This window comes from Rattus norvegicus, chromosome 5 (assembly GCF_036323735.1).
Source record: "Rattus norvegicus strain BN/NHsdMcwi chromosome 5, GRCr8, whole genome shotgun sequence".
In the NCBI taxonomy this organism is placed as follows: domain Eukaryota; kingdom Metazoa; phylum Chordata; class Mammalia; order Rodentia; family Muridae; genus Rattus; species Rattus norvegicus.
In genome coordinates, this window is record NC_086023.1 from 78,023,217 (window position 1) to 78,289,820 (window position 266,604).

The following is a 266,604-nucleotide window of genomic DNA, read 5'->3' on the forward strand; positions in this document are numbered from 1 at the left end:
CGGCACAAAGCTTGTGGCAGTGGCCAACTATCTGATTTGACTTAACGTCCACTCCATGAGCAGAACCCATAATGTGACACTGCTTGGCTGGCCAAAAACCTGAGACTAAGTAGGCCAAGGACCTAGGGTAAAACCAAATACTGCTGTTAAAAAACAAACAAAAAACAATAGATTTACCACTAACAACATCTGCTCTATTCATAGTTAGTGCCTTGTTCAGCCATCATCAGAAAAGCTTCTGCCTGCAGCAGATGGGAAGAGACCCAGTGATCCACAGGCAGACAATATGCAGAGTGTGAGAGACCTTGGAACACTCAACCCTAAATGGGATGTCTCCATTAAATCCCGCCCCTCAGGGATTAGGGAACACTGCAGAAGAGAAGGTGGAAAGAGTGTAAGAACCAGAGGGCATGGAGGGCACCCACCAAGAAAACAAGGATCTCTAAATCAACACGATCAAATCTCCTATGAACCCACAGAGACTGAGGCAGAATGCACAGGGCCTGCAAGGGCCTGCACTGGGTCCTTTACATACATATCGTGGCTTCCGGTTTAGTGGTTTTAAGGAATTCTTGAGTGTGTAAGCAAGTTGGTCTGTGTTTCTTGTGCCTTCTTGTAGGATCTTTTCCTGCCCAATTCTGATGTGCTAGTTTTTGTTTTATCTTATATATTACATACATTTTATTCAAATTAAATAATCAAAATCTCTTGAAAATACCTTGCTCATGTGATCATTCTGTTGAGGTAACATGTCTCTCATGAATCTCACAGGGGTCGGGGGCCTCAGGAACCAGTGTCTGAGCTAGAAGAACAGCTGTTGGGTCACCTCAGACTGTTAAAGGTCGGAGAGGGAAGAAAGCACAGCACAAACCACAAGTTTCTTGAAAACGGAAAAAGCATAGAGCCTCTCACATCGCCAAAGGCTGATTGAGAATGATTTATTAAGGTTCAATTAGTATGCTTTTCAATTTAAAGTCCTTACATCCCCCATAAAAAGGGCATCAATAAAAGTCCAAGTTCATTTCACTCATTTCCAATATAAATTTCTTTGCATTTTGGTAAATATGGAGCAAAATCTTTTTCCTGCTAACTGGCTCTCCACCTACTTATTTTTCCCACCAGGCACACGTCACATGCCTACCCTCTACCCAGACACAAGCCACACCCTGCCTTTCCTCCTCCCCAGAATGCCACTCTCTGCAGGACTTCCTTCTCACAGACATCCTCCTGACCTCCCCACACCTGCTTCAGGACTATTCTTCTTCCTCCTTGCTCCTCATAGCACGACAATAGACACATGAGTCGCCCGGACACTGTACTGGGCATCTCTGAACATAGGGCACCAATTGGTTGATTGCTGGAGATCACACAGGAGCCAGCTGCTAACATGCCCCACCAAGGCTACTTGGAACAGCAACGCTGGATTCACTTCGATGTTTGATGTCTTTGTTTACTTCTACCCAACATTCAAGAAAGGGATCACCATTTCCTCAAAAAACGCTAAAATAAATTTGCTAGTTACGTTAGGGCATCTTGGTTATTGGGAAACATCTTGTCAAGAACTCATTCTCAACTAAAGTAGCCACTGCATTTCTTTTGTAAAAAGGTAGTTTCCCAGGCTTTTGTCAGCGTGGCCACCCCTGCAGTTTGAAAGTAGAATATCCCTTTTTGTAAAGTGAAAACACTTGAGGACATTTCACATTTTAAAAAGTAGGTCCTTCATGGGAATAGCTCCTAAGTAAATCATCAATGGTACTGGCAACGCTTTATGTACACAAGATTCTTCCGATATTATAATAATGAAAAAAATTAAAAACCTAGCCAACAATACAGGAATGGTTAAATAAACAGGGGCTGCATCCATTAAATGGAATATTATATAGCCGCTAACACTGTTTTTAAAAAAAATGCCATAGAAAAACCTGGCAATTCTGAAAGAAAAAGTTACAAAACATTTTACAATATCAACCCAATTATGTAAAAAAGGTATATAATATATATATATCTATAGGCATACACTCGTGAGCTGGTAAAGAGGGTGACTTCCTGGTTATAATATCGATAATCTTTTTTTTTTCCTTTTTTCACAGAGTTCTGCAATTTTCAAGTTTTCTATAGTAAGTATTATTTTATAACTTGGAAAACCACAGGCTTTAAAACAAATCCCACCGACGCTCTGGCACCAAGAACGAACTTGGATATCCTCACTGTGCAGGGACAACGCTACAGCACTTCATCTCCAAAGCTTGCAGAGTACACACTCTTTGGGTGACAAGCTCACATTCCTTTGCCTTTCATGTGTGTCTCATTACTTAAAAGGTAACTGGTAGGTTTCTTCCATAGCCTAAATGAATACTGATTTTTTTTTTTTTACTAGACTCTTCTATTCCCTAGAAGATTTAAAATAGTATCCTTTTATCTTTAAAGAAAGGCATACTGCATACACACATCACATGCTTGCTTTCTAAACAAAACATGAAAATCATTCTAATTTATAGTTTTCCTCCATCGTGGATAAAAATTCATCTAAGTCAGTTTAGCAGTCTTCTCGATCACAAACATGCTGTCAGACATATACATACTTATTAATAAATGCAATGTGTTGTTTGTTCTTTAAAGGGGAAGCCTGTGTGAATTGTGTACTTGATTTGGAAGATTTGTTTTTTTTTTTCTGGCTTAGGCCAAACCACATAAAATCTTTTAAGTCTAGTTAGTGAAGGCTACATACACGGTCTCCCCAGAGTCCGTTTCTGAATTCCACTGCAAGACGGTCCCCTTCTCTTTTCCAAAGGAGAAGATGGGGGCTACCAAGCAAGTTCATCCTAAAGTCTCTTGGGTCTAGGGACAAATACTGCCATTGGTTAGTGTTAAGTACAGGAGTGTCTTCGTCTCCTCTGGCGCCCCACCTTGCCCTGGCAATGCGGGTAGGGTGGGGTTCACAGATCCACAAAGGCCGGCTGGCTTCCTTCTAAACCACAGAGTGGTCATTGCTGTGAACTCCAGCCAGAATAGTGTGGTTGAGGGAGGAGGCCGAGCGGTCAGAGCCTTCCGTGGGGCCGTTGGGGTTCTCGTTGCGCTGGCAACACAGGATCTGCCTGAAGGTGGCGCTCATCTCTTTGTCGCGGTAGGAGTAGATGATGGGGTTCATAGCCGAGTTGAACTCGGCCAGGAGGAGGAAGAACTTCTCATAGGCCAGGACATCGCACTGCGGGCAACACACATCGAGCAGTAGCAAGACCAATCCCGGAGTCCAGCAGACAATAAAGGCACCTACGGCGACAGGGGAGGGATCAGAGCGTTAGAAGGAGAACAATAAATATCATTAGGAAGCGTGTGACCAGCCTGAGAGGATCTCAGGTCTCTGCAAACCCTGAGACCAGAGCCACCAATCCCGGAGACTTCGCTTCTGAACTCAAAGCAATAGTCACCTTAACAATATGCTGTTGACTCAAGTCTTACTTAAATCCAAGGATGTATGGATAATATTCATCATTTTGAGCAGACCACTCAATTTGATTTAAAAAAATTCTCCATGAGAAAATGCATTAGGTATGAATGTTTGGGGGCCAAGAGTTAGACATTAATGACATACCCTTCCATATTTAGCGAAGGTGCAGATTCTGGTTTCTGCTCATCAATGCACAACTCATCACTTTGCCATTTTAGAAAACTGGGTGGTGGGTTGGGAAAATTGAATTTTGTCTCACTTTCCTCATTTGAAAGAAATAGACCTGGGTAAATAGTCTATTTACCTCCTGGGGCGGGTTATAAATTGTAAATGGATGCTAAGAAAATAATCGCCCAGTGCATGTTAACAACCCCAACTACGGTATTGTTACTCCAAGCTGTGACCTATAAAGCATCAGCTGCCAGTGATGGACGCTTTAGTTTTTAACCCAACAGTCACAGTTCCTGTGGACATTTTACAAAGGATAAGTCACCTAATCTGCACATGTAGCAGGAAAACCCAAAGTCCACCGTACAGACAGAGAGAAACTGAGACCCAAAAAGATTTAACTACCTTGCTTAAAAGACCAGGAACCTGGAAGGTGGTAAAGAATATTCTCGAAGATTCTCTGCCCTTGGAGCCTGGCTCTGGCGCCCACGCTCCTGAAGCACTGTACTGTCCGTCCACTCTTTGCAACTTATAGAGTCAAGCATTTCTTACCAAATCTCATGTTTCAGCTGTCCTCTAGCCTAGGTCAAATCTCTGCTTTCTCACCCACAACTACACAGAATTATTCAGATTTCTCTATAATTATAATTGGTTTGGAGATACAGATGGGAAAAAGATATCCCCTCTTACTTAGTTTCTGAGATCCATTTCCATCTGGGTCTGAGGGAACATGTAAGCCATGAAATTATTAATTAACGTTGATGACAATGTTAACTTACCATGGGATAGAGGTCTTCTACTGAAGGAAGCAATCTAGTGGGGCAGTGTGTGCCATTACACCTCAGCTAAGAGGCCCCCATTGGATCATCACTATTTAGTGACAGAGGGTGAACAGGGAGAACCCACGCATGCATTTGAATCTTCAGATGCACACAGTGGTGATGGCCTCGACCAAGTCTTTAGCTTGGACCAGTATCAAGGAATGAGATTTTGAATGTGAGCTCCCCCCTCCCCCTTTTGCACCCGTTCAGCAGGGAAATACAAATACAGCAAGAAGAAAAGTACCCCATAAAGCTCTTTGTTCTGAACCACCACAATGTGTATTGGTTTAGACTGCTGTTCACTTTGAAGACCATCCAAGGTGCTTCGTTTTTCTTATAAATACAATACCTTCAACACTCCTCAGAGAGGGAAAACAATATTCCAAATATCAGCAGATAATAGCCATAGCACTATCTGACCCTCGATAAAAATGCTAAGAGAGCCTTCATTCCAAGACCTTAAATTTCCTTTATTGAAAGTCACTCAGAAAGTTGAAGGGAAATCAAAGGAATGCCTCTTGGGTTTCAGAAATAATGCCTTATTCATTGAGAAGCCAGGAAAGAAATTATTCTCAGGGTGGAACAGGCTTGGATGGAAAAATGCACAGTCCCATTATTCATCTGCTCATAACACACACACACACACAGACACACACAGACAGACATATACACATACAGATACACACACACATACACAGACACACACACATACACAGACACACACAGACACACACACAGACATACATACACACAGACACACACATACACAGACACACACATACACAGACACACACATACATAGACAGAGACATACACACACATACCCAGACACACATAGACACACACACACACAGACACACACACACACATACCCAGACACATACAGACACACACACACACACACAGACATACACACACACATACCCAGACACATACAGACACACACACACACACAGACATACACACACAGACACACATACACACACGCACACACTTGTCATGAATGGAAAACCAATCCTTTTCCCTTTTCCTTTATCAAAGCTCTCATTGATTTCAAGTTCAGAGCTTGGCTGGCTACAAGCACAGGCAGATACTATATTAAATAAAACCACCTCTTTCTCCCTGTGGGCAACAGAGATGAAATACCCTTATTCCCATGCAGGGGCTTAGTCTGCTTGACTTTGATCAGAAGAGGATCTAAATACTGTGATGGGTTGTTCATGATTTCTTAAAATGCAAAGATTCAAGAAGAGCAAGATCCTTTTAGAAAAGAGATGGCCTTAAAAAAGAGACTTTGGACTTCATTTTTAGAAAAGAAAGAAAAAAGCACCCTGTTAGATTTGGCCACAGGAAGTGGGAAATGCCACAGTCTGACCGAAGCTAACCTATGTGGACACTTCATGCAGGGACTTGGAGTCCTCTCCCTTCTTCTTCACTGAAGGAACTGTTTTTATAACTGTGATTGAGCCAACCACACTGTCTCAGAATCTTCATGATTCAATCAAATGTCTTAGTGACACAATAGACAGTCTCAGAAATCCACATTGAAAACTGATCATATTAGCCTGGGTGGTGGTGGCACACATCTTTGATCCCAGCACTTGGGAGGCAGAGACAGGAGATCTCTGTGAGTTTGAGGACAGCCAGGGCTACACAGAGAAACCCTGTCTCAAAAACAAACAAGTGAGTGAAAGAAGAGAGGGAGGGGGAGGGAAGGAGAGGGGAGGGGAGGAAGGGGAGGGACAAAAGTGATCATAGTGACCTTTCCTCACCCCTTTCCCTTCTCTTTCTGGGGTGTGTCCTGGATCACACTGACCAAAGACAAGAGTATATTACAGGAGAGGAGATGGCGGTGGGGGTTGGTCTGGAAAGTTTAAGGTGATCATTCTTCTAAATTGTAGAGAATGCATAGTCTGAAATCAAGTTTGTTCAAGTCCCCGACTTCCTTCTGAGTGGAGTTATCATCCTCCTGAGGTGCGTCACAGGCCATACCCAGACTGTAGTGTTGGATGTGCACTTGTAAGATGTGTGGATGAGCTGAACGAACCCCTACGTCGCTATCTGTAAAGCAGAGGAGCAACAGCTCTCTTCCTACCCCACAGATGCCCTCTTTACACTGTGCACGCCCACAGATGCCCTCTTTACACTGTGCATGCCCACAGATGCCCTCTTTACAGTGTGCACGCCCTGACTCCATCTGGTCACAGTGTCACAGAGGAGAAAACCTGTGCACAGGCTCTGGGGTGGATCCTCAGTAAGGACAAACAGGGAAGCATGATATGAACCACGGAGACTTGGCATTTACAGAACTAACTACACAGATTGACACAGTCCCAGGACTCAGAGTGGAGATGAGAAGGAAGAAGGAAGAGAAGGAAGGTACACAGGGAAGAGACACCGCTCCCCGTGGTTCTGCAGCTCCTTAGTGCCACACTCTAGTAGACGAAAAATAAAAATAATAGACAATTCCAGAGGGAAGACAGCTTTTGGTGCTGTTTACCTCTGGCCTACTTCTGATGGCAGATTCTACAGACCAAGGCACAAACCTGAAAAGTGGTATTCAACAGTATGAACGCGAGAAAACACAGAGTGGCCACATACTGTAAAACCAGGGGTGCAGGAGATACGAGGGCTAAGGTCATGAAGACCTACTATATCTGGCTAAGACATTCGCTCTCCAGCCAGCATTGGTTCTCGCCTCTATCACACGTAACAATAATGCAAATGAGGCTTATGACGAATAATGACCTCCATTTTAATCTCTCTGGCCTTAACTGCCAGGTTCCCACTAAAGATACAGATCAGTGTCAGTGAACGATAGGAATGATGGACATAAATAGAATTGTATCTGTCTGTATGTGTGTGTGTGTGTGTGTGTGTGTAACTGTGTCTGTGTGTGTTTGTGTGTGTAAGAGAAAATGTGTGTGAGTCTGTGTCTGTATCTATGAGTATATGTGAATATGTATGTATGTCTGTGTTTATGACTGTATGTCTGTGTCTGTGTATCTGTGAGTGTGTGTGAGTGTGTGTGACTGTGTGTGACTATATGTGACTGAGTGTGTGTGTATATGTGTGTAGAGTATGCATGTCTGTATCTGTGTGTATGAGTGTATGTGTCTGTGCCAGTGTGTGTCTGTGTGAATGTGTATGTATGTGCATATGTTTGTATAGATACATGTGTGTGTGTTACTGTGTGTGAGTGTATGTGTATGAGTATGTGTCTGTGTGTCTGTGAGTGTGTACGTGTGTGTGTGACTGTATGTGAGCGTATGTGAACTGTGTGTGACGATGTGTGTGAGTGTGTATGTGTGTAAGTATGTGTGAGTATGCATGTCTCTATCTGTATGAGTGTATGTGTCTGTGTCAGTGTGTGTCTGTGTGAATGTGTATGTATGTCCATGTGTTTGTATGGACACATATGTGTGTGCATTCATATGTGTATTTCTATTTTCTAGAACAAGAACAAGTAGAGCCTGAATCAGGGCAGCAGCGTAGGGCAAGAAGTTGTTCACCATTGCTCCCCATTTCCATCAATGAAAGGCCAATCCAGTACCCTGCTAGGCTCCTAAAAGGTTGAGTCCTGGGATCTTTGCCTCTCAGTGTGTAGAAAGTTCCCCATGGCTTGTCACATCACAGTGGAAGATGGAGTCAAAACATGCCTAAGGGTTGCCTTTCCTTGAACAAGCTTTGATTCTTTCTTATACAAAATCTGGGAGGCCTGGTGCCTGCAAAAGAGATGGAAAGAGAGGTGCTGGAAAGTGGGTGCAAGGGGCAGGGAGGAAGGGGGCAGCTTTGGAACCACAGGAGGTCACAGCAGCAGAGCACAGTCACATGACCACACATTCCCTTAGGTCTACACAACCCACCAGCTGCTGCATGGTGCTCACTGCCTGCTTCCGAATCAGCCGATTTTCTGGAAGGGCTATTTCCTAACGGGGTGATCTTTGCTTCTTTGCTTTTATATGGAACAGGAAACCAAAAACAAAGAAAAAATAGGCATCCGTGGCCAGAGAAGACCCCTAGGAAGAGAGCCCAAAAGTCTTGATGAGCTGAGAAAGCAGTTCCAATCTGGGCTGGGAAAATTGTGTTTTCACAAAAAATACTCAGGAATTCCATAAGTTTGGAATAAGTCAAGGGATGTCAATTCTATATCAGCCCTGCACCCAAGTTAACATCTCCGCGACCTGATTCTTTTCATTTCTCAAACCAGGATTTCAGAGACTAGTTTTCCCCTAGTGACATTGCATTTGTGTATTCCCTTTAGGCAGGCCAGTTGTATCCCAGAATCCAGTCAAACTTCTGAAAGTTCATTTTGATTCTGCTGCATCAATTCTTATCTAACAGATCTTAAAGGAAGCTCGGTTAGGTAGTGAACCACAGATAGACTAAAGCTTATTCATCTGTCCTTTAGCTAAGGGTTCATTATGATGTAACTATATGAGGTCATTATGATGTAACTAAATCAGGTCATTATGGTGTAACTGTATGAGGTCATTATGATGTAACTATATAAGGTCATTATGATGTAACTATATGGGGTGTTTCTAGGCAACAGTAGGGATTGAACCCAGAGCCTCATGAGTGCTAAGCAAATGTTATACAAATGAGATATATCCTCAATGTCTTTTAATATAATTTCGAGGGTGATTCTTACCAAGTTACCAGGTGGGCCTTCAATTTGCAATCCTTTGGCCCAGCCTCCTGAGCATCTGGGACCCACACCATGTCACCAGTCCCAGTTTATGATAGCCTTTTGAGATGGAAGCTTTTTCTAGAAGACTAACCTTGATTATCATAAATCATTTTCCCTGTATGGTGGAAATAATTCATATGCTTATGCCTATCTTTTACACAAAGGTCTTAGTTTTAATTATGTATATGCTTGTCTGTGTGAGTGAATGCCATGTTTGTAAGGACCTTTGGAAGCCAGAGGTGTTGAGCCCTGGAGCTTGAGTCACAGGCAGTTGTGAGCTGCCTAACATGGGTATTGGAAATCAAAACCAGGCCCTCTGTAAGAACAAAATATATCCTTAACTGCTGGGCCATCTCTCCATCCCCATGTTGTAGCATCTATCTTAATACCAATTTTACTCCACCTATTTAATGTTGAACATTTCTACTTCTATTTTGTAACCCTTGTGTATGTTTGTGTGTGTGTCCACGTGTGTCCATATGTCCATGTGTGTCTGTGAGTGCGTGTGCTCATGGTTACAGCCATGTTATAGCGCATGTGTGGTTATCAGAGGGTAATCTCAGGTGTTGGTGCTTGCCTTCCACCTTGTTTGAGGCAGGGCCTTCCTTATTCGCTACAGCATACACCCAGCTAGCTAGCCTGCAAGCTTGCTACCCCTGCCCCCACATCCCCTTCTTCGCTCCATGATGAATGGCAGACACTTAGAGTTTCATGATTTCATCTACTGTGTAATGTGGCCCGGTATTTCCACTACTCACTCCCAAGAGCTCACTTACATGGGACTTAACAGCACACTGATCTCCACAGCAGAGCAGAGCAGTCACTATGTTCTCTTCTTAACACTCCCACACCAGGGTCACAGTCCTCCAGTTCTAGCCTGATCTAGCACTGTAACCTATCCTCCGTTCAAGAGAGTCTCAATACCCCTTCCCTCTGATGCTGTGTACTCTTCTCAGCATTCGGCAGTATTCCACACATTCTCTGGATACTAGTACAGGCTCTAAACCTTAACCCTGGAATACACACACACACACACACACACACACAATTAACATGAGGTATATGCTAGTGTCTTCTATTGTGGAAGAAATTTGCTGGGCTGAACAGCCAATAGAAACCACTTCTCACTGTCAATACCCCAGCTAAATGATCAATGCCTCCTACAACAGACTCCTAACCAATGCCTCTCCCACCATGATCCTTCCCTAAGGTTCAGCAGGTACACCATGGCCAGAACGACTTCTTAAACAACAACTCATAATATGTTACTTTCCTACTTAAAGTCCTCCAAAGCCTTCTTGCTTGAAGTCACGACTGTGGTCTATAACGTCCTACACATCATTGCCTCTTCACATCCTCTCGGCTCCATCAATTTCAACTCACTCACGAGGTTCCACCCACACAACCGCTATTTTTAATCTCTTTGCTTTTAGAGGTCCTTCACCTGGGAGTCCCTCTCTGGGGCTCTTCATGTCTGCTTAGTATTAAATACCATTTACTCTCAAAGGCTGTCCTTGGCCATTCAAGCTGCCATTATCTTTGGTGAAGAGCATTAATAACACACTGAAATCTGAAACAGAGAGGAATGGTCATTACACTCTCACTGGCACTACCACATTACTCCACTTCACTATCCTCGTGTCCCTGTGTATGTCCAAAATTATCTTATTTATCGGCTTATGTTTATTGCTTATGGACATGAGTGTACTCCTCATGGAAGAAGGATTGCCTCACTCTCATGTCTTTCTCTCTAGCATGTAGAAGGGTAGTTGGTGTGCAATAGACATTCAATATATCTTCTCCAAAGAGTAAGCAAGTCTCAGCAAATAACCAGTACTCCAAACAAGGAAAAAAAAAAGCTAGTAAAATAAAAGGCCATTACATTTTGTTTGGGAGCTGGAGAGATGGCTCAATGGTTAAGAGCACTTGCTGCTCTTGCAGACAACTTAGATTCAATTCTCAGCACGAGTGTATGGTGATTATAAGCTTATAATCATCTGTAACTCCAGTTCCAGGAAATCTGATGACCTTCTCTGACTTGTGTGGGTACCAGGCATGCACATGTAACGCATACATACAGGCAAACAATCATACACATAAAAAAAAACATGTCTTTTGCAATGTTTCATCTGGAAGGTACGCTACCATGTGTAAAGTCTTTGAAGAGATGCTACAGGTCATACAAGGGGGCATCACACATTACAAATGCATTCATTACGACAGCATAAACTAACCTGCCTTGATAAATGCTGTTAGGAGTGCCTATGGAGTCTAAGGAACCAACAAGCAGGATGGGTCAGAAGCTCAGGAAGACCCAGCCCAGTCATGTCTCTGCTACTTGAATGATAAAATGTCTAATGTTGCCCTCAAGAAACACTCTACAGTCTAGACATTGCTGTCACCAGATGTGTAGGTATGGAATGCTATTGTCTAGCTCTGAGATGTCTCCCAGAGGCCCCTGTGATAAACGCTTGGTCACCAGTCCAGGGGATTATGGAATTTTTCTCTTCCCCCTCCCCCGTTTTCAAGAGTCTATGCAGCTGCATTCTTTCTAGAACGTTTGCATAAGCTGAAAACTGTTTTCTCTCAGAACACCGTGTTAAGGATGGAGTATTGCAGATATGGTACGTCCACTCTGTCTGCTGATATGCAGTGTCACATGGCACTGACTTCAAGACTCCTGGATACAGACTTCTCAATGACTTTCAGTGTGCCACGTCCCCTAACCCTGGTCCCAGTGATTATCCACCTCTACCTCAACCTAACCCCAACCCTGACGCTACTTTCCGGATTCCTTCCACGATGAAGTCAAAACTCCCTTTCATAAGTTCTCAGCTCCGTGAACCCCTCAGGGGTGAAGCCATCCCAGTTGTCTTGTCTTGTTATTTACAAGGCAGTCACTGCTTACAACTTTTCTCTAGTGTCAGGCTATATCTGAAAAGACTTGTTGAATTAATTTTTCCTAAAATAAGTAAATAAAAAGAGCATACATCATCCCACAATAAGGTCTGTTCATCAACCCTTTTCGTTACACATGCCTATCAATTTAGGAGGTCACTGATACATCAATTCATAGATATGGTCTTTGTTCAAAATTGCTCTTTGGACTCTGTTGGGAAGCTTTACTAAGAAATATTCCATCTTTGTTCTGAGTGGGTTTTTTTCTCTATTTTTTCTTGTTCTTTATGGACTGCTTTTACAATAGATATTGGATGTGACTGATTCTCATTTTTCTTTTGTATTTTCAAAAACTTGCTTTTACTTGGCAACTAAGAAAGCATTCTAAGACTTCTTTTCCAAATACGATATTGGGTCTCTTAGCTGTTGTTGGCCCATTTTGTTGCTGGATAATTCATGGGTTTTGTTAGTGATGGGCAAAGAAAGGCAGGCAAACAACCCTCTTTATTTTTTTATTTCAAGAGATGTTTAATTTTTTTCAGTGAACAGTATCTTTATACTTTATATATTATCTATTTATCATACACATTATCTTTATACATACTGACTTAATCAAATACTGTCTGCCATCTATAAAACTGTCAACTAGAACCCCTTAGAAACCATTTTATTTCCTGTTTCCTACACTGCTTCCATGTGAGCTGTCACATCACCTCCAACCACATTGGAGGAGGTGCTTCGGGAGGTGACTTCCCACTGCAAGCAAAAAAAATCTAAACAGAGGACTTCTTGGTGGGATGATGTCTAATGAATTGATGTTTCACCTATACCTACACATCCAGTGATGACAATCTGGTACATAGGCAAAGGCCGTTAGACAAGCACATGGACAACTGAAAACCAAAAGCACAGGAATAGTCCGACAGAAGCAGCACGGTGATCCAGTCAGGATACACAGGGCCCTGCATCCTTTTAAGCACACGCACTACTTCCACTAGCCCCTAAGACACTCATGAACCTTGAGGTTTCTCTCTGCGAGCATACCACACAGGAAGTTCTTTAATTTACCTTCAAGAGAACAAACTGTATGGTAGTCTAAACCATGTTGAGAAGGGTCACTCCCTGCCCCCTCCTCCTCCCTGTGTATGGTTTCTCAAGCACGTCCACCTCTGTGTCACAGTAACGGTGTAGTAGAAGTTAAGGCTGACTTACGAGAGTGTACGTCCACCAACAGTCAAACATCAATGCCACCCATAGCCTTACAAAGGGTTTTCTTAAAAACCCTTAGCTCTCCCAGGAAAATTATTGTTGTCAGTTCCAGATTAACATCAGCTAACTTAGAAAGTAATGCTAAAGTTACACTGTGACTGTAGCCCAGCTGTTACCAAGGTGATTTGAATAATATTTATCTCATTAATGGGATAACTGACTTTCCCCCCCAAATCTTTCCCTTTCAAAAGTTCAACATGAACAGGAAGTTTAGAACTGGTTTTGCAACATATTTAATTTTCAGCTACGAATTAAGATTCTCCCAAAACTATGTGCGGTCTAGCCAAGTATTGAAATCTGACTGCAAACGCTCAAAGATTGTATAGCAAAAGACAAAATCTGGTGGATTTTTAATCCCTGGACTTTATAAAACACTTGTGTGGACCAACACGATATGAACCACTTAGAGGGAAATTTCAAAGGAATTGAAACATAATGGAAATTTCACTTATTCATCTTTTTCCTCCCTGCCAAAAGGGGGGAAGAAAATCAGAGCTTGGTCCAAAAGCAGATCCAGAAAATTGTGTGTGTGTGTGTGTGTGTGTGTGTGTGTGTGTGTGTGTGTGTGTGTGTTTTGCAACCTAAAATGTTTCTTACGTGTATTCTTTTCCTAGTGGTCCAAAAGACATGAAAGGAAGAATGGTTGAAATTGTCAATGCAATTGTTGTTTTGGAGATCTGCTGTGTCTCCTCTGGCTTCCAGATGTCCTGGGTTGGCCTTTCCAAAGCACAGATTCCTGACAGAGTGGGAGGGAGGTACAGTCTGTTCTGCTATAATATGATAGCTGTGTGCAGAAGGTATCTCCTGTTATCAAAACCTTTAAAATCTTAAAAAAAAAAAAAAAACCAACAGATTTAAAAACGTAAAAAGAAAAAAGAAAAAAATTCAATTGAGAAATAGGTGTTAGGGTGTGTTCATGGTTAAGAACTCCATTTCTATAATTATAAGCCATTTTTTCCTGCATGAACCATGTTGTTTTAACCAAGGGTATTGAGTGAAAACTTGGTGGCTCAACTATGACAAAGGCCAAGCCAGTGAGTTCTTAAAGCACAGAACACCTAAGCAACACCAATCGTGTTTCCTAAATGCATCAAGGATGAAGGGTAGGGACAGAGAGGCATCTCGGGGCTAAGAGCCCTGGTTGCTCTTCCAGAAGACCAGGGTTCAATTCCTAGCGCCCACATGGCACTCGGCTCACAAATGTTTGTAACTTCATTTCCAGGAGATCCGATACCTTTTTCTGGCTTCCTCCAGTACCAGGTGTGGATGCAGAACACGGATATACATGCAGGCAGAACGTTCTGACATACGTGTAAAGTTTAACACATAAACTGTAGCAACCTAATTTCTGAGCACCTATCTTAGAAATGTCTCTGCCCGTTGTACAAAATGACGTGCAATCATTCACAGTACTGTCTGCTCAAAAAAAAAAATTTAAAATAGCACAACGCCATGGAAAATAAAACAAATTACATTGCATACAAAAAAGTGAACGCCTATTCCATTTCAAAAAGTAGGATATTCTGTCTTTATTGCTACCAAATGATCTCAAAAAATTGTATTAGTTAGAAAGAACACAATGTGAAATATGTATAATTTGCTACCAAACAACAAAACCTTGCACCACCCGGGCCTCGATTGAGACTAATAGCCAATTCATTTTAGCTGTTTAGAGCATCATAAAGATGATACATTAGACGCGCCGTTCAACTTGAAGAGCAAAATTTGTATTCACTTGCCAATCCTTTGAAACATAGCCCAGACTTTTTATTTGAACTTGGGTCTTTTGACTAAAGCCCTGTACCATCATCTCCCAAGCAAAAACCACAGCAATTAACCCTCACAAACGACTTCCAAATTGGCTCCTCCAGTATGGAGTCAGCACTTAAAATTCTTTCTTCTTACATCTTTTTTCTAAAGTGATCACATGTAAATTTTTATTTTGTGTTTATGTGTGGGGCCGTGCAAATGCCGTGGGGTGCTTGTGGGGGGTTAGTGCACACCTTATTGGCTCTCCCCTTCCATCGTGTGGGGGTTGGGATTGAACTCAGTCATCGGGCTTGGAGGCAGGAGTGTCTACCCACTGAGCTATCTCGTCCACTGGTTTTCATTTCTGTTTTGGAGACAAGGTTTTACTCTAACTCTAGCTGTGCAGTTGCGATCCTCTCCGCCTCTCAAAGGCTAAGATTTCAGGCACCCCGTGCCCACTGAAAGTTCTTCCAAAGCAACCTGACTGCAAAGGCCTTAACTTTTATGCTTCCTCCAAACAGGTTTCCTCCAGTTATTCCTGTTTTTTTCTTTTCAGTTTGCTTTCATTGAATATTAGGAAAATATTCACATAATATACACATATGTGTTTTGTTTGCATTCATTATTTATTAGATAATGTAAAATTATGTAATTGTGATAGCTTGGGATAAGGTTTAAAGGACAAATACCATTGGTTATTGGTAGCTGTCAGGAGCTAAATTACGGACCTTAGGGTGGTATTGTACTTTTTCTGTTTTTTCTTAAACTCATGCAAACATGAAATAGTTGTTATGCATCAGTGCTTTTTGAAGTAGTAGAGACATATCAGTGAATCAAAGGGGAAAAGATATTCTCTGTCCTCACTGAGCTTAGGTTCTGGAAGGGATGACGGAAGCAAGTAAGATCGTAGGCGCATTGCCCTTTAAAAGGGGTGGTATCTGGAGACCCAGAGGGCAGGCAGGGACAGTAAAGGGCTTCGTGCAGTAGTCACAGCAGTGGCCGCTCAATACAATTACAAGTGCTGCTGCTGTCTTTGAGCACAGGAAGGTGGCATTTCCATGGTCTCAGTGACATGGTCTGCTGTGAGTGGAAGAGTGGAGTCAAGACTGGAAACAACTTTTAAAAGCGCCTTTAGAGCTTGAAGGGGTTTGAGACCCCATATGAACAACAATGACAAGCAACCAGAGCTTCCAGGGACTAAGCCACTACCTAAAGACTATACATGGACTGACCTTGGGCTCCAACCTCATAGGTAGCAATGAATATCCTAGTAAGAGCACCAGTGGAAGGGGAAGCCCTTGGTCCTGCCAAGACTGAACCCCCAGTGAACGTGACTGTTGGGGGGAGGGCGGTAATGGGGGGAGGATGGGGAGGGGAACACCCATAAAGAAGGGGAGGGGGAGGGATTAGGAGGATGTTGGCCCTGAAACCGGGAAAGGGAATAACAATTGAAATGTAAATAAGAAATACTCAAGTTAATAAAAAAAAAAAGCGCCTTTAGTACCAAGAAGGTCGCTAATGATGGTTAATAATGATGGCGTAATCAAAACTGAAGGCTGGTTGGAGCAGGTTCAAGAGAAAGAAGACAGAAAGGGCACAGGACAGGGAAAGACAATTTGGATGCAGTTTTACTGAAACAGTCAGAGAAGTGGTCATGGCATTAATGGTTACATTTTACAAAGTTACAGTTTATTTCAAGTTGGTGGCAGTTAAGAACAAGTGTGTGAGCCCGGACTAGAGTGCTTGCTTTGCATGAACCAATCCACAGGTCTGATCCCCAGTGTTGCATGAATCAGGCATGATGGACACATGAACCCCAGCACTCAGGATGAGACATGCAAGGTTATCTGTGGCTTCGTGGTGGCTGGAGGCCAGCCTGGGCTACAGGAGACATTGTCCTCTCCTCTTCCACTTACAGAAAGAGTAAGAGTGTGAATGCAAAGACATACCCCACACCCTTGCCTGCCTGCATATTCTCACACACAGAGCCTGTTTGAAGAAGGCTACACCGGAGAAGGGTTTTTGCCATGGCTGACGGTTGCCATGAAAACATTGTTTCACTGTCTGTTTTTCATTACTGAAATTTTACCATCACCACCTTTTTTTTTTTTTTTTTTGCTTACTTTTTTTTTCCCCCTCCATCTTTATTAACTTGGGTATTTCTTATTTACATTTCAATTGTTATTCCCTTTCCCGGTTTCCATGCCAACATCCCCCTACCCCCTACCCCTCCCCTTCTACATGGATGTTTCCCTCCCCATCCTCCCCCCATTGCAGCCCTCCCCCTAACAATCACGTTCACTGGGGGTTCAGTCTTGGCAGGACCAAGGGCTTCCCCTTCCACTGGTGCTCTTACTAGGCTATTCATTGCTACCTATGAGGTTGGAGCCCAGGGTCAGTCCATGTATAGTCTTTGCCTATAAATTTCATAAAGTCATTGTTTTTGATAGTTGAGTAGTATTCCATTGTGTAGATGTACCACATTTTCTGTATCCATTCCTCTGTTGAAGGGCATCTGGGTTCTTTCCAGCTTCTGGCTATTATAAATAAGGCTGCTATGAACATAGTGGAGCACGTGTCTTTGTTGTATGTTGGAGCATCTTTTGGGTATATGCCCACGAGAGGTATAGCTGGATCCTCAGGCAGTTCAATGTCCAATTTTCTGAGGAACCTCCAGACTGATTTCCAGAATGGTTTTACCAGTCTGCAATCCCACCAACAATGGAGGAGTGTTCCTCTTTCTCCACATCCTCGCCAGCATCTGCTGTCACCTGAGTTTTTGATCGTAGCCATCCTGACTGGTGCATCACCACCATTTTTAAAGTTAACTCTAAAGTCATGAAGAGCTTGCCACTGCTACCATCTAATTTACATACTTATTGGAAATTACTAGAAATTCACAGCACCTCAGCTCATTTGATTATGTTATAGCCAAGGCAGGTTTTCAAAAAGTTAATGGAAAAAGAATGTTTAGTATAGTTCAAAAAAACCTTAAATTAGCTCCCATGATACATACCATCAGTCTTGCATTCAAAGGCTGCCATACTTTCATAAAGGAGTAAAGATAGAAAGGAAGGAAGGCAGGCAGGAGAGAGAGAGAGAGAAATTATCAGTGTATGTCACTATAAATTTAAGGACTGGGCTTCCTCCATAAGAAAGCAATTAAAATACAAATATGCAAGAAATAAAATAAAAACTACAAATATTGCTCAAATACGAAATAAAAAAACCTGATAAAGTCAATAAAACTGGAATTTAAATGAACAAAGATGAATTTCTTTTAAATTTTAATTTATTTTTATTTATATATATGCATGCATGAGAGCATGCCATGTGTGTATATATGTGTGTGTATATGTGTGCGTGTGTGTGTGTGTGTGTGTGCGTGTGTGTGTGTGTGTGTGTTTGCACGAATGCATGCAGAATAGGGCTCTGGACCCCTAAGAGCAGTCCCAAGGCCTTCCTTGTAGCAACCTTCCTGTCATTTTTATGTTTCGCTTACGTGTGCTCAAGGTGGAGCATCTCAAGTTGCAAAATACTTAGTGACAACACTTGGTAAACATAATGTTGGTACAAATGATTGAAAACAAATTCTCCAATCTGTTCCTAGCACTGTTCTTCAGAATAAAAGTAGATGGTTTCTAAAACAGACGGGGGATTGTCTAGCATGCATTCAGTTCCCAGAATCAAAAGGAAAAATTTCCCTAGTCTCCTAGGAGATGCCGAGTCCAGAGAAACTTGGGGATTTTCCCCCTTCTTCAGTTTGATAGGTAACATTTCACTAACTACTGAACAGCCGGTTTCTCCTGGTTTGAGAAGTTGGGCCTTGTGGGACAGGAAAAGAAGAGGCGGGCGGTCAGAGGGTGGATGCACTTCCTAACTCCCTTTGCTGAAGCAACAAGAGGGGTGGAGCTGGAACCCGGTCTTCCATCAGCCTTCCTTCTTCACTCCTAAAGACACGGGGCGTCCACCCACTGAAGCCCACAGGGCCCTGATTAATCGGGAGAGGGAAGAGAGAGCCAAGTGTGCTTCAGTTTTGTTTTACAGAGAGCTAGGAGGGGTAGAAACTCGAAGCCTTATGCAGCACGTGAGCCTTTGACACGGACGAGTGGCGCCATCGTGTATAAAGTGCATGCCTAGGTTACAAAAAAAGTTCTGCAATATTTTAAATGATATATTTTGTGTTGGGCAGCAATCATATCTATCCCTGGTCATGTACGGTGGGAAACAGCCCTTGTACTCTAGATTGGACACCTCTGGAAGAGGACTTTTTGCTTTAAAAAAAGGCAGTAACGGGGGTTGGGGATTTAGCTCAGTGGAAGAGCGCTTGCCTAGCAAGCGCAAGGCCCTGGGTTCGGTCCCCAGCTCCGAAAAAAAGAACCAAAAAAAAAAAAAAAAAAAAAAAAGAAAAGAAAAGAAAAAAGGCACTAACGAAATACATGTTTTTTCTGTTATTAGTAGTCTTAAAGTATTCCCAACCTTTGAGGGGAAAAAAAAAAAAGGAAAACAAAACAAAAAACAAAAAATGCCTCCCTGACTGTGATTAGAGAAGACAGTGTAGGTTTTCCCTCTGATCCTCCCAGCTAAGTAAGTATACATATAAACACTGGAGAAAAAGAAAGGATGAACTCTAGGGTACAAAGCTGAAGGTGAACTGGGAAGGATCCCAGAACATAGGAACAGAGCATCTTACAACCCAGAACACACAAAATAGAAGCACCCAGACCCAACCAGCAACAGCGGACAGCGAACAGCTCACGGAGGTCCTCTCCTTTCCTCTTCTCACCTACACTCTACAGGAATTCCACAAACAAGACCTCGGAGTCGGTGTCTTAGCAAAGGGATGGGGCCATAATCTCTCTTCAGTAAGAGGACTGTGACCAGGGACCGCAGTGTTCCCACTTGATAGGTCTAAATAGGGGACAGGAGGCAGCAACGAAGGACTCCTCTTGAGGTACTGCGCTGTGAGGAAAGGTCGTCAGAAGTGTTAGACTCTAGGACATGTGTTGTTTGTCTTTCTCTTCTTACACGAGAGGCTTCAGAAAGCCGCACCCGATGCCCTTCTCCCACCCGAGAACACTTAGCAGGGATCAGCAGAACCTTCCAATTCAGACACGCTGAGTGGATCAAAATAGCAGCACAGGATCCCAGAAAATTACATTATCAATGGGAGCACACAGAGGTTAGAGTTTGCATGCTAAAACCAACAGGGATGACAACCTGTTAAAGGGAATATGATATAAGGATGTGAGACTCCTAACATGGCCGATAAGTGTCCAGGACACAATGGAAATCCACTGATCATACCAAAACATGGGAATGCCACAAGTGGGTGCAGAGACGATGAATAACCAGCACTAATACAAAATCAATTAATGACGGGATGACTAGCAATATCTTAAAGCAGCCATTATAAAAATGCTTCAGCAAGTAATTTGAAACAGTTTAGAAAAACTTGAAACTGCAGCAGAACTCAGCAAAAAAAATTTTTTTTTATGTTTTAAAAGGTGGAAATTATAAAACCAGTAATGAAAATTAGCGTAGTGGGTTCAATAGCAACGTGGCAAGGGCAAATGGACACACAGTGTTACAGGACTCACCCGATCTGAACAAAGAGCGAAGGATGAAAATCAAGAGGAAAACAGAGTCTCAGGACTTGTGGTAACAAAATAAACAAGAGTTAAGTTATTAAAGTCATAAAAAACGACAAAGAGAATAGGCTTGAAAAGTGTTGGAAGAATGGATTACCTAGAAGTTTCTAAATTTGAGCATATATGGTATACACACACATGCATAAGAAACCATATGGATGCTAGATATAACTCCAAATTAGTTTCATAATTAATATTTTAAAACTTAGAATGGAAATACATATCTTAAAAGCATCGAGAGAGGACTGATACATTATCTTCTGGAGTATTCAAAAAAATAAAATAAAATTTGTTATCTGAAACCATGAAGGAAATGGGTTACTTTCCAACAGGTAAAAATAAGAACCATGGCCTCTTAATTTTATATTCAGAAAAACTATCTCTTAGAGATGCCAGAGGAATAAAAACATCATCAGATGAGTCGGGGTGGGGAGGTGGCTGCTAGAACCATCTTTAGAGAGCAGCTTTGAAATACTCTTTTCTCAAACAGGAAGAAGTGCTGTAAGCAGGAATCTTGGGAGCAACAGGAAAAGAAAAGGACGACAGAAGGAACGGACACGAGGTCGCTTCTCTAATGCCTCCTCATGAGCACTACAGGACGGATGAGTGGAGCAAATTCTAAACACTGCGGGATGCTCCACACAGACTACTTAAAAGCTGGGAAGGGAAAGGAACAATGCTTCCACCCTTCAACGTGAACACCAGCACCACCAAATAACATCTGTCTGTCGTCTGTCTGTCTGTCTGTCCGTCTGTAGCAAAAGGCAAGCAACCTGGAGCTATAGACAGCTAAAGACTGCAGGGGAAGGAAGGCCTCGGTCCTCAGTGCTGTGGCCCCTTGTACACTGCCCCCAGTCAAGCTAGTAAGTCCCACCCAGGCTCGTGCAGATGACTGCAGTGGGTCACAAAAGTCGTTTTTATGTTGCTCCCAAAATATTTAAGAGCTGTCTTGTTAGAGGAGGAGAGCTTGGGATGAGGGGGTTTTGTTGGAGGTAGAACGGGGAGGAAGGATAAGGGAGGGTCGAATTAATCAACGAATGATATGAATGTGTAAAATGGTGGAAAAAATAGATACATTTTAAAAAGAGAGCAACCAGTTTAAAAAAAAAACTATTCAAGAAGATAAAATAAAAATAAATTAAGGTGCTATTCTAAAAGCCCAAATGTTTATTTAGGGTCCCATTTATTAGGTAATTCAATGTTAATGAATGCAGCAAGTCCTCAGCAAAGTCTGGACCTGGGTCTGGGGAGATAGCTCAGCCAGTAAAGGGCTTGCCTTGCTTGAAGACCTGAGCTTGATCCCTAAAACACAGAGATTTCAAAACGAAACAAGTGTGGCAGTAAAACCTGAGATCCCAGCACTAGGGAGAAAGCCTCAGCTACCAGGCAAGTTCCAGGCCAGTGACAGACTCAAAATAATAATAATAATAATAATAATAATAATAATACAATCTAGGTGGACAGTGCCTGACTGATATCGCCAAGGCTATTTTCTGGTCTCTACATGCATGTTCACACATGAGTATATGCCCATGTAAATACAACCACACCCACATGAACATGCACACACAAAGTGTCTAAAACTTGGGACTACATCACTCTGGGACAAATCCAATTCTAACTAGGAATGTAGGTTACTAGAACTTTCTGGGCTTTAGCATATCACCCTCCCAGGAGGAGTGATTTCTAAGGTAGATCTGTAAGACAGCTTCCAGGACCCTATCTGTCAATTATGACAAACCTCTGTCCTTCCTGACACCCCACATTATCACAGATGATGCTCACTCCTCAGAAAATGGACTGACAACCACAGAATCTAATTCACAACGCCAAGAGACTAGTATACAATATACTCAAGGCTCTCATGAGTCCCTAAGAGTTGAGGAGAGATTTGGAGGAATACGTAACAGACTCAGTGATGCATGGACCATTTCCCAAAGGTCCTTTCTTCCCGTTTCTTACTGTAGGGAAGAGAAAATGCGCCAGAGTTAAATACTTAGCTGATGCCACTTAGCCCCTGCTGTAGATCAACCATTAAATCCATAAGTAAAGGAACTGAAAACTAGCCGACCCTGACCACACCACCCCAACTCAATGTGCCCTCAGCTTGTCTTCAGCTCACTCGTCCACCCTATAAAACAATCGAACATCATTTACCATTGGGAAATCATAGTTCATCATGGAGAGCTTCACTCACTCGTCACCACTGTGTTTTGTAAGTAAATATGGACGCCTTGGTTTTACTATGAAGACATTAAGGTCTCTGGTTTTTATCCATAGTGTGTAGGTTTCAAAATACTTTATGTTTTTCTCTTCAATTTCTACTTTCTGTGGCGAAATGGAATTTTATTTCCTAGATAGAAGCAGATGGAACTTCTGAGGAATGTGCCCAGCTTAGCGGTTAAGCATCAGACTTTGATGTCAGATGTGCCTGGGCTAAAAGGCCCCAGTTGGTGGACTTGTTGGTAGTGTCCCGGCTTACCACCCCGGGCCTCAGTTTCTTCATTTATAAAAAGCACATGACACTCCCCACTTTAAAGGATTACTAGCAGAACCAAATGGACGTATACATTTAAAGTACTTGGCACGAAAGATACATTCCACAGTAGCTGCTCTAATCCAGGACATGCCTTTTGCAAGAAGCTTTGTTATCACAGGCAGCAATGGCTTTAGATAAAATGTCAGGAAGTCAGCTCAGTGAGGATCATGGAACAAAAAGAGACATCAGGTTGTAAAAACCTAACAAATGTTACATCTGGAGCCAATGTTCTACTGTGCTCATGCTGGGTACTTGAAGATGAGGGTACTCTCAGATCAAACAAACTGCCTCATTCCACAGTGGTGAAGTGTCCACCCTTCCCACCCATGGTATAATGCCTTCCATTAAACAGAGTAAGGTCTGTGCACGCATGCGTGTGTGCGTGTGTGTATGTGTCTTATAGTGTGTGTGTGACTGGGATACAGTCACTTTCTTTGAAAGCTTATCTCAAGCTGAGTATCCTTTTCCCGAGTAGCAAACTTCTGGGCAAACTCATAAAATTATTAAGAATACCAACTCCACATTTTAGCCTTCAATGTTAGAAAGCATGCTTATTTGTTCTTTGTAAACATCAACCCAACATCTGCCAACATGGCTGCCTCAAAACTTAAAAGTACACATTCCTATCATTCTGTGGTAGGTTTTTTTTTTCATATTTAAATATTTTTCTTGGGTTGACTCTCACAGTAAATGGAATGAAACGCTTCACAGTAACCCAACTATTAGAAGAGATAACGCCCTATCAAAGTCCTTTACAAACACTACCTTCCCTCCACGTCTCTTCTAGGAAAACTCTTTTGAATTTAAATGCTTTCCTATATAAAATGGACAAATACACTCAGCAAACACCAGAGACAAAAAAAAAACAAACAAAAGACAAAAAACCATAGCCTGACTAACAACAAATATATTCTGTGAAATCTGTGAATTATGTGTCTTCTCGATGGCCAAAATGTTAATAGTAACCATAGGTACACTTTTAAGAGTCAACTAAAAGGATAAAGGAAATTTCTAAGAATTATGATATAAAGAGTTTTTACTAATGAGCAGTTTAGATGCTGCCATGTTCCTACCTTGATGATAATGGATTGAACCTCTGAACCTGTAAGCTAGCCAAATTAAATGTCTTTATGAGACTTGGCTTGGTCATGGTGTCTGTTCACAGCAGTAAAATCCTAACTACGACAAGCAATAATTTTCAAAAAAAATGAGACTTGTTAGTCCAATAAAACCATATCTATGAATTATGCATTTTCTAGCATTGCATGTATCTACCTTATCATAAAAAATGGCTGCAAATCTGGAAATGGTGAGGGTTCCTCTGCACATGTTGTCTTAGCCAGGAAGAGTTAATGGATGATCTGAATAAAGCACTAAATCATACAGAGTTTGATAGCAATTCCACATCCCAGCTCTTATCTGATGTCATAGCACTGGACACACATATGCATAAAGGAATACTTCCTGGCCATGAAAAGCATGAAACACTAAGTCACAGCAACATGAATGGAGGCGGAAGTTGTGTTAAATGAAAGAAGCTGGACAGTGAAGGGTTAAGCCTCATACTTTCACTCACTTATGAAGAACAAAGCTGACCCTATAACATCATGGCATAGAATAAGACTCACTAAGGACTGTGGGGATCAGGTGCAGGGGACAAAGACAGGAAGTAAGTTAAACATAGGGCACCGAGCCCAGAGGAAGGATTGGTTCTCCTGTTCCATGGCTTAGCAGGGAAACGCTAGTCTATTGACAGCACTCGGTGGCATATTTCCCTTGTTCTCATTATCTTCTACTTCTCAGCTGAGATCTGCATGAATGCTTACAATACTCAGAAAGAGTAATGTGCTTTAGGAAGAGCCATGGGAGGAAAGGCCACAGTCCACTGACAACCTAATAAGCAGGAAACCTGTAGTGATGGAGGAGGTCGAGGGAAATGACCGGAGAAGGGAGAAAGGAAAGCACAAGAGCAGGGCATAAATCACAGCACTTCAATACTTAATAATAGAAACGGAAAGAAAAATACAGCTGCTCTCCACACACACCCAACGTCTGACCACCCAGAAGGCCAAGTCACTCCACTATGACCCTCTTCACCACAAAAGTGACCAGAACTACCCTTCACAGAGCCATGCTGGGAACCTGGGACCTTGAACATTACTAGAACTTTCCATTCCACAAGGCTCCTACTCTTCACAAACGTAGACATCTGGTCCCTGACTCAGTGATAGAACATCAAACTGTGAAAAAAGAAACTCTTGCCTTGTCATTAAAAGGGACACAGACACACGCACACTACACACACACACACACACACACACACACACACACACACACACACACACGGCAAAGAGGCCAACTACTGAGTTTTCATTTTTTTCATTTTTTTTTCTTTTCAGAGACAGAAGAGTAAAACATAAAGGAGAGTGTCCTTTTACCATAGAACCCATCTTTAGACATTGGCCATTTAGAGAGCACTGGAATTTTATAATGGAGCCAGTGTTTGGCTATTCAACTGTGCATTGGACTACAGAAGATGGCATAATCTAAATTTGAACCAACTATTAAAATCCAGTCCCAAGCTTCTCAATGAAGACAGTATCTCGACAACGGGCTTCTTCACAGCTCCACTGCGTGTGGGCAGAAGGGCTCGGAGTTCCATTTTAAATGTCACCAGGACTCTCTGTCCTTCCTTATTCACTGTTCCTCCCCATGAAAAAGTTCACTCTCGGTTCACATGGTGCTAAACCATGCCTGTTGGGACAGCTGGAACCTCAGATAGAAAAAGCAAGTAGAAACCAGGGAAGGCCACAGGATCAGTCTCAGGTAGTTCATCAAGGGAGGGAGGGAAGAGGCTGAGGACACTGGCTGAGGACTCCATTGTCATTTACTCTTTGGCAAAGCATCTGAAGATGAGGTGCTTATGCTATCTCCAAGGTGAAGAATCTAAAACTAAAATAAAGTCACTCATTACACCACCATGAGAGTAAAAGGCTGTTGAAATCTAGATCTTGTTATATTCTCTGACCTAGAATTCATCTGGCATGTACTAAGTTCTGTAGTGAGAACTCTGGGATTTCGATTTCTTTAAAAAACACAGAAATACAAGAATGCGCTTTCATTTCGATCCCAGGTGTAGGGATGTGAGGCTGCTTCAGACTGATCAGAGCAGATGACTGTGATTTGCCTCATGCTCTAGCAGAGGTGTAGTTTTGCCAGCTGCAGATAGTTTCTGCGATTGTGTGATTTTTGGAATTCTGGGAACTTTTCAGCAGATATATAAATGCTAGAGCCCCAGTAGGTGGAGATTGGAGGTTGTAGGTCATGCAGTTTGTTTGCAGTTGGTTAGTAGTCTCACTCAAAGAAGAAACAAAAAGAAAGAAATTAGATCCAGAGATCTTTCTCTCTCACTACCTCTAACCTTCTTCTCTTCTATCTAGTGATAGGGGGTGAAACTGGCTGGATAACGAGTGGGAAAAAGAACCCACAAAGTAGCTAAGACCAGCTATAAATTCCCTTCTCTTTGTATTTTCTTTGCAGTCTGTTTGTCTGTCTATCTATCTATCTATCATCTATCTATCATCTCTATCTACATGTACACAGGTACATAACGGAAGTGTTAAACAGTACTGCAATCTATGTATCTATTTATCCTATCCTATTCTATTGCATATGTATCTATAGGTACGTAACAGAAGTGTTAAGGAAACTTTGCATTAAATCATGCCACATAGAAATTGCATGCATATTGACTTTTACCAATAGACTCTAAGACAGGGGAGCCATAGTCCTCAGTTATATACCCTCTGATGAATCCACCAGGCTCTGATGGATAATTTAACCCTATAGTCACGTAGGTGGCCTGGTGGAACCCAGAGGAGTACAGAGAAAAAGATATGGCTATAGAAGAGAAATTAGTAGAGAGGGGTGGGCAGAGAAAGGAGAGAGCTAAGAGGTATGAATGACAGCAGTCAGGATACATGACATGAGTGCATGAAACTATCAAAGGACAAACCCAATAAAAAACAAAATAAGGAATATACAGACTTTTAGAGCAACAGACAGATTCAGTACAGATTTCTAAGGAGTTAGTTACCACTTTAGTATCAGCCCTACAATAAAATCAGAAAGTTCTATTCTCTTACCAAATGAAAATCAAAACCAGTCTACACAGTGACATTTGACTGACTCTGAAAGTCTCCCAGTCAAAAGTCCATATTAACAGGTACAGGTGTTTGTTGTTACACATACATTTGTATCTATATATGCCTATATATTTTCAAATACATAAATACAGTCTGCTTAGAGTTTGTGTAAGGTTACTTACTTATACAGATGTTTTCAGGACTGACCATTTGGTATTACATAACTATTTCGTGTGCTCCCCATCCTGCTTTGTTTCTTCCCTAGATGGACAGTCTTTTTAAGAGTGACAGGAGTGGGGGGCTGGAGAGATGGCTCAGTGGTTAAGAACAATGACTGCTCTTCCAGAGGTCCTGAGTTCAAATCCCGGCAACCACATGGTGGCTCACAACCATCTATAATGAGATCTGATGCCCTCTTCTGGTGTGTCTGAAGATAGCTACAGTATACTTATAATAAATAAATGAATAAGTAAATAAAGAAATAAATAAGTCTTTAAAAAAAAAGAGTGACAGAAGTGGACACCTGTGTTGACCATACTTAAGAAAATGTGTAAGAAGGGACCTCTGTCTCTCTCCACTTCCTCTCTTGCTTAAAGATCCAAGGCAGGGGTGAGGGTGGGGAGGTCTTGTTCTTAGTTTACTTCTTCCTAAAAAGAAATGTTTTGGTTCTCAGGCTAATCCTATCCTCAACAATGAAAACAGAGTTAACCACCTGCCTTGTCCAGGAAGTTGAGGGACACAGGATCACACAAGGTGAAAAAGAAAACAGGACAAAATCATTCTCCGGGGAGGCAAGGGCTCCTTTTGTGCAAGCTACACTGAGCTGTACTATGAAAGCCATCAAGTTAATTATGTTGACTTTGGACTCAAGGAGTCTTTAAATTCACGGTAACATTACACTCTTCAACTGTGTTTACGATTCGATGCTTTTCCTTTATCTTTTCTTGAAAATGTTAGTATCAAAATGAAATACACAAAAAATATTTATCTATAACACTACTTCTGGAACCTAACCCAAGAGCATCTTATATGAAACGTACACACAATATGAAAATACACACATGAACCTACCCATCTGGACATATGCAAACAATCACACACATCTTTAAACACATTTTTTCCTTAAAAATTTTAAAGGTACAAAGAAGTAAAAGGATACGAACAGTTTAAACTCTTTATGTGAGTATTTTCATTCCTAGTATCAATACAAAAACGCTAACTGATTTCTGAAAAGGGAAAATTGGGGCTTGACAAGGCAGGACAGCTGAGTCTGGTGCCTACTGTTTAGCCTGCTCTTGCAAGTTGTCCTCCATAGGCAGGCAGCAAAACATGCGGCCCCCCACCAATGGCAGAGAGACATAACCAAAAAAAAAAAGCATAACGATCTTGTATTCTTTCCCTTTTTCCTGCCTTTTTGAGCATATGAATGGCATTATCATAATTTAATAAATTGTCAAATTGTTAACTTTAAAATTATACTGAAACAGAAACCAGTGAGTGAAAAGCAAGCCAATCTATCTACAGCAATAGGGCTTTCTGATCAAAAGTCAGACTTCAGAGTTAGAATAAGGGAAACTGAACTGGACGTCTCTCTCTCTCTCTCTCTCTCTCTCTCTCTCTCTCTCTCTCTCTCCTCTCTCTCCCCCCTCCCTCCCTCCCTTCCTCTCTCCTCTCTCTCTCCTCTCTCCACCTTCCACACACCCCCAACACTCACCCACAGAGGTCTTAGAAAGCCATAGGAAACAGGACTCTATTATAAATGAGGTAACCTATCTTCTTATTTTTGCATTTCTGCATATTTTAAAGAAACAGCATTGTGTGTGATGTACTTTGTAACCAGGACTGAGAGAATAGTAGGAACAGCACACAGGCTCTGTGACTCAGTCATGAGGCCTAGAGCTAGGGGCCACCCATTATTATAATTTGGTGACCCTTGGCTGGCCCTAGAGTCTTCTCTCCCTCTCCTTGTAGCTGAGATGTAAAGGCCCTCTCCTGAGGCCATAAGCTTCCTGAGGCTTAGGGAATGCTAATTATCACCCTCTAACTCCAGCAACTTCAAACGTTTTACACAAAGCTAGATATAATTTTTTTAAATGTCTGTCCAGATCAAGAAAGACAATTTGGAAAATATAACTTGGAGGGAAAATTAGCTAAAACAAAGATGTGGCTTTCTCTCTTCCTCTTGGAAAGTTGTCAGGACTGTTACCTCTTGTAGCCCAGGAAACACCCAGGAGTGACCTCCCAAATGTTGTTCCTTCTCTGAGATGCACTAGATAACAAACTGCCTCCAGAATGTGGGTACCAGGACCAGTCACGCTCAGATTGTGTTAACTGCAGGGAAAAAAATCCCTCTATGTGACCCTTTGCTACTGTACTATATTTATTTGCCCTTTCCTTCCTTTTCCTTGGTAGTTAATTATTAGTGTGTGTGTGTGTGTGTGTGTGTGTGTGTGTGTGTGTGTGTGTGTTTGTGTGTGTGTATGTGTGTGTGTACACAAACGCATGAACATGCACACGTTTACCTGTGCAGAGGCAGAGGATAGTGTAGCTTCCCTTCTCTATCTGTAGCCATCCCTTTGAGGCAGAGTCTCTCTCTGAACTGGGAGTCCATGTTTTCTTGTCTAGGCTGGCAGTCATCAGGCCCGGTGGGTCTCTAGACACTGCCCGACTCCTAGCTGGAGGTACAGGTGTGTGCCAGACGCCCAACTTGTTCCATGGACGCTGAGATCGGAATGCCATTTCTCATGATTACAAAGCAAGTGCTCTTAACTGCTGAGCCGTCCTTCTGGCTCTGTTCTTGCTTATTTTCAATTCAACCTTGTTCTCTGATACAAGTTTAGGTGTAAACACAGGCCTATCTATACTCTGAAATATCTGTAACAACTTTTACATAACACTGCTATTTGGACATACAAATCACCTACATGAATGGTACCAGAATCTCTCTACAAAGATACTTCTGTTTTAACAAGGAGACTAAGATCTGTCACCCTCGGCCACGGTGCAAACACACAGACCACACCCTGTGTCTAGCATTGCACGGCTGACCTCTGTGCAGGGTCACAATTACATCGTGATTTGTGCTCCCGTGACACTGTGCTCAGGAAGTGAGTAGCTGGTGTAGGACTTTGTGCTATGCTTGTAGTGAGTGAACAACGGCCAGGTGTGGCATTTCAGAAACAAATAAGTAGAGAATGAAAAGGACACGCCAGACAATGCATGAGTCCGGAGAGAAGGGAAAATAGGCTAAAGGATGCATTCAAACAGAAGACATGGAGGTTAGGCATTGAACGTTAAACAACAACAACAAAACTCACCATTGATTTAAATAGGTTGTTACATCCTAGACTTTCAATGTAAGAAGTAACATGGTTGAAAAGCTACTTTATCTTCCTTAGTACACAAACACATATAACATTGTAATGGAAACATCTAAGGTGACTCACACCCTGCCTAGCTCCCCTTTACCATAGACATGAGTAGGCATTTAGCATGATGATGATGATGATGATGATGATGATGATGATGATGATGATGACATTGATATTGGTTTGGTTTGTTTTTTCTTGTAGCTTTGGACACTGAAGCTATAACCTCACACATGCTTATAATTTGCTTCCCACAAATAGAACATGTCATCACCTACAGGCTATCACTCCTTGATTAGGCTCTGTTAAATGTCAAAGATGAAGGGCTTTCACAGATGTCATTAAATTCACTTTAAGGTAATCAGCTCAGAGCTGGGTCAACTGGACCTCATCAGTGAGTATACTGAAAGAATCATGTACATACAGGTCAACACTGGAATGATCTGCAATCTTGCTGCTAACCTTTCAAAAAGGCATTTAAAAAGTCGGGACTGGTGACTACAGAGACACAAAACTGTCAGTTCTGCTAGCCAGCTGAGTGAACTGAGACAGGTTTTCTAGGTCAGGCCTCCATGAGCAAGTAGCTCAGCCAGTGTGTGGAGTTCAGATACCAGACTCTAAGTCCTAAATCCAGCTAAAACAAATCTTAATGTCTAAGCTCCAGAAAGCCAGCAATCACAGCTGGCTATTTTGAAAACCTATACATTTGGAGTGATTTGTTATTCAGCCTAGAAAACCAACCTACCATCTAAAAAAGAAGGGTCAATTTGCATAAGAATTGCCTTCCACTGATTAATTAATCACATTAATCACATAATTAATTAATTAATTAATTAAGAAGTACCTGAAATTTCAGACTCCCTTCCCAACTTCCCACATCACACTTGGCCAAGCACTCCCACGAGTGTTCCCGGTATTTAACAGACATGGCTGCCTCCATTCCTGAGGTGCTGCACCGCACTGAAGAGCCAGGGTCATTCAGAGATTATCAGTGCTTGCTCATCCAGAGACACCTGCCTCACATGCCAGACAGTGTTTAACCTGGCCAGCCTGTGGCTTCCAGGGTTTTCTAGTAACATTTTTAGTTCATGCAGTGACTCAGCATAGTAACAATCTAACGTCACCATTCCAGTAACTCAAGTCAAGGCCTCCAACTACAGTTGATCTAAAGATTAGTTCTCCTTTCATGTGCTATGCGGGTATGAAAATCACCAATCAGACATCAGTCCCAGGACAAGAAACCTCCTAACAGACCTGTGTGGAAAAAGTTCACTTCCATTCCCATTTTTAACCCAGAGATCAAAACACAGTCTATGGCCAAGCTATTTAGCTGAGCCTCTGCTCCATAATAGCATGTTTTCTGTGCTCAGAACAAAATTATACCCTGATGATGTCTTTCCATGTGGCTGTGCCCAGAAAGTGGTTAAGAAGCAGCAGCACTCGAGCCGGTGACAGATGAGGCACGTGACCTTTAGAGAAAAGGAAAAATGGGGAATGGTTGTCTGTTTTTCAGAAGCATTTGCCTGCCCCTTGAAAACCAAGCTTATTCATAAGCTTGTCATATAAAACAAGATATTCTTGTTTTATACTTTCCTGAACTGTGGATATAATGCTTTTGATATACAGCCCAACTGGGGAGGGCCTGCAAGAATTGTTTATTTCTAAAAAAACAAAACAAAACAAAAACAAAACAAAAAACAAAAAACACTGGCATTTTGTTTTCCAATTGTCCTGATTCTTACACACCAATTAAAATCACAGTGCCACTTGAAGGTACCAAACAGAACAGTATAGAACATTTTTATAGCTTAAAAAAAAGAAAGAATAAACATCTTTTTCTTCTATTTTGTCCTTCCTCTCTACAGTCCTTCCTCTTACATTTTTTAACTTCTACAATAATGAAGCCAGTAATGCAGCAAAAAGACACAATCCACATGAAACTGATAAAGGCTGGTTTAGGCTGCTAAGTGCTAGATTATCTTGAGCAATTCGCAAGGCTCTCCAAGCCTCGGGGGTTGTCATTTGTTTGTTTGTTTTGGTTCTCCATTTGTTGTTGTGGTACAATGTGTGTGAGTGTTTTGCCTGTGTGTATGTATGTGCACTATATATGGGCATTGTCCACGGAGGTGAGAAGAGGGCATCGGGTACCTGGAACTGAGTACCAGATAGTTTGAGCACCCGTGTGAATGCTGGGAATTGATTTAATTATTAGCCACTGACTTATCCTCCAGTCTCTTGAGCCTCAGTTTTACCAGCTCACAATTCATCACAAATTATAAGAAATAGTGGCACTTGACATCCACCCTCAGATAGGCTAGCATGAGGTGATTCAGGTTTCAGCATTAAATAGCAGACCTGATATCACCAGGCCTTGGCCAATGCGAGGTCAGCTGAGCCCCACAAGTGGAATCTGAATGAAATTGAAATGGGAACTCCGTGTGCAACAGGGAATGAAGACGGCAGCACCCTGCCCGGGTCCAGGTTTTAAGAAAGTGTGCATCCCTCAACAGGAAAGCTCAGAGCATAGAAAGAAGATTTAAAATAAAGCGCTTTTTAAAGTTATGCAGTTACGCTTCATTTTATAAGTTAGCTACTACTTGATTAAGACCTGTGCTTAACAAACCAATTTAACATCTTAAATGAAACTGGGAAGTATTTCCAGGGGGCAAAAGGGCACTGAAAAATTACTGAGCAGTAAGAACTCTGAACTGATCTGGGATGGGAGCATCTTCTGGGCAATAAGTCTGTCAGTCTGTCTGGGAAGACAGTTCAGCAGAGGCTCTTCCTGCTGAGCTGTGCTTCAGCTCCCAGAGCAGCTCCCAGAGTCTTGGAACTTCTGACAGTGCCACAGTCCAGCCCAAAGAAAGCTGCAGAAGCAAGACTGGTCCCTCCTACAGGTTGAGCCTCCACACAGTAAATGATTACGTTGTGAAAATTTACATCAAAATGGATGAAAATTTTTTTAAAAAGTTGCCTTTGTATAACTTATTTGAAAAGATTTAACACTAACATTTTTCTCAGTTTTATCAGAAAGGGTGACAAGCTGAAAATATTCTAAGTGTGTCTATGTGTCTTTTACTACCAAAAAGAGCAGAAGCCAATTTACAAAACACAGTTCAGAAAATAACCTTCTCAACAGACTTCAGTTACACTCAGATTAACATTAACTCTTTACACTTATGAAGAGAAGTGAAAAAAACTGTAATCAACACCTCATTAAAACAACAGACCGGATAAGTGATACAGAACGTAACTACATACATACAAGGGTCGTACATATGTGACAGTGAGAGTTATGAGTCAATGGTTGCCAAGGGACAGCACCGTCCCTCTGTAACAGCAGCCACACAGTTTGGCAGTGTGCCAGCGACTGAGCAAAGCATACACATGGAGAAATATTTCCTGCTCCCATCACCAACTTTAGAATGTATCGCTTCATGTGCAGACGCATTAGTGACAGGTTTCTTGCTTCAGAAGTGGTGAAATCCAGGCTGAACTAAATAAAATACTAGAAAGTACAGTACAGAACACCGTCGGTCTTAGCACGGGACCACATCTGCATACTAATCTACAACACAGTCAGTTAATCACAACACCTTCTACTACATCTGCCCCATCTTAAGTAGCCACGCTCAGTCACTAATGTTGTAAATACTGTGGGACTGGTGCATCGAGACTTAGAAAGTGTTGGCAATGAAAACAATCTCTCCCCTTTACTAAAGGAGATAAAGGCTTTGTCCCCACAACTATTTGACTATTCAATCAATATGGGAACACACACAGACTCTATATATACTCCACACACCCCGCATATACACACATACACACACACACACACACACACACACATGCACATACACTCTATACACACTTCATACACATATCACACAACACATACACCACACACACACATGTGCACACACACACTCTGTACACACTGCACACCACACACACACACACACACACACACACACACACACACCACATGTATACCACATACACACTCTTCTGTGCAGGTTGTCTATGGCTTCTCCCACTTTTGTTCAGAACCTACTGACTATAGTGTGCCTTTCCTTGGGAACCAGGCCAGTGCATAAAAGGTCCAGGCTGCACACCATGGACTCAGCAAGGTCAGCTGGGCAAATCCTTCACTACAAAATGGTGACTCATGCCTACAGCAAAACGTTTTGTTCCTGGGGCTCTTCTGTGGGTCCTTTAAGGCTAAGCTCCTTTACACCTAATTTTACTTTCCTAAAGGGGGAAAAAAAACTCTGGTAAATGAATTCACACGAAGAGAAGCTTTCTGGAGCACAGAAATGCCCATTTAGAATGAACTCATGGAAACCCTACTTAAAATGCACTGTTCCTTATGTCAACGAAAGTCTACTTAGGCAGGATAAATAGGTGAAGCCATGAATTTCCAGCCTCCTGATGCCAAATTAAATCCCACTTCTTCAAAAGGACCCTGTTATTGCTGCGTCACCCTCTGAGAACTTCATATTTGCTTTGGATCTCTCGGATGTGTTCTCTATTGATAAAGGAGACATGCCAGGGCGTAAGTAAAGCTGTGGCCACATCAGTCTAGACTCTATCGTCTTCCGGCAAATACATGAATAAAAAGCCTCTCAGAGGTGCAGGCTGTAGCTTAGACCACAAAGAAAACTACCGAAGTTATTATAAACACAAGAAAACAAATTCACTAGCCCGGTATGGCAGGTCTCAAGCTGAAGCAGGACTGTCATGAGTTCAAGGCCAACCCCTACGACATGGCGATTTCCAAGCCACCTTGAATTGTGGGACAAGACCCTATCTCAAAAGAGTGAAAAAAAAAGTCTTCCCGTATGTGAAAAACCAACGTAATTTAAATGCTTCTCTACATATAGTAGGACAAAGAATATGTAACAGAAGAAAATAATTCCATTTTTGACAAAGAAGCATGCAAAATTATTTGTTTACCAGCAGGCGCATGCTTAATTTCTGAGAAGCAATCATACGGTTCTTTAATTAGAAAGGACCCCTTAATTATTTCCAGACAACCTCAAAAAGAAATGAGAAATAGTAAATATTAGTTATTTTTCCGTGGCTATATAAAGCGACTTATGGAAGAGTTGATTTTGGTTTATAGATGCAGATACAGAGTCCATAAGGGTGGTTGAAGCACGAAGCTGAGAGCTCATGTCTTCAACAAAAAACTCAGAGCAGAGATCAAACCGGATGTACCTCTGTTACTGTATCCGGTGAGGGTATGAAACCTGAGAGCCCGTCCCCAGTGACTTGTCTCCTCCAGCATGTTGGCACCGTCTCCCCAGGCAGCATTATCAACTCAGGACCAAGCGTTCAATACCTGAGCCTGTGCATGTCTCATGGAAGCCACCACAGTGAGTGAATCGCTTTCTGGGCTTAAATTTACCTCCAGGATAACAGGCACAAAGAAGAAAATATACTCAGCAGAGTAAGTCGCCATCTAAAATGTGTCATCTCCTAGGCATGTCAAGATTGCTCTATAAAATTGCCAGTGCAGTTCCACTAAGTTGGATATCCAATTAAATTTAAACAAATAAATAACAAACTTTGCCTATTATAGGAGCCATGCACTGTATTAACAATATTCCAGCAAGGACAACTGCACATAGGACGGTGATCCTGCAAGACCGCACTGTCTCATGATGATATTCAGAACTGTTAACTCGTGTGCGTGCACACTGTATTTACAGAATGATAAGGCTGCCTAACAGGACTAACAGACTTCTCAGGACATATCCCATCCTTAAACCACAGGCTTGTGTAAGTACCCCATATGCAATCATTTTTAATTACTAACTTTGGCAATCCCTGTGAATGAGTATGTTTACACACATGTGTGTGCATGCGTACGTATCCCAGGTTCATAATGTATTTGGCCTATCTGTAACAGAAAATCAGAAATGATGTCTAGCCTCCGAAGATCTGGTAAAAACCTCTGAGAATAGGATTGTGTGTCTGTAGATAGAACAGCTGACCTGAAATCATCTTGCTGTAATGACAAGGGAAATCAATGACTGACATTCTGAAATCCCCCAGTCCCACATGGCCATAACAGCCCATAAGGCACCACAGGAAGTTGTTCATTGTGCTTCACAAGTAGGTGTTGAGTTTTCAGAGTGATGGCCTTCCAGGTTGTAGAACATGTGCACATCACTATTTCCCATAGGATATTAACTTGCATATGTAGAAAATCATCCCAGGGGCTAGAGAGAAGGCTCAGCAGTTACGATAACTGCCTGCTCTTGCAGAAAACCCAGGTCCAGCTCCTAGAACCAGATGGCAGCTGGAAGCCACCTCCGACACCAGTTTCAGTGGGCCCAATACCCTCTTCTGGCTTCCATGAGAATCAGGCATGAGCATGACAGGAAGACATACATGAAGTTGCACTCTCATATGCATAAAATTAAAATTTAAAAATCTTTTAAAAAGAAAACAATCTCATTCCTTCTATCTTAGTGACCATTCAAAATCTACCTACTTCATAACTGTGTGATGATACTAATCTACTTAGAACCTAATATATATTATATACCGAGAGAATATCTTATTGCAAAATATAATGCCAGATACTTAGTATCTATGATAGACAGACAGATGATAGACAGACAGACAGATAGAGAACACTTTACACCAGTGTAAAATATAAATAACATGAGAATAGTAAATATTGATTGACCATTATGGAAGATTCTGCTTATATCTCCAGGAATTTATATGGAGATTTATAGCCCAAATAAAGATTAGTGTCATTTGTAAATGACATAATAATTATATTTTGGAGGAAATGATTGAATTTTTTTTATTAAACTCAATATGTAAAGAATATGCAACAGAAATATTTCTTTCACCTGAATGTTTCTTGGTAAGCCTGTATGCCTCATACAAGATACAATCCCAGCTCCATGACAGCTTGAAGCCTTTCCAGACATCACCCAGGTGCCATGTGGCATTCCTACAGCCCCTGTCCACGTTGCCACATATAGTGTTTCATTTGCTATATTATTATTGTAATTACTGACGTGGGAGTCCTTGAGAACAAGGTCCTATTTTCATCAACCTTTGCATTCCTGATTCTTAACAGGGACATAGAAGACCTTCAGTTTGTGTGTAAAAATAAAACATTACTAACAGTTCGGCGCCGGGCCTTAGCCTAACCAATATCCTTGACGGGCAGGATATGGAGCTGCCTTATTAGAACGACCTCTTGACAAATGTCCCTTGAGTAGACAACGAAACCACACCAAGTCCCAGGCTGCACAGGTACAGGTACACTCCTATTGTACTGAGACAATCCACTCAAATCCCTGGGGGTAGGTTTCATTTTATCATCCAACGACACCAGAATTTGAGGTCCCATCTACATGGCAGCACCACAGAATACTCTAAGTGACTCTCAAAAGAAATTGGAAGGTAGCAATAGGGAGTAGAGGGGCTTCATCCTTTCCTTCCTAGATGAATAGTGATGGAAGTCACACTAAAGGTCCAATAAGTGGTTATACTGTGGAACTGGGAGCAGCTGAGGGGGTTACAAGGAATCATGATCTGCTTTGAATGAGAAACACTGGCCATTTGGAAACTTGGACTCCAGTTGGATGGACTGTTTGGGGAAGCTTAAAAGGCGTGGCCTTCTGGAAGAAGTAAGTAAAAAGCCCCGCTTTCTCCCAGATGCTTTCTCCATTCTGTGTTTGGAGTTGAGATGCGAATTTCCTGCTCCTGCTCCATCGTATTACCGCCCCTCCTCTGCCATCGCAGGACTCTTACGCCTCTGTAACCGTAAGCCAAAATAAACTCATTCTTCTGTAAGAGTTGTCTTTGGTCATGGTGTTTTATACGGCACCAGAAAAGTAAGTCATACATTGTCTGACAGTTTTTCCATATACTCTAGACATGGTTTCTTACCACCTATCAATAGAAAAAGAAAGGAGTCCTACCTGAGTTCTGAGCTGTTAACTGCACCTCAGTTATTGTAGATCTGCTATAAAAGACAATGGTTTTCAAACAAATAGTGTCTAAGTGGTCTCTTTCACTCAACACCATTTAAATTCACCTGCGTGGAGTGAAGCAGATCAAAATTGCCACCCCACACCCCCCACGCATGGACACTAAACATGTAAAGACAAGAGATGCAATGGCAAAAACGTCTCTCAAGAAAAGAAGACGTTCGAAATGAAATGCACAACCCTGCTATTGGAGTGAGCTGCTAAAACACAATGTACTTTCATACTATGTCAGGAAAATTAAATACCCTCTTTGTGTGCAAGAGTGGGTTTGGTGCGTGTATAGCTGTGGGTGTGTCTGAAAAAGGTGGAGGGACAGGTGCTTGTGTGTCTGAGACTTACTAGTTGGGACTCCTTTCTTTCCTATAGTAAATGTTCTTTGTGAGCGGCTGAATGACATATTTACATATAGGAATCTATTCATAAAATCCTAAATCTACAATGGAGGCTGAGGGAAATTTAAGGAATTTTCCTCAAGATTCCAACTATCCCACCTCACTCCAAATATGAGCTTACAGTCCCTGAGCAAGTGCAATTCCCACCTCAGTCAAAACCACCACAGTAAAGACATCCTTGGTATCTTTTATCCCGTGTAAGGACAAACGACCTTAGCATTCAGTGTCTATGTGGTACCTCAGCCTGACAGGCCTGAGTCCCTCCTAACTGGCCTAAAATAAGAACGAGTTCCAGGTAGGATCCTCTGTACACTCCCCAAAGAGAACTCTCTTGGACCCATGTGGTCTGGGGGTTTTGTTTCTGTTTGAATGTTTCTTTGGAATAAAAATATTTGAATGGAGACAGGTAACAAGGAGCACAGTGTTGCTGTTTAAAAGGTGTTTTCTCTTTTGACCTGAGCCTAGGGCTAGGGCTGGGGCAGCACAGCGGGATATCTCAGGGTGTCTCCCCTGGCCACCACACACAGGGCCAAGCCAACCTAGGAACTGGTCAAACAATCAAGACTCTCATGAATGTTCCTTCAGACTCTTCTTCAAAGAGGCCTTCACAGGGATACCACTGGAACCTAAGGACACTTGAGGTGGCTTTCATTCCTTTCCACAGAAAGAGGACTTGTAGCTCCGTCACCTGTGGCCAGAGAAGAAGAGACTCTGTGTCTACTCCCTTCTCTGACCAGCAGGGCCAACTGGGACGTCCTCCTTCCCTGCCACCCAGGTCTCCATAGGAAAATGAAATGCCAAAGCGTTCTTCTCAGAGAAGATTCTCAATAAAGGCACCACAGACTTTATAGTCAACAGAGCGTCTTAATATGAATTACTGAAGAAGTGGGCACTGTGTGTAGCGAGAACGGTCTGTGCTTTCGACCTGATCCGATTTCTAAGTTTTCCACTAGAAAGATCTTAGAGGTTGGTCAGCTTATCCTTACAATTTTATTCATAAAATAAATAATAGCCTAGATAAGTCTTGAAAATCAAATTGGCCAACTTATCCTACAGGCAAAGTAGAGAACCATTAATTAACAGAGAATGTAATTTGCCCAGCATCGGATAGTCAATGCCAAAATGAGGATTTGAGTCAACCTATCTATAAAGGTGAGAACACACACACACACACACACACACACACACACACACACACACACACACACGAGGGTGGGGAGAGAACACCCAATATTATTTTCTTCTGGGAGTCCTGCCCTGCCCTCACTTCACTCTGCCCCTATCCCATCCAACAGGGCTTTCTTAGCCTCCTCATAAGCTTTGCAAAGGTGTGTCCTGATTGTCTGCTTATCCCTTAGCACAGTATTAGCACTCACCAAGTTCATTAAATTAAACTGAAAGGGTCAAGAGTCAGCACCCTGTGTTGGAAGTACAGGGTCTCCATGCCTACAACTGAATTCCCTGCTGCCACTTACAAAGAGAAAGATCTTCCACAAATCACTTGACATATATTAACTGAGGAACTTCACTATAAAATTGGGGGGGAAAAATGAAACTATCCCTAACAGTTGGTCCAAACAACACTCAAGAGTGTTGACTCTGGCACAAAGTACAGCATGGACAATAACGGTAATTTATCCTTACTGGTGACCACTGGCCATCGAAATGGATCACACTAGGAAAAAGTGTATCTTTCTTTGCCAAGAGAGACGATCCTCTGCACTTGTTTTACTTTATGTGCCTCTCAGGGCTCAGATGTCAATGCCACCACACCTTCCCCAGGATTCCTTTCCTTTCTGAATCCTGGTTCCCCTCATTGTTGATTGTCCTCAGTAGAAGTGCCACCACAAATAACAGAGCGGGAAAGGAAAGGACTCATATCCGAAAAGAGCCTGTGGTCAAATAAGGAAGGACGCCTGCACTGCCTGAGTCACTCGGGGAGCCGACTCAAGGAATTCTTGGTGAAATGTCAAGCAGATGGAAACTGGAGCTGGACAGGGACTCTGTAGCTTCACTCTGAGACAAGGATCAGAGAGTCAACTACATCTTGACCAAACACTGCCCTCAATGAGAAGCAGCTGGTCTGTGGGTGCTCCAGTACTAAACTCTGGGAAAGAGGGAAGACATGTGAATCCTGGGGGTCATTAGAAGCAGGAGAAAGAAAAGGAACACACCTTCAGGGCTTTCTGTGACCCTGAAAACAAGGCAAAGGTGGGGGTAGGCAGTATCAAGGGAGGGTGTTAGAATCAACACAAGCCCTCTGGCCTGTAAATTCTTCTAGAAGACACAGTTCGGTTTTATTCTTGAGAAATAGCTTGGCGCGGAGGTGAAAAACTCATGGACCTTAGAACCCAAGTCAGGAGATGTATTGAATTCTTGCTCCTATATGCACGACCTATGTGGTCTTGGGCAACCTATCTAGGGTTCTTCTAGGTACTTCTTCTTTTACATTCTGGAAATCAAAGATAGCAAACTAATCATCATACCTATGTTCTGGAGGGTTGTTATTCCTAAATACAAACCTTTAAGGTGGTCTGAGTGCTGTGCATGCAAGTCATATTGTACACATCTGGAATAACATTCTTACAAAGTAAGACTCACTTACAAGTGACTCCCTGCATTCTCATGCTTCACAATCAATGATGCAATTATAAAACTCCAAGATGCTTTTTCTTGATTTTTTTTTTTTAAAGTTGAATGCCTAGGAACTCAGTTGCTGACCAACAAGTACTTGCTTGAACCTGAGCAGGTCTAAATATCATAAGCCATTCTCACACAGAAAAACCAAAGCCTTTTCCACTCAAGTAATAAGTTATAGCTAGCCCAGAAAAAAATCAAAACACAATGAATATGTTATTAACAGATCACTCACAGTGGCCAATCATCTTCTAAGTTGTTCATAGTCTAACTTGAGGTCACAGACTGTTAGCCAGTTGTGGTGAGGCATGCCTTCAATTTAAACACTGAAGCAGAAGAATCATGGATTCAAGGCTATCCTGGGCTGCATGGTAAGATGCTATCTCAATTTTAAAAATGGCTTTTTTTTTTTAAACTTATAGAACTGGTAGAAGTAAGGGCAAGTATGTCTCCCTTAGAGCTGACTAAAATGTACCACATTGAACTCGCTACAGCTCCCTGCTCTGCCATATTGAAGGCTCGGGAAGTGGTTTTTCATTCATCCATTCAATGGCTACTTGTTGAGTGCCTGCTTTGAGCCAGACAGCCTATGAATGACTACATAGAGAAAAGAGACAACAAAGCATTCAGTCCCCTCTGGCCTTCACCAGGTTCAAAATCTCCATAGATCACAGTTTTCAAATATCAAAAAAAAAAAAAAAAATTTATACAAAAGTCAAGGTCAAAGATAAAAACAAAACCTAGATTATCAACTGATTAATTTATAATGAAATGAGCTTCAGGCCAATGATAGCTCTCATTGCCATGAGATGAACTCATGTTTTCCAAATAACCAGACCCACCTAGGAATAGACCCACTTCTAGCAGGAGAGTGAATGTACAAGAAACATGAGGCATCAGTGTGACAAAGACCTGTCTGTTCTGGGCCATGAATTTGCTATTCTGAGCTATCTACCATCCTCCCATGTATATCCTACCCACTCCCTCACGATCGCTTCCTTTCTCAAAAATAGTTGTTATTCATTTATTGAGCTCTAGTCCCTAAATTAGAATCATATTCCCATCTTGCCTTACGCAGTCTCTTGCCTTACGCGGTCTCTTGCCTTACGCAGTCTCTTTACATATCATCCTGCCTGGAGTTTTCCATGTTCTAAAACTTTCATTTTGTGGCCACAGAATTAGTATTTATTCCAGAAAAAAGGTAACTGTATTTGATATTTATGGAGGCTGACAGTTTAACACTCAAAGGACACTACTCCTGTTATCTACTCCCGTTATCTACGTATTTGAAATTTGTGTGATGGATAGTAGTAGTCTTGGTTATGGCAGAGGAAAAGCTACCCAATGAGACACAGATGCTAACTGTACACGAAATCATTAAGTACAGTGCGTGGTGCGGATATGTTACATAGTACGCAAAGGCCAAGATTAAAGCAAGAACTTGGTGAGTTCATAGTCCAAACTCTGTAATCATTTACTGCTCCATGAACTAAATAGTATCTGACATTATGAATGGAAGATACAAACACACAAAGCACATACACCCATGTCCATCAATACTTACATGGCCAGCAAACAAATCTCTGAGTCCATACAGAAGCACAAGGCCTTGGGTTACACTTGTCATCTCCTCCACAGATTGTATCCGCTACAAACTGAGCTGTGTTTTCTTCAAAACAGGCGAAGTTCTCTGGTGGCACAGAGATGCTCAAAAGGCTTTGTGGATAACTAAACAAGGAGGAGGCTGTTCTGGCACTCATCAGGCTTTGGATGACGTTAGACGTCTCATGTCTGAGGTGATGTGTCCCCAGTGAGGATGTTTCCTGGGTGTTCAGTTAGTACAACAGGGATTCGAGTAGGCTGTTGAATCTCAGGCCTAAATCTCCTTCCCACAGACTACAGGTCACAATCAATGCAACCATATAGGATCATCATGATGTGTCTGCCCTGACCTAAGAGAATAGATTGAAGGCTCTTTCAGGGATGCTAACTAATTTAAGAGTAATTAAGGCTCTGATTGCAGTAACTAAAAATGGGCAAAAATCATAGTTTTGGAGATATTTCATAATCCCAGGTTATTTACCCCACAGGGTTTTCCAGAGAATAAAGATGATTACAGGACTTTTACACTCGACATCCACAGAAAAGATGAAGTAAAGTTTGTTTGTCTGTGTTGTTAGGGAATCTAACGTGGGGTCTTACACTTGCTAGAGAAGCAGTCTAACTCCCGACACCAAATGAAACTTTCAGTGCCAGGAGAAGACTATATCTAATTAGGTTGTTGGTCAAAGAGGTCCGGTGGACCAGCTGAGGCTATGCCAAGGCTAGCGGTTGCTCTCCACAGCCTGATGGTGAGTCCCTACTGCTGAAGACATCCACACGCCTCTCTGAACAGGGAGAAGTTGAGCTGGAGCCTGCCTAGGGCCTTCGCACCTACTGACTGGTGTTCATGGTATGGAAAGGCACTCTGCACACTACCAGAGGAGAAAGGAAACACCAACCCAGCTACAAACCTTCAACCTACAATAGTGACCTGCCTGGAAAACATACTGGTTCAATGGCGGCACAAAAGTTGTGGGTGTAACCAACCACTGTTTGGTTGGCTTTAAGGCCCATTTCAGGAGATGGTACCTATGTCCAACACTGTTCTTGTGGCCAAGAACCCTAGACTAAATAGGCCGTGGACCCAGTGGAAACCAAAAGCAAATGCTACTGTTCTTCTAAAGGAGTGCAGCAATAATGCTGTTCCACTCATAGGTCAGTGACTTGTTCAACAATTGTGAGAGAAGCTTCCTCTCGCAGTGGAAGGAAACAAATACAAAGGTCCACAAAAGGACAATGAACAGAGAGTGAGAGGCCTTGAAACACTCAGTCCTAAATGTGATGTCTCCATTAAATCTCTCCCCTGAGGCTCAGGGAATTTTAGAGGAAAAAAGGTAGAAAGACTTTAAGAGCCAGTGGGGATGGACAACACCAAGGAAACAAAGCCTTCTAGACACATGCACATATGAACTCAGAGACTGGTAGCATGCAAAGCATGCAAGAGTCTAAGCCAGCTGAGGTCCCAGTGCTGAGAGATGTGGGCACAAGTGCCATTCCTTATTCACAAGTTATCTCCAGTTGACAACTGCTCACAGTAGAAAAAAATATTTTTCTCCAATAGAGTCTCACTAGGTATATTAAAAACACTTTGGTCCCATGCCCAGAAGTAAATAAATGACCAACACAAAATGAACTCAGCGATATTTTTGGAGGATTTTTGTCTCATAATTCTCTATCTGGGTTTTGGTTTTTTGTTGTTACTAGTGATGATGATCTTTTTTGGTCATTCATTTTGTTTTTATTTCACAGTTCTTTTGCTTATATATCATGGTTTCCACTTTGTGTTTTTATGGGATCTCTTTCTTGCTCTGCATGTGAGTGTGTGTGTGTGTGTGTGTGTGTCTGTGTGTGTGTGTGTGTGTGTGTGTGTGTGTGTGGTGTGTACATATATTCCCACCAATCACTACTATGAGCTTTTTAATCTAGGGAAAGTAATACTTCAAACTTAAAGGTAAATACTATTCACATTGAAAACTGGGTATGGTAATTCATGCCTATCATGCAGTACTCAGGGGGCTAAGGCTGGTGGTGGGAGGCAGGGGGCAGGAGGCAAGAGGCAGGAAACCACAAGATAAGGTCATTTTGGGCTATATATACTGAGTTCATGGTTAGTCTCTCTCAAAAAAAAAAATGCTGGGAGGAAGATAAACTGTTTTCTTCAGGGATGAGCTTCCTAATTGTATACTACTAAGTGGTCAGCCTTGGAATGATATATGTACAAGTAACACTAAAGGGACTGAGCAGTTTGTATTAGTATATTTATGTATGGATAGAAAGATAGATTAGATAGACAGAGATGATAGACAGATGACAGATAGTAGATGACAGATATATAGATAAATAGGTAGATGACAGGTGATAGATGATAGATAGATAGATAGATGATAGATGATAGATAGATAGATAGATAGATAGATAGATAACAGATGATTCATAGATAGATGATAGGTAGACAGACAGATGACAGGTAGATAGATGATAGATAGATGATAGATAGATAGATAGATAGATAGATAGATAGATAGATAGATAGATGATCAGTACATAGATAAATGATTGATAGATGATAGGTAAATAGATAAGTAGACAGACAGATGGATGATAGATATGGGGGAAGTTCATGGGGCAGATTTCAGAGAGGAGATAAATCATGTAATTACATATTAATTTTAAAAATCGACAACAAAAAGATTATTTGAGTTATGGAAAGAACAAAATTATAATTTTATCCTTAATTATGAATTAATATTTACTAATATAAACAGAAAATTAAATTTCTTAAACTGATTTTTATAAAGATTACTTACTGTCACAGATTTCTGTTAAACCTACTTGTCTACAATTTGATATAGCTTCTGTACTAACAGACCTGGGCTGCTCTCTGCCTTGGTCAAAGAACTTTCTTTTCACAGTGGCCATCAGCCAATGGAAAGACAAAGAACTGGTCACCACACTGAGATTAAGAGACTGAGTGTTCATCCTTAAGCAGGACATCTATCGCCACCACCATGGCTGAAGGACCATCTCAGAAGAGGAGTTGGACAGAGTGTGAGAGCCAGTGGGTGGAGAATGGTGTCGTGGAATGCTATCTCCAAGACATGACAGAACTATCTAAATCACAACCTCCCAGCACCCATGGTCCCTTACACAAGGTCATCACAAGACCATCCCAGCGGAGACAGGGAGATGATCTTCAGGGCACACCCCATTCTCAGGAGTTGTTGTTCATGGATAGTTGCAGGGAGGAGGGAGAGACTCATTGTCTATGGAAGACGTGAACACCAGTAGCCTCCCCATGTCCCACGTCCATGCACAGGGGTCTTAATGGGTTGTCAATAAACAAACAACAGCAAAATCAAAGACATGAAGTTGAGAGGGGACATGTGAGGAAGATGGCGAGAGAACTGGAAGGGGAAGTGGGGGTATGTATGATCATATTTCATTGTATCATATATCAATTGTCAAAAATAAAATTAAAAAATTATTACAGCATGTTCACTTGGACTAATGAATAACTGTGTAAAAGCATAAAGGTTGTTCATATCATTTAAAGCACTATCTATCTGAACATCTGTGAAACAAAGTCCTTAGGGCAAGAGGCTTACGATGCTGACTCTCATACAACCTTTCTAAAGCTAAATAAAACCAGTTACTTTGAGGCTTTTGTTTGTTTGGGGTTAGCTGGTGTGGGGTCTTGAATGTTTTGGTATTCTCAGTTCTAGACAGAAAACTCTTCAATGATATCTTACTTTTCATCATTTTTACACGATAGCACGGAGACCAGTATCTAGCATATCCTATAACTGTTGGAAGAATGGTAAGCTGACATTGCCATAGACATGAAATTTCCCTGTTCGCACATAATTCTGCATATACATCTGGTGAATTTTCAGATTCTTGCTTACCATGATCATAAATGAGTGTTGCTACTTGACAGCATTGGGAAGCTATAAAAGAGGTAACAGTCAATACCGAACTCACCCAGCACAATGACCACAGTCTTCAGAAGGCTCATCATGGTGTCCCGATTCCTCCTGGGTCCAGAACTATGCCGGGACATTCTCATAGTCCTCTGGCGAACATAGCCAAAGATGTGAGCGTAGAGAACCACCATGACCACAAAGGTCACCAGGTTGAAAATGGCCCAGAAGACTAAGTAGGAGTCACTGTAGAGGGGCGCCATGTTGGAACAATGATCGATATCACAGATGCAGTTCCAGCCCACACTGGGTATGGCACCCATCACAATGGCCATAGTCCAGATGACTACAATCACCACCACCACACGTCGGTTGCTCATTCGTGTATGGAGCTGCATTCGGAAAACTGTGATGTGCCTCTCGATGGCAATGGCCAGCAGGTTGGCCACAGAAGCCGTCAGGCTGGTGTCGATGAGGCCCTGCCGGAGAAGCCATGTGCTCACGGTCAGTCTCCGGGTATTAGGTCCCGTGTTGAACATCAGGTAGAAGTAGGCCAGTCCAGCGAAGAAGTCTGCAGCAGCCAGGTTGGCCATCAAGTAATAAATAGGGAAATGGAAGCGGCGGTTGACGTAAATTGCCACCATGACCAGTAGATTGGCCAGCATGATGAACACGCAGACAGTGATGCCCAGTCCCATCACCAGCTTGCTCACAGTGTTCCATTCTGTGGCTAGATACTTTCCACTCCGGTTATAGAAGAAGGCGATAGACTCGTTGTAGAAGCACTGTTGTTCGTTCATGGCTGTGAACTATGAAAGAAAATGGATGAATGAATGAATGAATGAATGAATGAATGAATGAATGAATGAATAGAAGAAACCACAGATCCAAATTTAAAGGTGGACCGGCAACAGAAGACTCCTATAACATTTGTAAAGTAAAATAAAATAAAATGAAACGGAAGCAAAGAATTTGAAAAAAAAAATCTGACCCAGAATAACATCCAAAATCCACACTGGTCATTTAGGACTCTAGATTAAAAGATGGTGAGACAAATAAGTAAAAGGTCTCTGCTCGGTGGTCTGTGTCATTGAAGTCTACAAGAAAAACCACAGGACACATTAAAAAAAAAAAGTCCTTAAAATACCCAAAGTAGCCAAAAATCTTTCAGAACCTTGCGACTGGAGTGTTTATCCTATTGAAATTTACGCTGCCCTGTTATTTAGTAAACAAGGTCCTCTCTAGATATGTTATCATTGGCCAATTAGTCTGTTCTCACCCCACACAGTGCTTTTGACCCGTGGCAGACATTTTGTAACACAAGCTTGCAAAAGGACCATCAGGCCCGACATTTCAAAGGTCACACTGTGCATCAAAGATTCTGTAGCCAAAGCCAGCATGCACTGCTCAGCATTCCTGTGGTTAGCACAACCCACCCCCCAGGACCCTTCAGCCCCAGAATAGCATCCATCTTCCCATCTGTGACTCTTGAGAACTTTGTTCCCCCTTGGAAGGTTTAATGTAAGCAGTTGATACCTGACACTGCTGCACAAGAAGTAGAATCTAATTAGCTCAGAGGACACCCATGTCTTCCCGTGTTGAGTGACATTGCTTATATTGTATTTACTTACTCTTTCTTTTTAGCAGAGACAGCTGGAATATAGTTTTCAGACTATTTACACTTACACTTAGGTCCAGAAAGGTTCAAGGTGTTTTAAAATGCAATACAGTCAATGAATAGTAAACAAAAGATAATGAAGAATACAATTGGGGAATCGCATGTCAAGCAGAAAATAAAATAATGTCTCTTCCTGAGAACGTCAGTGCATTGGAGACTTCTAGAATTAGAAACCACTCCCTGGAGGCACGTCATGTTCTCTTTCCTCTCCTTTTGCAATTCTTAAATCACTAAGCAAACATGATAGTTTGGGTACTTTGGTTTGTGTGTGTGTGTGATTAGGGATAGGACCTAGAGCTTTTAACTGGAATTACAGGCCTGCACAACCAAGCCCATCTTAATCAAAGTTTTCATTAATTGGTCTACAAGATACCCGTAGGTTGTATGTGAATGCTTCCTAAACACTAAGTGATTTTTTTAAACAGCAGAAAGAAATGCCTGAGTGATTAGTCTATTGACTTATGAAGACTTCTACAAACTCTTCCCTAGCCCGAGATTAAGTGTTACTGCCACACTTCTGGCAGTGGGCTACTGTGCTGTATGATTACCTCTTCTTTCCCCTCCGCATTAAGGAGCTCACACTCCAGGAAGAGTGAGGACCTTGTGTTACATCTCTGGGCATCTATCTTCTCCACAGCCCAGACTGTCTCCCTCACTGGCAATCAGAGAACTTGGCCTCTAGTGTTTCTTTCCACGCTAAGTCTTGCCCTTATTCTAAGTAACTGATTGACTTTTCTTGCCTTTCATTTCCTCATCTCTAATGACCTATTCCATTACATTCCAGTTGTCCACGCCCATGGTCACACCCACAAGACTTTTTCAGCCGCCCAGAACTTCCTGCTTTTGGAAATACTTGAGACATTCTAATCACTCTTCATAATTTCTCGGTTTTCAAATTTTCTCTCGTGATGCTTAGTAAATCTGTCTTTTGAGGATATATCGATTTTCTTGGTCCTTCTGGTTTTCCCCACTGGAATATCCTCCCTATTGTCCCCTTCTCCTTCATCCATTTTGGGCTCTGTAGTGACTGACGTCACCCCTTTCTGGTGAGCACAGGAACAGAGCCTCATTGAAGACCTTAAGGTGACATGTGCACCCGAAATCGGAATTTTCTGATCACATTAACAACATCCACTGTATTAATTATTTCTTATTGCTGTGATGAAATATCTGACAAAGGTAACTTAAGGACAGGAGGGCTGATTTTTGTCTCACGGTGAGGGGACTGGTCTACTCGATGGGGGCGTCCAGCCAGCAGAGTGTGAAGCTTCTGGTCAACAGGACACACCAGGAAGCAGGGCTGAGAATGCTTCCCACCTGATCACTCTATCTACAGATTCCCTCCCAGAGAAGCGCAGGGGGATGTAAACATTTCTCAGACACAAAAGGGTTATGAGTATAACATTTCTAAGAAGCCAGAAGCTAGGATCATCTCTTTGTTTCAAATCCCTTAACAAAATTATTTCTGCAAAATTTCTTTAGCCCGCTGAGGTCACTTATTCAGAGGACCCGTGGATGAAATATGGATGTCTTTGGAAGTCATGACTGTATCTGCCAGACAGAACACAATAAAAATATAATTTCGGACTTAAAAAAAAGTATAAAAATTCTAGAGAACAGAAATACCAAATAAAAGAGGACAGACATCCACTCGGCATCTAATGAGTCAGAGATAACAAGAAGGAAATGGAGGTGCAGATTAAAACATAACCCTAGTCATTCTGCAGATTCTCGAAGGACTGGGGCAGAGCTGGAGAGGCAGAACCCCGCTCACCCACGGAAAAGGGAGTCCTTAAGAAGACACACGCATCACTGATTTATGTTTATATATATTACAAAACAATGCTAAAACAAAATGTTCCTAGCGAGATTTTGGGATCTCATGGGTAAAGAAAGGTTCCAGAAACATAAATCAAAAGTAAAGGAAAAGAAATTCAGCAAGTGTTTAAGGTGGAGAGAGCAAGCCCACTAGAGTCACTCTGTGTTTCTGATGTGAGATCCTCTGGGACAATGGTTCTCAACACCTGAGTCGAGACCCCTGTGGGATCGGCTGACCCTCTCACGGAGGTCACATATCAGATCTTTACATGTGGATTAATAACACTAGCAAAATTATAGTTATGAAGTAGCAACAAAAAATAACTTGATAATTGGGGGTTACCACAACATGAGGAAGTGTATTAAAGGGTCTTGGAATTAGAAAGGTTGAGAACCACTGCTCTAGGACAAAACTCAAGGTATAAGAAACCCTGCTGAATAGAGAAAACCTAAAGGAGCCTTGAATTCCACAGCCATAGACAGCCTCACAGGAAAGCTCCTTACAGGCTCACAAGTTTAGATACTTGATCTTCAGCTGGCCGTGTTATTTTGGAGAGTCATAGGCTCTTGTGGACATGAGACTTAGCTGGCTCACATAGGGGTGGGGCCGGGAGTTGAAGGCCAGGTCAGCTGCAAACTCTCGACTCCTCTAGGTGACCACCACCTCGTCCTCCTGCCAGCTTGCCTTTCCGCACATGACAGAATATGATTAGTGTGTGTCAGAATAAACCGTCCTCCCTTAAATTGTTTCTGTTAGGAATTTTACCACAATGACAAGAAAAGTAATGAATACACACTCAGGGGGAAATATAAGAGCAGCCTTACTCCCAAGTGCATGGGCGTTCATGAGTGCGTGCGTGCATGTGCATACACACACACACACACACACACACACACACACACAGCCAAAATCACTGGTGAGTGTTGGTGGCACACACCTTTAACCCCAGCACTAGAGAGGCAGAGGCAGGCAGCTCTCTGAGTTCAACAGCCTGGTCTACATACATAGTGAGTTCCAGGACAGCCAGGGCTATGCAGTGAAACACACTGCCTCGGAAAACCAAAAATAACAAACAAACAAAATGCTGGTAGCAAGCATAAAATTCATAAGTCATGATTGTTTTCACATGGTCAAAAACAAATATATAAAAATTACACTTAGTACAATTTAATAATACCAGTATAAATCTATCGTTGTACCAAAAGTGCTTGGGATGGGGGAGTGGAATATAAATGACAGTTCCTTTTTCTCTTATTCTTCAGGTAAGAATCATGTAAGGGAGAGAAGAGGAGGAGGGGGAAGAGGAGAAGAGGGAAGAAGAGGAGGAAAAAAATCAAAACATATTAAACCTACTATTTAAGTTGAGACAATCTGCAAAAATTATTCAAATGTGCTCAGGCAAACACAATCTATTTTCATAATTACTGAGATTAGTTTCCAGGAAGACATGTGAGCGTTTGATCTCTGGCTGGTCATATTGAAAAGGGCAAATGAGGCAAAGATTGAAATTTCCCCCAGTGAATCCATCTAAGGTCATTTTTAAACGGTTTCCTTTTTGCTCTGAGAAAAGAAACCAATATTGACTGGTAGGACATAGGTACAAAACAAATATATACTCAAGACAAAATTCAGTAAATATTTGCAAGTGAAAGATATTACGCTAAATCTAAATCGCTAAAACAAGAAATCCTTGTGGAGTAAGAAGCTGTCAGCCGTTGCCCTGGATAGAGATTAAATATGCAGCTCAGATAAAATTATTTTTAATTGACATCTCCTTCCGAGGTAGAAAGTCTGTGTTCATGACCTTCCCCCCGCATTGGTCGCTGCATCTCGGATATATACTGTGGGACCTCAGTGGCTGTTCCACAATGCGGAAGCTCATCTTGGAAATTTCCTTACCCTATCTGTCATTGTCGAAGTCTCGACAACCTGCCACGCCTGAACTCTAAAGGGGTGGTTATGGAGTTATCTGAGATCGCTTTGTCCCCCACTCACTCATCTCTGCCTTCCCAGGTATTTACAGAATGTCAGTCATGGATGAATCTTAGCACCGTGCCTTCAAAGGGCACCCAACGATACACCCGAGCCGCTCCCTACCTGTGGGACTCGCTTTTTAATCTCCCACAAGGCAATTACACACTCATTAGCAAGGAGGAAAAACAAACACCTGGCATAAAACACACGCTACTAATTAGACCTATGTGGCTTACTAGGGAATCCGATAAGATGTAAATAATACGCTCCAGTGGCATGCTTTAAGGGAACTTTAATCTATGCTGGATAAGAGTGAGCAATATGATATAAAAGAAGTAAATTTGCTTTCCATTCCTGTGTATGCATATGTAAGCACATATAAATCTATGTGTGCCAGTATGCACGCACACGTGTGTGTACATGTGGACACCAGAGTTAACCTCGGGTATTGTTTTGCACGCCTATCTTAGCTTTTGAGACAGGATCTTTCACTGGCCTGGATTTGGCCAAATATGCTAGGCTGGCCGGCCAGTGAACTCCAAGGAGCCACCTGTCTCCTTCTCTTGATCTCATGGTTCCATTTCTATTAAAGCAATGGAATGTCCGAGACTATGTGCCTTCTTGAAGCGCACGTCCGCCTGATTCTAATTTCCAGCCCCTAACATGGTGTTCGGTAGGGTAGTCGATGGCTCCAAATCCCAGTTCTCTCGTTTGAAATGGGATCATAATAGGGCTCTATGACCTTCTCATTTCTAGTTATTAAGTCTAAAATAACCAAACAGTCTACATACCTCTCCCAATAAGGATAGAAAAGAAGCAGCATGAGATTTATTCAAATGTTATTAAGTTTATTCTCAGGAAAATAATTCTCATCCTTCTTAGAACCTCAAAGTAAAAAAAAAAAAAAAAAAAAAAAAAACAAGAGAAACAGGATGAGTTCTCATTAGAATTAGAGCTCACAAAACAAAAACTGATACAAAGGAAAAGCTAGCTTAAGCTGTGGCAGAACCTTCCCCTGATGAATAAAGATTTCAAGGAGCCAATCACTGGGCGAGTAGGCGGGACTTCCGGGTTGGAGGGGAGAGACCGGAAAGCAGGAGAAAAGATAGGTCTTTTGAACAGGAGAGTTGATGGTGGACATAACTTAGGTAGGGGAGGCCCCGGGTTCAGGTGGTGGATCTGCTGGGTTCCGCTACTGGAGGATTTATAACTTAGAAGAGCTTACAAATTAGGATACTAGTTGCTGCAGCCAGCGATTGTGTTACCTGTTGATTCCAAACTAAGTTTGTGTGGTGTTTTCCTTCACGAGGAACTGGGTCCAGAGAGAAAGGTGCAGCGGTAAAGCATGGGTTTGCGAGAAGTGCACCCCAGCTAGAGGTGGGAATTTGGAAGCGTGGAACTGGTGTGGCAGCGACCTGCCGTAGGAACTTAGCGAGCCAGGCTGAGAGATTTCAGAGCTCCGGGTCAGAGAGTCTGCCTTGCTGAGAACAGGCTGGTCTGCCCGCCAGTGCCTTCCCCGTGGTAGTGTGGGATGGTGCCCTTTTTTTATATTTCCCGCTACCTTAACCCTAGATTCCTTAGGATGGTGAAAAATAATATGCACTAATTAAATCTCTTTAAAGTTTGCCTAAAAAATTAGTAGATCAAGTGGTTCCTCTACTAAAGGATAATAGGATGTTTGCACGTGTGTGAAGGAGAATAGCAAATGATGAGTCAGTGAGGGTACTCTTAATCTCATGAAGGCCTGTGCCTACCAGGCTGAGGACAGGGGTACACCATCACATTGGAAGATTTCCAGAGAATTCTGGGTTGAGCCTAAGAGGAGGAATGACAAGAGCCACTAAAAATACTGAAGACGCACAGGAGTAAATATAGTAAGCACCTTCCAGATGCTTCTCTGAGCCAGTCGGGAACTGCAAACTGAGACCAATAACCCACAGGAGACCACCGTGGTCACTGACAACAAGACTTTAAATAAAACGCTTTTGTCTGAGGCAGTGAATTTGAACTAAAACCGTTAATTGTGCTGGAAGTCTTAACAATCTCCATATTAGTAAAATAATGGGTTGGGGGAAATTATCAATTCAGATACAGTGCCTGTAATGAGATGGGTGGCTTTGAGTTGGGATAATCAATTAGAGGAATAAGGAATTGTCCAAACAGGAGTGGAATCCCAGTACTCAGGAGCCTGAGGCAGAATATGGAAGTTCAAGGTTAGCACCAAAATGCTTGAACAGACACTGGAACGATCCAGAGAAAAACACACACATGGCAACCTGATAGGCAGCGCAGATTTACCCATCAACTGAGACAATGCTATAACTGCTCATTCATTTAAACACATTACCTATGTCATACACAGAAACTCATTCAGGCTAAATAAACCAGTATCATACACAGAACCCCATCTGGGGTAATATGTTAAAGTATGTATGTATGTATGTATGTATATTATATGAATTATATAGATTTTATTATATTGCTACGTATATATTCTGAAGATGAAAAGTTTTAAAATGTATATTTAAAAACTTGTGGATAGTGGAAAGATTTTTTTCCCAAATGAGACCAAAACACTAAATTTAATTAATCAGAAAATTAAGAACTCAGTACTATAAAAGACCTTATAATGAATAGTTTTAAAAAAAAAAAAACGTGTAGGAAGTTTGGCAATTTACATATAGAAGGTTCTCTTTACATCAAGGAGTAAAGATTTTTTTTTTTTTTTTTTTTTGGAGCTGGGGACCGAACCCAGGGCCTTGAGGTTGCTAGGCAAGTGCTCTACCACTGAGCTAAATCCCCAACCCCTGGAGTAAAGATTTCTTAACAATCAAAACAGAGAAAAACTGAACAAGCCAACAGAGAAAACATGAGCAAAGATGTGGACGGGCAATCCCCAGGAGAGAAAACTGTAAGAGCCAATAGCCACATGAAAATCCTCCTCGCAGGGCATCAGAGACGGTTGAGCATAAGGCATAGGAAGGTCCAATTGATTTCCATCCCAGCAAATATTAGCTCAACTGAAAAATCACGGTGAGGACACCCACGCAGGGCTGGAGAAAACTCAGTACAACGGCTTTGAAAAATGGTTTCATGAAACCCACTCAAATCCACATATCAGACATGAGCTCTAGGGGAAATATCATCACAGGTGTGCCAAAGGAGATGTAATATTGTATAATTTAAAATAAAGTGACATAAACAGGGAACCACCAGAGAAGGAACAAATTACAACACAACCAAGAAAGTCTACTAAAAAGAAGTTAGATAAAGCCAAATCACTTACACTAACCGGGAGAGTGCAGACAGGTATACATGCGGCGCACCATTCTTGCACTAACATTTGCAGACATTGACTATAATCATTTCTATATGCCTCACATAAATGCATGCCCTCGAATATATGCAAAGAGAATAGTGAACATCAATTTCTGATCTGGGTGGAGAAATTAACAGTGCTGGGAAAGGAGTCTGAACTTCAATAACCTTGCTGCTAAACATTTGCCGATACATTGATTAAAACACCGAAGACTGAGAAAGTGCATCAAAATGTTAACATTTTATGAAGCAGAATAATGGGTACATTCCTGTGCATTTCACCATTGTTGAACATAGCTCATCTAAAAAATAGTAATTCAGTCTAAGCTATTAGAAGAAAGAGATGGGACATCATGGCACAGCCTGTATAGTGCTTACCACAGAAGCCTGAGGACCCAGCAACCCATACCGAACCATGCAGAGAGCACTCACGCTGGGGAGGCAGAGCCTCGGAGACCCCCGGGGCTTGTTAGCCAGCTACTCTACATTAATCAAGGACACCCAGGCTTAGCAAGAGAGAGAGTCTTGTCTCAAAAACGGCTGGCAATTGAGGACACCTGGCATAAACCTCTGACCTCTGCCAGCACATGCACACACCAAGAGAAGAGAGTATAATTTCTTCATCCAAAAATTGTAGAGGAAGAAGTCACCTGTGGGGACGGAGGGCGGGGAGTGCGATTCACTATGCAATTCTAGCTACCCTGCACAACTCCCCATGTAGACCAGGCTAGTCCCCAGCCTCACAGGGAGCTCCACCTGCCTCCTCTGCACTCCTGAGTCCTGGGATGAAAGGCTTGAGCCACCATGCTCAACCGGAAGTCACCTTGTTTGAAGATTGAATATCAGTTCCTCATTTCTGTGACATCTGCTCTGCTGAGATTTAAACCAAAACCTTCAGGGAATGAACCTTCGTGGACTACAGGCCATCTCTGAAATGCAGTCAGCACTAAACGGAGAGGCCAAAACGACATATTCCAAGGGCATTAAGTTTCCTACAACACGCTCTATGTACAGATTAGCCTCAGAGCACACTTAGCGGTTTGTTCAATTTCAGTTTTCAAACACGGCAGCAAATGCTTTCTCTCTTAGTTTTCCTGTCTTCTACCGATTCTCTCGTTCCCCCCAGGTAAAACTGTTCTGTGAGACCGCTTTTGCTTTGACTGGTCTACGACTTATAATAAAATATCAAGGAGAAGCAGCCTTTCCTATTCTACATACCAAGAGAAAGTTTTAATACCTTTAAGGGAAATCTTGGACAAAAAGTACTTAAAAGAATTCTGGGGCTGGTGAGATGACTCGGCAGACAGAAACATCTTTGAGCAAGATTGACTGAGTTCAATTCCCAGGTCCCACCTAGTGGACAGGGATGATAGACTCTAGGAAGTTGTTGTCTGGCCTCCACATATGCGCCATGGCATGTACATAAATGAGTGCACACATGTACACACACACATGTGCACACATACATGCACACCTACACACACACACACACACACGCACCATAAGCACACAAAGTAAGTAAATAAAATGACTTCTTTTTCAGTTGTTTTTTGAGACAAGGTCTCACTGCGGAGCCCTGGCTAGCCTGAAACTCTTTGTGTAGACCCATTAGGCTAGCCTTGAACTTACAGAGATCTGCCTGTCTCTGCCTCCTGAGTGCTGGGACTAAAGGCAGGTGCCCCCAGTGAGGCAAAAAAAAATTTTTTTTAATATAAGTTACAAAAGGGAAATTACAATTAGGTCAGGTATTTTAGCTTATATACACCAGCACACAAAAAGATGAGGTAGGTAAATTACAAGTTCAAGGTTATGTTGGGCTGAGGTATGAAATTCTGTCTTATAAAACAACTGTTCCAAATTCTAATCAAATGTATACTGTCTGTGTGTCTGCTGACTGAAATCCTCCTGTCAGCCGCATTCCCTGCTTTATCTTCCTCTTCATTGCCAGAGGGTTGCATTCCCACACACAGGCTGGGGGGCACCCTGGGGCTCCAAGCTCCTCCTGAAAGTGTGATGTCATCAAGTGAGTCCCACCATCTGGATGTGTCCCACAGGATCACCTCACCATATCATCTCTACAGAAGCCAGCATACCCCTCCAATTTAGGCCTGAACTACGACCTGTGCCACAGATCCACGGAACTGCAATTCCCTTGTGTCCACTCCTCTGTTATTTTGTCTAGGTTCCTGACTGCCTTACCAGTTAGAGTTAAGTAGTTCTTAGTAAAGTCCTAGAGCAAAGAGTGCAGAGTTGGGGCTCATGCATAAATCTGGTGAACAATCTCCAGGCTGGGCCTGAACCTAGACTCCAAAACCTCCCTCTTCTGGCTGCTCCAGGCTCTTCTAAGGGACACTCTGCCTGTGAAGTCATGCAGCCTGTTGTCTGTCAACAACCAACAGGCACCCCCATCCTTCTACCAGCCAGATCTCGTGGCTCTGCTTGAAAGCGTATCTCAGGTTGAATGTATCTTTGAAACTTGCTTCATGGCCAACCTAGGCTTCAGAAATGAGTCTGCACCACAGCCCTATCTCATGCCAAGGAGCACACAGAAGAAACACACCTTTCCCTTCTCCACAGACTTCAGCCTGCCTACGACTGTGATTTATGACCTGAGGAAGTTTAACCTCAGGGCAGTGCTTAAGTGACACTTTGAGACTGCAGTGTGGCAGGGTCATCACCCAGCAAAGGCAGGCTGATTCCCTTAATGACAGTCCTGTTGCAGCAACTTTCAGAGCTCAAAAGGCAGCAACTCCTGGACCCTATGATTATGGTTAAAAATAGGACATTGTGCCACTTTGACATATATGCTGACTCTGCAACAAAAGTCCAAGGATCCGGAGAACCTAAGAGTGTAAAATTGTCACACACCACAGTGGGTGGGAAAGAGAAAGCCACATGCCCTTTACAGATAAAGAGGCAGCCTCATTAACCATTACAGACTGAACCAATTAAAAGGGCATATTAGAAAAATAAATAATCGAATGCCATGGGTATCTTTGGGGGCTCACCCTAGGCTCCCACCAGCATCCATGCAGATTTTATCCTAGGAAAGAAAAATTGAAAATGTACCCTCAGATTACAAAATAAGATATCCTCTCAAACTCTGAGTTTATAAACACAGAAGGGAGCATAAATGAATTTAAAGAGCACTATAAGAAGAAATGCAACTTCTAATCGAAACACGGATCAAGATGGAATAAGTCAGAGGTCTCAGTGTTTACCTCCCCATGCACTTATTCCTGGCAGCCCGTGGGAGTTTTCCATAAAGTGTTTATCTAACTTGGCTTTCCTCTGATGGGCCTTCTGGCAGCAGACAAATGCACATCACATACACAAACCATATGCGGTAACCACTTTCTCCCGGCAAAGAGCTCTCACAACCACCGTGGGGGAAATGGTGAGAGCCAACGTCTGCCTGGTATCTATTAAAGATGCCACAAAGCACTTAGCTTCCCATTCATACTCTCAAGCATGGTGCACGTTGTTTTAATTCTACACAATAAAGAATGAAGCTGAGAGAAAAATGTGTACTGAGAGCTCTCTTAGCCATGGCATACAATACCTTAGACTTGCAGGATCTATATGGTCCTAAGCCCATGCACTCTGTCTCTTTCTCGGTGCCGTGTTTGTAAAGCCAGACCACACTGCACCCCCGTTGTGTGGCACAGGGAACACCACACCGCCATTAATGTTCATACTATAACAATATGTCATGCAGTGATTAATTGTTCATGCTTTAGCCTAGTAGAAACCATGCACGATGCTTTGGCAACCAGATTTTAAGTGCAATGTTGCCTTAACTTCCTTCCATGAGAGACTATGCCTCAATTTCTTAGTCTTCATTGGTGAAATCTGCACCTAATTTCCATCTTCTTCAGCGAGTGAGGAGGGAAAATGAAAGTGTCTTTTTAAACCATAAGAGTTCATGGGATGGGTTAATACAGAAGAGCAAATGGATCTGGCCAGTGGTCTTCCAAGACAACAGGGCGCCAACTGTGAAGAGTTTTCAGAGAAGAAATTAGAGAAATCTACATATTCATTGAGCACAGTGTGATGTCAGCAATTGCTTTCAGTTCTTAAGTGTGATAATGGAATCACGGTTATGTGAACAAATTATTTCTGGCAGATGAACAGTGAGATATGAGGACTGTGGGAAGACGGAGCAAAGCCGGGGGTTGGGAGGCGTGGGGGTTAAAGCGCTTCATCCTCCGAGTGAAGCAAGTCAGAGAGAATGGGAGAAGCGCTGGTGACTGGTGAGTGGCCCTGGGTAAAGTTGTGGAAGGAGCTTGTGCTCATGCGTCGTCCTTTATGCAGGATTCTAAAATACCACACACACACACACACACACACACACACACACACACACACACACACACACGGAGGAAAAGGAAGGAAGAGAGAGCTTTTCCAACCTCAGTCGCGTTCATCCAACTCAAAACGAATGCTTCTAAGATGTAGACCTTTAAAATGCAAAAGATTTTAAACAGATAGTTCAGACCAGCTCAGAAGTGAGAGAACAATCTAAGACTCTATAGGTGTGAAAACCAATACAAACCTATACCTTTAGAGCAAACCGCCGAAATCACTTAACAGGAACAAAATCTGTCAGTTCCACTACGATGGACACATATGTCACTTGAGGGGCAGAAGGGAGCAGCGTCCTCAACGTTGCAGGCAAAGGTCACTTCCTCACTGGAATCCCAGGGGTGGCAGCCAAGCAACCTGTAAGTTCTCAAATACCTACTTGGGCCTCTTATCACCAATGTTGGCGTTGGGAGGAGCCAAAAGACATACTCTGGTACTGAGCTACTGATCCCCCCCTTTAAGACTGAAACTAAAAACTTAGATCTAAATTCCACTCTCCGGAACCTCATCAACCATCATGAAATAAATGTTTGGCAGACTGCTAGGAACAGAAAACAGAAACTACCCCAGCCTACACCACCCTACCTCTCATCCCACCCCATCCCACCCCTCAATATCCACAGGGCAGAAATACATTACCAAACTCCTCGGTTCCTGTCTACAAATACATCCTCAGATTCCCTTGACAGTGGCTTTTTATCAACACTGGACTAGTATAGTTGAGGTGACTTCCTGTGGCTATCAGTCCCAACCGTCCTGGGACTCGCCTTAGCTATGTCAGGACTGGGTGCTGGCCCAGCATAAGAAAACAACCCTGCATCTTAGCAGTGGCAAAGCCGAGAACACAAACTTATCGGACTTCAAAGCACAAGGCCCATCCCAGGCTGACTAAACAGAGATCCCAGCAGGATCAACAATGAGTGCTTTCTTCCCCATTGTTATTTGAAACAATCACTATTTGCTCATATTAATTAGTTTATGTCTGGTGTTCGGCAGCCTTCGCTAGCCTTCGCTAGAAAATGGTCTTTGTTACCAGAAGAATGGAAAAACAAACAAACAAAAAAAAACCCCACAGCCTTTTCTTTTTCTTCCAATTGTTGCCTTTGCCTTGGAAAGGGATGTTCAGGCCTTTCCCCCCTTAAATATGAGTTTATCTTCATGGGGGTCCATCAGAAGAATGTACGTTCCTGGCTGGATAATGTCAGGGTAAGGTGATTGCACCAGGAGAGCTGCTCATTATGTGCTAGCTAAAAAGATGCTACCTTTACATAATTGGAGCCTTCTCTCCACCAGGAGACAATGGCTACTTGGAGAGGAGACAGAAGTACAGGCTGAGATGCACAGGCAAGCCCACCTTAAAGGAAATTCTGAGTGTGCAATGCTGAAAGGAAGGCTTGGCCTATAATCAGGAGGTTCCTTATGACCTAGAGCTAGGATCCTACAGTCAGGGGACCCAAAGGTCTGCGTCTCTCCTAAGAGCCAACTTGTTCTGTGCTCTAATTATTGAAGCTTGCAACCGACTCCTCCCAAATGCCTCAGTCCTCAAATATCAGCAACTGTTACTGTTGCCAGCACAGGGTGACACTGATTGACATTGTTACTGTTGCCAGCACAGGGTGAGAATGAGACTCACAGACTGTGATTGGCATTGCTATAGAATTTGCCCCAGAGCATTGTCAAGTCCAGGTTCAAACATAGGTCCAGGAGTCCAAAGCTTGGGTAACAACCATTAAACCAAACAGGGTGTGTGTGTGTGTGTGTGTGTGTGTGTGTGTGTGTGTGTGTTAAACTATAGATTGAATCTGGAGCCTTCCATATGCTAAGCAAGCATTCATCCACTGCAGGCTTTGCTAAGATCATTTTTTTTTTTTTTTACATTCTAACCATGGCTTTTAAGGCCCTGCAAAATCCCTGAGTTTATAACCCACCCATTCAAATACTCAGAGATTGTCGATTTCTCCAGTGCAAATATTATACCATGACTGAATCTGACAAGCTCACTAAATGCTGGGTTTTGTTTTGTTTTAAAGAGACTTATCTTTCTTTCACACACACACACACACACACACACACACACACACACACACACACACACACACGAATGCAGGTACCCTCAGAGACCAAAAGAGAGCTTCGGGTCCTCTAAAGGTGGAGTTATAGACCTGTCAACCTCCCAATGTGGGTGATGAGATTCAAACACAGGCCCTTTGCAAAAGTAATACACACTCTTCACCACTGAGCTATTGACCTATGCCCTCACAGAATTCTTCACAATCCAAAATCAGACCAAGTGGTCTGGTAGAGGAGCCTCTGGGGGGCAGTCCCAGGACCTACCACACTGTGCTCACTCTGAACTAACCCTGATGCTGGGCTATTCTCTCCGTGACCCATCAGGCATTTGAGCACGCTCTTTCTGCTCCCTGTCAAAGCAGCTCATATCCATGTATGCCAGGGCTCCTGGTCTGGTGGTCTTCCTGCGAAAAGCCCACATGCTATTCCCAGAACAGCAATACTTCCTGTGTCCTGGTAATTTTAAGTTGTCACTTCCTTAGCTGCCTATAGGCCACAACCTTACTCATCTTATTTATTCTCGCATGTAGAGGCCTGTCCTACTGCTGGGCAGTAACAATAATACATGCCAACCTGCGTGGACGATACGCACCGGCCATTGTCCTGAGCTGAGTGTGTAGTCGCACGTGACACTTTTCAAGCAATGCCAGAGGCACGGAGAGAGCGAACACATTCCCTCTGGCTCAGCACGGGGTGTCAGAGCCAGGACCTGAACCCAAGCAGCGTGACTCCAGGGCCCACGCACATGCTTCCGAAAGGCTGCGTTTTGTGACATTTTTATTTACTTTTCAATAATGATCCTCAAGGAGAAATTTTTAATTAAATTTAAATTTTCCCTAATGAAAGAAGTCAAATGCTATGAAATATGATTCTTTAGGGTAGGGTTAAGCTTTGGTGGGACTTAACCATCTCCCCGGATCCAATTTGGGCCCTCTGGGGGGCAATATAATTCTATTGAAAATGTATGTGCTGGCTTTTTCCCTCTGCTGGTCTGTTTATGAGCCATATGTTTGTCCTTAAAAAACACATGGTCTTGTTTTATAGTTTTAATGATCTCTTCCTGTGAGGATTGCTCTATGTCTTGCTTTCTCTTCCCTTTATAAGGTGTCTTACAACAACACACGCATGTTGCTATGCCCATGTTTTAACTGCTATGGGGCATTTAAATCATATCCAGGTACCCAGCTTTATTAATAACCAACCACTACCAAATAATGAGGAAGTTTTGAACTTCTTCCTGTGACTATCTTTTTTTCACACTCTTCCTTGGTCTCATGTGTTTAGACAGCAGTGTGACTGCAAAGGTTTCTGACTTTAATTAACATGGCCACAGAAAGTTTTCAAGAGCATCTCTTTCCCTAGGAGTTAGGTTTAAATAGGATCCCTTTCTACTTTGGGTAGTGTTGGCCATTTTGATGGAACGAGTCACTTATAAGCATTTGTATTACTCCCAGACCCATAGCAGTTTACATAACAGGGAAGATGGTAGGTAAGTCGATGTTGGAAATGCTAACAAAGATGGAGCCTTAAATGCCCGGTCAGGGAAGCCTGTGCTCAGGCCTAACTCACTATGCACGTGCACACACACACATAAACACACACACACATATACACACACACATACACACACACACACACACATATACACACACACAGACACACACACACATATATACACACACACAGACACACACACACACACACACACAAAGGCAGAGGCTAAGAATAGTCATTATCAGGAACAGCTACCATGGACTTGGATCTGGTGACGTAAAGTAACACAAACTCAATCTCTTGACCCATTCTCTAGGTCCCCAATGTACTGAAGGCAATGAAACCAAACACCTGAGTAAGTCAAACGTTGCAACAGTGAGGAACCATCCAACAGGAGAGAGATGCCATGGAGAAGATACTAGGCATCCTGTAGCAAAAGGTTCCCCTAATTGATTAAAATAATAAATACAAAATGCCAACCACTGGGTGAGAAGGAGGTGGGTCTTTGGGGTTCGAGAGAGGAAGAGAAGACAGGAGGAGGGGACTTCGTTTTGAAAGGGAGCAAGGCTGACAAGATGTAGCTGGAGGCTGTTAGTTAGGGTGGCGGGATCCAGCAGGATCCACCACCAGAAGCTTTCTAACAGAATGGTTGGTAAATTTAGGATGCTAGATTCCACACCCAGCGACTGTGTTATCTGTTGATTAAGATTGCCTGGTGTTTTCCCTCTCATGGCGATTCTACTGAGCTCCAGGGAAAGGTAATCGTGGCAGAGCGTGGGTTTGCGAGAGGGCACCCCAGCTACCTTGGGATTTGGGATTTGGGACTGCTCAATGGGTTTGGCAGCATCCAGGGAAGGAGAGAGCTACCTCAGAGATCTGGGGAGGCCTTGGCAAGGGAAAATATGCATGTGGACTCGGGCTATGTGCCGGACTGGGAACAGACCAAGACCGCCGGCTGGTGCTTAGCGGGCAATAGCGTGGATCGATTTTTAATATTACACGCAACAGGAATCCAACATCCCAGAAAACACTGATAGATCTAAAGAACATCAAGGGCTTTATCCACGGTGGCAAACCACCAAGTGAATCAATCTCGACCTCCCTAGTGCTGCCACCCTCTAGTGCGGTTCCTCATGTTGTGGTGACCCACAACCATAAAATTACGATCGCCGCTACCTAATAACTGTAAATTTGCTACTGCTATGAATTGTAATATAGATATCTGACATGCAGGATATCTGACACGTAACCCCTGTGAAAGGGTCATTCAACCCCAGAACCGGTTGTGACCCATGGCTGAGAACTGCTGATCTATAGGGAATGAGGAATGACCCTTTCTTCTTTCTCCCTCTCTTTCTTGACTTCTTCTTAAACAAAAACACCAACAAAACCCCCGGATGTTCTTATTTGAAATATGCACAAAATATGAGAACCTTCTAAGTGAGACTGAAGAAAAGGAATGAGGCAGCATGCAGGTCCATCAAGATTTAAACCTCAATCTTTGTGATTGGTCCTCAGTGAACCCTTAGATTACACACTGTGTGTGTGTGTGTGTGTGTCTGTGTGTGTGTCTGTGTGTGTGTGTGTGTCTGTGTGTGTGTGTGTCTGTGTGTCTGTGTGTGTGTGTGTGTCTGTGTGTGTGTGTCTGTGTGTGTCTGTGTGTGTGTGTGTCTGTGTGTGTGTGTCTGTGTGTGTGTGTCTGTGTGTGTGTGTGTGTGTGTCTGTGTGTGTCTGTGTGTGTGTGTGTGTGTGTGTGTGTCTGTGTGTCTGTGTGTGTCTGTGTGTGTCTGTGTGTGTGTGTGTGTGTCTGTATGCACATGCGCACGCATGTGCTCAACGTGGAACTCAAAGGAGTGTGAGGTAAGAGGAGGCATTCTAAAGAGAGGGGAAGGGGAACAGTACAGAGAAATGGGGGAAGAAAGACAAAAGATTGCAGGTTCCATCATATACAGAATCTAGATTTTAAAATATGTCCACGTGGTGGTCTGGTATGTCCCCCATAGGCTCAAGTATTTGGACACTTGGTCCCAGTTTGGTGGCACTGTTTGGGACATTCGGGAGGTGTACTTTGCTGGAGGAAGTATGTCGCTGGACGTGGGCCAAGAGAGTTTAAAGACTCAAGCTACTTCTCTGCTTCCTGCTTGTGTCTCAAGATGTGAGCCTTCGGCTTGCTGCTCTAGCTGCTTTTCTGTGGTGGCAATGGACTCTTATGCATCTGGAACCAGAAGCTCAAATAAACATTCCTTAAGTTGCCCTGGCCATGATGTTTTAGCGCAGCAGTAATAAATACAGTTCCTAGATATTTAACATGGAAACGGAAGGGGGTGTGTGGATGGGGGACGGGTACCAGTACAAATGTTAGAGGCAGGGGAGAAGAAGGCACATCAGTGAAAATGCAAAGTACAATGCTATGCATATATGAAAATGTCATAATGAAACCCAGTATTTTGTGCACTAATTATAATCAACTTTAAAATGTCTCTTTCTCAAAGGCACCTATTTTTCTTAAACCTTTGCCTAAAAATGGTCATCATAAATGAGAAACCTCACTGGATACAGAAGAGTCGAGAGAAAGGGAAAGCAAGTGGGAAACCATATTCACTGGGTTTCTCTTGAGGGCTTTGCATCTATGCTACTGTTTCGTCCACTGGAACATTGTATAAAGGACAATAACATGAGTGGAGTTGAAGCTGGGATGGGGCAGGGAGAGCATCCGTCCAAGGCACAGGGAGATGAACCAAGACTGAATGGTTCCAAGTCTCTTTCCCTCCCATTGCACCACACTGCCTGCCAAGTCTGAGTTCATCATCAAAGCAACAGGTTGCACCACGATCTAAACAAAGAAGAAGTCCTTGCAGGATTACTGCTCCCCATGTACAGCCAAAGTACATGAATACTTTACAGGAATACTGCTCAGAAATTTCTAGAGCTCCATTTTCAATTTTCCAAGAATGGGCCAAGGCAAAATAATAATTACAGGAAAAGAACAATGAAGCCATGTTAGAGGGCCTATTGTAAGAGTAGACCAAACTGAGAAATACTACTTGTACCATCATCTTTCCCACAAATAGGAAGAGAATAAATGAGAGCAGCAGCAGAAGAGAGGACTGCTGACTTATCTTGCTTTGGAGTTTGATGGCAATAGTGACAGTTGGGCATCCTCAGGGTGGTTAACCTGTCCCCCTGTGAGCAGAGGCCAGCTTATTCTTCCAGCTGCTTCCCGAACGACATGTTCTCCCCGCCCCCCAAGCATGCCATCTAAGTACCCACCACATGAGGTGTTCACGATTCTCCAGAGGAAAGCATGCTTTCTTATACTCAGATTAATAAGAACATCGACTAGGTCAAAGCACTTACCTGGGGCTGTGAAATCACAGGGCTGGAAGTAGAGGCAGCTGCCATGACAGTGCTGTAGTTTGGAGCGATGAAGAGGCCCCAGCACTGCAGTGGTGGCACAAGAAGCAACTCGTGAGTCGGCTGGTCAGATCTCAGTCATGCTAGGAGGAACTGAAAGCCTACAAAAATACAAGGAAGCCCAGAATGAGTAGAGAAAATTTTCATGGGCAAGGAAAGTGTCATCATCTAGATGAGGCAAAAGTCACTCGGAAGAACCGAATATCAGCTATATGAACACAGGGGCCTACTGAGGCAGGTCTGTCATCAAAAATCATGGCTCCAGGTTGGGGATTTAGCTCAGTGGTAGAGCGCTTGCGTAGCAAGCGCAAGGCCCTGGGTTCAGTCCCCAGCTCCAAAAAAAAAAAAAAAAAAAAAAAAATCATGGCTCCCTTACCATCTGCTCACACAATGTTTTAGGGAGCAGCTAGATGTTCTGGGGGTGCAACTGGATGTTCTGGGGAGCAGCTGGATGTTCTAGGGAGGCAACATCAAGCTGGAGACATAGAGAGATTGCACCAAGAGAAGCCACCTTGCTGCTTCTTAATAATTTCCCAATATAATATTATAATATTTTAATATATAATATAGTTATTACTATAGCTTCTTAAAATATTTAGAGCTGATCATCTATATACAAAGAATGAAGAGAAGAACCCACCAAGTGGTTGGAGACGACCACAGCTCAGTCTTATTCCTCCTTTACCCTTTTGTGAAAACAACCCCAAGGGTTAGGGAACGAATTCTAGAGAATTGTATATTTTCGTTAAGACATAAGAAAGGCATGGAATCCCATATTTACATTTCTTCAAAGAACTTGGAGAACATTTTAAAGATTTAGGGTCAAACACTTCACCATCACATGAGTACATGGCAGAAAGGATCAGGCACTCGGGGAGGTGGAGTGCATCATAAATTGGAAGCCCTTACCAACAGCTACAGGAGAGGCATTTCCAAACTCCTTTGAAACTCTCAAGGAAAGGGTGCTAAGCAACCATGAAGTAAACCCGTGCTTCTCTCATGCATTTGTGCACTAAGGTCCCAGCAGTGAACTAGGACCTTGGTTCTGTCTGAAGATTGGACGGGATAGTGGCTCAAAGCTTTAATGCCAATACTCAAGAGGCAGAGGCTAGAAAGAACTTGTTAATTCAAGGCCATCCTGGTCTACAAAGTGCGTACCAGATCAGCCAGAGCTACACAGTGAGGCCCTGTCTCAAAAATATGGGGGTGGGGTGGGGCGTTTGCCATGATCACACAAGCATTGCAATTTAGTCCGTGAGGAAAAACTTTCCCCTGAAGAAGTTATGCACATTCCTTTCTTCTAAACATCTGTTTTCATCCCAACTAGCAAATCTCTCAAAAGAGATTTATTAAGGAAAGTGTGCATGGTGGTTCACAACTCTAATCTCAACACTTAGGAGACAGAAGCAGGAAAATCAAAAGTTCCAGGCTAGGTTTACTATACAATGAGGCCCTGCATTGAAAAAAGGAAGGAGAGAAGAGAAAGAGAGATGAGGAAGAGGAAGAAAGGAGGGGGGAATGGGAGAAGGGAAGGAAGGAAGAACTGATAGAGGAGGGAATGAGAGAAGAGAGAAGGAAGGAAGGAGGACAGACAGGTTTACTAAGCCCCTAGGGGAAACAAGGAGCATACAGGATTTCACCAGTCCCTACTGCAAACATACTTTGTAATTTCATCGGTGTGCAAAGAGATGCCTGAGTATTGTTTGGCTCTTGGAGAATGAAAGCTCCCTTAATAATAAAAGTCATAAACCAAGGGACAAATGGTCTGAGCCTTGTACAGTGGGAGCATCGAACACAGACGGTTAACCCCAGACCTTCTATCTCATCCCACAGTGTGCTGTGCTAGCTAATGGCTCCAGGCTGTGGAGCCTCTGTAAGAAATGCCCTGGTCATGGAGCAACCCCTATAGCCTGCAGGTTTTCATTTCTATTCTTGCATAAGTATCATGTCTTCACACCGTAGTTTGAAGCACATCAGGTTTTACTTGTTTTAAGCCATGGGTAATTGCTTGATGAACAAACACACAGCAAGCAACCTTTGCAAACTATCTTGGCCAGACATCAACATGGGATTCCACAGCTATTGAGCCAATGCTGATACCCTCCAGAGTCTTACTTTAAAGAGGAAGAAAAAGACAATACAATTTAAATGAAAGGCCCAACAGAAGGGGGGAATGCTTTCTTTTCTTCATAACAGCTTCTAGGGTATGGATTCAACCACAGGAAAATTATAGACTCCAACAGTGCATTGTTTTATACTAACCCATGACCTTATGTCCATCCCTACTTTCAGTTCCCTGTTTCCCTCATGCACTTATAACTCATTTCAACTTTCTATATTCACACATTAATATAAAAGGAACATGGCAACAACAAAAAGTCAGCAAGTGGGATTCTATTCTAAAAGACTCATACTGCACAATCGATTCCACTACTATTATCTCAAGGTAACTTCAGATGCCACAGTATAAAGACTGTCCAGAGGGAAACACAGCATCTAGTGTGTAGCAAGAAAATATACCCCTTCTGGTGGTTTGAATATGCTTGACACGGAGAGTGACATAATTAGGAGGTGTGGCCTTTCTGGAGTAGGTGTGGCCTTGTTGGAGAAAGTGTGTGACCATGGAAGTAGGCTTTGAGACTCTCCTCCTAGCTGCCTGGAAGTCAGTTGACTGCTGTTCACCTTCAGAACAAGATGTAGAGCTCTCAACTCCTCCAGCACCATGCCTCCATGCATGCTGCCATTTTCTTGCCTTGATAATGGACCGAACCTGTGAACCTGTAAGCCAGCCCCAGTGAAATGTTGTCCTTTATAAGAGTTGCCTTGATCATGGTGTCTCTTCACAGCAATAAAACCCTAAGTAAGAATCCTTCAAAATCAAGCTGCCATATGTCACCAATACTAAAAAGAACGAAGAGAGAGGGTCCTGGAGTTAAGGAAAGCTGTCTGCACACAAAACTCAGCAGCAGCTATTCCACACAGTCTTGGGCAGATGCTGTTAGCTCATGTCACAAGAGAGACTTCCGAGACTTCAGAAGGTTACATGCATGACCCAGTCGCAGCCACAAAGCTAGGAGAGTTCTAAAACTTGAACCAGGACCAGCCTGATGCCTGAGCCCAGACTCTTTCTACAGCCCAAAACTCCAACTGAAGGAGAGTCTTGGAGGACTGGGCAGATAGCTCATTTAGTAAAGTGTTTGCCTTGCAAGCACAAGGACATGAGTTTGAGACCCAGTACCCACTCAAACCCCTAGGAGAGGTAGCCCATATCTGTAGGCCCAGCACTGAGCTGTCACAAGACAGGAGGGTCTCTGGAGTTCACAAAGAGTCTAACCTAATCCATGACCTCCAAATCAATGAGAGACCCTCTCTCAAAGGGGGAGACAACATTCCTGAAGATGACATCCAAGATTATCCTCTGGATCCACACACCTATGTGCCTGTATATATACATACATGTATATATATGCACATGTGTATATGGGGGAGGAAGCGCTGTGGAAGAGGAGACAGGAGTATTCCTGGTGTTCACTCTTCAGACAGTCTAGCTAAATGGTTGAGCTCCCTGTCTGAAGAAATAAAGTCCTAAGTCATTGAGAAAGACACCTGGTAGTAACCTCAGGCTACTACATGCATGCATGTATATGTGACACACACATGCACACATATATACATCTCTATACCACACACACAGTCATTTAAAAGGATTATAGATATAAACAGTAAAGAATGACATGAAAACTACTTCTGATATAAGAAAGCAACGTGGAAACTATGTCTAGACTCTCATCTGAAGACCGGTAAAAATATGCACAAATTAAAATAGAGTAGCAAGAACCACAAAGAATCAAATAGTTTTTAAATTCTCTAATGAGAAATATACACAGGCTGATTCCTTGTGACAGTCTACCAGGATGATGATAGGAGAATATGTTAGGAAATCAGCCCTAGAAACCACAGAACGGACTCCAACTTAAACCTCCAAAGATATTTGCTGGAAAGAATGGACATAGACGGCGCACACGGAGCCAAGGCCAAACTCTCTTCATAAGAAGCTGCAAGTTCCCAGCACATGTATAGAAATACGCAATGAGAACCCAGCCGACCTGGAAGTCAGCTCAGCAGGAGGAGGGAGAACTGGGGTGCATTTCAAATGCTTTCAGAAGAGCCTCTGCCTCCAGAAGTCAACAAAGAAAGTAAATCAGGCTGTGTTCATTCCTAACTTGCATTGGCTATGAAGAATTCACCAGAAATCTGTGAGAAAAGAATGCCACAAGTTAGCCACAGACGGGAACAGCAGTGCCAAACGACAAAGGCTCCACTAATTAGTGAGTGCCACAACCAAGTACCTAAAAGAAAGACTCCAGTTGGAAGCAGACTTTCATCTGACTGCTTGAACTGAAGCTGGCTCCTTCCCCAGGCCTCACAGGAAGATAAACCTCTAATTGGCAAATTAACCTACTACAAGCCTAACCTTTTTCCTTATTCTGGATGCTGGTCAAGTCATGACTCACATGAGTCTCTTGAAAAAACACAGGGTAGATCCCCAGCAAAGAGGGGCCGAGAGGGAGAAAAGGAGAAATATTGAGTAGACACTGGCTTCTGTCTCCAAGGATAAGCAACAGAAAAATGTCTAAGTGAAGCAGGCCAGTGAAGTGAAGACATACTGTGAGAGTTTAAAATAAGGGGATTCCAGATCGCGAGCCATTATTTACTTAAACAATAAGTATGGTTATTAGAAAAAGAAACTTCTAGTTCCTGTTTGTGAGATGGCTGAGGGCACTGCAGCAGCACTCTGAGCACAGGGCATAGCACTGAGATGGAAAGTCAAGGTCAGGAAAGAGTTTGACCTCACGGACAAAGAAAGGTAGGTCTGAACTGTCAACCTAAGCACAGGCAGTCACGGAAATAAGAGAAAACAGAAAATAAGTACTGAGGGGAAGACAAACCAGATCTCTGGGAGAGGGAAACCCACATTTAAAGGATACACAACACAGGATAGGCCTACGAAAGCCCCAGGAGAATTCCAAACTCAGGAAGCAGAGACAGCAGGATCAGAAGTTCAAGGTCATCCAATGGCAAGTTTTGTGTTAGCCTGGGTTACATGAGATTCTGTTTCTTTTTTTCTTTTTAAGATCAATGAAAAAAGATATCATCAATGCTGAAACCAAGAAAATAAAAAATTATTCCCCAAATTTTAGAAAATTGCTTCACAGATACACACTTGAGGTGAAATAAGGGGGGAAATCAGACTTTATGTCTTTATGTTTGTTGTTGTTCTGCAACAAACCTGACGGCCTGGCAGAAACCCAGGAGAAAATTTCTGGACCCAAGACCTGGAGCATCGAGGAGATGAGACGTGTGTTCCTCTTAGTGTCTGTCCCCATGAGTCCTTCCTCCAGAAAAAGATGGCATCTGCCACCAGACTTACCTCCCCCAAAGCATGAGGAAAAAAAAAGATTTGTCCTTTGGAAACTCTAATCATAAGGAAAAGACTTAACAATAGTAAGTTCCAGAAAGAGACACTGTGCTCACCGAAACAAAAACAGGGTGTTTAAAAAGCAATAATTCCAAATTTAAAAAACACAGAATGTGAACTTAAGAAAGCTGGCCAAAATTTAAAAATAAAAAGGGAGAACAGAGCAAAGGAATAATAAGATAAAGCAGAAACCCCAAGAGATAAATCAGAAGAAAGGAGCAAAGGGAAAGGAGTCAAGGCCAGAGGGCTGCAAGGTCAAGGGCAGCCTGTGCAATTTGCAGAGACGCTGTCTCAAAATAAAAAGTGAAAAGTGGGATGGGGTGTAGACCAGTGTCAGTGCTTAGCTAGCATACCCATGGCCCTAGGTTCAAAAAGGAAAAGGGGGAGGGGGACGTTGACTCAAAAGTCCCTAAAATGGAAGGTCATGTATCTGTAGACTGAAAGGGTTCATAAGAGCCTGCTCACCTCAATGAATGATAGGATTATACTATCTGGAGATTTAAAATGTGCTGTAAGGTCTAGAAAAGCTTCAGCTTATTGGTAGAGGACAAGTATGTGTTGAGCATGTGGGCAGCAGGGGGACTTAAACCAGCACTGCAAAATCTAACACCGAGACAGCCGTGACGGCAATCTGAACGTTAATCAAAACTCCTGAAAGACCTCAGAAAAGGGGAACTCAGAAACCAACAGGGGGGAACCCAAGTGCCTTCAAACTATTGAATAGTAGTACCCCGAGATGCAAGCAGACAGTGGGACTAGAAGAGGGACGTGATCCCTCTGGAAGATGTGCTTCTAGAGACAGGAATAAAAAGAGGTAGAGAAGAGGACTGTAGGTATCAACACAGGGGGACCTAAAGGAAGTTAACTGTGAAGAGCATCCCAGTATGACACACATGAGGGCGAAGAAGGTAGATCAGCTGTCCATCTGGATATACAGAGAGTAGGTTTATAACATTAAGAGAACCTGGTGTTAAATGCAGAGTTAATACATAGAAAACTAAGCCAGCATTAAAAAGAGATGATGACCTTAAAACAGACCCAATTTTTTGTGTCAGAATCAAAAGACCCACACATTTTTCACATGGCATAAGGATGAATGATAGTAAGGCAGGCCCCATTACATTAGCCATGAAGGATTAAAGTCACAGCTAAGCCATAGAGCACTTATCTAGCATGAGCCAGACCCCAGATTTGGAGCCCCAAGTCAATCCCCAGCAAGATAACAGACAGGTGTGAATACTAACCCAATCAAAACAAAGAATTAACATCAGAGGAGCAACAAGGAGTTGGTGTACTAAGATGTCTTCCATAGGGGAAATTGGAAGAAGGACTCAGTCTCCTCATCAAGCTTCATGGAGCTAACACTTTAAAAAAAAATCTATAACTGATCAAATTTTTTACAAAAATGAATTGCAAGATCAAAAATCAAAAAGTTCAGAACCACATCATAAAAGGTAAAGTACCAATGCAGAAATTCAAGGTGCTACCGTGGGAAGGCCAGGGATAGGATTGCCACAGTGTTTGTGGTAATAGACTAGGTCACGTTGGTTAGAAAGTATGGTTCAGCGCATAGCAAATATTCAAGTAAGGATAACCAGCACACTTGAGGGAAAACGAACAGCACAGAGGCGATTTAACAAGGACGTCGCTTTCTTAGTTCAAGAATAAATAATGTGATAAAGGATGGGTGGAGGACTTAAATAAACTTCCTTAAGGGGTGTGTGAAGGTGGACAAAAAGAGCCAAAGTGAAACTTCACAGCACTGACTCCCAGGAAGACACAAAGCAAAACTCTGGTGGTCATGGTCAGGAGGATGTGAAAGACTGCATCTCTGGCACAAACGTAAAATGCGACAGTCAACATGAAAGCCAACGGAACAGCCTCAGAAAACTCAAACTTTGAACCAGAAATCCCACTTTTGAACACATTTCCAAATTATTAAGATGGGATCTTTCAGAGCTAATCAATCACCCATGTTCACATAGCATAGATACAGTGGCCTGGAGATGGAAGAAACCCAGTGTCCAGTGATAGATACGCACATATAAACAAACTGTGGTAGACACCCACAATGGGATATTATTACACCTTAAAGATGAACAAACCAGGCACCAGGCAAGGTGCACCTTAGTCACATTTTGCTAAGGAAAATAGGTCACATGTTAGTGTTGCCAGGCACTGAGAAGGAAGAATGGGTGAAAGGGGATGTTTAATGAGCATAGAATTGCAGAGTCATCAATAAAGGAAGGTTTATGGAGACCAGTTGCACACTATGGTTTGAACATGACCTTTAAAAGTTTGTATGCTGAGGCTGGGGAGGTTGCTCTGTAGTTAAGAGCACATGATGTTCCTGCAGAGAACCCAGGTGTTATTCCAAGCACCTACACCCACATATAAGATCAAGCCGTCCATAGATACAGTTCAGAGTACCTAATGCCTTCTTCTAACCTTATTGGGCACCAGGAACACATGTGGTGCATGGACCACACCCAAGGAAAACACTCATACAAATAAAACAAAATAAATACATCTAATTTTTTTTAAGTTTCTGCATTGGAGATTTGATTCCCACAATCACTATTTACATCAATTGTTCTTGGAAGTGGAGCTAGATGATGAGGTCATGAGTGTGGGGCTTGCTCCAAACAATGACACTGAACCTTTAAAGAAGGGGAACAGGAACTCCAGCTCTTGGGAGGCTGAAACAGAAAGATCACAAGTCTGAAGCTGAGAGAAAGATGGGGGAGGGCAGGAGGAAGGGAGGGAGAAGAAAAGGAAAATGAAAGAAAAGAAGAAAGGACCAAAAAATAGAGGAAGAAGATGCCTAGGCTAGGTTCTAAACTGAAGAAACAGATAAAAACTGCATTGATAAACTCATTATCTTGATGTCAAAACTAGGTGCACAAGCATAAAGTTGCAATTCCAGACATTCCTGGTAGGAAGCAATGCCATCCCGAAACTCATGAACATAAGACATAATAATGAGGGTTGGGGATTTAGCTCAGTGGTAGAGCGCTTGCCTAGCAAACGCAAGGCCCTGGGTTCGGTCCCCAGCTCCGGGGAAAAAAAAAAAAAAGACATAATAATGTAATGACCCCAAATCGGTGTCATTACAATAGTGAAGGAGGTGCTGTAAAATAAATACCGTCTCAGAATCAAGCTGGCGCGTTTTGTTATGCTTAGATAACTGGAGAATCTATGGCTTGGGAACACTGTCAGGAATGAGCTGTAACTATGAACTTCTGAGTTAAAGGAAATGAAATCAAGTAAGTGTGGTCAGAACGAAAGAGCTCAAAAAGAGAAAGATGGGACCTGTACCTCTGGAAGGAATGAAAGGAAAGAAGGCAGAGGATCTTGGAAAGTAGGAAAACTAAATTCTCTCTTTGGGGAAGAGTCAGACCTAACACAACCTTGTATCGTCCCATAGCGCAAAGCCACAAAGTCCAAACATTCATCTCAGTTAGTGTCTGGATATGGACCAGAACAGTTCAGGGACGGAAGGAATCGGGACCTCTGCTTTTAGGAAAAGGATACTGTGGTGCTTTTCCACTGTAGACTGTCAAGAAAGAAGCCACTAAGCTAAGGTGGGGTGGTTTCAGTTCAAAGTTTACAGACACAAGAATCTCAATATGCATATGCCAGAAAAGCTCAAATTCTAAGATCCAATGACAGCTGACGGACAGTCCTGGAAGATGTCTTCCCCCTAAGAACACTGTGTCCTTCTAACACCAGAACTAGTTGTTATGGTCTAATGTTCTTAATGGTCTAAATTGAGGAATATGGGTATCATAAACAAACCGGAGGAGGTGGAGGGAGGGGCCAAGAGGAAGAAAGAACGATTGAGGGAGGGGACAAGTCTGTGGTTGTGTCAGGAAGAGTGACTCAGCCCCACCAAAGTTTCTCAATGGTGGGGGTTCTGTTGACAGAGGCACCACCCATCACTGAAGATTCAAAGGAGCTGACTTCATTCATCTTTGGGAGAATATATCAACATCAATTATGAGTGTTAGAACAATAACCACACACAAACGTATTTTTAAACAAGTATACCTCAACATAAGAAAGTTATGTTTAAAAGATTACTTGTCTGATGGGTTTGTGGACAGTGTGGAACAGCCACTTAAAAATATACCTAACATGGATGAAACTGTTATTGCCCCTTCTTGAATCCATTATGGATAGGCAGGTGCATATAAGATAGATATCAGGATCTTAAACACTACACAGAATCTGAAGCTATGTGATTCTACAGTATCCTGTGGGGGGAATATTATTACATGCAAACATGTAGCGCCAAGAATGTTTAACGCAAAGCCATATGACAAAAAAATAGAAATGATTAGAACATTCAATAATATAGTATTATCAACTGCATACATTATCACAAAATGTGTTTACATACTATCCAGTTATATCTAATAAATGAAATTAGACTGTGTTTAAATATCTCTCCAACGTGGGAAAACACACAGAGAAATATATAATACTTATATAGGTTTTGTTTTCTGAGGAGGCATGAGTATTTAAATTTTCTGCTAAAAATAATGTATTCAAGCGAACTAGCGTGGGCCAGATAAAACAAGGAGGAGGAAGAGGAAGAAGAGGAGGAGGAAGAGGGGGAGGAAGAGGAAGAGAAGGAAGAAGAATTATGGTGAGAAGGAAAAGGAGGAGGAGAAGGAAGAGGAGGAAGAGGAGGAGGAAGAAAAATTATGATGAGGAGAAAGAGGAGGAGAAGGAGGAGGAGGAAGAGGAGGAGGAGGAGAAGGAGGAGGAGGAGGAGAAGGAGGAGGAGGAGGAGGAGGAGGAGAAGGAGGAGGAGGAGGAGGTGATTAAGCTATACAAGGACTGGACACGAGACACAAAGGCATCCCAAAGAAGTAGAAGAATGACAGTGGCCTGTACAATGGTTGCAACTCCATCCTGACTCAAGATTTCAGGTGAGCCAAGAGTGTGGCTCAGGTGTAGCATGCACCTGGTTCTATATCTACACCCTAGGCCCTAGGTTCAATATCTACACCTTTACAAGAACTCTCTTTAAAAGAGTCCAAGTTACAGTACAAAGAAAAGTCAATGTGAAACACAGGGAACTTACTAAGTTGAGAAGATAGATGTGACACTTCAAGGAACTCTAAAAAACTATGGTTCAAAGAACTGACTATGAGAAAAGAGAAAACAGAAAAAAAACAGCCTGAGAGATCCAAAGGCCTTTTCTTTGGATATAAACAAAACTGATCATAGGATGCATTCAAGAAAGGTGTGAGAGGCAGGGAGAGGAAGAGATTGAGAGGGAGAGAGAGAGAAAGAGAGAGAGAGAGAGAGAGAGACCACTTGAATAGAGGGAAGGAAACAGTGCTCACCCAGTCTCTCCTCCATCAGTAAAGCTGGAAAGCCATGTAACCACTGGTTATAATACACAGAGGCACCAAAATATCAGTATCCAACAAGGGAGAATACATAATCTGGTGTCTAATCAATATTTACCAGCCACAAAAAAAGAGGTAAAAATATGACCAAGATGATGGAAAAAATCACTTAATTAAACAAGAACCCAACTGGCACATGAACATTAGAACTGCTGAACATACTCAGTTATTACAGCCAAGGTCCACATATTCAAAAAGCTAACAAGACACAGGAAACATGTGTATGTATATGTATATAACACACACATATAAACATATCTATAAATATACTCATATATCATTGAATGGTACTAGCAGAAAACTTGACATTGAAGGAAAAATAACTAATGACACCATAAAACAAGAAAACAACCTAAAACACTGAGAGAAAAATATTTTAGGAACATTAATGAACTGCAAGCCAGTTTCAACTGGATACAAAGATGGTATGTAAATATCCCAGATTACTTTGCTAATAAGGAAGAGAGATAAAAATGGAACAATAAAAACTAAAATGTACACACATGTATAGACAACATATATAAGAAATCTCAAAATTCAGTAAGGAACAAACCTGTCTTTAAGAATCTGGGCCCGTCACCTATGGTACTATACAGACAAGAAACAAGAAGGTCAAATTAAGAATATTCAATTTAAAACCACAACAAACTACTACTAAGTATTTACTAAGATGGATAAAATTTACTTGCCATAGTAGGTATGGGCAAGGATATGAAATCCTGGAGCTCCCAGTGCTACAATGAAACAACGGGACCATTTCTTTTTAAGTTAAACATACTCTGACTATTCAACCCAGTCACCTCACCCCTAGTTACCTACTTGAAGAAAAAGAAAGTGTGTTTATACAAGAGACCCGAATGCACATGCAGGTGGTGGCACTATCTGTGATATCCAAACCCCAGAAAGAGCTCGGATGTCAATTCACACATGAATTGATAAATTGTTGTATGGCAATCCAATGACACAGTACTTGTGAGTAAAACCAAATGAGCTGCTGATATGCACAACAACATCTATCATTCTCACAATAGTTAAGCCAAACAAAAGACTCCAGATGAAACAGCGCACACTGTATATATTTCTATAAATGTATACAAATGAAAACCAATTAAGGATTGTAAGTGGCTGCCAGAGAATATAAGGGCAGCTAACATGGGGAAGCATTTCAAAAAGATAGGATAAAACCCAACCTGTAATGGATTGCAGCGATGGCTTCAACAGTATAAGACAAAGCAAATTCTATACTTTATGTCGAGATACATCCTTAATTATACCAAAAAGAAAAGATCTTTCTTAACATTTTAATGATATTTCATGGATTTTTTAAGAGAAAAAAATATTGAAACATTTTACCTAAAGTGGGAATCCCTGCCTGGAGAAAATAACACAAGTAATTTAAAATCATTTATTTGAAAGCAAGGGAAGCCAAATGCAGGGTGTCAGAAATGGGTAACAAGGACAGCTCTCTGAAAAGGCAGCCATGAGCACATGCCTGAGCCTGAAAGGCAAGGGTACAACCAAGAGAGAAGGAGCAAGAAATCTAGACTCTGACTTTCCACTATCAGTGGAACCAAGGATAGGTATATTAGGGGAGATAGGAGTGCTGGGGATAAAAAAAAAAAAAAAAACCATAGTCATATGTAATAGGCAAATACACTGCCACTGAGCTATGTCCACAGCCCAAGAGTGAGTACTAATGTGTCCTCATAATGAGAATGCTAGGAGAAGTCAAATGTCAACAAAAGCAAGCACAATCAGCATGTGGATCTTGGAATACTATTCTCCTCTATTGAAAGAAGAATTGTCTGGTTCTAAGGAAATAAGTACACGATGTCCATGGATTGACCATCAAAGAAGCCACACATCTCTGGTCCAATGAATCTGACCATTGCTTATACAGACAGAAGATTTTGGCATCATCCAGGTGGTCCTGGGTTTGCAGTCAAGTAGAATGTAAGAGTTTGGAGTCATGGAGGCTTCCACCAAGACTTCAGAGGAAGGCCTGGGAGGGCAGATGTAGAGAGAATATCTTGTGTGTTGTATGGATGCATCACCTGCCAATTAAAAAGCCCGTGGCCTATTGATTGGGCAGGAAACTGAAGGAGGGACTCTGGGAGGAGAGAGAATTCTGGGATAGAGACAGGTGGGAGATCAGCGCAGGAAGACGTGAAGAGATGGATGCATAGTACCTGAGTACAGGTAAGCAGCCAGGTGGTAGAATGTAGGTTAAAACTAATGGGTTATCTTTAGTTATGATCTAGTCAGAGTAGAAATTAGCTATATGGCCAAGGTATTTGTAAATATATTTTAAGTCTGAATCTTATTTCTGGGAGCATGGGGCTGGGAGGCCTAACTTCTTCAGGCAAGGAATGTATAACGAAGTTGGAGTTACCATGTGCCATGCCCAAGTACTTCATATAAAAGAAATAAGTACAGCTAGGGCAGGTATACAGCACAAGGTTATGAACTGAACACTTAACTGCCAGGATGTAGCCATGGTGATCTGAGACAACATGAATGGGATGTGAAAAATAGAAGGCAATACAATGCCAACTGACTGATTTGATTAGTTGTTTCCTGACTCTATGAAAAGGTGTCCTCATTTATGAGAAATACATTCTAAAGTATTTCTGGCACAATCTTGAATAAATGTAACCAATTTACTCTTAATACACTGCTAAAATAAGAGGTTCTTCATACTCTGTGTTATACTTGCAAGTTTCCTACGGGCTTGAGAGAAAAGAAAAAAAAAATCAGAAGTAGAGAAAAAAGACCATGGAGAGTTCTTTATTACAGAAACATCTGTGATAAAAATGTTTGTAAATGCAAGTATTCATATTTGGCCATATCAACCATAAGAACAGACAAAGCCAAAGAATAAACTTAATTTTACAATTTTCAAACCGGGCAGGAGTTCCTGTTAAAATATACATTACCGTGCCAGACACACGTGGGCCTGGTCTTAGAGAAGACAAGAAGAGACAAATTGCAAGGCTTAAGAGCATGTTGCTAAAACTCGAGTACGACGCCTGGAAAAAGAGAAGTCCAGACTCGGAGGAAAGTACAGGCAGCCCCAGACCACCACCCTTGGCTCTGCTTTTAGAAGCCGCAGAAATATTTAGTGTTATATACATTTATGTCTGATACACAACAGCAAGGAGATCACCCAGCAACTTCCGTTTCCAGGATCTAGAAGAACTATGGGAAGGTGCCGCGTTCTTTGAAGACAGCAGATCATGATATTTCTTCTGCCTACCAGAGGAGTAATCTCTTCCAGATGCTGCTCAGCCCACAATGTGCTATTCGAAAACACAAAAGCTCTGTTTATTTTCAAAGTTCTAGAGCCAAACGAGAAGCCTCGCTTCCCAGGATAACCTCTTAACAAAATGGGGAGGAAAGCTAGCTCTAAAGAAAATCAGTAAGCAACCCAAAGCTCACGCACACATCATGCCAAAAGTTTAATAGTGGAAAAAAAAAAAGAAAAAAGAAAAGAATACAAACCTAGTATCTACTTCAACATTGGAAAATGATGAGGGACTTCATTTCCTTCCCTGTTCCCAGGATGCACCACTCCACCTCAGCGAACTCCCTTTATAAGTACAGAGGAGAAACTAATAAAATGGAGCATTGTACTGGAGCGCCGATGAGTCCTGGCTGAGCATAACGTATATATGCCCATTTCCTGAAGATTTCACACCCATGATTTTACCAACTTGAAGGATCAGTAAGGACAGTCAGGCTGTACATGTATGAGTTCACATGTGAGCAAATGTGTGTGGGGGGGCTGGGGATTTAGCTCAGTGGTAGAGCGCTTGCCTAGGAAGCGCAAGGCCCTGGGTTTGGTCCCCAGCTCCGAAAAAAAGAACCAAAAAAAAAAAAAAAAAAAGTGTGTGTGAAGGTGGGGTGGGGGGTGGGGGGGTGGGGTGGTGGGTGGTGACCACATCAGCCATTGTTTCCCAGACAATGGCCATTGGTTTGTTGAGACGGTGTCTCTCCTTGACTTGGATATGCCAACCACACTAAGCTGGCTGGCCAGTAAACCTCAGGAACCTACTGTCTCCACTTCCACAAGCGCTTGCCACCACGCCTGGCTTCCTCCCGTGTGCTGTGTCTCAAACTCAAGTCCCTATTCTTGCTAGACAAGTGTTTCACAGCTCAGCTATCTTTTCCCTCTGATATCAGTTATTCATAGAGCAATTCCAACATGGCCGCTCCGCTGAAGAAACAAGGGAATGAATACAAAGAACATTGAGTGTCTCTGACCTTTTCGCAGTGGTTTTAGTAACTAAGAGAACAAATGCAGAAAGTGGGGCCTAATCGAGTCGTAAGGAGAGCATCCTAGTTCCTACTACCCTATCAGCCATAGTCCAGTCGCATCTAGCAGTGATACCTTTGAAGATAACTATTAGAGCTATTTATCAAGAAAGCCTCAGAGAATGCGGAGGGAGAAGTGCCTCCCCTTTTTTATCTAAATAGACTGGGAAGAGATTAGTAAAACCCCAAGTGTCACCCAGCAAGCCTCCACTCATGGCACCATCTACAAACCAAATGGAGACCTAAAATCTGAAAGGCTTTAAACTGTCTCATCATTATCCAGAAAGAAACCATCCTACATGGCCAGAAGCTCCAGAAAGCCACGGCAAACACACTGTAAATGTGACACTGACCCTACTAACTGGCATGCAGAGGGAGCTGGTGGCCACCTCAAAGAAGAGCTACTGTACTGTGTTGGTAGAAAGCAGTCTGCTCTAGGTGGTGGAGATGGGTGCTAAGGGGCAGGAACAGTGGAGGGGTTGCTAGCTGGCATTACAGATCAGTGGGTGACCATGAGTGACAGTACTAGCCCGACAGTGCAAGGCCCTGGGCTCAATCCCTAGTTGTGTGGGGTAAAGGGTGTTCCTGAGCTGATAAGCAATCGTCTGAGATAAAACGCGGAGGAGAAACAACCCGAAGGCCCTTTCTCCCTGACCAATACTTTCCTGAGGCTGGAAAGGAAGCAGTGTGTCACGGGACCAGGGTGAGCGAGTGTGCCTGCTGCTTGAACCCAGTGATAAGAGATAAAAAAAAAAAAAAAAAAAAAAAAAAAAAAAAAAAAAAAAAAAAAAGCCCAAGCCGCCAGGAAGCTCTAAAAGCCTTGTAGTCCAGTTTGTCTGTTCCGTAGGTACGGGTGTAGTGTATTCAGTCTTCTGGGGATGGGGACTTCAAAAAAAAAAAAAGGCCAGCTCTTCAAAAAGCCACTCTTTGGGTTGGTGTCGGTGTCTAGGGAGGTGACCCGCATGACAAGCAAAGACTGTGCTCCTGCTGGGGCCTAATGATTTCACGATGGAGCCTGCCCTCAAATCCATGATACATGAACTCCTCTCCGCTGGAGTTCGTAGCACCACACTGGTTTCTTTTGGCCCCGAGCCTGCACTGCAGCTGTTTGTACTTATGTGAGGTATGGTTTATTTTGAAACAAAATGAACCAGATTTTCCCCCACTGCCTAAGTCTCTGCTCGGTACTGGAAAACTTTTAACTCTTTCACAGTCAGGCCACCACCGGTGATCACAGTGCAGCCAATCAGATGGAAGGAGACAAGGAAAGACACCAGCCAATCAGATGGAAGGAGACAAGGGAAGACACCAGCCAATCAGATGGAAGGAGACAAGGGAAGACACCAGCACAGAGCTCAACAAATAGGAAACTTATTTCCAAGAAAAGAACAGACCTTCCACGGGTCGCCTAGTTTATTTCCTGCCAGGATACAGAAGGTGATATAGATTTTCATTTTTAAGTCACAAATTAGGGGCTGGAGAGTAGTAGACGGCTAGGATTTATTTCCTAGAACCCCATATCAGGCAGCTTGCAAACATCTGTAACTCCAGTTCTAGGCCAGCCAAGGGCCGCTTCTGGCTTCCAAGGGCGCCTTTATGCATGTGGTATATGTACACCCACCACACAGGCCTACATATACACACATAAATTAAATAAAGTAAGGTTTTTACTGTGAGATCTCTGGAGACTAATTCAAAAGAAGAAACAAGTTGCATATTATTGAAAAGGGGGAAAGATACTGAGATATCTGCTAAATCTTGGTAAGAGTCACCCTATGTATAATACAAAATACATAAAGATATTAATATGGCAATATCTTATAGCAACTGTCAAATACTAAAAAATAAAATAAAATAAAAAACCCAAAAAACATCATTCTCAGTTGCTATAATATACACACAAAACAAACACCAAACAATAGAGATTTAACCAAACTTAACTGAGGGTTTAATCTGGTAGGACCTGGATAATCCACATTCTTTTAGGCATCTGTATTTCTGAAGTCTCCTTAAGTAATTTCAGAAGCAAGCCTTAGATTACATGCCATAATTTGCAACATGAATTCTTTAAAGAACAAGTTGTTATGACCTACATAATAGCTCCTGAGTGATCCAGTAGGACAAAGCGGGAAATGGAGTATGCTTTCCCTGAGAAAATAAAGTACTGATTCCTGGACCCTGCCAAGACCTCCTGACTCCTGTTCTGTAGGTGGGACCAAGAACCCATATTTCCACAAGCTCTCACAGTGAGATGTGCATTCAGCCAGTTCTTGGACTACAACATGTAGTCTTCCAGTGTCTCCTGGAAGACCCTTCAGAAGCAGGTGGTGGCCTTAAGCCACTGAGCTTCTGACTCAGTAGGATGGGCTGGGCCTGTGAACATGAATTTACCCAGAGTTCCCTGGCCATACTGGTGCTGGTGGTCCTGAGTTCACCCAAGGACCTACTCACTACACTGTCCATTTCATAGGTCAAGGCCTCCAAAAGGCCTTGTACAAAACTGAGAGTAGACAGCTCAAGACTGAGGGCGGGGGAAAAAACAATCCTATGGGTTTTTTTTTAATATCCAGTCTAAGAGACAAAATGGGTATTTCCCCCTTAAAAACTGAAGCAAAGTTTTTAATCCAAACTGAGGGCCATTTCACATGTTCAATTCTAAAGACCGGTAGAGAGAGAACTGAGAGGAGAAAATTTCTGACTCACGCAGTAAAGACTTTAGCTGAAATTCTAAAGACACCACTCTGAGAGTAGGTGTTGCCATTTATGAGTCTTGAATGCAAAAACACTCAGCCAAGAACACATGGCTTTATAGCGCTTAACCAGAAGAGCATCTCCCTGCATCTCACAGGGCTGGCCCATGGGATGAAGGGGCTGGGTACCGAGCATCTTACTGGGAGAGGCTGAACCAGCAACTTCAGACGAAGTCGTCAGCAAGTTCTCCTCTGCTGAATAAGCTGGCCAAAAGGTCTGAGGTCTCCTAAATTCATATCCTGTTCACGAGCCGCAGATCATATCACAGCTCGACTGGGAAAGGCAATTCTAATTTACACAAAGCCTTTTTTTTTTAAAGTTATTGGGTTGTGATTTTAAAAGATGACAGAAAACTGGACATGGGCAGCTCTTTTGTCCTTTGCAGACGTCATGTGATTTGTGGAAAGATAGTTCCTGTACACCGCACTCCTCCCAGATCGGCTGCATTGGTCCTTAAGAAGCGGTCAAGTCTAACATCTTCCACACCAGCTCAACACGGAGACGGTTCACTAGCATCAACAGCTGTAGTTAATCAATAAGGCCTGCAAATGATCAGAAGGTAACTTCTGAGTAAAGATGACATCATCCCCAATGTGCCACAGAGCACACCCAATTTCCAGTGAAAATACAGATAAGCAAAAACAGAAAAGACAAAAACCTCCTAACAGTCCAAAGCCGAGAACAGTGGCTCTGAGGAACCTGGGAGGGCTGGGACTACAGTGCAGAAGGAGCTGAGTTGACAAGAGTTGGTGTTCGATGGGAGGTATGGATGCTGAGAAGGAAGGACGGCTGGATCAGAAAGGTCAGCTCCACCTCACTTGCCAGAATGAGTCCCTCCCAGAGAAAGCCACGAGGAGCACCCATGTGCTGCTTTGCTTCCTGTAGGCACTGACAGCTAGCTTCTCTTGTTAGTGTGTTTTCACTGGCCTGGCCACCACCATTGCCTGAGTGGCCTCCACACCACATTTCTCACTCTTCTGAAGATCAGAAGTCTATGGTCCATTGACGCTAACAGGAGAGTTGGGGTACTGGTGCGGGACCTTGGTTAGACTAAACGTCTAACCACTGAATTCTCACAATTAACAGAAAACAAAGGGGACACTCAGCACCCACTTTTGTAAAGTCATCGCCACTGATGAATGTCTACTCTCCTGACCTAATCACCATCTCCCAATGTTATTACCCTGGGGATTAAGAGTTCAACATATGAATCCAGGAGATGCGGAGGACGCAAACATTAGCCTATCCCCCATCCCCCTTCTCTGACCAGTATCAGACATTCTCCCATAAGTCAGTAAGCACAACAAATAATCCATTGGAACATGGTGGGCTGTGTACAGGAAGACGACTTATAACTAAGAGGCCTCGTTAGGAAAACAGAGTCGGGGGTCTCTCCTGGGTTAGAGGTCAGGTTACAGGGCCTGCAAGACGTCCTCTTTGCCAGCAGTGCAAGGTCTTTACTGTACAGAATCACCAGTCTAAGTGTGAGAGGCAGGTCTATCCAAAAGACCTATGTCACTCCCACAGGCTAGGACTGCCAACAACGGAACATAGTTTTAACTCAAAGTCTGAAATGGCAGTGTCTACTGTGATGGCCACTCACCTCAGAAGAGTGCAGAAGAAACCTTGGAAAGTCACCCACAAAAAATGGTGACAGAGTAGAAAGCATGCCTGTCTCCCCTGAGAAAAGCTGCCTCTAGAATGGCATCACCTAGGAATCAAACTTAACTCTAGTTGAAATATACCGAAGGATGAGGTAATCATCAGAGCAGTTTCCTTTAGTAGGCCCACAATTAACTCCTCCGAGTGTGTTTGCTATTTTTCTACAGTTAAAACCAACACGTGGCCATGCTGGACTATTCTGAATAATCCCCCTTAAATATGAATAGATTTGCCGACAGAAGATGTGTCGTTAATGACAAAAGGAAAACAAGACAGGAATCCTATTGTACTTACAATTCAACATAGCTCTTGAGAGCATAGCTGGTTCGTTCAAGACTACAAGTGGCGTACAGGGAGTAGCACAGTCAAACCACCTTTCTTTGCACTCAAAACGATCATTTATATTCAAAATCTAGGAGTCTACGCAAATCCAATCTGACTCCCAGGGGTAATTCTCAGAACCAAACCATCTATGGGATCTGATAAGGGTTGTCAACATCGCTGGATCTAGAATCTCCAGGAGACAAACCTCCGGCATTTCCAGAGGGGGCTTCGAGATTGTAATGGAAGGAGAAGATTCATCCCGAATGGAAGTGGTAGCATCCCAGGGGCCTAGGTCCGAGCCTGGGTAATGAGGGGGAATGAGCACTCATCCAACTCTCTTTTTCCTCGTCATAGCTATGATGTAAGCAGCTTCTGCCTGCGTGATGTACTGTGATCTCAAGCTGCGACCCCCAAAGTAATGGGTTTGTGTGACACCGATGTCGTATTGGGTATTGTTTGGTAAAAAAAAAAAAAATGAGTACTTGCCCCACCCCCGCCCCCATAGCTGGAAGGCACAGCTGTGTTGCTGTGATACAATTAGACAGACTAAGATGCCTATTGAATCGGGTTTTCATAGGTGACGGTTTTGCAAGCAGGGAGCTGAGCACATCACTAGAATCCCTTTCCTCTTAAAATGGGAAGGCAAAAAGCTGTATTAGAATAGCTGCCAGCAACCTCGCTAAAATGGGCCTGAAGTCATTACAGTGATTTGTTACTGGCTTTTAATCAGCTGCAATAACAATATTATATCAAGCAAAGCAAGCTGTTAATGTAGAAGACAGGAAGTTCTAAGACACAAATTAAAAAAAAAAAAAACACTGTTGTTTCCATGTAAGATATTTAATTCTGAGACAAGATGGACATACGTTGAAGATTAAATCTTATTCCACCACTGGTGGTGTCCTTTACATGAATTTCCATGTGGGCGCTTCTAGCCTGCAGATTTTAATTACACAAACCCAGCAGTATGACCTGGTACAGGAAAAGACTTAGGAAAGAACTTTTAAAATGTGGGGAAACTTCTCTACAGGGCAATGGGGGACCAGGGAGGATGAGTGTGGGACAGTGTGCTCCACTGAGAACAGGTGGAAGGCTTAAGTCTTGACTGAAGTTAGGATAAACCAGGGACCTAATATCATGAATAGATATGGGACTTTTCCTGCTGAGGCTAATAGAACAAAGTATAAACCGTCTATAAAGCCCATCTCCTGAAAGAGGTCTGAAACCTCAGGCACCATCTCTAGGACTTCTTTGGAAAATAAGTGATGCTGGATGTGAGAAACCCACGTTGGTTTCGCTCCTGGTGTTTTATCACAGCAACAGAAAAGGAACCAATACAGGATACAAGTGAGGTGTACAATTCCTTGAGGATTCAGAGCCTGAAAATAGTGGTGACCATAGAATAGGCAGAGTGACACAAGGTTGGATGCAGTGTGGCGCAGTCAGGAGTGTCTCTCGCCTGGCTCATAGACATGGAATAGGTTTAGATGCAATACTGCAACAGTAACACCTTATTTACATTAGTTTTGGCCCCAAAATTTGGTTCCAAGTGACGTGTAATTCTCAAAATGTTAGCACTGGAAGTTGAATTAATTATTTTAATAATTCGATCAATTCAGACTTGGGAGAAAACACCCAATAAATTGTTGCCTAAAGATGAAGTCAAGGCTCTAGCATCCATCAGGCAGGGAGCAGCCACATCTTTCTATGCCATAAACATGTGTTAGATGTTCGCCTCACAAACCTGGACCTTCCCATTGTAGTCAAAGTCACTCTTTTGGCCAACATTGATATCACAGGACATTTCTCTCACCCATCCTAGTTCCAACGCCCCCTGTCTCTCTCTCTCTAATATATATATATATATATATATATATATATATATATATATATATATATATATATATATTCCATTCTCTTTTGTGACTTTGGCCTTGTTTCCCTCCCCAGCCCCAGAACACAGGCTAATTTCTGTTAAGAAACAAGAAAAGAAAAATGTTCAACTTTCTCTTTCTCTTCCCTCTCTTCCTCCTTCCCTTCCTCAGTCCTCTGCTTCAAAGACAGAAATACTAAAGAAACTGGGCTTGTTGCTTGTGTCCCCACATATGCACTTGGTGAATGTCCCTACCCTCACCACAAACCTTTGAGACCACTTGCCTTTAAATAAGGACACTCTGCCCTTCTCTTGCTTATCCCCAGTGGCACTGTACACAGTTAATCCCTCTGCTTTCAAACTTGCCCCACTGGTGACACCATGTTCCTTTGATATTTATCCAACTCTCAGACAGTTTCTCGGGCATCTTTGCAAGGGTCAGGGAAAGCTGGTCCACCCCCAGTCTTTATTTACCTTTTCCCAGTCCACATCTATCCATTTTCTCTACAGTCTTTAATGCACCAATGAATTCCACTTTTACACATTTTTTAGGACAACAACTCGTAAATATTCATGACATTCTCTAGTATTAAAACTGACCTGTCTATCACTTAAGGGTTTCAAATATAAAAATGGAGTGGGGGGCGGCTGGTCTGGGCCACCTCGGAGTTGGGATGTGTGTTTCTGGCATGGAAACCTGCCTTGGGAACTGGATTGGTAGAGAGATGGCTGATGGCTCAGAGAGAGGCCTTCAATAGTGTAATATTAGATGGAGCAAAGCGGGTGAGAGGCTTTGCTGACTGAGAATTAAGGTATCCAGGAGATATCTTGGGGCACCACAGTGCCAGACGTAGTGGGGATAAAAGACAGCATTTTTATTTTTTATATTTTTACAACAACACACCTCCCCTGGACCACTGCAAGGATATTTAATCTTATCTCTTCTTTTGCTTCTCTGGCCCTCTGTATTTTAACCTCCCAGGGTGATCTGCCCTAAAAGCATGGAAATCTTCTCTCTTGTCAAGGATCTGAAGGGAGGAGGCTAACATCATGATGCTCCCTGATTTGGACTCTGCCTTATCTATCAGCCGGTCTTCCATGGTTGACCAACAATACTACTGAGAGCTGCTAAAAATAAAAAACACCAGGCTAGTTCATGTCCTCTGTGCTCTGTGTCCTGTTTTCCATGATTGGAAAGGTCCTTTCATTCCCTATCCACAAAGTGAACTCCGTATCTTTCAGTCTTCCAGTGCTGGCCGAGGCCTCATTCTCCCACACACACACCCAGTGCCCTCGGCAGGGAGTTGACCGTTCCTTCCCATATGCTGTCACCTCTGCACCTTGCACAACAGCATTAACCATACTAACCTTTATCATCCAGGCATCCACACTTGGACCTTGAACATCTTCAGATGGAGAGCACCATACCTAGACTTTCCATTCAGATGTTCAATCAGGCCAGCTTACTAACAGTGCTCTCGCAAGATTGCTAACTAAGAGAGGAGTGAAGACGTTTGACCACCGGGAGTAAAAAAGTGAACTAAACAATCGACTTAGCCACAAACACAAGTATTTAAACATAACCGTTTACCCACAATAATGCCATGTCCCTCCAATCTTGGCACTTAGGGGGCTAAGACAGGAAGACACGAGTTTGAGGCCAGCCTGGGCTACACATCACCAATACCAGTTCAGTGTGAGCAACATAGTAAGATTCTGTCTCAAAATTTAGAAATAAACAAAATGACCCACTCCTATTTCCTGACCAATGAATTCATGACCGGAGTTCATGCATGCAACGTATCATATCACACAAGAAGCAAAGTGTTGGCAATATAGTCTCTCAGGTTTCCACCGTCACTGCCAACACAAGAGCCTCCTAGTCAATCCTCTACATTCCGTTTCTGACAGTCAGAAGGGAGAAAGGGGAATATACAAACCAGGGGGAAGATGACTCTAAAAATGGCTGGGCTCTGTATAAACCTTCTTCTTCAGCACATCCCTTAATCCAGCTGTTCTTTTGTGGCAAACTACCTTTCTCATCATACAGGTATCCTTGCCTGTGCACACATCCATAGTACCCACTCCGTGCCATTGCAGCTCCATACTCAAAAGCTACCTCAACACACACACACACACACACACACACACACACACACACACCACACACCAGACACACCAGACACACACCAGACACACACACACACCCCACACACCAGAAACACACACACACACACCAGACACACACACACCAGACACACACACACCAGACACACACACACACACACACACCAGACACACACACACACCAGACACACACACACCAGACACATACACACACACACCAGACACACCAGACACACCAGACACACACACACACCAGACACACACACACCACACACACACACACACACACACCAGACACACACACACACACACACACACACACACACACACAAATAATCTGGCTCTGTACAAATTATACCACCAACTGATACCTAGGCAAATAACTTAAAACCTGCAGTGTCAGGTAAAGCTTTCATATCACATAAACAAATATTCATTGCATTAGAACTAGATATGATAAATAAAGTCTTAAATGATCTAAATAAAAATTAAATGTTAATGGCATCTTAGAATGGGAGAAGTATATATTACCATAATGCAAAACCTTAAAAAACAAAGGTTAATGAAGGAAACCAAACAAATGCCTAAAGCTACTTTATATTTAAAAGGAAGGGGGTGGGAGAGAACGCACAACTGGAAACACTTTTTGTATCTTAGACAAATTACTAATCTCTTGAAAGTTGTGAAAACAAAAGCTATATTATTAAATATTATGGGCTAAGCAAAAATAAACTGTTAGATGATAACCCCAATAGAAAATTTGATAAACACAAACAAGAAATAAATATGTGAAATTAAAAAAAAATGGTCAATAAAGCCAGAAAAAAAAGTGCTTTTTGATTGATGAACAGAATATAAATTTAAACCTAAATCTAAATTTAAATCTACAGAGTGATTTCTCCCAGCCCACTGAAGATTTTTATCAGTTTATCCAATAACGTTCGGACGTTGGGTGAGACAGGGTTCCTTCCCTCCCCTTGGCTCTCCTGGCACCGTCTATAAAGAATCAGACTCATACGCTCTTTGACCTACCAATTCCGCTTCAAGATATTTACTGTGGCCATCTACCCAGGCTTATCTTTCTGAGGACATCATTACAGAACCAACTGTGGGACCAAAAGCAATGGGACAGACTGAGGAATAGGATGGTTTGGTAAATAAAAATATATTCCACGTGCTAGAGAGATAGATCAGGGGTTACAAGAATCCATTGCTCCTAGAGGACCTAGATTCCATTCCCAGAACCCACATGGAGATTCAAAGCTGTAACTCCCAGTCCTAAGGTATAGGATACCCTCCTCTGACTTGCATGGGCACTGCACATGGTGTGTATAACACATGCAGCCACACACAGAGATACATAAAAATAAACAGATCTTTCTTTGAAAAATGCCTTCAGGGGATGAAATGTGTCATACTGTAGACTTCTTTCCAGGAATATTAAAGAACATTAAAGATAAACAAAAATATTAAAGAATATTAAATAACCCAGGAATATTAAATACCCTGGAAATCCTTCCAAAGTTAAAGCCTCTGAACTTGTTGAGTATAATACATGCGTGTAATATGAAAACCCACAGGCAGCAACCTGCTCAGTCTTCAACCAAGTTGGCAAAAGTAGCGAGACTCCAAGGAAGCAAAGTATGTCAGCAAATCAGCTGAGGTAAAAGAAGGCTGAATGCGGCCCATTTTAAGATCCCAAACCCCGTTAACTGTTAGCTCTGGTGTTCACAGGCAGAGCTCAGAAGGACAGTAGAATCAGATCAAAGATCCCTGCAGCAAGCCGACGTCAGCAGGTGAACCAGACGTGAACACAGACTCGAATCTCAAGGAAGCAGGCACAGAAGTGTGACTGCCTCTGGACTTGGATGAAAGTTGCAAAGACTCGTGCCTGAGAACCTATAGACAGACATCTGCCATTAGTTAATCAGAGACTGAAACTCATCCTATTCATCTTGGCCAGCGGAAAAACTCAAAGGGAAAATTGAAACTGTAGTGCCCATGGGTTAAAACAGAAGCAAAGGCAGATTCTTTCCAAAGTGTTTTTAACTTAAGTTCTCAATGCCCAGAGGGAAAGAAACACACAAATTTATCCAGGCGGGGGGGTCCGAGTCAGGAGGAAGGGCTGGGGGCTGGAGGAAAACAAAACGCCTGGAAACCGGCCAGAGCACACTGAAGTCACCAAAACCAACAAATGCGAGTGTACACATGCTGGAGTTGTCAGAGCGGCTTATAATCTTTTAATACGAGGATGACATTTTTTTAAATAAATAAAAGCATACTAATTTTATTGGTTGAGTATTTAACTTTCAAGAGTAGATAGCATGCATATAGTGCGCTTCTCCTATACTGACACAGAGAGTATTTTATCTTGGTCTAACTTAACTTTCTAATTGGAAATTAATTGTATTCACATTCTGTGTCGGTAGGTCCCCTGGGCTTCATTTGTTTTAGGGGGTGGTTTTGAGGACTGAAGTGTTTTGCTCACGTTAGATGCACAGCTTATTTCACAAAGTGCTAGATTTTGAAAAAGAAAAAAAAAAGCTATTTTTAAATTTATTTATTTGATTTTACACTCCAGATTTTTTTTTCTTCTTCTTCTTCTTCTTCTTCTTCTTCTTCTTCTTCTTCTTCTTCTTCTTCTTCTTCTTCTTCTTTTTCTTCTTCTTCTTTTTTTTTTTTTACTGGATTTTTTTTAATTTACATTTCAAATGCTATTCCCTTTCCTGGTTTCCCAGACATAAGTCCCCTATCCCATTCCCCTCACCTTCTTCTATAAGGGTCTTCCTCTCCCCATCCACCCCCCACTCCCACCCAACCCGGACATTCCCTTACACTTGGGGTCCAACCTTGGCAGGACCAAGGGCTTCTCCTTCCATTGGTGCCTAACAAGTCTTTCCTCTGCTACATATGCAGCTGGAGCCATAGGTCAGTCCGTGTATAGTCTCTGGGTAGTGGTTTAGTCCCTGGGAGCTCTGGTTGGTTTTTGAAAGGATGGTAAATTTAAAATTATTCCATTTGAAAACAGGATTGTTGAGATGACTCAAAAGCGTAAAGGTGCTGGCCAGGCCCGATAACCTGCGCTTGATCCCCGGAGGCATGGAAGGAGAGAAAGAACCCCAGCAGGTTATCTTCAGACCCCCAAAAGCACGCATTGCTCCTGGACACCCTCGAACCCCACCCCACCCCCTCCCACCCCCTCCACACAAACAGAAATTCGTAAACAAATGTTAAAAATTTGAAATGATTCAAAGTTTCCAGAAACGAAAACTCAAAAGAAAACAATGCACACCACAGAGAACGGCTGAAGAGAGAATTGATACAGTAGCTTTTTACTGAGAAGAGACGACATGGAGGGGTGAAAAGAATCTGAAAGTAAAGTTCAGGTGCAGGAAGCCTTGCAGCCTCAGAAACAACTGAGAAGACCAACCCACAGACGTAACAAGGGTAAAGGAAGACCAACACCAAAACTTCCCAGATTACATGCATGGCAGCTCAGGCCTGTCATCCCAGCACTTGGGAGGCTGAAGAAGAAAGATTTCCATGAGTTTGAGGCCAGTCTGGGATACACAGACTTCAAGCCTACCCGGAGATGCAGAATGAGATGCGTCTCAAAAAAAAAAAAAAAAAAAAAAAAAAAAAAAAAAAAAAAAACTCATAACTGGAAGAACACATGAGTCCTCAGAACCAGAAAATAGAAACATTAAAAACAAAGCAGAAACAAAACCTAGTTTTGTAGACCACTGATTAACAGCATACATTCGATATGCGCATCTGTGAGCTTGAGCATTCTCAAGCCCAGAACAACATGCCTGCAGATCTCACAAACCAGCCTGCTGATAGTGCAAACATGTCTGTCTCTGGTGTCTGCATTTCCTTCTTGCACTGGTATCTAGGGAGTGGGGAGGGGATTGGGAGAACAAGAAAGCCAGTCAGGGATTCTTGATGTTGACACGCATCTGGCATCAATTTTGACTCTCAAGAACCCAAGCAGTGGAAGCAAAAAGACCGGAAAACAAGGTAGGAGCTGAGACCACCTGTCTTAAAGCACATAAAAATTTACAATCCCCAGCCATCACAGGGGCAAAGTCAACATTTTCTAAGGCCTTTGAAGACAGGGCAGAGGAACAAATATCACCAAGAAAAGAGACAGAACTGAAAATGTTTGCCTGCTGGTTCTCTTTTTAATGACATCAAAACTGCATCAGATATAAAAACTTTTTGGTAAGATATCCCTGAACTTTCTGGAAGCCACAAATTATAATCGCCAGTAGTAAAACTCAGACCACAGGCAGAGCGAGAACTTTCATGTGACCTTGAATACATATTATTATCTAATGATAGGAAGACTTCTCTGCCTACTTGAGCTCACACGAAATATCATGACTTCCCCTCTTCTTCCAGAAGCAGACTTCTGAGGGCTGTTCCCCAGGCAAAGAGCAAGAGCACCAGGATTCAGAAGAAAGCTTAAATGTTTTCTATCCAGCCTTTGCCTGGTCTTTAAAAGGAGTGACTTTGGGGTTCTGTGCAAATTCACAGAGGACACAACAGGGAAAGATCAGGCCATCAAAGACAGATGGAAAGCACTTCGCTCCTAGAAACGTTACAACCTGCAAATAAGTAAACTTCAAAGGCAGTGAGAACTGTCCTGGAATTCCTCATGTGTGCATACATGGGTGATGGATGTGTCTACGTTTGGTTTTAATGATCAATTGACTGCAGTTTTACTAGTCTTAACCCAGCATTAGTTTCCTGCTGAGTCTTCTCAGCATAGTTTATGCAAATGGACGTTGATTATAAAATTTAATACAACATCTCTCACTATTGGAAAGAAACTTCTAGGGTTACCTTGTTCCTCCTCTTATCCAGGGTTTTAATCCTAACAGTAGTGAATTCCTTGGGGAGGTCACATAGGACAAATTCTTTAAGAAAAGTTCAAACCATGGTACCTAAAAAGCCCACCAAGATGGGAGGAGATTATAGTACAGTTAAGTGGCATGGTACTTGCCTGTGATGTGCACGGGCCTGGGTTCAATCCCCAATACTATTAATTAATTAATTAAATGAATGAATTAAATGAATGAATGAATTAAATGATTAAATGAATGCAGCTAGCAGCTCTCCTGGATCCAAACTGGATCGACCAAAGCCTCCAGGTTATCAGGTGATGAACTCAAAGATGACCTTGAAGGTTCCTTTCTCTCCTCTTTCTCCCATCCCTACTTCTGCTTCACAAATGTTTCCAACTCCTTTCTTCTCTCACAGAACAATACAATTTCTTCCCAAGAGTATGTATACGTGTGTACTCAAACACACAGCCTCTTTTGAGCCCACAAAAGCAGACACAAAGTGACTAGGAGTGCCTTGTGCTTGTAAGCTGATGAGGTAGCTGAAGGCAGAGTTGAGCCCTGGTGAATCTTGTCTCCAGTCCAAAGCTGTCATCTAGAACAGGCTTCTAAGCCCTTCACTCATGACCCCACTCATGGTACATGGGTGTACAAAGTAGGTATAAGAATTTAGCTATATATGGATCACAAATTATAAACAATATGCTTGTCAATACTGAGAATGCCTTCTTAACAAGATACATAGTACAAAATACAGGCATGTGTTTAGGGACACTTCAGAAAGCACAGGAGAGTCTGCCTTAATCTCGAGCCAAATTCCACTAGATCATTTTGGAAGAAACTGAGGTTAGCAGCTCAAACATGAAGGTTAAAAACCCAAGACTCTGAAACAACAGAACCCACACTGAGTAGCTCATGGGAAAACACTATGAGTTTGTTACTGATGATGAAGCCACTACAATTCCATAAGAGAATTTGAAAAGTACAGAAAAAGAAAGGGGGTGGGGAACTACTACTGACATCTATAACATAATCTCAAATCTGAGCTGGGATGTTTGTGGCAGCTCTGTTGTCCTTATGAAGCATAGCAGCCTGTGTGATGCGAATTGTATACTCATAGAGCGTCGTTTGGGATGCATTCAGTTATTTGATCCCATGAAGGGTCATGATCCACTGTGTGAGAAGCTGGGTAAGAAGGTGTGGTGTCTCAGATGTGGAAGGACAAGAGCGAGGCAGCGAACTGGATGGGGCATGAACTGCTAGAAATAAAAGCACCCTTCGTGACCGTTCTCTCACTGGGATCACTTCACTTTGTGACTAAAATTACAAGTCTAGAGGAATCATCCAAGAAAGAAGGAGAGAGAGAGAGAGAGAGAGAGAGAGAGAGAGAGAGAGAGAGAGAGAGAGAGAGAAGAGAGGGAGGGCAAAAGAAGGAAGGAAACTCCCACAGAACAAAGAATTCCTCTACTACATCGGAAGGCCCATAGGTTTGGCCTACAGCCTGTATGAAGTCTAAAATGTCATCCTTTCAAGTTCAACATTCAAATGTTTCTTGTGTCAGCTTCGTATATCTAATATAGCCATCTCCCCAGACAAGCAAGCTCAAGCTAAAAGCAGCTGATGGCTGCAACATCAACAACAATAACAACTATAACGATGATAACAAAATCAATAATTACTATAACAATGATAACAATAACAATGATAACAATATCAGCAATAACACTAACGATAATAACAATAGCAACTATAATAAAAATAGCAACTATAACAATAATGACAACAATGATAATAACAATAAGAATAATAGCTCATAAAGGGTCATTTTTCTATGTTACAAGATGAAGACTGGATTCCCTTCTTCCCATATCAAGATGGTATTCAAATATCAAATTCAAAATGTTCTCATATAATCCTTTCCTTCTCTGGAGTCCTCGTTTTCAAACCTGAACTCAATACTTGAGTTCCAAATACAGATACAAAGTTCAGACAAAACATCCAACCACAGAACTCATTCTGAAAAAGCCCAGAACCAACCACTCCACAAGCAAGAAGTGAAACGCCAAACCTCAAAACTGCAAATGTAATAACCATGACCCTGACCATGTGGTAAAAGATGAGTCCTGTTAATGCTACCTTAAAAATGACCGAAGCAACTCTTCTCTTTTTGGCCCTAATTGCCCACCATGGCACTTCAGAAGCCAGCCATGTGGCAGGAAACAGAAAAAAAAAAAGTAAACACTTTCTGATCATTGTACTCCTTGACCCTGAATGAACCCAATGAAACACATTAATGGACTCCTAAGGCCTTCACGGAGACTATAATCTGTCAAACATTTACAGTTATGGGGGATCAATAAAAATAGGATTGCTGAATAGTTCCTTTCCAGTTTCTCTCTGGTTTTTTGATTTAATAACTAAATAAACAAACAATCAAACAAATAAACAAATAAATAAATAAATGTATGGAAAGGAAGGAAAGCAGTGCCCCCCCCCAATAAAATTTTGTTAAAAATTCTAAGAGTGGAGGGGACGTTCAAGGTTGTCTAATAAACGACCTTTTCTTCTCCAGATATGTCAGTCATCAGGCATGCCTCTGTCAAGAGCAATCTCAACAAAGCTAATAACGTTCCTTCTTGGTATTTCCTTGACTGACTATTCACCTTGTCACCCGGAATGTTGTGACACCTCAAAATCTCCTATTCAAACCAAGCTGAACAGCCACACTGCTGCTGGCACTTGCATTGTCTCTGCCCTTGACATCAAATTACCCAGCTTTCTGATGCTCTACGCCGCTCACCTTTGTCCAACATCACATCTCCTGATGCCCAGCCTCGACGCACGCTCATTCCTTGAGCTCCCGTCCGCCAGCCTGCTACCTCCCACAGTCCTTTCTGCTAGTCTGCCCTTTGACACTACAATCTCGATTAAAATCTACACTGTCGCTCTGCTCTCATTCATAACCACAAGAGACCCCGTGGGAAGGAAAATAAAAAACAGAGACAAGATAAGCCTGTCACCATGAATCAATGGAATCTAATCCCAGCTGAGCCCTAAAGCTGTCATTTCCCTCGGTTGGCTCTCTCCACTCCATCACAGTGCTTCCTCCCTCCAAGAAAAACCCCAGTCTGTGGGTCCACCATGGCGAAGGCAGGGAAGTTATCCACAAAGCTCCCCGCCTCCCTGCTGCCAAGCACCACACGAATGATTTGCGATGTTCTTCTAAATCTCCTTCCTCTCCCGTCTCGGGTGTACCACACTCACCCTCTCGTTCTCGGGCACACAGAATCCCAGGGGCTGCCTCGGCCTCCGGGCTGTCAAATGAGCTGACATGGGGATCCCATCATACCTGCTATGTTGCAAAAGCCTGCCACCTTGCAATTTATAAAGTAATCGATAATTGGTTATCATCGGCCAGGAGAGCCTTATAGAATGTGATCCTCCTGCCTCTGAGTCTTCAGCATGTCCGGCCGTGGTCATAGGCTGACACTGTCCAAAGTGGAGCTGCTGCCAGAAACACACAGCCCCACACAGAACTGGACCACAGGGAAAGGGTGCAGCGCTAAATTCTGAAAGCTCGGACTTGCTTACATTGGGCAACTATCAAACAGACGATTTTGTACAAAGTAGTTTTTCTAGGCAATGTCCTGCAAGCTGCCAGCCCATCATTCCACAAGGAATGTGGAGTATGCAGCAACATCCCCCTCAGACTAAGGGGGCAGAGCTACTTGTCTGAACTGCCTCCCTTTGGCTCACGGTGGCTTTCCTAAGATAAGCTTTGGCCCCGCGCCATAGAACTGTACTGAACACCGTGGCTGTTTCAAAACTCTACTGCTGGACTCACAATAGTGTCCTGAATCGGGTATGGTGGTTCATGCTATAATCGAAAGCCATGGGAGGCTGAGACAGGAGGATTGCTGTCAGTAAGAGGCCTTCTTGGATCATTGTGTAAGCCTTGTCTCCAAAAAAATAGTGATGATGATGATGGTGGTGGTGGTGGTGGTGGTGTTTAGAGACACTGCCCACTCCTTTTAACTGTCTACCATTTGAAAAACCCCAAGGAATATCCTGTCTCCTCCACAAACCATGAAGAGCCACGGCCCTTGGTCATTCCTGTCCTTTCTGGATCATACTAATTGTCCTGTCTCTGTGTCAGCTACCTGGAAGGTTAGGCCAAACATTTGGTCCTTTCTAATGGATGCGCTGGACCCTGAGATGGACTCTCAGTGTTCATCTCTGCTTAAATCTACACTTCCACTCCCTCACACCTCCTTTCCCTCCTATCCTCGTTAAACTTTGTCATGGTCGGGAGTAAGACACACACGTGACTAATCTCAAGGGTCTCAAGTACCACACCATATCTCCATCGAGCCCTCACTCCCATTGTTTCCGAGGTCATGAGGTCAGCTTGCCTTATCAGCTTCACCAGGATCGCATATTCAATGTCAACAAAGCACATTGTAAGGCCACAGCATCCCTGACTCCCGGAGGAAAATGAAGCAGAAACACACTAACGTGGAGAATAGGGGCCAAACACACATGGGTACAGACAGCTTTTCGTTTAAACCCTTGAGTGTTTAATTTAGGATATTTGTCCTGTTTTTAAGCATGCAATCCATTTATGTCACAGAAAAGCACTCATGAGGAATATTTCGCCATCATCTGATAAATGGATCCATCTAGATACTAAACGCCTCATGGATGATTAAAGTCAGTGAGTTCAAAGGGCAAGAGACCAAAGGACGGCTGGAGATGTTCTCTGTTAACACGCAAGTCAGTAGGGTTCCCTGGCAGATCATCTACCAGTGAGGTCGAGGCACCTTCCCCTCAGTGCCAAAGACTCACTACTAATGGTTTTCCTGTCATTCCAGTCATTTTCCAAGTTCTGGGGGCGCAGTTTGCTCACACTGATGGCTGTGTCCACTCTGGTTGTGCCATCCCAAGTATGAAGTGTGAACTGTCTTGGATATCAGTTTCAACTGACACTGGCTGGCTAGTAAAAACCGTCTTTGTGGTTTAAGACAGCAAATTCTGTCTCCAGGACCACACTCTAAAGAAATCACCTGAGAGGTTCTAAATATGGCTCAGTCATGAAAACGTTCCTTTTGCCAGCACAAGGACACACACACACACACACACACACACACACACACACACACACTCACACACACATCAAAGGACACCATCTGAAAAACCAAAAGAGTGTCCCGTATCTGTGTTCCCTGCAGGAATGAACAGCCACTGAATCTAAGTAAGGCCCTTTCTAGCTATGTCACTGAGCTGAGGGGGCAGGAGGACAATGCCTGTGCCCAGCAAAGATTTCAACTAGGAAAAAATTAGCAGAAAACATCCTAAACTCTTGACAACGGCTCCCTCTCAATAAGAAGGACTATGGCTTCCCTTTTTCTCATTATACTTTTTAAATCTTCTGCAGCGGGTTTAAAAGTTCAAGGATATTTTGTGTACTTGTAAACCCAGTGCTATTGTTCTCCGTTTAGTGACTCCAGTTGCACACAGAAAGCTGTGGGGAAAGTTTCCTTAAGACAGTAAAGAAAGCACCATTCCTTTCTAAAAGTAAGGTGATGGATGTCGTTGTCAGGGTTGGTACCGTTGTGGTGAAACACCATGACCAAAGCAACTCGGAGAAAGGGCTAATTTGACTTCTGCCTCACCCAAGGAAGCTAGCACAGGAACTCAACAAAGACAGAAGCCTGGAGACAGGAGCTGAAGCAGAGCCCATGGAGAAATGCTGCTTACTGGCTCCCCATGGCTTGCTCAGCCTGCTTTCTTACAGAACCCAGGACCACCAGCCCAGGAATGGCAGCACCAACCATAGGCTGGCCCTCTCATGTCACTTATTAATAAAGAAATTGCCCTGCAGGCTTGCCTACAGCCTGATCTTATAGAGGCATTTTCTCAGTTGAGGTTCCCTTCCCTCCCCTCCAACGGCCCTAGTTGGGTCAAGCTGACATAAAACTATCCAGGACAGTGGTCAAATGAAGTATTGAGCAGCTTAATGGCTTATTATCAAGCTACTAAAATTCAATTCCAAACATGTTACCAGGCACAACAGTGGCTTAAAATATGACCCATAGAAACAAAACACATTCATCGTCTCTAGAAAGAAGCAGACCATAAAACAGGCCATAATGGAAGCAGGCCATAAAAGAAGGGAGGAAAAAAACCGGACAAATGATAATTCTACTCATTATGGGACTGCAAATAGAAGTGTGTCTGTCATTTATACAGTGTACAGTTTCAGAAACATTTTAATATCTTGAGCAGTAGTTCACATAAAAGCAAATAATTTCAAAGCAGAGATACACCATTTACATATTTGAAGTGTATTTTGTAAAACGTTTACCCACTAGGTTATTTTGTCATTAAAATGGGATAAAAAGAAGGAAAAAGGAGAGGCAGGGAAGTGAGTGCATTCTTCTTCATGTCTGAGAACAAGTTCAAAGTCGCTACCAGCATATGCCATGACGACTACTGGCCAGGGTTAATACTATTCTTTCCGGCCAAAATCATATGCTGGCCACCTTAGTCTGCCATAACATACTGTCCTTGGTTATGGGGATTGAGTGACATGTATTGTTTGCAAAGATCCAGCTGGAAATGGAAGATGAGGGTACAGCATGGCTACTCGTGCTGCTGGCTCTGTTTTGGGCTGGGACTACGTCTTCCATGTGTTCACACAGCCCTTCCTCAGGGTACCTGCATGGAGAGAGCTCCCTGCTCCTGAAAGGCCATCAATCCTACTAGACTGAAGCTCCACTCCCGCCATCTCTGTCAATGTCAGCTATTCAATAAGGCCTATCCCCAAGCACAGATATGTTGGAGGTTTGAGCTTCAGTCTCCTTGGTCTGTGGGGACACCCTAGCCAAACCAAAGGCTGAAGACACTTTATTACACGTACATCAGTGCTGTAGTAACATGTAGGAGTGTGGAAGCTCCAAGTCTTAGCACCTAGGAAAATGTTACTCATTCAGATGAGCATTTGAGATCTGAGGCCCTCTGCTTAGACACAGCCAAAGCGTTGATAACTAGAACTGTCTTGAGTATCCACTGCCGAACTCCTGCTTCGGCGTCGGACCGCTTGGAATGGAGCACTCACCTGTTGCTTCCAATTCTAAGAAACAATTTCTTTCAAGGAAGCTTTAGTCTTTCACATACCCTGCTTTTCACTCAGGCTGACACAGAAGGCCTTTCTCAGAATCTCCACAGTACACAGGAGCGCTTTGTGTTCTTCCTGGGCTGTCTTTTGTAAGCCTCAGCCAACCACATGACTCCACCCCCTCTTGGACCAACCTATCTCTGGTATTAGCCTGAAGCAGCACCCATGCCTGTTACCTCCCTCTTCTGTGCTCCCTAACACTGCCTGTGCCTGTGTTCCACACTGAGAACCCGGGTATCTGTCTGGTTTCCATGTGTCAGTCAACCTAAGGAGAAAGAACCCAGGAGCAAGCAGAGGGATACGTGCTGATGAATCAGCCCCAGACACACACTATGGTAAATCCTCAATTGCCTGGGCTTCCTGATAAATACTGACTAGAAGCAAGAAATTAAGTAGACTTTAAAAATAAAAGGCGGGGTTGGGGATTTAGCTCAGCGGTAGAGCGCTTGCCTAGCAAGCGCAAGGCCCTGGGTTCGGTCCCCAGCTCCGAAAAAAAAGAAAAAAGTAAAAAATAAATAAGTAAAAGGCATGGCCTTATTTCCCCCTTTCAATTTCTAAACAGCAAAAGAGGGATAGGATAGAATAGAGTAGAGTAGAATAGAATAGAATAGAATAGAATAGAATAGAATAGAATAGAATAGAATAGAATAGAATAGAATAGAACAGAACATTGAGATATGGGAGTGTGGAAGACTGAAGGGTTTGAATATCAAGAATGATATTTAGGCTTATTTAAATCAGTTGATTTAACACATTCGTAAGAAAAGCTACATTGGTGTGGGACATGGTAGCCGGGGGCAGGCAAGTATTAGTTGTGATTTGACTAAGCTTTGCAGACCCGGTGGGAAGCAAAGTGACTATAGTTAAGACTATGTTATAAGTGGGCATGGAAGTAGAGGCCTGTCATACGAGCCCCTAGGAGGTAAAGGCAGGAGAGACAGGAGTTCAAGGTCATTCTCTCCCAAACAGCAGTGAGTTAAAGACTAGCCCGGGTTACATGAGACCCTGCCTTAAAATAATAATAATAATAATAATAATAATAATAATAATAATAATAATAATAATAGACATATATTTCAAAAGTTGGTCATATGTGTTCTAACTCCCCCCCCCCCAAAAAAAAACCCTAATAAATGACTAGATAGGACTTGGTTATATTAACTAGCTTGGCAGATTGGATTGATCATTCCACAGTATCAAATTATCATATAGCACTCTTTAAACACAGTTACACATCAATATAGTTGTCAATTTCAACACCATAAAGCTAAACCAATTTTCCAGGTACCTTTCATGAATCCCGCTGGAACATTACTCAAATGTGGGACAGTCTTAAACTGAAAGTGGTCCTCCCGAGTCCTTAGCGCCACCGTTCTTCACTGTGAAGTGACGTTGTTCACCCTTTGACAGGTTTTACTGAATGTCAATACTGCACAATTTAGATAGTTTGCATTTTATTTTCCAGAGCAGGCCTCAACAGATAAGTCTAAGAATCATACTTTTCCATATTCACTGAGCCTCTGCGTTTAAAGGAAAAACAGCTTTTTAAATCCAAGTGGCCAAGCTAAAGTCACCTGAGAATTACCTTTCCAAAGCACAGAAGGATAAAATGCATAGAAGTCTCCCAACCGGAGATAGAGCTTCTCGGATGACATAACCTGAATGGTAGACAGCCAGGTCTTTAAAACTGAGTAGCAAACTAAAAGCACAGAGCCGCCAAACTATAAACCTGAGGAATGTTTTATGCAAACTAGGCTCTGAACCCTCTAAGATGGGAAGGGCCTGGAAAGGCTGGAGCATGGCCTTGTGGGGAGCTGGCACTTGGGTCTTGGTTTCCTGTCTCTCGGTCTCAAACTTGCTTTATAGATTTCCAATGTATAATATTTTAATTCTTGACACAGCTTTTGTTAAAGTGGTAGATTTTTACCATGGCAAAATAATATCAATATAAAATGAGCATCCTAGTGAAATGATGGTTCTTAGCACAACCGAAGTCACCAAGAAGCTATATAATAGCCAACCGTCTGGCCTTCACTAATCAAAACCTTGACTTCGCTGTTCGAATTTTGTACAGATATTGGACAGTCATTAAATTGGTAACTACTCTATACAGTAGTGTTTTTAACCCAACTGACCTTTCTTGCACCGTATGACTATGAGAAGCTTTGTCTAATAGAGAAAGCTATCAATACATGCTAACTATTTTTTTTTTTTTTTTTTTTTTTTGGAGCTGGGGACTGAACCCAGGGCCTTGGCGCTCTATCACTGAGCTAAATCCCCAACCCCATGCTAACTATTAATTAGCAATATTCTAACAGGTTATCATGCAAGACTGTTTCAACAAGCACCTACACCCATCTCAAGAAAAAAAAAAAACAACAACCTAAGGTCATTTCTATTCCTCTATGAAATTTGCTGAGTAAGAGGGGTGTGGGGAGTTACAAACAGGAAGCTTCACCGAGTAGCACATACACACACACACAAAAAAAGGCCAACTCATCAAACGAAAGACTGCCTTGCCTCATTCATGTCTTCGTCTGTGCGATCCCACACATATGCGGCTGATTAGCCCGTGGCAGAGGCAAGCCATCTCCTTCTGCAGACACAGCACTTCCTCAGGAACTCCTGAATCACTCCAACGTCAAAGAGGTTCTGTACTCAATCACTTACGGGCCTACCATCGGAGCACTGATAACATCATTTCTACACTGTGATCGGGTGGTCAACATTCTCCCTCTCACCAGACTCTAGGCCTCATGCCTCCAGAGATGATGGCCTCTCTCCTCAACAGCCCCATTACAACTAATTATAGTAATATACACAAAATCAATGCACGCCACAACAGAACATTCACCTAGGCATCTTACGAATCATGAATCAAAAACACTTGAGGGGAAGGAGCTACATTTCAACTGAACATATACAAACTTAATTTGCCTATTATTACTGCCAAAGCAGTGCAATATATCAAGTATTTGCATAGAATTGATTTATATAGACTGTCGGGTCATTTAAGTAGTCCAGGGTTGGTCTTAAGTATACAGTGAGATGGGTCCCTTGGTATGTCACAATAGCACCATGTTACATAAGGGACTTGAGATCCTCAACACGAAAGCATGATTGGACTTAAATATGTCTGCAACATGAGACCCAATAAAAAGCTTCTTTGGAAAAAAGTTATAAAGTGAAAAGCATAAATAAAAGAAGAATGGAAATAGAGCAAGAAACGGAAATGCAAAATTCTCTGATGGATGCCAGAGTAAGATAGAAAATTACTATTTGAGCACTGACTTCGTGAAGAGAGAAACGTATGGGCGAACAGTAACCAGCAAAACTGAAGACCAGATGTGTCCCACATCACCTTACTGCAGATGCACGGAACAAACAAGACAGGAAAGGCCAAGAGCGACCTTAGACAGAAGCATATGGAATTGCCTCTCTTCACAGGTTAGGGTCAGGTGTGAGTCATCTGATGTGATCCAACCCACCAGCAATGGTAACCGTAATGGCGGCTCGTGCATTCAGTAGGCCGGACAACTGGAAAGCAGTCACTGAAGGTTTGTGAGTGCATGTGTCGTCTCTGCACAGGCAGAACAGGAGCTTAAAGACATCGTGCAGGTCACAAGAGGCCACACAGCTGTGGTCTGGTCGGGGAAGCTTTAGAATGTGGTCTGCCTTTACAGATATTATAAAGCCTCTTTGTTAAAAACCAGAAAAATGCAAGAGTAAGAATTAACATCAAGGGTTAGAGTAAAGGAATACTTGCTGTACAACCATGAAGATGTGAGTTCAAATCCCCAGTACCCCCATAAAAAGCTGGAGATAGCCGCTTATGCCTGTAACCCTAGCGTTGTGGAGCAGAGACTGGTGTATCTTGGAAACTTACAAGTAATCCAAGCGGGGCAACATGGCAAACGTCCACTTTAGTGAGAAACTTTGTCTCCCTGGAATTGGGTAATGACAGAGAAGACAACTGTTTCCTCCTCTGGCTTCTACCTGTTCACAGGCACATACAAGCTGTCATACACTCATGTGCATGTACCATAAACACACACACATCCCACACAAAGAATTAACATTAGGGGCTGGGGATTTAGCTCAGTGGTAGAGCGCTTACCTAGGAAGCGCAAGGCCCTGGGTTCGGTCCCCAGCTCCGAAAAAAAGAACCAAAAAAAAAAAAAAAAAAAAAGAATTAACATTAAATGCACCCATTATAACAATAAAACCAATGTTCCGTCATTATCTTGGAACAAAATCCAATTCAATCTTGCCTTACAGGCAAATATATGATTAAACTGACTTGCCAACTTCAAAATCAGACATTTAGACAAAGTTATTACACAGACAAACGACAATAAGAATTAGCAACATTAATTTGAACAAACAGAAAGAAGAACGGTAGAAAGTGCCCAATGTGGAGGATTATTTTACACTGTACTGCACATTATGTATATAACACAGAAGTTGTTAGAAAGTAGTTGGCATTTGAGAGACAGACAGATGGACAGGCAGACAGACAGACAGATGATCATCTCAGAGGAACACTAAGGAAGCATTATTGCTCTATAACAGCTCAAATAGGCTAACAGAATCTAGAGTTTATGAATATTAGTACATGGGTAGTGCGTGTACCGTTGTTGTCACCCAGAGAAAACCAAGCTCCTTTTGAGCATCCAGTGAGCAGTAACCCTAATCCTCAAGAAGTAAGAACTGTAAAATCTACTTCCACTTACAAGAGTCAGCAAAGCATATCATGAGAAGTTCGTGTGCATTAGAGTCTACAACAGAGCGAGCTTCAGGTGCGACCCGCCGAGGCTCCCAGGGGAGCCCCCATGAAGACCACTGCCACAGAGAATTCTCTCCTCCCCGAACTGTTTTAAATTTTACAGCAAATGGCAATGACATAAAACAAAGACTCCAGGCTTACGGTCCACAGAGTGACTGCCTACCGCACACAAAGTGTAAAGGACGTCTGTGTGCCCAAGTCCCCACTTTCAAATGGAAAATTCCTCTTCCCTCAAGGACGAGCAGAACTTAAAATAAAAATGCTACCGATGATTTCAAAAGTATCTGAGACGAAGCACTGTTCATCAGATACACTAATAAACACATCAGACAAATGTCCACTCCTACATGAGCACTGTTCATCAGATACACTAATAAACACATCAGACAAATGTCCACTCTTACATGAGCACTGTTCATCAGATACACTAATAAACACATCAGACAAATGTCCACTCCTACATGAGCACTGTTCATCAGATACACTAATAAACACATCAGACAAATGTCCATTCTTATATGAGCACTGTTCATCAGGTACACTAATAAACACATCAGACAAATGTCCACTCTTACATAACTTTGTCACTCAGAACAAGTGACGTCATTTCAACTCAAGAAAATGAAAACCTGAGCTCCATTTTTGTTTTCAGGGACCAGCCTTCTTTGCCTCCAATGTCCCCTTCCTCTTCCAGCCCAGATGCCATTCATGAACTCAGCCCATCCTTCAAGTTGCAGACACATTTTCCTGGCCTCAGGAGGCCTGTCAGCCCTTCCTCTGTGCTTTTCCACTCTAATACATGGCGCTCCCCAAAGGCCGTCTCCTCCTGCGCTGGACTGTAAGTACCTCGAAGTCAAGCTCCGTCTTAGCTACTCTAGCATGATGCATACATGTGCTCTAGCACATACATGCTCCATACATGTGCTCTAGCACACCCCAAATACAGCTTTTATTTATTCAGGTATTTGTCCTAGTTAAATTCACTCCATGTTTTATTCAAAAAATGTTTCCGCCATATGTAGTGTATTGTACTAGGCATTGGGGAGACAGCAGAAAACAAAATGAGAATCCTTTTATGTGTTTCTCCTCAGCTAAGAAATCAGAATTATGACTAAGAAGGGACCACGAGGCGAGCTTGACACACAGGAAAGACAATTCCGTCTTATAGGCAGGCAATGAGAGAAGGTCTCGCTAAGAGGGTGGTGACCTTTGAGTCCAGACTTAGCGAGAACAAGGATTTAGATACCCGGGGAGGAAATTTTCTAGGCAGAGTCAACAGACAGCCCTGGAAGCCACTGTCCTTTTGTAGATAAGTTCAGGTGTAGTGATGGCTTAGGGTAGGGATAAGTAAATAACTCAGGAGCAATGGGCCGGAGAGCAAAAGTCCCCGAGACGGAAAAGCAGCAGGCAGAGAGGTAAGAGGTGATAATTAAACACGATCACATGGAGTGACTATTACCCCATCGTTAGAAATTTAATATGAAATATTTAAACGGATTACACAGACGGTTTAGCTACAAAGCAAAATGTTAACAAACATTCAGGAGGCGCTAATAGTTTAAGAACTGCAAGAAATCATTCCAAAACGTCTGGCGTGGATCTGGGTTTGGGAGAACATTTGGCCCAGGTTGCATTCAAATTTTCGATATAGCTGAAGATGACCCCCGATGCTCCCGCTTCCGCCTCCCAAGGGCCAGGATCATAGATGAGAGCCACCATTCCCAGCATCAGGGCGACACTGCGGAGTGGTGAGACTACCGATGAAATCTCCTATCCATCCCAGATATTCTAACGTGTACCGTTCTCACTACAGGGTGGAATAAGCGTGACGAACTTTAACACAGGATTTGATAATAATAAACAGGAATTGATCCCAGCCCACGTAAACAACAGAGGTGGACCAAGTCCCACTGCCCACCTCAATGGAGCAGTTAAAGTTTACAGTGACTTGGGCAGACGTTTCCGGAACCTCCTGGGAGCCTGCTGGAGTTTCTCAGAGTGCTCCCAAGGCTTCTTAGGATTTCCAAGTTCCTCCAAGGATTCAGTTTGCCCTTTATTCCTCATGACGACAATGCAAGTTCCACAGCTAATTAAAACCGTCTCTGTTTCTCCCGTCAGCCCCCATATCACCACTAATCTCCCAACAACTTTAAGAATATTTTTTCAGAATTCAGAGATTCATAACTGGAAGGATTGTTGGGGGGGCAGGGGTGGGGTAGGGGTTCCATTCATCACACTCACAGGATACCATTCCAAAATCCACACCATTTCCTGTTTGGGGTTTGGGCTTAGGGCTGACAGTAGGCCCTGACACAATGCAAGGCTAATGCTCGACCACAGGGAGCCTCTTTTAACTTTCTGTTGTGAGACAGCTCTCTAGGTCTGAACTCCCAGTATCACTTGAACTTTCTCCCATGGTTAGAAATTGAATAGGAAATGGTTTCTTTTCAGGGCCTGATCCACCTGTTTCAGCCTCCCAAGCTGCTAGACTGCAGGCCTAAGCCGCCAGACTCACCTACTGTTTCTTCTGCATCAACCCAGAACCATCCCATCAAGAGAAGCCATAATGGATTCTGAAGGAATCCTGAAGGTGGAGTTCAGTTCTCCACTAGAGAAAAACACTGAAAGACCAAAATTACATATTGTCCCCATTAAACCACTACTGGAGACTTTCTTTTTCCAGTCAGTCTCTCAGAGGCCAGGCTGACCTCGAACTCTCAGAAATTCTCCTAGTTGGACCTTACACACATCCCACCATACCTAAGTTTATTCAATGCCAGGAACCAAACTCAGGGCTTCGGGTGTGCTGGGCAAGCACTTTACCAACTGAGCCACATGCCAGCCTCGAATATATCCTTTCCCTCGCAAAGCTCTCTTTCAAAGAGCTAGTTCACCACACACATTTCAATGGCCTTTACATACAACGATGCTCCGTGTATTGTATCCATAAACACTGCAAGCTCTGTCTTCAAAGGTAAGCTTCAAACTGCAGCTTCTAAGAAAACAACTCTGCCTGTGTGGTTTTTAGACCTGTCCAGAACTAACAACCCCCACTGTGACTCTCTCACACCCTGGTGCCTCATCTGGTAACAGTATCCTAAAGACCATTTTAGTTCCACTCAAGACTGCCCCACGTACACTAGCACGATTTGCCAGAAGCCGTATATACCAGGCTTCTTCCCCAAGCCTGTCACTCACTCTCGTTCCTTCCGGGCCTTCCCTCTGGCTCTTAGGCATGGACCTGGCACCAGCACTCAGCTGCCGTACCAATCACTCAACTACTTCAAGGCAGGCCGGGCTTGCCCTCCACCCTCAGTGTGTGGAGAACTCTGTGTAAACTTTGGTTTGGAATATTACTGGCTCCCTGATCTGAGTCATCTGTGACCATGTCTTTCCATGTTTATAATCCAATTGAGAGCAAGGCCCGTGCATTTTTTTGGCTGCCGTTTAATTTTTCTTTCTAAGTGTTCTCAGGCACGCACGAGGCTCTAAGATCTCAGAGGCACGACAAGATAAAAGTGCCTTGAAAGAGGAGGTTGCAGAATCTGGAGAAGTCCGTCAGCCTGCCCTGGCCTTTGAACCTTTGCGTCTGCGTCCACTCAGCAAGGAAGCCAAGGGCTTCTCTGGATCTGCAGTAAAGAGTGGGGCAGAATGAATGCTGCCTTTTCTCAACATGACAATAATCCTTCCCCCAACAAATCACAGTCCAAGGAGGCAAGCCATCCCTCGACAAAAGGCCATTCTGCTTCAGCGAGCTGGGTTCCTCCGTTAAGAGAATGAGCCACCCTTATCATCCCCTGATTAGACTTCTAAGGTTGGGGGAGGGAACCGTTGTTTAAACTCCCACAGGGCAACCTGACTACAATGAATAACTCCACCTGTCTCCTCCATCCCACAAGTGGTTCCAGGCCTTCCCCTAGTGCCTCATTTTCTACCCAACAAAAGGCTCACAGATGCTTAGCACGTGTTCCCAAATGCCCTCCCTCCCCTTGCTCGAGACCCTGGGCCGCAGAGCCCTTGTGGAAAGAACACGCCCTGTGATGGCATTATTCATTTTAACTGTCACACAGCTGGAAATGGTTTTCTCTTTCCCCTTCCATAAGAGTCATTCGAGTCACTGACAAGAACTCTCTGTTGGATGAAGTCAGGCTGAGTTTAAAAAGAGCCCATGCAGGCTCTTCTGGCTTCTGCTTGTCACTTTTGATGGCAACCTTGGGTACAGCCTGGCTAAGGCAAGGAGGAACGGAGATGAATCGAGACTCGCTGGCACGACTGCACACAAATATATAAAAAACTATAGCCATGCATGCAAGCAAGAGCATACAGTGTCCTAGGCTTGGGTAATCAAAGGCCAAGAATAGAAGGTTTCAGAACAAACTGTCGACAACTTAGTTACCTCAGATAAGCAGCTGACGTGGCAGAGGCCTCATCTCCTGCTGTAGACATATGAGTACTGTTTGGAACACTACGAAAAAAAAAAACCCATCTACTTTTACAAATGGATACAAGGCAGCTCTTCTGGTTGGATGCTTTCTATAATGTTTTGTATTCTTAAGTGCTAGCAACCAGACCTTAAGAGTCAAATGCCAGACTCTGAATTTTCTAGGAAGACAGCCATAAACTGAACATAGAAACTCACAAGTTGGGTCAAAAGCAGGAATATCCAGAAAGAAACAGAAGCAAGCCAAGGCTACGGACAAGACGTGGCTGGGTCTGGCACTGCATTCTCCAGCTCGCAGTTAAATCTTAGTTAACTGTCTTACATTTATAAAATGAGAGCCTGAATACCCTTCACTGAGGGGAAACACTGAGAGGAGAGGACTTTGTAGGTGCTGAAAAATGGAAGGAGAGAGAGAGAGAGAGATTATGATAGACTACCATCTCCATGACAGAAGAGAACTTACACAGCTTGAACATTTAGCAAATGCCTACTGAACATGGAATGAATGAATGAATGAGCCATAAACAGGATTAAACAAAAGGCTCAGGAGAATAGAAACTAGACTTGGGAAGCAGATCATATCAATAGGGTTCCTGTTTCACAGATGTAAGAAGAAAAGTCCTTTGACTTACACAGCCTAGCAGAGCCAGCTCTGGAGACCTCCTGACTCCCCTAGCTTGATCTCTTTTGTTCTCCAGGCTTGGCTTATCTCCTCTGGTCCTTCCAGAGTCTAATCTCCCATGGTTCCTCCCAGATCTTCCGCATTTCCACTTCCACTGCCTTGACCCTCGACTTAGAAGGCCAGGTTCCCGGCCCCTTTGCCTTTAATGTTCCGGTAGGACCAGGAACCCATCATTCAGAACCCTCACTAGCTTCTCTGTTAGGGGTGGAGGGAGCCCGAATTGCTCATCTCTGTCTATCCCTGGTACTTAGCACTAGGCCTGTATGCAGTCAGTTACATACTCCTGGGCTTGGGAAGATGTTGCTTTTGCTGCCTGGCATCCATCTCCCTCCAAAGAGCCAGGACTATCCTTTACTGGGACAGAAATTCACAGGGGAGTTAGGGGAATCACTGGGAAGCAGGGTGACTGAAGCACTAACCTAGACCATTGCTTCAAATTTAGATAATGGAAAAAAAGATCCCCTCAGGTGTGTAGTAGTTCATCCAGACACTTGGGATGTTGAGACAGGAATGGTTTGCTGTGGATCAGAAGCCAGGCTGGGTTTCATACTTAAGGCTAGCCTGGGTTATAGTATAAGATCCTGTCACAAAAGGCAGGAAATGGGAAACGCTGAAGTAAATGAGAAGAAAAGGAAGGGTAGCAAGCTTGCTGAGGAGAATGGTTCCCAGGACAACCCTCTCTGAAGCTCGCTTCTCTGAAGGCACGGGCACACAGAGCGTCCACAACAGACAAAATGTCCTTTAAGTGACAGTGGCAACCTAAGCAGAGATCCGAAGCCACATGTTCCCAGGCAAGCTTTCTTTTCCTTTAGAGGAAGAGACTGGTTTTAAAAGCATTTTCTTTTATTTCTATGCTACCACAGCACACCCCGGCCTACCCCACTGGGGCTCGCACATGTTTGTTTTAGCCCTGAACTAAAGTCAAGAGTCTACCCCGTCATTATATCACTTTTTTAAACAGTACCACAAAAAGAAAATAAATTATAACCTAAATGCATTAAAATAGTCTCCTTTCATTTTCAGGAGTGGGGGGAGGGGAAGCCTGACTTTCATGTGAGCATCAGGGTTAAAGCTTCAGTAGCAGTGGTGGGGTGGCAGAAGACAGTGTTTGGATATTAATACGATTCCCTGGGCCTGGTGTAGTGAGCTGGTACTGTAAGAACAAACACTACACTGAACTCACACTAATTTACCAAGACAAAGGGCCAAGACACTGCCATACAATTCACCACTCGATAAAACGTGACCTTTTGAGAAACCCTAAAATAAAGTGCATCAGCCTTGGACTTCTTCAAATTAAATAACTAGTTGACTCTTTTCTTTCTTTCTTTTTTCTTTTTTTAAACCATGCCAAACTGAAGTCCCCATACCTTAAGGAAGATTTTTTTTTCTTTTTTTTCTTTTTTTTTTCTTCTTTTCGGAGCTGGGGACCGAACCCAGGGCCTTGCGCTCGCTAGGCAAGCGCTCTACCACTGAGCTAAATCCCCAACCCCAGGAAGATTTTTTTTTTAAGTAAATAAACAAATTAATTGAAAGCAACCAAGAGGACCGTGCATTTAAATTGTATCCAGAAGACAATACAATGCTAACCAAGTCTCTTTTAATGATCTGTCTTCTTAGCCTCTCTAAACTCAGGGGTAATTCAAAGTCTTTACCCAAATCAGCTTGACATGCAGCTGAAAAACCGGTGTATTCTCATCAGTCACACAAAAGCGGGGGGGGGGGGGGGGGGTTCCTGCACTCTGCTATGGAATTCCACCAAGATCCCCCCCACCCCCACCCCCCACCCCCCCCCCCCCCCCCCGAGACAGAAGGAGCTAACTGCTTTCAGAGAAGAAAAAATAAAACCAGAACTTACTACTCTATAAGACTGGGCAAGGAGCTTCTGTTGGAGTACTGGAAGTCAAACTCTATAAAGGAGTCTTGGAGATCTATTCCCCCAACCCCCACCCCAGTCCTTTAAAAGGTGTATTAACTCTATTTCTCCACTAATGACAACCCTCTCTGGTCTGTACTACACGTATTCTGCTCTGTGGTTACGATACTATGAACAAGATAAACAGGGTCAAGAACACCAGTTGTGGAGAAGAGTCCTGTTTAAGCTAGCGTTAGCCAGCAGGCTACCCCCAAACAGAGAATGAGAACATCCTATGGCCAGCATCTGCCTGCAGAGTAACTCTAACACACATGCTCAAAAGGTCCCACAGGCCCTGTGCGACCCATGAACCTCATCCATCTTTACTGAATTAAGTTTCCCAAAAGGAAGCTATCATTTGGAAGAGGGAAGGGGGAGAAATGACACACACAGATTGTTCTAGAAGCTTTATATAATAGCATTAAATAAATTGGCAATGGTGCCATACAACTTACTAGCCGTGCGTTTACAACACAACATCAGAGATCACACATTCAGTCATCCCTCAAACATTTCACCTCTGCTCTGCTGCTAACGGGTACGACTTGGGGGGACTCGGGCATCTTGGGGCTTAAGTAATGACAAGCCATACCACCTTAAAATGACATCCAGCCCTCCTCCATCACCACCAAGGACCATGACAAGCACCTCTGATAAGTCTGATAGGTCCTCCCTGTCCCCATCGATCTTTAAGCCAAGCCGTTGGTCTTCCCCACCACAGTTGGAATTTCAGGGTCTGCTCCCAGCCCGCCAAGGGTCTCAAGACTTCTCTGTCAGCACATAGTGACACAATATGGCACACACACACACTTCCTTATCGACACCACAACCATCCCTATCCCCACCTTCTGCACTTCAGCTTTTATTCAACCTCTCTCTTCATTTTCTTCATATCTGTTACGACAAGAATCCAATGGTTGCTTGTTGAATTAAATTTGTCTCCTTCTCTCCCAACATTCTGACACATCCCTGACAGATATTTAAGCACTGACACAATAGTGCCTTTTGAATTATCATCCTTTGCAAAAAGCAAGAAACCAGACAGAAGATGCTGACTTAGCAAAGGCAGAGCTGACTTACGTGTCAGTTTTATAACGTTATGCCTCACCTTCGAGGTAAATCATGTTCCTCACATGTGCAGGCATGATGATACCAAGGAAGAGAGAGAGGAAGGAAAGAAGGAAGAAGAGGATGTGAGGGAAGGGAAAGAGAGAAGAGCAAGGGGGGGAAGAGAGGCAAGGAGAGAGGGGTAGGGATGGAAGGAGGAGGGAAGGGGGAGGGGAAGGAAGAGAGCAGATTAGGAGGAGGAGGAAGAGAGGGAAAGATGGAGGAGGGGCTGAGGGTGGGTGGCCACACATTAAGCACAGACATTAAAAACGACCTTACACTAATCTTCTAAAGACATTGTAAGTCAAATTCTTGCTAGCTTCCCACTGAAATCAAGCATGGTGTGTTCTGTTCCGAGTACAAATTTTTATACCAAGCGTCTGAAGCAATCCCTGTTCCTAAAAAATCACAAATTTCAGACTGAATGTTATTATGCCCTCAAAGACTCGGCAACCAGGATTTATTTTCCCCCGATTGTCCCACTAGGTCAAACAACAGATTCTGTAAAACCCAACATCTATGATAGAATCTGAAGAACAAAATCAAATTACATTCTGGAAAATACTAACTCTGAATGAAAACAGAAGCCTCTGAAATGCTGCCACTTAAATTTCTACTTCCGTGATTTCTTTACCGTCATTTACAGGGACGCCCAGCTTTGGCTGGTAGTGGCAGATCGGAACTGAGGATGTGAAAGGCAGGGTGGGTGGGGAGGTGGTGCCGCCTAGTAGAGGTCAGACCACAAGGAGTGCTTAGACCTGAGGTCAGTTTTAAGCAGCCTCGCAGGTTTGGAATAATAAGGATGGCAGGAGAAGAAATTATTGCCAGTCCCCTCATGTAGTAAAGAAAAAGGAAGGAAGGAAGGAAGGAAGGAAGGAAGGAAGGAAGGAAGGAAGGAAGGAAGGAAGGAAGGAAGGAAGGAAGGAAGGGAGGAAGAAAGACTAAAGAAAGTCAAGTCCCTGCTTAAGCCCCTCCCTCCGAGCAGCCCCTTCCTGATGGATTTCTTTTATCCCATCTTTCTGTTGCCCTCCCATTTCCCCCATTAGACTAATTTCCTCCCATTTTCCTTCTTCAACTTCAACTAGTCTATCATGAGGAATCACCCACCAGCAGTCCCCAGTTATTGTGAAGATGGTTGAACAGCAAAGATCATCCCATCGATTCATTTTTCTGATGAGGACACCAAGCCCAGGAGCCCAGAACCCGTTCTGGTTTCACCGCTAGGGGACGCTGTATACAAGGAGGCTCTGATGTGGAGGCCCAGTTCTGCAGGCACACTTCTCAGTCTTTCTGCCCCAAACTGCTTCCCTCTCTTTCTACATTTTTCCTCTCTCAAATTCACACTCATGACCAAAGACAAGGTAAAATAATATAGAATGTTTTAAAATACCGTTTTCATATACTTAGAGCCCTGGAGGTTATTATTATTCATGATGCTGCATCTGGAGAACCCAGGGCAAAAACTAGATGCTATTACATCTGTGTGTTAATGCAGCTGGCTGTGGTGCACGGAGCCTTAAGCGTATTGTTGATCCCTCTTCCTTGGTATTCATTCCATCTGACAAGAGACTGTGTTCTTCCATTTTCTAAGGGTTTGAAACCAGGACTTCACAGTCATGTTAGGTGAGCAAAGGACACACAAAGGATAAACACGCAGCACTGCCGAAAAGAGTAGAGGATCCTGCTTTAATAATTAGCTACCTTCTTCCAGTCGCAGTTAGCAATTTGTATCGATGACGATGTAGATATAAGGTAGCGCTTAAGAGGTATAGATTCAAGTACAGCTTAAGAGTGAAACTTTTCACAAGCCAGCACTCGCTGGAAACCCACATGGAAGAAAGCTCCGTAGGTTTCAAATAAAAAGAAAAAAAGAAGAAGGAGAAGAAGAAGAAGGAGAAGAAGAAGAAGAAGAAGAAGAAGAAGAAGAAGAAGAAGAAGAAGAAGAAGAAGAAGAAGAAGAAGAAGAAGAAGAAGAAGAAGAAGAAACACAGGCAGAAGGAAGAAAGAAGGCGGGAGAAGAGGAAGAAAGAACTAAGAAAAGAGAGAGTCTAGGGCCTCAGCCCGGAGGTAGCAACAAGCCCTGGATACCTCACACCAAAGGCCAAATGGCAGCAAAGAAAACAAGTCTAAAGTTTAAAACCATCCACAGTAAACTCTCCCTTCAGCAGCAAAAAATGACCGATCAACCCATCCAAGCAAAGTCAGGTCCCTCCCCTGCCTTGCATTTCCCAGGTACAGGCTAAGCCTCGGGCGGCTACAAGGAAACTTAAGTTTAAATTCCTTAGACTCAAGGGACGACAAAGTCACTGGTGAGCAGTGAGCTGAGCGCGGGACGCGCGGACACCCGGACCATCTAAGTCCTCCGGGGCGCGACACCAAGAAACTTGGGGAGTCCCTCGCCAGCCCTCTCGCGTCCCCAACCCGACCCAGGTAAGCAACCGGAGGCCACCTACGTGTCACTCGGACGGACCCTGGGGCGCACTGACCTGGCCAAAGGGCAGGAGAGCCGCCGGGGCGGCTGCGGCGACTTCCCTCCCGGGCTGGGTTCCACCGGCTGGTGCGGGAGGCCAGGGCAGCCTCGCCTCCTGCAGGCGGCCTCACACACGCGCGCACACCCACCCACTCCGGGCCCGCGGGCGCGCGCACTCACTGGCGCTCACGCGCACGGCTACAAAGCCGCGGGTGGTGGGACAGTGCAAGCCGATCGCGCCGCAGGGAGGCGGGACGGTCGCCACCCGCGGCGAGGGACACCCGGCTGCCCGTGCCTTTACCTGCAAGGTCCAGCTCTGCAGTTCCCGCAGCCCCCACCCAGGCCAGCCCAACCCAAGCCTCACCCCAGCACAACCCGGAGCCTACGGAGGGCAGCACTGTGCTGGAGGACAAGAGTCACAGTTCTCCGGGCGTCACTGCCGCCCAGTCCCAACTTCCCCGGCTCAAGGAGCAGGCAGGCGGCAGAAGAGGCACGGGTGCCAGCTTCCTTGCCTCTCCGCCTTCTGGCGCTTTCTGCCACATCCACAGAGCACGAGTCATGCCCGCACCCCCAAGCGCCTTTTCCTCCCAAGCCGCTCTTCTCTCCTTACCTGCGTGGCACCCACAGCGACACTGCCTCCGGTGGTCCCCTCCCCCAGTCATTCACAGAATTTCCCGCGCTGCTGCAGGTCGGGGAGGGGGGAGTGGTGAGGGGAGCCTAAGCTTTCCATTCAGTCCCTTCCCGGCGCTCTCTCTACCCGCCACATCAGACACACCCACCTCTGTCACCCCTGCCCCCTCCTGTGCTCACCTTAGAACCCGGCCTCTGGCAGAGCTTTAGTGGACTCCCTGCACCGTGCATTTTCATTTTGTTGCTTTTCCCTCCTCATTTGAAAAGCCCTGGAAACCATCACAGAACCTAGGAAAAACAAGAAAAGAAAAGGGGGGAGGGGCGCTTGGTGTATGGCCTCCTCCGAGTTGAGTTTCTTTAACTTTTTCAGACAACACGAAGTTTCAACCAGCACGGCCCTGTACTTCAGGTCATAGAAAAGAAATGGTTGACTTTGTGCTAAGAGGGTCTATGAATTCCCGCATCTCTGCAACTGCAAATCAAAGCGAGTGTGCCTTTGTGCCCCTAGAGCTATGATTATAAACTTCTCTTCCTCTAGGAGTGTAACTTTCCAAGGGCAAACTATGATTTTCAGAGGGTAATTAAGGGCGGGGAAGGCACACCTGGAGGTGTGGGCGGGAGCAGGACCTAAGAATCGTGTTCTGGAGAATACCAGCTCAGAAGCCTTAACATCAGTCAGTAGAAGATAGGGACACACAGAGAGGACCCTCCAGCCATGCCAGGTCACCCACCTGCTCCACTCCAGGCCCGCAGGGTTTCTGGAGTCATCAGAATTTTCTACTTCAATCCACTGCAAAGTCCTCCACCCATCAAAAGCAGATGCCTGGGAGGGAGTAAAAGCCTGAGGGGCATTTAGGGTTGTGGGACTACAGGACAGCAAGGGAATGAAAGGCAGGGAGGGAGTGGATCACCAACTCCTAGCTTTGGACAAAGAAGTCCCTGCCCAACAGCGATGGGTGGAGTCAACAGGACAAGGGGTGGATAGTTTTTAAGTTTTCAACAGGTTGTGACTTGAAGGGACCATGGCCATTTCTTGTCCATGGTATTTCACTGTGCTGAACTATAAAGCTGATCATTTATTTATTCTCCAAAGCTGTTTACTTTTAAGAATTTTGTTCATGCTATGCAGAATGATGTCTCTCGCCTGTAATTTCAGCCCTGGGGAGCTTGAGACAGGATGAAGAGTTGTGAGCCAGCCTGTACTACATGACCACACCAGGCCAGCCAGGGCTATAGAGCAAACCCCCCTCTCTCAAAAAACCAAAGGGGAAAACGATTCAAATCTCTTTTTAAAGAACACTGCTTTCCAAATCCATTTTATACTAATTTATGACTTATTATTAAGTAGTTACCTACTTAAAATATAAAGATTACACCTAATTATTGTTAATATAGTCACACCCAACACCTGTTCTGTTCTTGACAACAAGCAGAAACACATCCAATAGGGTAGCAGGTGTCACTAGAGGTACAGTGCTTGCCTAGGGAGTACAAGACCCTGAGCTAGATTCCCAGCAGTACAAAACCCGAAAAATAAATAAATAAACAAACAAACAAACAAACAAATAAATAAAAACTGTGCCCTAATCACAAATAATGATAGTTGGTCTTAAACTATTAGGAATTTGGGATGAATAGGAAACTATCAAATTTTATACATATATAGTAAAGAAAATAGGAATACACTGAAGTGGGCTTTCACTTTTTCCCTATGGTGCTGCTAAACTCAGAATAATCAGACCTATTACCTGATGTTCTTCCTTCTACTGCCCACTCCATGTGTTTGGTTTCTTGACAGCAATATCTCTATATCAATTAAAAAGAATATTTGGAAGTGATCCCCATGGCTAGCCATCCCTCACTCATTAAAGGCACGAGGTAAATGAGCTTCTCTTAGCTTGTACTCACCTCCAATGACTGGTTTTATCTCTTGCCTTCTTAAGGAATGTAGTTGCTTCTGTCCCAACTTATGTATTAACTACTTTGACTACTCTGTGGTCCTCATTAAACACAAGTGCCCACTAGTACATTAGATCTGAAAAGATGTACCACAGCACATTTGCTGGGTTTGAGCCCCACACATGCACCCACAGACACACACATATACAAACACATGCATACACATAAACACACATACATACACATACAAACATGCACATACATATACACATACTCATATACATATGCACATACACATACATGCTCATACACTGTGCACATACACACATACATATGCAAATGCACACATACACACATACATGCACACACGTATACATATGTACACACAAATACACAGACATACATATACAAACATGTACACATATACACATATATGCATGCCTACATGCACACACATACATTCATATAAACAGGCACATACGTACAAATACACACATGCACACATATACCAAATACATACACAAACATAGACATGTGCACATACAGAGAGAGAGAGAGAAAGAGACTGAGATAGAGAGAGAGAGAGAGTAGAGAGAGTTCCTCGCCTTATCTCTTCCTTATTCCAACTACCATGGCTGAAAATGAAATAAACAAAAGGTCTGCCTGGACAGACCTGTCTTGCTGACAAGCACAGACCTGTCTGAGCGAGACTGCTCTGCAGCCAATTTTAGGTCAACAACCAGAAGTAGGCTAGGTGTCCAGCACAAAAGAGAGACAATGAGATACAGTGTAGGAATAGTGCAAAACCCAGACTAAACCATCAAAACCAGTCTGAAATAAGGTCCAAGTCTGTAAGACAGGGTGGCAACTGCACATTGTTTTCACAGAGTTCCCAGTCGTCTTGTCTCACATGTTGTCTAGGTGCAGAATCTCACCCTGTCCTCCAAGCAAGCCTGGAGTGCACTATGTAACCAAGGATGGCTGGTCTCAAACTCTCAGCTGTCCTTTAGCCTCCCTGGTGCTGGCATCACAGGTGTGCATGAGCCATGCTCCAAGTTGTCTCAAAGACAACGTAATTGAATAAGTTCCTTAAAACACTAACATCCATGATGCTGTTTGGATATAACTAGAAGATGATGCCTAGACACTTTATTTAATGTCAGTCTGGAGTCCTGCTGCTGTCATTCAGACTCATCCTCCCTCTTTTGGATGCCCCCCCATGCTAAATACTCTCTCTGCGTGTACTAACTAATCTCACCAAAGGGCAGAGCTCTGGATGTGCCTCTTCAGATGACTTCAGCAGAAGCCGAAAAAATGCCAAACAGCTGGTGCTGTCAAGCATGAAGAAAATCACTCCAAGGGACATGGGAGGGGCTAGAACTTGTAGGCTCAGTGAAAGACCCCACCTGAGGGCAGTGGCAGGGCAGGGCACTTGAAGTCACGTGGCAGCCACATATATGTGTGTCTGTGCATACACTGTACACAAACAGGTAAACAAAAAGCACCTTAAAGTATTACACGTTATCCAGTGGTCCAAATATTGTCCAGGGAGCATTTCCTGGGGTCTGAAAGGCAGGTCATGTCACTTGATGTTGGTGTTCGCTGGTTTACTGCTCTTCTCTCTAATTCTCCTTCCTCTCTCAGATCCCTTCCATCTAGCAAAAAGAAAATAAAAAGAGAGAGAAGAAAGAAAGGAAAACCAACTACTAGCTAGCAACTACAACTATCAGCTCAAAGGTCTGCAGGAATTTTCCCTTCCCTCTTTAATGTAGAGATTGAGTCAAGAACATATCTGGGGAAACAGCCTTTGAGGTTTCAGCGGGCTTGACAGCCTCTCTGTGTTTTTCCCCTGGGGGTGGGGCTTATCCTTAAGGACACTTTCTATTTGTAAAGGCCAGAGACCAAGGTGGGTGTGCAACTCAAATGAAGGAGGAGAGGGAAGGAGGAGGTGGGAAAGAGGAGGAGGAGGAAGAGGAGGAGGAGGAGGAGGAGGAGGAGGAGGAGGAGGAGGAGGAAGAGGAGGAAGAGGAGGAAGAGGAGGAAGAGGAGGAAGAGGAGGAAGAGGAGGAAGAGGAGGAAGAGGAGGAAGAGGAGGAAGAGGAGGAAGAGGAGGAAGAGGAGGAAGAGGAGGAAGAGGAGGAAGAGGAGGAAGAGGAGGAGGAAGAGGAAGAGGAGGAAGAGGAGAAGGAGGAGGAAGAGGAGGAGGAGGGGGAGGAGGAGGAGGAGGAGGAGGAGGAGAAACTCTCTTTAGAAAAGAAATGGGCTAATGGACTAAGGAGACTCCAGGAAGCTGGAAGGGAAGCTACACTGGTAGCTTCCTGGTGTGCAGTGGGGCAAAGGGGAAGCTGAATGTGAGTGAGCTCACATTTACCTGTATCTTATCACATATCTCTGTGTGAGTAACTCTGTTGATGTTGGAAGCAGACCGAGGCTGATAATTCCTCTCTCTGTGCACTTCTCCCTACCTCGCTGAAACTGCAGAGATCTAAGGGAGGCAAAGAAATCGAGAATGCAGGTGTATGCATGGCGTGAACAATTTTATAGCTAAAAATCGGCATAACTATTTGAAAGAAATGTTCAGAAAGTTGGACAAAACAAAATATCACCGCATAAAACAGTAGGAGGATAGGACCATTTCTGGTAAAACTGACAAAAAGGGATGAAGAAATGAGTATGAATAGGAAGATTTCAATGACAGTTTTAGTAGAAATTTTAAAACTAAAATTAGGTCAATGACAGTTTTAGTAAAAATTTTGAAACTAAAATTAGGTTAATCATTAAAAAAAAATCTCAAACCAAAAAATAAAAAAATGAATATATTTAACTTTAAATAATCTGAATTTCTGTTTTAAATTTTACCCACATAAAACATCAACATTTTGGTGACTATGATTGGTCAAATATTCACATGGAGATAGCCTCAAAGCTAAACATGGTGATGCATGCCTACTATCCCGTACTCAGAAAGCTTAAGCAGAACAATCACAGGTTCAAGGCCAACCTACCCTATGTAGTAAAGCCTTGTCTCAAAAGAAAAAAAACAAAAAAGCTCCTCTTAGCCTTCTCTTTGTCCAGATTTCCAAAGCTGGACAAAGATGGCCATTGATTAAAAAAGGAGAAAACCTGAAAAAAAAAAGTTTCAGAACATAGGAAAAAAATCCTCTCAGTAATTTTATGAGCTAACAAAATTTATTACTAAAATTAAACAGACAAAACTAGGTCAATCTCATAAAGAATGAAACTAAATTCTACACACAATGCTGTCAAACCAAGTTCAGAAATAGGTTTTAACACCTATTTAACACATGTATAAATCTGGTTGGTTAGTTGGTTTTTGTAGTTTGGGGGACTTTTTAAAAAGGCCAATTCTTTACTACTGAGCTATCTCTCCCATTGTGGGAATGGTTTAATATTTAAAAATGTAAAATAATTCACATTCATTTTTGAAAATGTTTCCAAAGAAAAACAAGGAATTTCTGGAGCAAAATAAAACACTGTAACTGACAAGCTGGTCTAGGGGCCTTAACTCTTAAGGATACTTCATTCAAAATCTTCCTAGTAAGGTTAGTAATCGAGATAGCTTTATCGTGTAGGTTCAGCAGTGAGCTCAAGCCCCTTGCCAACAAAATAAGGCAAGAAGAAGAAATTAGGTAGTATTAAGGTTAAAAACAAAGGCTTCTTGTTTATGAATGATATGACGTCAGCTTAAGAAATCCCAACAAACTTGATAAATGAAATACAGTGAACTTCACAACTGTTACCCTAAGACCGACACTAAAGAAGCCCCAGCCGATTGAAGTTGAGTCCCTATTGAACTGAAGCTAACACAAATGCTTGCATGAACAAATTCACAGATTACTATTAAACTAATTTTCACAGACCTTGACAAGGTGACTCAAAAGTTCGTATGACTAATTGACAAATATAAGGATTTTAGAATAATCAAAAGAACCCTTACTTAGGACAAGGGACCGATGTGGTGGCTGATGAGACACTGTATTAAAAATAACTCCAGAAATAGCATCACATGTAATTAACTGACGACTCGATGGAACTCAATGCAAAGATGGCTGCCGCTCTACAGAAAAAGAACAATGGCTCCCTTCTTTGCTCCATTCTACCATCGTTTTTATAAGCTGTTTTTATTTTACGTTGTGTGTTTGAGTGTTTTACTTATCTGTATGTGCGTGCGCACATGTGCCTGATGCTGACAGGTGTCAGAAGGGGTCTGGGTTCCCCTGGAACTAGAGTCACAGGTGGTTGTGAGGTGACGTATGAGAGCCACTGTATGGGAGTTAGGAACTAAACCTTGTCTCCTGCCCACTGAGCCATCTCGCCAACCCTGTTTCTGCACATTTTTAATAAGTTAAAAATCTAAATTTGCAAAGAAAAACTTAGACGTTCTAGACTCTTCACCAGTGCTGAGCGGAGAACGTGCGGCATCGTGTAAACAATAAAAAGTCAAGCCTCATGACATAATAAGGCCCTTTCTTTCAGACAGAGCATGACTGTTATAACATGCTAGGTTTTCCTGAGCCCGAGTAGTTGTTTGAATATCTGTGCCAAGTCACACGATGGGAACAGTCCAAGAAAGGCAAGGGGCATTGGGCTACCCTATGCCACAGTGGGAAGGAGGGATTTTCTGTACTGTGTGTATTTTGTGTGATTTCTACTGTTCTGTCTGGTTGGCCCCTGATACCTTCTGGTGAAATGGTAATGCTAAGGGTTCCTCAACAGAAGGCTCTGAAGGAACGGACCCCACTCTTGCGAACCTAATCACAACCAATAAGCATATTCATTTTGTTTTGCTCTCGAGAACATCGTAGCCACCGTGTATGTCCTTGGGTACCCGGTTAGTCTAGACTTCTCAGACTCTCTAGCGGTTAGTTAAGGCCATTGCATTCATACTTCCTGTGTCTCCGTGGCTAAAATTTTGGAAAGACTCAAGCTAGGAGGGAAGGGGCCGTTTGGCTCACATTTCAGAGGATTTCAGTCGGTTCCTTATGGAAGACATGATTGACAGCAGCAGGGGGTGTGGCAAAAGCAGCTCATTACACTGTGGACCAGAACACAAAACACCAAGCCCCAACCACAGACTGAGCTATAATGTTCAAAGGCCCATCCCTGGTACCCTGTGACCGCTAGTCAGGCCCCATGCTCAAAGGTGGGACAGCCTCCCACGACATCATGGAAAAGCAGTAAGACACAAGCCAGTGGGAAACAGAAAGACTCACGGTGTAACAGCTATGTCCCCAGTCTCTGTCCAGAAGCATATGACGTGAGTGGCCTAACTGTAGGACTAGCTATAATCCTCCAACATGTGTTTCTTCGAGCCTTTTGTTAAGGTCATTGCGCTAATACTTTTAAAATCTCTGAGGCTGTCTGGTTTGGCTCCCTGGGTGGTAATATCTACACCAGTCTTGGAGGCTACGGGCCAAAGATGATTGATTGCCACTGTCCTGACACCTAAGTGACACAGGGAAAGACCCTTGTTTTTTCTTTTTTATTATTTTATTTTATCTTGAGACAGGGTCTCACTAGGTAGCCCTGGCTTGCCTGTACCTCACTTCTTCTGTGCTTTAAAGGTGTGGGGTACCACACCAAGCCTCAAGAAGCCCCCTTCTGCTGTTCAGATTTTCATGTTACAAGCAATAAATCATATTCTCTGTGACACTAAACTAGAGGAATCTACCTGTTACCTTAGCCTAACTTGGTGATATATTTACAGACAGTCTGAGTGTCACCTCAGAGCCCCAGTGGCACTCTTTGGCATAGATTGTGGATAAATTTGAGAAAATGAAAGACCCAAGTATATTGGCCTCAGACTAAATCTCACTGAAAGAGAGCACGATAGAAATTGTGTTACACCTCTGTTTAAAGTTTACCTGAGTAAGCACTGGTTATGTCTACCTGACTGGCTCTGCCAACCTTCCTGCATTTCTCAGAGGCCAAAACATACTCTGTCAAAAACAAAGACAAAGTACATTACAAAGTTAAGAGAGAGAGAGAGAGAGAGACAGACAGACAGACAGACAGACAGACATAGACACACACAAACACACCAGTTGGTAATACTTGGAACAAACTTTTGATATACCCCAAATGGATAAAGCTCAGACTGAAAGCCAGCAAGATGGCCCAGTGGGTAACGACTTGCCAACAAGCCTGACAAATTGAATTCCATCCCCAGAGTCCACACGGTGGAAAGGGAGAATCTCCGACCTTCACATGCTTGCAGTGGTGGGAGCACCCCTATAACACACCCATATACTGATAAATAAGTAAATGAAATCCTATATGCTATGTGTGATTGCTTAACGTTTTAAAATAGACAAAACCAATCAATTATGATAGGAACAAAATGGTGGTTGTCTAAGGAATGGAGAGAGAATCAAAGGCAAACAAGGAAATGTCTTGTATCCTTCTTAGTGCGGTAGTTACAGATTGCATATACTTGTCCTAATCCATTAAACTGAATACTTATTTAATGTTAATAAAATGCATCCTTGTAAATCTCTCCGCGATTATTCATTAATCCATGTAGTTGAGAAAGAACTATGTAGCCCAGGCTAGCCTCAAAGTTATGATTCTCCTGTCTCTGCCCCCAGGATGCTAGGATTGCAGGCATGTGCCACCACACCTGATTCAACAACACAGTTTTAAATAAAAATGAAATTATGTGGATCTATTGAAAACAAGTGAGTGTGTAATAACGTTCAACCACAAGACCCTTTGAGGCTAAAGTTGTCATTAGATACATAACCTTAGAATACCTGGGAGCAGAAAATGACTATGTAACTGTAGAAAACAGGCCTGTCGTCATCATACCCCATGGCAAGTTACCTTTATACGAAATGTCAATGATTTGCTGCTATGCAGAAATGTGACTTCCCATTACCAACGCCCTAATTCTAAACATATAACATATGCTTCAGTGGACAGTGGTGTACAGCATGTTCTGGGTTTGGAGGATGTAAACATTCCGAGACGGACCTCTGTTTTAAGAGTTTCTTTTGTACATTGTCTTCTCCCTGCATTTGTTACTCAGACATGTATGTGACAAGACAGAAAGCAGAAGAGCCAAAAATATGTACAGAGAGACTGAGAAAAGCTCATTCACAGAACAATGTGACTAGAGCAGACAGGAAACCACGTTTTAGGCGTGGGGCAGTAACCGAGTGAGGTCTGTGCGTTCTGAAAGCAGGGAGCACCTGCTTCCTGGAGGTGGTGTTGGGGAGGACAGGAAGGTCCCAGAGAGGGAAATACTGAAAGAATGTTTACATAGAAGGGTCCTAGCTGCAAAGCTGTCCTCCCTTAAGAACCAGTGCTCCAGCTCACCGTGCAGAAAAAGGTGAGGAAGGAACTAGGGATACAGCACTCGTAAGGTCAGAAGTTCAGGGTTGTCCTCAGCAATGCAGTGAGTTCAAAGGCAGCATGGCCCGCATAACATCCTGTCTCAAGACAGCAGTGAAACAAAAAGAAATGTGTGCTCAAAGAAGGGATTTTATAGTAACTGCATCTCGGCAGACTTTGCCAAGGATATTCATTGAGCTCCCATGTCCACGAAACATGGAGAAAAGGAATATGAAGTCACTTTGACAGCTCTTTCTGGGAATTCAAGATTCTGAAGGATTACCAAGAGAAACAAGTGGTCTTTTTCTCAAAAAGAACTACACTCGTTTAAGAGAAGCTGGACTTGATCCTGTAGGGACAAGTCTTGGCAGGTGCAAACGAAATGGTGCTAATCAACTCCAGAATGAAGTGGAGTGGCCACGGTTCTTTTAGCTGTAAAGGAGAGGTCAAGAGTGCACCGTCTGTCCATTTCCACATGCAGGGAGACTGAGCCAGTCTGGGTCAGTATGACCCCATAAAACAGATGAACGAGTTGGCCGTCGGAGATAAGGGGAATGCGTGTAGGTCTGGCAATGCAGACTCTGTCTTAGTTCCTTTTCTCATTGCTGTGACGAAACTTCGGTCCAAAGCAAGTTAAGGAAAATAGTTACCTCAGCACAGGCTTTGAGGGAACATCTCTCGTGACAAGGAAGGAGTAGTGGGCAAAGCTGCTCTGGCCAAGGCGGGAGTGTGAAAAAACTGGCCACACTGTGTGCACAGTCGGGAGACAGGTATCTGAATGTTAGTACTCAGCTTGTTTGCCTTTTTGTCCCTTTCTATTCAGTCTAGGACGCCAGCCTATGGGCTAATACACCTATATTTAGGGTTAATCTTCTCGCCACTCTTTGGAAATTCCAGTAATAACACAATGCAACACACACACACACACACACACACGTGCACACACACACATGCACACATACCACACACACACATACCACACACACACATACCACACACAAAACACACACACACAGACAGACATACCACACACACACACACACAGACTAGTCCGCCATATGCCAGCCCAGAGGTGTATCTCCTAGGTGAATCCAAATCCAAGGCACTCAGGAGAGTGTCCTGCTTACCAAATCCGAGCTAATGAGTGTTATTTCTGAATATGTAAGCTGCTAGCTACAGAAGCCATCTCTGAATCCCTAGAATGTATTATTACTGCAGGAGACCAGTTGGCAACTCTCTATCAAGTTGGCCAGATTAGGGTTCCTCCATCTTGGAAGAGTTAGTGGTTCATATTCTTCATATTTTCTTTCCTACCCTTGGAGCCCTGATCCGACCCCTTTTCCAAGGATGTGGCTAGCAGGGATTTAGTACCTGGATGCTCCTCTGTGGCTTCTGAGAGAGAACTTGATTTTCCTTGGCACAGTCTTTAAGGCAATAGTGAGCAAAGTAGTGATAGCCAAGATGATTCTCTTCTCAGGTGGACCACAGCCAAGCCCTGAGGAGATTTTGACCTAGCCATTGTCTAAAGGGAGACATTTCCAAATGGCTACCTTTGCTTCTGAGGCTTACGTTGGGCTAGCAAAGGCTTTGCAGGAGTTTGAGAGGTCTGCATCAATCTGTGGTATCCTCCTGCCTGCCCTGCTTATCTGTCTCTCCCTTCTCTCAAATACACATCGTGCTTCTAACTCGGCCTCAGCAGCTGATTCCCAGGAAGCACAGCCTGTAACGTGTACCTCCACAAGTGTCCTCGCTGTCTATTTACCTCTAAATAGATTTCACATAACAGTCTTTCAGCTCATATTTTCAAATTTCCTAACTGGAAACTGTTATAATCTCCCTATTAAGTCATGTCTTAGTCCTTTGTTTATGTTAGTATTATAGATGTAGCAGTTTTTTGGTCATTCACATTATTAAAGGTTGCTTCGCCTGTACGGAGGCACAGCTGGTTGGATTTATTGATCATGCTTCTCAATTGCTCCGTATCTCACTCAACGTTTTGTTTATGGTCAAATCCTTCCTACTGACTTCCTTGGGTTCATTTTGTTAATCTCTCTAGTTTCTGGTGCTAAATACTCAGTTTCATTTGTTCTTTCCTTTTAATAGTTTTTTTTTTTTTTTCGGAGCTGGGGATCGAACCCAGGGCCTTGCGTTTGCTAGGCAAGCGCTCTACCATTGAGCTAAATCCCCAACCCCAATAGTTTTTTTTTAATGCAGTTGGTATACCCTTTATACTTTATTTAAAAAAAGGTTTTGTAGCTGATTTCCAGGTCCTAAGATTTGTGTCCCACCCAATTTCATATTCTGAACCCTAATTGTGAGGAGGGACAGCATGAGGAGGAGGGGGCTGGAGACAGGATTAGAGAATGAGGACTCTGGTGAGTAAGAAGGATGAGCATAGGTTTAACAGACCCCAGAGAACATCCTTACCCATTCTGCCAGTCACAGACATGAGGAGAAGACAGTGTCTGTAGAAAGCAAGCCCTCACCAGATACAAATCTACCAGTATCCTGGTCTCAGACTTTCCAGCTTTAGAACACTGATTCATGGGTTTCTTCTGTTTAAAATCTGCCCATACTCTATAGTGCACACAATCATTACTTGTCTATTTAATTGTTCTTTCACAGGTACTGTAGATTGTACCTAGGCCCTTACACATAGCACACAAATCCGATACCACTTAGCGACATCACGATCCCAAAAGAGAAGAAAATTAACTCCCAGTTTAATCTGTTTTATCACAACAACCCAAATGGTCCACAACACTGGTATGTATTTCAGTCTTTGTGCACATTGGACTTCTATGTTCTTTTAAGAAGGAAGAAAGGGCAGGAAGGAAGGAGGAGGCAAAGAAAAGAAGGGAGAGACACACAGAGAGAGCTGCAGGGCTCGTAAAACCTTAACATTCATCTAACTGTTCCAAACCAGGTACCACTCCTTCCTCCCCACTCCCAGCCTGACATCACATTCTGAACCTAGGGCTATATGCACGCTAGGCAAACACTTTACCACTGACCTATAATCCCACGCAGAAATAGGTCTTCTAAGTGGGTTGATAAACCTTAGCAAAACGGGCTACAGAGCATTTTCCGTGCACCTGAGGCCATTGCTTCACTGGCTCTGCCTCCTGTGGGGTCAGCTCCATCCATGCGCTAACTCATGTCCCCTGTCCTGAAGTTAGTCACTTTATTGCCCCTTTTTATTCCTTTGTCTTTCCCATCTGTTTTTGTTACTGCTCTACTGGTTGAAGAGATATGAGGACCAAGACAATTCTTAAAAGAAAGCACTTCATTGAGGGATTGCTTACCGTTTTAGAGGGTTAGTCCATGATCATCATGGCTGGAAGCAGACAGCACTGGAGCAGTAGCTGAGAATTCACATCTGACCCACAAGTTTCAGTCAGAGAGAAAGCTAGACTGCGCCTGATGTGCGCTTCGGAAAGGTCAAAGCCCACGCCCAGTGGCACACCTCCTCCAACAAGGCCACACCTCTTAATCCTTCCCTCACAGTTCCACGGATGACCAAACCTTCAAGCAAATGAGCCTGCAGGGGCCATCCTCATTCAAATCACCACAGCACCCAACTCCCAGGACAGCGCACACTGTGGCAGCCACACCACCAGTCCCGTTACAGTTCCCCTTTGGACCTCACCGATGTATGTTTTATCTGCATTGCTGTTTAAGTTGCCTTGCGAGTATCACTTCGGTTTTCCAGCTTCATTTTCCTCTTTTTCCGCTTTAAAAAGAAAAATCTATCACATTTTTAGCATTTTTTTTTTTTGGTTCTTTTTTTCGGAGCTGGGGACCGAACCATTTTTAGCATTTTTAGCTTGTTCGGTTAATTACTTTAAATGAACAAATCCACCTTCAACTGGATGTCAAGCTCCACACTACAGGGAAAAGAGAAAATGCTAACAAAATCCACAGCTTACACTGAAGGGGTAAGAAATAGCAAGTGTCTGCGTCCCAAGCTTTATCAAAAATAGGTTTTTAACATGAACTAAGATAATCAATGTTCAATTTAGATCCATTTAAGAGAGGCAATTATCATTGAAACTATGTTTGGCTTGCCTAAGAGGGTAGGCCCTTTCATTGTTAAAAATTCCCTTTAAAGAATACTTTTATTTATGAAATTCTGAATCCTCAGTGCCTTGAACTTCTCAAAAATATTCTAAGCCTGTGTGTGTGTGTGTGTGTGTGTGTGTGTGTGTGTGTGTGTGTGTGTGTGTGTGTGTTTCCTTGAAGAAAGGTCTGAGTGCAAAGCATCGACAGGGGAAGTGGGGGGAGGAGGCTTCTGGTAACAGTAACCAGCCACAAGTGACCAGAGAAAGCTTCCTGCTCGAAGCCGCTTGCCTAGAACTGGGCATTACTCGCCTTGTACGATCACCCACCCCAGAACGACATATGAATGCCAGATGGTTGGACCAGCTCCACCGAGAAACCGATATTTTCATTGTTTGGACCTTGGTTTCGTAGCTTTCTCCACGAAGCGATTTGATTGCAGCATTTAGAAAGTTGGAGAGCGTTCCCATAAATGATCCCACCCCCACCCGAATGTGAAGCAGGCGTATTAGCCTGTTTTTCCATTAGTATGTCATTCCCACTTCCTTACTCAGAGGTGGATAATTCAGACAAGGTTCATAAAAAGAAAATGTACGTTTTGTGCTTCAGGATTTTTTCCCTGCTTTGGGGAACTTGCTACTGAACAAGACTTCCCTCGCCTTGTTCAAGGAGTGTTTACACACGAATGTTCATGAAAGGTTCTAACCATCACTAACAAAGTTAGGGCTACATAGTTATATGACTCTTGTGTTATTTCCTTAGATCTTAACTCATCTTAAACATTTTACATCTATCAATATCGACATCTCAACATCACGTCAGTGCTGTGAGGTAAGAATTATCCTCTCTATTTTGAGAAACTAAGGCGTGGTGAAGTCACATTGCTTACCTAAACCTAGGTAAGTGGCAAATGATGGCATCAATTTTAGCCCAGAGTAGGTTTTATAAACCCCACCACCACACACTAAACTCGTTTGTGTCAACAAGTCTAGCTTGCTGTAAGGGTATAGTAGCAATAGTCAGTTTCCTGCTACTTTTCCCATTTCTCCTCTCTCTCTCTCTCTCTCTCTCTCTCTCTCTCTCTCTCTCATGTTTGTGTGTGTGTGTGTGTGTGTGTGTGTGTGTGTGTGTGTGTGTACGCATGTTGAGGCAGGGTCTCATGCAGTTCAGGTTGGTCTCATATTAACTATGGAACTGAGGAGGAACTTGGGCTTTCACTGTCCTGAAAATGCCTCCCAAGTACTAGGATTACAAGCAGGTACTACCAGGCTCAGTTTCTTGGGCCACATTGATATGAATAGACATGCTATTATGGTGGTACATATATCCCGTCTACTTCAAGCTTGAGGCATTATCCCAGGGTGTCTAACCACAGGTCAATAAAACCAGGATTTCATGGATCATAGAAAAATACATTAGTATATTTGAGCAATAAATTTCCTGCAGTCTGGCTTATGGATGCTCTACTCTTGATAGCTTCCATTGTAGTAGAGTACGAGAGAGAGAGAGAGAGAGAGAGAGAGAGAGAGAGAGAGAATATCACAAAAACACACAGTTGGGGTGTTGTGAGAACCGTAATGTAGCACACTGAAGTCCATAGGCTCACTAGGTCTCAGTGGGTCAACATATGCCTGCCCTCAAGCACAAGGGCATGGGAATACGAGAACTGCAAAGCATTTAAAGCTGACACTGCCAGAGACCTTCTCAGGCAAGTGAGCAGTTAGAGGCCTTAGAGAATTACCTGAGCCAATGGCAACCATCAAGTTGGTGAACTAGCTTGGTGGATGAACGTGCTTCCACCAAGCCCGACAGCCTGTCTTCCATCCCAGAAACCTGAGTTCAATCCCCAAGACCCACATGGTGAGAAAAAAGAACTGGCCTACACAAGTTATCCTCTGATTTTCCAAATGTACCTGGGGGACTTGGGCACACAAGCCCAATCCACATATACACATTTAAAATATAATAAAAATAAATTATGAAGGTAACTACTTAAGCTACTATACAATTACTTCAAATGCACCAACTTTGCAGGCAAAGGAACTATTTCCATCATCCGGCTTCCTTGTTCACGTGGGCTCACAGGAGCTTGCCTCTCCATCCTATCATGTGTGGTTCAGCTTTTGCCCTGGGTGTAGGGCTATGATGTGGTCCTAAACATCCATAGCGTTGAGCTCCTGGTCACACTGGTTAATTGGAGATGAGCCAAGAATCTGGTCAGAGTCAAGCTCTGTAGTAGTGATCTTTGGGACTTTTGCAGGTATAAAACAAGAACCAAAAAATAAAAATAAATAAAAATAAATCCAAAACCAAAACAAAACAAAACAAAAACCCAACAACAAAAGGAGAATAATGGATTTCCTTAGGAACTGAAGTTGTAAGACTGAACGCTTACAATGTTACCATGAGTAAGAACGTGGAAAGGCATAAGCCAGCACTCACAGACTTAGCCGGAGGGTAGATGCGACGACACCTTTATCAAGCTGCACCCACCCCATCCCTGGGCATTCACATTCCACGAGTGGACAAGTGACAATATTTATTCCAGCTTTTCACATTCCCCCTTTCCATCCCAAGAGTTAAAAAGAGAGAGGGAGCCAGTTAGAGAGTTTACCTTTGTGAGAGAAAACACTGGGCATTTGGAGAAGGTCCTGGAAAGAACTAAAGAAAGGATTTTAGAGCAGCCCTGAGCAGAGCTAATCTTTCAGGGCCTGCCTCAAAATAGGTGGCCCACACACTGCTCCTTTAAGAGAAGCAAAGGGCATATTCTGCAGTTTTACACAGAATCCTTTAGGTGGATAGGAAATGACTCCGACAAATGACTGTGGCAATTAAAAAGCAAGGAAGTTTTATGGTGATAGCTAAGAGGTCCCACTTGTGTCCTGCAACTTCAGAGTGCTGACCTTTTGGTCCATGAGCCACAGATGGCTCTGAGTGCTTTGGAAAAGGAAGCTGATCTAGCTTTCCAGGTGTCTCAGGAGAGCTGACTGCAAGCGGTCACCAGAAGTCCTTCTCTTCCTCCCAAGTAGTAAACGTTTAGCTGGGTGTACAGATGCTCAGCTGGAGCCTGCCTCGGGTTTTGCCAGACCGCTTTGTAGCAGATATGAGCATGGGAATCATTCTCCTCAGCAGAAGGGAAGAGATGTGGCAGCCTTCTGTATCACGAGGAAATTGCTTGCTCTCCATCTCTGTGCTTTCCCTTTCTAGCCTTGATCTACTTTCAACCAAGTAAAGAAATGCCCTAGGACTTGAAGAAGCAAGATTAAATAATGTCCCTGAGGGACCAACTGGAGGCAAGAGAGCTGTCCCATGAGTCTAGACTACTTACTAGTATATTGTTACTTGACACAGGAAAAAAAATACATATATATATATTTATATATATAGTATGCATGTGTGTAATACATGTTATTATATTGTAATATGTAACATATTATTGCATATTTATATTTTATTATATATACTATATAGTTTTTATATATTACATAAATACATATACATATACAGCCCCTATATCTGGAAACTCTTTTTTCCAGCAGCCCAACACATAATTTAATACCTTTATTTTCAACATCGTGCAGCACAGCCTTGTCTACCTTCCCCTAAAAAGATTATTTCCATCCCATAATTCTCTTTAACCATGCCCTGCCTCTCTATGGTCTTTTAGTCAACTTCTATAAGTTGCTGCAAACTGAAACTTTTACCAGATAATGCTGAGAAAATATGTCTGCTCAATGGATTTCCCATATCGACCAGGAGCCCCTCAGCTGTTCAAATTGGATTTATTCCTTTCCCAAAGCCCTCCCAGTTTTACTTTCATGATGTGGGGGGGGGGGTCTTTCTCTGCTCTGCTTGTCATTCTCATGGGATATTTAAAACCGAAGACAACTTCATGTTGTAACTTTAGGTGCAACAAATAAGAGAAATGAAAATTGAAAATCTTTTTCTCCATAGATGTTTCTATTTTGTCACGTTCACAGTTGTGCACAGCTTAATGAGCAAGAACTCAGCTACTCCCTTACCCCACAGTCAGAGAGTGTACGTGTCCATGGTCCTCAGACGAGCTGTACCCCCTGCTCTGCTCTGTGTGAGCCCATGGAGAGTCGCTCAGGCTCTGAGGACAGTAGGTAGGCCATGCGCATTTCAAACACACCTACATCCAATTCACATCCTACTTTCTAGTCAGCCTGCTGGCTGCTGCCAGTGGAATTCATCCATCTTAATTATAAGTCTTTTATTCAAATCACATGTTTTCTTCTTCATCACTGGAGCTTGCTTGGGACCTCAAGCCTCCTCTTATGATCTTTATTCTTCCTGTTTTTCCCTCTCTCTCTCTCTTTCCCCCTCCCTCCCTCCCCTTCACTATCTCTCTGTCTCAATATATCTATGTATCTACCTATGTGTCTATGTATCTATGTATATCTGTGTCTATGTTTATCTATGTATGTATATATGCATGTATGTATCTGTCTATGTATTTGTATCTATCTGTGTATGTATGTATGTATATGCTTCTATCCATGTATATATGTATATATGTTTCTATGTATGTATGTATGTATCTGTCTATGTATTTTGTATCTATCTGTGTATCTAAGTATTTATGTATGTATGTATATATGTATGTATGAATCTATCTATCTATCTATCTATCTATCTATCTATCTTTATCTCATTATCTTAGTTCTGGAGAATGAGTACATAGTTGGCCATGCTTACCTTTAGGTGAATAAAACTTTTTGTTCCACATTTCCTCATGAGAGGGCCACCTTAGGCCACAGGACTCCTCCACTCCCTGATGTTTCAGTGTAGCAGGGTGAAAGAAGGCTGTGCTGTAGAACTCCAGGGTGGATCAAGGAGAACACTTCTTTAACATGACTATGAGAAAGCAAGCCCAAGAGTTAACTCACACACTGTTCTCCATGCTTTCTGTTGTGTTGTTTGGGGTGCTTTTGTTATTGTGGTTATCATCACTGCAATGGTTGGGAATCAACCCAGGGCCTTGTGCATGCAGGCAAGTGTTAAACGGCATCCCCAACCTATGGTTTTACATTCTATATTAAATTATTAGCAATATTAATTATTTGGACAAAACTTTGCATAATATTATACTATTAAATTAAGGATTCAAAAAATAATTCATATTATTGATTCTATTATATCATGATGATGACTTATTTTATTATTAGTTATAATTTTTCACCTCTCATTGTGCCTACCTTATCAATTAAACCTTATTACAATTGTACATATACAGGAAAAACATCCTATGCAGTGTTTGGTATTATCAAGACCACCACTGAGGGTCATGGGATATATCCCCTGTAGATAAGGGGGACCATTATATTAATATAATGCATATGCAATGCATGAAACTTAGGTTTTATATATTTACTTTCAAGGCTCATTTGGTAAAACGGCCCAGACAAACACAATGGATGACTCCTGCAGCCAATTTTGAATTCCAAACTCTACTGCATGGAATTTTCCACCATAAACCACATAGGGAAAACTGCCCAAGTTAAGGATGAAAGCCCATTCACCCTTAGTCACCGTGGTCATTCCTTCCTGCTTCTAAGTGGCAACTGCATTTCCAATCAGGTGCCAAACTTCCAAGATTTGCCATGAGCAAAGGTTGTGTGTGTGAGTGGGCAGGTTAAGAAGCCATGTAGTCACCAAAGACAGGCTACGAAAAGCCCATTTACTGGCACACCACTCAGCCCGAGCCTCAGTTTAACTGAGTGGGAGCTCAGCACACAGACTCACAGAAGGAGCTGCTGTAGTCTGAACATCTTTTTCTTCTACTTTTAAATTTTTATTTATTTATTGATGTCAGGGAGTATTACATGCCCCACTTTGTCTCTGTGTGTGTTAATCTATATGTGTCTCTGTTTCTGTATATGTTTGTCTCTGTGTGACTGTGTGTCTGTATCTGTGTGTCTGTGTATCTGTGTCTGCATGTGTGTATGTGCGTGTGTATGTCTCTGTGTGTGTATGGGTTCCTGTGTGTATATCTGTGTGTGTTTATGTGTGTATGTGTGTCTCTCTGTATGTGTATCTGTCTCTATCTGTGTGTGTGTCTCTCTATGTATGCGTGTCTATGTGTGCATGTCTCTGTGTATGTATGTGTTCCTGTGTGTGTGTGTGTGTGATGTCTCTCTCTTTCTGTGTGTCTTTGTGTCTGTGTGTGTCACTCTGTGTGTACACATGTCTGTGTGTATGTATGTGTCCCTGTGTGTGTGTCTGTGTGTGTGTGAATGTGTGTCTCTCTGTGTATGTGTCTGTGTATGTGTGTCTGTGTATGTATGTGTCTGTGTCTGTATGTGTGTATTGTATGTGTCTATGTGTGTCTGTGTGTATCTGTGTGTGTGTGTGTGTGTGTGTATGTGTGTGTCTGTGAGTGTAGGACAGAGAACAGCTTGCAGGAATCACTTCTCTCTCTCCTTCCTTCCACTATGTGGACGCATGGCACTGAACTCATAGTCAGGTTTGGTGGCAGAGTCCCTTTAACTGCTGAGCCGTCTGGCAGCAGTCTATTTTTTTTATTGTTGTTTATAACTTTCATTATGAGACTTTCATTCATTTGTATTTTCGTGCCTTGCTTGTATGCCTGTCTAAATACAGATCCTTCACAGGAGAATAACATGGTATTTTCTGTTCCCTTACCCCATCCTCTTTGACCCCTCCTTCTTAGAGCTCCCTGCTACCCAACTCAGTCTTTCATCTTCTCGACATCTCTCTAGACTCAGCTGGGAGTCTGTCTTACTTCACTTAACCTGGTGGTCTGCAGCTCCATCCATTTCCCCCCCTCTTTCCAGCTTACAGAACTCCATTGTGTACACGCACATTTCTCTATCTGTTGCCCTATGTCTGGGCTGGTTTCCTATTATGAATTCATAAGCATGGATGCAGCCTTCACATCACCCAAAGAAGCAAGGTTCTTGGCTAGTCCAAGTGGTGTTGCTCTACCCAGAGGATGTTTGCAGAAGGACAGGTAAGAGGTGTGTCTAAGTAGATTTTCTCTCTGTAACAGGATTCTACAGCATGGATAACCTCTGAGTAATGGACATGTGCTTGGCTCACAGTTTCAAAGGCCCCTGGGAGTCCAAGAGCACAGCAGTGGCTTTGGTTGCCTCATAACGTGGCAAAGAAGTGACACACAGGGATGGAAAGATTGGAGCTGAGCCTTTTATCGTGAGCCCACTGACGTCATGGTCAAACCCATTTGGCTAAAATTGCACAGATCTATTAGTGAGGGTGGAGCCCTTACGACCTAGTCCTTTCTTAAGGGTCCCACCTCATAATACTGTCATAACGGCAACCAGATGTCAGCATGAGGAGAGCAGAAGGCAGACAAGAAGCCTACCAACGGATACTTAAGGTGACCCAACAAGACTGTTAAGGAAGACCAAGCCAGCTACTGATGCTGGTCATTCTAATCCTTCCTTTATGGGTGTACAGTCACGGAAGACTCACTAGAAGACTCTGGGCCATCAGGAAGAGGCACATTAAATTAAAAAATGAGAGAAAATGTAATGGAGGAAACTAAGTAGCTCTTGGAAAACATTCCAACTAGTGTCTCCCACGAGATTTAAAGATGACTAGAAGTCGCAATACGCACTTCCATTAGAATGTATTAGCAAGTAGAAAAATGGATGGTAATGATGAATTCTCGTAGATTTGAAATATTATTGCTAAAAAAAAATTAAAACAAAACTGTTAAGTGGCAAAGTGGACCCCGCAGGAAACCAAACGAATACATGCATCACTTCATGCCTCAGACAAAGTATAACCAATAGCAGTGCCGTGATCGGATCACGTGATGGGATCGGCTCCAATGTGTTAGGTAACCTGGGTTGAAATCCTAACCCGTTTCTCTTTGGCTGTTGAACACGTGCTGCATCCGGCATTCTTCCTAGGGTCCCGCGGTAGTAACTGATTTCCTCATTGGTAACCTGAGTTAAGATTGTCTCTTTTTATTGGATTGCCGTATTAAACACTGTCTTAGCATTTGCAAAAATTCTGAGCGTCTGGCATAAAACTCTCACATTCACAGTTTCAGGACAAAAGGAATGAAACCATCTAGAAAAGATGTCAGGGAAACAGGACCCTGGAGCTTCTGTGATGCTTCCTAGACCTAGGAGAAGCCAGGGCTATCCGTGCGCAAAGCGATACCCCAGCAAAGCGACAGCTATGACTTAGTGCAGACAAAGGGGAGTGGCTAGGGAGATGGAAGGCTTCCTTCCCCCTTGCGTGTCTTACAAGAGAACCAGTTGTTCTTTCAGCGGCTCAGTCTTTTACTTGTTGGTGTCTCTTAAGACTCGCCTTTTATTTTGTTCTGCTGTGGTCTTTGAGATAATTTAGGGAGGCACTGTGTGATTCTGCTTCGTGGAGCCTTGCTATAGGCAGGTAGCCTTGTTGTCAGCACCTAACAGTGAAAAGATAAGGATGGGATTAGGTACCCCCCAAACTCCCACAGTCCCCCTCACTCTAGCATTCATCTCTCTGTTACCATTGGTAAGTTGCATTCATTCATTCCGTTAACCGTGTTATGAACGAGCTGAGGCACATATGAGGCATTCTGTTACTGACCTGTGTCTCCAGTCCACATGTTGGAAAACAGGACCGATGAAGAGACTTGAGCACTTAGATACAACTTCTGGCCACTTTGATCAACGCCTTAGCAGCAACTCAGTGGTCCCTTTATTTCTGCTCTTGCCTCTGTCTGCTACTCACTTACCCTGGCACACTGCATGCTGAAGCCCTTTGCAGACCTCTGTCAATCCTCACCTCCTTTTCTCCTACTTTGTACTGCCTCCCTGCCCCCAATCGCTCTGAAGCACAGATGCTCTCTGCTCTCAGGGCTTTAGCTATGCCCCATAGGTTCTCTGCAGACAGCCTCTCCCAGTCCCCAAACCTGGGGCAGCTGCTTTTCAACTCCAGCTTGTCAGTGCAAGTCACTCTTGTTAAAAGGCAGACCTCAAAAAAAAAAAAAAAAAAGGCTGGAGAGATGGCTCAGCGGTTAAGAGCACTGACTGCTCTTCCAGAGGTCCTGAGTTCAATTCCCAGCAACCACATGGCGGCTCACAACCATCTGTAATGAAGTCTGACGCCCTCTCCTGGTGTGTGTGAAGACAGCTACAGTGTATTCATATACATTAAATAAATAAATCTTTAAAAAAAAAAAAAAGGCAGACCTCACAGTAGCCCCAAGAAGTGAGGAACTGTGGCAGGTCCTGAAAGTCCACATTTGACAAGCCTTCTAGGAGACCCTGGTGCAGATTTACTTTTAAGAATCAGGACCTAGAAAGAAAGTAACAATTGGGTAAGGTTCTTTCTTTCTGCCAATTCTTTATCTTTAGATGCTTCCATTTTTACTTTCTGCCCTTTCTTCCTTCCAACTTAATGGGCCACACTGAGCTCATTTTCAAGGTTCTAGTCTTTTCATTATCCTTGTGTCTGTTCCTACTCTTCCCCCTCTTCCTCTTTGTCCCCCTCCTCCCCTTCTTCCTCCCTCTCCTCCTTTTCCCTCTCACTGTTCTTTCTCTCTCCCTCCCTCTTGTCTTCCTTCCTCCCCCTCCCTCCTCCCTTCCTCCCCCTCCCTCCTCCCTCCCCCTCTTCCCTCCTCCTTCCCCCTCCCTCTTTCTCCCCACTCCCTTCATCTCTCCTTCCCCCTTCCTCCTCCTCTTTCCTCCCTCCCCCTCCTCCCTCTTCCTTCCTCCCCCTCCCTCCCCCTCCCCCTCCTTCTCCCCCTGGCATCTCAGGCCATGAGGACCATTACACATATCTCACATTCCTTACTTCTAGAACAGAAAGGAAGGAGACTGACTTGTGCTGGACAGAGTGTCCCCTGAGATTTGGACACATAGGCTACATAGCACAGAAGAGTGGAGAGCCAGGAAACCCCAAAGTAAGCACAGCTGGAATCTGTAAAGTTCACCCCCACTTCTTGGACTCAGAGAGAAACATGCGAACAGCTGACCCGCTGCTCCAGCTGTTAGGCTCTGTCGTCTGAAGGGCACAGTAAACGCAGTTCTAAAGGCTGACTGTGTGTCTACTTTCTCTTTCACCAAATCTTACCAATTTGGTAACTTTCAAAAATCCTTCCCCACATAAACCTTCCATAAAAAGCCTTAATTACTCTGTGTGATATCAGAATTGTGTGAGTAGATGAAGACATTTCTTCCAAACCTATAGCTTCAGAAGTGGCAAAGACCATTTTATTAAAAACAGAAAGTTCAAAAAATTATTTAGAAGTTGATTGCTTTTTAGTGCAATCTATGGCTACTAAAAAGTTGCACATTAGTTGAATTACATGTAATTTATATGCAGTCATATGTTAATGAAAGTACACCCAAACTATCTCCAGAGTCTGTAATTTGGAGAAACCCTAGTATAATTTTTGATCATTAATGGGTTCTGTCTGCTATACAACTGTTCATCTTATTGTGTCTCATTTTCTAAATTAAGGTGATTAAAAATCCTGGGGTGGGGGAGGGGCATTGCCTGTGATCCTACCACTGGGGGGGTAGAGGCAGGAGGGCCAAGAGTTTGAAATAAGCCTTTGCCATATAGCAAGTTCAGGGCCAGCCTGCGCTCTATGGTACCATGTCTAAAATAATAATTATAAGGTAACAACAAAAAGACAGGGAAAAATCAAATTTCCCTAAAGTTGAAGCAGTTCTCTTGATGAATGTTTTGTTTTAAAAAAACTGGAAAAGTACCAATTCCATAAACACACCTCCATTGAATAAAATAACTCATGCAACATGCAAGCCAACTGATAAGTATTGCAGCTTATTTAAAAACAAAAAACAAAAACATTGTGGAAAGCAAATTGGAATTTTAAAAAATGCTAGTTTGTTTTTCTCTGAGAAATGAATTTTCTCTGATCCCTAGGCTTTATGACCCTTTCACTTGAAAAGACACATACACACAGAAACACACACACACACACACACACACACACAGATACACACAGACATATACACACACAGACACAGGCACACACACAGACACACACACACACAGATACACACAGACACAGACACACACAGACACAGACACATACACACAGACACACATACACAGATACACACAGACACACAGACACACACAGAGACACAGACACACACAGACACACACGCACAGACACACACCCACGCATGCAGACACACACACACACACACACACACAGATGTACGGACACACAGAGACATACACACACACATATCACTGGTTGGGTTTTGCAAAACAAATTCCATTTTATTTACATGTATTCACTGAGACCTGTTTGGTCTGCTAAACTTAAATAATTTATAGACAGATGGCTTTCTTAGATATGGTGAGGGAGGAGTAAGGGGTTCCCCACTAAGAACCATCTTCCAGGGACGGCCTAGAAACCTGGACTTCGCATCCAAGTCCAGCAAGCACAAGGTGCTGAGGCCAGCAGCCCTGGAAGCTCCACAGCCCGCCAAGAGGCTTCGCAGAAGAAACACCCATTCTCCCTGGCTTTTAGAACAGCCCTTCATCTGTACAAAACTGTGTTCAGAAATACAGTGGGTTGAGAATGGTAGGAGGGGGGTGGCTGTGAGAGAACGAAGAGCCAAGGAGAGAAAGGGCCAAGTGCAGAATGGCTTCAATATGCCTGTCCCGGGTCTGATACACATCTCTTTAATATTAAACACTGGCTGGAAGTACTTTTACATAAGGGAAAGAGAAGACCTTTTCATGGTTTTGAAAGGTGAGCATAAGATCAAAGAAGCCAGGCTGGAAGTTTCTCGACTGGAATTCTATCAACACAGATGGAAAACTCATTAAAATAAATAAAAATAAATATACTCACAAATAAAAATAAGCCTCTAGGTTTTAAGACTTCTGGCCTGTGTTAGACGGAACATCAGGAGTCAATTAAATTGCTCTCCCCTTTTTGTTTATCCTAAATGATACGGTCTTTCCCCTCCTCTGATTAGACCAGCCTTGCATCCGCTGTGGTAAGGGTCTGTTCCTTCACTTGCTTTAGACCCTTTCTCCATAGCACAGGAGTTGGAAAAACATTGAAAGTCTGCACTGTATCACAAGAGGAAAACCAACTGAACGTCTGCCTTACGTCTTTTAATATTTTCTTTTGCCCCCAAAAGACATTGGCAGCTAGGGAGTGTCTGGGTCCGTCTGTCTGTGAACTGTGGTACTCAGCCGTCCACAGTGATTCCCTTTTTACATTTGCTTGGGCTTTTCACCACCTCCTGGGCACACAATGGGATATATTCTTTGAGTTATGGTTTTGGTTTTCTTTTTGTAGGCCTGAGCCCTTGTCAGTTCTGAGAGGGTGACAACCAGGCTTAGAGCACTGTTGTGAAATGCAGACTGTCCTCCCCTTTGCTGGTTGAGAGCACAACCAAGCATGTGTTTTCTGTCTGCCCATTGGGGGTCATCCGCCCAGTGAGGGGTCCCTGGGTGTAGTCCCAGGAGCAGGGCGAGCCTTACATGTTGGAAAAAGCTACCAGCTAGGTTTGTAAAAACCACAAGCCATGTGGCTGTGGACTTGTACAGCACGTGTAATCATTCTTTTTACCAGTCATGGGAGGGGAAAAGGGGAAGAAAGGCGTTTGATCCAGTGTCCTCTTACATCTGTCCAGAATGACTAAGGCAACCCCAAGGCTCAGAGTGCTTACATAAGCAGACAGTCCCACGGTAACGGGGCCTGTGAGGCTTCAGTCCTCCCAAGAACTCACACCAGCGAGCTCAGGGATCCATCACAACCTTTTCAACGTCCAGCTGATCATCTCAGGAAATGTCGAGAATTTCGTTTGGTTTGGTTTTGTTGTTTTGAGACCTGATTTCTTTGTGTGGCCTTGGCTGTCCTGCAACTCAGTCTGTAGGCCAAGCTGGCCTTAAACTCACAGAGACCCACCTGCCTCTGCCCCTGCCTCCATCCCCGCCCCCGCCCCTTCCCCCCCCTGTTCCCCCCCCCCCGCCCCCTGCTCCCTGCCTCCTGCCTCAGGAGTGCTAGCAACCCTTGAAGGTGAAAGGTGTCTTCTATCCTATATCCAAAATGAACCCAGGGCTCTGCTGTGCCCACGGTCACTGCTTTACGACTGTGTGATGCTGCGCAGATCTTTTCTGAGTAATTCAACCATCGCATTAAATCAAACGCCTACACTACTCGGTGGGCTGTCTGCCTTGCTAGCTCCACCTCACCGATACTTCCTATTGCTTTCTAGGAGACAGAATGGAACTGTTGCCATCATAGAAACACCATAGTTGCCTAGAATCGTTTGGGTGTGTTTAGGTTTGTCTATTAGAGGCCATTCATATTTGAGTGGTTGTAAATGGTGGTAGACTAAGTCTGACCAAACTTTTTTTTATATTTATTTATTTATTATTTTATATATGTGAGTACACTGTCTTCAGACACACCAGAAGAGGGCATTGAATCCCATTACAGATGGTTGTGAGCCACCACGTGGTTGCTGGGAATTGAACTCAGGACCTCTGGAAGAGCAGCCAGTCCTCTTAACCCCTGAGCCACCTCTTCAAAGGCATCCTCAACTACGTAGCAACTCTATAGGAGTCCTTGGAGAGAGGAAGAGAGTTGGGAAGGGGAAGGGAGAGAAAGAGGGGGAGGGAGGGGGGAATCCTAATCTCTGAACCATAATGCACTATTAAAGAGATAGCCCCTATTTTTTTCCTTTATTGAAAATAGATTTTTTTGCACAATATATTCTGATTATGGTTCCCTTCCCTCAACTCTTACCAAATCCTTCCTACCCTCCCTCCCATCCAAACATACATCCTCTCTCTCTCTCTCTCTCTCTCTCTCTCTCTCTCTCTCTCTCCCTCCCTCCCTCCCTCCCTCTCTGCTTTTCCCTCTCTCAAACACACATACACACACACCTAAAAATAATAATAAAGTAAAATAAGATTAAATAAACCAGAATAGGACAAAAAAAGAAGAAAAAGAGCCATAGAAAAGCACAAGAAACACTTATAGATGCAGAGACACGCACAGAAATTTCATAAATAAACAAAACTGGAAGCCATAATATATCTGCATAAGGCCCATAAAGGTTGTGTAAAAAGCCCAGACAACGCGTTTTAAGATGATGATCAACCACAGAATGGCTACCTGCCCAGTATTCTACAGGCACAGCTCCGCTTTCATTCACATGAAAACCCTAGGGAAGGAAGGCTTTGTCTCCGTGCATCTTAAACAGAGAGAAGGAAACTCAACGCTCATTGGCCAGAGTCAGAGAGCAAAGCAGCAAAAAGTCTTAAAGGCTTCAAAGCTAGCGCCTCCCTCACCGGAAATGTGTGAAAGGATCAAGTTTGGTTGGCCTGGAGCTCTCAGGGTGTTATTGTTTTTATTCCACTTCCAAAATCCCTACTAACCGTAAAATGAAGATTCTATAATAAACTCTAAGTCTCCTGTTTGTTTATTGATCAGATCACTGTCACCATGCTCCTCCTCTTACCGCGTCTTCCTGCCTCTCACTGCTCTCTTATCCCAGTATTCCTGCACTCACCCCGTCTTTGACTTTGGTGAGGTATGTTCTCTTCTCTACACCAGGTCTCATGTTCTATCCCATGTTCTAACCCATGTCTTATATGTAAGGGTTCTTAAGATTTTAACTTTCCTTAAAGTCCGGTTCAGAGAAAGAATAAGCATAGTTATTCCCTGACTGTTCAACCAAATATCATTTTCTATAATTATTCTACATAGGATATGGTATGTATTTTCATTTGAACATAGCTTATACAATATATAATTCATACAAGATACATATATACCATATGAGCTTCCTTTTGTTTGAAATACGTCTATGGTGTTACTGCCTTCTGAAACTGGCGGTTCATGAATATTTATAATTTTAATTTGCTATGGTGGTTTGAATGAGAATGGTCCTCATAGGCTCATGGAGTTGAATGCTGGATCTCCAGTTGGTGGGACTATTTCGGGAAAGATTAGGAGGTGTGGTCTTTTGGAGTAAGTATGTCACTGAAGGTGAGTAAGCCCACATCATTCCTAGCTAGCTCTCTGCTTCTTGTTTGCGGGCCTGATGTAAGCTCTTGGCTTTTGTTCCAGCACCACACTATGTCTGCCTATCTGCCACCCTTGAAACTCTGGAATAGTGAGCTACAAATTAAACTCTTTCTTTTCCATGTTGCCTTGGTTGTGGTATTTTGTCGTGGCAATAAAAAAGTATCTAAGACATTTGGTATTTCCAAAACTGAAACAGACTTCAACTTGCACATATTTTCTTAGTATGTAATACCATGTTCTTTTGTCCTTTATACAGTTATATAAAGTTATCATTTTGTATTATAGATAGTTTACTTATGACAACATAGTGTCAAATAATACTCTGTCAAACCCCTTTAAGTAGTGGACATTAAGTATTTGAAGTATCTGTAGTTCCAGAGACTTGGTGGGTGGGGGAGAGAGGGTGTGGCTGAGACAGAAGAATCACAGATTCAGGCCAATCTGGGCTACAAAGTGAGTTCAAGGCCAACCTGGGAGATTTAGTGAGACTTTGTATCAGATAAAAGGGAAGGGAAGGACTAAGGTAAAACTGAGAGGTTCTGTGCTTGCCCATTGTGTGCCAGGCCTGGGTTCAGATCACCAACTACTGCTCAAAGTCACATTAAGACCCTTTAAAATAATACCAGTTCCTAGATCCTAACCACAGAGATACTGACTGGATTTTTTTCCCTAAGTAGGGCTTGAACTTTATTTATTTGTTTATTTTCAAGTGATCGCTGTGCTCAGTGAGGGAGCACCACTGTTCTAAGTGTTCTGGAGCTGACAAACAAGGCAAGGCAAGGAACCATCCCCAGTTGCACATTCTCACATCCCAGCAAGCCAAGGAAGTATGTCTTTGGAAATTTACTTGGTTCCAGTAAGAACCTAGAGAAGGGATTTTCATCTAATAAGAAGAGGAGGGAAGATTTCCCCCAGCTCGGAAGCAGTCTCCATCAGAGAGGTAATTGGCCTCTTGACAATATCTAACTGTACAGACAGAAACCTCAGGCCCCAATGCAGGCCATTTCCATAAAATCCCCAAAATTTATTGGTTTCTATCTTCCTGAGGCAAGGCCCCACTGTATCTCTCTGAAGAGAACCTTGTTCGTTCTTCTGAGCCAGTGACGGGGCTCTATTAGATGTTGCCATCCTGGCCGTTCAGCTGCTCTTCACTGAATAAGTAGTTTACATCCATGATATTTCTGCCGGCCACTCCAGTCATCAACACGCCAAGCTGCAGCCGCCACCCTCAACACTGCACCAGAGGGTGCCAAGCCAGCTCGACCACTCCTGTACATGAGCGAAGAGGATTTCTGCCTTTATCCCTCTCACCTGCCATAAAGAGTTCTCTTCTCGTCCCGTCTGCTTGAGTTGCAGGCTCAAAAATTCATAGAATGGGGGAGGCATTTCCGGTTGCTGAGCCTAAATCATGTATCCAAAGTTTTTAGCTTTAAGAGAAATCGAGGAAGGGTTTGGAAGTTTTACCTGCTGCATCAGGAATCAGGTCTGGTCCTCTGCCATGACTCAAATATGAAGCTATTTCCAAAAATAGCTTATGATAATATTGGACAGCTTCAGCCTTGCAAACATTCCCTATAGAGTTGGTTAAAAGTATTACTAAAAGAAAGAAGAAACCGGAGCAATGGCTCAGAGGTTAAGAGCACTGACTGCTCGTCCAGAGGTCCTGAGTTCAATTCCCAGCACCTACATGGTGGCTCACAACCATCTGAAATGGGATCCAATGCCCTCTTCTGGTGTTCATGAAGATAGCTACAGTACACTCACATAAATAAACTAAAATTTAAAAAAAGAGAGAGACAGGGGTTGGGGATTTAGCTCAGTGGTAGAGCGCTTGCCTAGGAAGCGCAAGGCCCTGGGTTCGGTCCCCAGCTCTGAAAAAAAGAACCAAAAAAAAAAAAAAAAAAGAGAGAGAGACTTTATTAAAAAAAAGAAGAAGAAAGAAAGAAAAGGGTGAGGGAAACATATTGAGTCGTTGTCCTATCTAGTAAAAAGAAAGCCATTTCTATAATTCAGATTCATTTTCAGGGATGTCCACAATTGTATAACAAGACACTGATAATGTGAATTAGTTTGAATTTTTTAAAATTTCAATATCAAATAACTGGTGAGTCCTTTTATCATGTGACCTATACTTTCTGGTTGTCACTGAGATGTAAGTGAGCACGATTTCCAGTGTGCTCCATTAGAATGGGCTAGCGTCTGTGCCTGCCTGGTGACAAACCAAGATCTTTAATAGAAATTTGTTCTCCAATAAAAATAAGAAAGGGAAATAAAGAAGTTTCTCACACCAAAAGCAGTAGGAAGAAGCCGTCTGGTATGGGAGTATCTCCAAGTCTAGGTTATTCCAGTTGAAATAGCACCACAAGTTGGCTAAGAATGCTCTTTGTAAAACATTATCCCAGTGTTTGGGAAATTCCATGTCCTTCCTCCAGTGCCCAGTGGACAACTGTGAAAACACATACTCATACATACACACACATGCACATACACATGCACACAAGCACACATGCACATACACACATACCTTACCACTAAGAAGAATAAACAATATTCAGTAACAACTTATCATCGACATTTTTGAATCTACAAAGGCAACATCTCTCAGGATATGCAGTGTCTAAAACTGTGTGATGGGGGCAGCTTTTACAGGAATGGCAGGGCCTTTAGACCTTAGAAACCACATCCCCATCTTCTCCAGTTCAGTATTGAGTGTCTATTACAGTCTTTTCCCAACAGAAATATTTGCTACCAACACACACACACATACACACACACACACACACACACACACACACGCACACGCACACACAGAGACAGACAGAGAGACAGACAGACAGAGACATGCCCAGAGAGAAACAGAGACACAGAGACACAGAAAGATACACAGAGACACATAGACACACACAGAGAGACAGACACACAGAGACATGCACACACAGAAAGAGAGACAGAGACACACAGACACACAGAGACATGCACACACAGAGAGACAAACAGAGACACATACAGAGACACACAGACACACAGAGACATGCACACACAGAAAGAGAGACAAACAGAGACACACACACAGAGATATAGAGACACACAGACACACACAGGGAGATATACATACAGACGCACATGTGTATGCACAGAGAGAGAAACACCCACGCCCACACCAATGCTAGAAGAGTCGACCTGAGGATGATCTCGTCAGGAATCAAGATGGCCCCTTCCCTTGGCATCCATTCATGAGAACTAACAGTTAGCTGAGCACTTGGTCTGGGAAGGGAAGCCAAAGCCCCAGATGACACCGAAGATGACTCCTCTTTCCTTAGGTGACAAATCTCGGAGCTTGTGACCTTTCTTCCCTGTTAGCTCTGTTCTTGTACACGACATTCGTTCCTCCACCCGTTCATGCTATTTCCCCCAGATCCAAAGATCTGTGGAACAGGCAACTTTCTCAGACTCGCCCTCAGCTATGCTGTTTTCTGTTTGTGTTTGCACAGGTTCATCAGCCACTAGAATTTGGTTCAAAAGAGTTGGCAGTTGCAAACAAAAACAGGGGGAAATATTCTTTTCGTACTCTGGCAAGATGGAAAAGAGATCTTAGAACTATGTCTAGAAATCTCACAAAAGGAGGATCTCTCAGCTTTAGATAAATTGAGGTTCTTTTCAGTTGTTTCTGTTTGAGGATTCCATCTCTATTATATTAGAGAAGCAGAATCTAGAGACTTTAAAAGACTAACATTATTTCCTCCCGCCCTTAGATGAAGAAAGAGGAGGGAACGGAAAACGTGTGAACCTGTCTCGTTTCCCTGCCTCAGCAGCTGCTTTTTTCTTTTTTTTTTAACCTACTTCCTCTTTTGTCCAAAAGCTCCAGAGGGACTGGGCTCTGAGGTAGTCTAGCTTGGAGCCAGCACACTCATAGTCACGGTGCTAGAGTGTCACAGAATTTTGTTTCAGTTTTCATTTTCTTGGGTGCTTTGTGCATGCTAACTAAGCAGGGCTCTCCTACTGACCTACCTACCTTCAGCCTTCATTAAAACTTCTGGGCACTTTACCGACTTCAGCCTGGGGGCTATATCTACTGAAACAACTGGGGGGGGGGGTTGAACCTAGCACACTGAGAATGAACCCTATCCTACATAAGCTTCACCTTCTACCAAGATCCCTGTTGTACCTTTCTCATCCCGAGTCTTACTCTTTTAGAGGCAGACAACAGGAAAATATAAAAGACCTTTGCTCTAGGTGGAAAGTCTGGTTGCACCAAGGAGGCTCTCGGGAAGCCACTAAGCCTGTGGACCTTTCTCAGCTCTGGATGAGGTGGGTTATTCAAGACTGTTTTCAAATTTCACTCGACGTGCTTACCCTTATACCCACGGGTAAGTGTAGCCCTCACCCCTCATCAATGAAGCTTCTTTTCACAGCGATGAGACCATTACCAAAAGCTACCGCTAATCAAAATGAGAGAACAACCTACTATGCGTTGCACAGCCCCGACAGATATATCCACAGCACAGCTTCCGCACCTAACACTCAAAGGAAGAGGGGTAGAAAGATGAAAAGAGCCAGAGAACCAGTAAGTCTGCTGTGAAATGGTGCCTTCTAAGCTATGACACAGAAGCTACACCCATACACAATGTCAGCAAGACCGGAATGATTGCAGCAACAATTAACAGATGCCTAACATATATAGGAGAAATCTCATGGGCCCCACTCCGAATCCAAAACAATGACCAGCTGCTGAAAGAGGAAAGCTTGGTCTTTGCCAGGGAAGTGCCCCTGATCAGTTACCCAATACCAAGTGGCCAGTGGTTAGCAAGCAACACTGAAGAGACTTGTCAGGTTATATTTATATATCTGTGTGTGTTCGTGTGTGTGTGTGTGTGTGTGTGTGTGTGTGTGTGTGTGTATGTGTGTGTGTGTTGTGTGTAGCAACAATGATTAAAGAAGAGGAGGCTGTGAAATTTAAGAGCAAGCAGGGGTGGGTATTGAAGAGATTAGAGGGGGAATGTAATTATGTCTTCATTAACTTTTTCAAATTAAAAAAAAAAAGAATGTGACTTTAATCATTTCTAAATCGGAGCAGACTATCAATCCACATACTCCACTCTGGCCTAGGGTGAGATACTACAATAATTGATAGTGTTGTCTAAGAAAGAAATGAGAAGAGCTTCAGAGAAGGCCCCATGCTAGCCATCCAGGGCCACTATATGGGAATAGCTGGTAGACAGAGGTGACTGAGAAAGGTTTTGCTCGTCTTGAAATCAGCAGTCCATCTATGCAAACTTGTCTCCAAGGAGAATCTTTGAAAGAGCAGTGAGTTAACTTTGGGCTGCACCGTTTTGGGGAACACATGAGAAAAACAAAGAAACATCTAATTGAGTTAGAGTAGCATTGGGAAGACTGGGCCAAACAAAGGCAAATTCTCGATCTTGGTTCTAGGGCAGAAACACAGATAACACACTGCCCGTGGGATCTATAAAGAAACCAAAGCTGAGCTGATACTTAACCATCGTGAGACCAGACGAGCCATGCCTGTTCTGTGGGTCTGCTGGTGGCTGCGTGTGACCTTTTTTGAGAAGGCAATTACAAAGTGGTGGCTTAGAAGACTGAACTCTAATGGATATTCTGCTAGCCTCCAGCCAAGTCTGAAGTCGCTTTCCTATGCAAGGCATCATTTCTAGGAGGATATAGTTAAAAAGAAGCCTACAGGGATGGTGGAATCTCCCCCATCCCAAGTTCCTAGAGCACGTAAGAGGCAGGGAAGCTCAAAGTCTTGGGACAGTGCTCACACAGCAGGATTTACTGAGATAAGAGCTGGTTCCAAAGCAGGCCAAACATCTGGATAGATTCTTCAGATTGGTAAATGCGGTTAAGGCGTGCCTTGATTCCAGTAGAGACTTATGAAGGCTACCATGTGTGATCGGTAGCAATAGCTGGGGTTTGGTGAAGACATTTTGGCAAAAGCTCTTTGAACCATATGGTTTCCTGAAAAGGTCTAGGGAAACTCCATTTCCCCAGATTTCTAAGAATCTAGATAAGATTTATGCTGGCTGGCTTCTATGCCTACTTGACACAAGCTGGAATCATCTGGAAAGAAGGAATCTTATGTGAGAAAATACCTCCCCAAGAATTGGCCCATAGGCAAGCCTGTGGAGCAGTATCTTGATCGATGTTGATATGGGTCCCAGGTCCCTGTGGGTGGGGCCCCTCCCAGGCAGGTGGTCCTGGATGACATAAGAAAGCAGGCTGAGAAAGCCATGAGGAGAAAGTCAGTAAGTAGCATTCCTTCTTGGTATCTGCTTTGAATTCTCACACTGATGTTTTTAAATGATGGATTCTAGGATAACGGTATATATGAAATTAACCCTTTCCTCCATAAGATGCTCTTGGTAATAGTGTTTTATAACATCGATAGAAACTCTTTAGACAAGTAGTGGATATTCTCATGGTAGGGAAGGAGTGAATTCCATGTATGCGATCTTCATTTGAACACTTAATAACATAGTTTGTATGAAGATTGGTATTTACAGTACATAGGATTCTAGCTTCCCAATAATTGTGCTCAGGGTAAATTCTCCTCCTACCCTTCTTTGTCAACTGTACACTTAGTTCCATTGTTGTCTAGCAAAAATACACCTACATAATTTTCTTGTGAACTTGTTATCATCAATTGACTTATTTTTACAGATTCACTCCAAAGGCAAACTATCTATAGTAAAATGAATGAAATAAGAAGAGAAGTTTTCTAACAATAACTTTTTTTCTTTTTTTTTAAATTTAGAGAATACTTTATTAGTTTTTGTAATCAAACCCACGTAGATAAGACCTTACATATTTAATACAGTGCGTTACCCCTGTACAAATGGAAAAAACTTAAGTTCAACATTTCTAGACCAATATGGCTGTTAATTTCTGTACAGTGCCAACTCAACACAGTAAACGGGGATACTTTTTTCCAAAGTTGACAGCACAGCTAAAGTTTCAAAAAATTCAAATTATATATCTGTATATATATATTTATATTTATATAAAAAGACCAATAATAGCAGTGTGTTATGCAGCAACAGCAGCAACAGCTTTTCCAGGTTCTGCAGTCACCTGAACAAAACTGTAGAGACATCCAGCACACTCCATTAAAAAAAAAAAGAAAAAAAAAGTAAAAAAACAAAACCCGAGAAAACAGCACAGTTCTGTTACTCTTGTGGTACCTGGCACCATTTTTTTTTAAATTAGCTTCTCAATCATCATCTGGAAAGAAAACATTCTGAGCAACATCATTAAAAACAGCTCTGATAAAGCACGGTCACTACTATGTATCATAAAGCAGGTACAAGCTATTTTACATCCACAGAGGTATGATACAGTACTGTCCTACATCTATAATACTAGAGGATACAATTTAAAAGGCATTATTTGAGACTTGATTCTACTTTTCCAGCAGAGGGCCCAAAGGATGGTGTGACACAGCTTTGTAAAGAAACATACTCTAGACAGGATTTCCTTTCACTAGTGGCACAGTTCTAAGGATTCATTCTCTCCATGAATATCAGCTAAAACCGTTATTAAAAAAATGAAATATCCCTAGAACAAAACCGTATAACCACCGGATTCACATGAAGATGACCTAGTGGAGACAAGCTGGACCTCACCTTACCAACAAGCTATCAAATTTGTTATGTTTAAACAGTGAGACCTCCAAGGAAGGAGATGCCAAGTAGTGCTTCAAAGCTTCGGACCACAATCAAACACAGCATCCTTTTCAACAGAAGCAGAAGCTCATCTGAATATGCTCAAGGATGCTGACATCAACATTTAATCATCTCCTCACTCATCCAGGAAGAAGGGGAGATCAGTTACTACTGTACTTTATTGTGTTCAACCAAATCACCATGTTACAAAAATAGCAAGCTGCCATAATAAAAAATGTGGCTCCTCTATCCAGCACCAGATAGCATCATTTTACTTTCAAGCCTAGAAATTGCACACTTGTATATAAACCAACCGAAGATGAGGATTGAGAGTTCATCTTGGTGGATTTTTCCTTTGATGAATATGAAGTGTCCTTCCTTATCTTTTTTGATGACTTTTAATTGAAAATTGATTTTATTTGATATTAGAATGGCTACTCCAGCTTGCTTCTTCTGACCATTTGCTTGGAAAGTTGTTTTCCAGCCTTTCACTCTGAGGTAGTGTCTGTCTTTGTCTCTGAGGTGTGTTTCCTGTAGGCAGCAGAATGCAGGGTCCTCATTGCGTATCCAGTTTGTTAATCTATGTCTTTTTATTGGGGAGTTGAGGCCATTGATGTTGAGAGATATTAAGGAATAGTGATTATTGCTTCCCGTTATATTCATATTTGGATGTGAGGTTATGTTTGTGTGCTTTTCTTCTCTTTGTTTTGTTGCCAAGATGATTAGTTTCTTGCTTCTTCTAGGGTATAGCTTGCCTCCTTATGTTGGGCTTTACCCTTCATTATCCTTTGTAGTGCTGGATTTGTAGAAAGATATTGTGTAAATTTGGTTTTGTCATGGAATATCTTGGTTTCTCCATCTATGTTAATTGAGAGTTTTGCAGGATACAGTAACCTGGGCTGGCATTTGTGTTCTCTTAGGGTCTGTATGACATCTGTCCAGGATCTTCTGGCCTTCATAGTTTCTGGCGAAAAGTCTGGTGTGATTCTGATAGGTCTGCCTTTATATGTTACTTGACCTTTTTCCCTTACTGCTTTTAATATTCTTTCTTTATTTTGTGCGTTTGGTGTTTTGACAATTATGTGACGGGAGGTGTTTCTTTTCTGGTCCAATCTATTTGGAGTTCTGTAGGCTTCTTGTATGCCTATGGGTATCTCTTTTTTTAGGTTAGGGAAGTTTTCTTCTATGATTTTGTTGAAGATATTTACTGGTCCTTTGAGCTGGGAGTCTTCACTCTCTTCTATACCTATTATCCTTAGGTTTGATCTTCTCATTGAGTCCTGGATTTCCTGTATGTTTTGGACCAGTAGCTTTTTCTGCTTTACATTATCTTTGACAGTTGAGTCAATGATTTCTATGGAATCTTCTGCTCCCGAGATTCTCTCTTCCATCTCTTGTATTCTGTTGGTGAAGCTTGTATCTACAGCTCCTTGTCTTTTCTTTTGATTTTCTATGTCCAGGGTTGTTTCCATGTGTTCTTTCTTGATTGCTTCTATTTCCATTTTTAATTCCTTCAACTGTTTGATTGTGTTTTCCTGGAATTCTTTCAGGGATTTTTTCGATTCCTCTCTGTAGGCTTCTACTTGTTCTCTAAGGGAGTTCTTTATGTCTTTCTTGAAGTCCTCCAGCATCATGATCAAATATGATTTTGAAACTAGATCTTGCTTTTCTGGTGTGTTTGGATATTCCGTGTTTGTTTTGGTGGGAGAATTGGGCTCCGATGATGCCATGTAGTCTTGGTTTCTGTTGCTTGGGTTCCTGCGCTTGCCTCTCGCCATCAGATTATCTCTAGTGTTACTTTGTTCTGCTATTTCTGACAGTGGCTAGACTGTCCTATAAGCCTGTGTGTCAGGAGTGCTGTAGACCTGTTTTCCTGTTTTCTTTCAGCCAGTTATGGGGACAGAGTCTAACAATAACTTTTAAAATGAGCTTGGAAACGTTACTATCCAGAATGCCAGTCTATTGATTCAAAATGGAGTCTATTATTATAAAATTATTATGACAAAAATCATCAATTTGTGGTTTAATTTTGATTGCTATAGAAGTGATTTAATAACAGTACTTCTCAATAGCGTTGCTTTTGGGATTCACTGAGGTACTGTGCATAAGACACTCCCTGACACTGAAGAACTGCCCAGGGCAGTGTATTTCTGAGACCTCTGGGTGGTAAACTTTTTGTGAACTTCATTTCCTGTTTGTCCTCTGTGAGACTGTCACTAACAGAATTTATTATTTGACCCCCTCAAACCCTATATGTCTCCATCATTAGACCTAGGCACATGAACCTTAACCTCTTGTCACCTTCACTGTCCCTCCCAATTGTCACCTTCACTGTCCCTCCCAACAGGTGTTCCACACCATACTGAGTGTCATCTCCACAAACCCCTTCTGGATTCCACTCTATGCCTTCTGCCTCCTCTGCTGGTTGCAGGTTCTTTATCAGTAACCTTTCTTTCCTTCTTGTGGGTGAGTCTTTGGCCAGTGCTCAGAGACAGCCTGCCTCGAATAGCATAGTCTATTGGATTGACCTACTTCAATTTCAATGGCTTCCCTGAAATTCAATTTCCAGAGAACAAGGAAGAGGAGGCAGGTTAAGGAGAGAAAGAGAGATAGAGAAGCAGTGTGACACAGAAAGACAGAGCAACAGAGAGACAAAATGATGAAGAAAGAAAGACAGAAAGTGACAGGGATGGAAAGAGAAACAGATGGAGAGACAGAATGGCAGAAAGAGAAAGGGAGAGAGAAACCGAGAAGGAGGGCGCCTCCTAGTTCTTAAGAACCTTGGAAAAAAATAAAGAACTAGAGGCCTGTGAACTTGACTTTCAATCACCAGCATCCAGAGAACAATAAAGAGCTAAGCATGGAGATCAGGCCCCAGATAAAGGCCAGAAGCCAAGGGTCTCATTTCAGTCACAAAGCCCTCAGAATCAGGCCTTTGGTGAATCATGATCTTATCCAGAAACGGTTTTCTTATGTGAAAAATGGACTTCTGCCTACTCACCTTCTTGAATTTATCAGAAAAGTAAAATTTCTACTCAATCAAGATGAAACCAACTTTCCCACATCAAGGAATCTCCGGGGACTATTCACTCCACTGAAGCCACAAATGGAAGCCAGGGTGGTGCACTGCATCGATTTCAGTGTGTGGCCTTGCTTCCGAGAGCAGACCTCTTGGTGTGGTGAGGAGCGGTGATGAGACCATTGGATATCCTTAATAACCCATCAGAAAGTGGACTGATGAGCGAGTCCCATTTGATGGAGGTAGAATGTACTCTGGGCTGTAATAACAGTGTGCTGTGTAGGAATGACTGAAGTTACCTCTGTTACAGTCTGATGTATACAGCATTAATGCACACCCCCCACCCTGCGCGCACGAGCACACACACACACACACACACACACACACACACACACACACACAAAGCTAACTGTGGTCACACAAACTTTAACCCCAATGCTCAGAGTCAGTGGGAGACAGGAGAATCACTGGACCTAGATCACCCGATTAGACCCAGAGTCCAGAGAGATTTTGGCTGGGAATAAAGCAGAGGGTGATAGAGCAGGGCACCAGGCGCGCTCCCCTGACCTCTGCACAGCCATGAGTGTGCACACCTGCATGTCTGTGCATGTATCATTGCACACACCACACAACGCTGACACATGGACACAAAATAAGTGCAATTAAGGAATAAAGAGCTGGGCAAGGAATATTCCTCTGTATTCCCACCATTCGGCAAGAAGAAGACTCACGCTCAAGGCTAGCCTTGACTACCTGTCTCAAATAAAACAAGAGGGGGGAGGGGAGAATAAAATATGGTTTAAAAAATGAAGAGAAGCTGTGTTGGTTTGAGCATGCTCGGCCCAGGGAGTGGCACTATTAGGAAGTGTGGCCCTGTTGGAGTAGGGGTGGCCCTGTTGGAGTAGGGGTGGCCTTGTTGGAGGAAGTGTGTCAATGTGGGGATGTGCTTTGAGACCCTCCTCCTGGCAATGTGAGAGACTATCTTCTGGTTCCCTTTGGAACAAGATGTAGAACTCTCAGCTCCTCCTGCACCATGCCTGCCTGGATGCTGCCATATTCTCATGGACTGAACCTCTGAATCTGTAAGTCAGCCACAACTAAATGCTGTTTTTTATAAGAGTTGCCATGGCCATGGTGTCTCTTCACAGCAATAAATGCCAACGAGGGGTTGGGGATTTAGCTCAGTGGTAGAGCGCTTGCCTAGGAAGCGTAAGGCCCTGGGTTCGGTCCCCAGCTCCGAAAAAAAGAACCAAAAAATAAATAAATAAATAAAATAAATGCCAACGATAGATCCCCTATGTGTTAGGAGTTAAAGCAGAGTCCAAGAGGGGTCCAGAAAGTCTACTCATTTGCTCCAGGCCCCTCCCCTATTTGACCAGTATGAAGCCCCATATTCTGATGTTTATGTGGTGACTTGTTTCATTTTAATTTAATTTGTAAATAAACAAAATTATTGTCATTTTCATCTCAGAGACACTGAAAAAGGAAACTTTGGTGTCCAGAGCTGGAGAGTGTCTCAGATGGCCCGACCACAGCATCAGTCCCTTGACCACTGAGCACACTCAGAGACCAAGCCACAGTGGCTTTCAGCCCAAAGGAAGTAAACTCTAGCCTGCCAGTTCCTTCTGAGACTTACAGGACAATTCTCTTGCTGACACACATTAAGGAGGAGGGGCTGAGGGAGGGTAAGGATCTGACTCAAAGCCTGTTGTGCAGTGCACTTCCTCAGCACACCAGCACCCACCACAGTCCCATAAGGAGTAAATAATAGTAACTGTTGCTTCTGAGAACCCTCCCTTTATCGTTGCATTTCATCTGTAAAACAACCTAGCCAAGAGCTCAGGGTTATCTCCATTTTATAAAGGAGATTAAAAGGGTCAAGTGACTAAGTCACTTGGGTGAGATTTACCTCAAATCTCTGAGGTTTCCAAAGCTCTCATTTTACCCACAGTCCAGCCTTCCAATCATGTGTTTCCCCCCTGGTTGTTGTTTTTCCCCAGGAAAAACAAGCATTTCTTGACCGTAGTCCATGACTTATGGCTAACTTTAATTCTGCATGCAAAGATTAAAATGATAATGATATTAAAGCTGTTTGTCAATTCCCAATTACCTCAAATTGCCAAGTAAAGCTAACTTAGCCCACAAGCCAAGATCTTTCACCAAGAAACGGAATAAAACAAACACGTTATTCTATCTTTCATTGTGTGGTTTGTGAGTCCCAGAGAAAGGAACTCAGCTGTGAAATTAAAAAACAAAAAACAAATGGTTTGCAAAGAAGTTCTCTCTCTCTCCCTCTCTCTCCCTCCCTCTCTCTCTCTCTCTCTCTCTCTCACACACACACACACACACACACATATATATATATATTAAAAACAGGTAAGAGAAAGTTGAAAACATGGGTATTGGACTGACTGCAAGAAACAGGAACCATCAAATTCCACAGAGACAGCATTCGGGCTTGAGTTCTAATCTTGGATATATTTAAGAAAGGGTTGGGAACGGGGGATGGAAAAGGAGAGAAAGGGAGAAGGGTCCCAGAGAGTAGAGAGAGAGAGCTGACTCCCACAAGCAGACTGACCTCCACACATACACTATGGTAGGCAGATGGGACCCCCCATGCACATACATGCATACACACGCACACATGCACACACACACATACACACACACACACATACACACACATTTTTAAAATACTAAAATCTTTTAGAGTTATTAACATCAGAACTAAAGAGACAGCATAAATTCTAATGATATTAAAAATAAGATATTAACTACAAACCTCATCTGTAACTTTGACAACTTTAAATGAAATAAACAAATTCCTGATCAATTCCTGCATCTGACTCAAGAAAATACCTGCAAACATGAATGGCTTTTTTTTTTTTTCTTTTTTTCGGAGCTGGGGACCGAACCCAGGGCCTTGCGCTTGCTACGCAAGCGTTCTACCACTGAGCCAAATCCCCAACCCCATGAATGGCTTTTATGCCTGTAAGTTAAATTCTTAAATTAAACCGTAGTGACAGCTGTTGTTTAATCCTGCTAGAGCCCAAGATCGAGAAGATACAGGTGTTCTTAGGTGTGCACATATACACACACCCTGTGGCATGCTCTGACCATGAACTCCCCAAGCTGACCCACAGGAGAGAGACGCCCACCCCCACTCACTACACTGCCCTCCTCTCACATATGGGCATCTCCTCTCTCCCTGCAGAGACTGCCTGTATCTGAAGTCAAGAACTTGCTTTGAGGTTCCTCTTAACCTAGGGAGAGGCTCCCACATAATAGACATTTAACAAAATCTTCGTGGTTACAGTGGAGGAAAAAACTTTTGTCAGTAGATAGAGTTAGGAAGCATTCTAAGGTTCTATGCTCTGTGAATTTTCTGTTACGCTTCTCAAAGATTAAAAAAAAAAAAAAGGGAACAGCTGTCTTTTGATGCTGCTGTGGAAGAACTCACACACCTCCCACCTTAGCATCAGTCTCCAAATTAAGCGTGAGAGGCTTGTCTGTCAGAACAGAATGCATCCATGCGCCGCGGGCATCCAACGAGCAGGCACACTGCTCCAGTTCTGGAGGACGCCGCCATGCTATTGTCCACCACAGACCCTCAGTGCCAGGCGTGCTGGGTCAGGGTAGGGAGTTAATCCAGGCAGACACGCACCCCTGCCCTCAATTACATTCCATTACAATCCCAATTAAGTTTTACCATGAGTTTGTTTACTCCAACACTGGTGTTGGAGTTTAATCGCCATTTTAACAATACCAAGAGTAGGTGCCTATAAACATCAAGAGACGGTGCGTGTGTGTAAGCAGTAGCCATGTCAGACGTGATGGCGCATGACTGTGATCCCAGCACTCAGAACACTGAGGCAGGAGAACAGCCATGTGTTCAAGGCCAACCTAAGCTACACAGGGAGTTACAGCCACTAACTCAAAACAAAACGAGAAACAATTGGGCCACTGGGATGCCATCTTCATGAATGAATAGTGCTTCCCTTTTATTGAGAACAGATTCTTTTCTCATGCAATATATTCTGATTACAGTTTCACCTCCCTCCCTCCACTCCTCTCACTATTTCCCCACCTTCCCTCTCATCTGGATCCAATCCTCTTCTGTCTCTCATTAGAGAAGAGGCTTCTAACAGATAGCAACAAAACATAGCAAAATAAAATAAAATAAAATAAATATAAATTAAAAATAAAAATAATTATAAATTATAATTTAATTAAAAATTATTTATAAAAATAAAATAAGTAAAATAAATAAAAATAAAATAAATTAAAAAATTAAAATAAAATAAAATACAAAAACCATCGCGTCAAGGTTGGACAAGGCAAACCAATGGGAGGAAAAGAGCCCAAGAGAAGGCACAAGAATCAGAGATTCACTTATTCATGCATTTGGGAGTCTCATAAAAATACTAAACTGAAAGCTCTACAGTCTGCATTGGACCTGGTGCAGACCTGTGCAGGCGCTGTGCTTCAGTCTCTGTGAGTTTGTATGAGCAATGCCCAGTTGATTTAGAGAGTTTTGTTCTGTTTGTCCTCCAGTCTTTCTACTTCCTCTTTCACAGGGTTCCCTCAGCTCTGAGTGGAAGGATTTGATGGAGACATCCCATTTAGAGCTGTTTCCAAAGTCTCTCTCTCTCTCTCTCTTTGTCTGTCTCTGTCTCTCTGTCTCTGTCTCTCTGTCTCTGTCTCTCTCTCCTTCCCCCCCTCCCCCCCTGCATAATGTCTGGCTGTCGATCTCTGTATTTGTTTCTGTCTACTGCAGGAGGAAGCTTCTCTGATGATGGAGGAATAAGGCACTGATTTTTGAGTGCACAATGTCATTGGGAGTCATTTTATCACCACTTGTCAAGGCAAGCAATATTTGGTTCCACCCTAGGTCTCTAGGATATCTAGTCTCTGCTTCTTGGTTACCCAAGCAAGTATGGGTTCCATTCCACAGAGTGGACCTTGAGTCAAATCTGACAGTGGTTGGTTACCCCAAAAGCTTTGTACCACCAATACCCTAGCATATTTTGCAGGCTCTGAGTTTCTCTGCTGGGCTCCTTCTGACCCAGGCGGTCCGCGAGCTGTTCCACTGTGGCACCTTGCCACTTTGGTCTCCAGTGTTAGTTCCAGTACTTGTAGGGTCAAGTGGAACTACCCATAATTTATCTCTAATTAGTATCTCTCCCAGCGGCTGTCTGCTAGCCTCAAACTCTGGTTGCAGCTTCCCAGTAAAATCAGGGCTCTAGATGTCCAGCATGGGCTGGCCTATCACAGGTCCCTGCCATGGACTCTGTTCACACTCCCAACAACCCAGTGAAATCATGATTCAATAAACTGTAATTTATCAGATTTATATGTTAAATTCTCAATCCATAATACATCCTCACAGTGAACTCACAACCAATTGATAAGGATATAAGCTTCCCACCTAGATATAATAAATTTGCCTACAGAAATCCATCCCAACTACCTCGGCAGTTCAAGACCACCCGGATCTGGGTCATCCTTCACCTCCATCTTGACTCTCCTAGATCCCTCTCTCCTATTTCTCCCTCTCCTTCTAAACCTCTGTTCCTACCTCCCTTCTTTCTTGTCATTTTATCTTGTCTGTCTTCAACTGTATAATGACATCAACCTACAGGACAGCAGTGTGCCTAGGCTGGTGTTTATGCTTCTCTTTTGGTAGCATTCAGGTTACCTTCCTGTACCAAAGACATTAAAAGATAGGTGTGTAGGTTCTATGTAGGGCACCAGCTTGACCTTTCCATGCTCAATGAGTCTTGTGGGTGCTAGCTTTAGGAATGGGGCCTTGCTGTCAGGTTGTGGAGCGCAATCTATTATCTTGGTGACAGCTTGGGTTGTTTGGGGATTTCCATGAAACCCCTTTGGCCAACAACTCAATTTGATGGAACACAGTCCTGGTACTGGAAGCTTCATTTGGTAATAGGATATGGCCAGCTGGGATTCTGTCTCTCCCATTATCCTGAGACTTCATTAGCATCACCTTCATGTATTTTAGGAAGTTTCCCTTGTACTAGCTTTCTATACCACCCCTCAAATTCTTCCCAATTCCAGCTGCCTCTCCAGGCATTTTCTTCCTCAACCTCATTTCCATCCCCTTACCCCCATTCCACCCATTAAATCTACTCTATTGCCCCCTCCCAGGGAGATACATGTGCCCCACCACCACACCCCAATTCCTTCCTATATACATAACTCTTGGGCTCTACAATTTGCAGCTTGGTTATTATTTACTTAATATGTAGGATGATGTCACAGGTGAGGCAGGCACAGGATAGAAGGAGGCCTGTCATTGGAGGAGAAGGAAGGATGGGCGGGAGAGAAGTTTGAAGGAAGAGGAGGAGACTAGGGGAGAGAGGAGGAGACAGGGCGGAGGAGAGCAGAGAAGCCGTGGCAGGACAAGATGGCAGGTGATGTTAAGATTCTGCTCTGTGTATTTACAGGTTGTTATTAATGTTCTCAAGGGATGGATAGTACTGGGCTTTGTATGTTTAAGTGGGCAATTATATCTTACCAATTGGATCTAAGATTATTGCGTTGTGTGTCCTTTTATGTGAGGGTTTGAGTGTAGGAAGGTGTGCGGCTGGGATGTGTTTCCGCCAAGATATCTAGCAGATATCTTGGGGCACCCGAGGTGCGGACCCAGCGGGGTAAAAGACAACCATTACTTTTTCATAGAATTAATTGATTTTAATGTTATTTTTGTCTTACTTTGTAAGATTGATTTTATTGAAAAGTACACTCTCAGTTCCTTCCTTTTTTCTTCTTCCCACATCCCACCTCCTCTGTGTGTACATCTGGCTTACTTTTTCAATTGCTCTTATTAAATACTATGACCAAGGAAACTTATTTTTTAAAGAGTTTAATTGGGGGTTCATCACTCCAGAGGGTTAGAGTTCACAGCCATCCCAATAGGGACACAGGCATAACCCTGGTAAGGTAGCTGCGAGCTTCTATCTTTATCTGAAAGTAGGAGGCAGAGGAAGAGAAAGCTTGGTGTGGGCAGTGGTGTGGACTTTTGAACCCTCAAAGCCCATCTCCAGTGACACCCCTCCTCCAACAAGGCCACACCTTCTAATTCTTCCCAAACAGTTCCACTAACCTGGAACCAAGCATCAAAGATATGAGCCTATGAAGGCCATTCTCATGAAGACCTCCGTAAAACATGTGCCTGTGTAATTTGCCTATATATTTCCACTGTTATGATTTAGTCAGAAAGGAAATCCCTCACCAGATGCTGACACTGTATTCTTGTGCTTCCTTATTTATTTATTTATTTATTTATTTATTTATTTATTTATTTTTGACATAGGATATCACTATGCAGTCCTGACTAACCTAAAACTAGATTTCCAGTTGGCCTTGAACCCAGAAATTCACCTGCATCTGCCTCCAGTGTGCTGGGACTGAAGGGGTGGGCCTTTTTAGCTGCTAGAACTGTGAGAAATAAATTCTTTTTTTTTTTAATCTTTATTAACTTGAGTATTTCTTATTTACATTTCGACTGTTATTCCCCTTCCCGGTTTCCAGGCCAACATCCCCCTAACCCCTCCCCCTTCCCTTCTATATGGGTGTTCCCCTCCCCATCCTCCCCCCATTACCGCCCTTCCCCTAACAATCAAGTTCACTGGGGGTTCAGTCTTAGCAGGACCCAGGGCTTCCCCTTCCACTGGTGCTCTTACTAGGATATTCATTGCTACCTATGAGGTCAGAGTCCAGGGTCAGTCCATGTATAGTCCTTAGGTAGTGGCTTAGTCCCTGGAAGCTCTGGTTGCTTGGCATTGTTGTACATATGGGGTCTCGAGCCCCTTCAAGCTCTTCCAGTCCTTTCTCTGATTCCTTCAACGGGGGTCCCATTCTCAGTTCAGTGGTTTGCTGCTGGCATTCCCCTATGTATTTGCTGTATTCTGGCTGTGTCTCTCAGGAAAGATCTATATCCGGCTCCTGTCGGTCTGCACTTCTTTGCTTCATCCATCTTATCTAATTGGGTGGCTGTATATATATGGGCCACATGTGGGGCAGGCTCTGAATGGGTGTTCCTTCTGTCTCTGTTTTAATCTTTGCCTCTCTATTCCCTGACAAGGGTATTCTTGTTTCCCTTTTAAAGAAGGAGTGAAGCATTCGCATTTTGCTCATCCTTCTTGAGTTTCATGTGTTCTGTGCATCTAGGGTAATTCAAGCATTTGGGCTAATAGCCACTTATCAATGAGTGCATACCATGTGTGTTTTTCTGTGATTGGGTTATCTCACTCAGGATGATATTTTCCAGTTCCCTCCATTTGCCTATGAATTTCATAAAGTCATTGTTTTTGATAGCTGAGTAATATTCCATTGTGTAGATGTACCACATTTTCTGTATCCATTCCTCTGTTGAAGGGCATCTGGGTTCTTTCCAGCTTCTGGCTATTATAAATAAGGCTGCGATGAACATAGTGGAGCACGTGTCTTTGTTATATGTTGGGGCATCTTTTGGGTATATGCCCAAGAGAGGTATGGCTGGGTCCTCAGGTAGTGCAATGTGAGAAATAAATTCTTAATAAATTAGTATTCTGGATTCTGGAGAATGGATTCTTTTCAGTTAGAGCCTCTCTCCTCGGTATTACCTCCCCCTGAATCTTCAGCAGTAAGGGTTATGGTTTGGATGTGTAACGTCCCCTAGAAGCCTATGTGTTAAACACTTGGCCCAGCCTGTGGTCCTATCTGCAGCCGGTGAACCCTTCAGCAGGGAAGGAGGGAGGGAGGGAGGGAGGGCCTTATGGAAGAAAACACGTTAGCTGGAGGCATGTTCTTGAAAAACATATTGGGATTCTATCTATTTCCTGTTTCTTATCTTTGCTTCCTTTCCATCACAATGTGAGCATCCTTTGGCATGAGTCCTTGTCATGGTGTACCATGTGTGCCACAGGCCCAAAGCCACCTGGGCTAAGTGACCATGGGCTGAAATATTGGAAACGAACTAAATCCTTTGTTCCTAAAGAGTCGATTGCCTCAGCTATTGAGTCACGGTGATGGAGATCCTATTCACACATGTTCCAAGCGTGCTAACTCATGTTCAAGTGCGGAATATCTCCAGGGCTCCCCTCTGACTTCTTTAAAGTAGAGAAAGGATTCTGAGTTCAAGTAAATAAGAAACCAAGAAAAGTCTTAGGAGAACTAGGAGTGGAGAAAAGGAGGGTGGTGAACCCAGAAGGAGTCAGGAGAGGCTCTGCAGAGAGGGTTCAGTCCACGCAGGTCAGAAAGGCTGTGGCTCAGCATGGCTGGGAATAACCAGACTGAAAGTACAAATGTACATCTAACAACGGGACTCATGGCCGAGCATCCTTGCTCCCAGCTGTCTTAGAAGAAACAGTAAGATTCTCTAAGGTCATCCAAGTCTAACTATTTGAATTGATAAGTGCTTCCCCTGCTTATAGACTTCCAGAATGGCAGACACCATTATGTCCTCGGTGAGGAGTTCCTGTGTAGCCTTATGTCCATGTTCTCTCAGAGGAGCCTCCTGTGAGCAGATGATCTTCATCAGCTTGTTTCTGCAAAGAAGAGATCACGCCCACAGGGCCAAGGCCTACCTCAAGACAGAACCCAGGGGACTCAGAAAGGCAAGGAAGTGAGGAAGTATGTGTGCTATATCCTATAGGACACACACACACACACACACACACACATGCACACACGCACACAAGCAAACAAACAAACCCACTATGTAAGAACTTTCTGATTACTGCATTGCATGCTGGAATAACACTACAAGAAAAACAATAGGTTAAGTTAAAGAACTAAGATGAAATGCTTGGGGTCTAGCACGTCCCTGAAGGCTTGCATGTGAAAGGCTTGGTTCTCAATGCAGCGAGACTCAGACATGGGAATCTGGGGAAGTCAATGGTTAGAAATTTAGGAAGTAGAATCCAGTTAGTGATGTGACCTTGTTCTGGGCCCCTCCTCTCTGCTTCCTGGACAAAGTGAACAGCCTCTCGCAACATGCCTCTGCCATGACACTTTTCTTCATCAACAGCATCAGCTGACTGTGGGCTGAAACCTTTAAAACTAGGAGACAAAATAAAGTTTCTTTCCTTGATGTGTTGGTTTTGCGCCCCCCACCCCGTTGACTCTTATGTTTGAATGCCTGGCCTCGAGGAATGGCACTATTAGGAACTGTAGCCTTGTTGGAGTGGGCATGGCCTTGTTGGAGGAAGTGTGTCACTATGGAGGTGTGCTTTGAGGTCTTCTACGCTCAAGTTCCACCCGGTGTAGAATCCAGTCCCCTACTTCTGCCTTCGGTTCAAGATGTAGAACTCTCAACTCCTCCAGCACCAAGTCTGCCTGGTGCTGCCATGCTTCCTGCCATGATGACAATGGACTAAGTCTCTGAAACTGTGAGCCAGCCCCAATTAAGTGTTTTCCTGTATATGATTGCCTTGGTCATGGTGTCTCTTCACAGCAGTGAAAACCCTAAGACACTTGGAGCTGATACTGTCAAACATGTTGTCATAGCAAAGTAAAGCTGACTAGCATGTTAGGCAACACCCTTCACACACTGGGAAAGTGTGGAGGCCAGATGACATAGTACCGATACAAGTTTATTTTTAGGTCTTCCTATTGAAAAGCAGGGTCCTCTCTTAGATCATGGGGAGAGGAGATAGGATAGCTGTCCCTGTGGAGTCAAGCAAGAAGCAGAGTCCTGAAACCCCTGTCTAACAGCCCTGGCATGTCCACACCCTCACGTGCATCCAGCCAGTCTGGACCCTCCCAGAGCTGATAACTTAGAACAGTTGTAAACAGAGAGGACCATTCCAGAAGGCTTTCTTGGACAATATCACTAGGTGGTTTCCATGGACACCACGTTGTTTTGTTTTAAACAGAATTCATGTTCAGTTCTCTAGGGCTTGCATCTTAAAGTCAGCGTAGGTCATACGTGGGCAAAGAGGTGGAATATAACAGCAAACCAGCTACAAAAGCTCACCTCAGGGGTGTGTGTGTGTGTGTGTGTGCGTGTGTGTGGTGTTGGTGTTGTTAGGCAGCCTGTGCTGTGGGTTGCATTTACCTGGAACGTTTAAAAACAAACATCAGCAGATGTCTAATTCCACTCAAAGAGACCCTTGTTTAACTGTTCTTAGAGTACAGCCCACGCTACTGGAAAGTCATTCTGCTGCTTCTGGCAGGCAGCAAAATTTGGGGATGGGGAATCTCATGCCTTGGTTTTTCTTGGAGTGTATTGCTTACAAATAAAAATTCCCATAGAGCATAATGGCACATATCTGTGCTCTCAGGAGCACAAATTCAAGATCAATCTGGGTTACACAGTGAGGATCAACCAGGGTCACATAGTGAGACCTTGCCTCAAATCAAACCAAAGCAAAAGACAAAAACAAAACAAAACAAAACAAAACAACAACAACAAAAACAGAAACAAAAAACAAATTCTGTGCACCATTCGATTCACAGGTTCATTCACCCGGGTTTTGGTAAGGTCAGGTGGTTCCCGTGTGTTGCATTCCAAAGGCTTGCTCCTGTGTGCTGTGCCTCCCCCTCCCTCACCCCCTTCTGCAGAACTGTAGTTTTTAAGTGTGGATGGGAATCTTCCAGAAACAGCCATTTAAAAAAAATGCTGCATCACAGCTTTAAATGTCTGCTCTCTGGAAACTGATTTAGTTGGCTTCCAGTGTGGCTCAGGCAGAGGTTTTAATTTAAACCCCACCTCCCAGATTTTAATATAAAATCTGGACCAGGGTCACTGCTATTGAAGATGTTTTTATTCTTTTAATTAACAGTCTCTGGTACAAAGTGATCATTTTCATGAAGTATTTAGGCTTCCTGGAAGACACACTACTCTAATTTTTTTTTTGTATTGGTTATCAAATTTGACTGTGAAAGCAGCCTCTGAGCTCCTGACTTTCGTAGATTCCCACAGCCACATCTTTAATCAGCTGCCCTCTGTTAAATCTGGAATAGAGGCCAGAGTTCTGCATTTTCAGAAGTCTCAGCTGGAAATTAAAAAACTGTGTCACATTTAAAATTCACCACTCTCAACACAACAAAATAGAAGAGGCCAGGAAAGAGAATGCACGAGGGCTCAGAAATTATATCGTTTAATTCACACAGAACTGTAGAAGACCCCAATAGCCAGACCACTCAGAAGCAAACGGGAGTGATCTAGGTGAGGCAAGATCTTCTTTCCCACAGAAAGAAGAAACAGCCTGGTAAAATTCTTGGGAATGGGCAGTAGAAATGGGGTCTGCCCTGGTGGAATACTTCCTGTCTGATCAGCTCCCAGGAACAGCCTTACCATGCTGACTGTCTTGGAAACCTTAAGCTTTGAATTGCTGCTTCCCAAGGCCCCTTCTTGGTCTGTTGCATTAAGACTGAGAAGACACAGATGAACTCAACATAAAAACAAACAAACAAAACTGTGCAAAGCCCCAGTTCTACAAATGTGCCATGGCTCCCTAAAAAGATGTGTCATGGTTTGAATAAGCTTGGCCCAGGGAGTGGCACTATTAGAAGGTTTGTTGGAGGAAGTGTGTCACCGTGAGTGTGGGCTTAAGACCCTTAACCTAGCTGCCTGGAAGTCAGTATTTTCTGAGCAGCCTTCAGATGAAGATGTAGAACTTTCAGTTCCTCCTGTACCATGCCTGCCTGGATGCTGCCAATGTCCTGCCTTGATGATAACGGACTGAACCTCTGAACCTGTAAGCCAGCCCCAATTAAATGTTGTCCTTATAAGAGTTGCTTTGGTCACGGTGTCTGTTCACAGCAGTAAAACCCTAACTAAGACAAGATGCAAGCAGAAAATCTGCTCACAGAAATTCTATGAGTCAGGTGTCAGTTGTGCTGGGAATGAAAAGGGAACCCTCATTTCTTTAATCATTTAATATTTGTCTGGAAAGTACACACTTAAAGTTAATAGTGATTGTTCATGGGAATCATTGTTGGATTAAAAGAGAAAAGTGTTTTAAGGCATTAAAGATAGTTCCTGGTCTGTAGTAAACATTAAAAAAAAAAAAAAAAAAAAAAAAAAAAAAAAACAGCAACATGTCTTTTCTCCAGTGTTTTAGGTTGAGGCCTTTGATTCCTTTGGAGTTAGTTTCTGTGTGAGGTAATAGATCTGGATCTAATTTCACTCTTCTGCACGTGGACATCCAGTTTTCCCAGCACCATTTATTGAAGGTACTTTTTCCTCTCTGGCTTATGTTCTTGGCATCTTCGTCACATTATATTAAATGGCTGAAGTTACATAGGTACTTATATCTGGGTCTATGATTTTGTTCTCTTGGCCCACATGTCTGTTTTTGTGGCAGTACCATGTTGTTTTTTATTATTATGTCTCTGTAATGTAGCTCAAGATCTGGAATGGAAATCTTTCTCATCATTCTCATTGCTCAGAATTTGTTTGGCCATCGAGGTCTTCTGTGGTTCTGTGTGAACCCTAGGATATGATTTTCTATTTCTTTGAAAAATGAGATGGAAATTTTTATTGGTATTTCATTGAATCTATAAAAACATCTTTTGCTGGGCTGGAGAGATGGATGGCTCAATGGTTCTTCAGTTGACTGTTCTTCCAGAGGTCCTGAGTTCAAATCCCAGCAACCACATGGTAGGTAGCTCACAACCATCTGTAATGGGATCCGATGCCCTCTTCTGGTGTGTCTGAAGACAGCTACAGTGTACTTATATATACTAAATAGATCTTTTAAAAAAGTAGCTTTTGCTAAATTCTCATTTTCACAATGTTCTATCAACCGATGAAAATGATATGCCTTTCCATTCTCGGGTTTTTTCTCTTGTTCTTCAAGACTTGAAGTTTTCATTCTAAAGATTCTTTACTTCCACAATTAGATCTATTCCTAGATGTTTAAAAAATTTTTAGGCTGTTGTGAGTTGGAGTGTACCCATGTTCTCTTTATCTTTATCTGCGTCTTTGCTGGTGTTGTACAGAAAAGCTATTTGTTTGTGCAAGTTGGATCTATATCCTGCCACAACTGCTGAACTTGTTTATCATTTAAAAATTTTTTAGATTATAATGCCTGGAACCTCTAATGTACAGTGCCATGTTATCTGACAACAGGAATAGTTTGGATTCTTCTTCTCCTGCTGGTCTTCCTTCAGTTTTATTCTCCTGCCTTATTGCTTCAGCTAGCATGTTCAACCCAATATTGAAAAGAGAGGGAGCAGGACATCCCCATCTCATTCCTGACCTCGTGGGATTGTCTCAAGCTTTTTTCCCCCATTTTTGTCATAAGTTACCCCTTTACAGACTCTCCAACAAGTCTTCATAAACATGGGCTAAACAAAGACAATAATGCCAAAGTAGATAGGGACGGCCACACGGACTCAACCACACATGAGAAACTACAGGCAACTGAGGAATGCTGAGCACAGGAGAAATAATCCTATTTGAGGGAAGAACACACTACTGATTATCCAGTTCCAAATGGTCAGTCCCAGAAACATACACAAAAGTAACATTATATAGATAAGCAGGTTATATTCAGGAATATATATGAACATAAATTTTTGCATGTACATGTATGTTTGTGTGTGTGTGTCTGTGTGTGTGTGTGTGTGTGTGTGTGTGTGTGTGATTAAAACAAACAAACAAAAAAGAGCCCATGAATTTGAAAGACATCAAGGACCAAGGAAGGGGTTAGAGGGAGGAAAGCTGTCAGAAGGGGTAAGTTGTGAAATTATATCATAATCTCAAAAATAAAAGAAAGAATTAAAAACGCTTTTTCAGAGACTAGTTTTAGATTCAGAGCAATAATTAGAGGAAGACACAGAGATTTCTCATATACTCCCAATTCCATACCTGCCTGGCCTCCAAGGTGAACACACACACACACACACACACACACACACACACACACACACACACACGGTGAGTGGTTTACTATACGTGATGCCCTATGGTGGCTCATAAGGATGCACAGCTCATAGTAAGTATTCTCTAGACACGAAGATAATGGCGTGCATCTACCTTTGCAGGACAGCTGAATCAGACCTACAAAGGGCCATTGCTTTAGACTAATTCCCACACTAGATTTGTGGCACCAAACTGAAAACTAAGCTACCTTCTGACTAGAGAAATCTCGGTTCCAGATAACAGCATAACGCCCTATCAGGTCGGTTTCAGTTGGTGAGATAAGGAAGTTTCCTCTGCACTTAATCCTTACAACAAAAGAAGTAATCTGAGGCGGGCTGGCCAGGGATTGTTCTAGTAGGTCACTGTCCCCTTAGTTTAGGGGAAGTAACTTTGAAATGAACAGCCCACTTCTGTTGTATATCTGTTCCTTCGCTTGCCTAATAATTGCTACTTTGATTTTCTGTTTTCTCCCAGTCCTTTCTCATCTACGAAAAAAGTCTTGCTTAATTCTAGAATTAAAAAATGAACTTACTTAAAGTCACTAAACCAAATTGTTATAAATCTGCTCTCCGATGATACTATTTTCATATCAAGTTTTTTACTTTATAAATACACATTATTTTCACTGCCCTTTAACTCCTCTGTGGCTTGATATTAATTTTACTGTGACAATGTAACTTGTGCAGCCTGTATCTCAGTGGACTGGGGGGATTGTCTGTCTTTAACCAGCCCATCTCAGGGGTCATCCTTAGGGTCTTAAGGAGATTTACACTGTCAGGAAAAGAATTCCCAGGTAGGGACTTGTCAAGAAAAGCTACAACTTGTTAATGATTTGCCAAAAGCCAACTTCTGAGAGAAGATTAGAGCAAGTAAAGCAGGAGAAGCAGACCCCAGGCTCTGGCATTTGGAGGAGCTCCAGGGAACTCTCCTGGGTAGCAACAGGTTTATTCAAAAATTATCTGGTCTTTAAAATGAGGAGTTAAATATACAAAGTCTCATTCACATCCAATTGTCAGTAGCTTTACTTATTGATAAAGTTCTGGGGAGCGGCAAAGGCTTAAATCTGTCTCCACACAAAGCTCAGAGACTTTGCTGTAAATTCCCTTTCCTTAGAACTACTAGCCCAACTATGCTCACTAGTCAAGAGACAAAGGGGGGTCTTCCTGAGGTGACACTCAGTCATCAACATGCGAAACAACCTCAGACAGCAGAAGGAAAAGTTACCTTCCTTAATCAAGTTCCACAGAGGTAGAAACGCAAGTGCCATTCATTCATGGTTTAAAACCTCTAAATTCACAGCACCCGGATTTACCTCTTCATCCAGGAAGTACTTGGGTTTTAACGAAAGGGTAACATCCAGAGGTCACAGTTCCATTTGAGCTGGAGACCTCAGTCGGAGTCTGTTTTACCTACTTGCACTCATAGAGCCTTGCCTTTCTCTCCGTCCTTGTTTAGGGTCCTTCTCTTCAGTGCCAGCCCATAGTCTTTGGCCCAAGGCTGCTGCTATCAAGGGCGTACAGGGCAGGTGTTCTAGGTGTTCTAGTCTTCATTTAACTCCGATGATCTCAACTGTCCTACGTACACCTTTTCTCAAGCCCTCCATCCCTGTGAGACTCCTGGATGCCAGCTTACAGCTCCTGTGACATCCAGACGCTCTGTGTAGTGTTTCTACGCTCTGCGCTCTGCTGCATATTTCCTGACATAAGGAAACACCCCCTTGGTTCTTGGTTCCCATCTACCTTTGTTAGCTCATGCACAGCTGACAGTCATGGAATTCTCTAGGAGTTGTCAGCCTATTACACTGTATCTCCCCGACGTCAGATTCCAGGCTTCAGATGAGAGGCCCGGTCCACCTGTCCTCCCGGCAGGTATTCCAAAAGGCATTGGGCTGACATTTGTTGGGAACTTGCTACGAGGGTAGGACCACACCATGATGCCTGCAAAGCCTGGTAAATTGTTGGGAGCTCTTAAGGAAATGGAATCCCAGCAGGCTCCTGGTTTCCCCCTTAATTAGCTTCCTCCACTCCCTTAGGAACTTGCTCCTTTATGTACCCTATAAACTTCCTTTTGTCTGGACTCACAGGTGTGACGTAAATACCTGCAACAGCTTTTGGGACCCACAGAGACAGGGGCCTGGCGGCTCTTGCGAATGCCAACTCTAGTGGTCATCCCACTCTTTGTGGATTTGATAAAGAACTTCTATAAATGTGTCTTTGTTCTACCAAGTACAGGCAGGGCAAGCATTTGTTTATTTTACATCTCTGTCTTTTCATCCCAAGATCTCAAGGCGTTCTGAAGTGAAGGCCAAAGAACAAAACTAATAAGCTAATCACTAAAATATTAATCCTGGTTTTGACAACTCAAATTCTTTATCAAATGGAGTCAATGTTAATTCCATAACTAAGTGTTGTAACTCTCACCAGTGGGCTAAAGTGAACTCTATAATCAGAAAGTTGCACCCAAATCTGCCGACCCACAAGGGTGTCCCCGTTTCTACCCCCACAGCTTTCTTTTTCCTCCCCAGAACCTCACTGAGTCAAAGACTCTATGGGTCCTGATCTCCATACTCAATTTCTAAAAGAAGCAAATGGAGGAAGTTGATAGTTGGGAGACCTGGGAGAGATGGGGAACAGTTTTGCTTCTATATTAGGAAAGCAGACTCTTTACCTCTGCCGCTGATTTATGTATCACTCGCCAGACTTCTGCTAGAGAGTGTGATACAGGATGCTACTGCAAAGATGTTTATCTTTGTGACCCTCGAGGTGGATGAGGCTAGGAACTCACTCACCTTCTTAGTGTTGATTCATTCACAATCCACAGGGCTTAAGATGGACATACATTTTATTACCTAGGCAGGGGCAATTAATAGATGGGAAAAGGCCCTTGTTAATTACACCAAGGCTTGTCCCAGGGCCGCTCTGAACATAAGGAAAGATGTAGCTGTGCTCCTCTAGATGCTCTCTCTACACGAATAACTCTGCTGTCTGTGCAAAGATAAACTTAGTATGTCTGTGGATGGGGAGGGCAGGGGTTCTCCTTTCTAGGTACCAAACCAGAGCTCTCACTTGCTCTCAAAACACCACAAGGATATTAGCCCAAGGGATCATTTGGGTGAGACAAAAATATATGTTGGCTCATCCGACCACTCATTTCTAGACAGACACAATTTTCTTTAGGTAAACATGGGACTGTTTCTTCTCTATATACTGAGAACAGGAGTTTTGAGAGGTGGTTCTAATCTCAGTGTCACTGGTTAATGATGAGTTGGTCACCAAAACGGAATCTCACTTTTAACAATGCTCTCCTTGAAAATAGTTACTCTGTTCTGAGTTCACTTCTGTTGCTCTGATAAAATATCTGGATACAAAGAAACCTAGGGATTGGTTTTAGATTGGGATTATTATAGCTCATGGTTCCAGGTTTCTGTCTGTAGAAAGTCAAGATAGCTGAAACTTAAAACACGTCACATCTACAGTCAAGAGCACAGAGCAACAAACATATGCATGATCATTTGCTTCATCACTATGTGCAGCTTAAGTTCTCCTCTCTTATACTGTTCAGGACCTGCCTGGGGAATGGTGTTGCCCACAGCGGGCTGTGTCCTCACACATCAATCAACTGAATTATGACAATCCCCCCACAGATATGCAGACACGCCCACTGAAACTGTCTTACCAAATGATTCTAGCTTGGGTCAATTCGATGACTAAATTGAACTGTCATACACATTTTCACCCGTGCACTGGAATATTTCACAAGTTGGTAGAGATCCTCTAGAAGTACAAAAAAGCATGTGTCTATTAAACATATATATATATATATATTTATATATACACACATATATACATATATATATATATATATATATATATATATATATATATATATATATGTAGCAAAAAGGGTCTGTGGAAATGGTTCAATGGGTAAAGCACTGCTCCCCAAGCTGAGCACCAGGATTCAGATTCCCAGAATTCATGTAAAAGTGTTAAAAGCCCACTGGTCACTGAAGCCTGCCCATTATCCCAGAATGCTAGGAGCAGAGACCAGGGATCTTTGGGACAAGATGTCTAGCTGGGCTACCTGAACGTGTGGTGAGCTTTGGATGCCAGTGAAAACCATATCTCAGTATGTAAGAGTGGAATATGGTCAAGGAAGCTACTCAACATCAAACTTTGACCCCCATGTACACATGCACCCACACACATATGAACACACATACATGTGCATATGTACATACACATAACACATACATGCACAAGAAATAATAAAACAAAACAAGCAAAAAACTAATCCTTTCTCTCATTTTGCTTTATAGGAAATACACACATATTCCCAAGGAATTTCCCAGGCTAAGCAATGGGACCAACCTTCAGCTTTTCCTTCTAGCTCCAATCCAGCCCTGGGAGCACAGCAGCTCATCCAGCTTCCCCATGCTCCCGAGTCTAAACAGCAGTTTCAGCTTCCAGCCTCCCATGGTCCCATCCCTTTCAATATCAGACATAGATGTCCTTATGCCATCGACAGAGCCAAGAGATGACCGAAACTTCTATTTAGCTCTGGGAAACAGGCCACATAAGGAAGAGGGAGGGAACTTCCCCAAGTGTCCCACATGAAGTCACTTTTGGCTCTGTTCTGATTATGTGAATGGCCTGGATACTGGAACTCCATCTCAACAAACGGCTCAAGGCGGGCTGAATTCAGTTCTGACCCCCATGACCCTGGGCAAGGCTCAGGCTTGACTCCTTAACCCCGAAGTAAATATATTGGGATCCAAGGCCTCCAATGGTCAATTCCATTAAAATCAGGTCTTGAGGGCGGGTTGAAATCTACTTGAAGAGACTGGATGAAATCGTGCATGGCTGCAGAACGACCATGTGGGAACACGGTGAGAGGACAGTCATCTACAAGCCAAGAAGAAAGGCATTAGGGGAAATGAAACCTGTGGACACTCTGACCTTAGATTTCTGACCTTTAGAATGATAGAAAAAAATAAATAAATCTCCCTGGTTTTAGCAGCTAGGCTATGATTCCTTTTAATGGCAAACTGGCAAAGCAACACAGGAAATGCTTTATTTAATTTGACGTAAGGTATGAATCACAGTACTCACTTGAAGTTGAGTAGAAAAAGAGAACATATGACTTGCTTTGCAGTTAGAGCACAGATGTGTAGAGTTGTGTTGTGCAGGATGCACTTGTGTATTTACAAGGTGTCTGGCAGTCAAAGCACCCAGAAGAGAGGCAAGTATATGGCTACTTGAGTATTCAATCTCCCTATAGATTGGGAGAGATATGGAGAGAGATCCACGAAATGGTATTTATTTTGTGGCTCAGATGAGATTTGACCTCTTTCTGTTGTAGCTCAAGGGTTAGTAACCTGCCTTGGTCAGATCATAATGAAGTGAACGTACAACATTCTTAATGTTAGAAGCACAAACTTCAAAAGCAGAAAGAAAAATACATGTGTGACGTCTATGTCTGTGTCACCTTAACTCCCTTCTCCCCTGGATTAACTTGTCACCTATCTGACAGGTGGGACTTCTGAGTTAGCCCTTGCAACACTTTCCCCACTGCTGCTGACTTCCGTTGCCGTTCTTCAGACCCACTTGACTTCCAGTCCACTCTATCCAAATGAGTCCTTGGGGTGGGGTGGGCTGCAGTAAGGAGCAACTGTCAAGGAGCACAGTTGCTTGGGTCAGAGTCCCAGCTCTGCCACCTAATGATTGTATAGCCTCACCCCAGTGTAAGCCTTCAAATCTTCACACACAAGAGAATGAGTTTATAGCGATGCCTCACGGTGCTGTTGAAGAGGAAGTGACATGAAAAACATTCGGACAGGACAGCACATGCGGAGACCATCAGAACTGCTAATCATTTTATCGCACTCTTCAAATTCACCTCCACAATATTACCACACTCTTTTGTGCATGATTCTGCCAGCCATAATTTTACCCATTTTTCTTATAATTTATACTGTAAAAACAATAGGCATGTTGTCATTTATTTTTCAAATCTCATGCCCAGGGCATGGAGGGAGTCAATAAGGGAGCCAAGTGTTCAAGTGAAACTCCCAATCTTGTTAACTTTCCATTGCTCTAGCAAAGTACCTGACATCATCAACCTCTAAAGAGAAAACACTTACTGCAGTTCATAGTGCTGGATGCTGTCGTCCAGGATTAGTTGGCTCTGTGGCTTTTGGATGAGTGGTGAGACTGCACATCATGGGATGTATGGAGAGGAAAGAGAAAGACGAGCTAAGGTTCCACAAATCCCTAGAGAGGACACCCCACTGGATATATATCCTAGCTAACGGTCTCCTACTTGACTCCACTCTCAAAGGTCCCTTCATTGCCCACAAGTTGGGACCCAAGTTTTGAACACAAGAGCCTTGGGAACACATTCAACACCCAAGCTATGACTGTCTAAGACTTTACCAGCTTCCCCCATAGTAATCCTCTCCTCCTCCTGCTCCATGCCCTGGGTTCTCTGAAGCACGAAACTCAGTTTGACGATCCTTCAGAGTCCATTGGGATTTATGAAACAGGCCTCTCAGGTGGCCTTTGTTTAGAAGACCTACTCCAGCCTGAGGCCCTACCCAGGTGAGCCAACGGTAGGGGTTCAGTAAACATCATCTGTAGAAAAGAAAACCGGAAAAAGGTGTGCTGTTCATGGGCTTATGTGTCCTCCATCACCACGAACCTGGGCTACTGATAGTCACAGCAGTTGAAGATCTAAACAACAGAAACTCATTCTCATAGAACAGAAGCCCAGAAATCCAAACCAAACTTTTGCAGAGCCAGACACCCTTCAGATGTCCTAGAGCAGGCTCCCTTTTTGCCTCAGAGGCTTCTGGTGGCTCCTGTGGTGGCATCTCAAGTTCAGCTTGCAGCTGCAGCTGGTGGCCTTCCCTTGTCTCCTATGTCTGTCGCTCACAGGGTGCGTTTAAAAGTACACTGTGCGTCTGACTTAGGAGCCACCCAAGGCCAAGATGTTTTCCCTGGAGATCCGTAGCCTACACATTGCCTACACATACCTGCACACCCTCCAGGTCTATAGAGCTAGAGTTAACAGAAATAATTCACAAATTCTTTTTTTTTTTTTTCCGGAGCTGGGGACCGAACCCAGGGCCTTGCGCTTCCTAGGCAAGCACTCTACCACTGAGCTAAATCCCCAACCCCGAGTTAACAGAAATTAAACAGGGTTTAAATTTGAACATTTCTTTTGAGGACCCAGAAACCTACTTGTCTCTTAAGAGTCAGGGAATAAGACAGAGAAATACAGAAACCCCTGAAAGTGGTTGGGAAGGAAGAGTGTGTGTGTTTATTTACGTGTTTGGCTTTGCAGAGGCTAGATTGGGCATTCAGACAAGGTTTTCCTCTGCTAGCCTGGAATTTATTGTATAGCATAAGCTGGCCTTGAACCCATGCCTCAGCCTTCAGAATGCTAGGGTTTACTGTGACTGTCCATAGTGGAGCTTACAGTTGCTTTCTACTTCCTATAATATAAAATCAACCATACTGAGATTCTCTTCTCAAACACTTGATCATGATGTTTGTTAAGCTTGTTTTTCCATTAAATGTTTTACAAACATTTAATTAAACCTGCACGTAGCTTGCAAAAATGACAATAAGTCACAAGAGAAAAAGCAAAGCCAGCACCCGTTGCATCATAGCTTCTTCCCATTTCCTGCTTTGGGATGACAATGCCCGTGAATCTGCAGCTGACTCTGCATCTCCTTCCATATATCCTGCAGTGGCACACAGCTATATTTCATGATTTATGCATTTGGCTTTTCCTATTGTCTCTGATGCCTGCATTGCCGCTGTCTCTCCCCCCAGACCCAACATCTCTACACAAATACACACACATACATGTACACACTCTTCACATATTCACACACATGTCTACTCACTTCCCATGCATATCCATCACATATCCATATACACTCATGTACTCACACACATCACATTCATCCACACACGCATACACATACTCACAGACACATATGCACACCCATCCTACTCCCCTTCACTCCAAAATGATCAAAGTACCTTAGATGTACACATAAACTTCTCAAAAAATTAATAGAAATATTAAAGTTTAAAAACACTAATTTGGTGTCTTGGTTTGTTTAAATCAATAGTAATTACTGATTCAATCAGTAATTACTGATTTTATCAATAGTAGAAACTGATCCAGAAGTCTTAGTATAGTCATTTTTCCATCTTCTTATAAATGTGGCGTTTAGTGATATAGGAATTTCAATATTTGTGGGGTTTGTTTATCACTAATCCTCCTTCAGTTATACCTGCTCTTGGGGTCCCCTTTGGAACTAACCTATTCTGTCACCCTTTTTTGCAGCTGTTTCCCACGGCCTGCTGACGGGTCTTTAGGTGCTCACTATGGCCACTACGCAGCTGCCAACTTCTAGACCCTCACTGAAGTGGAAACCCAAGAGTTCTTTGGAGTCAGCTGTGTTGGATGGTGTTTTGCTGGGGCAAACACCTGCAGGAGTGTTTTCCTGAAGTGGACACAGGTGAAAGACTAAGGAAACTCATGAAGGAAGTTTTCATTGAAGCAGACACAGGAGAGAGGATGTTCTGGGGAAGCAAACACGTGAAAGGACGTGTGATGAAGGTTTCTTTGCTAATGACATGCCTATATCGGTCTGCCTTACATTGTGTAGTTAACTCCACAAGTTGTCTGGACTCTGCAAACTTGGACTGAATGGATACACATGCTGAGGCAAGGCACATGGAGGACATGTGATGTTTGAAGGGTATAAATAGGACTCCATGGAGTGAAGGAGACAGAGCTTGTCTTGCTGGTACAGCTAGCTGTGCAACACTAGTGGGTCTCGAGTCTTGGCTGATCTTTGCTTCCTTGAGAGAGGCACAGCTGAGAATTCCTCCTAGTGTTCATATTGGTCCCTCCTGCTACCTCGAGCGAAAGATGAAGTCTGGCTGTCTTCACTAGGTTGTGTCACCATTGTTGCTAACCCAACTGGGGTTATCAAACTGGGCTGCTGGTGTATCCAAGAGATGTTTGCAAGTGGATCGAGCTGCCACTACCTGCTAACCTGTGACTTGAACTGCTGATTCCCAGACAATATAGATGGGAGTTGCTCCAAAGAAACTTTCTTTTTTTTTTTTTTTTTTGGTTCTTTTTTTCGGAGCTGGGGACCGAACCCAGGACCTTGCACTTCCTAGGCAAGCGCTCTACCACTGAGCTAAATCCCCAACCCATGAAACTTTCTAAACAGGGCCACATCCCCCCTCCCATCTCCATCTTGTATTCTTTCTTTTCTACTACCTCTGGTGAGTGGTGGGTTACAAGGGAGGTTAGAGAATTTAAGAACCATCTTTAAAAATAAGGGTTAGGGGCTTGCAACCCCATAAGAACAACAATACCAACCAACCAGAGCTCCCAGAGACTAAACCACTACCCGAAGAGTACACATGGACTGACCCACGGCTCCAGCAGCATATGTAGCAGAGGATGGCTTTGTTGGGCACCAATGGGAGGAGAAGCCCTTGGTCCTGCCAAGGCTGGACCCCCCCCCCCAGGGTAGGGGAATGTCAGGGTGGAGAGGCAGGAAGGGGGGTGGTTGAGGAGGGAGAGCACCCTTGTAGAAGAAGAGAAGGGGGATGGATAGGGGGCTTATGGATGGGAAACCGGGAAAGGGGATAACATTTGAAATGTAAATTTAAAAAAACAATACAAAAATAAGGTTTGAAAAAATTAGAGTTATACCTCACACCAAGGATTCCTTCCCTTTCCGTCTTGCACAGGGCTCTCCAGTCTGTGGGGTCATGGCTTCCTTTTAACGCATTCATCATCTTGCACTGGAACACCACTTCCCGTGGCTTTCTGGGAATGGATGTTTGAATAAGAGTATCTTAGAGAACCTCAATCACTGATGTCTTTGGTCTATTTCATGCAAAACTGATGTTCTAACTGGGAACCAAATTCTAGGCTGAAAATACTTTTTGATATCTGCAAGACCCCAGCTTGTTGATTTCTAACTTTCCTTGCTGCTGTTGAGAAATATAAAGTCAATTTCTGCGGATGTCTCTGCCAGGCTGCCAGCTCCACTTACAGGCTTTCTGCTTTTGTCCCCAAGGTTTTGGAATTCCAGAAAATTTTGTCAGTTGGGGTCATTACTGGAAGCCATTCACACTTTTTTTAAATTGGATATTTACATTTCGAATGTTAGTCCTTTTCCACTCTCCCCTCTCCCTCTCCCCCTGCTTCTATGAGGATGCTTCCACTCCCACCTCAACACCCTGGCATTCCCCTACACTGGGGAATGAGCCTTCACAAAACCAAGGGCTTCTCTTCCTACTGATGCCAGACGATGCCATTCTCTGCTACATATGTGACTGGAGCTATGGGTCCCTCATGTGCTCTCTTTGGTTGGTGGTTTAGTCCCTGGGAGCTCTGGTGGGATCTGGTTGGTTGATATTGTTGTTCTTCCTATGGGGCTGCAAACCCTTTCAGCTCCTTCAGTCTTTTCTCTAACTCCTCCATTGCAGTCACTACCCTCAGTCTGATAGTTAATTGCAAGCATCTTCATCTGTATCAGTAGGGCTCTGGCAGAGCCTCTCAGGAGACATCCATATCAGGCTTTTGTCAGCAAGCACTTCTTGGCATCAGCAATAGTGACTGGGTTTGGTGGCTGCATATGGGATGGATCTCCAGGTGGGGCAGTCTCTAGATGGCCTTTCCTTCTGTCTCTGCTCCACACTTTGTCTCCGTATTTCCTCCTGTGAGTATTTTGCTCCCCCTTCTAAGAAGGACTGATGTATCCACATTTTGGTCTCCCTTCTTGAGCTTCTTGTGGTCTGTGAATTGTTTTTTAGGCAATCCAAACTTTTGAGCTAATATCCACTTATCATTGAGTGCATACCATGTATGTTCTTTTGTGACTGGGTTACCTCACTCTGGATGATATTTTCTAGTTCCATCCATTTGCCTAAGAATTTCATAAAGTCATTGTTTTTAATAGCTGAGTAGTAGTCCGTTGTGTAAATGTACTACATTTTCTGTATCCATTCCTCTGTTGAAGGACATCTGGGTTCTTTCCAGCTTCTGGTTATTATAAATAACGCTGTTATGAACATAGTGGAGCATGTGTCCTTGTTATATGTTGGAGCATCTTTTGGGTATATGCCCAGGAGAGGTATAGCTGGGTCCTCAGGTTCTGATGAACCACTAGACTGGTTTTCAGAGTGTACCAGTTTGCAATCCCACCAACAATGGAGAAGTGTTCCTCTTTCTCCACATCCTCGCCAGCATCTGCTGTCACCTGAGTTTTGATCTTAGCCATTCTGCTGGTGTGAGGTGAAATCTCAGGGTTGGTTTGATTTGCATTTCCCTGATGACTAAGGTGCTGAACATTTCTTTAGGTGCTTTTTGGCCATTCAATGTTCCTCTGTTGAGAATTCTTTGTTTATCTCTGTACCCCATTTAAAAATAGGATTATTTGGTTCTCTGGAGTCTAACTTCTTGAGGTTTTTGTATATATTAGATATTAACCATCTATCAGATGTAGGATTGGTAAAGATCTTTTACCAATCTGGTGGTTGCCTTTTTGTCCTATTGACAGTGTCCTTTGCCTTACAGAAGCTTTGCGATTTTATGAGATCCCATTTTTCAATTCTTGATCTTAGAGCATAAGCCATTGGTGTTCTTCTGTTCAGGGAATTTTCGCCTGTTCCTATACGTTCAAGGCTCTTCCCCACTCTCCCTTCTATCAGTTTGAGTGTATCTGGTTTTATGTGGAGGTCTTTGATCCACTTGGATTTGAACCAGCACCACATTCACACTCTTATATGAGAATTGTTTTCTAATTTTTGAGACAAGTTCTCATATATTCCAGGCTGGCCTTGAACCAACTATCTTCTTGACACCATCTAAGATTATATATATATATATATATATATATATATATATATATATATATATGCATTATTATATATTATATATACAGAGCCCTGTGAAAGACAGAAAGGGAAGGAATTCTTAGTATGAAGTGTAACTTTAATACATACATTTTATACACACATACATATGCACGCACACACACATACAACACACACACACACACACACACACACACACACACTGAAATATGATGGTGTCTGTTTTAGTTAGGGTTTTATTGCTGTGAACAGACACCATGACCAATGCAAGTTTTATAAAGGACAACATTTAATTGGGGCTGGCTTACAGGTTCAGAGGTTCAGTCCATTATCACCAAGGCAAGAGCATGGCTGCATCCAGGCAGGCATGGTGCAGGAGGAGCTGAGAGTTCTACATCTTCATCTGAAGGAAGCCAGGAACAGACTGAGCATCCTTAGGAAGCTAGGAGGAGGGTCTCCAAACCCACTCCCACAGTGACACATTTCCTCCAACAAGGCCACATTTTCTAATAGTGCCACTCCCTGGGCCAAGCATATGCAAACCATCACAGTGTCCATTCCCCATTTCCCTATTTACCCCTCCACATTCCCATCCCCTACTTCGTGACCCTCCCTCCTCCTTCTCCCCACCCCCTTGTATATGCCACTAAATCTAACTAGCATTGTCCGTATGTGCATGGGTTTGGGTCTATCCTCTGGAGCATGGGAAACTGACTAGTGGTCACAGTCTAGAGAATGATGATTCTCTCTCTCAGTCTGATGGAATTCTTGAAGACATTTACAAGGAGAATCTCTTTACAAAGATCCCGATGAAAAGAACCCAGAGACATGGATGTACTTTGCATTAAGCAAGTGAAGAAAACTAGTGACTCCTTTGGCAGGACAGAGGAAAGAGACCTATATCTGGTGGGGTGGATGCTGTAATAGGACCAATAGCATTAGGCACTGCCAAGACTGTATGTTCTTATAATATCCTTTGCTATGTAGCTGTGGTGAGCCCAAATCTACAGTTATGTCCTCACTCACCCACATGCTCTTCCCCTATGGATGCCTGGCACTTTTTGGCTGCTTTGGTCTCTGGTTTAACATCTTCTCTTTCCTATTCTCATAGTGAATGTGTTCCTATGTTCTGAGGCGAGATGCTAACACAGGAAGGAGATGAATTACCAGAAGAACTTCATTTGCTAGAGGTTAGTTGTGTTCAGAGGATAACCCAGCATTCTGGCCAGAAGGAGCCATGGCTTCTGCCTCTCTCTTCAGGTCCCGTGCAGGTTCCAGACTGACAGGAAATAAATAGAGAAGTATATTTATATCTGGATGACTTGTAGAGCTAACCCTTCCAAGGAGAACACAAATGAGTAGTCTGTGAAGGGAATGGGACCCACAGAACCCAGGTGGGCAAGGTAGATCTGGACAGGATACCTACTGGCCTTAGTCGTAAGCATTTGATATGAGCAAAGAAAACTGCCTCTCAACAGGAAAGCAGAAGATGCCCATTACAGTCAGAAGCAGACCTCAGGGAATGTGGCCTCAGCAGCATGTCAGGGCTCAGTGGAAACTCTCCACACCCCACCCCCAGCCTCCTGCCCCACCACCACCCACCTTTCCCTGGGCCAGACATCTTTGTCAAATGGTCAAACTTCACAGCCATGTAAAGCACCCCTGGGTCTGCATTTAGAAATTAAATATAACACAAATTTCTCAGGAAACCCACATCTCATAAGGCACCATGGCCCTCAGAGAAAAAAAGGGGGAGTCTGTTGTCATGATCTATATGAACCAGAATATCTTGACAACTATGAGTTTTCAAAGCTAAAAACAGAAAGAAAAAAAAAGCAGTAGCCAACTTAACAAACACAAGAATGGCAAATGATAGCCCAGCAATGGGGAAAACTAAAGAACTGAATTGTCTCCTCCAGCTGCACCAACCGCTGCGCCTACCTACTGTGCCCTTTATCTGAAGCAAGCCTCACTCACTATAGTGTTCTGCAAGTGAGGCCAACAGAAGCTGACGGCCTTGATGGCACTGCTGTACCTCTGTTAGAAACAAAAAGCTAACAAAAGCCAGGCAATGAAGGTGCAGAGGCAGTCAGATCTCTGAGTTCAAGGTCAGCCTGGTCTACAGAGAAAGTTCCAGGACATCCAAGGCTACACAGGGAGATCTTGACTTGAAAACAAAACAAAAGACCAAGATTAGCTAGGCAGTTGTGGGGCACACCTTTAACCCCAGCACTTGAGAGGCAGAGGAAGATGGACCTCTGAGTTCAAGGACAGACTGGTCTACGGAGTGAGTTCCAGAACAAAAAACCCTATCTTGAAAACAAACAAACTAACAAACAAGGGGAAGAGGAGGAAGAGGAGAGAAAGGAAGAAGAGGAGGAGGAGGAGGAGGAAGAGGAGGAGGAGGAGGAGGAGGAGGAAGAGGAGGAGGAGGAGGAAAGGCAGGAAGGGAGGAAGGAGGGAAGGAAGGAAGATGGGAAGGAAAGGGGGGGAGGAAGGAGAAGAAGATGAAGAAGAGAGAAGAGAGGAGAGAAAGAAAAAGGAAGAGAGAGAGGGAGGGAGGGAGGGAGAGAGAGAGAGAGAGAGAGAGAGAGAGAGAGAGAGAGAGAGAGAGAATCAATCAACAAGAATTTACCTCCTCTGATATACTGGGCAGAGGCAGAATGGAAAAAGATTACTTTCTAGGGCTGGCAGGTAGGAAAATGAGGGTTTGGTATATCCCAGAAGGGGTTGTGGACGTTAAAGTTTGGGGTAGAAGAATATCAAGTTAAAGGAACCTCTAGTATCCCTACTGATCCAACTCTCATAGCTTAAAAAATGATTGTTCTTCAGAAACATTTTTAAGTTTTTGTGTTTGAATTCAAAGCTTGAGTTCTGTTCATATTGCTAAAAGTTCTACCAATTCAGGGAGGGTGGAGCAGGGGAGGAAGGTTGTTGAAGGGATGGCTCTGTGGTTAAGAGCACTGGCTGCTCTTCCAGAGGACCCAGGTTCATATTCCCATCATCCACGTGGTGGCTAGCCAACTGTCTTTAAGATCAGTTCCAGGGGATCTGATGCCCTCTGCTGGCCTTTTCATGAAAAGTCATTCACGTGGGCAATGCATCCAAATGCATAAGACGTTGTTACAGCTATTCATTCGTGGTTCAGTGCAATTTTAAAAAGAATCATTTTAACAACAATTTCTAAAATATTTTATCAACAGTGACTTTATAAAGACTTGTGTACGTGTCCCAATTTGACAATTTGGCACTATTAACTTAGTTTCCATTTTGTCTAGATACTCCAAAACCATTGTAAGATTGCTCTGGGTTATTTCAATCCCAATGAAGTATTGAAAATTGGTGCTTTATGGCTTCTGTAGAGTCATCTATTTCCAGTACAAATTCTATGGATATTTTAAATAAAGAAGCAAAAATGTTTAGAACCTGGTATATTGTAAGATCCCAGCAGTTAGCCCACAGTTGTTTTGACAGCACTGACCTCAAAAGACCCAGCAAGGTAAGGAGATCACTATAAGTCACAGGTGTTTGGGAAACCCTCTTCCAGCTCCAGACTTTGGACAGCCTATAGATGTCTGCACTGAGGCAGGCAGGACCTATTAGGGTCCTATCATTACCTTCCCTGTCTTTGAGAAGCTGTAACTTGGAGACCACAGTCAACAGAGGAATCCTGAACTGACTGGAGTGAAATTACCTAAAATGCTATGCATGTAGCCTAGAGCTGAGGCCACCGAAGTCACATGGGTATGACAGGCATGCGTAAAGTAGATTTCCTCTCTGTGACTTAACTTTGCTCCCTAAGAGCAAGTGTGGTGATGAACCAAATCAACGAAATACAGATGGAGAGTAAGTGGGAAGTTTGCCAAGACTAGACATACTCAGGGCAAAACCATGGACAATTTTCAGATGTTGTGGACCAGGAGTTAATATCAGGTGCCTTCAACTGCTGAGGAAGCCTTGGAAGGGTTTCTTCAGGTGTCATTCAAGTTCCATGACTCATGCACTGTATACAAAGGAGACTCACCTTGTTCTAATTAGTTTCATCAGCAGTTTATCCAATTGCCTAGTTGTAAATTAATTCATCAGGAAATCTCACGGAATACAAGACAAAAGTATAAGGAGCCTTCTTGGTTTCCTTCTATCCTGTGTCTTCTTTCATCCATTTTTCCATATATACTTAACCTTTAACAATGGCGAAAACCATTTCAACATAATGGCCTCCCAAAATATGAAGTAATGCAAATGTATTGTCAAAGCAAACTTTTGCTTTTTTATCGTATAATTTGAATTTTTCTTTGGCTGTATTTTTCCAATTCTAGAACATCTGCTTTAAGTTCAATGTTCTTGGTATATTTTTCCACACATTTTTGTTAAATAACACATGTTTATTGGTTCATCTTGAATTCCAGATGAGATCTGTGATTTTAAAAAAAAAGTGAATTCATACATATATGAAGAAATCACAAAATCGTTTATATTTAGAGTGCTGCATTTGGGGGTGAAAAGAATTATGTCAGAGACTTAAGACATGTCTGAGAACTTCATGACCACAGCTAGTTCCTCCAGAGGAAAGAAAAGATGGCTGCCAGTTGTTGGGGTAACAAATAATTTCATATCAAAAGGAAAAAAAATAGCCTGCGGAAATTAAATCTGGTGCAGGTCACATAAATCAACAAAGCCTTAGAAATAAAACTGTAGCTAGCATTGCAGGAAATACAAAGGCACAAAACACAGAAGAATAAATAGCATAAGGCAGAATTATCCTGACACAATAGTGAAGAGAGGCCCTGCTTGTTCAGGTCGTAGAGTACTTGTCAAGCATGCACGAAGCCCTGGGTTAGAATTGATCCGCAGCACAAAACCAGGCATGATAACACACACCTGGAAGGCCAGCATAACCTATTAAAGTGATGACCAACTTATCAATACATAAAGACTTAAAGCTGACCTCTAGTCGATGAAAGTAAGTGTGACACACTCAAACTGAGCACATAAGTGTGTGCTCAGACTGCATGAGACTCTGGATTCGATCCCCAGAACCAAATAAAAAATAAAAAAAACTATTGAAGGATACAGAAAGTGAAAAAAGTTAAAATGGTTTCTGGGAAAACCTTCCTTTAAAAATATCTGATTTGTGGGGGGAAAACAGTTTACATCCTACAAGCATAGCTAGAAAATAGTCTTCATAGACTGTAAAGCGAGTATTAGTGAAATCATTTTATCAATGGAGAAACACAGAATACCTTCCTTTAAAAGTATCTCATCTGTGAGGAAAATTAATAATAATTAGATCCAATTCTGGGCTGTCAGAGAAAAGAGGGAGAGTCTGTGGCTGTCCTCACTGATGCCCTTACTGACACGCAGGCTTCTTGCCCATGGTGAGGAGAGCTAAACCCCCAAGCTAGGCTCCATCTCTCTCTTGGTCCATGTTTCTCCATAAGAATGTCTCTTCTGGACCTGACTCTGACTTATTTTCCTTGAAGGTTAGTTCACCAATCGTCACTAAAAGTCTTTGTTCTTCTGACTGTCCAGCACTCAGTATGGGATCAGGAAAGGCCACGTTCATTTCTATAAGACAAACAAGCAATAACTTGGAATTCACAAGTAGCAATTTCCTCACTGCTCCCGTAATCAGTCGAGGAGCACTCTTATACTGAATGTTTATCTGAAGAATTAAACCAAGGAGCTACATTTCCTGGACACTGGCTGAGGCTCAGGGCTGTGTATGTGCTGCCCCTCTGTGCTAAGCCTTCCCACAACAAATGTCAGCAGTTGTGCTTCACAGAAGAGGAAACAAGGTTGATGGAGAAAGGAACCCAGCAGCCACCCGTGCAGCAGCCAACCTAGGCCCCAGGTGCTGAGGTAACAGACACAGAACATTCCGTAACCGGATGCCTTGGAGCCCTGGTGCCTCTCCTAGGCAGGATCCCAGCAGTATTCCCAGGGGACTCCCATTACCCCCTGGTTATATCAGAGGGTTTCAAACTTCAAAGCACTTTCTTGGTAAGACACGGACAGTGAGGCACAACTCTCCAACCAGGATTACCTTCTCTAGACTTCCACAGAGATGAGGCAGCTCAGAGAGTCCGGATGGACTTCTGTTTGTTTGCTTGGTTTGTGGGAAGAGGGTTTTATTGGTCTATTTTTTACTACTATAATGGAACACCGCAGACTAGGTTCTTTTACAATTTTTATTTACTTCATCTTTTGAGATATTTTCATTGTTGAGATTTTTCATGTCTTGATTGTGCTGCATTAGTCTCCCCAGTGCTAGAATTACAGTCATAGCACTATGCCCAGCTTCAGACTGTGGGATTTATAATAAACAGGAATGCGTTAAGCCCTCAGAACTAGATGCTAAGAAATCCAGAATCATGGGATCAACCTCCCATCAAAGTTTTCTTAGAGTGTGAGTCTACTTCAGAAGACAGAGGGCAAGAGAAGGTTCCAGAAGTAGGATAGGAAGAGGAGAGAAGGAGAGAGCAGGAGAAACAGAGTGGAGGGCACACAGCTTGACATTGGAGGGGTAGTGAGACAGGGTCTCATGTCGCCTAGGCTAGCCTCATACTTGTTATGTAGCCAAGGCTGGCCTTGAACTGTTGCTTTTCTTACCTCTACTTCCCCATAGGTATAAAGATAGAAGGTTGACTACAATTGTCTTCCTCGATTGCTTTAACATACTAATATTTGAGACAGGGTCTTTCATTGAGCCTGGAGTTCACAGATTTGGCTAAACTGGGTGGCCAGCAAATCCCAAGGATCCTCGTGTCTCTGCCTCCCCCAGAACTGACTTTAGAGGTATACACTACCACATCTGGCTTTTTACATAGGTTCTGAAAATCCACTCTCAGGCCCTCATGCACATGCAGCAAGCACTTTATCAAATGAGCAGTTTTCCAGGTCCTACTTTCATCCTTTTTATAAGGATTTCACCCCTCTAATAATGGCAGTCACCTCTCATGAGCAGTGTCCCCATAACTTAGGAGCCTCCTATCAGGCCTCACCTCCCAACAGTGCTGTATCAAGTACCAATTTCTGTATCACAGGAACATTGGAGGGCACATTTAATCTATAGCAGGGGATAGCCCTGTGGATCCCTGAAGATGATTAGCAACTACGTTGGACTCCCAGGTCAGCAGGGTTCCCCTGTGACAAACGTTTTGAATCTTCAGAATTCACGGGGCATGAATCCTATTTCACAGGAAAGTTGGTCTCGGGGCCCTATAAGCATGACGTTTAAAAAAACATTCATCTATAGCGAGCATGTCACACAGAGCTTTTGTGGCCCCTGAACTGCTGCATTCACTGGTAGGAATGCTTGATTCTGTCTTAAACAGATAGCAACTCCTAATCGATTAACATTTTCACAGTCTGCAAAATGCATCTATTTTGTCTACTAAGTTGATAGTATTCTCTACCATCAGGAGTCTCTCTGTGATAGTCAGCCTACTAAGAGAGCATTTAGTTGGGGACTTGTTTACAGTTTCAAAGGTTTAGTCCATTATCATCCTGTAGGAAGCATGGCAGTATGTGATAAGATGTTGGAGCAGTCGCGGAGAACTATGTCCTGAACAAGCCCCCACCTCCAGATCCTTCTAATCCTTTCAAACAGTACCACTCTCTGGTCACTGAGCCTGTGTGGGTCATATATGAGTGTGGTCAAACCACCACACTCCTCCCTTTCTCCACATTTTTAGGCCCTTCACCGCCATTCTTTATATCATATGATGACTCAGTAGATGCTTATCACCTACTAAAATGCCAACGATTAGTGATTTTAGCCAGATATTTACAGCCAAATTGGCATTAGAAGTAAAGGCAAGAATGTTGCACTTTACTTCCAAGGCTATAAAGGCTTAACTAATGTAACATCCACAGGTGGTTTCTGAAACAAAGATTAGATTCGTATTTCTGTATTTTTATAAAATGCTAACATGAGACAAGGAAGAAGGAAAACAATGGGTGAGGATACACACTGTCACAGCATACCTGCTCTCTGATAATCAGAGGGTACACACTGTCACAGCATACCTGCTCTCTGATAATCAGAGGGTACACACTGTCACAGCATACCCGCTCTCTGATAATCAGAGGGTACACACTGTCACAGCATACCCGCTCTCTGATAATCGAAGGGTACACACCGTCACAGCATACCCGCTCTCTGATAATCGAAGGGTACACACCGTCACAGCATACCCGCTCTCTGATAATCAGAGGGTACACACCATCACAGCATACCCGCTCTCTGATAATCAGAGGGTACACACCGTCACAGCATACCCGCTCTCTGATAATCAGAGGGTACACACCGTCACAGCATACCCGCTCTCTGATAATCAGAGGGTACACACCGTCACAGCATACCCGCTCTCTGATAATCAGAGGGTACACACCGTCACAGCATACCCGCTCTCTGATAATCAGAGGGTACACACTGTCACAGCATACCCGCTCTCTGATAATCAGAGGGTACACACCGTCACAGCATACCCGCTCTCTGATAATCAGAGGGTACACACTGTCATAGCATACCTGCTCTCTGATAATCAGAGGGTACACACTGTCCCAGCATACCTGCTCTCTGATAATCAGAGGGTACACACTGTCACGACAAACTCTGCTCTGATAATCAGAGGGTACACACTGTCACGACAAACTCCGCGCTCTGATAATCAGAGGGTACACACTGTCATGACAAACTCCGCTCTCTGATAATCAGAGGGTACACACTGTCACGACAAACTCCGCTCTCTGATAATCAGAGGGTACACACTGTCACGACAAACTCTGCTCTCTGATAATCAGAGGGTACACACTGTCCCAGCATACCTGCTCTCTGATAATCAGAGGGTACACACTGTCACGACAAACTCCGCTCTCTGATAATCAGAGATACTGAAGCTGAAGGATGATTTTTGAAAACTATCTAAGCAATTATATAAAGTTTCAAATCACTATGGAGGAAAAAGCAAAGACTATGTAGCCCATAGAGAAAAGGCAGAAAATACAGAGAAAGGAAAAAGAGAGTGCAGAAAATTCCAGAACATTTTAAAATGCATCAAAATAAATCCAGTCGCCACCTCTAAGAAACAAACACTCTCTCTGGTATGTCAGAAAATGAAGTCTAGCTATACTCCATTTCTACAAAATATTCTGAGTAGGTAAGTCAAATTGATCTCAACACAAGGCTGCATGCAAGGCTACATCTCAAAATAATTTTTAACAAATGGGGAGGGGGATTAAGTAAAGGTTCTTGCCACACAAGTTGGACAACCTGAGTTCAGATCCTCATAACCCTCACAAAAGATCCATGTTAATGGGCTAGCCTGGCTTACACCGAAGAGAGCCTGATTCCAACAGGGTGGAAAAGTAAGGCCTCACGTTCAAGGGTTATCCTCTGACCACCTGCACACATGTACAAAAACATGCACACACTTGCATATGCTCACACATCTCCTAACACACACACATGCACACACACACACAAGCACACACACACATTTAAAAAGATTAAGGCAAATATATCACAGCATTGCCAGCAAAATGAAAATGTTTAGAATATTAATACCATGTGAATTTTAATTAAAGGTAAAAACATAAATTGGGCTTAATAAGACAACTCACAGCAATAAAAGATACTTCAAACTTAATTTTAAAATATTCAGGGGTGTGTTTCACAAAGAAGGAAAACAGACACGGCCAATAGCAAGGCATTGAAAAGTGTTTGCATTGCTTTGATCAAACTACTGAAAACCACTGGCAAGATGTCGCTGTTTCTTGTGACAAGTTTATAGTAACGAAAGTACTTTAGATACAAGGTCTTTGCATCTGCACGATTGCGAGTTGCAGAAAAAATGCTCAAGCCAGCTAAAGGGGTGGCCTAGAACAAGCCAGATCTAAGAGTTCTGAGAGAAATAGATACCAGATGTTTTAAAGCCCCGAAGAGTCATGTGATGTAATAAATATCTGTGTTGATCTGAAGCACATGCTGCACCCTACAGGATAACATCCAAGTGTATGAATGTGGACGCCCAGATCCTTCAACAGGCTGCTTCCTGCTTGAAGGGATGCAGTATAAGTTACATCAGTGGATTTCTAGGGCCTATGCTGTCTAGTGTACTTCTTCTACTAGTCCTTGTTTAGAAGGTATTTGTAAACTACCATAACAATGGGTAGGGAAGTATATACAATCAGAGAGCAGTGCTGTTATGAGGGGGCACAACTATGTGGGGAATTTGTGTGCATTTCCTGAAAGATAAATATCTATTTCTTATCTGATGGTGAGGGTAGGTCACCTTGGAGAATCCTGCCACAATGGTAGGGTAAACCATCAGCTTAACACACAAATTAGCCTTGGTAGGAGAAAATCCATACCATCGGGACCACTGATAACCTCCGTTGTTGCCAACATGGACAATGTGTGAATGATACCATAAAAATAAACAAGCAAATCAAACGACAACAGCAAAACATTTTTTTGAGTAAAGGAGATTATGTGACTTCCACAAGACAGCCATCTTGTCGACCTGATTGATGCTGGGGTCTTCGTCTATCATTGCTTTGTACTCTTGGGCCAGTCTATCAGGTTCGTCCACATATCTCCTATCTCCAATTCCGTGCTTTTCATTTCCTAGAGCTGCTGGCTAAATGGTTTGTCTCTTGTCATTTGGTATGCACGTGTCTTACTAAGGTCTGAAGGGTACTTTTAAAAACAGCAAATTAGCATAGTGTCCACAGGCAATAAATTAGTGCGATGCCTTTGGCAAATCAAGGGAGCCAAGGATTTCCCCCCAGGTTGTTTGATTGTGAAGATCGAGAGACTCTGAAGCAGCACTACTCTCCCTGCCAGGTGAACGGAAACTGTTATTATTGTGATTTCTAGTGAGAATTAAAATAAAAGGGGTTCCAAATTGAAAATTCTATATCAAGCAGGGGATAATTTGCTCCAGTAAGAGATATTCTATGGTGCTGAAGAGATGTCTTAGCGGTTAAAAGCACTGGTTGCTCTTCTAGACAACCTGGGTTAATCCCAGCACATGGCAGCTTACAATTGTCTGTAACTCCACTTCCGGGAGCTCTGACAGCGTCACAAAAACATACATGCAAATGAAAATCACCGATTCACATACAGTAGCAATAAATACATAAATGAGAAAAAGTGAACATCATAGTTTGAATAAGAGCTACAGCCAGAGATGTCGCCGATACATCAGTCATTGTGACGTCACTGCGTACCACTGGAGCTTCTTGCCGTCTCGGCCAGGAAGGCATTTTCATTAAATCAGAAAGAAATTTTGCCCAAGAATTCTCATCTTCAGAGTTGGATTTGAGAGAGCTACTTTTATTACCAAGTAGCAGTCCCAAACCTAACAGATAAAGAACTTTAGTAAAAGCATTGCTCACAAGTGTATGAGTAGTCCTTTGAGGTACGTAGGAAGTATCATTAATGGGATTTCTTACAAGTTTGTTAGCATGAGGAATGTGACAGAAACAGTTATTGTGCTGGCTGGTTTTATGTCAACTTGATACAAAGTAGAGTCACCTGACAGGAGAGAGCCTCAATTGAGAAAAGGCCTCCACTGCTGTAGGCAATCTTGCAGGACATTTTTCTTTATTGGTGATTAATGGGGGAGAGCCCAGCCCACCGAGTAAGGACAGCACTGGGCTGGTGGTCCTGGATTCTATAAGAAAGCAGCTGAACTAGCCATGGAAAGCAAGCCAGTAAGCAGCGCTACTCCATGGCGTCTGCATCAGCTTCTGCCTCCAGATTTGAGTCCATTTGAGTCCCTGTCCTGACTTTCTTCAGCCATGAATGGAAACATAGAAGTGTAAACCAAATAAGCTCTTTCCTTCCCATGGTTTTTTGTTTTGCTTTTTATCATGGGTGCTTCATCTCAGAAATAGGAGTCCTACCTAGGACAGTTACCATAGTGTCCCAAGTCACTAATATGGAACTAAGAATAATTGCTGTATCCAGAGATGTCTCATCGGAGGATAAAGAATAAATATTTTGTTCTCTCTCTCTCTCTCTCTCTCTCTCTCTCTCTCTCTCTCTCTCTCTCTCTCTGTGTGTGTGTGTGTGTGTGTATGTGTATATGTCCATGTCTCTCTCTATGCATCTCTGTCTCTCTGTCTCTCTCTGACATTCTCTCTGTGATATTCTCTCTCTCTTTCTCTCTCTCTCCCTCTTTCACATACACACACACACACACACACACACACACACACACACACACACACACACTCAGCACACCTATCTCCAATAATTAAACCCACTGGAATCTAGGCAGCAAGGAAACCTCAGGGACACTGTGGGAAGAGCCTAGCTTCCCAAGCTAAGCAACAAGAGAGGGACTGCACAACACACAGATAAATATCAGCATAGAAATGCTTAAAGAATAAAAGTTTATCATTTTATTCGGAGAACTGGATTAAATTAGATAAATCACTTAAAATATACATCATTGGGGTTGGCAAGATGCCTCAGTGAATAAAAGCACCGACTTCTAAGACCGACCATTACCATTTGAGTTTAAACCCTAGAACCCACAGGTAAAAGGAAAGAACCAACTGCCCAAAGTTACCCTTTCACCTTCACGTGTGCGTTGAGGCATGAGAACATGCATGCACGGCATGCCCATACTCATTAAATAAGTGTAATAAAATATGTAGCTTCGATTGCATTATTGCACAATGATCTACAGTGGACGGCTGCTGTCTGTTTGACTCAGAGCCTTTGTAGGGTGCGGGTGAGAGGGCTGGGCTCTCAGTGTGTGCTGACACAATGGGTAAGTCAGTAAACGCATGGGTGTGGTGAAAGGGGAATCCTCATGTGCTGCTAGTGGGAGAACAGACTAGATTCCCACTTTAGAAATCAGGTTCCTACATGATCATTTCATTAGATGCTGAGAAAGCATTTGACAAAATTCAACACCCCTTCATGATAAAAGTCCTGGAAAGAATAGGTATTCAAGGCCCATACCTAAACATAGTAAAAGCCATATACAGCAAACCAGTTGCTAACATTAAACTAAATGGAGAGAAACTTGAAGCAATCCCACTAAAATCAGGGAGTAGACAAGGCTGCCCACTCTCTCCCTACTTATTCAATATAGTTCTTGAAGTTCTAGCCAGAGCAATCAGACAACAAAAGGAGGTCAAGGGGATACAGATCAGAAAAGAAGAAGTCAAAATATCACTATTTGCAGATGATATGATAGTATATTTAAGTGATCCCAAAAGTTCCACCAGAGAACTACTAAAGCTGATAAACAACTTCAACAAAGTGGCTGGGTATAAAATTAACTCAAATAAATCAGTAGACTTCCTCTATACAAAAGAGAAACAAGCCGAGAAAGAAATTAGGGAAACGACACCCTTCATAATAGACCCAAATAATATAAAGTACCTCGGTGTGACTTTAACCAGGCAAGTAAAAGATTTGTACAATAAGAACTTCAAGACTCTGAAGAAAGAAATTGAAGAAGACCTCAGAAGATGGAAAGATCTCCCATGCTCATGGATTGGCAGGATTAATATAGTAAAAATGGGCATTTTACCAAAAGTGATCTACAGATTCAATGCAATCCCCATCAAAATACCAATCCAATTCTTCAAAGAGTTGGACAGAACAATTTGCAAATTCATCTGGAATAACAAAAAACCCAGGATAGCTAAAACTATCCTCAACAATAAAAGGACTTCAGGGGGAATCACTATCCCTGAACTCAAGCAGTATTACAGAGCAATAGTGATAAAAACTGCATGGTATTGGTACAGAGACAGACAGATAGACCAATGGAACAGAATTGAAGACCCAGAAATGAACCCTCACACCTATGGGCACTTGATTTTTGACAAAGGAGCCAAAACCATCCAATAGAAAAAAGATAGCATTTTCAGCAAATGGTGCTGGTTCAACTGGAGGTCAACATGTAGAAGAATGCATATTGATCCATGCTTATCACCCTGTACAAAGCTTAAGTCCAAGTGGATCAAGGACCTCCACATCAAACCAGATACACTCAAACTAATAGAAGAAAAACTAGGGAAGCATCTGGAACACATGGGCACTGGAAAAAATTTCCTGAACAAAACACCAATGGCTTACGCTCTAAGATCAAGAATCGACAAATGGGATCTCATAAAACTGCAAAGCTCCTGTAAGGCAAAGGACACTGTGGTTAGGACAAAACGGCAACCAACAGATTGGGAAAAGATCTTTACCAATCCTACAACAGATAGAGGCCTTATATCCAAAATATACAAAGAACTCAAGAAGTTAGACCGCAGGGAGACAAATAACCCTATTAAAAAATGGGGTTCAGAGCTAAACAAAGAATTCACAGCTGAGGAATGCCGAATGGCTGAGAAACACCTAAAGAAATGTTCAACATCTTTAGTCATAAGGGAAATGCAAATCAAAACAACCCTGAGATTTCACCTCACACCAGTGAGAATGGCTAAGATCAAAAACTCAGGTGACAGCAGATGCTGGTGAGCATGCGGAGAAAGAGGAACACTCCTCCATTGTTGGTGGGGTTGCAGACTGGTACAACCATTCTGGAAATCAGTCTGGAGGTTCCTCAGAAAATTGGACATTGAACTGCCTGAGGATCCAGCTATACCTCTCTTGGGCATATACCCAAAAGATGCCCCAACATATAAAAAAGACACATGCTCCACTATGTTCATCGCAGCCTTATTTATAATAGCCAGAAGCTGGAAAGAACCCAGATGCCCTTCAACAGAGGAATGGTACATCTACACAATGGAATATTACTCAGCTATCAAAAACAACGAGTTTATGAAATTCGTAGGCAAATGGTCGGAACTGGAAAATATCATCCTGAGTGAGGTAACCCAATCACAGAAAAAACACACATGGTATGCACTCATTGATAAGTGGCTATTAGCCCAAATGCTTGAATTACCCTAGATGCCTAGAACACATGAAACTCAAGACGGATGATCAAAATGTGAATGTTTCACTCCTTCTTTAAAAGGGGAACAAGAATACCCTTGGCAGGGACTAGAGAGGCAAAGATTAAAACAGACACAGAAGGAACACCCATTCAGAGCCTGCCCCACATGTGGCCCATGCATATACAGCCATCCAATTAGACAAGATGGATGAAGCAAAGAAGTGCAGGCCGACAGGAGCCGGATGTAGATCGCTCCTGAGAGACACAGCCAGAATACAGCAAACACAGAGGCGAATGCCAGTAGCAAACCACTGAACTGAGAATAGGACCCCCGTTGAAGGAATCAGAGAAAGAACTGGAAGAGGTTGAAGGGGCTCGAGACCCCTTATGAACAACAATGCCAAGCAACCAGAGCTTCCAGGGACTAAGCCATTACCTAAAGACTATACATGGACTGACCCTGGACTCTGACCTCATAGTTAGCAATGAATATCCTAGTAAGAGCACCAGTGGAAGGGGAAGCCCTTGCTCCTGCTAAGACTGAACCCCCAGTGAACTAGACTGTTGGGGGGAGGGCGGCAAGGGGGGGAGGATGGGGAGGGGAACACCCATATAGAAGGGGAGGGGGGAGGGGGATGTTTGCCCGGAAACCGGGAAAGGGAATAACACTCGAAATGTATATAAGAAATACTCAAGTTAATAATAATTAAAAAAAAAAAAGAAATCAGGTTCCTAAACAATTAGCAATACGTGTTCCATGACACCGCTGTACCACTTCTGTGCACACATCCTAAGGGCTCCACACCCCACAGCAAAGACACATTCATTGTTGCTGTTCTATTCATAACACATAGGAAATCGACTCAGCCCAGATGCCCATCAAATGAGGCGCAATGGAATATTACTCAGCTGAAAGGAATAATGTAATTTGCAGGAAAATGAATGAAGCTGAAAAGCAGTACAGTGAGTGAGGTAACCCAGACCTAGAAAGACAAACTCTGTATACTTTTGTGCATTCATCTTGCAGAAAAGAGTGAGTACCTTGGAAAGCCAAGAAATTAAAAGGGAGCTAATGGGTGTGCCTCACAGTAGGGGAGATAGTACCATACAGGTTAAGCAAAGGTAAGAAGGGTATATATTGGAAGTGGAAAGGTTCAAACAAGGAGACAGTGGGTGACACAGTGTGGAGGATTAAATGAAATGAGGGGAGTATGGGAAGATTGCTAAGTAACCTACTGTCTGAGAACCCCATTATAAAAGCATAGGACACGGTGTGATGGTAAAGCACCCTGTGGATCAGCCAGGGTTCTCCAGAGGAATAGGACTTCTGAACGAGATTATAATGTGGGATGTATTACAATGGCTCACAGGCTGTGCTCCACCTGGTCCACCAAGATATCGGCTGTCTACCAATGCAAGGTCCAAGAATCCAAGACTTGCTCAGTCCACAGGGCTGGTTTTCTCAGCACCAGAATCTTAAAGAGGTATGCTGTAATACCAGTGAAGGAATGGACTTGCTAATGAGAGCAAGGAGAGAGAGAGAGAGAGAGAGAGAGAGAGAGAGAGAGAGAGAGAGAGAGGGGACAGAGACACAGAGAGACAAAGTGACAGAGACAGACAGAGAGACTCAGAGATTTTGTCTTCCAACTCCTTTATATGGATTCCAGCAGACGGTGTGGCCTAGATTGAAAGTGGATCTTTCACCTCAGTGGTTCAGATTAGAAAGGGTCTTCCCATTACAAATGATTTAATTAAGGGAAAAACATTCCCTTGCAGGTATGCCCAGCCATTTGGATTTTAGTTTTTCCCAGATGTAGTCAAGGTGACAGCCAAGAATAGCCATCACACCCTGTAAAACTATGCAGTGCATGTCCTGAATGCAATGGATCATTAAACAAAAACCCCAACCCCAAGTATGGGCTACCTTTGTACAGATGGTCTATAAAAGAGCCTCCCAAGCAATACCGGATCTTCTGTTCTCTTAATTACTTTCTATAACTACTAGGTAAGGTGCTACTGCTGTAAATTCCTCAAATCTTAAATGCAAGATGTAGAGAAATCAAACTGATTCCAGGCTAGAAGATTGCTTTGTCCTGGCTCGGGCTCCGGTACTGGATAGAGCTATGCAGACTGTTGTGAGGTGTAGCTGCATCAAAGGACATGTATGAACTCTGCAGACTGTAATACCAACTTTCCAGGAAAACGTACCCATTGGTGTAATGGCGGCATGACTGTTGTGAGGGTAGCCAAGTCCAACCGCTCACTAATCGGATCCAGGGCTTGCAATGCAAGAAGGCATACATAAAACTACAAACCTGGTCCAAAATTTGTGGCTGTAGACAGCTTATAGTCCGGGGTAGTCAGCCTAAGATGGCTGTTTAGTTGAATTAACATAGCACCAGACTACCCCCCAAATATCAGTATTTATACTCCCGGGTGAAGGCTTCTCTCAGCCTTAAACAGACAAGCCTCTCCTTGAAGTAAACAGAGATCAAACCCATGGAGACACAAGATGCTGGATAAGACATTTGCACAAGCCTCCTTAAAGCTCAGGGAACAACAAAGACATTTGCTCAACTATGTTTATAGCAGCTTTATTTAGAATAGCCAGAAGCTAGAAACAACGTAGATGTCCCTCAACTGAAGAATGGATTAAAAAAAAAAAGTGGTACTTCTACACAATGGAATTATTCAGCTATTAAAACAAAGACATCATGAACTGTGGAAACAGATGGACGGAACTTGAGAATATCATCCTGGTTGAGGTAGCCCAGACCCAGAAGAACATGCATGGAACATACTCACTTCTACGTGGATATTAGCCATAAGATACGGGTACCATGTTACACTCCACAGACCCAAAGCAGCTAAGCAAGAGGGAGGCCCAACTAAAGAACCTTGCATCTTACTTAGAAGGGGAAATAAGTCACAAGAGGCAGATGGAGGGAGGGAACTGGGAGGAAAGGGAAGGAGAGGGGAATAGGGGGTTCAGGATCAGGTGTGGGAAAGGACAGGAGAGAGATAGAGATGACCATGCAAATGAACGAAAATCTGCAACTGTCTGGGGTGAGGAGGTGGGGTCATCTCCAGGATGAGAAAGAGACCTGGGATAAGGGAGATGATCAAGAATCAATGGGGGTGACCTTAGTTGTGACTCACTTCACTGGGGATATGGAACCTGAAGAGGCCACCTCCTGTAGCCAGGTAGGAACCCCAGTGGAGTGATGGAGACACCAACCCACCCACAAACATTCAACCCGAAATGTATCCTGTGTACAAGAAATTCAGGCAAGGGGGGATGGAGCAGAAACTGAGGGAATGGCTAACCAGTAACCGGCCCAAGTTGAGAGATATCCCATGGGCAAGCACCAATCCCTGACACTATTAATGATGCTCTGTTATAAGAGGCTCCACCCAGCAGCTGAGTCAGACAGATACAGACACCCACAGCCAAACAGTGGACAGAGCCTGGGACTCTTATGAAGGATCAGGAGGAAGGATTGCAGGGCCCCTAAGGGGACAGGAACTCCACAGGAAGACCAATTGAGCCAACTAACCCAGACCCTTGGGGCTCTCAGAGTCTAAACCACCAACCACAGACCACTAACCATACTGGACCTAGGCCTTCCACACATATGTAATAGGCATGCAGCTTGGTCTTCATGTGAGTCCCGAACATCTAGAGCAGAGGCTATCCCAAAAGCTGTTGCCTGTGTGTGGGATATGTTCTAGTTGGGCTGCCTTGTCTGGCCTCAATGAGAGAGGAAGCGCCTAGCCTTGAAGAGACTTGAAGTACCAGGATAGGGGATACTTGAGGGCCCCACCCCCTCAGAGGAGAAGGGGTTAGTAGGGAGGGAAGGATTGTGGGAGGAGGTGACTGGGAGGGGGAACAGTGAATGGGATGTAAAGTAAATAATTAAAGAAATAAAAATGTAAACGAACAAACAAACAGACTCAGGGAACACTGTAGAAGTTGAGGCAGAAAGAATCTAGGTCAGATGGTGAGGAGAGGGACCTGAAATACTGCCTTCTAAACAACACATGGCCATGGTCGTCATGAACTCATCCGCAGCTGTGGATACTCAGACTGGCTCTTCAGAACTGGAGCCCTTCTAACAGTCAGCCGTGGAGGGAAAAAGACTCACTCTTGACGGCAGACTCTTTCCAATGGAGAGATTCTGGCCAAGGGGGAGGCACAGTAACTCCTTGTAAGCGCACTGCTGAGCCCACCATGCTCCAATGGTTAGTTACAGACCTGGGATTACACAGACAGCAACAAGTAAACTCTGTGGGGCCCTAAACAAAATCAAAACTAATAAACAGAGGAAAGAGACTAGTGTGGGAGTCGGGGTGCTGATTAGAGCCAGAAGGTAAATAAAAACGGGTTGGGGAGGGGGGCAGCAACATTGTAGACACATATAAAACGGATGCTGAAAACCTGGTTGAATCAAGAGAGAACTTGTGCCGTGGGGATCCTTTCTCAGTCTACCTTGAAATGATACTCTATTGCCCCAGATCCCATGGCCTTGGCTAGAATCTCACAAACTCACCCTTGTATCTCACAAGGTCAGTTATGGCTTTGCTTCTTTTACTTAAAATGTTAGCCAACCACCATTTTGCATGTAGTTAAACTCCACTCAGTTTACAATGGCCCATGCCAACCGAGACTTGTGTCAGTGTGTCTTGAATTTTAGGTGGGTATTTTTGGAGATGGTGTGTGTGTGTGTGTGTGTGTGTGTGTGTGTGTGTGTGTGTGTGTGTGTGTACGCACGTGCATGTGCATGCATATATAATGGTGAAGAGCCAGAGGAAGAAATAATGGAGTTGGTGGGCAGTTTTGTACTACAAACAAAACAGGAAATCCATTCCATCTATATAAACAGTTCTAGGGATGAACACGGAATTGCATATCCTGTAGTTGAACCGTTACAGTTTTTTTTTTTTTTTTTTGATGGGGCTAATGGACTATATCCCAAGGTTTTCACATTCTAAAAACTGGCTGAAGCCTCTTACCTTCTCAAACTCTCTGATAACAACTGACTTCAAAAGCCTATGTGCATTGGATCAGAAATAAAATGGATACTTTCAAGGAGAATAAAACACATGTTTTTTCAAAGAACTTTGAATTTCTAAGTTACCTTTTCTAGGATTCTAATCTCAAATTTGTTAATACCAAGATCTTACCTCAAAACACTTGCCAACTAGGGTAAATAAATAATGTCATTTTAAGGTTCTCTCTCAAATCCAAGCTTACATTAGGCAAATAATATATTTTAACATAGGAATTATCCCTAGGAGGGGCTGGAGAGATGTCGCAGTCAGATAAATGCTTGCTCTGCGGGCACGAGGACCTGAGTTGGGATCCCCAGCACTCACATGAAACACTGATTACAATGACGGGCATTTGTAATTCTAGTGCCAAGAGACAGAGACACAAGTCTCCCTGGAGCTCACTGGGCAGACAGTCTAGCTACATTGGTGAACTCCAGATTCACTGAAAGACCCTGCCTCAAAAGAAAAGGTAGAAAACAAAGGTGTTGTGGTATTTAACATGAACCTCTGGCTTCCACATGCATGTGTGAACACACAGATGCACATTTACAACCACATATGCACACATGTATGTAGATGCATACACCATGCTATAGGAACGCAGTCCTATACTTACTACATTGTGGTCCTGCTCTACAAAGGGAGACATGTTTCTTGGCTGGTTGTCTCTCATTAGTGGGGACATGTTTGTTTTCCCTCCTTGTTGCTACCACGAAACATGTTGATCCCTGTTACCATTTGGCTTTACTGTTTATATCAGAGAGACGTTGCAACATTGAGTAGGAAGTCATTATCATAAAGGGAAACTATTTGGGCTATGAAGAGCTATTTATACATAAAGCTAACTAATTCATCCTTGATTTGTTTGTGTTGGCAATTACCAGGGCTAATGAATCCTTTCGTTTAGATGTCCCCTGAAGCCCCAAGTCTCTCTCAGGCAAACTTTAAATATCAAAGGATTTATTTTTTACTGACCATCACGAGAAAATATTTAGCCTACTTTGGTTACATTATGATGTTTGCTCCCCTGTTTCTGTAATCTTACAGAATCAACATTACAAATAAGGATACACTGAACACAATGGAGCAAATGCTGAATATTTCCTGTGCATGGCCATGTATTAGCCACTTGGGGTATAATAATGAACATAATTATCCTATATTGAGAGTAAAAGGAAGCTAAGGGATCTACAAGAGTTGACTTGTATTGATCAGAAAGTCAGGATAACTCCTAAGAGCAAAAGATTGACATGCCATTAAAATAAAGGCTACCCAGTAGTTGAGGATTATGTGCTAGGAAGTGGCCAAATTGCTTCCTGAATCTTGACTTCTTAACCTTCAGAACAATCTTTTGATGTAGGCCCTTTGATTCTCATTTTAGAAATTAAAAACTGAATTTCAAAAAGTTTAAATTACTTGCCTAGGGTCTTCATTCTGATGAATTATAGTGTTGAAGGAATTGACTAGAAGTAAAGAAGAGCATTGTCTTGGTTACTTTCCTGTTGCCATGACAAAACATCATGACCAAGACAACTTATAAGGGGAAACATTTAATTTAGGCCTCCCACTTACAGAGGGAGTATCCATGGCTGCTGACAGACAGCCATGACCCTGGGGCTGGAGCTGAGAGCTTATATATGATCCACACCCATTGAGGCAGAAAGGGGAGGAGGGGAGAGAGAGAGAGAGAGAGAGAGAGAGAGAGAGAGAGAGAGAGAGAGAGAGAGAGGAGGGAGGAGGAGGAGGAAGAGGAGGAAAAGAAGGAGGAGGGGGAGGAGGAGGAAGAGGAAGAGGAGGAGAAAGAGGAGAAGGAGGAGAAAGAGGAAGAAGAGGAGGAGGAGGAGAAAGAGGAGGAGGAGAAAGAGGAGGAGGAGAAAGAGGAGGAGAAAGAGGAGGAGGAGAAAGAGGAGGAGAAAGAGGAGGAGGAGAAAGAGGAGGAGGAGAAAGAGGAGGAAGAAGAGGAGGAGGAAGAGGAGGAGGAGAAAGAGGAGGAGAAAGAGGAGGAGGAGGAGGAGGAGGAGGAGGAGGAGAAAAAGCAAGCACTAACCTGAAATGGCATGGGCTTTAGAACCCATCCCCAGTGACACAACTTCTCCAGCGAGTCCACACCTCCTAATTCTTCCAAAACAATTCTACCAACTGATGACCAAGTATTCAAATAGATGAGGCTATGAGGACCATTCTCATTCAAACTACCACAAGCATGCTTTGTGAGTGTCTATGGATTTACACGCATTCATAGAACTTTGCTCCCCTTTTCCAGCATGTCTTAGCAAACTTAAAAAACATTGAAGAGCTGGGCATGGTAGTGCACAGCTTTGATTCCAGCACTGGGAAGGAAGAGGCAGGAGGATTTCTGAGTTTGGGGCCAGGTTGGTCTACAGAGTGAGTTCCAGGAGAGCCAGTGAAACTCGGGAAAGAGAGGGAGAGGGAGAGAGGGGGGAGGGGGAGGGGGAGGGGAAGGGAGAGAGAGAGAGAGAGAGAGAGAGAGAGAGAGAGAGCAGTTAAGGTCAGGTTGATTAGGGGCAAGCATCAGTAAGACAGAAGAAAGGTTGAACTAGATTTAGAAGAGATTAAAGAAGGCCCAGCACAATCAGAATTGGAAACCTAAATCATGTTTTAAATGTGTCATAGACATCAAAGATGGCAGACTCCCTCAACAGACAGTGCATCCTAAGTGATTAAATGGAGCAAGATCTGTTAGTCCCAGTCTCACTGAGGAAGGTTTGTCTGAGAATGGACCCATGAGCTAACCATCACAAGAAAATATTTTGCTTGGGTACTGTAAGTCTGAGGAGGCTTCTGGGAAATAATTTACTACTATAAAAGGAGGCAAAGTCAGCCCCTCTTCTTCCTCCAGATGTTGTAGTGTCCTGGGGCTTATATGAAACTATGGCAGCCACCTTGTTCCCAACTTAAGGACAAATCCAGTCCAGAAGGAAAGACAGCTACAGGGGGCTGCAGGAGAACATCGCCAGAGGCAATATGGTGCATCCAAGCCTGCTTCTGTGTCAGGTACATGCTTCCTTGTGTTTTTAAACCACAAATTAAAGAGCTTTCTGTTACTTAATATCAAAATCATTCAAAAGGATTCCAAAATGGTTCAGAGGTGATCGTTTGTACTCTCAGTTGTAAGCAACTAACATAGAGAGAAATCTGATGAAAACCAGCCTGGAAATGGACCAATGTTTAGAGTGCAAATCTTAGGGAAAGCAAAGAGAAGAGAAATGGCTGAAGAACAACACTGGAGTAGGATGGCAAATGTCATTGTGACTCGTGTATAATACAAATGATGTATTGGCTTAATTCAAAGCTGCCTAAACAGTGAGTCACAGCCCTACGCAGGGTCCAGTAACTCCATGTGGAATGTCTACAAAATATGGGTGAGAGTAAAAGCTCTCTGGGCGCACGACCACCAGATTTTAATTCAAAATCAAATGCATCGTGAATCTGAGGTGCAGGCAGAGTTGCATTGTGCACTGTCTTCACAGCAGCCTCTGCGCTGAGCATACAGGGAGACCACTTAGCAACAAGAAACCATCTTAAACACAGCGACTTAGATTCAAGACGATTGTGTGTTATGGACCTCAGTGTTCTAAGTTTTCTGCTCTATGAGAAACACAATGGTTGAGTGTAGAAAACAAACCCTTTTACTATCATCAGTCTACACAATATGTCAAATTATTGTATCTTTGGAATAGATTATACTTACACCAACAAAAACACTCATGTCATTAGCTTGCAAATTTGCTTTGGTCTCTAATAAATGGTAGAATTATGTATTCCAAGGAATTGTTTACAAATGCATTTCTTTTTGATTTTTAGTAAATATGCTTGATTTAAATAGCTATTTTATATACCTTAAATCGTGGTCCCATGAAAAATTCTTCAAAAAAAAAAAGGCATCATATGTGGGAAAAGTTTAAGAAGTCCTTAAACCAAGTTTTCAATGCCTATAAAATGCTAAAGTCGAATGGTGGTACACGCTTTTAATCCCAGCACTCAGGAGGCAGAGGCAGGTGGACCTCTGAGTTTGAGGCCAGCCTGGTCAACAGAGTGAGTTCCAGAGCTACACAGAGAAACCCTGTTACAAAAAATAATAATAATTAGTTAATTAATTAAAAAATTTTAGAAAGCTAAAAGTGTGCCTTGTGCAAATGCAGACATGGTCAGAGCCCAGTGGACATTTTGGTCCAGTGAGTAGCGTAATCATTAAGTGAATAGGCAGATAGCTGGGGGAGGTTTAGATTTCCAGGTAGAAATGGGAATTGCCCTCACTCCTGACACTTCCTTGGGGGCTGAGATTTTAGTGCCTGGCAAGGAAGGGTGCTGAAACTGTAAGACCTGTGTTTACACTGGGTTCACCATGAAAAACTAGCCACGTGCTGTTCGTGTCCAAATTGGCACCTCTGTGAACAGATACCAGACACTCGCAGCTGGCCTTGAACCAGAAACCTCTGTCTGTCCCTCACATAATGTAGGACCCAGCTGTGTCAGTCTAGCTCCTGCTGAAGAAGGAACGCGGAGGCTGAGGCTGAGGCTGTCTGTGGATGGTGGATCCTCACCTACACGGAACTCCTCCAGACTGTGGGGTAACCTCCTCCAACACAGCTTGGTGCAGGTGGACACGGAGGAAACGTAAGTGGATTCACCGAGGATCAGGACCAATATGATGAGGAAAACAGAGACTCGGAATGTTTGACACAGGAAGGAGTGTTTTTGAAATCCCGACTTGAAACTGGAGACAAAGGAAATGAGAAAAAAAGGCTCTCAAAGAATTATTAAATGAAGCATTATGAAGAAGTGGAGGATAACTCTGGTCAAAGCGCTGCCCGGGAGTCTGGGAGGAAATGGGATTGTGGTCGCTAACTACACTGTGTGACTTAGTGATCGCTCTCATTGGATCAATTAGAGTGACAGCAATTAGGGTGGGAATGTTGACTGATTGCAAGGCAAGATAGGTCCCACTGGAGAGGTTTTGTTATGAGATGGAGAAGGATGCAGGTACAACGAGGAGCCATGACCAAAGACAACAGACATGCTAAGGTGGTCTGGGAAAGCCCAGGAGACCTCAACCCTACAAAAAGAGCTATCTGCGACTAAAGAATGATGAGAGTTGGAGAAATACTCTTCCCCGGGGACAAGCACACCAATTGATTTTCCAATACTAAATAGTCAGCACTGAAAATATGTACAAATGAGTAACACACAGGCTAAGCTGGTTATATTTGTGTATTTTGGAATATATGTTACAGATATCCATATATATCCATATATATATATATATCCATATATACAATTAATAAAATAAGAAGAGGTCATGAGTTTGACAGAGAACAAGGAAGCTTTGGAAGGAGGAAAGGGAGGGGGAAAAGACATAATTATATTACAATGTCAAAAGATAAACATGGACACCACCCGCGGCCCAGAAGCAGTGGGAGTTGTGATGATAAAAGGCCATAGATACTTAAGAGGGGTTTGATTCTTTTCAGGAAAAGTGGGGCCGCGGGCCTTCGCTAGAAAGCACAAGTTCAAAAAAGAACAGTAAAGAGTGCCAGCCGCACATGAAAGCTAGTCACCTGTAAGGGACCAGAGAGCATGATGGGTTTCACCTGCCCACTGGCAATGAGTCAGATCGAGAGCTGGAGCCTCATTGTCTTAAGGAAGGTTGTCTAATGGGCTCCGTTGAGAGAAGACTTAACCCACTTCCCAAATGATGGTGGAAACAAACACTTGTAAACAGAACTGTTACTGGACAGGCTTCCACTTGTTGAGTGAATATCACGGGATAAGCACCACTTGAATTTGTTCCATAGAATCTCAGCGTAATCTTGTTGGTTCGGTAGTGTCATAGCACTCTACAGATGGAAAAACCAAGATTAAGGTGGCTGAGAAAGAATCTAAAACTGAACAGAAGTAGCTGTGATCAATGGTAGAAAGTTTGCCTGGTGTGCCTGGGCTCAATCCCCAGCCAAGAAAAAATAAGCTAAAATTTAATAGTTTCCACTAATAAAGAACAGCAACATTCAGAGTGTTTCATTCAATCTACATGTTTCCAAAAGAAATATATATATCGCTTTATGCTTAGAGGATTTGTGCTAGACCCTCTGGCTGGTTTTAGTGTTACTGGAGGATCCTGCGGCCATCTTTAGTTGCTAGTATCGTGCAAGCTGAATATCTCTTGGCCCATATTAGTCAAGCTTTAAATAAATATTTAATAAGGAAAGTCAGATTCCATTTTGGTCATCACAGTGGTGTACCTTGACGGCTCTCAGGCTGCATTGGCCACATTAGACAACGTATTGCAAGTACTGGGCCGCAAGCAGTGAGATACTGTGAGAGCCACGGGTAGAAAGTGCTACGATGCTTTCCCTGGGGGCTTGTTACCTAGGGACAGTTTCCACATGGTTGGGTGGCGAGGTGCATCCCACCCAGGGAAGAGCAGGAAGCAGTGTTAACTGAGCTCAGGAGACAGAAACAGCCGGTTGGAGAGCCTAAGGCAGCTGGCATTTGCACAGAGTGTTTCAAAGAAACAGAGAGGTCCAGAAGTCTTTGTGGGGTCATCGCTCAATCAATTCAAGGTGAGTTTCCAAAAAGTCCAGCAAAGAGTAGCCGCCTGGAGATGAGAGATACCGAGTGGGATGGAGAGAGGGATTTTCAGTCCAGCAAGTGTGAGGAAGTACATCCTAAACAACGAGACTCCAGAAACACCATGTTTTAGAAACAAGGAAGAGCACAACCGATAAAAACTGAATCCTAACAATAAAGTTTGCTGCAAAAAAAATAACTAATGCTATGTGGGTAAAAATCCCTAAAATTAGCATAACATTAAAATCAATAGATCCAAGAAGACAAGTGACACCCAGGTAAAATAGATTTCAAAAACTAAAAACAAACTTCCCACCGGGAAAAATCTAAAACACGGACGGGGGAGAGAAAAGATGTTAAATGTGAAGGAACAAAGACACAAATGATGAAACATTTAAGGCTTCTGGAAGAAGAAAAGAGAGTACCAGCCTTAAAATGCCCAAAAGGATGGTTTAGGATTTATACTCTCTAAAATTGAAAATTGTATAAAAGTGTTTTCAGATTTTTCAAATGTTAAAATGACTTGGGCATGTTGTATGCATGTGTCCGTGTTTGTGCATGCACCTGCATGAGCATGCGCATAAGTGTGTGCTTACATGTGAAGGCTGGAAGTCAAGGTTGGGCATCTTTCTCCCTCCATCATTCATTCCCTACATTAGTTTGAGACACAGTCTCTCACTGAGCCTGGAGCTCACTAATGCTGGCAGATTATCCAGCCAGCAAACTCCAGCAGTCCTCCTGCCTCTGCTTCTCCAGTGGTGGGATTACAGGTGGGTGCCACCATGACCAGCTTCTTACATGCATACTAGAGGTTGAACTTAGCTCCTAGAACCTGCAGGCACTATATACTGACTAAGCCATCGACTCAGCTCCTAAAATACTTTTGATATTCTAAACCAGATCTATACAAGTGCTTAAGGATGTTCTTTAGAATAAAGAAAACTGTAGAGGAAGAAAGGTTCCCAGTTCTTGGGATAAAGCTGGATGTAAAACTAGGGTTTATTACAGCAAAATTATCAAAGCAAAGACCAGGGGAAATAACACCCAAGCTTCCAATCGCCTCCCAGGAGAGTCACTCAGGATGTGTTTAATTCTTCTTGCTAAACAGGCTGACATGTGCCATGCGGTCTACCACAGAAGCTCCTTGAAGACCCTGTGCACAAGGCAATTTACTTGAGGCTGGTCTCAGAGGCAGCCTCTGCCTTGCACATCCCAAGATTCCCAGAAGGAAAGCAAGTTTGGTACAAACCATGGTTGGCTGTACAAACCTTCTAGGCACAACAGACTACTTTTTCCAATCCCAAGAGGATCCTGGGAACCTTCTTGAAATCAAATTTCTCAGATGGCCAGTCAGGAGTCTCCTTACAAGAAGACCCTTCCAAAGACATCAGCTTCCACTTATTTTAACTGTCTTTTTCTGCACACATGTCTACAGTCAAGATACAAAATAGGAGCTGGTAAGATGACTCAATGAGGAAAGTCTTAAAGCCTAAGGAACTGAATTTGATCCCTGGGACCTACATGATAGAAGTGAGTCGTCTTTCAATTCCATGTGTGCACCATGGAAAACATCTGCATGCATGCACATAAACACATACAAAATAAATGAAATAACATTTTAATTCAAAAAATACAAATTAGTACACATGGGAACTGTGGTGGTTTGAGTATACTTGGCCCAGGGAGTGGCACTAGTAGGAGGTGTGACCTTGTTGGAGGAAGTGTGTCACTGTGGGGGTGGGCTTGGAGACCCTCCTCCTAGCTGCCTAGAAGTCAGTTTCTCCTGGCTGCATTCTGAACAAGATGCAGAACTCTCAGCTCTTTCTCCAGCACCAAGTTGGCCTGGACACTACCAAGCTTCCAGCCATGATCTTGGACTGAACCTCTGAAACTGTAAGCCAGCCCCAATTAAGTGTTGTCCTTTGTAAGAGTTGCCTTGGTCATGGTGTCTCTTCACAGCAGTGAAACCCTAACTAAGACAGCACCCCCATATACAAATGAGTTAGATTCACTCATGCTCAAACAACACTAAACAGAGAAAAAGCAAATGAGTAATTTTACCCTAAAGCACACTCTACGCGAACCCACAACGTATTAGATGAGCTACTTCCTGAAATGTGATCACAAATTAAAGCATTACAGGCTTCCTAGAATTGTACAATTAATATTTAATTCAGAAAAATGAGGCAAACCCAGAAGAAAATCAAAGAAATTCAACTCTTTGAAATCCTGAAATCATCACTTATCACTGGTAATGTTTTTGTATTCATCTGTGTGATGGTTTGTATATGCTCGCCCAGGAATTAGCACTATTAGAAGGTGTGGCCCTGTTTGAGTAGGTGTGGCCTTGTTGGAGTAGGTGTGTCACTGTGGGCGAGGGCTTTAAGACCCTCATCCTAGCTGCCTAGAAGCCAATCTTCTGTTATCGGCCTTAAGATAAAGATATAGAACTCTCAGCTCCTCCTGCCCCATGCCTGCCTGGATGCTGCCATGTTCTTGCCTTGACAACAATAGACTGAACCTCTGAATGTGTAAGTCAGCCCCAATTAAATGTTGTCCTTATAAGAGTTGCCTTGGGATTGAAGGAGCTGAAGGGGCTTACAACCCCATAAGAACAACAATACCAACCAACTAGAGCTCCCAGGGACTAAACTACTACCCAAAGAGTACACATGGACAGGCCCATGGCTCCAGCTGCATATGTAGCAGAGGATGGCCTTGTTGGGCACCAATGGGAGGAGAAACCCTTGGTCCTGCCAAGGCTGGACTCCCCAGGGCAGGGAGGTGGGAAGGGGTGGATGGTTGGGGAGGGGGAACACCCTCATAGAAGAAGGGGGGAAGGGGAATGGGTTGGGAGGCTTATGGATGGGAAACCAGGAAAGAGGATAATATTTGAAATGTAAATAAAAAAATCCAATGAAAAAAAAGTTACCTTGGTCATAATGTCTATTTGCAACAGTAAAACCCTAATGAAGACAATCTGGAAAAATAGTAAACATATCTAATAGTTAATAACACATTTAATATTAAATTTAAATGTAGCTACCTGTGTTTTTTCTTGTCATTAACAACTAATAATGAAAAATATTGTTAGAAACTTCTAAACCCTCCCTCTTCTGATGGATATACATGGTTTTTTATTTTATTAGTTTTCTCCCGCTAACCCCAAGGCTAAAAAGCCACACATGATCCGGACCTGCTCCTTCCATTGCTCCATTCATCTTCCACATGGACTTACCCTGACCTTTGAACTTTCCAGCTGTGTCTCGAGGTGCCGCGCCAGGATGCTAGCCCCTATACTGTGCATTACAATATACTGCTCCTTGTCTTCTATAGATACCAATTTTTAAATGTACATAGCCCTAGATAGATACTAATCGCCCCCAAGGCAGAGACTATAACTGTCTGCTCAGCACGCAGCAGTCATAGTAGTTAACACTGTCCCTAGAATACAGTAAGGGTTTTAGGTGTAAGCCCATAAATAAGGACACGATTTGTTAAATCACTTCGTGTGTGTACTCCATTGCTTTAGCCATTGGATTGCCATGTCTCTTAGGTCATTTAAGTATCTTCTTTTTATAAAACCTCAATTTCCTTGTTATATCTTCTAATACTCCTTAGGACTAGTTAAAATCATTTAATTCAACCTATACTCTTCCTTAATTTGGGACTCTTAACTTATTTTACTAATTCTTTAACTTTCACTCTTCTTACTTGGAAAGTTTCTTTTAACAGGGTCTCTATATAAAACAAGATGGTTTCCAACTCACAATCCTCCTGCTTCAGTCTCTCCAGTGCTGGGATTTCAGTCTCTCTACCAGCTGTAATTTTCTTATTGGCAGCAGTGGACACAGCATGGAGTTCTCCTGGCTATGACTTTGTTCTCATCCTAACTTTCAGTCATTCCAATGCTGATCGACACACAGTATCAGAACAGAACTCGTGTTCTTCCCACACTCAAATGGTTTGCTTGTGTTTTAAAAACAATCTTTCTGTCTTTTGGTGTCTGTTACTTTATTGAGGTTTCATTTTAAGTTAAGGTGCTCACACACTTATATTTGATTATCTTTAAATAGGACTGAGTAAAACTGAGTGAGGGGGATGATTTTCCTTTTGCTGGTATGATTGTTCATACTGACAACTTAACCTAGAATCGCCTTGAGGGTGCATCTCTGGACCTGTCCCTGATGGTTTTTTTTTTAAGGTTTATTTATTTTATGTATATGAGTACACTGTAGCTGTCTTCAGACATACCAGAAGAGGGCATCAGATCCCATTACAGATGGTTGTGAACCACCAAGTGGTTGCTGGGAATTGAACTCAGGAAGGACAGTCAGGGCTCTGAACTGCTGCACCATCTCTCCAGCTGCTAAACATCGTGAGATTGTCTAAATTAAGTTCACTGGAGTGGAAAAGCCGAGGCTAACTGTCGGACTGAATCAAAAAGAGCGACAAGCTGAGCTGTAGCGTCCGTATTTCTCTGTTCGCTGACTGTGGGTGTCATGTGACCTATCGGTATCATGTGACCTGTGAGTATCATGTGATCAGCTGCCTCCAGCTGCTACCACCATGCCTTTCTTGCTATGATAGACCGTACCCTCAAACTGTGAGCCAGCGTAAACCCTTCCTTCCTTAACTTGCTTCTGTCAGGCATTTTCTCCGACTAACACAGAAGCTGGTGCAGCTGGATTGTGAAGGAACGGAGTGCCCTGGACTTCCTGGCAAAGGCTCCCTTCCTGGTAAGGCTCCCTTACCTCTAGTAAAAGGCTCATCACTACATAACCAGACAAAATGATGGCTCAGATCCTCTCCTGCAGACTTAAAGGGAAATAAAACATGTGACAACTGTCAAGGCCAGCCACCTCTGGGTTACAAATCCATTCCTGAAATTTGATGACAAGATATGGGCAACATGATAGGCTCCTGGAGGTGCTTAGGAAGAGGGATCAGTTTGGGTTTATCAAGCCTGGGGCTATCCTTGTCTAATTTCCAAAACTGTCTTTCATTTGCCCACTCCGCTGCTGTTCTCTGGTATTGTTAGTATGTATGCTTCGGTTAAATATTACAGACTGATCGTGGTTGAGCTCTGGGGTACTCTTATACCGAATTGTAAAACTATAAAGGCATTTGTAATTAAATTATGGTGGTCTGAAGAAGACAGATAAGAACTCATTTTGGGGCCTGACTCATTAGGTAAGAGTACTCACTTTGAAAGCATGGGGATCTGAGTTCAAATCCCTGTCAGCTACTCCATAAAAGCTGAGCATGGCTGACCATGCTGGTAACTCCAGCGTTGTGGAACAGAGGTGGGAAGAGCTCGAGAACTCTGGCCTCCACATGCAAAAGCATACACACATCACACACAATTAAAAACCAACCACATTTTGACCAACGATCCAAGACATGCGCATGAGAGAGACTACCGATCCAGGTGCACAGCAAACACACGCCCTACCCTGGGGAATCTAAGATTCTTCTTTAGGGAGTCCTTGAGACCTCAGTGGGGTGCAGGGAGAAGGATTCTAGTAAAAGGCTCATCACTACATAACCAGACAAAATGATGGCTCAGATCCTCTCCTGCAGACTTAAAGGGAAATAAAACATGTGACAACTGTCAAGGCCAGCCACCTCTGGGTTACAAACCAATAAATCCATTTAACAACAGTCAGTTAGACAGAGTCTGCTTTACCAGATGTCACGACTTCCTGCCACAAGGTCATGTGATCACTACTCTATGGCTCTATTGCAAAATATGTGATATTAATAACTTTGCTTTAAAAATCCACTAAACATAGGTATGGTAATGTGGCATTTTAATACCTGATGGTATGTATAAAGAGCCACAAAATATTTGTGTGATTAAGCCTTGACATTCTACATAGTAAGAACCTTTTAAAATAATCAGAAAGGTTCAGCATGCGAAGGAATTTGCCAACAAGCCTGGTGATCTGAGTTTATCCCCAGGAACCACACAGTGAAGTGACTCCTGAAAGCTGTCCTCTGATCACCACACATATGCCACAATGTACATGTGATTCCAACACATACAGAAAATAAATATATGTGATTTTTTAAAAAAATCCAAAATATGCACAAAGGATCCCCCACCCACCCACCCACCCAAGATAAGGTTTTTCTGTTTAATAACCCCGGATGTCCTGGAACTTATTTTATAGACCAGACTGGCCTTGAATGCCTGCTTCTCTCTCCCAAATCCTGGGATTAAAGCCTCATGCCACCACTGCCTGGATTAAATGGAATTTTTAAAGCTTTTAAAATTTGCATCAACAAACTCTGGATTGAAAGCCATAAGTGTTCTGTAATTTGAAGCCAGGAAACACTAACTAATGGTAACAAGGAGAGAGGGTGCAGGCACTGAACTGTTCCCTTCGTTTAAAGGTTTTGAAAGTCTACATAAGATTAAAACAATGAATAAAAGGTCAGCAGGAATATAAAACAGCAAACAATATTTTAAGCAATTAAGAGAGTTGAGTCACCTAAAATACTGAGCTGCAAATGAACGCTAGTGTATCCTCCACAACTGACCTCTGTAGCATGGAGCTTATGGTCCAATGAGAACAGCAGATCTGGGCACAGCAGTGGGATAGTCTACCATCTTCTTATTTGTTCATCTTCTCTTTTTACATATGTTGAACCTAGACATGATTTGTCCCCAGTAAACAATAACAGGCATTAGTAATCACTTCTTTTCATACTTACCCATAAGCACCGAAACACGAAAACATATGTGTGAGACAGTGAACATCACCATTATTTACGCCAACAAAAAAATGAAAGCAACCTAAAATGTCCAGGAATGGGAAAATGAAGACATTCCACCCTGTCCTCTCTGGGGAAATAATGATTTCTGCAGAGCAACCTACACACCAATTTTACAACTGGCTTATGAGAAAAAGAAAACTATGAGTTACACAGGCGGAAGGAGCACGTGGTATGTGTGTGAACATGCGGCAAGCACCATCATAAAATATCACTAGTGATTGTTCTGGTCCCGAGAGGTGCTTTCTTCCCAGCTAATTTTGTTGTCATGCTTTATTTGGGTTTGTTGATATTGTAGAGTTTTTGGTTGTTTTCGTTTTTAGCCTTTTTGTTTTTCAGAGTGAATTTTTCTTTTGTTGTTGTTGCTGCTGCTGCTGCTGCTATTACTGAAATCAGACCTCACTGTGTAGCCCAGGCTGGCCCTCCACTTACAATCATTGTGCAACCCACATTTAGATTTGACTGGTCCTTCATGTTTTGAGACAGTCTTGCCTTGCTGGTCAGCTGAGCACAAATTCTCATACTGGGGAGACTTATCCAGATCAGCTTCTAAGGGACTACAGGTGTGCACTATCTTTGCCTGGTTATGAAGCAACATTTCCAAAAATAAGTTACACCTGAAGATATATATGGAGTCTCTAATATGCATCTATAATTTGAGGGTCTATAACTCCAAATCCCCAAAGCAAAGGGCTATGTAACATCCATTAGATTCCCATTTGCAGACATTCTCCTAACCTGGACACCATCTTGGTATATGCTTTGGGTTAAAGGATTTTAGGGAGCTGTAACAAAAAAAGGTATTTTGTGGCATAAGTGAATGCTAGGCTTCCAAAAGAAAGAGTGGTGTCTAATGTGGGATAGTAACAGGTATGTTTGCTTCCAGGTAAGGACCATCATTTGAGAGACTTAGGGAATCTGCCTGTCCCTGTGAGTGCAAACCTAAAGGACAGGAGTTTGCTTCGTGGCTAAGTCACCCCTGTCTATGGAAGATGACAGGGCAAAGCAGTAGACAGAAAGCACTGGTTTTGCTGGTTCAACTGAAACACAGACCTGTGTGAGTTTGCTGGGAAGATGGCGGGGTGCCCCACCCTCTAAACTGCCCAGAGTCTGCTGTCTGAATTGAAAACCTTGCCCTCCTTCAGCCCCACTTCTGACTTTCTCAGCCAAGTACCTGGTAGCAAGTGGGCAAGTTAAGACTTTGTCTGTCTCTCCTTGTCAGTAATTATGGGACCAGTATATGGCATTGCCTTTCGTTTATCCACCAAAGACATCTGGGAGTCTTTATAACTGAATGATTTGACGGTACGACTGCTATTACCATGTACCTTCTAGTAGATTCATTAGGGATAAACAGCACAGCTACTAGAGAGACTGAGGGGCTGGGGCCATGGCTCAGTGCATGATACACTTGTCTTGAATCACAAAGACCAAAGTTCAGATCCCCAGAACTCACATAAAAATTGGATAGACGTGGCAGCCTCCCTGGAATTCCAGTGTCTAGGAAGCTGGGGCAGGGGATTCCCCAAGCTGGCTATTTAGACTGACTGTGAGCTTCAAGTCCAGAGAGAGACCTCGCCACAGTAAATAGGGAGTGAGTGAGGAAGATGCTCAGCATTGACCTCCAACCCCCACAAATGCATTCATCCATGTGCACACACATGATGTGCATGGACACATGGGTACCGTAAACATGCAAGTTGTCACACATACAACACGCAGAAAAGAGAAAAGGAAGAGATTTAATTCTGCACCAGGATGACTATGCACAGTCCACGGTCCTTGTCTCCACTTCTTAGAAACCAATTCCTCCCTCCCCAGCACAAACTATTGCCCTGCCACACATGAGCAGGAAGTATGCTTCATGGGGGACATCAGCATAGTCAACTGTGAGGGAGAGGAAATGGGGAGAGGTTATCTAGGAACAAAAGCACACAAACAGGGCAAGTTTCTGGATCAAGCCAACACTCTATAATTTAATAGAAGTTTGGACCAACCAAGAGAACACATTTTTAAATTTCCAACGATTAACACTTATATGTGTCTCATTGTATATAAATTACATGTCAAAAAGCTTACAGATTTTAACTCATGTTGACGGAGGTACAGTATAGCAATGCCAGTGTATTAAGACTCTTAAGTTCCCTTGGCTTTCAGTTCTAATGGTTAGTTAGCATGACAGACGTAAAGATGTCTTACGGATGGTTAGAATGATAGGTGTTCAGAGCAGACATGGAGAACAGAATGCAGACAATGGGCCTAGAAGTGTCTACTGCGAACTGTGTTCGGTTTTGCAGCATATCTAAAATGTTGCATAATAAAATACTGGTGGAAAATATACAGCCATCCAATTAGACAAGATAGATGAAGCAAAGAAGTGCAGGCCGACAGGAGCCGGATGTAGATCGCTCCTGAGAGACACAGCCAGAATACAGCAAATACAGAGGCGAATGCCAGCAGCAAACCACTGAACTGAGAATAGGACCCCCGTTGAAAGAATCAGAGAAAGAACTGGAAGAGCTTGAAGGGGCTCGAGACCCCATAGGTACAACAATGCCAAGCAACCAGAGCTTCCAGGGACTAAGCCACTACCTAAGGACTATACATGGACTGACCCTGGACTCTGACCTCATAGGTAGCAATGAATATCCTAGTAAGAGCACCAGTGGAAGGGGAAGCCCTTGGTCCTGCTAAGACTGAACCCCCAGTGAACTAGATTGTTGGGGGGAGGGCGGCAATGGGGGGAGGATGGGGAGGGGAATACCCATAAAGAAGGGGAGGGGGAGGGATTAGGGGGATGTTTGCCCGGAAACCGGGAAAGGGAATAACACTCGAAATGTATATAAGAAATACTCAAGTTAATAAAAAAAAAATACTGGTGGGAAAAAGAAATCAACTGACATTCTCAGACCACATTAAATAAAGGGTGGTAAATGCACTGTGTTGCTACATTCAGAGCTAATGACCTCCTCCACTTCTTGTAACCATGATTGTGTTGGGGGTGGGATAGAGAGAGGGAAGGAGGGGGAATCTAATGGGGGGTAGGCACATGGGGTTGTGCGTGGAGACCACAGGAGGACCTTGGCTATCCCTTGCTATTCACCTTACTCTCTTTCTTGAGATTGGGTCTCTCAGTGAATCCAGGGCAGGTTTGGCAGCCAGCAAGCCCAGGAAGCCCACCTGTGTCCCTCCTGCCTAGAACCATGGCTACAGCACAGCCATGTTGGCATTTCCCCTGGGTGCTGAGATCCAAGGTCAGGTCCTTGTGTCGCTTGTGCGACAAATGCTCCTGCCCAGTGAGGCATCGCTCCAGCCCTTTCTCTGCTTCTAATCGTTTTAAAGTTTCGGAATTACAACTCCAGTCTCTTCAGAACAGGCTTTTCCATCTGCCCGAAACCATAGCCATTTCGAAGTTCAGCTCCGGTGACTTCCGATCTGCAGTGTGAGAACTCCAGCTCACCAGGGGAGACAGATCATTTCCACACGGAAGCTCAGGTCTTAGCACCAAAAGAGAACAGCACAGATTCTGAAATCCTAAAGAAAGACCCCAGAGCACTTAAAATTCCCTCCAAGGCTTCCCTGTGAGACACTAAATACCTTTTTCCTTCCTAACCATGACTGCTGGCCACTGCTACCTCCCTCTCCTGTTCTCTCCTTCCAACTCAATCTTGCGATTATCTTAAAATTTCCATCTGAAAGTTTCTAGGGTGTGTCCGTTTCCCTCTCCTTAGCCAGAGTCTCACAAGCAAACGCCTCCATAAATCCCCAGTAAGGGATTTCAACAGTTCAGCTCAGGGAACCTCACGAGTGTCTCTAACCTGCATTTGTATCTATTACCCAGTTGGAACGTTTGGTCAAGATGATAGCCAGGTCAACTAGTGGTCCAACACAGTATATCTGCACCTAAGCAAATCCAAGGAACTTAAGAGACCCACAGGAACATCTCCCTCTGAACAAACGGTCACATGCCATCTGCTCTAGCAAGGGGAGTCAAGGCTGTTGGTGAGGCTGGGCAAGCCTTTCCAAGCAGCTGGATTTGAAAGAGCTAAGGGGAAGTTTTGAGGAGGGAATGGGAGTTTGGCTGTGGAGCTGCACACGTGGGCCGTATTTGTATGAGTCAGAAAGGTCTGGCTCTAAGACTGACACACTAGCACAACTGACGCTGGTACCCTCCATCAGTCTGGAGTACACCCAGAAAGAATTGGCATGAGACTGTAGGTCAGTGGGAACTGTCCTCTGCATGGGCACCACACAACTGGATTCTCATGGTGTCCTCCTAATACCATCTCCATGGTGGAATGGGGCACCCACCAGCTGACAGCAGCCCAGGGGCTCCGATCATGGCTTGGTTTTCCAAGCCTGGACTCCATTCTCTCCAGGGTAGCTCTCAATATTTTCCTGGTACCTGAGGATGCAGCTGCTTTCTGTGGCCGTGTTTAAGTGTGAATGTGAGTGGCAGTAAAGTCCACAGCTGCCTGTTCATGTTCAGAATGGTTTACTGTATGTTTTGGCTTCACATGTTATGAACTATTTGAATTTGGAAAATCATTTGGGCATTCCTAAATAGCCATTTCTTCATTTGTTTTAAAAATCTATCCTATGTACTTTAGATTATAAAAGGGTCAAAGGTCATAACTTTTGGATACTCCACTATGAAGATCTAATATGTGTTGGGGTAAATCTCCAACCCAAATAAGCCCATGCAAGGAAAACACAACTCAGTTAATATGAACAGAAACTGCGCCTACATTGGGCAGATCTACCATTACACTACTCTGTTCCCAGCTAGGAGATCCCTTAGAACTGTGGCTTCTCCAGGCCACGGGCTTCAGCTCCATCTTCCTTCCACCTCCTCCTCTTCGGTCTTCCTTTCTCTTCTTACTCCCCTCCTTCTCCTTCCTTTCTCTCCTCTCCCCAAAGCGTTTTAGCTCCCCTCTTCCCCTGCCCAATCACCTGCTTTAGCCTTTACTTTACAGGTTAAAGTGGGGAGAAGGGTCACATGAAGTCACCTGAGTACATGATTCACTGCTTGTCCCAGGCAGACTCTCTTGGGGAAGCAGAATTAGCATCAAAATGCAAACAGCACCAGGATAATTCACAGCAAATATGCTGGATAAAGTCACATAGGTCTTACATATGTTGAATATACTGATCTTTGTTTAATGTAGAATTTATATTTATACCATAATCGTCTTTAGGTTGCCTTAAAAATAAAAATTGAGTTTATTATTATTAAAGAGATATGTAAGGCTAGAGATGTACTTCAGCAGTAAAATATTTATCTAGCATATTCAGGGTTCTGGGTTCAATCCCCAGCACACATGTTCACAAAAATAATATATAAATAATATTTTTTTAAATAAAAGGAATTTTTAACAGTAAAGACTATCTACCATCTCACCATGGAATTGAATTATGGAGAACCCGTCTTTTGACAATGCATATGTTTGTGAAGATACATGTATTTTGTAATAGAAGACATACTAGAGATATATATTTATAAACTCCATCTTGTATTTCACAATGTTACAAATATGAATATGAATTAAGCCATTTGCAAAAATATGAAACATCTTGCAAATGCTTCCTAATATTGCCATTATAAAAGCTATTATTACTATTGAACTAAAACTTCATTTTCCTAGACAATGATTAATTGCAAAACTATATTCCAATATTTAATAAATACTATGATTAAAAGAAAACAAGCCATATGACCTGCTGAGAACTAAATGAAGAATACAAATCTCTGGGAAGGACTTCTAGGTGTGAGTGTACTAAAGGTGTATATGAGTGAGTGAACCTGGGTTTTAAAGTCATTAAAAGATTACTATTCTCATTAGGTCAGAGACTTTTTAAAAAGCCTCCCAAAATACTGGGATGGTTTTCACAGCTGGACTTAAGGATATGTCTACTTGGGTGGCTGTGAAGGTTAAGACATAGTCTCATGTAACCCGGGCTGGACTCCCAACTTGCTATGTAGCTAAGGATGTTCTTGAATCTTCTACTGAGCTCCACCTCCTAAGGTTACCATATACCAGCATTGCTACTGTAAAGACCAAGTCCACAACATGTAGGTCTTTAGGGGATGTTTATCTAAACCACAGCAGTATGGAAAATGCAAATTCGAGAACATCTACCAGGCATCATCTAGTCCTGCTTAGAGATATCCGTGCAGATCCTCATCTTATCCACCAACATGATCCATAGTTACTTTTCTCTTCTCAAATTCATTTACGCCCTGACTAGATCTCCATCTCAGACACGTGGACGGACACAGACTCGATGTGTCTCCACGGGGTACAGTCCAAGGTTGACTCTGCTTCCGTGTAGTAGCATGCATGGCTTCCCGTTCTTTTCAATTCTTCCCCGACATTCTGCTTCTTACCGGAAGCAAATGCATATCTCAGGAGATACCATGTCACCTTGCTCCTCTCCTCTAATCCATGCAATCGCCTGGCTGTTGTCCCCGAGGGAAAGGAGACCCCTGATGGCAGATGAAGTTTGAGAGGGAAGAGAGGGCCTTGATGCCTTTATAAAAGAATTTACAAAGGCAGTCAGGAGACTTAGTTTTTTCCGGCCAGTGTGTCTGTGCCTCTTAGACGAGGCCAGAGAGCAGAGGTAAGTCAGATTGTTCATGCTTTGTTTTCCAGTCTGCCATGTTCTATGACGCTCATAAAGAATCATAGGTATTATGTCCCTTACATTTCAATGCTGTTCCTAACATCATAAGTGACTTTTCTTCTAGTCCATGGGATGCAATCCCTTACCCATTGGAGTCAAAATCTTTAGTTTAAGGGTCTCTATCTTGTTAGTTGGTTTTATGTACTATAAATAACCTAGTGGAACACTAAGGAAGGGACTTCATGCAGGGGATTTTAAAAGTACAATGGAATAGTATTCGGCTATCAAAACAAAGACATTATGAATTCTTCAGGCAAATAGATGGAACTTGAAAATATCATCCTAAGTGGGGTAACCAGAGCCAGAAAGACACATGGTGTATATTATAAGTGGACATAAGCCATAAAGTTCAGGATAACCATGCTACAATCCACAAAGAAACTGGGTAATAAGGAGGTCCCAAGGGAGGTTGTTCAAATCTCACTCAGAAGGGGAAAGAGAGATGGAACTGGGTAAGATTGGGGGTGAGGAGGGGACTGGGAATGACAATCAGGTATTGACAGAGGGTGTGGAAGAGGGCTGGAAGCAAGAACGGAATCGGTGGGGGCGTCTCTGTGACCGCTGATGGCCTGGATTGGGGAGGATAGGAGGAGTCTGTGGGAGAAACCCTAGCTGAGACTCGTACCAAGGGGGATATAGAGACTGAAGTGGCCACCGCCTATAGCCAGGTAGGACTTCCAAAGAAGGGAGGGGGACATCAATCCACCCAAAAACCCTTCCACACAAAATTTGTCTTGTCTACAAGATGTGCTAGATGAAAGATGAAGCAGAGACTAAGAGAACAGCCAACCCATGGCTGCCCCAACCTGAGCCCCATCCCATGCCAACTCCTGACTGTACTAAGGATTCTCTGCTATGCTTGCAGACAGGAACTTAGCATAGCTGTCTTCTGAGAGGCTTCATCCAGCAGCAGATGGGAGCACATGAAGAGACCCACAGCCAAACATCAGGCAGAGCTCACCGGCCTTGTGGAAGAGTGGGAGATAGAATTGAGCTAACTGAAGGGGTCAACAACACTAAAAGACTTACAGAATCAACTAATCTGGGACCATGGGAGCCCAGGGCCACCAGTCAGGGAGCATGAAGGGGCTGGACCTAGGCCCCTACACATCTTTAGCAAATGTGTAGCTTGGTCTTCATGTGGCTCCCTTAACATGAAGTGGAGCAGGGGTTGTCTTAATCTCTGTTCCCTGCCATTGGAACCCCTTCCCCTACCTGGACATCAGGGGAAGAGGAGGTGCCTACTCCTGCTGGGACTAGATGTCCCAGGGTGGGGTAGTTCCCAAGGGGGGGTTCCCCCTTCTCGGAGAAGGGGAGAGGGCACTTTTAGGGGGGTACTGGAAGGACAGGAGGGAGGGTGCTATGATCAGGATGTAAAGTGAATAATTATTACAAACACACACACACACACACACACACACACACACACACAAACAAAATGTAAGTTTGGTAGCATGCCCAAAGCCCCAGGTTCAATGCCAAAAAATAAAATAAAATAAAATAAATTTAAAGATAAAAATACAAACAAATGTGCAATTACCAACTCTAAGAATTATTAAGATAAACATTTGCCACTAGCTAGCAGTGTCAACAATACCTGGGTCAGACTGCTATTTTAAATTCATTGATGGGAATACATGGTTATAAAGTTTTCTTCTTTTTTTTTAAAAAAAGATCTAATGCCTATCATTTTGTTTGGTTATGTAAGTTCCTTTCATAAAAATGTTTCAAGGTTTGCTGGTCTCATATCCATTTCTAAATTTGTTTTCCATTCTCTAAGCAAATGGCCCTAAGGAGAACTTTGTTGAGGTTGATTAAAGAAACAGGTGACATAAAAACAGAAAAATATAATTTTAGTTTTTGCTCATGGGCTCTAAAAAGATGATAACACCAGATGAGTCTGGTTAAGTTCTTGCAAGGACAAAAGTATCCAGGGATGGCAAGACGGCTCAGCAGGTAAAGATGTCTGCTGCCAAACCTGACTACCTGAGTTCAATTCTTGGGACCCAGTGGTAGAAGGAAAGAACTGACCCCAGCGAGATGTCCTCTGGCCTCTAAGCACAACCTACAGCATTATCTTGCTCACACGCTCACACACACATTCACACACACACACATTCACATATATACATTCATACATGCACATATTCACACACATACACATTCATCCACACACATTCACACACACACATACACAACCATACACATTCACACACATTCTCAAACACATACATACACTCTCACACATATACACACATACTCACATACACATACACATTCTCACACACACACATACATACACATACACATTCTCAAACACACACATACATACACATACACATTCTCAAACACACACATACACTCACACACACATACACACATACTCACACACACACTCACACACACACATACTCACATACACATACACATTCTCACACACACACATACATACACATACACATTCTCAAACACACACATACATACACATACACATTCTCAAACACACACATACACTCACACACACATACACACATACTCACACACACACTCACACACACACATACTCACATACACATACACATTCTCACACACATATACATACATATATACTCTCACACACATACACACTCTCACACACACATACACTCACACACATGTACACACACACACACACACATACTGAAAGTGCATAGATGAACCTGTGAGATTTACCCAGTAAAATCAGCAGAGATGGTATCTTCTGCACATACAGAGATGACAGTCAACAGTGCGCTAATTTCAGGTTTGTTTACCTATGGTAGGTTTATGGCTGGAACTGCAGGCAGATCTACAAATCTCCAAAACTTTATAGAAGTGGAGAAGGTGGACAGCGGTGCAAGAAGTTTCACTAGCACACAAAAAGCCATGAGTGCTACTTCCTTGATCCTTTCTCCCAGGCTGCAAATGGAGCCCCTTGCTCTGTCCTGCATGTGTGAACAGCTACATGCTGAGGGACTACTAGTCACTCTTTACATCAAAGCTGGAAGCCAGACTACTCCAGTGACTTTAAAGCAAGTTAAATAAACACCCATTAGGAAAAAGAGGAAAGGCTGTGGCCCAGAAAAACCCAGAGTGTTTGGAACAATGCAAAGCAGCAGACACTATAGAGAACCAACTCCCTCCTCCACCCTATTGAGCAAGGCCAGGAGAATGAGTTCCCCAAGCTTCTCAGAACCCAGCTGTGATGGATGGAGCAACACAAGAAAGGATTCGCTGCCCAGTTCTGAGGAAAGCGGTCATCAAGAAAGCTCCAGCTGTGCATAGCTGCTTTGTCCAAGGCTCGCTCGTCACAAGGCAGCCTGAGAACTGGCCTTTCAGTGACCAAGCAAGATGACATCGCAAGAACCCTGCCATGGGCCTGCAATCTGAGTTCAGTCCCTGGGACCCATAGGGAAAATGGAGAGAGTTGCTGCCTGCAAGGTGTCCTGTGACATACACACTCATGCTGTCACACACACACATACACACTCATGCTGTCACACACACATACACACTCATGCTGTCACACACATACACACTCATGCTGTCACACACACTCATGCTGTCACACACACATACACACACATATACACTAAATACACACACATACATACACACATATATACATACATAGTAGAAGATAGATAGATGGATAGATAGATAGATAGATAGATAGATAGATAGATAGATAGATGATAGATGATTGATGGGTAGATACATAGATACATAGATACATAAATACATAGATGATAGATACATAGATAGGTAGATAATAGACAGATGGTAGATCAATGTATTTTTTCCAATGAAGATAGAACCCTCACACTAATGCATTCAGTAAAGTTCCAAGCATCTCAAAAAAGAAAAGTATGGCCTACAGCTGAAAGAAAATAATACACTTTACAGGATTCATATACAGAACATTCTGTAAGGTCCTGTACACTCAGGCTGGTAGTGAGACGGCTTTTGCCTCCAAGCCTGACAACCTGAGTCTCATCTTCAGGTCCTACACAGTGGAAGAAGAAAAAAGCCCCCTGAACTTGTCCTCTGATCTCGATATGTAGGCTGTGGAATGCAGACGTGTGCTTACACTAGAAAAGTAAATAAGTAAACAGATAAAGAAAGAGAAATGCAAATTTTTAAAAGCCCCGCCTTTTAAAATCTCAGCTTAGCAAGAAATGCCCTATGGATTAATAATGAATGAGTAAAATGAGGGAAATATGTTTGATAATAAAAAATATTTAAAAATATGATCAGAACAAGTATAGCCCGATGTGATGGCTTATCCCTGCAATCCCAATATTTGAGAGGATAAGGCAGAAGGATTGCTAAGTGTTCAAGGCAAATTGGGTCACATAGCAAGCTCCAGGATAGACTCAGCAGCCATGTTAGACTGTCTCAAGACAACAACAAAATCAAGGCCAATTGTTTATGTTATGAAGATAACCTTGCAAATATTCTTCACAAAAGAATCCATAGGTTCAATTTAATTCTAATCTGCCTTCTGGAAGGTTTAGAAAACTGACCAAAATAATATATATCGTAAACTTTATGTGAGAGCAAAAATACAACATTCTGATGTTTTCAATGATAAAAATGAGGGGGAGAATTGTGTGAACCAGGTCTGAAGATTCAATGAACTAATGTTAAGAGTGATGGTGATGTGGGAAGAAAAGATAATAATACCAAAGACCAGAACAGACCCAGGCCATACAAGAAATCCAGTACAAAATCATTCATTGTTTCTATGGTTCTAAAATTCAGATAACTCATAATGAACTATTTCTACTTCAAGGACTGCTGATGAAGCAGCCAAGCTGGAGCAGGAGGTTCCAAGGTGGCTTTGATTATGGATCTGGCACTTCGTGTGAGGAACATGGATGGTCTGGGGACTGGTTGAGCCTCCCATGTCTTTTTCTCTCTTCTTTCTCTTTCCACTACACTTACACATTTGGTAATCTACCATGAGTTTCTTTACATGACAGCTGATCACAAGAGAACAGAACAGAAGTCTCTCTGTCTTTTAGGGTCCACAGAAGGCATAGCACAGTTACAGCTGCATTCATTTGGTTAAAGCAAGCCACAAGCAAGCTGAAACTCAAGAAAGGCTGTGGCCCCAGCTATGGGCTGAAGGCATTTCGTGAGCTTGGGGAGATAGGAAGAAATACTCATCTACTTCTGCAGACAACTTGCAAATACTTAGTTATTATGACACACACACACACACACATGCAAACAGATGCAGACCTAGAGCCAGCTGGGTTTGCAGACTAAACATATCAAATCTTACTTTTCAAAGGACAGGAAAATTAGGAATGTGTACCAACTCATTTAAGCTGCTTATTTAGCCTTGATTCTAAAAGCACACTAAACCACTCCAAGGAGAAAAATAAATCAGTCTTATTTTAAAGCATAAAATACTTGAATTAGATATTATACAGGAATTAAATATGTCAGTATGTCAAATAAATAATATATTGAATCCATGTTTACATGGGTTCACATCAGAAAACACAATTCATGTTTAACAGCATTCAAAAAGGAAGGAAAGCAACATCTCAAAGGTCGAAGTATTGGGGTTTCTATTATTCAAAAAAGATTTATGGTTTTAAACAATTCTTAGCAAGTTAAAAAATTTAACAAGGTTGGATCCTTAACAAGGTTCCTTAACAAGTTTGGATCTACTGAAAGCCTAGAAAAATCACCTCGAGAGGCAAGAAATGGACATATTTTCTGTAAAGACAGAAACATGTTAAGAATAACCATAGTCAATGTTTCTATGCAACACGGCCCTAAAAGTTCTACTGGGAGGGGGACTGGAAAGGAAGGAGAAAGGGGAAATGAGGTAGACATTGGTGAGACGGAAACAAAGCATGAATTATTTTCTGGCACTGTTTCTCCTACTGAGAAATCCTTCAAATAAATTAGGCAATATACATTTTATATACCTGCATAATTGTGACACAAAACCACAATTAATAAAGACAGCAGGATCACAATATAAATTTCTTTGTTTTTCTTCATCAGTAAGAACCCAGCTGGAACTGAAAATTCAGTGACTGGAAGGCAGCTCATGTGCACATGGCTATTGTAAGATCAAAATAAAACAACTTATTTAAAATAATAAAATTAATTTCAATTAATTATTAAAATAATATTGGACAAAATAAAAATATTTAATACAATAATTGAATGTTTATTTAAGTAATACTTAAAACAATAATTTAAAATTAATTCTAGTGAATTAATACCAAATGTTTTTTCAGGAAAATTGTTGACCAGATAGGTTCATGTTTAGGAACACAGGAAGGTTTCTTTGGTTTTTTTTTTTCAAGTTTAAAGATTGAAGAAGGAGTCATAAAACAGGAAACTGATAAATTACACTCCATGAAGCATGTCACATGGTATTAGACGGTCAGAACCGTAACTATAAGCTATAATAATATCCAGAAATGAAGCCAAGGCCATTTCTCTCCACATACAAAGTACATCTATGTATCTGAGGGTGCACCTGACAAGCTCGCCAACAGAGGTTACTCCAAAGAATCAGGAAGTAGGCACAGGGAAGCAGATAGAAGGACGTACACTCGAGGAAATAGGGAATTTGTATAAGAAAAGAGCTCTGGTAAGCACATGGCTAGAATCTAGGCTCTCCTAACCGAATAGTGGCTGTTAAGACAGCTGCCATTTGATACTTTTCAACCATTGAACAGAAACCAAGCAAGGAAAACCATCTGTGCTCTGCAGGCCTGCCCTTTTCCACACTGCTGTGAGGAATTTCCACTGCAGAACTAACCTTCCATCCATATTTCTGTAGCATAATTTAATAGTATCAATTTCTTGGCCCAGTAATTCCATAGCTATGTAGTAATTCCATATCCTCCAGTACATAAATAATTACACACAGAGAGACTCACACAAAAATGTTCCTTGTTATAACATAGTTCTGTTCTGATAAGCTCATTATAACTTGAAAATACAGGAAGTCAAAACTGCATTTATCACACAAATGGGCATAATATGCAGGAGGACATTTTTCAAACACAAAAATAAAACCACAGAATACAATATCCAAAATAAATAAATAAAATGAGACTGGAGAGAAGGTTCATGGAGTAAAGTATTTACTGTGAAAGCATACAGTCATGAGTTCAGATCCTCTACATTCACATAAAAACCAGATGTGAATGTCGGCACACGTCTATAAACACAGCCCTGGGTTGGGGCAGGGAACAGAGACAAATGGATCCTAGAGACTGGTAGGCCAAGTAGTCAAGCCAAAATGATGACTTTTAGGATTAATGAGAGACCCTGTCTTAAAATATAAGGTCAAGAGCAATAGAGAAGACACAGATGTCAGCCTCTGGCCTCTACACACACACACACACACACACACACACACACACTCACACACACTCACACACTCTCACACACACTCACTCTCACACACTCTCATACACACTCACACACTCACACATTCATATACTCCTACACACACACAGACACACATTCACACACACACTCACACTCACACATTCATATACTCATACACACATTCACACACAGACATACACACAGAAAGACACACACTCACACACTCACACTCATACACTCACACACACTCACATACACACACTCACACTCATACACCCCCACACACACATACACACACAGACACTGACAACACACACTCATATACACACACAGACACACAGACACACACTCACACACTCATACACCCATACATACACTCACACACACATACTCACACACACACTCACACTCATACACTCACACACACTCACACACGCACACACAGACACACACACAGACACACACTCACACACATACTCACACACTCTCACACACACTCTCACACACAGTCACACACGTCCACACACACACACTCACATACACACACAGACACTGACAACACAGTATTGACAGTTACCCTCGTGAATATGATATTCAACTAGGAACTAAGACTCACTAGGACTGTTGAGCAACAGGAATGTATACTGCATAACACTAGTCCACAAGAGAAGCAAAACTGAACGAGAAAGGATGGATGGCCCCCTAAATCAAAGCATTATAAATCAGGATCCAGTTCTGTGTGTGCACAGCTGCTCGTAACTTTACTTCGACTACAGGAACGAAAAGCAGGCAAGAAAGGTAACATGGTTAAATAGCCATCAATGGTGACTTCAATCGTACGCATGAGAACAGTCCCAAGAGTTTTAGTCAGGGGGGATCACACAGCAAGTTCAAGGCCAGCCTGCACTGTACACAGTGTGACTCTCTCTTAAGGAAAATCATTTCATGTGAAAGTTTAGCTTAAATGAGTTCCGTGTGGAGCTGCTGTTTAAAGGGTACAAGTGGAGGGTGATGCCAAGGAGCTCTATGACCTGCCTCCCAACTCCTGACTGCCCAAGCCCTGTAGCAACCCCAACAGCCTTATCTCTAGGAATCTAGAGACAGCATGGAGAACTGGGGGTGGGGTGCTATATAATGTTAAAAGACTATTGAATGTACTTTGAAAACTATAAACGTGAGTAGAAAGCTCAAGTAACACATAAAAGTGAACTTACAAATCTATGCCATCTCAACAAGAAAGATGTATGTATATGAATATCCAGTGGTTAGTGGGCTCTTTGTTACGTCTGTACTTTTAAAAGTTCTTTTAGTAAGGCTATGTGTTCCTTTCATAATTAGAGAGAGATAGAAAATCATTAGCAAACATGAATACGTCTCATTCAAATCCTTTAATTATGTGCATCTATAGGGGGAGAAAGTTTTGGAATTTTAAGAAAACGTTTTATTAGAAACAGCTAAGGCTAAAATCTACCTCTGGGACATTTATCTTCAGCATTATTCGGAGCACATATGAAATCAATTACAGCCCCCAACTGGCTCAGGGAGCCTCTGTGTGCCTGCGGCCATCTCCACAGCAAATTGTCTCAGCCGTGGTCAAACTCAAAATTTTTCAGTTGCATTGGTTGACCTAGAAATGTTTTATGTAATTTGCTATTATCTGGAAGGAAAGCAGTTGTTTGAAAATAAATCTCTTTTTTTAAGTTTGTTAGCGTTGCCAAGAACTATTCTTCATCAGTGAGAATGCCAGGAAAAAAAAAACGTTCAGTAAGTAAATGGAATCTCCAAAATGAATATTTAACATTACTATCCACTAGACACACAGAGTGAAGAAGAAAGGGGGGGAGGAATGTAAAGAGGCAGTGAATGAAGGTGTTCAATAACTTTAAAATTAAACGTAAGTAAGCAAAGGGATGAGGACAATGTTATAATGAGTAGAAAAATAAGAGAGGCATTTTCTACAACAGAAGCAAAACAAAACCAAAATAAATCCCGTCTTCCAGTAATGATCCTTTTACTTTTTCTATTTTAATAATTTTACTTAGTTTTGACTCAGGCTGGCCTTGAGCTTCTGAACCCCCTGCATCTACCTGCCAAGTGACTGCTAGGCTTGCAAGTATGTGTGCACAGCACATCCTGCACAGGCTCGCCGGCTGCTGGCAGTTTACAGGCCTATCTGTGGCTTCTTCACTCTTGATCTCTCTAAAATGTCTGCCTTGGACCTTTTTCACTTTCTTCAAGCATCTGTCCATTGTCCCTAAGTCTCAGGGGAAGACCTTCTGTCTTTTTTCGCTGAGAAAACAGAACCAACCACCTTATATCTTAACCACCAGCTCTCCCGACAACTTTGTGTACTCCTGTCCTGATTCTCTCCCATCCCTCCTCTGTCTGGGTCTTCCGACTTAGCTGTAAATTTCTTCCCTCTCTCCATCTCAGCAACAACGCTGCTTCAATTACTCCCTCTCTCTCCTGCACCCTCAGTTTCTGTAGAAAGAGCACTAGCGGCTCTTTAGAAACAACCCTCACTCCACTCACCCTAGGCTGCCATAGCACATTTCTGCTTTCCTTTAGTGCAAAACTGTGGAAGGCTGCCTGTTTAAGCATCTTGGCTCCACTCTTCCCACATCGCGTGCACGACAGCATTCCTAACGCCCCTCTGTCACTCACACTGCATCCAACACACGCTTGCACCAGCACCTTTTAGCACATATGTGTTTACTCACTCCTTTATCATCTACCCATCATCCCAACTAGTTTGAACACTCCAAGCACTGGGTCCCAAGGACCCAGAAAAATGTCCTGGCAAATCACAGGTACCTAGTAACCGTTTAATGGGTGGTTGAGAAAAGTAAATCACTGTGCCTACGGCTAATTGACAAACTGGGAAACAGAGCCTCAGACCCAGGTGTACTTTATTTTTTAAATCCCCGGCCCCACGGGTTCACACTATCTCCTGGATCTCTAATAGGGACGGCTGAAATAGTCGATCGGGGTCAACTTCATGAGTTAATCAGGGTCTACCACGAAAATGGATTGAGAAATGCAAAGCTGTGAAATCCTTCACAATACGCAGCACCTTGTGGGAATTGCTTCAGCTTACTCCAGAGTGAGTAACACGGGAGTCCTGGGCATCTGCTCCACAATCCAGAACAACAAATGGAACAGCCACACCCTGGACTCAGCCAGCACAGATGTGACGACGTCAACTTCCACGTAAGGGGCCCAGCAGATTCTTTCGGAGCTACTAAGGGCCACAGAGAGTGAAAGGGGGCCTGCTCTCACTCCCAACACACACACACACACACACACACACACACACAGACAGAGAGAGAGACAGAGAGAGAGAGAGACAGAGAGAGACAGAGAGAGACAGAGAGAGACAGAGACAGAGAGAGACAGAGACAGAGACAGAGACAGAGAGATACAGAGAGAGTTTCAGCTCAAATGGCCTACTCAGCATCAACCATCTTTATAAAGCACAGGCCCTCAAGTCTCTCCAGCCTCTAGATCCCAGTTGCAATCCTACCACACAGCAGAAGGCATAGGAGCCTAAGATTTGGAGCAGCAATCTGACGTCACAAGACAAGACTAAGTTATGTTCAGCCTCCCTTTTGTAAGAAGGCAGACCATCAATTCATGTGCTTTAGAAAGGTATCCATATTTTTCTAGTTGCAAATATTTAAAATTGGCATTTGAAGAGATAGAACTTCGGGGGGATTTATGTGGTGGAAAAGTTCAATCCCCAATCATGTCTGATAAATGGGTTCAAAAAGAGCAACGATAAATGATCCTGATGCTCATGTCTTTATGTTTATGTGTTTTTCTGATGATTATATATTCAACTCATGTGGAAGATATTTGAGCCTCAATGTGTATCACATCTCTGTTTCCTTGGAATATCTGATGTCAGTACAACTCACTGGCCCAAAGAATGAAAGATAGTTTAATTTATTATTTCTGTGATCCTCTAAAGTAATAAACCAGAGGGCCATGGAGACAGCCATGCATAAGAATATGAATTCAGGTCCCTAGCACCCACATAAAAAGCTGGGTGCAGTGGCAGGCACAACCCTGTAATCTCAGACCTGGGAACAGAGCATAGGAAGATCTCTGAGGCTCTCTGGCAGCTAGTGTAGTCAAACTGAAGAACACTGTGTTCGATGAGAGACCCTATCTCAAAGAAAAGGAAAGAGAAAGAGAAAGGAGAGAGAGTGGGAGGAGGGGGAGAGAGATGGGAGAAGAACAATTGAGCGAAACACTAGACATCAACCTCTGATCTCCACATGCTTATCCATACATGTACCTGTGTCCACACACACAAACCTCTCTTCCTCTCTTTCTCTCTTTCTCTCTTTCTCTCTTTCTCTCTTTCTCTCTTTCTCTCTTTCTCTCTTTCTCTCTTTCTCTCTTTCTCTCTTCCTCTCTTCCTCTCTCTCTCTCTCACACACACACACACATGCATACATACACACATAAACATACACACATACACACATACACACATACATATATATATATACTCAAACACATATACCTATACACACATAGACACACAACGCATTCGCACACACACACAATCACATGCCCATTCATACACACACATACATATACACACAGACTCACACAGACACACATGCATGCACATATATGCACACTCATACACACATACATATTCATACAATATATACAGACACATGCATACACAACATACACACACACTAACATACATGCACATATACACACATGCATGCACATATATGCACACCCATACTCACACATAACCACACACATATACACACTCATATATACATGACCACATACATACACACATACACACACACATACACATGTACACACATACACATGTACACACACATACACACATAACTGTACCACTCATACATACACACATATAATGCATAACCATACAAACCCATACATATACACACAGAGAAACACACATGTACACACACACACACACACACACACACATGTTTTGTGATGAGCCGCTAGTGCTCTTTCTATAGAAACTGAGGGTGCAGATTGGTTTTCTAAGCATATCTGTATAATCTTAGGAATGGAAGCAAGCTAGTAGCACCAAGGGAAATTCCAACAGTCAAGCTCTCTACAAACCAAAAAGAAAGAGAAGTACAGGTTTAAATATTAAGATTTTTCTAATTGTTCCATGCTCATTGCCCTCTGGTCTCAGATTCCACTGCTGGCAACAGTCACAGTGTCTTGGAGCTTGTTTTCGTCACACATGTAAAGATTTATTTAACTTGAAAGTCCTCCCCAGTTCGTGTGCACTGAAACCAGAATGGAGTACCTTGTCACGTGTTTCTGATTATGGGTCAGCACACACAGCCTTCCAGAGAGTAATTACTATGGCAGTAAAGAGGTTTTGCCCAGGCTTTCAAATGCACACTCTAGATCTTGAGAAACTTAACAAAGACTTTGTTTGTTATTTTTTAATCAAAGGGGTATGTTTAAAGTTAAGACATGGAAAACAGCCTTTTCTCTAGAAAACAGGAAAATAAAACACTTGAAAACCAATTACACTTCTGCTTTGAGACAGATTCTGAGCTCTATGGCAGAGACGGTTACACAAGAAAAGATAATAGTACCTTCTGTACTCAGTTGCCCAGCGATCATGTGAAACGCTTAAGGATTGAATTTTGTGTTTGGAAGGAAAGAAGTGTTTCCCAGCTGTCACCAGCATTATCACTCTGCCTCCTGGACAAATGTTTCCCCAGTTCCTAAATATCACACTCAGCTGTATGAAGCTCTATTAATATGTTAGAGGAATTAAGCCTGGGTTCTGGTGTTAAGACTTGAGGTTGAATTCTCCCTTTACTACCCTACAGACCTTGCCCTGTTAATTTCCACAAACCAAGAATTTCTCATCTGAAAAGTGAGAGGAAGGCAAAGCTCGTTTCACGGGGCTCCTAAGAGAATCAGGTGAAAGAGCTAAGTGTGCCCTGCACTGCACGCCTTTAACCCCAACACGGGGCAGGCAGAGGCAAGTAGATCTGTGGGTTCAACGCCAGCCTGGTCTCTAGGGTGAATTCCAGGCCATACAGACCTGACAGTGAGACCCTATTATCTACGATACTATATATAAACCACATAGCACACTAGAAATGCTGAACACTGTTATCTGACCCATTAATTATGAATGAGACTGAATATAATACTCAGAAGTAATATAACTTGTTTTGGGTCAATCTAATTGTCCTTGAGAGCACCATGTGCAGTCTTCCCTTCTGAAATGCTACAAGGGGAGGAGAGAATAAAGAATTCTAGCTTAAATTTAGACTCCTCCAAGACAAGAAATGCTATTCCCCCTCCCCCTGCCTCTTCGACCTAAACTCATTTCCCACCAACTCGTAGAGACACTAGCAAAGGAAAGAATGAAGAAACGTGATGAAAAAGAGAAAATGTTTTTTGAGAATTTGGAAAGCGTGGAGCATGTGCTGGGGGACACAGAATAGGATAACACAAAAGTAAGATATGAGGAACACCGATGGGATGGAGCTCCCTGGAGTACACCAGGCCCTAAGTTCAAACCCCAGCACTGCCAAAACTAAAAACTAAAGAATAAATACAAAGAACATTCAAAGGACACTCCTGCTAAGTGAAGGGAAATTAATCCTGGCACACATGTGTACACACACAAACATACATACACACTCACATAAACATACACACATACACACTCACACCACACACATACATACACACACATACACACCACACATACACATACACACACACCACACACATACACACATATACATATACACACACATATACACACACCACACACACACCACACACACCACATACACACATACACACCACACACACACACACACACCACATACATATACACCACACACACACACACACACCATACACACACACACCACATACATATACACCACACACACACCATACACACACACACCACACACACATACACATACACACATACACACACACCGCACACCACACACACACACCACACATACATACACACACACACATACACACCACACACCACACACACACATACACAACACACACACATACACTCATACACACACACACACACACACACACACACCAGTCATCAGCATAGCACAAGGATGAGAGTCCAGCAAATAGTTTGTGCCCCCACCACCCATTCCTTTATCTGTTTAGAGCTACCTATGCCACGTGCTAGTTGCAGCTAAAAAGAAATAGTGAACAGAACCCAATGTATTACAAACTGAAAACACAAAATGGGGGAGGGGGATTGGAGTGCATCCAGTGCCTACTGATTCCTCAGTGCTCCACACACTCCGTCCAGAAAGGAGGACTCAGTACCTGCTGCTTTCGTGGGAGCTTGACAAGCATGCTTTAGCAATTACAGTCAATGTCTGACCTTGACATGAGAAAATGTTATTTCTTCCAGTTAAAACGAGCCTGCAATGGCCCTTTGTAGAACTTTCCCATCCCCCCATAATTAGGTCTTTCTACCTCATTTTTTTCCCTTCTTTTTTCTTTCTCCTTTTACTGCAGGATTTATAAAATCCTTTGAAACATGTTGTTTCCAGATGTAGGTCCCAAGTGCCCTGTCATTTACTTCTTGTCCGAGCACCAAGCAGATGGAATTACGCAAGTTCAGCTGTATGAATCCACCCTCCAATGCCTTCATTAAACCCCGGGATTTTAAAGCCACTGCCCAGTTCCTGGCAGGGACCTTTCCTTCCTTCCACCCCCAAGCTGTAAATTACTAGCTCATTAGACTCAATTGTAAATGATTAGGTGTCTGGAATGCACTTTCCTTTCCCCGAGGCCCCCACGGGGTAATTACTGCACCGCAGGCCTCGCTACTTAACTCAAGCAATGGAGGGTTTGAGTGGCTCGCTGAGGACGAAGCTTTTATTTTTCTTGAGGTATTAAAACTCTATTATCAGTTACCTCCGAAAGCAGACGATTGGTGACCGGCCACTTCCCACTGAGCAATCAGTCTTCTAACAGGAGAGAGCTGTAATCAGTGGGCTCTTTCTTAATTTGGAATTTATTTTTCCCACCACCACACAAGCTGTTAGAACTGCAGTGTGTGTCTGTGTGTGTGTGTGTGTGTGTGTGTGTGTGTGTGCGTGCGCGCGCATCAGTGAGATAATTTAACATGTTTTAAAGGCTACAATGGTCATCACCTTTAAAAATTGGAAATGCCCATCTTGAAAGTATTTCGAGTTTCTGTTTTTGGAGAGAAACAAAGGTAACTGGGGATCTTTTTATTTTATTTTTTTATTTTTTTATCCCTATTCATTCACCCAGGTCTGATTCTTTGATGAGATTTCGGTGGGGTGTTTTTTTGTTTTTGTTTTTTGTTTTAATTACTCAAGACTTCACTGAGTTTGGAAAGGTTGGGAGTATAGGGTGTGTGGAGGAGGGGCCGTCACATTGAATAAATAATCTAGCCAAAGTTCCCGGCCTGGTTGCCATCATTTTAGCAGAGACGGTAAAACTAATATTCCCTGAGGGGCGGAAGTCAGAAGGTCAGTTCTCTGTCTTACTGAAGTGTTTACCTCTCCTGGGTCAGCATCTGAAGATTTTCCTTATGCCTATTTGGAGGCTTCTTAGCCTGTTTCACTTTAATCAGTCAGCTGGGCTCCGCCATGTCCTCGGGATGTAAGGAAATATACCAACTTATTTACCATAGGGAGAAAGAAACAGAGCCATGAGCACAACGGCTTAGCTGAGGCCAATGATACAGTCAAAGTACAGCTGAGCAGAAAGACAGAGGCTCTGTACAAAGTGAGAGATGCGGGAGGGAGAACAGGGAGTACCATCCTTCATTCCCAGCTTGCCCTTCGCCTGGGCATGCGCTGTTAGATACCGCCATGCTAAAGGAGACTGTGCCATCCCGTACAGGACAGAAGAAGAGCGGGCCAAGGAGCTAAGTGTCTATTTGTTGACATTCACTATGTGTGTGGAGGGGAAAAAATAGTTCAGTTGAAAATTGCTTGGTAAGACTGGTCCCTAAGTGGGACAACTGGGTTAATCTATGACAGAATAAAATCGGAATAAGCAAGTCTAACTGCCTCATGGCTCCTCAACTTGCCCCTCAGAATTAACAGGATGGTAAGAAAGAGACAATAGCGCTTCCCCAAAGAAGCAGAGGTGTGAAGCACTATTCATACCCAAAATGAGACCTAGGAAAGGCTCTACCTTGTGCTGGCAGCCTAGCGCACTTGTGACTTGGAGGGGGCTTTAGGAAAGCAGTGTCACTCAGACATTGCAAGGTTCAGGGACTTGGGCATTTGTCCTTGTTCATGCTGTGGTGGACGCCAGCCTCAGTGAGACTCCAGATGTTTTGCCAATGTCTCTAGACTTTCAGAAGGATGCACCAAATAGAAGAATACAAAATAAAGTAAGACACCAGAGAAGCAGACAAGAAAATGCTGAATATCTTTGGTCAGCCTCCAGCAAGTTCCAGGGGATGTGTTACTTCAGAGCTCAAACCCAGACCACCAGTCTATTGAGTTCAGCCTAACTTAACAAACAACTTAAACAAACAAAAGTCAAAATGGGAAGAAATATGCTATTGAAGTTGACTGCATTGTTAAAGGTTCTCAAATATCTCACATTTACCATTTCAGACCATTCATTCTGCGGCAAATTTTTAAATTCATCTTATAGTTATCATATAAAAGCAAGATGACTGAATAGGAAGTGCCAATAGTCCTTCTCACAAAAACAAATAATCATGTGCCAACCGAATAGCTTGAGTGGAGTTCTAGAATGAGGCGGAGGAGAAGACACACGGTGCAGCACCAAGTCAGAGAGGACTACACAGAGGTGGATGGGAGACCCTAGCTGTACCCTGCCCTGTAGTCAGGGACAGTTCACCGCCAGTTCACCGAGTGGGAAGGGTGGTCAGAAAGGTCTCAGCAGCTCACAACCTCACTTACTGAGGTCCTCACAGTTTTCACAAATGCAAGCATGATCAGGATATATTATGTGAGAAAAAAATCTATTTTCCATAAAAGGAAAAAAAGTTAAAGGATGATAGTGTTACCCTTAAGCTAAGAAACAGACGCATTAAAAGATTCTCAAAAAGAGGAGGGAGAAAATGGAAAGAAATAAAGACCAAAAAAAAAAAAAAATTCACAAACTTTGGGAGAGATGTGGACATCAGCTCCATGAAGTTCAAAAGTCCTTCAATTTAGAGAATCTCCACCCAGGCACATCATAACTTCACTGTCAACAGCCAGAGTCAAAAATTAAAGTGGCAATAAAAACAAGTTCTATCCAGAAGACCCTTCATTACTCTGTCTGCGATTTCTCAGCAGAAGCCTATGAGTCAGTGGAGAATGAAGTTGGCCATTTAAAATTTTGCCTGGAGTGTAGCTTCATGCTAACCTAGCTTGTCTGAGGCCATACATTCAGCCCCTGACAACACACACACACACACACACACACACACACACACACACACACAGGGTCACTATGCAGGATGACGGGTGACTGTACTAAACATTTCACAATGTTTGTTTGTTGAGACAACATGAGCATTATGGATGCATATATGATTAGAAAATACCAGATTATTACCGAGTTTTTCTCCCACCTCAACCACAAACTGTTTCAGATTTTTGATAGTCTGTAATACAAACGTTTTTATATATTTATAAGCCATTTGTAAATTACCTCTTAGAACATTTGCACACCTCTGCTTTTCTTGAAGACCCATAAGCTCTTTAGATATTAAGAATGATGACACCTGGGGCTGGGGATTTACCTCAGTGGTAGAGCGCTTGCCTAGGAAGCACAAGGCCCTGGGTTCGGTCCCCAGCTCCGAAAAAAGAAAAAGAAAAAAATAAAAAAGAAAAAAAGAATGATGATACCTGTGGGTCATCTATTTTCTAACTACATGAACCTCCTTTGGAGTTATTTGAGGTTTTTGTTTTGTTTTGTTTTTGTAATTTGAAGAAAAAAGGGCATATTCTTTTTTTTTTCTTTTTTTCTTTTTTCTTTTTATTGGATATTTTTTATTTACATTTTGAATGTAACCCTTTCCCGGTTTCCCAGACAAAAGCCCCCTATCCAATCCCCCTCCCTTTTTTCTGTCAAACTCCCAATTCTTAAATGCAAACAAACAAAAAATCAAAAATTGGGTGAGATGAGTTCATAACTGTGTTTACAATCCAGTGAAACCACATAACTTTTTCATTCACCCAAGTAGAAGAAGCAGGCAGATCTAGTCTACATACACTCTCAGACCAGCTAGGGCTACATATTGAGACCATGTCTCAAAAACCAAACCAAAGAAACTAAAATAATAATAATAATAATAATAATAATAAATTTTAAAAAATCATTTAAAATCGAGACCATGTCTTCAATCAGTTCCCCTGAAGACCCACAAATCAAAATTTCCTGTGTCATCATCACTCTTTTTTTTTTTTTAATTAACTTGAGTGTTTCTTATTTACATTTCGAGTGTTATTCCCTTTCCCGGTTACCGGGCAAACATCCCCCTCCCCCCTCCCCTTCTTTATGGGTGTTCCCCTCCCCATCCTCCCCTCATTGCCGCCCTCCCCCCAACAATCACGTTCACTGGGGGTTCAGTCTTAGCAGGACCAAGGGCTTCCCCTTCCACTGGTGCTCTTACTAGGCCATTCACTGCTACCTATGAGATCAGAGTCCAGGGTCAGTCCTTAGGTAGTGGCTTAGTCCCTGGAAGCTCTGGTTGCTTGGCATTGTTGTTTATATGGGGTCTTGAGCTCCTTCAAGCTCTTCGAGTTCTTTCTCTGATTCCTTCAACGGGGACCAAAAGAGCATATTCTATTTTATTCTATTTCATTTACTTTTTTCTTATTCTGTTTACAAATACTTCAATAATGCTGTGAGCAAAATCTGATCTGCTTTATTTTTAAAATTAGTTTTTCTTGTGGACTTCGCTGCCTGCTCTTGAGGCCACGGGTAAGGAAAGAAACTACTCCTCTCCCTGCCCCGCCCCCTCCCTTCTTCACAAATGAACAATTTACTGCTCTTATGTTACATAAAAACATTGTCCTGCAGAATTTCAAAGAAACCACCTTTATTGCAAGCTAAGCCTTTGCTTCTTATCTTTCTGCTCTTTTCCCACTAAACTACATTGCTTCCCCCATGCAAATACCCCAGTGCAAAACTGAACTAAAGCTCTGTGATAAAAATGTCGCTTTGTGATTCTTCACAAATGTGTTCTTCACAGTGTTATTGTAGTCTTACTTCAGACTCAGGTGCAGAATTTGTGAATCAGAATTCACTGAGAGTCCACACGGTAAAAGCATACTTAAGAGGTGTAAAGACAGAGGGAAAGGCTACCGGGGAGAGAGCAAGCCCTTCCTGAGTAAGCAGAGAACACAGACCCAGGTCCCCCTGAAAGAACCTTCTGGCGGCAGGAGAACAAGGTTAATTTTAGCAGTCGTGTGAGTTGGTCTAGTGGGATTGAATCTTAGGATGCAGATTGGCAGCCATGGTCCTTCCTGGACCCTCCGTGTTTGATGGCCAGCTCTGAGAAGCCAGGGACAAGATTAGCATGCAAACAGAGAACCCCAAATCCACTGGAGGCAAGGCCCTGTTACACACCAAGATGAGCTGCACCCTAAAAACACATGTAACCAATGCAACCTAAATCAAGGTAAGCTACAAATCCACCCAAACCCTGTAGAATGTATCGGATCAAAGTAAACGGCTCTCAGCTCTCCACGGCACCCGAGATGCCTGATAAGGGAAAAGGATGTGACTTTTGCTGGGCGGAGTAACTTTGACTCCAGGTCTGCCACTCCGAAACAGAGTAAAAATCTTACGATTCCTGGAAAGAAGGAGGAAAGCGTGATGATTGTTCAAAGGAGAACACCAACAGAAGGAAAGCTACTGCAAAATTGCCACTGGAGATGTTTGTAAAAGGTGGGATGACAGAGGCCCATGGGTGGAAGATGGGGAATTTCCCAGAGGGACAGACAGACTCACTGCAAAAGAACAGGCTTTCAAGTATGTTAACTGATACGCATGCTAATTAGCTTGGTTAGCCATTCCCCAATATGTGTGTGTGTGTGTGTGTGTGTACAACATACTACAACATAAATATATATAGTAGATTAAAAGTAAATAATAAATTATTCTCTATATTTTTTTATACTTTGTTACTTTTACTTTCTGTGTGTAAGCACTTTGCCGTCACATAGTATCTGTGTACCACATGAACACACAGTGCCTGCAGAGACCAGGAGAGGGTGTCGTATCTCCCGGAACCAGAATTACATATGGTTGTGAGCAACATGGATTCTGGGGATCGAATCTACGTCCTGCGGAAGAGCAGCCAGCATGCAGAACCACGGAGCCATCCCTCCAGTCCAGCCCCTCCATTACATTTAAATGTTCGGTGGCTGGCTTACTCAGGTAGCAAAGGAATTCAAAGACAGAGGGAAAAACTAACTAAAAAAAAAACGGAGCAGAGGAATGCTAAGACAGTATCTGTAGTTGACAATCGCCAAAGAAGGCACACACAAGAAACCTCTACCAAACATTTAACAAAAAATGACACAGGCAGAGTGCTGCATGCCTGTTAGGAAGATCAAGAGTCTGAACCAGCCTATGGGGCGTCATAGACAGACCCTGTCAGAGAAAGAAGGGGAGGGAGGAGGGAGAGGCCAGAAGACTGGCCCTGCACCAACTCTCTCAGGAAACAGAACAAAGGTGTACACTGCTGCTTATTCTTTTAGGCTCATAGCCCTGACACCAAAATATGCCATTAAAAGAAAAAGAACAGGCCAATCAATATCCATCATCAACACAGATGTAAAACTTCTGAGGCTAACATTCTCTACTGAACCTAGCATTACATGAAAAGGGTAACATATCATGGCCAAGAATTACCCAAGACACGTGAAGCTGGCTTCATGTTTTTAAATCAATTTAAATTCACCTCATTTAAAGAACTGGAAAAAATCTTATCATTAGAAAATCATTATGAAAAATTATTTTATAAAATTTAATACTCTTTCATTGACAATAGCAGCAACAAATTCTCATGGTATTAGGCACAGTAGCAATTTTCTCAACCTGATGTGAGGATCTACCACACAGTTCTACAACTCAGCAGTCTTAAACCTGCAACAAATCAGTCCCCAACTACTGACCAACAGGCTGGTAGTCCTAAGTTTGCGCGTTATAAACACGCAAAGTAGACGGTATACTCTTTGGACATGTGTATTCTGTGTACATACGTCCAAAAGTATACATTTTGATTCTGTGTATAGAAATACCCCTCCAAATAAACAAAACAAAAAAATAAACAAACAAAAAAAACAGTACGAGCAAATGATAGCAATGTTTTTTGATAAAGCTATTGGGTATACAATCAACAGAAAAAAAATCAGGATTATTTCTGAACACTAATAGCAATGACTAAGAAATGTGTCCTTAAAAGCATAATTCACAAGAGCATTAAAACTTGCAAAACCTGGGTTTAAAATTAGATAACACAACTTAAACAAAAGCTTGAAAATATGGCTCAGCGGGTGAAGTTTTTGCTGTACAAGTATGGCCTCCTGCGTCCAAATTCCCAGCAAGCATGATGGCATACACCTAGTGCTAAAGAGTGGAGACAGGAGGATACCTACTGTCTTAGGGTTTCCATTGCTGTGAAGAGACACCATGACCAGGGCAACTCTTATAAAACTCAACATTTAATTGGGGCTGGCTTACAGGTTCAGAGGTTCAGTCCATTATCATCAAGGTAGGAGCATGGCAGTGTCTAGACAGGCATGGTGCACAAGGAGCTGAGAGTTCTACATCTTCATCCAAAGGAAGCCAAGAACAAACTGTTTCCAGGCAGTTGGGAGGAGGGTCTCCAAGCCCTCTCTCACAGTGACACAGTTCCTTGAACAAGGCCACGCCTACTCCAAGAAGGCTGAACCTCCTAATGGTGCCCCTGCCTGGGCCAAGTATATTCAAACCACCACACCTAGAGTTCAGTGGCCTGGCCACCGCTTCAGCTCTAGGCTTGGAACTAGATGCTGTCCCAAAAGTTAATGTGGAGAGCAATCGTGGAAGACAGCTGACATCAGTCTTGGGCCTCCACACATGCATATATGGGATGGCGACATTTGGCTTCCGCATACATGCACAGGGGAACACAAACGGATACACCACACGCACATACAGATTATAAAATATTACTGAAATAAATGAAAGATCTAAATAGATGGAAACATTAGCACATTTATGAATTGGAAGGTTCAATGGTACTTGTTACTCGATCCTCCCCATATTGTTCAGAGGGTCAGCACAGTGCCATTCAAAACTCTCGGCAGGCTTGATTAGGAGAAACCCACAAATTGGGTGCTGGTCTAACATAACTAAGAAACACTTGGAGTACTATAACCCTGGAGAGTTACAATACCCTGCTACTATACTATCATATGAAAGTATGACCAACATGTTATGGTATTGTAAGAGAAGACAGACACACCAAAGGAACAGAATACAGAAATAGCTCACCCGTAAGGTCTTGATTTTGGACAAAGGCAGCAATGCAACTCAATTTAAAAAAAAAAAGATAATTCTTTTTTAAAGTATGTATAAATATGGATGCTTGGGTGTGGTTCTCTGCACATGTGTAGCCAATACACGTAGGAAAATGAAATTAAATCAACGGTGAGATTCAAATTCATGCCAAAAGTGAAAAGAAGGAAGAAGAGAGGAGCGGCTGGGTTTCACACAGTCTGTGGGAATAAAAGATGATGCATTGGTTACTTTGTTATTGTTATTGTTATATAACAATAATGTTATATTGTTTCCGCTGGAAAGGAAGTAAGGAAGGGAAGACTTTCTCTGCTCCCCATTTCAGAGGGTTCTGTCTACAGTTCACCAGAAGGCATGTGTGGAACAGAATATCTACATCATGCACATCTGTGGAGGCCACGGATCTCTCAGCCTGGACTCACCAGTTCAACAGGACAGATTGACCATTAACCCCAGTCCCCATCTACCCAGCACTGGATTACAAGGGGGTGCCATGCCCAGGTTTTTACATGAGCATCTGGACCTGAGGGAGCCATGTCCCCAACCCCACTTCTTAAAAATTTCAAGCCAGATTTTGATAACAACGTGATTGGCTTCACAATAAGACCTGAAAATATATATAGTCAAGTGATCGTGGAACTGTCCTATAATTTCCAGTAAAAGGAGCACGCATCGTTTCACTACCGGTGAACATTTCTAAACTTTGAATTTTTAAAATTCTTCCACTGAAAGTCATTGGCTGCTGGTGGTAAAGAAATGGGCCCAAATCTCTTCAAAGCTCAGAATCATAGGTTTGACTTCTTATCCTGAGCTGTGTTTTTCCAGTGTCAGGTTAGTAATGCCGTGTCTGGCGCTGCGGTTCAGTCATAAAAACAATGAAAATCCATCAGCTTGGGCTCGTGAGAGCAGCGGAAAGCAGGGCGATCGGAGGGAGGAGGGTGTGACTTCACCATCTGAAACTCAGCTTCACAAAGAAAAACAGCAGAGACATGATGTCATCCTGGAGAAGGTAGTTCCACTGTTCAAGCTGGCCTGACCTGCGGGTTTTTTTTTTGTTTGTTTTTCTTTTTTTAACAAAATCCAGATGGAAAGAAGGGAGAAATATATGTATATATTCAAAGGCTGAAACAAAGACTTCAAGCAGGTTCTCTCTCTCTCTCTCTCTCTCTCTCTCTCTCTCTCTCTCTCTCTCTCGAATTTAGAATGTTTGGATTTAATGCAGACCAAGGAAAGCCCCCTCATTATTCCCCCTCCTACCTCTTTACCCCAGACTTTTCAGCCCCCCTCTGAGTCTGCAGGAGGCATCTGGTCTGTTCAGTCTCCTGCTCACAAACTGAAGGAAGGCTGCAGTTTAAAACCTACTGATGGGAAAGCCATCAACTCCGCAGCTCAAGCTTGATTTCCTGGTTTGGATTCTGGGTTGTTTTTCCATCTTTAACTTCCTGGAAATCGAAATAGTTGATAGATGAAACTTTGCAACCTAACTGGGAAAGGTTTGTTTATTGATTTGGGGGTGTTTGGGGTTGAGGGCCGTGTGTGTGTGTGTGTGTGTGTGTGTGTGTGTATGTGTATGTGTGTTTATGTGTGTGTATGTGTGTGTGTGTTTGTATGTGTATGTGTGTTTGTATGTGTGTGTATATATGTGTGTGTATGTGTGTGTATGTATATGTGTGCGAATGTGTGTGTATGTGTGTGTACGTGTGTGTGTATATGTGTGTATGTGTGTATGTATGTGTGTGTATGGGTGTGTATGTGTGTGTATGTGTGTGTATGTGTGTGTATGTGTGTTTGTATGTGTGTATGTATGTGTGTGTATGTGTGTGTATGTGTGTGTATGTGTGTGTATGTGTGTGTATGTGTATGTGTGTGTGTGTGTGTGTGTGTGTGTGTGTATGTGTGTGTTGCTGTTGTTCTTTTGTCATTTTTTCCTTGATTGGTTGGTTGGTTGCGTGTTTCTGTATTCTCCATACTGGGACATAAAATAATGCCCTCGCTGTCATCTCTGCTGCAGAATGCACACAATACTGCGGCTCCCGTGGCAGAGACTAATGAAGCAGAGGGATTTCATTTGCGTGGTTTTGCTTTCTCCTGCCTTCATTATGAAGATCTCTCAGCTTTATAGGAGGCACAGAAAGCTCCCTAGGAACTGAACTGTGTTCTGTGAGAAGTCATGTGATCGGCGCCTCTGAACTACACAAAACCATGAAACCAGTTCCACTGGCCTCTTCCCACCTGGAGAAAGGTTTCTAAACAGGGAGGGCAGAGTATGTAACCTCTATTCCCAAAAACCCACGGCTAGGGCACTCTGGCCTGTCAGGATACCATTGAGCAAGAGAAGGGGAGAAAAAGATAAGAATCATACAAAAGAATAGCCCTCCAGAGAATGGGACAGGAGACTCTTTGTCTGCAGTAGGTTACCACAACCTCAAGATCAGCCTTATTGGAAAGGAAATGTGGAGACAGGAAGCCACTCTGGAGTACCACTACCTGTCCTGAAGAGCTGCAGCCAGCCAGTCCAGCCCAAGAATTCTCACACCACTGACAGGAATCCAAACCATCAAGAATATTCCCTCAACAGCGGACAGATACCCATGGCAAGTCAAGGCCATGCCCTTAGGATGGCAGCACCATGCTGGAGAAGCCAAAACAAACGCAGCAGTAGATGGCTCTGCCTGCTGGTCCCAGATCCCCACCTTCTCTGGGAAGTAAGACTGACCCTCTCTGGGCGAATATGGCCCTGCGCTCACAGAGAGTCCACTGGAAACCAACTCACCTGCCAATCTGTATTCCAAGACACCAGAGCTGCCCATCTGCCTGTCAAGCTAAGGATGTCTTAGAAGCCGGGCATCGCAGGGAGAAAAGACTTCTTAAATATTCCCAATAAACAATAAGAAGCTGTGATTATTTAAGGAATCATAGAGGTAGAGGATTAAAAAAATATTATGCAGACACCCAGACCATATCAAGTAGGTGATTAAAAAGGCAGACCAGGTGAATCTAACTTGAAAACTCATTTTCTTCCCACATTATGCTGGCTGCCTTGGATGAGACAGGAAAAGTCACGGGAATACACTGTTGGGTACGTTAGTCAGAGCTGTTAATATTAATGCAGCCCTGCCAGGCTCAAGGACTGTTTTCTGTCTACATTAGGCAATAAAATCTACATTGGGATATACAAAGCATGTATCAGCTGAACAGAGATCTAGGCGCTGATTCCAGGGATTCGTAAGCCACCATATCCCCTCGGGTTCTCCAAGGAACACCTTGATCGTGGCTGTTCTACAAAGAAGACAGGAGACTGTGTCTCAGAGTTTATTTCCATGTATAAATGAGGAAAGGAGAAGGGATTTGTTATTAACACTCCTCTACTAAAGAATTGCTGGAGCCATTCTAGAACTTTCTGAACACCACTCCCTAGAGCAAAGGAGAGCTCACACCCTCGCTCTCACTTTGCAATGTTTACATTTTTAGTGTAAAATATAATACAGTTTCCTATGTGCTACAAAAGATAAATAAGAACATGAATCTTTGTTTTACGCTCTCCTACAGTGACAGCTCTTCTCAATCCCAGTGGCTGCACCTCCAGTCGCTGCTGTCAAGAGCAGTACCATGCACAGGAACAGTTTTGCATTATTCAACTTTTGGTCAACATTACATCATGAGTTTCCCTCTAGCCATTACCAGTTCCCACAGTGTGCCAAGGTTCTTATTTGGGTGTGGACCACCAGAGATTCTTTTTTTGTCTCCATTAATTACATTATTTATTCATTTGGTACTGAGGAGAGTAAAGCTCTAAAGGGTTTGCCCGATAACTGTCATAGACAAAAAGTTAACCAAAGCCATCATCCAGGATTAGAACGTGTGGGAGAGACGGCAGGCAACCCAAAGTATTATATCAAAAGCCATGAAGAAACTAAGGGGAAAAATGGGAAAAACTTGCCCCAAATACAAGAGAATAAAGGTTAAACTAATGCGGAATTTAAAAACCTGTAGAGATATACTTCGGTAATGAAAAGGGAGGAGATTTTTATGAGCGGGGTGATTAAATAATTTATCATTCGCTTGGGACACATGATAAATTACATCAGAGCAACAATTATAAGTGAGGGAATTCCCAGGGAAAGTGAGGCAAATAATTGCCTTATTTATATTTTATAGGCAATCAAGAAAACCCAAAGGCATAGCTCCTGTGGTCTGCAGACATCGTGGGCACTACTGCATTGATAATCTTCTTGACAATACCTACACTACCCAGTGTTAGGGATCCTTACAACAACCCTGTCACCGTTACCTATGCTGCTCAAGACTGAAAGAGAAAGTGAAGTGGAAACTTCCAGTTTCTTTGGAAAGTTAGTTATGTCCAATGATGTTTTGCTGGGCATGCAGGTGAAAGGATGTCTTGCTAAAGCAGAGACAGGAAAGAAAGACATTTTCTGAAGGTCATATAGGTGAAAGGATGCTTGAATATAGCACACGCGTGAAAGAACCCACGATTAGGAGTAAAAATATGACCCTTCCCCCCCACCCCCGACAATGGGAGATAAGCCCCCGAGCTTTTGTTTGGTTTACTCCGCCTGACTATTCCTCGCTAACAACATGCATGTATTGATTTGTCTTACATAGTGTTGTTGAGCTCAATAACACTGCTATTGAGAGAAACTCACCCAAGAACTGCTTGTGAGGCTCCCGAGTCAGCTTGCCACCTCTGCGGTCAGTTAGCAAGCCTGTCAGTTTGTTCAGGCTTGAACCACAGATGTTTCGTGCCTGGTGTCTGCCTGTCTAGAGGACCGTGGTCTGCAGCTGCTGAGTCGTATTTGGTGTTTGCTACAGGACTGAATTGCAGAGAAAGAAGATCAAGCTCACCCTCAAGGAACTATTGCTGAACAGGTCCACTTCCCCCATATCCTGATAACTTTTCTCTTCCACTACCTTTGCTGGGTGGTAGGCTACACTTATTAAAAGTATGTTACAAAACATTTATGCCTACAAGAAAGAAAGGAAGAAGGAAGGAAAGGAGAAAGGGAGGAAGGGAGGAAGGGAGGAAGGGAGGAAGGGAGGAAGGGAGGAAGGGAGGAAGGGAGGAAGGGAGGAAGGGAAAAGAGAAAGAGAGAGGGAAAGAAAGAAAGAAAGAAAGAAAGAGAGAGAGAAAGAAAGAGAGAAAGAAAGAAAGAAAGAAAGAAAGAAAGAAAGAAAGAAGGAAAGAAAGAAGAAAAAGGAAGGAAGGAAGAAGACTTGGGAAGCAAAGATTAAAGAGTTTTCTAAATGACGGTGCACACAAGTTCTCTAATTACTTGATGTAGTCAGTGATGACCGTAAGCTACTCAAGAAATGCAAATTACACAGTACACTGAAACTTCCAGAACTTTCCTCTCAGCCCCTGTTGTTATTATGACTCAAAAGACATCTCTGTGTCATTTTTCCATTCTTTGCTGAGTAGAGCAGGACGTTTGACAGAGTAGATGACTCAGGAATAGTGAGAGGTGTTCTTGCTGGCTTTGCATAGCCAAAGGCCTCAGGAGTCCAGTGAACTCCTCACGATGTAACAGGGGTCCAGGTTACACATCTTCACATGTTAGCGTTAGCCAGGAACATGTCAGAAGCCCATTGCTTTGGTATGGATGATTTCCCAGACCAGGATAGGTTAGTGTTGCACAGACTCTAGCTCGAGTGACCCAGAAGAATCTCCCACAACTTCAACACTCCAAGCTACTTTACTAAAATCTACTTCAACCAGTCAGGATCCCTCTTGACTGCATACAACTGCATGTGCTGACTGATAAAACAATTTAGAAGTCTATTCACCATTTGCCCTTTCATTCCCCCCCAGTTCTTCATGTGGTTTAATGGATACATAAATCTCAGCTTGCTATATTAAATTCTATGCCCAGAACATGTAGTTTTCTGTTTTCTACATTGCTTTTACTATTCTTTCTATGTAGAAAAGGTCATCTGTTATAGAAGTTACTATAAACTTGAAATCATTGTTATATTTTGTAGGTGTTGAGGGAGGATAATAGTCAAAGTAGTCGAAGGAGGCTTATCTTCACTGTGTAACATCCTGGGTTTTGGTGAAGAGAATCCACTATTTATTATCTGGGCAATAAAAGGCATTTAGAGCGACAATGGTAAAACTGTAGCCTGCAGCACAGACCTGGAACTTGAACATTCACTAAATGCTTGCTGGGAGAATGGTGGAACGTATGTCAATGCTTTTACACTGCTAGCTCACAAACAAGGACTATGCATATGCAACTCCATCTTTTATGTGTACTCTGGTGATACATGAACTTAGCACTTGACTTCTTGAACAATTTACAGGGAGAGCTGTAATACTTCTATCAATCTTCAGGTCAAATCTGTTGTTTGGACGTGCCAGATTAAGTATTTGTAACAGAGAGGTTACTCTTCCTATGTGTGTATGTACATATGTATATATGTTTACATATGAAGATATGTATGATATATATGTATATATAGGCAGAGAGAGAGAGAGAGAGAGAGAGAGAGAGAGAGAGAGAGAGAGAAACCTAAAGAACTAATCTGAGCCTTCCACACTCTTGAGAGAATTTGGACAAAAGGAAATTGTTCCACACAGCTGTAGAAGCTATCTGGGAATTGCCCTAAAGTTTTATGAACATTATTCACATTTGATAATTTAGATAAAAACAGTTCCACAGGAATGTTTTCACCTGGAAGTGTTTCTAGTTAATGAAATCATCACCATACCCTCTTGTCAGAAACCATGGAAGAGACTTCGTCCCTATTACTGGGTAAGGGCTGTCTGGCAAACACTGAGGCTGGACATGGAAAAAGAACAGAGGACTTGAGGTAAGCAGAGCTGGCCTGGAAAATGTATGGACAAGAGGGCCTGTGTGCCCATCTTGGAGGCACTGGCTGCCCATTGTCTAGAGATAGAAATCCTTCCTTCCTTCCTTCCTTCCTTCCTTCCTTCCTTCCTTCCTTCCTTCCTTTCAGACACTATTGCAACATGAATGAGAGGTCTGTGGCTGGCCATGAGCTACTTCGTGACAAGAGAGAAGAGTAAACATTGAAGTAGTAGATCTACAGATTATAATTCATTTATAATAAATTCCAGAGTATTTATCCAGGATGCTGAGTAGACAACTAGCTTCCTAATATATGAAAAGAATTAAGTGTTGAAAACTCTGATGATGAGTTTTGAAGTTCTATATTATTTTGACCTTCATGATTTAGCCTTTGGCTTAAGTTGAAAATGTTCCTTTTTGCAGGCATTTATTTCTTAAGCCCTCTGAATTCTAAAAGGCTTTAAGGAGGCTTTGAATAAAAGGGGGCACTAATGAGATGGGTTATCAGGCTAGTACTTTTTGCACAAGCACTAGAACCTGTGTTTAATACACACACACACACACACACACACACACACACGAATACCTATATAGGAAGTTGTGCATGGCTATGTAACCCCAGCACTGCAGGGGAGGAGGACCCTGGAACTTGCTATCCATCTACCTAGCTCCAGATTCAGTGAGAAACCCTTGCCCAAGGGAATAAGAGAGCATGGCAGCCCAGAGTACCTGATGTCCTCTTCCAGTCTGCATGTGCACAGACAGATAAACTACATGGGGTTTGGGGGGAGCCTGAGCTGGCTGTGATCCCTCATACCTATAACCTAGCACAGGAGAGGCTGAGGCAGGAAGACTGTAGCAAGTTATAGTCCAGCCTGAGTTACAAATGTATCTTCAGGGGGAAAAAATGAATGAATGAATGAATGAATGAATGAATGAATGAAAAGAACTCTAGTCAAGCCATTTTGAGGATGTAGTAAAAGGATAAGCAATTGTGTAATAAACTCGGTTGAGGAAAGTTTTTCAATTGGACACAGGATTAGATACTTCTATTTCTCTAGGACATTACCTTTAGCTTTGTGGTAACCACAGCAGCCTATGCTGTAAACTAAGAACATACTGGCAAGCGTGAGGAAGACAGTGAAACCAGCACCAGCGTCTTTAAACAGAAGAGCAACCATCTACAGCAGGGGAAGAATATTCATGGCTTCAAGGTGCAGTGGAACCAGACTGAGAAAAACATGGCTGATGCCTCCTCAATGTGGAGTCAGCACAACACTAAGAGAAATGTTGCTAGACAGTCCAAGTTCTCTCCCAGCTCTGGCTCCACACAAGGGAATCTACAGAAAAGGCAGAGATGGGAGCACTTTAAGAAAAATTCCCAGGAGAAGGAGGGCCAGGCCCTTCTGATTGCTGCGTTCATAGAGAGACGAAACCCAGCCCTGAGGAGCAACTTTAGGCCCAAGACCAGAGGTCAGATCAACTTTTCTGCTCCAGGTGACCTGCCTGGCAGACTCAGGATACATGAAGGCAAAATTGCTCTGGGACTGGACACTTCCGGTTTCTAGCTGGCACCCAAACCTCACTGATCCCAGCCCACAGCTCTCAGCTATCAAACCCCGTGGGAAAGAGAGCTCATCACCCAGACGTGTGGGCACTCCTGAGACTGCAGGGCAGAAGAGACCCTCACTTCTGCCCACCTTTGCCCACATCATTGGCCCCAGAGGAAACTGTATAGGGCCTCTGGGAACAGGAGCACTCAAGCTGCAGGAGCCCTGCAGTCCAGACTGTGCCCAGATTTGTACAATAAGAACTTCAAGACTCTGAAGAAAGAAATTGAAGAAGACCTCAGAAGATGGAAAGATCTCCCATGCTCATGGATTGGCAGGATTAATATAGTAAAAATGGCCATTTTACCAAAAGCGATCTACAGATTCAATGCAATCCCCATCAAAATACCAATCCAATTCTTCAAAGAGTTAGACAGAACAATTTGCAAATTCATCTGGAATAACAAAAAACCCAGGATAGCTAAAGCTATCCTCAACAATAAAAGGACTTCAGGGGGAATCACTATCCCTGAACTCAAGCAGTATTACAGAGCAATAGTGATAAAAACTGCATGGTATTGGTACAGAGACAGACAGATAGACCAATGGAACAGAATTGAAGACCCAGAAATGAACCCACACACCTATGGGCACTTGATTTTTGACAAAGGAGCCAAAACCATCCAATGGAAAAAAGATAGCATTTTCAGCAAATGGTGCTGGTTCAACTGGAGGTCAACATGTAGAAGAATGCAGATCGATCCATGCTTATCACCCTGTACAAAGCTTAAGTCCAAGTGGATCAAGGACCTCCACATCAAACCAGACACACTCAAACTAATAGAAGAAAAACTAGAGCAGCATCTAGAACACATGGGCACTGGAAAAAATTTCCTGAACAAAACACCAATGGCTTATGCTCTAAGATCAAGAATCGACAAATGGGATCTCATAAAACTGCAAAGCTTCTGTAAAGCAAAGGACACTGTGCTTAGGACAAAATGGCAACCAACAGATTGGGAAAAGATCTTTACCAATCCTACAACAGATAGAGGCCTTATATCCAAAATATACAAAGAACTCAAGAAGTTAGACCGCAGGGAGACAAATAACCCTATTAAAAATGGGGTTCAGAGCTAAACAAAGAATTCACAGCTGAGGAATGCCGAATGGCTGAGAAACACCTAAAGAAATGTTCAACATCTTTAGTCATAAGGGAAATGCAAATCAAAACAACCCTAAGATTTCACCTCACACCAGTGAGAATGGCTAAGATAAAAATCTCAGGTGACAGCAAATGCTTGCGAGGATGTGGAGAAAGAGGAACACTCCTCCATTGTTGGTGGGATTGCAGACTGGTACAACCATTCTGGAAATCAGTCTGGAGGTTCCTCAGAAAATTGGACATTGAACTGCCTGAGGACCCAGCTATACCTCTCTTGGGCATATACCCAAAAGATGCCCCAACATATAAAAAAGACATGTGCTCCACTATGCTCATTGCAGCCTTATTTATAATAGCCAGAAGCTGGAAAGAACCCAGATGCCCTTCAACAGAGGAATGGATACAGAAAATGTGGTACATCTACACAATGGAATATTACTCAGCTATCAAAATAATGCCTTTATGAAATTCTTAGGCAAATGGTTGGAACTGGAAAATATCATCCTGAGTGAGGTAACCCAATCACAGAAAAACACACATGATATGCACTCATTGATAAGTGGATAGATATTAGCCCAAATGCTTGAATTACCCTAGATGCACAGAATGCATGAAACTCAAGAAGGATGACCAAAATTCGAATGCTTCACTTCTTCTTTAAAAAGGGACAAGAATACCCTTGTCAGGGAATAGAGAGGCAAAGATTAAAACAGACACAGAAGGAACACCCATTCAGAGCCTGCCCCACATGTGGCCCATACATATACAGCCACCCAATTAGATAAGATGGATGAAGCAAAGAAGTGCAGACCGACAGGAGCCGGATGTAGATCGCTCCTGAGAGACACAGCCAGAATACAGCAAATACAGAGGCGAATACCAGCAGCAAACCACTGAACTGAGAATAGAACCCCCGTTGAAGGAATCAGAGAAAGAACTGGAAGAGCTTGAAGGGGCTCGAGACCCCATATGAACAACAATGCCAAGCAACCAGAGCTTCCAGGGACTAAGCCACTACATAAAGACTATACATGGAGGGGTTGGGGATTTAGCTCAGTGGTAGAGCGCTTGCCTAGGAAGCGCAAGGCCCTGGGTTCAGTCCCCAGCTCCGAAAAAAAAGAACCAAAAAAAAAAAAAAAAAAAAAGACTATACATGGACTGACCCTGGACTCTGACCTCATAGGTAGCAATGAATATCCTAGTAAGATCACCAGTTGAAGGGGAAGCCCTTGGTCCTGCTAAGACTGAACCCCCAGTGAACGTGATTGTTGTGGGGAGGGCGGCAATGAGGGGAGGATGGGGAGGGGAACACCCATGAAGAAGGGGAGGGGGAGGGGCTAGGGGATGTTTGCCTGGAAACCGGGAAAGGGAATAACACTCGAAATGTAATAAGAAATACTCAAGTTAATAAAAAAAATTTTAAAAATATCCAATTTAAAAAAGATATGTAAATAAATAAATATCCAATAAAATTTAAAAAAAGAAATATCCAATTTAATAAAGAAAGAAAGAAAGAATAAAACTTTGCCAATGACTTCACAAAAAAAGAAAGAAAGAAAGAAAGAAAGAAAGAAAGAAAGAAAGAAAGAAAGGAGAGAAAGAAAGAAAGGAAAGAAAAGAAAAGAAAAATTCCCAGCACAGACTTTCTGATCCTGTGTGTTGAGCTAATGGGCAAGCAGGTCTTGGGGCAGAAGAAGTCTGCGTCCAGTGAATTCATGTGATACAGTTAGCTTCTGGTGAAGTAGCATCCAATCAAATAGTGTGGGGACTCGATAATCCACTCATTGTCTCTGATGAGAAATACAGTATCTGACTGAGTTTTTGGAATCTTAATTTAAAAAGAATTTTGTTCTCACTCTCTCCCTCCCTCCTTCCCTCCTCCCCCATTTTATTACAGAGAGCATACACAACCACTTCCTCATTTCCCTTCTCTGAGGTAACAGATGTGCCTCTTCCATTGTCTCTCTTCCCTCCTACCTGTACTTCTCAAGTTGACTGAGGCAAATATGCACCAAAGTGAACATTTTATTTCCTGTCAGTTTCCTCTTTCAGATACAAAGCTACAGTTGTTCCCCTTCTAGCCATATAGGGCTCTGGAACATTCTTTAAGATTCTTCAGGATCTAGATGTTGTCATCAACTCCAGACATGCACACATGCCCTCCCCTGCGCCCCCATACACACTTCTTTTCTCAGTGCTCAACCTCATTATAGACAGAGGTATGAGCTTTGCACAAGATAATATTGAGACACCCAGAGAAAAGGTCTGGCTGACCAAGGGCACCCAGTCTTATGGACCCCTAACTGATGCCATGACAGAAGGAGCTACAAAGAAAGATCAAGAGTGACTTTCAAGGACAACAGCGACCGTAATCCTCTAGGTTGGCAGCTTGGACCTTGTCTTAAGAAAATGTTTTACTTTTTTTAAAAAAGCTGAAGAAAATCTATTTTAAGTGGGTTTAGTGGGGAAAGACACTGTGTCACAGAGGAGAGCAACGACTGCTCGATGACTTAATGGAGACCCATCTAGTCTCGAAAGTGCTTGGCAGATGTGTCAGAAAATCTACTGTCTTTAACAGGGGGCAGGAGGATCTGCCAGTGTAAGAGCGAACAGGCAGGTGGAGGACAGCAGGACAAAATTAAGCACAAAAGCAATACTGGGTGCAGAGTGAGATCAAAAACAAGGAAAAAAACCCTAGCATTGAAGTAGCAATTAAAATCTGTAATGATCTACAAAAGAGATCACATCTGGAGAACGGTGCGAAGAAGCTTCCTGAAATATAAGTGTAAAGCCAGAAATTAATGTGAGGATTATAAAAACAGGAATGAGATGAGTCAAAAAAAAAAAAAAAAAAACTAGCCAGGGTCACTCTCATAATACCAGAAGAGTCGAAGTCCAAACTTTTCTGAGCTAAAAACACAAACATTAGAATTCCCATTTTGAAAGCAGTTACCAGAGTATGGTGGTCCAGGCTGTACCCAGATGCTCCTGGAGACAAGACAGACTGACTGTGCCGTTGAAGCCAGCCTCGGCTACATAAGGAGATCCTTCCTCACAAAGCAGAAGGTTGATAAACAAACACATTGTGAATGAAATTACTCCAAACATATTTCCAAACTCCATGCCAACATTTCTAAATCGTAGTGGCAAAGGTAAAACCGGCCTAGCAGAGCACACCTTTAATCTCCACACTCAGGATACAGAGGCGGACAGACCCCTGGGAGTTTGAGGCTTAGCCTGTTCTACATAGCAAGTCCCAGCCCAGACAGAACTGCAGAATGAGAGAGGACACCTGTAGACACTCAGGAGTAATGGGTGTTAGCCACTGTGGCAAGATTCCTCAGTGGGTCCAAACCAAGAAGCAAAACCTAGATAGAATAGATTATAGCTATATTTAATTGGGGGATCGGTTCATGTGACTATGGAGACCAAGAAATCATACAATCCTCTATCAGCAAGATTGAACCAGGGAAGAAGGCAGCATGATCTAGTTGGAGTTCAAATGTCTGGGAACGAGGTAGCCAATACTGTTGACTCTGTCCAAGTAAGTATGAAGACCTGGGCGCATAACGCTAGTTTCCATGATGAGGAGACAGATGGGAAGTAAGACATCATCCATAGATGAATTAGCAAGGTGAGTCAAAAAGCTGAATGTAGTTATGAGAGACCACTGACAGACAGGGAAAATGGGTTATTTAATTATCTTAAATGATGAGAGGAAAGTCTAACCATATGGTAAGAGAAGAATCCATAAGTGAAAAAATAACAGATTTGATAGCATGCAAGATTAACAGTAATCTGAATAAAATACTTCTGATGTAATGCACATCTTCTGTTGGGGATGGACGGTGTCCTGGTTGACTCAGGGGGAAAAGTGTCCATATTCCCTTTCTCAATATCTTCCTTTCCTGCCATGCTTACACACGTCACCCCAAGTCACTTAAGCCACATGAAGTCACTTCCTGTCTTCTGCCCATCTTATGTGCCCCAGCTAAACAAGGACTTGGCCTGCATTGTGCTTTCTCTGCATTTTCTGTTTCAGTTTGTTTCTTAGACTTCTTGCTTCTGCATTTCTGTATCAGTTTTCTGTTGCTACTGTAACAAATTACCACAAGCTTAGTGTCTTAGACAACAAAAGACAGTCTTACAGTTCTGAAGGTCAGAAGTCCTTAACTTAAGCTGTTCACAGGGTAGTATTCCTCCAAGAGTGTATGAGAGTGAGTCTGTTTCATGTCTTTAAGGTATAGATGCTCTATGCATCTAGAGGTCCAGCCTCTGTGCACTCAAACAAGCACTACAGTGTCTTCAGATGCTGTCCTTGCTCTGACTCTGGCCTTCTTATGTCTCTGTTAGGAAGGCCCTTTAGTAACCCCAAACTACCATAGGCCCTCAAGATCACTAATCACACTCACAATGTCCTTTTTGCACTTAAGAAAACATATTCCCAGATATCAGGGCTGTTAGGAAAGTTCAGAAGGGGTCATTCTGCCTGCCACGATTTCCTTCCTATTTTTGCTCAAACATCATTATTAAAAGCTATGACAGACTTAAAATTCAGATCAGTCTTGACTAGTCTCTTCCCTATCGTGCACACTGTGCCCTCTCCTCCTCTGTAGCACTCAACGGCCACTGATTCAACCAAACTCTATTAGGCCAAGGGTTTTGTGTTGTTCCTTCATAAATTTCCATAGTTAGGGCTGTGGGAAGCATAGCGTGGGTATTTAAGGTTGGCTCGATCAATGAATACAGTAACTGCTGTCTTTATGGGTGAAAGCCATGAAATAAAAAATATCAGCAGTTACTTCTCTCTTGCATCAAGAATAAAGGAAAAAGACAGAGAGGAAAAGAATGTAGGTAAGAAGAATGAGAAGGGAAAGGGAGGGAAAGAAGGAAGATGGAAGAAAGAGGGGAAAGAGGGAGGAGGGGAGGGAGGGACGGGAGTAGGGAGGGAGGAAGGACAGAGGGAGGAGGGAGGGGAAGAGAGCAGGGAGGAAGGAGGGAGGAAGACAGGAGGGAAGGAATCTCCCTTCCAACAGTTACTGAATTACCACAGGAACCAATGCAAGGCAGGTTGAGCAAAATACAAAACCGAAGCGGAGGAATGGAACTTGGAGCCCACGTGGCCAACTGTGGGGCACCTCTGCTCCACCATGCTTCGTCATCCGTTACTCAGCCCCAAAGAATCTTGGAAAAACAAGCATCTTGTTCTGGGATGTCAGAGAAGAGCACAATCGTCCGACGTCCAACGGTGACTTTGAGCAGACAGAGCTGCTTCTTCCTTCCCTCCAGACTCCGGACAGTAACTCCTGGAGCCACGGGAGTCAAAGAGTACATCTATGAAAAACTGGACCCTCACTGGTTTGCTGAACAGGGCTGGTGCTGAGCTGCAGGTCTGGATCCTTGGGGAAGATGGGGGTAGAGATGGTGGACAATCCAATTCTGGCGAGGGAGGTACCATCTCAGAGACTCTCACAGCAGGAAAGTTGAAAGGTTTCAGGCTTCGGGCTCAAGGAGAACACTAGGATGTATTGTTCTCTTTACAGATTGATTAAAACAGCTATTGATACCATAGAGGCAGATATTAGCAAGCCAGGGACACTGAGGAGAGCTCAGGTTTACATGGCAGAGTAGGAATCCAGTGGAAGGAAATTGGAAAGTTCCCCTTTTGGTTCCCAGTTGCCCATTGCCAGGGGTAACCAGTGAGTGCTCAATTAAAGAATGTTGGGTGATTAATATATCTTCTCTCCTGGTTGGTCATTACTGTGAACTGATGGCCAGGAGAGACAAGAATCTAGAAAAACAAGTTAGCTTAGCTGTGAGAATGCAAATCACTGTAGTTACTGACGTTATCTTAACGCAAACGGAAGGCAATACAAAATGCCACAACCCTCACTTGGAAGCTTTGCTTGTACTCTTACCTTAAAATGCTGGAGACCAGTGACTGTCCCAGTGGGGTGTGGTGTATAAAACTACAACACTTTTACTTTCCTCACAGTTTTGAGGTCAGAATTTGGGGAAGGCTGGTCTAAGTAGCTGTCACATGAGGTCTCTCACCTCGTTACACTTGAATGTCTCCCCAGGATCAAAAGCCTTGTCCGGATAGCTCAGTCATGCCTCTGCCAACCGCTCCTGACCAGGCGGGAGTGCTGGGGACCCCCTCCATTTTCTCCAGCACAGCCTGAAGGGCACCTCACTTGTCACCTGATGGAGAACTTCTCCTAAGACTCTGAGTGAGGAGACAAGTTCAAGGCCACGTGGTCTCATCTGACCCATACTTGAAGGTCACCCGACTCATCCTTGAAGGTCAAATGTACGATACATTTTATTCACTCAGAATCGCTGATGGATCATTCAAGAGGATAGAGAGAGACTGACCCTATGGATGGGAAAAGTGTCAAGGAATCACTGAGATATTTTAAAAACATTTCTTCTGCCTCATCTTTTCCTTTCTCGCTGGTTCTTTTGAGAGTGCATCTCCCTGCTCGTCAAAGCACTGAGACAGCCATTCCACTACACGTCTAAATGAGCATTTCACAGAGATACTAACTGAAGCCTCGAGCGATTGGTAACAAACCTTTTTCCATTTCAGTACAGTGTTTATCGTAATCAGTGCTCAGCAAGCAGGTATTAAATTCTGGGCACTGCTAAGTAATCAGAACAATTGTTTATTGATATAAGGAAGAGAAAAAGGGAAAGTATACAGTCCACAGTATTTAAAATTCAAAGCATTGCACCTTGTTGCCACAGAGACTTTAAATCCTGATATATTCTTAGCCATGCCACAGAAATCCCTGGAGTACTTAGTTTCCTGATATATTACAGTCTCTCTCCTTTGTTTCTAAAGTATGCTTCTCATGAAAGTGTGACTTACAGATATATTAGTTTAGAATAGTCTAATACCCTATTGATAGGGTTTTAAAAAGTATTTTCAATATAAGTTCATATTTATCACAATTGAAACACACATAAAAAGATTTTTAAAAAAAAATATTGACTGTAAAAGAAACTATAAATAAAGATTTCAGACCAGGCATGGTGACATACACCTAAGAAGCAGAGACAGATGGAGCTAAGTGAGTTTGAAGCCAGCCTCGTCTATACAGCAAGTTCCAGGCCAGCTAGGGCTACATCTGACACCCTCTCTCAAGAAAAAAAGACAAACAGACAAACAAACAGCAGACGCCATCTGAACATTCTGGGGTCATCTAGGTTTTCAACAGGATTTGTAAACAGGAACAATAGATAAATACACGACCTGGTGGTTAATCGTACTACAGGTGTATGCACAAGCATGTGGGAGCATGTGTGTATACTTGTGTATGTGTGTGTGTGTGTGTGTGTGTGTGTGTGTGTGTGTGTAAGTCACAAATGTTGACACATGAAAAACACAAAGTAAGACTTGCCTGCTCTCTGTGTGAATAAGTTCCAAAGCAGTGCACACATCCTCCACACTTCAAGGGGAAGCTAAGTTCTCCTGACAATGGGTGAATTTAATTCTGCTACACTGCTGCTGGGCTCTGGGCTCACCAGATCCAGCCAGCATTCATAAAGGCTTCAATACGGACAGAAGCAAGAGCCCACTCTTACTTATTGGAAACCTTAAATTTGTTTGTTCCAGTACATCTAAAAGATGGGAATGAAAATGCAGCTTCATTTCTCCTGGGCCTTTAGTGTGTGGGCTAAGAAAGAAACTCCTCAGAGCAGAAACAAAGTAAGATCTCGGAAAGCAGCTCCCAGAGGTATCTTATGTGACAGGGCTTCAGTGTGCGTTTTCTCATCAGCTGGATGCTTGAGCAAGTAAGTAAATGCATAATGACTCCAGGAAAAGCACGACTCTGCCTCCCTTTACAGAATAAATACCCAGACCAGGTAGCTTATGCCGAGGCCCAAAGACATCTCTTTCCTCGTTGCTGTGCACATGGAACTGTCGAATGAAACATGTTTCCACTGTCTTAAAGGGACACAGAACCTACATCACTGTTTACTTATGGCCTAGAGTCTTAGCAAAGACGGACTCTTGGCTTGCATCCATAACTCTTCTCTTCCCCACAGGCTGCTGTATTTCCATAGATCTGGAAGTCCCGTGGGAGTGTCACAGCTGCTACAATTTCAAGTAAAGTTGAAGAATAGTTACCCCACCTTTCCACAAAGAGGGCTTTCAATAGACACTCCCATTGCCCCAAACTGAAAATTCTTCTCTGTTTCAGAGCTGAATGGCCCTGAGCAGTCTAGATCATGTCCTAACATCTTGTGACCCAGAAAGGTCCTGGGAGCATGGTAGCAACAATGAAACAGATTATCTGATGTATTCATTGAGCATTTTCTAGCCATCGTGAGTGGTTTCCTGTGCTTTCTCACTTTACCTAACAAGAACACCATAAACGTTGATAACACTTTCCTTATCATTATCGTTTTGCAGAAGGCCAGATGCTGATGGATTCGACACTCTGCCCGATGACACAGAGCCAGTAGATGACATTCAGAATTCGAGCCACCCAGGAGCGGTACACAGCCAAGCTGCCCCTTTCCAAGTTTTTATTTTGTAATATTCTGAATGTAAAGAGAAACTGAAGCAGTTCCACAGTGAATAGACATAAATCTTACTTAAACCTAACAACTGGTCATGGGTCTGGTGTATATGTTTTTCTTCCTCCTGTCTCACTAAATATTGGATCTGTGTTTTCAAGTATAAATTGCAAACAGGGAACAAGAGTGAAATGTACCATACAACAACAACACGGACACACAGACACACACACA

General features: G+C 42.9%; 1 protein-coding gene and 1 long non-coding RNA gene across 13 annotated transcripts; one reads left to right on the forward strand and one right to left on the reverse strand.

Annotated features, from left to right (window-relative positions):
• Positions 1-922: 922 nt before the first annotated feature.
• On the reverse strand, positions 923-123,855 carry Lpar1 (lysophosphatidic acid receptor 1). Of its 12 annotated transcripts, XM_063287075.1 has the most exons (6): positions 123,735-123,855; positions 122,869-123,018; positions 119,645-119,752; positions 67,400-67,557; positions 47,386-48,133; positions 923-3,270 (listed from the first exon to the last, which is right to left on the reverse strand). In XM_063287075.1, the coding sequence occupies exons 4-6, from the start codon at positions 67,442-67,444 to the stop codon at positions 2,969-2,971; spliced, it is 1,095 nt and encodes a 364-aa protein (XP_063143145.1). In that variant the 5' UTR covers positions 67,445-67,557; positions 119,645-119,752; positions 122,869-123,018; positions 123,735-123,855; the 3' UTR covers positions 923-2,968. The 12 variants fall into 12 exon arrangements, with proteins under 12 accessions (XP_063143145.1, XP_006238257.1, XP_006238259.1 ...); XM_006238195.5 differs by lacking the exons at positions 122,869-123,018; positions 123,735-123,855 and adding an exon at positions 120,196-120,407; XM_006238197.5 differs by lacking the exons at positions 119,645-119,752; positions 122,869-123,018; positions 123,735-123,855 and adding exons at positions 85,564-85,965; positions 118,851-119,154.
• A 139,122-nt stretch (positions 123,856-262,977) lies between these two features.
• LOC120103153 (uncharacterized) lies at positions 262,978-266,448 on the forward strand. Its single transcript, XR_005505261.2, has 4 exons — positions 262,978-263,234; positions 263,925-264,409; positions 265,463-265,641; positions 266,264-266,448. It is a non-coding gene; the product is annotated as an uncharacterized LOC120103153 (long non-coding RNA).
• The last annotated feature ends 156 nt before the right edge of the window (positions 266,449-266,604 follow it).

Excerpts from the sequence above, each read along its gene's own strand:
- Lpar1 (XM_063287075.1), bottom strand. The coding sequence starts at position 67,444 with ATGGCAGCTGCCTCTACTTCCAGCCCTGTGATTTCACAGCCCCAG. Across the intron at positions 48,134-67,399 it reads CTGTGATTTCACAGCCCCAG|TTCACAGCCATGAACGAACA; the intron begins GTAAGTGCTTTG and ends TTTCTTTCATAG. Across the intron at positions 3,271-47,385 it reads GACTGTGGTCATTGTGCTGG|GTGCCTTTATTGTCTGCTGG; the intron begins GTGAGTTCGGTA and ends CTGTCGCCGTAG.